At 41.3% G+C, this 288,358-nt stretch overlaps 1 protein-coding gene and 1 long non-coding RNA gene across 3 annotated transcripts; both read left to right on the forward strand.

Moving 5' to 3' along the window:
* The first annotated feature begins 48,841 nt into the window (after positions 1-48,841).
* lrrc4ca (leucine rich repeat containing 4C, genome duplicate a) lies at positions 48,842-193,553 on the forward strand. 2 transcript variants are annotated; one of them, XM_034588581.1, is made up of 4 exons: positions 48,842-49,603; positions 101,817-101,890; positions 175,879-175,952; positions 191,170-193,553. In XM_034588581.1, exon 4 carries the CDS (start codon positions 191,221-191,223, stop codon positions 193,162-193,164), a length of 1,944 nt encoding a protein of 647 aa, XP_034444472.1. In that variant the 5' UTR covers positions 48,842-49,603; positions 101,817-101,890; positions 175,879-175,952; positions 191,170-191,220; the 3' UTR covers positions 193,165-193,553. The 2 variants fall into 2 exon arrangements, with proteins under 2 accessions (XP_034444472.1, XP_034444473.1); XM_034588582.1 differs by lacking the exons at positions 48,842-49,603; positions 101,817-101,890 and adding an exon at positions 146,020-147,712.
* A 31-nt stretch (positions 193,554-193,584) lies between these two features.
* Positions 193,585-213,509, forward strand: LOC117763454. Its single transcript, XR_004614167.1, has 3 exons — positions 193,585-193,728; positions 199,666-199,670; positions 213,500-213,509. It is a non-coding gene; the product is annotated as an uncharacterized LOC117763454 (long non-coding RNA).
* Positions 213,510-288,358: the final 74,849 nt, after the last annotated feature.

A 288,358-nucleotide genomic window follows, 5' to 3' on the forward strand; every position in this document is an offset into this window, starting at 1 on the left:
TATTGGTACTAATAAAAATAGACCTGTTAGCCAGTACAATGTTTTACATAGTCCACATGGCCCCGTCTATTTTATTTATCCTCTTATGTGCGTAACCCAGCGCTATCCTTCCGTCCCTTATCTTCAATCTCTCTTTCTCCATATCAGGGGAGCTCTTTCTCAGGAATGATATTAGATGAGTAAGGTGGTCGAGTGTGGCAGATTGGGAGTAAAATCCGAGACAAAGCAATTGCATTTCATATTGAATTGGGAATAAGGGACAACATGGACTCCCCCTGCACACCTCTCATCGTTTGGACTTTCTACGGAGGCAGATGAAAGTCCAAAGGAAATAGAAAGGCCTTATCACTGTCTGATAACCCCACATCTCAAAGGCACTAGTCTTTCAACTCTGACATTTGTGTTTTTTGTGGAGAGAAATGGAGTTGGTCGTCATTTTAACATTTAAAGATGCAAAACTAATAGACATGCAGAACACTGCACCGTGGTGTGTGTGATGAAGTATTCTTTGACGTTACACTCACATCATGTTGTGTGCTCTTCATGAGCAAAACCAGCCCTGCCGCTGCACCTGGAAAAAGTAGCATTCAGTCAACACGTGTGGAAATACCTTGTTGCTCTGTAATAGCCACTCTTTGTGCATTTTGTCGAAGTTTCTTGGCTTTTTAATAACGGGAGATGGATAAACGGCTCAGAATTTCAATAAGCAACACAACACAATGCTCTTTTAAAGCCATGTGGACTTATTGGAGATGTCCTCAATCAGTGTAAGACCATTGAGTCTACACACGATGCCAATCAGGATGATAAGTTTCACCTTTTAAATTGTATTTATTGAAATAAATGAGATTGATACTGTATATTATAATTTAACTCTGAAAGAAAAACAGTTATTCAATGATCATTTGGGGTCTTACAATTACCTTTAATATTTGCAAGTGCAAAAGTCCTGTTTGTCCTGATGCCACAACATCTCAGTGCCACTAACACAGAGGGAAATATTCATAAATGCATTGAGGAGATTGGGTAAAGTTTCCCTTTAATATTTACTGTTAACTTGAATTGCCCCTGATTTAAACCCCCGACTTATCAACCCTGTTGTTCTGCTGCTCCCTGACGTCTCATGTGATCTAGTTGTATTTCCAACAGCCCACTGTCTGTTTGGCTCTTCTTTCTGGATCACATCTGCCATGAGTCTTTAGAGACGGATGGGGAAAGAGAGAGAGAGAGAGAGAAAGCTTTGTGAGCGCCTCAGTGCCACATCTGCCATTACATTGGGAATTACCTCACATAATAATATAGGGTCTTTGGCCCGTGGTGTAGGCTTTCTAGTTCGCCCCGCTCACTCGGAGATAGACGTCGTGCATGTGCTTCATTTTGGAGTGGACCCTCATGAAAGGAAAGGAGAGAGAGAGGGGGCTGAAATCGGCATCACGGTTAAATTTGCACACCTCTGCGTCAGATGACTGGCATCAAACTATGACACCTCGTTGGAAGGCCTGGAGCTAAAATATATTATATGAGACATATTTGACTTATAGTCCCGATTCAGCTCCAACAATGGTAAAATATTAAGTAAATAATTTGTGCTGTCGTGGGTTATTAAAGTAAAATTCAAACCCATTTCTGAGGTTACACCCTCACTACTACTACTACTCTGAAGGACGAGCATTATTTGTAACAATTTCAGGCTTTGCAGAAAAGGCCAAAAATGTCTCACGTTGACAGAGGCTTAATAAAATGGCACCGAGGTTCTTCTTCTATCACAGCTAATCACTTCTCAGCACTGGTTTCTTCAACTGTTCATGAGATGTGTTTTGTTTACAATTCTTCCATTTGCACGCGACATGATTGCATTTCCTTTAGCATGACAGCTCTCTAATCAGATAGCAGATCTTCAAACAGGATTTAAGAGGAGAAACTCCAGAGAGACCGAATATGGACTTCTAAACCCTCTCCAGAGACAATCGAGTGTCACATGGGGATAGAACTAGACTGAAATCTCTACAAAACGAAAGCCTTGTGATCTGACAGGAAAAATGATACCGTATCTAAACGATCAACTCAAAGGTCCTTAAGGTCACAATAAGATCAAGTACGGTCATATTTTGGGATTAGGGTCAAGATCACTTTGAATAAAGTTAAAAGAACTAATTAAAGCTAATTTGTGCTGCAATCAAACACGCCTCTACAATACAGTCATCTGAAAGAAGCATTCTGACCTCTGTCTGGTGTTTAAATCTCTTTGGTCACTTCCATCTGTGAGCAAGTGCTGTCCCTCTCCCTGCCGGTCTTTCATCTGAAGCAGACGAATTTGTCAGAGCCTGACATTCATTGGAATCAGCCTTGGCAAAAGTTGCAATAAAGGGCAGCCCTGTGTTAATTACTGGGCTGTTGTTCCTGTTACTGTGCAGAATCAAATGGGGGATTTAAAAAGAGAGAGAGAGAGAGAGCTTATGCCAAAAAACATTACCACCAAAATGTCCCTGAACAAAACTGGTCTAATACAGTACCATTAGGTAACTCAACATGTACCTCATTGACGGAGAGCTGTTAGAGCACACACAGCACTGTGAGCGTCAGTGAATCGTGCTGAAAGCCACGGGCCAGTAAGTGCAACAATGGAAAATATGTTTGATGGATTTACTTTGTTTGACTGAACTGGGAATATGTGAGTCTGCCAATACTGTCACATATCTGGGCGAGGTGGGCCACTATGGAGAAGGAGGTAATGCTTTAGATCAGAGGTTTCGAAATGTACGGTGTAATAACTCTTCAATTACAATGCAGTCTTTTGTACAAGCGGCCTAACAGTAAAATATGTACAAATGCATACATGGGTTACAAGATCCTGTCATACTATTACTATCTTATTATTACAGTATATGTATGACATGCTAAACTATAATCTGGACATTTGAGATATAATGAGAGAACTTCTAATTCCGCCCAACTACTGCATAGGTAGCCATATGCATTGTATTACTACAGGGTATGTTGTGCAATATACTGATGTTATTGACAATAATGTAAACTACCTAAAGTAGGAACAAAAGGCAAAGTACGTTGTTCCTTTATAATTTTGGGGAAATAAATATGGTGTACATCTGTGCCTTTACTTTGTATTTAAGGTTCAATTTAGGGTAAATAAATTCTCTAAATGTTGCTCTCAAATGTCCACCTAATTGCTCTATACGTAAAACACAGTAATAATAGGTGTTCAGTGCTCGTAATAACTCTGATAAGTTCTCTCCAAGAACCTGCATTGCTACCCTCTTATTAAATGACGCATATGTGCAGAGTGTACTGGTACACGGCTATAGAACCGACTAACTTTGGTCAAATTTTTTTATGTATTTTGCAAATTGTTATCTAAAGCGCAACTAAAATACTTAGCAAAGTTACAGTTATCAATCACAATCTGACACTACTAAAAAAAAGAACTTGTGCTATTACCACTCATTTTGAAAGAAAACGTCAGTTGTAGCACCCTTGACAGATTTAATAAAAGCCCAAGTCTGGAACACTTTTTTGACAAATGTCAAAAGGTGTTTGGAATTGTGCAGACACTCTCGTGTGCTGCTCTGGTGCCGGCTGCTCCATAAGTACAGACACAATTTTCACTGCAGGTGGAGAGCAGCGTGGGAGCAGGTACCGTCCTGTTACAGGCTGATTATCGCAGAGGTGTGCGACCTGTCACCTTCCCCTTCTCCTTTGACTTAAAAAATCCACCAGCTCTATTATTCTGTCAGAAGGGAGCGAGCACGTTAAATTGAGGTCTGTAGCACCGGAATGTATAAATTTGATGAAGTATATCTCAGATTATCATCTTAGCAGATCACAAACATCTTGAATTTTGCTGGTGTTTGCTGAATAGAATTGGGCAAATCTGCACCTCACAATTTTGGATTGTTTAAAGTCAAGGTTTGAGGCAGAAGGTCTAATTTTCATGCAGGAGGATCTCCAGCATATTTTATTAAGTTTATTTTTACTTAGAATTTTGGGAGGTTGTTTGTGCTTGTTGTAGATAGCAATTGTAGACAGATAACAGGAAACAGAGGAGAGAGAGTGAATTAAAGGTCCCTGGCTGGAGTGGAAGTGATCGCCCTTCCGACGGATTGTCAAACCAAAGTCGATGGGGTCATACATCTGCCTTTTACATTATCTCCCTGTTCCTAACCAGGCATTTAATCTGCCTAACTTTAAACCAGTAGTTTTAGTTGCCCATAGCCAACCTTTAGCTATGGTTTACTTTTCAAAGCCATCTGTTCTTAATCTTAACCATAAATTGTTGTTCGGATATAGTAGATGTTTTGAATTTTGCACCAAATATGAAAAGGAACAGCGACAAAAAGTACATTTAATGTCATTAAATGTCAAATAATGCAGTTTTAACGTTGTTGTGATCTGCTGTGAATCTGATCTAAACTACCTGACATCAGAAATAAAACCTGTGATATCTTGTTGGATCTTTCCATTGAATACAGTGTGACTTTTCCATCTCACAGACATTGAGTGACTTTTCACGTAACCTTCATTCAACCGCATCCATCCCATCGCCGTTCCTCTCCTCCCCCTCTCACTCGCCTCTCACAGGCCTTGTTGACCTTATTATAAACATTTTGACCTTTTTACCGGCCGGTTTCTCCAGTTGCGGACGAGGGCACGTCACAGGTAAGTGATCAGTCGAACAGAATGGCTGACAAGGGCTCAGATGGACGGGACAGTGGGTGGTAGGTTGCTGGGGGTAAAGGGCTCGGGCTGTTAAAGGCTCCTGAATGTCAAAGATGCCGATAGCGATGAGGAGGAAAGACGCTGAGAAGCACGGAAGAGTGAGGGCAGCGAGCCATGCTGTTCGCCGGCCAGATGACCCCTCTCCCTCCCTCTCAGCAGAAGGATGTGCCTGCCAGCGACTCAGTCCATCATCTTGACTCCAACAGCTGAGCAACATCTGTTCATTAGACTTGACAGATGAAAGAGAGGCCCAGTAAAGATGTGATGAGGAGAACGAGAGCGAGCCCCACATCATATATCTCTCTAATAATTACGAGGAGCTCGTGTAATATGGCGGCCCCGGGTATGCTGTTGTGTTCGCAGCCTCTCGTGCGTGTGGTCGGTGCACCCGGCTGCACAGATAGGTAGCAGGAGAGGGAATCGTGAGGGGTAATCGAGGCATTTGCTTCATCCGTCACGCTTCTTTCAACTCTATTGTGCGGCGCTGAAGGTCTTTCTCTCCATTACATTGTTTTGTTGCTTTTTTCTCTCCACCTCTGAAATGTCACAGGGAAATGGGCATAAAGCATTGACATGGATGAGAAACGCTAAATAATGCAGCGTACCCAACACACACGCATGCACGCACTTCTTCTTTTCCCTGCGCTCGTGTGTTTGTCGGGGACAAGACAGAAGGCAAGTAGCAAAGGGACACGGTGGTGAGAAACACTTCAGCGCACATACACGTTTGCAAACAAAAACACATGCATCTTGTGCACGTTTCTATGTAGAACTCATTTAAATATTTAATACAGTACTCCAGTTCACAACCTTGCAAGGAAAAGTGGTGTCGTCAAATGACACCGACAAATACACCTGATAAAAGCTTTTCAACCTGGCTTTCATGTAGTGTTTTACCATTTGGATATTTTTATTTATTATGATATATTCTTTTATTAACTCGCTCATCTTATTTCTTTCTTTCTTGGTTTCTTAAAATGATATTGTTTTACCGTCATCTACTTTGTAGTCGTTTAAAATGAATGAGTGCATTGGTCTTTGAACTTATTGATCCTTTTTTAAACATTTTGTCAATCGCTTGTTTGAAAGGTGATTTATAAATAAAGTTTCGATCGATCGATTGAAAATGAAGTAAAACCTGAAAAAGCACAAAGAGCCTCACATGTTCTGTACAACCGTAGTTGATGCTTCTTTACTGCCGCACATAAACTTTATCGAAGATGCTTGTGAGGCCATGTGTCAGGAGACAGGTGGCCCGGGCGGCCATGAATGGAACGAATCTAATGTTATCACCCAGGGAAGCAGGTCACACCACCCAGGACATCGACAAATACTGTGGCTGCGAAAAAGGAATTTGAAAGAAAAGGTCAGCGAGGGCAGGACTGAGACTGAAAAGAAAAATAAGTCATCACTATGGCTATCTGAAGTTCAAACAACACTCTGTCCATTCCTCTCTAGCGTGATAACTGTGTGTGTGTGTGTGTCAGCCTTTTCTGCAGGGGATGGGCATGGCCGACTCATTTCAAAGGGTTGTTCATGTGTTTTTGACATTTGATGATGTGTCAGTATCCTTTATTTTAAGGTTTGAGTAATCACATCCCCTAGATCTTGACTAATCTTAGGACTATCTATTCTTATTGTTGTGATGCTTCTAGCTTCTGCACTACCTAATATTAGCTTCTTGAAGTGAATATACTTTGATATATGACTTTAATGATCTATACAATGTTTTTTTTTTTTATAGATAATTCTATCCAATGTTTTACTCGTTATCTCGCAGGTTTCCTACACTTGCAGATCTCTGGTTGCAACCTGGGCTGTGGGGCCACAACTGAAGACCAGATCAAGTGTGTGAAATTTAAAATCTAACCCATTGTGCATGGAAATATGTGTTATTTTGCTAACTTCATTGGCTTAAATCAATGCATGACAAAGGGTTCGGGGATTTACAGTCACTCCTGTTCCATTGTTTGGGTTTAATTTACCGTTCCGTGATTTAGAAAACACTTTGTGCTGCTATAATGTTCCCCAACTCCACAGGTTTCACTTTATTCACAGAACAAAGCAGCGGTGACTAATGGCTTCTGACCATGATTAGTACCGACCTGATCAACTGCATGATCTCATTTTGTCACACATAAAACTGAGGGACACATCAAGGAACGCAGCCGTCACCCCAGCTCCTCCGTGCAGGCGCTACCTGCTCGACCACGCTTCACATATCAGAACCACGAACCTCTCACCTTACAAGAAGAAATCTATTTTCTCCTTGAGTAGTTTCCTTTCTTATCTTTCTACAAGACACTAAGTGAAGCTCTCCTTTATAAATTAGATAGTTATTTCAGGGCGCTGAACATTTCGCACAGTCGGAGAAGAGGCTATTTCTCGCACAAGCAGCATGCACAGCGCTTTTACGCATTGCTGACATTTTCTTTTTTGATTTAAGCTTGGCATGCATTGTTGTGTGTCATGGTCCTGGATTTAATGAATGACATCTTCAAAGTTCACATACCTGTTTTAATGTCACTGGATTCAATATGGAGTATCCGGTTTGGTTTGGCCGCACGGTCCTTTCTAAAATAAGTAAGAAAAAGGTATGAGAGGAAAGAAAAGAGGAAGAGTTATTTTCAGTGTATGATACACAGACTACTTCAGACTCAGTACACCTCTGGAATCCGTAAATCTCATTTACACATCAGAAAGAAATGATAGAAATTATCAACAGTGCAACAAAAAAGGCAAGATCAGACATCTCAGACGCGCCAGAGAACAGGACCCATACGACAAGCTCCTTGGCCGGAGCAGAACACATGGACAGCTGCAACCTGCTGTGGCCAGGGAGGGTTTGCCAAGGTGGCAACCTAAGAAACATCTTGTTGCCATTGGGTGACTGAAGCTCTTTTCCCTGCAGGTTCCAGACTTGAGCCCTGGTGAGGGGAGGAGTTTGGAAAAGGCAACAGAAGATGGCTCGGATCAGTCGGCCGAAAGGATCCTGGAAACCTTTCAGCGATTCAAGGGGGTGAAGGCAGCACAGCAACCAACCGACTAAATCTCAGAAGAGATTGGCAAAATGCGATCGACAGGGGATATTGTCAGAAAATAGAAAGAAGACTCTTGAGGAACTGCTAAGCTCCACTGAAACACTCTCTTGGCAAGAGCTAGACCTGGTATTCGGAAAGTTTCAGCACCCGAAATCAACCCATTCAAAGCACCCAGTGTGGAACTCAAATCAAAAATCCACTTGGTGTTTTCTGCTCTTCCTCAGACCTCCATATGAAGTACCATTGCAATTACGTGAAGAGGTTGTTTACACTAAATAAGGTGGCAGGAGGGGTGATGATGAGAGGAGAGAGTTCAACGTTGGATTGGAAAGCTGCTCGAGGAAGAAAAGACTTGTAATTGGGAAGTTTTGCAAGAATATACTTATTCTTTATAGTTTGTTGTTGCATAAAAAGGGTAAAATAAGTGCAAAACTGAGGAGAGGCTACCACTGAAAAAGATCCCTGCTCCCTGTGACAAGCATTAAACATACAGAATATGACAGTATGACAATTGCTGTGTTGATAAAGTATGTGGTTCACTATCAAACACGTTCACTGCTCAACAACCAATGCTGGCCTTCATTTGTGTTCTCTTACTCTCCCAGACCAACACTTGGCAAATTCAAATAGAAAGAAGCTCTTACTTCCTTTTGAAGATTGCTTTTCTCTCACTAAAATCCATTCTTACTCAAAGCTTCTTTCAACGTTTTCCTTTTTTCTTTTTTTGTCTTTACCTTCAACGCTGTAACAGCATTCCTCATGCTCTCCTCACTCATGTTCAACTTTGCTCAGCAACAATTGTTTGAAAGCCCCGGTGCACGTTTGCAAAACCTGAGCTGCATTTCTCAAGTCTCTCTCCCAGAAAGCCCCAAGGCTCTGCCCCAAAATAAAAGGAACAAAGCAATGGAGGCAGAGACAGGGGGGGGAAACACAGCTTATGCACTACCGTGTCTTACCCTAGGAGGCACTGTTGCACTATTGTTCCTAAAGTGAGGAGAGCTGTGTTGCAGCCACTGCCAACTTGTGCCAGCTCTTTTGAGTGTGGAGACAGATTAAACATGAGGTGAATTCAAGTATGAAATACAGACAAAACATATCTGAAATCAGGCACATTACTCATAACCATTACCAAGTCCATAACACCGGAGAGCTAAGATATAGTCAATGTTTATCACACCATCAATACATAAAAACACAGATACTGTCTAAATACATCAAACCTTTGGAGTACAAAATGTCAAATAACTGAACATACGGTATTTTGAGAACAATACAGGACAAACTAGCACTGATGTTGGTTTCGAAAAGGTGGTAGAATACACGGCACAGAAATTTAACCTGAACCATGCAGTACATCAAGCAGAAATACTTGATGTACTGCATGGTTCAGGTTAAATTTCTGCAGTACATTGTGTACAAATGCATAGTTTTCCTACATGATAGTGTTTTTTTTCATACATCATATGTCGAGATTATAACTCTGAAAATGAGGGAACCTCAAAACCAGTAAATGGCCGAAAAACTAACTCCTGAAATCCATTAGCACCAAGATGTTGTTCGAGCACAAAAGTCCATTTTTTTGGGAAGTGTTTACTTGGAAGGTCACATTGGGAGAACGTGTTACATTCTGGGGCTTCACACACATGCAGAGAGCAGGAAACTTCAGACTTGTTTTGCTGGTCTGTGCCATGACAGAAAAAAAAAGAAGAAAATCTGTCCCTGTGTCAATGTGCCCTCCGTCCCCTAGAGCTCCTGTGCCATCAAAGAGTGACAGCCCTTAGTTCTTACTGCTCTGTGAGCATGAGCGGCAGCCACTGATCCTGCCTGGAGTGGCGCCACTGCAGTTCTAGCGATGCCCAGAATTTATTTCACAACACAAAAGTCGGTGAAGAGGTTAAATGTTTAGCTATGTGCAGAGAGGAAACAGGCAGATCTGGTAACGGACCCAAACAGGGGCAGGGGATGTGTCTTCTTCCAGGGCAACATGCCAGCTGGAACGCGGCTCACAATTACAGCCTTCTATCCATTTCACATTAGCTGGGCTCGGTTTCTGCTCTGAGCCGGGAATGAGCCTTGAACAGCTGGTTCATGAGGTGAGACATTTTTCAGGACACACATAACACCTCATAATTGCAGGTTGGATTGTACATGGAGCTTGGCATGTAATTAGCTGCATCTATAAAGGTTTGCAATATGTTGTATGGAAATGATTAGGACTTCATCAAAACGTACCGCGTTCCCATTCACATAACCCACCAGGCCTCACAGTGTCGAAACCTCATCTTAATGTGTTTTTGCCACATTAATGGCATATTAAATTACTGGAGTCTACAGGATAATATTCGCATGTAACCTATAGGGACAAGGGGGCAATGGCCCCAACTGAAATCTGATTGGCCCCTGAAGTGCCCCTGTGCTGTCAGTATAGTCTATACACAGTATGTCCCCCACTAAGAATACTAACAATAATGACAAGTTATGAAGAAATTCTATTTTCTAAGCTTTTTGAAGAACACAATGGGCACGAACAAGCAGCAATTTAGCCTTGGAAAGCTACAGAGCTAAGAGTAGACAAGAAATGACCTAAATATGCACCTTACTGAATGATGTTATATATATTTATATTATATTGTAGAGTACATATAATTGGCCCCTGATTAAAAAACATCCTAAATCAACAAAGGTCAAAACTATGTGTATGTGCATAATCATTTTTGAAGAATTCAAGACTCCTTTGTAGGGTTTTTTCTAAAGTGTTTCTGATTCCACTGATGATAAAAATGTTAAACTCTCAATTATTATGTGGTTTTCTCAAAGTCTTTATGTTAAAAAGATGCAGAGATCATGCAGTGTTATGTTCAAAGTCAGATCTTCACAAGGAGGTTATACTTTCAAGCCTTTGTTCGCCCGCTACAGCTCCGCTCAAGAGATGTCTTGGTCTATTGCCCGCTGCCGTCTTCTCGCTACACCTTACTGTCACACCCCATGATCCTACTGGCACGCAGTCCCCCCCCCACATCTGTTTGCTCTTCCTCTTGGGCCAGACAACATCAATGTTTGCTTTGCCGATTTTAACATGATGCCAGGGGAGAGGAACTGTGGCATTTTATATCAGCTGGCACATGGAAACAGATTGGCAGTAATACCAGGTTTTTACGAATAGGCTAATTTATGCAAAAATAGATCTGGTACTTGTGTGTTTTTATGTATTTTGTTGTCATTATTTGCCGGCATCTGGTTACATCATTGGACAAAAAAAATACTAAAATAAAGTTCTTGTGTTTGGTGTCACAGGGTTCATCAGGATTATTTTCATACAGTGTCTGTGTGACTAAAAAAAGAAAAATCTCAGTGTAGCTCTATGGAAATGGGGACAGAGGAAGGCAATGCAAAAAAACTACATGTAGAGGCATCTAAGATAGTTTTATAGCCTGTCTTCAATAATGCAATTGATGTGTTTGAAACCTAAAACGCCCTTTAAATTCAAATCAAACAGTAAAGAATTTGCATGATCTAATACCATAGAATACAATTATGGTTCAGTTTTACAGGTATACAGAAACAAATACCCCCTGGTGTCCAAACGGGGGAAGGATTCCGTGCACCAGCTGTAAGGATGACAAGCCTGCGTTTTGGGGAGTTCAGTGCCTCAGGAAAAAAGAAGATGGAGGAAGTGAGAAACGGATGGGAAGAGTGACAGGGAATGCAGGCTGTAGGCCATGGTGCTAAACAGACAGAAACCAACAGATGTGTATATTAATAAACTGGCTCACGGTTTAATTGCTTCGTTGCCTCTGTGGCACCATCTTGAAGAGAGGCGTGATGAGAAGATCATGATGCATATGGAAGAAATCTGTTTTTTAAACACTAGTCTCCTGCTTAGAATTTCGTATAATACACAATTCTACACACAGCCATGTTGAGTTAGACAGTATTTAGTGTTGTTACAGTTGCATAGTACATACATTACAACAGAAGGACACACATCAGATTAAATTGAACACACTCAAGTCTAAGGCATAGAGGATGAATTGTAGAAAAACAGTTGACAAGTTCTTCCGTTAATCTTATTGTTCTAGTTTCCATTTTTTGTCTAGTTTCCCTTTGCAGCTGTGTCTCAGAAGGTAGAGCGGGTCATCCCCTCTACGATGGGAAGGTTGATGGTTTGATCCCCAGCTCCTCCAGCCTGCATGCTCAAGTGTCCTTAGGCAAGATACTGAACTAAGACTGTTCCGTCAGTGTGTGAATGGTGCATAATGGCAAAAAAGGGCACCATACAGTAGCGCTGCATGAATGTGTGTATATGGGTGGACGTCTCATATGGTGTAAAGCACTTTAAGTGGTGGAAGAGAAAAGTGCTATACAAAATACATTCCATTTGCCATTTACCCTTCATCATAACCTTATAATTAAAGAAGAAGAAAAGCAGTTGTCGGATGTTAGGCAGAAAGGGTTTCTAAATGGAACTACAGGCAGAAAGGGTTTCTAAATGGAACTACAGGCAGAAAGGGTTTCTAAATGGAACTACAGGCAAAAGGGTTTCTAAATGGAACTACAGGCAGAAAGGGTTTCTAAATGGAACTACAGGCAAAAGGGTTTCTAAATGGAACTACAGGCAAAAGGGTTTCTAAATGGAACTACAGGCAGAGAGGGTTTCTAAATGGAACTACAGGCAAAAGGGTTTCTAAATGGAACTACAGGCAGAAATCAGGTGGAGGTGGAAAAACACACTAATTATGTTCTCTCTTGAGTACAGTACCACAATGCTGCCCTTATAGCAGTACTGCTCCAGACCCTTGGGAGGAGCTAATTCTTTGTGGAACCTATTTCCCTTCTTCCTCTTCTGTAGGTAGATTGACCTTGATTTGTGAGAAAATCCAGATTATTATTACTAAGTTTGAATGAATACTGTAGTTGATTATATAGGAAAGCCTTTGGTGCTCCGGGGCCACCATTCATATTTCCATTTTTTAATGTCGGAGTTGAGATTCAGTTTTTTTTTTTCTCGTTTTTCCCAGTAAAATTGAGTAGTTAATGAGCCAAGTGCTTTGAACCATTTGTCAGTGGGAATGGTGGGAAGCACTGAAAACAAAAGATTAATCTGAGGTAAGGTTTTCATTTGAGCTGTCGCACTTTGCCCAGTGAGAGTGAGTGGGTGCTTGGTTCAGCATTTGCAGTCGTCTTTTTCTTCTAGCAAAGAAGTGTAATTGAGGATGAAGAGCTCCGACAGCCAAGAAATATTAATTCCTAAATATTTTATAATGCCAACGTGAAGGGGGCAATCTTGAGCCGCCAAATTCCAATCATTGTCAGACAGTGGTGGTAGATGTGATTAGATCCAGTTTGTTATTTTCAAAAGGAACACATAATATAATTTCTTCAATTTGAATAATTTAAGTTTAACAGTCAAAAATTATGTGCAAATAATACCTAAGAAAAAACAACAACAGGCCCTTGCACAGGTTTGTTTTCACCCCAGTAGATCGAGACCTAGGATCTTTTTTCTATAAGACATCATGAGGTTGTTTTCATTACGATTTTTCGTTCAAATAGTTGTTTTCAGTGCTTTCGGGAAATTCTGATGTTTTCGAAGAATTCTTTATGGCTATAGGTGACAATAAAAGTTATATACAGAGTCTTAGCGCTTAAGAGAGCCCTAAAGGTAAAGCGTTACTTTGGAGAAAATGCTTGATAAAGTTATTTAGGATTGTAAGTAAGTGATGTTGCTTATGCATCACTTCATCAGATACTTTACCTCTCCTCAATGATGTGCACAAGCAGAGGCAATGATGTGTTATTCTGTTGCTCTATAATCTCCCACGTCTGCCTCTTGGCTTGTGCTGTAAGACCAGAGTTTAATTTTTCCATTAAATTGGTTTTATGCTCATCCACTAATTGAGCCAAAAATAAGTTGTTTGTCCATTTGTTTTGTTTTTTGGTTCTTTCAATTCCTTGGTTTATGATAGACTCACATGCCATCAAGTGCTGCTGTGTATATAAATAAAACAGCAATCACAGACACTGATAAGTGATAAAGTTTGTTGATATCTAACAGATTAAGTACAATTAGCACGCTTATAACTAATATTACCAGCATGGTAAATAACTGTAAGCAAATAATTAAAACAGCTATTGGCATGTTAACAGAGAGACCCTTGTGTTGTGTTTTCAAATAAGTTGTTCCACAGAGAGGTCCATTATGTAAAATGGGCTATTTATAATTACACCATGTCTTTAGAGAGTGGATTCTATGATTAGGCCCTTCAATTTCACTGGTCCTCGTATGCCAGTTACCACAAAGATATTATTGTTTGTTGTTCATCAATCTCTCTTACCTTTTATATCAATATGTCATACCTAGCAATGGGGACAAGCACAAACCCCCAGTAGGGTAAAAGTTTCTGTCCTTCCTTTGCTTGGAGCGGCTGTGAAAACTTTTCTCAAATCATTCTGAAGCTCCAAACGTTTAGGCTGTAAAGAGCGTTTCTAAGAGTACTCTCAGCATGTGTGTGAATACGGCCCCTGGGGTCAGTGAAAGACCCTGGTAACCTTGTGACTGGATGGTGGGTCAGTCCATGATTCTGACTGGAAGTGTTCCTGGCTCGCACATAAAGAGATTAACTGGTGGGTTATTGTCCTCCTGGCCAGCTGCGACTAACTCTTTGGCAGTGCTTCTGCTGCTGCCCTGGCCTCTTCATGCAATTTCCCAGATTATTGCAAATTTCCACTGTGCCACCTGCACCTCCTCCAGCCTGGCGGACTGGTGCTCTTTAAACCCTGGAATGACCCTTTAATGGCAGGTTTTACTGCCACACTGGGCGAGCCTGGATTCCTGGTGTGTGTTTAATATTCTGCTGACAACATTCAAGGCTGACTAATGCATTCCTACCTGAGACAGCCAACAAATGTCTTCACAGTTATTTGGGGAACTTCAGGATAAGACATGCAGGGAGAAGTTGCCCAAATAAATAAAGCTGAGAGTGTAGAATACAATTCAAACAGTCCCTGCAACAAATACAGTACTTTTACCTGTTGGTATCACAAACTGGGATGAACCACATAACAAGCCTGTGCACCTCATGCAACTGGGTCCCAGACATCTTGTCAGTGATCAGCATCATGGCTCAAAAGACATGAAGGAAAAGAGAGACGAGCAGAGGGTGATGCCTGTTTTAGTCAGATTATAATTTAGTCTGTAAAATACAGTCTGAGGATATATAATATAATTCTCCTTTAAATATTCATTTGTTAAATAGATCAGTAGATGTAAGCAGTAGTGGGATGTAACAAAGTACATTTACTCCGTTACTGTACCGAAGTACAATTTCTGTGTATATGTACCTTACTTCACTACCACCATGTCTACCACTGGATGTTGGAGGCATTGTTTATCTTCGGATTAGTGTCCACAACCCTTTGTTGTCATGTAGAAGTGAGAACTTTGTCCGGCAGCCACTTGTGAGCTGATCTGAAATAATGTATTGTATAAAACTGGGGGTTTATATCCTTCGATCCACATACTGTGATTTGATGCCTCAGTGCAGCACACACTGGACACACCATGCAGACACGAGCAGTAGGAGAGTATTTCTGATGTGCCAGGAGCAAATGAGATAAAATTGCGGCTTTCTTGCCGACTTGATGTGTGTCGACACGGGGAAATAGCACAGTGGTGAATCCTGGCATCTCCCACAACATTCCAAGTGTCCCTAACAGTCAAAAAATGGGCACATCTATTGTGCTGTCTGGTGGAACCATTTCTTTTCCCTCCGCGTGTTTGTGAATATTTCAAACCGCTTGTCCCACAATATGTTGGTTCGGAGAAAAGTTAAAGAAGTGAAACATCTGCACAGCTTGAGAAAATATGAAATTCAATCCGAAGATTCAAAGCAGCCATCCCCCTTCATGGTTGCTCTTCCCGGTGTTAAAGTATAATTCAAATGAATGTTTCATGAGTCGACCCATACATAACAAAACAACTGCTGGGCACAGACGGCCCAGCACTAGTCAACCTCGATGACTGTCAACATGTTGTTTAGGTCACCAGCTGAATCCGTGAACACAATGCCGCCCTGAGAATGGGCGCTGCAGCCATTTGTTCTCTTTAAGGAACATGGAAACAAGCTTTGTAACGGAGATGGAGAGATGGCACCGACTATGACGAGTTCAGAGAGCAGAGACAAAGGCTGACGGGACGCTACGCTCACAGGCGTCTTCTCACATTGATCGAACAAAAGCGAATCAGTCTTTACCATAGCTGCCATTCCAATAGATGTCAGATGATCATTTAAAAAACAATTCATTTACAAGCGCTTTCTCCCTCTCTTTCTGGTTTTGTTTTACCTTGGAGGCATTCACATTTTAATCATCATTACCATGATTGTAATTACCATTCACATCATCATAATCCGAAAGACATTAAACAAGCTGCCGCTAATTCCTCATGACAAAGAGCTTGGGTGCATTCACTGACTGCACTTTGAGGCTTTAAATCGCGGTCCAACCCTAAATGGTCGCTCAGGTCCCAAATGAGGTTGGCACCTAGAAGTGACGGACCTTTTAGCCCATCACAGCTACTACAATTACAACAAAATTAAGAAGAAAAAAAAAAAGGTGCTGTAATTTAATCGGTCATCAGCCTGACAGACTGTAATTTAAAGAAAAATTTAGTAAAAGAGAACGACAGCGTTAAAAAAGTTTTGTGCCTATTGAGCAAAAATGTCAACGTGTTTGATATATTTAACATAATTTGAATTTGCAAAACGGGACCCGAAGCTGACCTCCATCAACATTTAAAAAAAGAAGTCATAATTTAAGGGACCTGAGTGTATTTTAAATTGATGAATACAGATTTTCCCTAATGGACCATTCGGAAGCAACAATGTAGTGGTACGATTTTTCTTTGAACCCCAGTTGAGCTCTTAACCTTTAAATGCCTTCCAAAACTTCCCCTGAATGAAATATTAATATATGTGATACCGTAAGTGATGAAGCATTAATAAATGCATGCAGGTGTAGCCTAGTGTACAAGCAATAGTAAAGCTGTGCAGTAAATTACCATCTTACGTATCGTATGGATAGAGAACCAGGTCTCTCTCTCTCTCTCTCTCTCCTGTTGTTATTCAAATCAAAGATGAGTTGGCACTCCCTGCGCTCTATTTATCACCGTAGCCGAGGTGCCACAGTGTCCATCAGCTCCCTTGGATCCTGAACCACAATCCATAATTTACAGCTGGGATGAAGACGTATGTGCGGAGATCGTGAGTGCACATGCTGTTCCGTCGTCTGTGGACCGAATACTGTTTAGTTTTATTTTAGCACATGCTTCAGGGTGGAAGAGCATCTTACCGGCACAGACTGTTAGGTGCTGACATAACAAGAGCAGAAAAAAACAACACAGTCTCAAAACAGTAAAGATAAATCAAATAAAAAAACACTACCTTATAATTAATTGTACATGGTTATATTATTTGTGGCACATGGCCCAAACACTGCAGGCTGTAGATCTTTAAATCGACTGCAGGCCAAATGCTAGGGTTAAGGAAACAGGGGACACCTGTCAAGAAAGGCTGCTCTCAAATGGTCACCTCATATTTCTGGTCCATGTACGGCAACAGCACAAAGGATAAAATGGCTGTTTTCAGGGGCAAAGGTTATTCCCACGTAAAAAAAAAGAAACGAAAAAGAAAAAAGAACAACATGCCTGTGGTTATGCCCTGTGTTTGGTGCAAATCAATCAGCAACCACATTTCTTTTTCTTTTTCTAATTAAGTTTTGGGTAATTTGGTGTGAGGATGTCAGAACCATGGTGTTTGTGTAGGAGTTTGACGTTTTGGGGTCGCTGTCTGCGGTGTTGCTCGCAGCGATGTTCGCCGTCGTTGCTTGTGAGTGGCACAAATGCATTGGCTTTAGTAGCAACAGAGGGAAGTTTAGAAGGGAGGTTTTTGCAGAAATTGCCCAAAAAAGTTTGGACAAAGCACATCAGTAAATGAGAAATCGATTAGGCTGCATGGGTAGTTTGAAAAGTGTCATCCATTGGAACCTGTGTGATTAAAATGTGACTTCAAGTGCTGTCTTCCAAGAAAGAATTAGCAATTACCTTGTCAAGGCCAAATTAAGTGGATGACAAACACTTCTGATGAAGTAATTTGAATTGTTATCAAATGTTCACGCTTCTGCTTTTTGCAAAAATTTATACCAACTTATCCAATCTGATCACATGTGGATTTCAGATATTAACATATAATTTATGCAAACAGCAATTCATAAATTCCATAAGTTTTCAATTGGACACGTTACAACAAGCAATATACTTTACTTTGTGCTGTGGCTGCAATGCTACTGTTGCTGCAGAGGCCAGAACGTCAGTATAAGTCCATTTAATGCAATGTAGGTCGTAAACAACAAAGCAAGAACAGCATGACAGAATGAAAGAATGTGTTTCTCTGAGCCGTGTTGTTGTGAAACATACAATCACGCCCACTGTCATGAGGCAGGACGAGTGCTGTGAGATCTGCATCCAGCGCCTTTGGGATTGGGAGTAAACATCAGGCCAAACGAAATGTGGCAGCTCACAGAGATGTTGATTTATGGTGCCCCTTGTGCCCTCTGCACCCCGATCTGTCTTCGGCATCAGGCTGCATTTGCAAAGTTTGTAGTGAATATGAAGTGCCAACCACCCGTACAGTCACTCAAGTCACCGAGTCAAGTGCATATGTGCTGCAGTAATGGAAATCAGAGTGCTGCACCTAAATTATGGGTAAACAAGTTTTCTCCCAAATGAGGATTGAGCTGCCATCAACCTACCACCCGCTCGTGCCAGGCAGATATTCAAAATAAACAAACCCTTCCTGGTGTTTTAACGGGCCTGACAGGCGAGGTGGAGGTAGTTAAATAGGATGGACAAGTGAAGGAGGAAATGCACTGCCTGAAATTACAATTTCTACCTCTCAGAGATTTTGTGTCTTATTTGTTTTTCGGATCTTCACTGTTCGATTTAATTGTCTCTGGTTGGGTAAATATCACCGCTAACAGTCGACGGTCTGATGAAGCTTCATGTGATGTTACATAAAAGTTGCCACGGTAATGGCCTTAAAAACTTTATGGTACAGTCGCTGCTGCAAAAGCTAATAAGCAGAGAGGAAATGACAGTCAAATCACACACCGGCGGCAGACAGCGAACTCACAGCTCTCCTGCAGCTATATCCCCCTGTCAAGCAGAAACAGAGTCACCTCTGCATCCATCTTCATGCTTTTCAACTCTCTGAGGTCTCCCCCGCTATAGTTGGACTGACCACCGTGACTACCCGGACAAATCCCGGCGTGCTGGTGTATCAGTGGACAGGTGGACCTTCAAGTGGCCCTGCTGCATCGCTGATCCGTCAAAACATCCATAAAGTTTTACCGGCCCTGTCAGTCTCATTACTGAACCTATCTGTCTGCTGGAAACCATGGCCCCAACCCCCCCGCTATTGGTGGTGGTGGTGGTGTGTGCCTGGATCTGAGCCACTTTGTTTCCTTCCCGTTCACAGAACCAGGGCTGTGTACAAACACAATATATTTTTTACACTGCTCACACAGAATGGGCAGCAACTGAAGTGTGAGGAGACATTCACTGACTTTGACAAGAACTGTATTGGATTAGAATCGCTGACTGTACCTTTAAGTGAGCAAGGACATGGTTTTCTGAATGTCATCAAGGTACAAGCAAAACAATCAAGCAGCACGACATGTTCAGGATCATCTGAGCCAGTCACCGAGACTCGGACAAGGACCCCACATTGTTTTTATTGTTACTCTTTCCTCATTTACTACATACAACACTGAGTTTTTTTTTTCTGCATCTCCAGACTTCCTCGTGCTTCATTCTACTTGTGTTTCACAAACCAATTTATTTCTTTGACCTTCTGTACTAAGATAGATTTCAGAGCAATACCCCAATGCAGCCAGGTGTACTTAAGGTTTTGCTATTGTAGTTTATTGAGCGAGCACATCCTTCTTTTATATTCTTGGTACAGTTCACTTAAGTGTCCGGCTGCAACAACAGACACAAGATCAACAGAGAGTGAAGAGAGTTTTTTTATTTTCACCCACACTCTCATGCAACATGTAATTTAGCATTCAGCTCTCAATTCTACAGTTGGTGCAATGTCGCAGTGGCTAAATCAGTTTGTAGATGCACTGGGCTTGCGTGAGAGATTAAGTTGTGTTTACCACAGTACATGTATGCATGTTCCAACTAAATTGCTATTCAAGTCAGTGATTGACTGTCAGGAGCGGTCCCGCCCTTTAAGCAAAGACAGTCACGCATAATCGTCCTTCACAACGGGGATTCTGTCAGGACAGATTACAGGGAAGAGTAGGGTATTGCTATTTTCGATGGAAATACATATAGTGGGAAGAATCTGGTGGTAGATTAGCAGTGTAGTGGGAGGACTGTAGTGGCGCCTGTGTAAAATATCACCTCCGTTGCCAAGCATATCACCGTTAGCCCTCCCTCTCTCCATGCCTCTGCAGACAAAGCAATGCACGGTGAAATAAGACATAAAAATGAATATCGTCTGTAGTGTTTAAAAGTAGCGTGACTTCAACTTATATGTAAAGAAGAAATAGTTAGAGTTTTCCGTTTTACCATTCATTTAGTGTTTTAAACGGATTCTTGTGTAAGTTAAAGGGAGCTTCTGCAGGATCGTGATGTCGGCCCACGTTAGTAAGCCTGGCGGCTACTCTCGCACATCCCTTAACAGATCCAGGTAAAGCTACCTGACCAACCACAACAGAGGGGGCCAGTTGGCCAATCAGAGCAGACGGGGCTTGACTAAGGAGGCCTTAAAGAGGCAGGAGCTAAAATTATTTCAGACAGAGGCTGACTAGAGGTGCTGCAGCAAGGGAGAGTATGAGAGAAGAGATGTGTCTTCTGAACTTTGGAGCATGTTCACATTTTTGCGTAACCACCAAGATAAAAATTATGAATGTATGACTGTATTGAGATAATTAAACAATGCCTAAATCAAAATGTATTTCTTCGTCATTGTTGATATCTAGAGCCAGAAAAATAATGGTTTTGAAAAAGCATGAAAACAGCATTGCTGAAGTTCATATATTAAATTGTACTTTGTTCAGTTCCCATTTTATTATACAGCATAATTATTATTGAATTATAGATATCCAATTATTGAAGCAAAAGGTCATGTCTCACACAAATGTTATTTGTTTTTTATATATTTTTTTCTATTCTGTGTTCATTTTAAGTCACTTTTTCACCAACAGGGGATTTGACCCTCCTAGGAGAAATTAGTACAAGAAGATTGTGAATTAATTTCATTTGCCAGAACCCAACCAGACTTATAATTGGATTTCTATTCTTTTCCTTCCTTATCTTTGAGTTGTTTAAATTTTATTTCCCAGCCCCTTAACTGCTTGACTATTAGAAATAGCTAATAACTATACAGCAGGTGCTCTAAAATCACTGGATTACCTCAAAGAACGCTCAGACAGCTATAGTCCCAACAGGTTCGGAGACAGACCGGACAATATTAAATTAGTCCAACACCCTTCACAATGAATTTGACAACCTCCCTATTAGTGGGACTGCTTCTAATAATAGTGAAGGACAAATTGGAGGAAAAAATACCTTGTAGAAATATAAAAGCAATGATATACCAACCTCTTTTAACTATTACGTCCTTCCTTTGTTACAATTCAAGTTGTGGTAATTAACCACCCCTCTATGGACATGTGTTTACTGTTTTCCTGACTCCTCACTCTTCTGTGGAGCACAGTGGCCTGTACGTGCCCTCCCAGCAGGTGGGCACGTGTCCTGTCTCTGTTATCTCTGTCGTTATTCATGGCAGCAGGTGCTTTCTCCGACATTTGTGGGGCAGGCCTCCAGCCTTTGTCTTCAGAGCTCTGGGGAAGTGCACCAACCATGACTCCCCTGCACCTGATCCTCTGCATGGCATATGTATTGGTCCATTACGCTCCCGCCCTCCCTCTAATGTCCCCGCACCAGTGGAGGACACTGATTACGTAAACTGGAGGCCGGGGCGATTAGAATGCAGAGAAGCACTGGAACTCCTTATGCATTTTCATATGAAAGGAATTTTCTGGAATAAAGTTCAACATCAGAGGTTTAGATTAATGTAATTTCTGCTTTGATGCTGATGCTCTGCATTCCTCGGAGACAAACTGGGCGGTGGAGGAAGAAGGGACTCGAGAGACGAGAGCTATTTGATTTATCCCACCACTTAACACAGCATTTCATTAAAACACCAAAACTGACTTGGGACCTTTTCCCAACTTATACTCAGTAAATAGATATATTGTCTTATATTGACTCACACCTGTTTACATATTTAAACCAGTTGTAGGATATTTTTACTTTTTCAATTTAAGTTTGAGTGAAAGTAATCACCATTTACAGTGTGGTTTAAGTGCTCAGTATGATTTATTTTTTATATTCTATTATCCATGGCAAATTAAATCAGATGCATGAGGAGGTTGTATAATTATTTATTCTTGGTTAAAAAAAGAACATTTTAAAACACACAATGATCCTGTGTATTTATTTCAAACTTAAAAATATCTTATTGTTATGTTTCTGCTGTGATGTTAGAGAAAAATGCCCATTCCAATGTTTCCATCCCAGGTTCACTGGGGTTTTGCTAAATATCTCATTAACTGCTCTCCGCTCTTACTCTGCAATCATTCAATCAGACAACAAACATCTTCAATTTGTAAAATGATCTTTTCATGATAAATCTACATTTTAGAGCAGATGTGATTTAGGAACTATTGGAACTTATTGTAGAGTTTGTTTGAATGTTTGACAGTGAAACAGGTTGTGTCACAGAGGATCCTGAGTTATTCGTGCTGTATAAGTTATTATTCTTGCCATGAGGAAGCTGCACTGTGATGTTTGATGTACTGACTGAAATACTGCATGGACTGATCCCACGTAAACTCAGAAGTATGCCGGAATGTTCTTGTCTTCAAGGAACTCCTTTAAAATGACTTGAGAAGATAAAAATAGCATTTAAAATATTATATTTTTGTTTTATTGCCATCATAAATCAATTTTTTTCCCCCCCTACATTTACAAACAGCTGAATATTATACATACAAGCAAACTTTATCGAGATTAGCCTGTAGCCTACATCGGAAAATATTGTTCACTGAGTTTTATGAAGAAGCTGAAACTGATGTTGAGCAAACATCTCATTCTGAGGCCTACTGCTCTATACTGTATAAGCAAATCTTCCATCTGTGCTTAAACCTGTAATGATTGATATTCTTGGCCCCTTGTTGACAGATAACTCAAGTTGCAAATACATTATATCTGTGAGATATCACTTTTTAAGTAACACTATTACATTTACACCTGGTGTCCACACTACTTGGGAGTTTTCAAGCCCCATGAAACTGAAAACTTCGGAAACATTGCTGCCCTATTTTAGTTTGAAACTACATCCCTGCTCTTGATTATCGCCAATGCTGTTTCTTGTTTGTGGTCTTTTCTGCAGATAATCAACCAACTGCAAATGGACAATCTACCTCCTGCATGATTACACATGCACATGCTCATGTGATATGTGTTTGCAGGTGTATTATTATGGATAGAAATTACTTCTGATAAGGAGCTAAAATATGTTTGTTTTAAAACTTAGTTTTAAAGCTGAAATGTTGTTGCAGCCTAAGTTGTTACCAAACAGTTTATTTTTTACACATCCAGCCCTTTCTGTCCACCTGGTGCATGCATGGCCAACCACTGACTCTATTTAAGCTTCGTGTTTGGTCTCTTGAGAAAACAATCCGGCCTTTAAGCTGCTCAATGCACCACAATGATCACCAGCTACAGTCACTGTAACTGTATTCGTTTGAGGTTTAGTGCAGAGTGGGTACAATGGGCTTTTAGAGCTTTTATGCTGAATACATATCAGCAGGTGAAAAAAGATGAGAGCAGCGAGTGAATCTAAACAGTAAAGTTGCTGCTCGGGCAGCTGAACAATAAGCGTGAGACTCACTATAAAAGCCTCCATACCTCAGGAAGCACCAGGTTCAGATGATATTTTCTCTGTGGGTTCATCACTTCACAATGTCATACTGAATTGGCACAGTGTTATTAGTAATTCATATGTACTATAGTTCCACTATGCAGAAAAGTCAACAAATCGGAGAATAATAAATACATTCAACAAAAGTCTTTATGAAAAAGGATGTTTTTTATCTGCTTGTGTGAAATGATAGAATTCATCGTGTGGCATACGGATACTGGCCGATGACTGAACATCATTCTGAAAAGATATATGATTCTCACAGGAGCAGCCGATGAAGATTTCACTCCTATTGCAGCTTAACTCAGCTTCTTTTCCAACTAAGTTATAGTCCTTATCTGCTGTATGCCATATTCCATCCCTCCTAGACTCCTTCCCATATCCCTCTTCTTCCCTTCTGCTGATCCAGCATCTCAGCATTCCTCTCCGTTCACCTCCATCTCTTCAAGCCCCGTCTCTCTCTCCATGCCAGCTCCTCTGACACCCTGCATTACTCTAGCAGCAATGGACACTGCTGTTGGACGGCTTCCCAGCGCCGGACGTCCTCCAAGGGGAGAGAGTCAGTGTGTCACAGCAGATTAATGCCTTGCTTGCTGACTGATCAACTCCCCGCTGGTCTGTGTGCTGTGGCATGGCCCAGATAGGGAGTTGACGCTATCCCGACTCATTGCCACTCAGGTGGTCTGGCCCGGGAAACTGTGATCCGTACATTTAATCTTCCAGACAGCGTCGCGCTGGAGGAGCGGGGTGCTGCTGTGGAAAAGGCGTTTGATGGGTCTGCGAGCGGCGGAGAGCAGCGAGGAGGAGGTAATCAAGCTAAGTGGCTGTTTATGAAGAACGAAAATGGTGAGGTCACTACTTGTGTAATTTAGCTGCGAATGCAACACAAACATTGTGGGTTTAGTATGTGTGTGCATGGACACTTACTTTCCAGAAATATCTGGCCTGCCTTTAAGCTCTGTCCTACTTTTATGTGCCAGCCTGTCTCACAATATGAGCAATACACCTGCATTTCAAAGATTATTCAGTTTTTATAGTGGTGTTAGGCAGATGAGATGGAAAGACATAATGGTTAACTCATTATCTATATGGCGATACCAACTTGTCCCATCCTGTCTCTTGACACACTAGTTTTTGAAATACAGATAATGAACACCTGAGTATGTTCGAATATGTCGGGAAATTACCGGAGCCCCGTCTCCTCAAGCACCTTCAGCCCCTAATTAGCCGTAAGGGGAAGTGAAATGGACAACATGAAAAATCTCACTCCTAAAAAGCCGCCACAATAGTAAAATAATAGGGGGTAATCTATAATCATCCCTCACCTGAAGATGATGATGTCTTTTCTAACTCGATCACACACTTGCATTAGGACAATTTCGTCCTTTTTCTATCACACTTCATCAAACAGGGCTTGGGTGCATACTTGATCCTCCTCATTAGCAATCACTCCATCACTCACTGGTAATGGCCTATCAACACTGTCTCAATGACCAAAGTTACAGCAGGGGGAATGAAATATTAACTTATAATGTTAACCCAGGGTCGTGTTATAACATTGTGGTATTCAGATCAGATTGAGTCAACTACAGGCATAAATCAAAACGACTCTAAAACAGTGGAAGTATAGTTAAAAAATAAATAGAGAGGAAACATGACATTTTTTGGAGGCATGGAGTGATTAAAAAGTCTTGCACTCACCGGACTCATGTTTAACTAAAAGCTGGTCAGACCTTGGAGAAGGAATAAAGATAAGGAGAAGAATTTAAGAGTAGTTTAACACAGAGACACAGTGCTGCAATGGGGAAAGAAATGAGGAAATAAGCAGAACCCGAGGCAGGCACCTTGGTTTGTGTGTCTCACCATTACCATAAATGGATGCTGACTGCCTGCAGTCAGGACCAATACACTATCTATAAGGGCTCATTTCTCTCAAATTTACTTTGCCGCCGGTGTGACGGACGGTCGCTAGTCTTAGCAGCCCAAATCAGTTCACTTTCACATACCTCTTCAGGCATGCCCGCCATAGCCAGAGGTACATGCAATGAGTGTCACCTCCCCACCCCCCGCCTTGTCCTCTCCCATTACCCTCACAGATGCCATGGTAAATGGCTGGCTTGAGGTTACAGACATGGGGCCTGCTGCTTTATATTCATGTCAGGATAGTGGACGATCGGGAGGGTTCGTTCAATACAACAGCCACCGGAGAAACGTATCCTCGGGCTGGGGTAATGACGATTATAAAATAAGGTGAAAACTATTATCTGTCGCTCTCTTCTCTCGCTCTGTCCCTCTCATCAACACACACTCACCTGCCAAGGAAGCACTTAAGCAAACCTGGCATATTGAATATATCAACACGTATACACACACAAACAGAATTTTAGAATCGCGTTTAATCCTTAAGGGCGTCAACCAATGTCAAAGAGATGCTTCAACTGCCATTACAATGAATCCTCATGTCATTCGAACCTAGTTTTACAAATCCATCCTCACGGGAGTGTTCTGTTTCAGAAGAACACGATCTATGCTCTGGATTCATTTAATGACGCACAGTAAAATGTGACACCATCTTGTCGTGCGGTTTCTTTAACTGAGTCATTATCTCTCTGATGAACTATGTATTCAGCAGAGTGGTCTGGTGCTCAACAATGCAAATGAGTTACTTTAATACCAGCCTGTTACAGTGACTGGCGTCTGCACTGACAGGAAGGACCCAGACGTAGAGGCGCGAGACAGACTGATGCGCTGCAGAAGCTTTTAATAAAAGTAAACAGGCTTAGAGGCAGACAGGTGGATAATCAGACCGCAGAGCTGACAGGAATAGTCAACAGGATACAGGAGGCAGGTAGACAGAAGGAAATACTGGGAACAGGTAGCAGATGTCCTGGGGAAAACCCTCAGGAACAGACACAGACCAACTGACAAGGAGTTGGTGCGGAGGCAGGTGTAAGTATTGGCTTAAGTCGTGAGGGAACTGGGTTCAGGTGTGTGAGCGGGTGGGGAAGCATGGGTGATCGAGGACAGAGAACTAGTGGGCAGATGGAAATGGGAAAATAAGGTAAGGGGACATCTGGTGGGCAGAAGGAGGATGCCAGGTCTGGGGAGAGAACACGGCCTGGGAGAACTGAGGAGGGTCTGGTGACGACAGCCGAGTGGAGCAGAGAGAGCAGATTGTGACAGATCCTCCCTTAAAGATGGTGTTAACTGATGGGGAGAAAGACTGTGGATGTTGCTCGCCATAGTGCTGCTTCAGAAGCTCCGCCCCCCAAATTCATGCACATTGTTCAGGCAACGACACAATGGCGGAATCCAGAATTTCTTATGTGCCCTGAAAATGGACACTCTTTCTCATAGCTAATGCAAAAACAACATGAATACAAACAGTATCCGAAGACTAAGGAATGAATACTGGCTAGAGTTGTTTAGATTTTCTTTACAAAACTAAAGTGAAAGATCAGAAGCCCGTAAATGTCCGTAGCTTTGCTAACAAGAAAGATAACCTTACCTGTCCTTTTCGGTTTATGCATTCAAACAAATAATTTCCCTGAGCTGGTAAACTTGAAGACACAAGGGGAAAAAAACTCCACACAGTTGGTCTTCAGCCTTCTTGCTGTGACATGACAGTGCTAACCACTGCCCCACCACGCTGCACTGTGAGAAGAGTTCCACTGAGTCAGTATATTGAATTAGATCTTATTACGCTAACACAAATTAAAGATGTGTAGTTCTACGAGAACAATGAAGCTGAAAGTAGAGGTGCGGAGGTGGCCCTAGTGGCAAGGGAGTGTAACTACAAGGTAATAACATGTTTATAACACAAATCAATGAAAAACAACTCGGTAGTGGTAATAGTAACCATAACATCAACCCATTATTGTGTTCTTGAATATTTGCTTTCATTTACGAATATTAAGTGTATTTTCCGAGTATCTGATGCCCATGTACAAGGTGACGCAGAAGGTATAAGTATATATACTATAAGTATAAAAGTGGGTCACTCAAATTAATCAACCTCTGATGTCTCTTTGTACAATATCTATAGCTGCATATACACAAAACCATACACACTATTTGTACAGCTACTTTGAAATGCATTTGCTGTATTTTAAAATGTTCGAAACCAGTGTAAAATGTTTCTCAAATCAGGAATGTTGCCTTGCTGCTCTGAATTTCATATGACGTCATTGTATAGAGTCTCTCAGCATCTCAAAACTCTGACTGACCTCCATCGTCCCTGTATGAGAGGCACTACAAACACGAGATATCACCTGATTGGTCGGACGAGATGTGTATCGTCAATATTTTATACGAAAGAAGATTTCAAGCTGCATGAGTTCCGCACTGCTGTGTAATCACATTTCCTGCTGTCAAATTTTAACAGCAAAGTTTTGATGTTCAAAAGTGCTGCACACAAACTTCCACGCACACTCGCACAACTACTGCTGCATCCCAGACGGGCCGAACAGGGAGTTGTCTTCTACTCGCGCTCACCTTGTACTCCATTACGAGGTCGAGGCCCTGCACCTGCTTCTCCAGGTGTGAGAGAAGACTCCAATGATGCACTCTTAATGACTTGCCAGAAGGAGAGGGCACTCCATGCAGCTGCATACTTTACAGCCACGTAAAGGCTGTTCATTACCATCCATCTTCGTATATGTCAGGATTTAGAGAGCATGCTCGGCTTTAGGCTTTCCCTTGTTGGGAAAGAGATGTATAATCAACAACAACAAAAAAAAAAAAGGGTGTTTATCACAGAACATGAGTGAACACCGGTGAGGCATGAAACACTAATAAAAATCAATCAAACGTGCAACTGTGTAGCGGGAATGCGCTTCCTTTATAGCTTATTAAAAAACATTGGTAACCAGTAACAATTTCCGTGGGGGTCATCACTGCAGCGGAGTAATTGATGCCTCTTAACCCGACTTTGGAAAACAACATTATCACCAGCCACTTTTATGCAGATGAGCCTAGATTTAAATTCTGCATACCGGCCCGCTGTGATTTAGCACCACCAGCGCTACAGGAACTTCTGTATCAGATAATTTACTTTTTTCAACTGCATGATAAATCGACCCGTTAATCAAAAAAAATCTGCTGGGGTTTGACTTTAGAGCAGATCAGGTGTAGACTTTACCTGTGTCACTCTAACTTCTGCTAGTCTTGCCCTTCCTTTGAGTGACTGTGGCTCTGTTGAATGCTCCCTTACCTCCTTGTCCTTTCTGTTCAACTTATCAGAGAACAAAATTATTTGCCCATGACTCAACCCACCGCAGCTTTTATAAAAGTACACTGCAGCTATACTAAGGTCGGAGCAGAAAATAACTTCATGAATTAATTGTTGAGCTTGTCACGCTGATCAATCTTTCACTATTACCACAGCCAGAGAACGCTGAAGGCAACATGTCTATTCATAACTGCCAGCAGCAAAAAAGGCAAAGTGGCCTAACCTGTCGCTCAGGTATGGACTACATTCAATGCCAATGTGTCCTGGGTGGCACAGATGTAATATATGAAGATATATAGCTATATATACTTATGGAAGTTTTATTATTTTATTATCTACACTTATAGTAGCCTATAATTATAGTAAAGTAATTTCACAGAGTTAAATGTCACTGTTCTACTCGGCATAGAGCTTATTTTATCATTCCACCGCATTGCTATAAGAACAATATAAAAAGAAAATGAAGTGAAGCAAAGTAAATACAATCCCTGATGGCAAATTAGCATTTCAGCAATGTTAGTGGGAGCTTCATATTAGTCGAGTTATATTTCTGTCTTTCACACAATGTTTAAAACCCACAGATTTTCAGCTGAGTTGAAATCACGTGCTTTTGAGATCTGTTCGAAAACATCTGCATGTCTTGAAGTAGTTCAGTGCAGATTTTGGACATTTGCTTTGGATCTTAGTCCTGTTGTAGAAACCTTTTGCTTTTTAGACCAGCTCGTGTGCATCTAGTATTTGGTGATATTTAGTGGAATCAATTATTCCCTCTAGCTGCTTCTGTTTCTTCTCCGAACACATCTTTGGTGATTGTAGTCACAGAGCACATTCTCAGCTGACTTCTCCACGTGGACCCTATTTGTGCCTCGATGCTGCACATGAAACCAGTGCACATCAACTCCTGTAGCAGCTGGACCTTTCTGCGGCTCCAGATCCTGTCTCACTCCCACAGTTTCCCCTGAGCTGCTGCCTCTTAATGACATTTTAGTGAGTGGAAATTTCAGGCTGGAATCACTTTGATATCTTTTTCCGAACCTCCCCTGCATTGTAGGCTTCAATTAGCTTCATCAAGATCTGCAGCCAGTGGTGAGGAGCCGCTGGTTGTTCATTGGCGCCACAAGGTTTAAAGATTCACAAAATATCAGCACTGGAAAATGCAATCAGCTGACAAATCCCCAATGACAATTCTTCATCTGCCTTTCAAGTCCTAATGAATCAATTAAGGCCCAATGAGTTAATTAAGTTCTTACACTGCATGTATTTGTGAAGCGAATGCCACAATTTCTTCTTATTAAAGCTCGTGAAATAAAAAAATAGCATTAGATTAACACATGAAGAAAACCTCATTTGAATGCTACCATATGTCCTCCATGGATTGATTTAAATAGGGAGTGACACACACTTCAATCTCCCATTTTGAGAAAGCCATTAACGTTGTCGGACCTAATTTATTGTGATCTAAGACAGAACTACACTGTGGTGTATGGCAGAAAGCTTCTGTTTTCTCTGTCATGTTACAAAACAACTTTAGCTCATCAACATGTAGGTCGGAAGTTCAGCCAGCGTTTGGCCTCGCTCGTGGAAACCGCAGAGCAGCAGCCCTGGAGCAAACATCGGACCAACCGCAAACTCCCCCTCTTCATCTGTCATTCACACAGCTAGCTCCAAGTACTGTACACTCCCTTCCTCTGCGCCGACCTTCAACCCTCCCGTCTGCGTATCACTGTTAACTTGTCTACTTCTCCGGCCCTCACACTGCTCATCTCTCCAGTTGCACCCTGACCCGCTCTCCTCAGCCTGAGCTCATCTCATGTGACAGCAGCCGATTGACATTAATGACACTACAGAATAGAAAGGTTAATTAAGACCAACTGTTTCCTGCCCATTCCTCAGCAAACATCTGCTGCACAGCGCCAGTCAAACAGAGACAGACTCAGTCAAAAATATTGCAGCAAGGAAATATAAGTAAGAGTATAACAACCCTCCAGGTCACGAGAAAACTCTGATCCCACTTAACACACACACACGTGCACACTGCGAACCTGAAATGTAAAGACGTGTGGTGTCATGTTCTAGTTGTCTTTACAGTACCACAAGACAATATTAAGTCTATATATCTATTCAGTTGCTGTGGTATAACATTAAATCAAACATTTCAGGCCATATATGAGACAATCACATTAAAGTCTGTCATCATATTGGAACCTGAGAGTTAAAATTTGAATGTGTGTGGTGTGATCCAGTTCATTTACTCTGTTCTCTGGTGAAACAGTGGCACAATGGTGATGCAAAGTCCTGCACACTGCTGATAACCTTGAGGAAAGACATGGTAGAAACCACTTTGCTTTAATAAAAATCTGATCATCCATTCTATTCTATGTCTGTTTGGCCAGGAAGGTCAATTACTGATTGTGTCTCAAGCCATTTATTCTCATTTGAAGTATTTTCTTTCGTGTTTACAGCTGTAAAAATAGTTTTTTCATTTGTGACAAAAGGAAATTGCAGTGGGATGTAGGTAAATATTAAACTATATAGCCGTCAGGTTACTAAAACAGTCCAGACCAGTGCAGCACCTCAGCAAGCTCAGAAGGAAGTAAGGTTGCCATAAAATACATAAACAAACAAACATCTAAATATGGAGACTGGAGGGGGTTTCATAGCTACTCTTTATCTTCACATTAATTTTCCCTCTGTCTTTATCTCCACTGGCACTCTCCGCTTTGATCTCTGAACCTGTAAGGTTCACACACAGAGGCGCTCATGACAGCGAGTGAAGAGGCAAGTGTTGTGCAAAAGGCAAAGTGAGGGGGTGAGCGGAGGATTAGATGCAGAACATGGACGTCAAGGGCAGAGGAGGCAGATACAGCTGGGGGGCAGCCTCTCTGAATATGGGTAGCTTTGGAACTGCTCCGAAACCAAACAGCAAATGCTCCAAATGATGGAGCTAACACTTGTAAATGCATCGGGAACAGTTGGGTCCCACAGTGCATCAGAGCCGCGGACGGGATGAAGGGATATTTTTCTGGAATTTCTGAGAAAAAACTGTTTAGTCATACCGAAAAAAAAAAGGAAAACACTTTATAAAACATACTTTTGTAGTAATGTTTGTTACTATGTAGGAACATCAGTTGGCTGTTTTCACTATAACCCTGTCGTTACCACTAAAAATGGAATCAATAGAATAAAAGGTACTCGGTGAACCATAGCAGGCAAATGTGGTATAATTTACATTATACCACATTATGAAAACAAATTAAATAAGTTTAAAAAAAATCATTTTGCTTTCCCTGTGCATCCTTTTGCCTGTTATCAATATAGTCATAAATGTTGGCAATTAGTTGTTAGCTTTTTTCCATTCTAATGGGCTGTCAAGTCTCCACTTCAACATGTTGGTCGGTCATTAATAATGCGCATTTACAACAATAATAAGTTGTTAATAAATACAGGAGCTCTGCAGCTCTTTTCCAGAAGGAACAATTTAATTAAAGAGCAACTGAAATTTTTAAAGTGACATTCATGGAGGAGGATTTGTTTTTGGGAATTGGATTTATTTTACAGCCCAGCAACCCAAAAGCTTTTGGCTGCTCGTGGCTTATAAGTGACCTATTTATCACTGCTCAATGATTTATTAGCCATTAGCCATATAAACACATAAACGGCTGCCTTATTAGGTGGCACCAATGTGTATATTTAAGGTTACCAGCAGAAGCTTTGAACAGCTGCTGCTCTGGTGGTGCTTCAGTAACATGCAGGACACACGGCAGCACAGGTATGTGATTGGTTACAGCCGATTGATCATTTTAAAGTGGTGCTTTCACACGAATGGTGAAATAAGCGAGCAGCTTTTCACTTGGCGCGTCCCGGCTCCGAGTTGCTTGCTGTGCTCACATGGATGGTTAAAGTCAAGCAATGCGTGAAGCCTCTCGTTTCTATTCGGCGGCGATAATTGGACAACAACTTGTTCGGCTCCTAAATGCACCCGCGATGGTGAAAAACGACCAAACAAAGCCTGTAACCGCCCAGAATAGCATACATCTTCAATAAAGGTCGCATTTAAATGACACATTTTGTCAAATCAGTCGGGTTGGCTTTTGGCAGCAACTGAGGCATACAGTATAACCGGAAAATCCATTGAGCATGCTGTGCCACAGAATGCCGGAGTGATCACCATTGAGAAGCATCGTTGCATGCTCATTCTGCCATGCCTTCACATTGTTTCTTATCCTTTCTTTCCTATTGCCAGAGGATTAAGTGATGCCTTATACCCCATGCCAAGGCCTTTCTCCAAACAAACCGTTCACAAACAGAAAAAGCAATCAGGCAAATGCAGTTAGCATACAAAGAGAACCGAATGCACGACTAGACGGTGAAAAGACATTTTAAGACTCAACTGTGCTTGTTAGCCAGGGCATGAATATTCATTTACCCAATTTTCCTACTGTGTGTGTTTTATTCATTTCTCATATCATGTTTGTGTTTTGTAAACACAATGGAAGGAAATGCGTTGCTCCCCCTCTCTCTCCCTTTTTCAGTGCCAAGAATCAATGCACAGTCATGTCGTCGACTCCTAATAATGATCGGTCTTTACCCTTTAAAGACAGCAGTGCATTCTGGTTAGATGTTTGTCACCCCTGTTTTCACAGTTTGCGATTTCAAGCTCCGAACTCATGTGGGAAAGTTTACCGCCATGATGCACAGCCCCAGCTGGGAGATGACGCACCGGTTCTGCGATCTCTGAAGGCCACTCGCTAGAGTAATGAATGAGGACGATTTGCTCATTCTCTCTCATTGTTGAACTCATCCATGCTTCCCTGAGAACATTCATCTGATGACTACCACAGAACTCATTTAGGTGAATCAAATGCTTTTTTTTGTCGTACCTCATTGTTGCCATTCTTTTAGACCAGAAATTCTTTGGTTTTTTTTCTTCTTTCATTGTAACCTGGATGAAATAGCATAAACCTGCCACCACTGTCACTATGGCTTTGTTCAGAAACTCTTGATATGGTAATAATCGTTTAGTCACTGAAAGAAAAACCTTCACCTTTAGATGAAACAGACATATTTACAACTAATTCTCCGCTTTTTTTTTTTCCGTGTGTGTCTGCAGATGGCAGCCAACTGACATAAAACAATTTGATGCAAAGGAAAGGGTGCATATCCTCTGTTAGTTATCTGTAGGTATAGTTGACATGTGATGAAAGAACCTTTACAAATACATGAGGTTAGAGACACTGGGAGGGAGGTGTTGAAAATTCATGAGACACCCATCCTGCTTTCACAAATGTTTTCCCTTCTCATCCATCCTGGATGCGCGTTAGATTAAAGAATGGCTTTTATTCTCGAGTTTATCCATTGACATGTGCGTCGGCACATACAAACGCATGTCCACACCGCCACCCCGGGGGTTTCAGTATTGACTTGATAGTTGCTAAGCTCAGTAGTCATTAGGCGGTCAAACCTCCCACCATGTAGGCGGATGAAAGCTCAGACACATTAACATTCAACACACAGTGCGCTCTCCAAGTGCCGTTTCTAGTGGCTTTAAGTCATTGTCTCACTTTGATAAAGTTGAAATGATTTAGGTGAATCAGCCTTTCAGAATTTTTCATACTAATGACAGTTCTATAGCTCTTTTGTCACCTACAGGGAGGTATAATTCATGGTCACAGGAAAATCCCAGAAAACAAAAGTGTATAAAAGGTCTGACCTTGCTTTTCATGCTTCTTTAAGAACTAATTCAACAAATCACAAAAGGTAACACTTAAATAGAAATATATATGCGATAGCCACAAGGCACCAGCAAGACCTTGGCACTAGACCTACTTTGTAGTTGTAGACTCGGCTCAAAACAGAAACAGGAAATCTGTTGCATTGACAGTATCTGTCCTTGCTGAAGGCAAGAATACACGTAATCCAGACGTAAAAAAAAATTGCCATCTGAGTGGCATTTTGATTAGATCATTTTATTTTTAGAGCATGGGCGAAATGGAAGTCCGTCCCATTTTCTTGATGGTTTCCATTAAGCCTTACATCGGTGGTTTGGACGTTATCGCAAGACACTTTAAACTTCGTCTTGGCCTGGCTGTCGCTAGGATATCATAAATACTTAAATATGTGCACTAGCCTGCAATTTCTGTGCAACCAGGGCTCTATTAATGTACAGGTGTAAACCCAGCAGGGGTGCAAATGCGAGCGTAATGCTGGTGTTAAGCCGTTTTCAGACATGACCTCCGGGTAAAATCCAGAGAATTGGCTACGGAGTTTTCCCAGAGTTTGCCTTCCACACATGCACAACACAGCAGCAGGTTTTACTGCACAACAGCGACAAATCCTCGGCCTTATTCCGGCAAGAGTTGGAGCAACCGGGTGCAGCAGACAGAGGCAGGAAGTGATGCATTTACTCCGCTGCAGGCAGAGAAAGTCCATAGAGACTGCGGAGATTGTCACTCTGACATTTGCATTCACACATGCACCTCTTCCAGAGAAAATACGGAGGATCTACGGAGTCCACTGCAGCTTCAGTCATGCAAGTCTATATTCTGTGCTTGCGCCGCATGGTATTTTTGTTGCTCCTAGCTTCTTAAGTTCTCAGAGGTACAAACATACACAAAATGAAAGAAGCAAATGTTTTGTTGAGCTTTTTTCACTTTGATTCTGCTACTGCACATGTAAATTAACATTATACCGTTTAATGCAGTAACGGCAGCGTCTGAGCTTTCTTTGACTGATGGGATAATAATATCAACAGTATTTTGTGTAATGTATGAAGTTGTTCCCTTTCAGTTGATTAAAGCCTCATAGTTCTCATTCAGCAGCAGGATTAGCATGTGCGGCAGTCTCTAATTTAAAGGATGGACTGGTTATATTATGCTGGGGTCAAACAGCATGGGAACCTCTATTAATTAGTCAAATCTTCTGAGAGATTTTACAAAATCGGAACACGACCTCACCTGATCAGACTTTCAGATTACGACACACGGCTCCCTGAATCATCAGGTGTGTGCAGGTAGATATGTGCTGATCTCAGTTAACGGTCTTTTGAAACTTTAATTAATTTAAGTCATTAAACTCAATTGTCCCGTGGTTCATCAAGGCATTGTTTTCTGTCTCATTCGCAGGTTTACTTTGAAGCCCTATTAGTTTATTCAGTGATTTAAACTGAAATTTTCTACTCACTGTTTTGCAGTCGTGGAACACTTGTGCGCACGTAAACATAATAAAACTTGAAAGATGGAACACTGGTAACCAAAATATGAGCAAGCAACAGAAAGTAATAGTAGAAATAGATTGTGATTTAAGCTTTTGGTCAGTTATTTAGCAGAAACTGAGGCAAAACACGTTTACTTGTCCTGACTTCAAGTAAATTAAAAATAAAGATAAAAAAATAAAACATTTAAGGTAGTGAAACAACACATTCAATAATGAATTGGCTGAAAAATATTCAAATGTTTAATTGTTTTTGATTAACCTCTATATTCATTTTAAATTTCAGAAGCAGAAATACTTAAGAATTTCATTCATACCCAAAGCAGTAGATGGCAACGCGATGAAAAGATGCAACAAACAATACAAACAAAAGACTCTGTGAAGGAAAATAAGAATCGCACTGTGTAACGTCTTGTAATAGGAAAGCTTACTTAGAGGTTGCAGCGCACATAAGAAGGAAAAGGACATTAGTGTAAATGTCTGTGAAGTCTCAGCCACATCCCACCACCCGTCCTTCATCACTTCTCTACATACAGGTTGTTAAAGACAGATTACATGGAAATTACTTGTAATGATCTATACATCCATTTATTCTTTGCCTTCCAAAGTTCCACAAAGGAGCGTAACTGCAGGGGTCAGATATGGCTGCACTTTGACTTTTAAAAGATCCAGTGTGTAGGATTGAGTGGCATGTAGGAAGTGACACTTTCTATTTCTCATTTCTTAGAAAACAGTTGCATGAAAGGATCACGTCACTCCAGGTATGGACAATAGAAATTACAGACTTTGAAAAGCAATTCAAATGTGTCTTTCTCACATAAATCAAATTAAAGTTGATTGATCGGCACTCAACTGAATCAAAGTTGAATTTAATTACACCAACAAAAGAATATTCTACATGTGACCATTGACTTAAATTGAGGTAATTTGGTTCAAGACTCGCTTTCTATTTCATATTTAGTTGCTCTGGGAGAACAAACCTTTAATTATCTTCACTATGATAAAATTGTGATTTAAAAAGAAAGAAAGGAAAATAACACAACCATCTGCCTGGAAGCTGCACATATTGACACCTGCACAGGTCACATCTTCTCAATGACTTGAAGCCACAGGGCACTGCTTCTGCACTGTGGAAATATCAGACGTTCAGGACTGATCTTGAAGATACGGTTGACGTCTGTCAGTCTTTGTGGAAGCTTCCCCCGGGGGAACCCGCCTTCTGTTTTGAAGAAAAAAGGCATATGGGAGCATTCGCACTCCAGCATCATCATGTATGCACCTGTCTCTGCAGTGGATATTTCTCTTGTCACTGATGGTAATATCCATCAGAAGTCAGCTTATATCCTTAAGTGTGCCATACTGCTCAACAGATATTTAGTCTTCCAACAGGATTAAAAGTTATTTGGATTAAGTAGGCTTTAGGTAACTCAGGGGATAACAGTATGTGGAGGCCCTTTGCTTACTTCTCACGATGAGTGCATTCTGAAGCATTGCAAACAACCATCGAATTGTCGACTTTCAAGGTGGATCCCTGAGACCTGCACTACAGATAGTTTGCTGTTGCATACATAGATTGTGAACGTTTCTATTCAGACGCAGAATCACTGAACAACCTCATCTTCACTTTATTGTACATTGTGAAACATTTCATTGAAAATTGACATATTGAAAATCCTTTTTTTCCCCCTCTTACATTGACTTATCTGAAAATGGCAGATAATGAAGCTCGCAAGATAGTTTTTTGGAGGTTACAAGAAGTTTCTCAATTATAAGAACAATATAAAATGTGAAAAGTACATTTTCAAGAGCATAGTAGAGGTTATATTTCATTATACCCTCCTATGCAGCTTACATAAAGACCTCTGGTACTGTGATGGACTGTACCCATCTTGATGTTATAGCAAGGTAGAAATATGTGAAAGAAAAATAAAACACGTCAAGGTACAGAGAAGGACATTCCAGTACTTTCCGTTGTTCATGCTTAAAGCCATTATTTGTTAAAGGGATGAAGTTGGAGCCCAGTATTCCTATCTTTCAGATCCTAGCAACACAAATCAAGTTTCAAAATATGGTTTTAATGCGAGTTACCTGTGGAACTACAGTATTATTCGACGGTAAAATGTGTGGAGCTCTTGTCACCTTCCTGTATTCTCGGTGTTCAGTGCATCAAAAACCCTGCTTACTTCTGCGTTTCACATCGGGGGTTTGTGCACTGAATTTAAAAAAACGTGGGAAATGTGCTCAGCATACAGCATCAGTTGACTGTGGATTCATGCATTCAAGGTCATTTAGTTTCATTCCTCCATTCTGTGTTAATGACATATGAACTCACCTTTTTTTTCAACCCATGCATCGTTCCTCTCTGTAATGACTGCCTTGTCCGATAGATTTTGTTTATACTCCAGATGTTGGAAGGATGGAGCTCAGAGGAGCATTTCCCTTTAAAGCTCAGCTGTAGTTTTGATCCCTCCCTAATAGAATGGTTCAGCTGCTTCAGGGAACAACATCTGCCGCGACTCGTATCGCAATGAGGTGACAGGTGCCACCGCTCATTCCTGGTTTTATTTAGATAGTCAAGGCCACGCTTGTAATCAATTTGTTGTAATAATAAAAGGCCTTTATACAACTGGGCTGGTTGAGGAGAAAGGCCAAATTGCTGGTAGTTCAGTGTCAGCTGTTCCTGGAAGCTCTGCAGTTATAAGAAAGGCGGCATTCTGTGTTTTGTTGTGCTCTTTATGTTCATGGCTTTCTGCTACTAGAACCGTCTGACTACACTGGTATAAACCACCCCCTCATTTTGCTAGTAATAGTGATTAGAGTGCAATAGGTCTCTAGTTCATATTTGTATGCTGAGGAGTCATATTTCTACATATTCATACATTAAACTGTAAAAAGGGGCCAGTAGAAAACTACCAAACCGTTTAACAAGACAATGATTTGTGCATTTGCTCCATTTTAGCACGCTCCCAAAGAGGCCCAACCAACCATCTGCTGTTTCGATAAACTCTGACCTCTAAGCCTCTCAAGTCCGAGCATGCCACCAGAGCAGATCCATCCATACAGCCGGCCATGTTGTTAATCTCTGTACAGAAGACAAGGAGGTTATCATCACATGCCATTTCAAGGGACGGGCCCACTGGCAAATCCCCACCGAGGGCCTGGTTTCACTCAGTGCACTCTCATCCTGTCACTGGTAGGACACACATTGTGATTAATACATTGTCACGGTGCAGCAGTGTGACAATCTTGATGGCTGTACATCCAGGGTCTCCAGGGCTTTTGCCATGTCTGACCAACATCAGGGGGGCAGTGGCTTTGTTTTGTGTTTTAGGTTCCTTGTCTCGCAATGTGTGAAAACAGTCGAGGCAACATATACATAACTTGAGTTTGTATGTGTTTTTACTCCAGTGCGATAACTGTGACACACAGAATGGTAGCCCATAAAAATTCAAGTGCAGGGCGCCCAGGAGGCTTCCTAATCAGATGCTCGTACCACGAGTACCACGAGCATGCAAAGGAGGAGGACTTTACTATGAGCTCTCCCCGGTTGCTGACCTCCTCACCCCATCTCTCAGGGTGAGTCCAGCTACCCTACAGAGAAAACGGATTTCGGCTGCTTCTATCTGCGATCTCATTTTTTCTGTCCCTACCCAGAGTTCATGACCATAGGTGAGGGTCGGAACGTGGATCGACTTAGCTCCGTCTCATTCCCAGCCCCCGATTTTCCGGCAGATAGCTATGGCCAACGTCACCATCTGATGAATCTATCATTGTATGCATAGAGCACATAAGCAATTCTGAGTTTCTCAAACCGGACACTTTCCTCACTCGAGCTGCACCTTGAAACTGGGAGGTTTCCCCCGGGGCACAGCCAGAGCTCACTGGAGGGATTATATATCCCATCTGGCTTGGCAGCACCTCAGGATCTGTCAAGGAGAGCTGGAAAGCGTTGCTGGGGAGAGGAACATCTGGAATACAGTGGCTTGCATGTTGCTTCAGATAAAGGAAAAAAAAAAAAAAGGATGACTGAATGTGTGGGTGGATAGATGGATGGAAGGTTGGACTTTAAAGTGTTTATCTTTGATTGCTCTGTAGCCTCGGAAAGCACTAAAATCTTATCTTCAACATAATCCCTGATACTGACCATTAATGACTGTAATTTGTCTTCGTTGCAAGATCTTGTCAAAGCAGCGTTATTTTAGTGCTAATGATCTTAAAGCATCTGGCTCTGCATAAAATGTATGTTGAGCTGTGCTGCTCGACTTGCTGGATCCTGTGTGGCGCCTAAAGAACTCCTCTCTTCTGACCTGAATTCTCCCGCTCCTACAGGGGCGGTGTTAGTGTGCCACATTAGCATTTCCACTATTTCTTTGGGGTTCTGGTGTAATTAATTTAGAAAATGAGGGGATGATGTATAAACCTCTTAGGGGAAAATGTATGTGTCCTACTAATAAGTTATTAGCACAAGGAGAAAATAAATAAACATGGATCCTGGCTGCAAAGGGGTTTTAATAACGTGTATTTCTGGTTGTAGTGTGATGAAGACAGTGCCTCGTGCTGTGTTATGCCATGCTGTGTAGAATCCTTCGGAGATGGAGTTGTGTCAGAAAAAAAGGCAAGCTGTGAGTGGCACATGTCTGAGTTTCACTTGGCATAAGCATAGAACATCTAAATGGCAAATGATATGAATAAAATCCAGCTCTGATTTGTTATTGCTGAATTAATCAAATTAAATGCATAATGGCTGTTATATAAAAAAATACAAATGTATGTTTTGTCAGTAGATTTGTGTCTGTCTCTGTGCATGTCTTTCCCCTACACTTGTATTTTAGTGGTGGCCTGGATTTTCTTCTCTATACTTAATTATAGTTAGCTTTTTTTTTTTTGCTAAAAGGATCTATTCGAAGGTTTAGTAACCATAAATAATGAGTTTAAATTAAGACCAAGTGTTTGTTTTCTCAGTATCACAAAATGCTGATGCAATAGACTATCATAAGAAGCTGGGATCATTTCTATTTCTTTGGAGCGATTCTGATAAATGTGGGTCCAGGTCAGGTTTAGGGATAAATGTCAAATGGCAATAGATGTTTTTCAGTTATAAAAAGCTCACATTTACATTTTACTTGTTTGCTGAGGTTCTTTCCAAGGGCGACACAACGAATGCAACATCAAGAAAGTTTTCACTCTGACTTAATGATCATACTTACATAAAATTAACCTCAATAAATCATTTTCAAGTTAATATTGATGTTTCTGCAGCTGTTGGTTTGGCCAATGCTGCAGGAGTGCAGAGCCTCATGTCCAGAGAGCTGCCACAAGGCACTCAGCTAACACTCTGGAAAAGATGCATGCTCTGGAATTAAATGTATTTGTTTATTGGCAGAGATTCAGAGGGTGCGAGTGGTGCAGCTGAACCTGGGACAGTTTATAGACTGGACAAAAATCCCCTCACGATACATAAAGTATTGTTAGCTCTGTTTTTATGCTGTTGATGTGTTCTAGCCAACCTTCTGGCCTCATGGTTTTCCTGTTGTTGTATAACTATAATTTGCTGGTGTTACATCTAAATGTCATAATACTAGTTAGTCCAAAACTTTTGAGTTCATTACAAATTTATTTTACACGGGTACTACCTCCAGGAAATACTACTATTCCGAGTTCATACATCTGAACTATCTGCCAACCATATAAATGAAGGCATTCCAATCTTAGTGTTACAAACTCCCTTGAGAACTGTGTGACAAAGTTTATCATGACTGACATGTTTCCCCCTCGGGGCTTACCGTAGCTGCTTGTGCTCGCTACTGAGACTCTTCAGTGCTACAAATTCATTCAACGTGAACTCAACTCGACTCTGCTCGGGCTGCTGCCGACACCAGCTCTCACAGAGACTTGCTGCTCATCACTTCCTGTGCATGCTAAACTGCAGCCGCTGCTGTCATGATAAAGTATACATAGGAGTGGGTGGTTTTGTAAATTACTGTAAAAATATGCACGTAGCATCAACATAATGACCAGAAAATAATGTTGCACTAAATACCTTATTTGGAATACTCAACTTTCCGTGGTCACAGTATTATGTTTTTTTCACTTGCAACTACTTCATTATTTCCCTGATAGCAGAAATAATATGGCCCAGATATGGCCCGGAGCTCCCACAAGTTCTAGCCCAGATCTGTAAAACGGATTCAGGCCACTGTCTTTTGTCGTCTGTGATTGTGATGATTTATACTTTATTTAATATTGTGGTAAATTTTTAAACAATCATAATACTGACAGGCACTAAATGTGGCAGCAAGTTCATGGGTAACAGGACTTATGAATAATATGCCAAAGCTAACAGACACTGAGTCTAATCTCTAACTTTAAATGTTTAAATTAAATGTCCCCCTCTGCCCATCCACTACAAGCACACAAGCAGATAGACAGAGAGAGAGAAAGAGAGGGGTGGGGGCTATGAAGACCATCATTTACCCCCGAACCCCGACATTCAACGGGTACAACAACAAGCGGAGAAAGCAGAATCGCGGGCTGACCAGCGCGGAGAAATGCGCGTCCTGTGTGAACCCGGCGTTAGTGCCACACGAGAACCCTATAGCCGTGTGTGTATGTTTAGAAAATGGCAGTTGAATCTACCAATCCTCTCGTGGGCAGGACCAAAAATCATTGCCCGAGGCCTACCCAAAGGCTTTAGGCCGGAGCTATCTCAAGAGGTTTACTTTTTTAATGTCTAGGCACTGCATAGCAGATTAGCAAATTCAATCAGACAGCACAGATAAAGTGAAAGGACAGGGGACGGCAAGGTAAGAGGAAAAACTGTGTAACTAAACTAAACAGAGGGGACAAAACGTACATTCTTCTGATATTCTGCTTCAACTGTGTTCAGATTTTACAAGATGATACAATGAATATAAGGCAATACAGTTTATTGGAAGCTGTTTAGCCAGGGATTAGATTTCTTCCGGTTTAATGTTGAAAGAAGTGAAGAAGAAGAGGAAGTTGACCAACAGTCTATACCAGACTTCACATAACAATAAGAAACACATGAAAAAACCCTTTGATCATCAAAGAGTTTAGGAATATAAATATTTGAGGAATGCACAGACCTCTTCAGGGGTAAGAAGTTGCCACTGTTCGCCATCTTGCTGGTTTTTAACTTCATTGAATGTAAATGAACAATACTTTTGTAATCATGGTTTAAGTGGAGTCAGTGCAAGCTAACCAAGTGTAGCATGAGTTTGCATGTTGCTTTGTACAATCTTTGAACTATTCATTGGCCACTCAGCCCCCTCGGTTGTAGAAAAATAGCCTTAAATGAATAAATAGGTACAAAATATTGGTCTAAATAAATGCAAGTAGTCAGGGAATTGAAAGGACAACCACAATAAACTTTGTCACACAGAATTCAAGTGAGTTTGTATTACTACTTAGTCTCCTTGCTGGAGGCAGTAGGATACATACCAGTGTAAACTCAAAATTTAAAAGAAAGTGCTCCAGCTAAGTGGGTACTCCAGCGGTTCACTTTAGAACTTATACCCTCAGTGAGGTGTGAAAAAGGCCTCTCTGCTGTTTTGACGCTGCTGAGCACTCATTCAGCTCAAGGTGTTTGAAAACCGAGCAGCACAGTGGGACCAAAGAAGTGGACAGGTGAAATCTGGCATTGAGAATGAGCAGAGAGATAATTTGAATGTAGAGCAGGTTGTGGAGGACGAGCTACATCGTGCACAAGCCTGTCGGATCGCTGTTCAGACTGAGGAACATAAACAAACCCATTGATAGTTGTAACTCCCTCCAGAGGAGAATATAAAGCGTTCCGTGCAGTGTGTAAATAACTGAACAGGCTTGATATTGCCTTTTACCCCTTTTTATTTATTGTCAGTCATTTTTATTCAATTGTCTGAGTTTTCACATCTTCTCTAGTTTTTTTTCTGGTAAGGCTAAAATGAGGAAAGTGGTTATATAGTTCTAACTGATGACACATAGGCAGCAAAGTTCCTGTTGATCTAAAACTGATATATAGTTAATATGAATTGTTAAGACTTAAGTTGTTCTTCAATTTATTACCTTATATATTTAATGGTATATTATTATACACTAGGATCTATTAGATATAAATATTCAATTATTATAATACATTCTAAATCTCTGCCACATCTTTGAAAAATGTGAGTCACCAACATTTTCTTATTTTAATCTCAGTACACTTTTTTCAGTGATTTTATTCTTATTCAAGTACAAATTTGAATACCTTCTAGAATAAAAATACTGTTGCTGTGTTTCAAATACACCTCAGTGGTAATTGACAGGCTAAGCAATGCTGAAACTGCTGTATATCTTTCTTTGAAGTGATGCACAGGAGCATGAAGTTACTGTTAATGTTCCTAGATACTTTCTTTCTCTTTGATTTTCTTGTATAAGTCCGTAAATCCCAAAGTTCATAACACCACAGCTGTCAGATCAAGGTTGTGTTTGAATTTGGCATTAAACAATTGTTGTAGCCAGCTGCACACTGTGAAGGATTGTTTCTATTAAAACTTGGCCTCAGCAAATATCATCAGTGAATCCTTGGAAATTCACAGAGGAATAAAGACCATGAGCATTTCTGCAGATCGGAGAAAACGGTGACATTGAGAGTGAAGTAAAAAGCCTGTGAACATGAACAAATCAATGTGTGCCGGCCTTAATATTGATTAGATATGGCTGTACATAACATGTGCAGTATTCTCTATTTGCATGTGGTTAGGGTTTTGTTTTTTAAATAGCTTATTTTCCTCACTTTCTGTGAGTTTGTGCATAAAGAATGAATGAAAGAGAGAGAATAAGAAATCCACTTCTTTCCACCAAGGTTCAAAGAACAGCATTGTGACAGCTTGGGTCTGGGAGGCAGACACCCTCTCAGCATTTAAAAGGGTATGGTTGAAAATACTTTGTTAAAGCTTGTAGTTGGGGCTGGCTCAGGTGAACCCTGAACCATCCCTGAGGCCCTGCTCAGACCGGGTATTAACATCTGTCTCAGGGGATTCAAACACAACTGGGCGACTCCAAGTTTGTCAGTTTACACCTGATGTTAGAATGTGTCTCGTGCATCTCCAGTGACCACGTGTCACCATTCCCTGCTCTAAACACATTTATCATGATCAGTCTGACTATACTAGTGGTTCCATTGTCAATTTGTTTGTGTGTGATGTGTATATTCACATTCACACCCCTCCAATCCAATGCTGTGCCTGAATTTACTGAAATGTATGAAAACTCACAATGGTTGTTGTAACCGTTGATGCCTGAATGTCCAGTCATTATTTGACTGACTGTAGTGTCTCAGGGTCTGAGATATCGGTGTTGTTGCTAACTCCTCCTTGTAGCTATTAGCTTGGTATAAAGGGCTGGTGGGAAAAGGAATGGTTAAAGAAATTCTAAGACATGTATCATGTGTTGAGTCTGTTTCCAGGTCCAAGAAAAAAAAACTTAATGTCAGAGGAGACTGGTAAAGCAGCAACATGCTCTGTAAGAAAATCAGTGCAGTTGAAACTCACAGCTTTAGCTGTCATGGAAACACAATAGATATTAGGAAAAAATGGCCTGAGATGATGGAATCATCCCGTCCCTCGAGAGACGGAGAATGAAAACGAATATAAAACCTGGATCTGGAGGTTATTCTTTACTTGACTTAAGGGTTTTGACCTCTGTGATCTTTGATCTTTGCTGTGGCTCTATCACTTTCTTAACTTCAATCTAAAATAGTCCTTTAAGCTTGTTAAAGCTATTGCACGGGAGGAGCCTCGAAGAAGATACCATTCATGAATGTGAATGCTTAAGCGGCGCATGCATCCCCCACTGGTATCTTTTTAGATTTGCAGGCTTGGTTATTTATATATAAAATATATGACAAAACAGAAAATGTCTTATTTATATTCTGTTAATTATGTATTTCATTGATCAAAGTAGGGAAAGCAGGTTGAGAACAGAAGAGATCAAGCTGTCTAAACAGGAATGTATCTATGTGACAGCTTAACAGCTTACTATAGATAGTAGTATATATATTTTGTCTACTATCATCTGCATTTTTCCAACATTTTAGCAATTAATCATAACTAATGTTGGACATACAACTGGGTCTCATGAGGTTTCTCAAATCACAGCCTTTCCTATAAAGTCAGGTAGTTCCTCCACAAATGGTTGTATAACAGCATAAGTGCACATCAGGGATTTTGTATCCATCTATCTGTCTATCTGTAATACAGTAAGGCTGTACTTAGGCCCACTTAGGTCCAACTCGCTGCAGTCCTTCAATGTGCAATGCTTAGTCTTTTGCTGTTGGTAGTAAACTGCCCCTGTCACTCCAAAGTCTGATGAGCATCTGATTGTAATATCCAACCGCGAGGAAGCAACAGGTCAAGCAGGGTTCAGACAAAAACCTCGAAATAATGTTCGGGTTTGCATCAGGTTAGGTTACATCAGACAAACAACAGGCAGTGAATGTTAAGACTTCGAAAAGTAGTAGGTTTGCGTCGGGCTCGGTTACATTATATTTACTCAATTGGCAGATCCTTGTCTCCTAACAGACTAACAAGTGAAGGACAACAAAGCTTCAATATAGTTGTAGGTCCTGGAAAGTAAATCAGTTCCATAAGTGTTGGAGATCAGGTAAAGAAGTGCACCAAAAGTTCCAGATAGGTTGGTCACGCCTGCTTTGATAGCATTTGGTAGATTGCTTCACTATTTTGGAACTACCAACTAGAGCAGTCTGGACCGTGATTGCTTTGTCTGCAAGGATGGCGATGCTGGAGGCCGTTCCTTGGAGGATCACGGTGGCCTGCATGAGCATGAGCCCGTATGATTGCATTTAAGTAGATGGGTGCAGTCGTAGCAGTCACTCCGTAGGCAAGCATTAGTGGCTTGAGTTGGATTCTGGCAGCCATGGGTTGCCAGTGGAGGTTATTGAGCATTGAAGTAACGTGCACTTGCCACCAGCCAGTTACCTGTTGTCTTGGTCTCTGGTCAGATTGTGTCAGGAAATTTGTGACCAATACATTTAATATGTTCCTAATTGTGAATGATATATTTTGCCTGACCAAAGTTGTGTCTCATGGATGGTTGACCTGAGGGGCCTGGAGGAAGGCTTTAGATTAGGATGTTTGGTTTTATGCTCGGAGTTACCATGATCTCTATGGCATTGAGATGAGCTGCAGCCTCAGACAGCCTCCGTTCTCAAAATGAAAACATCTATTCTGGCATGACGTCTAGTGACCTAGGGTATTCCTACCATATGAAACAATACTGAGATGCTTCTATTGCACTTTAAGCTTTTTGGTTTGACTTTTAAGATGCAATTTGGAACAATAACCTTCTCAACAGATAACAGGTCTGTTATAATACATTTATATATCCAAGTAAGGACAACTGAGGCTCATCAAGTTAATTATGTTAGTCACCACTGTGAGGATCAATTAGAAAATCAAACGTCTTTTCAGAAATGTTTCTGGCAGAATGAATGGCCTGAGCTGGACTCTTCAGGGTAACCACAGCTACAGCTAATAAAATTAATCGTGGGTAGGTTTGGTAGATTTGACCAAATGTGATTGGCTACCAATCACATTTGGTCAGATGGCTTTAAGACAAAAGCTACAAGAACTTGGATCTCCACATTTATTGAAATAAATGGAAATTGTATTGCACAGACATGGCTCTGACACATGTTGCAAAGGTTTGGTAACTGAGGATGAATTTAATTTATAACTTAAATATACAAGATATTCATTATACGATTACATTTATAATAGATATGGAATTACCTATTTTTCAGTTGATTCCTTAAACATACTGTATGTTTATGAATTCACGGTTTTATAGATTTCATATTGACACCTGCTCATTGTTTATTTTGTCCAAACAACAATTTACAACACGGATAAAGCAGCAATTACACATGGAATAAACTGCCAACTGTAAATATACCCCCGGTTTTAGTGATAATGATATATGATGTGGTGCATTTTAATTTGAAAGAATCAAAATAAGGGTTTTTTGCCCCAAGTCCATTTCCCAGATTACATTTTTATTGAATATGGCTTTTCACCGTGCTCAGTGTTTAGGGCTGTATTGACTTTTTTCTAGCTGGGACAGAGATGCTGCTACTCCAAAGTGGCATTTTGCACATATCCCAAGAATCCTAGCAGTATCCCTCAAGAGCTGTGAGCTCTATAACAAACTTCTTATATCCTTGTCTGTTGATTGGTCTGTAGTCCAGAGCGATCGCAGGATTTACAGACAGCACTGGAAGAAAAGTAGACAAATTATATTAAACTAGGGATCCAGAGATCACATCTACTCCATCCATCCCTTCTTTCTCTCCAAAAAAAAAAAAACTAATTCAAGGAGCACAATCACGTCTTTAAGGATGTCAGCCTATTTGTATTCTAGGCTCCCACCGTGTCTCCTCACTGGTGACTGAGCACAAGTGAACGAAGGAGAGTGAGCAAGGAGGGAGGAGGGCAGAAAGAGGGAGGGAGTGCGTGAGGCAGAGGAAGGATGAATCTAATGCGTTGCAGCAGAGAACTGTGACAGACCGGGCATTTATTTGAGCAGAGACTCCTGCCACAGCAGCAGCAGCAGCGGCAGCGGCGGCGGCGGGAGCAGCGGCAGTGCTCAGCACCGCTCTGTCACTCATTGTCTTCGCCACAGCTGGAGACAAGGTGGACGCGAAAAAGGCGGCGGCACATGGGAATACGCTGGGAGCACAACACTCTCCAACACCAGCAGTATGTTTTGTGGAATACTATGTTGGCTTATTCAGCTTTGCCTTGCAACGTATAATTTCCCTTTTCCTCTCGGCACTCTTCAGACCATCTATTACCCTTTCCTCTGTCTTGATTTCAAGGGCTATTCATGCCATGGGAAAGCGTGGCTTGAATGAGAATCAGTGCCGGTCTCTCTACAGGTCAGACATTAGTAGCTGCAGAAGACTCAAGAGGCATTCTGCACATTATGCAAATCTCCTGAGTACTCCTCTGTGATCTCCAGGGACTTTATCACAGCTCCGCGTCTCATCCACTGGAAAGAAGTCTGGGTAGTTATTGGTGTTGAGAGGTACAGATAAGTTCTGCTCCCGACAGGCCCCAGCTTTTTCTATTCTTATCCCTTTTCCCGTATGGCTATTGAGTGTTTGGTCAATGTGAGGAGAAAACAAAGACGAGAATTAAAGAAAATCGAAGTCTTGTTCCTTCGTAAGACAAAGAAAACCGGCACTACGGAATTCTGTTTTTATTGAGTTCCACTGCTGGTGAATCTTGTGCCTTCTTCCTGAAGGGCCACCCAGGACTAAGATGTGAAACACGCTGGTGAGTAATACAAGTTTTCAACTCTCATACAAACATTTGCAGCGTGATGGACAGTGCACTGACGCATCAACACATCAAATATCACTGTGTGTTGTCACAAGTGTTGTCGAGGTGTCGTCATCTGTTCAAACTAAGAAATGTATCAGCTTATGTCTCCCCAAGAACTGACACTGGACAAGGTTCATGCTATAAAATGTGTATATGCAACACCTGGCAGATTTTGTCATGTGTAGCCCCCCTGCATTATTATTTCTCTTATTCCAAAGTATTTTTCATTCTGACATTATTGCCGTAATTCATTTCATGCTTGCAGCGGAAACCGAGGATTGATGCCTTCCATTTAGGCTAACATAAAATTGACAGTTTAACTGATTCATGACCGGGCTTCTCCACCAAGATCAACTTCTCGTATTTTGTTGCTAAGCTACAGTTCCATTATGCGACAGTAATCATACTACCTGTCAGGAGGGACCTGATTTACTCTGTTTGGACATCAGTGTAATTCATTACTTTGGGTCTGAGAGCTTAGTTTTGTCTGCATATGTAGAGGAAACATCTGTTTAGCTTGTCCTTTAAGGCTCTTGGCTGCTTTGTGGCTGCACAGAGCTCGCTTGAATTACTGTATATGCCTACACTGTCAGCATTGTGCACAGTGCAGACGTTGTGGAAGCACACACCACAAATCAGGATAAGAGACACAAGTGCACAGTATCTCAGGTTATTCAGCACTTTAAATAACATCGCTTGATGCAACACGAGGCACGGGACATGAATAGATGTTGGTAATATAATGGTAATTGTCTCAGCAGTTACTGTGTGAATCCATAGACGACTTGTTCTGCTCAGGTCACAAAATACATTGTGCTTGTCCTTAGTGGGGCTGTACCCAAGAATTTGCTTTTGAATGGACTATCAAGCAGCACCATACCGAACTTTAACATTTTTAAGTAGAGTGCATTGGCACATTCAGGGTGGCAGCAACGTTCAAATTATATGTAAACAGGCAAAGTTTAACCTCTAAGCTAATGTGTGCTAACCCCGCAATACAATTTTTGATAGATAGAAGATATCAAAAAGCCACAAACAATATAGCATTATGTTTCTCCCTCAGACTCACCCAGGGTCAGTGAAGCCAGATGTACGATAATTTTGCTCTCTGTACGATCAATAATGCCAAAATGTCCATGACGTATGATAATTTTGTGACACTTAGTATTTTCAGCTGTAATCTGGATAGTCAAATATATATCACATCTTTTCATGCATGTCGTGATGATGAACGTGAATATCGACCCCCTACATCTGTATCTTCCCACATGACGTCTCTCTCCAGCCAATAATGCCTGTGATGATGAATGTGACGTGACTCAACAAAACCACTCAGCTGAGTTTGTTCCCGCTCGTCGCTCATTTGATTCAAACAGAGACCATAGCTCATACCTATGGTGTGGTGAACCAAAGTGTCACTTAGCCATGGTCACTTAGCCATGACCACTTTGAACGGCATTTCGGAGCAGCGTTTCAAAGCAACTGCGCTTTGGAATCTCGACCCAGCAGTCGGTATTGAGTGTGCCATCCCTGCTCTGGTCTAGTAAGATAATTTTCCTCTAAATATGATAATTTTAAGCTCCTGGTACAATACTTCAACATTTCCCATCTGGACACGCTGCCCTGGGTCACCCTGTACCTGTCATCTCCACCAAGTGAACAGGACAACTTGATGTAGTGGAAGGATTTTACCCCAGAGAGCAGCGTGATGACCAGGAGGGCTCACTCTGCAGCTGCTTCTGGGGACTGAAATGATCCCAGAACTAGCAGTAGCTGTGGATAGTCGACTTGAAGAATCCCAGTTGACTGAGGAGTCTGACGTTTTGAATCATTGGCTTTAAGAGAGCAGCCTCAGTACTTAGAGAGTTGAACACCGTCTCTATTCAAAACACAAATGCCTCTTTTCTGTTGAAAAGGCCATGTGATCCATATCCTGGCAAGTCAATGTCAGTGACAGGTCCCCTCTTCTTGTTCAGTCTTGTCTAACATCTAACTGTATCAGCTATAATTACACATTGTTGCAATTGTCAAGTACTAAACAGATTGAAAATCAAGTGCACCAAACACTGGTGACCTGTGTCCTCGAGGATTGGAGTGCTGGTGGTGGGCGGTTTCTACTCTACTCAATCACACTCCTTTGTCACCCACAGGCCCATTGAGATGAAGAGGGAGCATTGCACACACATTTAGATTACACCATCATTTGTTTGCATGTGGCCGGGGCGTTCGAGATGCTGGACGAGTGCAGTACCCGTGAGGGAGCATGTGGTAATGAGCCGTGTGTTCAACCCTTGAAGCCACTTGTGATTCTTGAAGCACTGAGGCGGTGATGAAAGGCTGGTAACTGCAGTTGATTAAGATATTAGAAAACGCATTCAACCATGAAAAAAAATTGAATTTTATGCATCATCAAAATCGGAGCAAACATACTTCAATTAGTTCAATTGATCAAGTCTTTCCCTCAATCACTTGAAAAAGTGAACAGGATTTCATTTAGCCACTTGCCATTCATTAGGAAATGGGTGTGTGTCGCCTGTGATTGAGGCAGACGACTCAGTCTGTTTGAAGGATTGTGATATTTCAGTACAATATCGTAATCATCGCACATGAACGTTTTACCATTACCCAGTATTCTTCCAGCTGCAAACCCCACTTCACTACAGCAAAAATAATACAAAACTGCATAATATTGGATCTATGCTCCTCTTGCAAACCCAAACTGCACTAAACCGGCAGCCATATGGGGAACCAAGCGTGCCAGCGCCGAACAACAGACCATCAGCCATTCTTTTGAAGCTTAATCCAGCGCAAATCCCAAACCAAAAACATTAGTCTCAGTGGCAAGCATATGTGGCATATATTATTGAACAAGAAAACAATAGGAACAGCATCAAAAACAAATGAGAAACAGGAGCACACCGGTGGACCTCTAGAGGGAACCACAGCTGGCTCGATGTGTACTTATGCTACACCACTGATACCTACAAAGCAATTATTCAAATACAGTGGCTGTAATAACATATCAAATGCTGTTTTACTTCAACTCTACAGGCAAATGTAGTTTTACTTTTGAACTGAGTAAAATGTATTAAATCAGCTTCTATCAGAATCAAATTAAAATGAGCCTTTCAAATAATTATTTATAAATAGATTTAAAAAAACAGACGGAAAGATTATAAAAACAAGGGCTTCGTCAATATAGAGAAACATACAAGTTAATTACAAATTGAGTCTTATTTCTTACTGAGTGCAAAATTGTATTATTACTCGCTGCAATAAAAACACAAGGGACAGGGATAATGACTGGTCGTACAAGGAATCATGAATTTGATTAGTAAATCAAATTAATATGAAGATAAAATGTAAAGCACACAACAAAAAATAATTCCCCAATGTGCAGGATAACAATATCTTTAGATTTTGGTTGGACAAAACAAGCAAGTAGTCAACAACAACAACAACAACAACAACAAGTATTCTTTTGACAACATATTGCTGTCACACCATGTTGCTCCAATCTGTGCTCTGCTTGGTTTGCTGTGATTCATTATCCAACGCTGGCGATCCAAACACCCCTCACAAATTATTCTCAATTAATTTGTTGAATTTGCTGGAGATTTATGACATCATCTCTGGTACATTAGGCACTTCATGCATTGTGGACCAATGAGAGAGCTAAGTAATATTAAACTAGACTAAAGCTGGAGTTAATCTCTATCCGGCTGCATAGAGGTGAACACGCAGTGGGATTTGTGTGGCTGTTTCTATTGTAAAGTGTAACAACGTTTATTGTGAACCAACCCTGTGACAGGACTTGAGTCAACCAATAAACAACCCTTCAAGGTTACTCATAACACTGTTCCCTGTGTAGGTAAAGATACTGCACCTATACAGTCTCTATAGAGAGGATGCATCAGGGAGATTGACAGATGAGCCGTACAGATGTAAACAAGTAAGGAAATCTAAGCTCTTTGTGAAAAGACGCCTATTATAAGCTTAGAAAGTCATAAAGTTGTCCTAACCTTAGATTATTTGTGGAGCTACACAGAGATTGGACCAATATATCTAAACCTTGACTCATCTGGTCTAACTCTTTCTCTTGCCCTCCCTATCTGGCTCCAAGAACATCAGAGTGCGTTCTCATAGAGATATTTTGCACCTTCCTCTTGTTCTTATCTGTTTGGCCTCGTGGTTACTGCAGAGGAGAAAAAGGAGCTCTGTCCTATAACGCGAGTAAGTGGTGGATTTGGAAACACTTTTTATGACCTTGGTGCACTGTCAAAAGAGGTCCAAACATAAGACAGTGCTCGCTAAATGAAAGAGAATAAAAGTCCTTTTAAAGACCTGATCTCAACAAAGAAATTCCCCATCCTTGAACAACGACAATCAAGATTCACAAGATAGATAAAATAACTTTTCTTATGGGTCATGTACTTAGAAGGCTTCACGGGGCTTTCACACCCACCTTGTTCTTTGAACTTTTCAATTTAGTCTGAACCAAAATAATAGGTCTGAAAGTTTTTCTCGACCAATGGCCAAAAGTTCACTTGGACCAAAAGAGGTGGTCTCTGTCCAGATCAAAGTGAAACTGGGTTTATTTCATTTTCACCGTGAAAACCAATTGCAGGAAGTTGAGACAGTGTTACACAACAGAAGAAAAAGAAGCAGCTCATAGGAGTCACTTCAGTCTTTGACTCTGTAAAGGTTTGAACAACTAGGATTTTCATTTGACAGATTTGAACTAGTGTCGAGTACTGAGCCTGAAGTTGGTGACACTGATAGTGATGTCATATTGATATTAAATTCAAGTAAAAAAAATGGTTCATTTATTTTCTCAATTCAAACAGAAAGACTGCGACCAAACTGTCGACAAACCAATCACTGTCAAGTACAGGTAGACGCAGCCCACGAAGGTGATGACGTCAGGACATACACATGTCTTAAGTCAATTGAAATGTGAATGGATCACATGCAAACAAGACTTGACCCTGGTCTGGACTTTTAGGAGTGAAAACACCCTTAATGACACTGTAAAGAATAATGAATAAATGTGTCCTGTCAAAAACATTTGATTCATTGTTACATTTAAACTTTTTAAAAAAAGGCCAACTCTGCTGTAGTCAATGGAAAATGTGCTGAATACAGTTTATATTACAGTAGGTTTATCTATTCAACACATTTCTCATTTACCATACATAATACATGTGCTTTATTACACTGACATTCTGGAATTATACAACAAATGAAAAACATACATGCAATATTGATTACTTAACTGCTTTAAAATCCATCCTTCTTCAAATTTCAAGGCAATCCATTTAATAACAGTTGCTGAGAAACATCTCTTCAAGAGGCCTGGTAAATATTTGTGCGCATCTTTCATTTGACGTGATATGTTGGTATGTTGCTGGTTTTAGTGCTCGGCGAAAAGTCAGGAGGTCACCAAAGTCAGCAGGATCCACTCTCTTGGCACCATGGGCATCCACACAGGATGGCAATCAATCCAGTAGCTGCTGAGATATACAGTCGGGACTTAAGTAGTGGGCGAACAGGCTGACTGATATGGCCATCCCTAGAGTCCTCCCATTAGACACAGATTTATATCTGATCACTGGTCTGAGATGCCTTCAAGCCAAATCTGTAGCGTAGCGCGCCCCGCCATCTCCTCCGGCTCTCCATACATTGCCCATTAAAATGATGTTTTTAACCAGTCTGAGTTTACACACGTGTCCAATGACACTTTGTATGAGTGCGAGAGAGAGAGAGAGAGAGAGAGGTAATGAATGAAAAAAGCTATAAAGAAAGTTTTTACATGTTTAAGAAAAGCATCGATCATTATGTGGTGATCAGTGTTGATATTGTGGCGTCATTTCATACAAATAGACGTTTAAACTGAAACAGGACACGGACGCAGCATTATTTTTGGGTCCCAAAGCCCCCAGGGGAACCAGTCCAGTTGCCCACCTGTAACTCACTTCAGCGACATATTCTTTCCGCTTATTGGCACTAATAATAGATTAATAACAGATAGCTAATTTGAAATCCAAACCCGATGAGACATGTTTAGAATCTCAACAACCTGATAGGACAGGTTTCTCCCTATGCTAATGCAGACAACCCTCAAAAAGGTCTCTTCCCCAGGCATTCTTTGTACCTGCTGCCATCTGGAGTAGACATTTCAGAGTGTGGGCATGTCTGCACAGGTCACGTCCGCTCTAATTAGTATTTCATCATAATTACACTGAGACCGCAGACTGACAGCTCTATTTAAACCGGTGTAATGCTGCAGGTAGATAGTGACTGAATGAGTAGAAACGTCATCCTATCATAGTGGGAGCAGCCACTTAATGCTGATAACTGCTCATTTCCTGATGGTGAAGATATTTGAAAAAGAGAAAAAAAAATACAGACGGACTGTGAGAGTTGGTCATTACAGCTGCAAATGGAAACCACATGATGAAGAATGAATCAATTAAATGTATATTGGATGATGTAATTCATCTGTAAAATGATATGTAGATTTCTGGGCCATGATACTTTTTCAGTGAAAAAGTAATACCCATCGAAAATGTGTCATCAGCTTCACCTACTTACAGTTTTTGTTTACCACCTGACAATAGGTGATGCACACATACGCCCTGAAGAGAAGTGCATTGGAAACAAAGGAATGTAGGTTACTGAAGCGATACAGTAAGACGAGGTTCGTTGACGAGCGTGTTGAGAAACTCTGGATGAGCAAGAGGAGGTGCACCTTGTTGGAGCTGGGCCATCGGAATTCTCCATTGTAGAAATTCTCCTTTTGATTAAAACACCTAACAAGGCCAACGCATCACTCTTGGAATAATTTTTGAAATATCAATTAAAGTAAAGGCATTTCCATATCTGTTTCTTAATAAGAACATTTTGTACTGATTTGGATTGGTACACGTCTCACTGTCTGTTATAAATCTGTTCATGGAGTGTGTCGCAGAGAAATAATGATTTATTATCGCAAAGGGTCATTAGTCAGGGTAAAAGCAGGCAAAACCCCAGGGAGTGCGAGTGCAAGGGTCCATCTAATTTTGATAACTAATGTTAAGCACAGTCCTGGCACAATCTGGAAAAGGGTTAGTCAAGGGACTATATTATCCACAGATGAAGTTGGGGAAGGCTTTCCTAGTGTCCAATCACATTAAGTCCTCTCATCCCCTTTAAGAGCAGCTGACAGTTTCCTAATGGGCACAGAGCAGAGTCCAGTCCAACGTCTGGAAGGTTTTCTACAAAAACCCAGAAGTGGATTTGTGTCCAACGAATCATGTTCACAGAGTTCCTCTCCATCTGTAACATAAGGGCAGTGACACTGTTCTGTGCATAAAGGAAGTTATGATGTTCATTTTGCTCACAAGGACAAAGGTTGAGAATATTATTAACTATAGCAAACAAGATAAAGCTAAATGACACATAATAAAGCACACCTTCTCTATATATTTAGCAAATGCTACATAATTAAAGCACAGACACTAATACATATGCATTCCAAAAAACAGATCAAATCAACCATATCCTGCCCTTTGACATTGGTATTGGACATTAATTAACAGGGCATCACACACTGGGACTTGCAGAACTCTGCCCTAAAGGAAAATAAGGAAAATAATTATTTTGAATAGGGTCAGACTGCTTTTCCACAAAGGCATATGGAAAGTTGAACAGAAGATTAATAAGACCCAGTTTAAATAATATACTTTCTTTTGAAACAAATACAGATCTGTGTCCTTTTTAGTAATAAAAGGTCCACATATTACTTTTTGTGTATATGCATTACCAAGTACTTTTGGTATCACTTAAGGCCACTTATGAATATTTAATATTCTAACAACAGACTTTATTTCAGATTTGAATGTACATATCTTGGTTTTAAGGGCTTTCATACTTTAATCGCATTGCATGTGCAGTTACAAATTACAAAACTAAAACCAACCCCTAAATACATGTATAATATATTTAATCCCTGCGTGATGAGTTTACAAGTGAACCAAACCCTTGTTGTACAGAGTAGTATCATGCATGTATTTAAAAAACCCTCTGGCAGCGTCTCATCTCTTGGTTTTAGGAACAGCTCCAGTGGAGATCTGCAGAACCTGCTCTCTCATCTGCAGTGTTTAACATGTCCATGAACTGTTGCTTAGTTGTAATTAATGTGCCCATTAGTGAGTAGGTTTCCCTTTGCACTGCATATCTGAACAGTGCTATGTATGTTTTTTCTTCAAACGAGAGCAAACAGGGGATTTTCTAAGACTTAAAACAATCGCAGTTGTATCACAGTCAAGACAACAACCTCCCATTCTGACCATAATATTGTCAAAACAATAGTAAATACTGCACTGAGTAAACACTGCGATATCTATTATTCGATACTGCGGCTCAATGTCACGTACATTGCCACTTAGTCTTGCATTAGGGTCAGACCGCAAGCCAGCAGCCACTTGTAAGTACTGTAAGATATTGTAATGAGGCTTAGAAAGTCATTCATTTCTCAGCAGAGGACCGCGAGCAGCATGAAACATATGGAGGGAAAATGGCAAACCAGTGTTGCTGGCAATTCGGCTCTGATTATTAAGGAACACCTGTTTGGCTGGCTGGCGAGGCGACTCCGGGTCCCGCTGAATAGCAGCAGGCTAATGAAGGTCTCCTCAGCTTAATTGTTTGAGCTATAAATAGTGACGGATAGAGGGATGGAGTGTGACTTCACTCTCATCCATTTTTTCCCCCCGCCATACATGCAGTGAATGTGCCATTAGCGGTGTGTTGTTGTGGGTTGTGAATAGGCCACGCGAGGCAATCGTGTAATAGCCATCATTAGCAATTACAAAAGAGTCATTAATGGCAAACAGTAAACTTTGGTGAGGGGACACGTGCAAAAAAGTGAGGGCTGCTGTTTTTAAGTCGGAGCGAGACTAATAATCTCCAACAAACATTCAAGGTGTTTATTATGAAGGTGACCAGCAGCTGTTAGATTAGCAGCCAAGGCCTGTTAAAGGTCTTTCTCATCAGCAATTCAATTCATGGCCAAAGTGATTTCTTCTTGCGTTGGCCTGCACAGTCCCCAGCTCTCTTATTTCCTCTGCTGTGACAGAAGCTCATTTTGAGGGGAATTAAAGGCAGAACACATCACTGATTGCAGCATTACCCATAACTATATCTCCAAATGACTCCCTGACACAAGAACTCAATGAGAATGAAGCAGGATCACCTGATTTAGTGTTCAATAGAGTTTGAAGCATTATGACTGCAGCGTGCGTCCCTGCTGTTCGGGGAGGGTCACCTTTGTGATGTGTTTGGCTTGCAGTGTTTTTTCAGGTCAACCCTTTTAAGAGAGAACGGGGGTTGACAGTGTTAACAATATCATAATGATTCACAGCGAGAACAGAAGTCATTGTATCTTTGAAATGTTTTTCAAGGAGCAAAAGAGAGAGAATAATAAGGCTAAAATGAACAGAATCACCTTTTTTCCCCAAACAATGTACCTCAAAATCTGTTTTATGGGGGGTTGTAATAGGGCACATGTGATTATTCCCATTATAAATCCCTTTATATATGTTCTGTATTTGCAAAATGTAGCATAATACACAGACTTAATACTATTTTAAGATAAATAGGACATATTAGCTGATAAAAACACTAAAATAGAGCCACTAGAAGGCTGCTGCTCTTCCTCATAAGACGATCCAATATGTATCTAGATGCATGGCCCATGATGCCATTCAGGATTCACCTTGCATGTGCTTCATAAGAAACCGATGTGGCACACAGTGTCAGCAATGAGCACCATTATTGCAATTAATGGCTGATCTGCGTATTTATTGAGGCTAATAAAACCTGAATCATCAGACACTGCACTAAGTCAACAGAGAGGGGAAGATGAGTTGAAAGGGAAAATACAGGTCGGGACCAACAATGACAAAAACAAACAAATCAACCAAATAACCAGCATTTTCCAATTAAGTGAGTAATTCAGTCAAGCAGAGACAATAGAGTCGAGTCTCCAGTCCTTTGTTCACACAGATTCGAAAATAATCCGCTGCTGTGGGATAATTAAACTGCCCCGGCCACTGCTCCTGTTATATCATCATAGTAACCTCATGCCTCAACTCACAGAACACAGACACTAAATGTTGTATAAGGAGTCACACGCTGCCTATTATGATTTAGATTTGTATTTGCACGTGAAGAAAACGAAAGAAAAAAAATGTACCGCTCTCTATCCATCCATTATCTATATCGTTTATCCTTTTGAAGGGCATTGAGGAAGCTGGAGTCAGTCCCAGGAGGAGGAAGTTGAAGTATCTGCAGAAAACCCACGCAAACAAGTGGAGAACATGCAAATTCCACACACAAAGACCCAAAACAAATCTGGAAGCGACCCTCTTGGCCAATTAGGCATGAGGCTACAGTGCTAGCCACCGCACCACATGCTGTCCAACTAATGATTCTCTGTTGCTAAAATCAAAGGTCAAACCCGTCTCTGACAGTTGATGCATTGCAGAAGTATACGTGCAATCAAGGACATGTTCCCAGAGAGACTGTCGACTATAAAAGAAGTCGGTTCCCCCCCCCGATTAAAAGTCTGCCCATCGCCACTCTTGGTTTGGAAATTCTAATTTTACATACACAACAGGTGAAAACAGAGCGTGGAGAATACACAATGTATTACTGACGTCATCTGTCACACAACTACAGGAGCCTGTACCAAACAGTGTTATAAAGTCCCTGTTGGATAGCTATTCAGGCCAAGTGAGCCATCTCTTCAATTGCCTGAATAAACTGGGAACGTTTGTTTGACTATGTCATTATCCTGGTTGGAGGGTCCTGGTTTTCCTTTTATCCCATTTTGTCATAATTGGTCCTTTTTAATCGGTTTCTGAAGTGGCGATATGCCTGATTAACATAATTAACACCGAATGAAATTGTTTCTTTCAGGGGCAAACTGTAATTACACGTCATGTTCCGAGTCTACGGTCAATACAAGGAATACAAGAGGTTCAGTGCAACGGCTACAAAGCAAATAGTTCAACTCTGACTGACACTCATCTCCTCTCCCTGTCCGGCATCTCTCAGCAGACCTGCTACAGCTCTTGCACAATTTAGACGTCTGGTGTAATCTTGCTTAAACGCCACCGCAATTATTTGACTGCTTACGAGCAAACCCCCCCCCCCTTGTACCTGCTGCCATTTCCTCTCAGGTTTCTGTCGAGGTTTTTTTTTCCCGGAAAATCTACTTATTTAGAAATGATACATTTGGGAAATTGAAGGAACCAGAGTGTTATGTAGTACAACAAAAAAAGTGAAGGTCACCAATCACTATAGAATGAGAATGAAATAACTACTCTACTCCTGTCACTTGTATAGCTACTGAAACACACACACACACACACACACACACACACAAGATCATGACGAAGGAATGCTCTGGCTTCTAATGCTGTTTTGTGTTGGCCCTGACCTGAACATTCTCCTACAATCTTTTTCTCCGGCTCTTGGCATTGTATTATGCATGAGTTTTAAACATTCAGGGCTGTGTGGAGCCAGTCCGCATACTCTTTGATGTTCCCCCCTCTCTACTTTCAGTCCCCCGGATGCCAGTGTATTATTATCCTGTAGGTACAGATACTTAACTGTGTAAATATACAAAAAATAACATTATTATGACTGTTTTCTTTCAAATGAACAATCTGGAAATGCAAATAAAACATAATCACGGTATCGAAATCACAAACAAATAAAGTTTGAATCTCCCCGTCAGCAATCATCTGAAATGTTATGTGCCGCCGCAAAATATAATGTTTGCTTCCAAAGGTTCAGAAAATAAAATTGTTGATTATTTCTTGTGCACTCGACAAGGAGCTGGTAATGTGGTTGAAGTGTACCGTGGGATATACCATTCACATGCAAGGGAGCTGTGATGAAGGGAAAAAAAGTTTACTCTGCTTTTAGTCGATGCTTGAAGGGATTTCTTGTCAACAAATAAGTGAAACTTTTTTTAAAGAAATCAATTCACTTGTATAAGACATGACTAATAGAGAAACAAATTTATCATGAAAAGCAGGTGGTTTTGGCCTCTCTCCTTCTTAGTTTTCTGACTCACAGCATGTGATGGTGTGCGTGTTTCCATGTTGAGGAGTTGGTAGCAGGCAGTGGGAGTCGGACTCAGATTTGAAAATGGCCTCTGCCTCCTCTTCGAGACCCCCCCCTGTCAAACACAACAGTTTGCCAGAGTGTACATCTCAGAGAATAGGAAGCTAAATAGCTCCGGCCTCTGTGTGGGAGAGAGAATAAATAAATGGAAAATTGTGCCACAGGGTATTTTCCGTCACTGGAGGAGTGTGTGATGTTTAGCGAAACGCCAGAGGAAATTCAAACCCCCATACTCGGAACATAAGGGTCTGGGGGACCTGAGCACGAATTTCACATTATGCACCCCCACAGGCGTCGCCTAATGTTGATGCAGTAATTATTATTTGTCTTTTAGTTCATGTTTGAAACATAATAGAAGAATCACTTTTCAGCAGTGGATTCTGGCATCATCATCACAGTACTGCTGATGGTGCTGTTGTTACAGACACCCTTTACATGGTGCTACTAGGTCTACTTAAGAGCCCATATGTGGGAAACCAGCATAATAAAATGACAGTAAATAAGTAGAATATGTATGCAGTACTAAAGAGCAGATTATATATTAATATTTATGCCCATCAAGCACAGAACAGTGAGGCAAAGACTTGTTTGGATTAAAAAGTGACAATTTTAATGAAGGATTATATTTGCATCGTCAAAGGTGTCTTGTCTTTTCTCCAGAGCTGTGAGGTACAACAGACGTTTTTCTGTGTGTGCAGTACTCTCTGTACTTTCTGAATTGTCTTCATTCCCCCTGCGTGGATCTTTTATTCTGTTTGAGTGCACGTGTCGGTGAGGGAGAGAAACAAAGATGCAGAGGAGGAAAGAGCAACAGTTCCGAGCTGCTGAAAGCCTACGACTTATTAACCTGCACCCATTTCCACACTGACTTTACAGCCAGACCTACTAAAGGGAATCCGAGGGTTCAGTGGTTATCCATGAACAGCTTTCTTGCATCATCAGCACACATACTGAACTGGGTTTAATATAGATTTATTTCAGTTTATTTGTATTTGCTTGCTCTTTGGTTTTTTAATGTGTTACACATTTAAAATGCTCAACCCATATAATCATAGCAAACTCTGGCCTCATACGCATATTTACAGCAAAACAAGGAATTAAATAATGTATGAATCTATTCTGACTTTGCATCTTCACCCTAAGGCTATCAACTTAATGACATGCAAGTATAAATATGTTATTGAGATAACCTTTTAAAATATTAAGTAAGGTTTTGTTGAAAATGTGATCTGGTGGGGTCGGTTATTTTGTTTCTGAAATGCTTTTTCACTTATTTGTTGAAATCCTCCGATAGACTTCGATTGATAATCCTGTGTCTGTGGCCCTTGCAGGACTGTAATAATAATAATAATTTCATTATGACCAAATGATTGGCTGACGTACCTGTCTGTCACTAACCGACCTGCTTGGCAGTGCCCTACCCCCCCTTGCTTTCACTGCTCATGACCACAGTCGTCAGCCGGAGAGAATTCACGCCGCTGACGCAGAAACGATAGACTAGAGGTTAGCGAGTGAGTTGTGAAAAAAGTTGTCTGTGTGTGCGTTCATGTGTTGTTGGGCTGTTTGACGAGAGGGCCAATGGGAGGGGGTGGGATTTATTGGCTTTCATGTTTTCAAAGTGTAGCCTGCTCTTGATAACGTTAACCCTATAGCTTTAAGCAGTAGTACTATATTTGATTGATGTGAGAGTTATTTGCACTTTGTGTGGTTCTATAAAACTATGTGGTCTTGCTTATTCACACCAACCCCCAAAATTGTATTAATTCAGTTAATTATCAGCTTCATTAGGATTGTCATCAGAATCAGTCACTAAATCCAATAATTCCTACAGCTTTTCCTCTGCCAGACGCTGTTCTAAAAAGGAGATTGGATTGTCCCTTCAGAATAGACTTCCATTCCAAAGACAGAAATAAGTCTGAAGCCTACAGAGTGCGCCACTGAATTAATTTACTCTATTGTCGTAAAATGCAAAGAGCCTCATTCAAGCCTATAATTAAAGGTGCATAGGGTTTGCTGGAGTGCTGAACTGACTCTATTGACTTGGGAAGGATGCAGGGCTCTCTGCCCCATCTATAAGAGTAATAATGCAGACTTTCTCTACCTTCCACACTATCACCCACATCCATCTGCCTCCTCTGCCTCCTCTCGGTGTGTCGTGAAGGAACTGGGGTTTGATATTTCGGGAGTGTTACTATGGAGAGTAAATCAACTTAGGTGTTTGTTGAGATCATCCACTGCCTGTTGTCCCTGCACCTGCAATATTATCTTTAGTGCCTTAGACAGGGGAAGAGTGATTGGGACACTGCCTCTGTGTACGCCACCGCCTGCAGAAAAGACCTCAAGGCCGAGGGATCAAGGGTTGCTTAAAGTTTGTCTGGCAAGCTTTCTCTCCGATCCGTGATACAAAGCCTATTTTATTGAAGCCGAGATAGAATTGTATGACTTGACCTGCACCTATTTTTCACCTAATCCTCTGCTGTGACACCACAAATAGAGTAATGTGTGGATGGAACTCGCTGCAGCCCCATCCCTCCCTGCGAACACTGCAGCCGCCACACAGCAGCAGGTGTTGTGATACTGTGGTACAGAGTGATGACAAGAGGATCAGTAATCGCAAAAAACAAACAAACTACAACCTACAACTCACTCATACCCAATCACAAAACTGGTGTAAAATTAGCTTGGAAAACACAAACATAATTTTGGGAAACGCGACGGCAACTTCCATGACTCAGCAACATGATGTCACACGAGTCCTCAAACAGTTGCAGAAGCTCCGTCACAGATACAGCTGTGTTTAATGGAACTGTGCTGAGCACCATGGACAGCTCCCTCACTGCTCACAGCACTCGAGAGGCCATTGTGTAACCTGGGGTGAAATCATACATTTTTGGCTTATTCAATTCGATATGAGTCATTATGATTATTTAATTAATTGCCTATTTTAGTTTTGCACAGTTCATTTAGGCTTTTTTTTTTTTTTTTTTAAATGTACATATCCATAGAGGCACTTACATCCAAAGAAAGTTAAAGCATTCACATATACTGACAATAGTTACACATACTGAGCATTTATTTGTGTAATGGAGGGAACGAGGTTAGAAAAAGGTTCTAGTGTGCTACAAAGAGCCTGTTCTCCTCACTGTTACATTTTGTTGTGGTTCTAAGTCTGTGTGTTTCATATTGGTTTGGATATAATAAAATAGAAATTAGGCTAACATATATACAGTAGTGCGTTGTGTATGTGTTGTGTATGTACCACGATGTGCAGTGAGTGCAGGCATCTTGCTTTGCCCTCTGAAGCCTGTATAGAAGCAGTTAAAGGAAAAGCCTTCATAAATTAAAATAATGGTTTCACACTGTAACCATATTTCTGTGGCCGCAGTCAGAGCACTCAACGTTTAATTTACCCGGTCTTGTGGTACGGATGTTGACTCAGGGCAGAGATTCCTGAACTTTCCACCTCAGGCCCTCGAGGTGGTCGCAATGCAAAAAAACATTAAGTGCTGCCGCAGACACACATACATGCACTAATGGACCTGTCCAAACACTGGCATAATTACAACACAAAAGAACACAATTTGTATTTATTTAATACATTCTTGTGGCAGAATGAATCAGCCAATGCAATCTTGATGTAAACATACACTACTGTGTGTAGGAGCAGCAGACTGACAGGTGATGTTGTTCAGTGTGTGTGTATGTGTGCGCAGCAGCAGAATCCTGCACAATGCCCACAATTACATTTGAGGATTTTTTTAAATCATTACTTTGAATGTGAAACTCACCCAATGAGTTAAGTAGAAACTATGCTTGGGGCGTAGCTTTTCCAATTTGGGTTTAATTTTGGAGACGGCCACTTGGAGATCACCCTCCACATTTAGTGGCATTCTGTATTTATTTTTAATGCATTTTAATGTATTTTTAATGAATTTTAATGTAAGTTCAGAGAAAGTCTTTTTGCATAAGAGCCAAATGGCAACAGAACATCCACCGTGGCCTTGGATAGCTGTGGATATTCCCTCCAGTCTGAAATCAGCCAATGTCTGCTGCAAATGATGCTGTCGCTAATCTGTCGTAACCATCTCAGGGGTCATGTGGGGACACAGACAATTGGAAGACATAGGACATTATTCCTTTTATGTCGTGTGTTATTAAATTGAACTAAAAGTGTGTATCTTTTGTAACAATTATAGCTAAAGTATGCTCTAATCATTTTTACATTTTATATTATTTCTGGAAACCATCTTGCATACGCCATGGACTTGCAGCCCAGTGTGACTTTAGGAAACTCGAGCTGAGCTTAATGTGAGGATTGTGTTCATATAGAAAGACTTTTCCCAAGTCAAGGATTGATCATTGGTAAGATGTTGACAGTCTAGCAGGTGTAAATTCTATAATACAATTTGATATGGCATCAGGAACTGGTAGTTCTTTAGGTCTTAGTTGTGAGAAGCACCACAGGTACAGAATAATTATCTCACTTTATAAAGGTGTCTTTTTCCCTTTCTGACATTTTCAGTCTGTGTTGTTTGAAGCTCCCTTTTTAGTGCTTTATTATCCCTGCATTGTAGAAAGCACATTGTGAATCAGACCCTAAGCTAAGGCAGCATGGAAGTCTAAAACCACACTTTCTATGAAAATGCTTCTCGTGGATCAAGATTAATCTCACTCCTACTGAGATACCTTTATATTGTTTAATTAAAAGCCAGGATCCTCTTCTCTACAACCTCGCTGAGCTGTACAGGCTGCTCTGTGCAGGTTCTTGCTGTTTCAGTCCATCTGTCCTGTTCATTATATCGAGGACGACTTATGTAGGCTTAATATTGAACTGACTATTTATGGTGCCCAGGTCACATTCAGTTAAATATGCATTGGCCCAGAGTCTACTGAATTCTGATTGAAAACAAAGTACAGCTCATACTGGCAAAAGAATGACATTAATTTTGCATTCAGCATTGGCAAGCTGAAAGCCACGCTCATTAGGCCTGTCGCGTTTCCAAAAACAGTTTTAAAGCAAATTCACAAGGTTTATAAAACGAGTCAGAGAACATGACAGGAGGTCTGCAGTCGTTTGTGTCTTGCTGTGTCTTACAAATGTTATTCATTGGTCAGGCAGCTTTCTATTCATTTAAAACTAATTGCAAAAAAAAAAACTCTCTACATTTCTTCTTTCACATACCGAACTGAGATGTTCATACCGTGCCTTTCGTCTCATTACAGAAAAAAAGTAAGACTTATAATGGGATAATTAGATAAAAAAAAGAATTCTCTCTGAGAAACAAATCTGTTGCTTCTTTTCTTAGAAATAAATAAAAAGTGATTATGTCTATATAAGTGAGCCTGGAGCAATGCACTACTGTATGTGGGTCACCATATTCTTTTGTGACTCTTGTGGCCCTAGTTTCATACAAAAATTCACTTTCCATATGCACAGCGGGTTTTTCTTAATATCTACACCAAACAGTATTTCAGAGACTATTCGCAAAGCTGTGCAGAGTCTGTGATATACGCTCCATCCACTGCACACCAGCTCAGACAAGGTCAACGGAAAATGTATGGTTTTGGCTTTCCTCCCCACTTAAGTTGTCAGAGACTTGGCCGTATCCAGGACAACACAGTTATGTGTTTATGCTTTTATGTAATGTATATAATCATTTTTTACTTCGTGCATAAGACTAAAAAACAAGTTCCATTTTTAGTCAGGTATTCTTTACCACGTGACCACAAACCTGTAAAATCAATACAGCAGACTGGCACATATATATGATAATGTTCAATATTAATATGGGTAGTAATTCATAATGTGATGTATAAAACATATTCACCTGATCTGACCGTACCTTTGGATCTTTGAGAGGAACGGCTCTCCTTATGTGACCCTTTGTAAAGACAGTCAAAGGCAGGAAATGAGCAAATGATCGTTTTGCATCGATCGATCAAAACTAATGGTTGAGACAACACCCCAGACGTGTATGAGCACGTCCCTTCAGTTCATAAATCTGTCTCAGAGATGATGCATATCTCACACTGCTCCTAGCTGTGGTGCAGGTGTACCACAAGCCTCTTGCCACTGTCACAAGCTGGCTCTTAAGCATGTGACAAAAGGGAGACGAGTGAAGTGTATAACATAAATGCAATATGGAGTCGGCAAGTTTGTATGTATGCAGTGTCTGTGTGTGCTAAAGCCAAGAATCCATCACTATACACGTCTGATTCCCAAAAAATATGTTTTTCATACTTTTACACCATCAATCTTAACATTTTCCCAATAAAACCCTTTGCTATGTAACTTCATCCAAGACATATGGCTGATGATCTGATAATGACCAAAGTTATTAATTATTATTATTTTGGGACCAGGTATCAACCATTGTTCTTTGTTCTGGCAAATCCATTTCTAGCACGGACGTCCAATAGGAAGAGATTCAGATCAGGGAGGTGGTTCCATCCCAGTCATGCCCCTGTATACTTCTTCATCAGAGAACTGTAGGTTTCCATAGCGACCCCACCCGGGTTGGGTTGTCAAAAGAATTTTGCTAGCTTATTTTGGAATCTGTTTTTTAGTGTATGTCTATTTCTGCAAGTACACTGAATCAAGCTACTAGTATGTGTACGCATACATGGCCAATAAAGCAGATTCTGAGAAGCCACTAGTTGGCAGCATTCAGTTCCCACATTTGCCTGCCGTCCGATCTGTGGAGCAGACAACCTCACTTTTTCATTAAGGTGCACCGGCACATAATTTAGGTGCACCCAAAGTATCACCTTTTGGCACCGCAATAATACATCTATTAGACCTTTTCTTGACAGTTCTCATAAGGATATTACATTGTACAATACCAATTCCAGCGTTTCCTCTAGGATCGTGTGTGTGCGTGTGTCTGCTCGTCTCTGTCACTCCTCACACAGACAATCACATTTATTTAGTTATTAATCGATGGCGTCACATCATGAATCCGAATCGTTCTGGTCACTTTAACACTGATGTCCCGGCTGTGTGCGTCTCGTCTTGTGTGTGTGGCAGAGAGTGGCACAAGATGTCAGACTTTTTTTCAATGTGTTAAAATACGTGTCTTGTCAATTCTGCAGCTAATCAAACAAAGTAGACGTCAGTACTGTTCAGGTCCTAATAGCTTGTGATTAGTGTTGGTGTTTATAGTTAAAGTGAGCGCAGGTCAGCAGGAGGGTGGAGGGGGGACACTCAGACAGACAAACCAACTGCTGCTTCTGCTCTGATCCGGAGTCAGCGGTGCTAATCCTTATGTATTGGCGGTCTGTCGTGGAAACCCTATATTCACACTCTTTGTCGCCACAGTCCGACATGCCGCTTCGTTCACGTTGAGGAACTTTCCTCCCTTATCTCCGCTTCACTGTCAGTGTGTCAGTGAGTGGGGCGGGGCTAACCCGGGGGCCTGGGTGTGGCAGAGATGAGATGAGGAAGCGACACGACCAGATCAAATACATAGACGCACCAGCTAAATGTTTGGCACATCGGTGCAACAAATGTTTCGTCTCACTTTACAGATGGTCTCTCCTGATTGGCCCATGGGGTGGTGGCTACATGTTTCACTTTCGGGCTAAGGCTCACCTCGTCTCATGGGTCAAGGCCTGTTCAGAATATCGCAGCTGCACTCCCCTCCCTGGTCTGGCACTAGGACATGACCCTGTGTCACCCTTTTTGAGCAAAGACCCGCTTCTATGTTTCCGTTTCATCAGGGTTCTATAAATCATGGTTAGCACGGGCCCTCCCCTGGGGCCAATCTTCCTTTGGAGACCCTACCAGGGCCCACTGCCCCTGACAACACAACTACCAGGATCACTGGGACACACAAACCCCCATGTGACTTAAAGGTGGCGATTCTCTGGGGTTGAGAGCCCTGGTTAGCCTCCTGCAGATGTGACCTGACCTTGAGTAAGTGGAAGAACATGGAGTAATGTATTTCTGCTCATAGTTAGGAAAACAACTACAACTACACTTTTCAGATTTCCAGAAGGTATTGTGAAAAATGTATTTCTTTAAAAAAGGTAATTTAACTTCATTCTATTTCCACCTCCTCTCAGTTTCACCTATTGTTTTCTGTAGTGGAGTGGGGGGGAAAACATTTTGAAACCCAGACTGTCATGAGCAGTAAAACCATTGGGGGATGCTTGAGGAAGGCAGCAGCAATATCCGGTTAAAATGTCAGCAAGTGGCAGTAACATAATACTCCCACATATCGGCGCTGATCCCAGTGGGAAATGTAATAGAGCTGTGACATTTAAAAAACAATGCCAAAGAATATGGAGCAAACAAGATGTCCTGGTTCGATCTGACGTGCCACACTTGCTCCTTTGCCATGCAAAATGCTACAGTGTAATGGCATTCTAATTATTTCTGTTATGCACAAGTTTTCAATTAAACACAGACACAATTTTCGTCCGGTCTGTGTATTTTCCATAGGGACTGTTTTTTGTTCTCCTGTCTGCCCGTAATAAAACGCACACAAAAGCACCCCAGGAGTGAGGAATATTCATATGACATTGATGAATGGCTTGTTTAAAAGCATGAATAGCTCTTGACTCCACAGAATACTGGTGTGCCCACATAAGCGGCTTGATCATGTGGCATGTAATTGCCTTGGCGAGAGACAGTCGTAATTGTTTTCTAAACAGAGACAAGTGTCTTTAAACCGCTGTGACGATGTCCCTGCACAATGTCTCTCGCTGGTTGGAGATCCAAAGTATTTGTCCAGCCCGTGACGATCATGTGGCGTGTGTGCAATTGGGCATACATGCGTTTATTTTTTGTTTAGACTATTAAAGAAGCAAGAAAGCAACCATACATGAATAGAACCTGCAGTCACCATTAGTGGCTTTGCTTTCCTCGCCAACATTATTGATGGTAGACAAAATGTCTCCGAGGCTTTACGCTCCCATGTGTGATAGAATGAGAGAGACAGCATCGTCTGTGAGAAAATATTTCTGCTTATCAGTCAGCACGGCTAGCTATAATAAAATGCATTCTGTTGCACACTGTACATAAATGGCACGCTGCAATGCCTCCCTTGACCTGATTGCTTCCCCCCGCTCTGTCCCCTGTTGTCCCTTTTGACAGAGGGGCTTGACAGATAGATCACAAAGATGCACAATCATTGCATGGTAGGGACTGGGATGGAGTGCACCCATTATTCTAAAGCAAAGCTGTCTGCTGGGGCAAGGCCTGCACGACACATGGTGCCATGATAGATGGGGACCATTAATCAAGGCAGGACGGGGGCCCTGAGATTGATGTTCAGAAATTCAAATGCTCAAACAGCATTTGGAAGATTAAGGCTGTGTGGGCAAGGTTAGGAGGCTACCTTTCTGTTGAAGAGAAACAGGTGTGTCGGTGCAGCCACCTCCCAGGGGTGACATGGTATGGGGCGTATAAGAGATGCACTGCCCTATAACTGTGCTGCTTTCAATGTTACTTTCCCCATAAGGCCACGTTCCGTATTGAATCAGATGTCCTACATTTGTCATTGTCCCGATGACTTTCTGTCCGTCTGGCTGCTGAAGTCGTTCCAGGAACAAATATATTTCTATTTGATACCAAGCGCTGACATTACCGCATGGGGAATACAAATGTTTTTTTCATCGCCGTAAATACATCAATTGACTCTGCACATTTTACATCAAAGGCATTCAGGAAATATAAAATAAAGTCTTTCATAGATGAAAATAGAGGCAACTTTCAAACAATCAAAGAACAAGCAGGTTTAACCTTTTCCAAATAGCTTTGTTGAATATTTGATTGAGATTTTTTGTTGCTTTGCAAATTACATAGCAAAAGAAACATTCAGCAGACTAAACATTGTTAACCTCATTGCATTTCTGGGTTGCTCTTTACTTATCAGAGCAACCGTTGTTCCCTGCGCACTTTGCCAACAAAGCACGTTGCTCTAAATAGGCTGCAGAAATGGATAATGGCCACAGTGAAATAACTAGAAATAGTCATTTTGCACCCAGTTTTGCTTCGGTTCATTTGTATCTCAGCAGAAAACCACATTAGTGATGGCAACCATATCTTGTTAGAATTAACAGTTGTATTTGGCCATTATTCATACACAAGCAGGAGCAAAGTTGCACAAAAATGCTCTTTGAAAAGAAACTGTGTCAAAGCTACTGGTGCTCATGAGTTACTTTCCACCTTATAAGTGATAGTAGTACTCGTAGTACTATTAAATAAGATGTAAATACACGTCAAATAATCAGTGTGCAGAACAATTCACCCAACAAAGTATAATAGTGAGGGAGGGCTTTTATCTGTAATAAGCCCAGTCCAACGAGTCTTCAATAAATACATCACCTGAGGTTCAGTGATATTAGAGGGAGAGGAGTGTATTGCAAACAAATCTATAATCAACCGCTAGAAAAGATTGTGGCCTTTTCTAGCTGTGGAAAAAAAACTGTGACAGTATAATATCATTGTTAGCAGCCACAACAGTTTAGCTGGTAATGTACTGTTTCTGTCTGGGGACAGTTTGTTGAAAGATGTGATCGTAGGTGGGTCTCTGGTCTTTATTTGCTTTGCACTTTGTTCACTTGAAAGATAAATTGAAACTGGACCGAATCATATTTATTTTTAATGTCCTTAGCCGACCATCAGTGGGGCTTTAGTCGTTGCCAAATGAGGTGTGTGTTGTACATTTTATTCACATTTCAATGAAAGAACTTAACTCCCTGTGAAGATGTTTGACTTTTGGTTGAAGACTTTGCTTCTGGATTGAAATGTGTGGTTGTCGAGATGTGCAGCAGGGATCATCAGTCGTGTCGTGTTTCCTTCAAAATATTTGTTCAATTTGCTGCTGTTACATTTGAAGGCTCACATGTCATCGTACTTGAACTTTCGTTTGGTACAAACACACAGTACCAAAATAAAAATGTTCACAAAATGCTATGAAAACATTATTTCCACACACACAGCGCTGTGTTTTGAGCGTTACACATTTCGCCATGTTGCAGGGTTGGTTAGACATTTCTCTGTGCTTTCTCTCCAGGCACAGTGAGTCATGCTGAAAAATACCTACAGCATTTTGTGTTGCAGCAAATGTAGTACTCCCAAGTTTAGTTTCGTTTAATTTTATTTCAGTCTGCTGAACTATTTTTAGTCGGCTGTTATATAAGACGTGCAGTGTTGCTGTAGGATGATGTCCCCGTGACATAGACGTGTTTGTCAGAATCCATCTGTGAGGCAGTTTTGACAATCACTTTTTCCAAAACTTAGGTCGAAGGAAGTCCCAACAGTCCCGATGGTGAGAGACAGAAACATATTACTGCAGCTCGGTATTTCTGCTGTGACCTGCATTCATTAAGCATTATTTTTTTCTTGTGAGTGCAAACCTCCGTCATATTTAGAGTGTGACATCTCATTTCCTCGGCTACTATCTAACGTCAACGGACAAATCAGTGGGAAAGGCTGTGACCATTGCTGTTGCCCCGATGATTTTCTGCTGTCAAAGTTGTTATTAACATGTTGGTGACGCACATGAAACTCACACAGGCGCCGCAGATTCGGCCCAGAGTCTGTAAAGCAACATATTGTCGACACGAAATGAACAAATTAAAACATGCGTCTGCTAACGCGAAGCATCTGATATAAAATAATAACGCAACTGCCCGTGACGACAAATGGACATGATGTTTCCTTGTTTTTCATTAAAGCCCATGTACCTCTGCATTTCCCTCTTGGAAAGCAGACAGTGTGACTGCCCGTGGTAATCACCGCAGCATGTAGCGATCACGAGTGCTTGCTCATTTGGTTGCCGAGTCGGTTTCTACTTGAAATTTAAAAAAACCATGAACCACCTTCCGTTTCATAAAGCTGCTCATTATGAGCTTCTTATCTCGGGCTTCACTACATCATGTTGACTAATGCAAGTCTTACATTAATGGTGGATCATTATTGTAAGAAAAACCATAAGAACCAGTTACCGGACAAAAAGTCTTAATTAAGTCCAGTTAAGGTACTCTACTCTTTTAATTTTTGATCTTAATAAAATTGTTTGATTTAACAAGCTGTGATGTGCTATGCATGTACATTTTACACACACTTGACACCACTTCAGAACAATTTCAGCATGACGATGGAGAAAACACGCATGTCCGTCTGCATCAGTCCTGCCCCCACATCTCAGCTAAGAGGTTGTGTCCTGCTGAGTAAAGAGCGGAAAATTCCTCTTAGTGTTTTACAAATATTAGTAGAATAACTGACAGCAAAATACATTAAGAACTGCATTGGCATTGACATACCGGAGAACACCCACAATAGGCTTCTAGACTGGCAACAACTTGATTGCAGCATTGTGCAGTGAACATTAAATAGTCCACTGAAAGCTGCGTGTTCAACAATACGTTTGGCCGACTAATGTCAAAAGCTCTAAATCAAGTTTCAGTGGCCGACATTGTGCATCCATGGTTTATAAACCAAACCTTTGTTATTACCAAGGGAATAATTGCTCTCAAGTGATATCTGCTTCCTGTCAACAAGTGTGGATCATATCGAAAGAGCAGAAAAGAGACAATATGTCACTCAAAAAGGAGTTGACTGTGGCTGTAGTGGGAATAAACCAATGCTGACTGGCTTCTTAAAGAAATCAATGCATCAATAACCAATACCTAATAATTAGTGTTGCATTAGTTGTTACAGGGAAGGGATCAATACATGAATACACCAATACATGAGGCCTGATGATTCCTGAAGGCTCTGATCAGTCAGGAACAGGTTTTCAACATTTGCTCAAAAAGGCACAAAGCATTTTATTCCTCTTTCCAATAAGCCAATGTATGGTAACAATCAGTAGCATTAGAAATCCTTGGGTACAACGAGCAATGTCTGCACCTCAAGGAGAAAGAAAAGTACAAATATGTTGAATGGGCTTCAAGAGACTTTAGTTGTGATTCTCATCTGTGCATCCAGCTAAGGCAAGAAGTAATTCAGCGGAGGCAATAAAGAACAAGATAACTAGGAGAGGCAGCTTGTGAATATGATTCAAACCCAGACCAGGGCCACATCCAGGCAGAAAGCAGTCAGCTGGCTTTGACAAAATGAAATACATCAGGGAAGCCCTGAAAAAAAAAATCCAGCTTTATCATTTTTATATTGTTCCTGTGACAAGAAAGACCTTCAGCAACTCTAAACCCATCCACAGAAGCATCATCCCTGGCTATCTTTCCCCCAGGGAAGACTTAAGCCATTAGAGGAGACGGAGGGAGAGAGAAAGATACAGAGAGCGAGATAGAGGGAGAGGTTATGAAGTGAAAGCAGCCAGCACTTCAGATGAATATTTCCAAAGGGAAAGTGCAAGTAGAGGTACAAACATCCATCTCTCACAAAAACAAGCCTGAGGGGATGTGGAAGGGATAATGCCGCATCCACCCCATTTTATATTTTTATTCACTGATTCGACAGACTATAATCTTGCTCATACATACACACAAACAAACAATGTGCTTGGCAAGTTTCCTGGTGCAACCGGATCCTTCGTTTATTGATTTTACAGTGCGTAGCCAGCTTTGTGTTCTTTCAACAGCGATTTGGTCATCTATTTCTTTCCATTGATAAGAGCCAAGTCATAATAGTTGTTCTAACCCAGCAGCAGTGTCCTCCTTGTGAACCCAAAGCTGCACAGTTCCTGGTACACAATTATATTTGTTATAGTGCTGAGGCAGTCAATTCATAATCTATCATTTTATAAGTAATCAACAACAATTTATTTCTTAATTCATTGTTTGTTCTTTAAATATTGTCTTTATTTCATGACATTTTATAGACCGACCAATACATCTGATAAAAATAGTTATCAGTTAAAAATGAAAGTAAATTTAGTAGCCTTAACTTGTTGAATTTGTTATTTATGTATTTAGAATATTAGGTTCCGCACTCTTAGGATAGTACCCTATTCATTCCTATATGACCTGATCGCTGGGATTTCCAGTTGCACCAATGACAGCTCCTCACACGGCACCTTTGAATGTATATAGTTTTAGTATTGTAATTGACTTTTCTATACTAAGCTCTTTCTACCTTGCTTTTAATTTAATTTAACTATTGCACTGCTGAGCTGAACAGTTTGTTCCTGTCCAACACCTTTCATTGTACTGTTGACCCTGTATTAACTTTCATATGAAAAATAAAAAATCACAAAATGACTCCACCCCAGTTTAAATATGTATTAATACAGCACACAATGTTTGGACAGCGTTTAATTCCTCTGAACAGTACAGCTCAGCCCTGGATGGGCAGGACGTGTTAGACGACTATTCCAAGGGGCCGAGTGCTGTTTGTCTTCTGTGCCTTTCTTTGACATTGTCTTACATGTATTGAAGAAGTTATACTTTATTTTCTGTATTTTTGTCAGTTCACCTCCACACAGACGCACTTTGCAGGTGACTCGAGACAGAAATATGTCAAAGCACAGAGCGAAGCCTCAGAGTCAATCACCATTGGTGCTTATCGGGCTACATGAACTGGAAATGCTACGAAATGTTCATGTTTTGGCATGTAAGCCATTTTATTGCACTGCACGGTCAATAGTTGTTGGGATTAATCTGCTAAGGAATACAGTAATGCACCAGCAAAGATCTATTTGACACAAACATGGGTTTAAACAGATGGAAGGAAATGCTTTTTCAAAACATTTGTTGTGCCTGGAGGATACACACAATGGTTGTGGTTGTTTACACGAGAACTCCACAGGGTACTCATGAATTCAAAACTGAAAATCATTTGACTTGTCGATCTGATGTTCTTTTAGACTTCACACATTCTTTGATTGAGTGTTTATTCATCCAGGTACTCGGGGAAGTAGTATGGATCCGATCTCTGCGAAGAAAAGCTGCATGTTTAACAGCAGAACGGCACCGGATGAGGAGGAACATTACATAATTAGCCGGCACCCACACGTCAGGCTCATTGTTGTCTTCCTTTGTAACTGTGCTAATAGAGTACACACTGTTCTTTGAAGGTCTTTTCATGATATCTGCCCCATTATGCACTGGACCTCCCGGCTCCGGCTCTGTTTGAGAGCGGGCGACCGTCCGTCTGGCCGCGCGGTGACCCCGCCGTGCTCTCTCTCAGCAGTATCTAGTTAGTCCAAATTGCTTCTCTTTGTTTCACCATTTTCTTCCCACATCTGTAGAAAGTAAACAATGTGGTATTGTAATGAGAAATGGCAAGCAGGGAGAAAGGAAGGGATGAGGCTCCGGAGACTGTAACCTCCTTGCTCTCTTTTCTCTCTCTCTGTATTTCTGTGTGCAAGTGAAAACAAGTGGACTGCCAAAGGGAGAGAGGAACCAAAAATTGCTTCTGTTGAATGCACTTCTACGCCTTTATTGCTTCCTGTAATTGCTTCTCTGAGCGGTAACTGGTCTTCTCTTGTCCATTTTTTTTTTTTGCTGAAGGATTGTACCTTGCAAACATGGACCAAACCACACCTGAGTCATGAATCCTATTTGGAAAACAAGCCGATGCAAAAATGCGTGCCACACGACTTCCGACAGATTGTTAATAGGGGCATATACTGAAGTAGATTAAAATTTAAATGTCATTTATTTACTAGATATGTAGATGCGGAGATTTTTATTTTCCAAATCCATCACATTTGATGAGAAAACCTCAGAGTAGTTTTTCAGTACTTAATGTGAGTAATGCTATAATCCAACCTTCACAGATCCATACGTCCTCCTCCACTGGTTTAATCTCTCGCTACCATATTTAAAATTATAAATCTGCAGCTTACTGCTTGAGAGTGAATAATAGCAGATGATATTAATATGATGGACTATGGCTAACATCTCTTGAAAGACACATAAGGTCATGCATGTACACCCGATTCTTATTCTTTGTTATCTCGGTGTGTGTGTCGGCAAGAGTGTGTACGTGGTGTGTTGATGGAGCAGAGCACTAACATTGTGAGGGTTAGAAGTTTAATCCCTATTGGGAGCATTGATGCTAATGATGCGTGCACTCGGTCTATGATGAATGCAATGGAACTCAAACACGGAGCGAGCGTGCACTGGCATATGTTAAATAGCTAATTTAAGAGGAAATAGAGGTAAGCCCTCCTAGAATGGCTTCATCCTTGTCTCCAGGTGTTCAATAAGAAGGTTTTGTAGAACACATGGATATCCAGGGATTAGAGATTACTGTCACTACAGTGGATTTCCTTTTGCTTGGAAACCCAGAGAGGCAGCAGACTATGACTATGAGAACAGAGAAGATGTGCAGGGAAATGAGGGAGCGGGCGGGAGAGTCGGGCTCCATCACATAGCGCGTACGTGTGTTTGAGAAGGCCAAAAATACAATACAGCCAAATATAGGTGCACATATGCTTATGTAATACCAGGTAAAGGCTCTCTGTAGATGCAGAATACAAACATGTCTGCATTAACCTCCAACAGGCTAAATCAGAAGATATCCCCAAATCATAAATATATAAGATATATGCACACCTTCATATTAGTATAATTCACTATATGATTACTACACCATTCTCAACATAACAAATTGTTATGGTTGACTCTCGGCTCTCTTATAATTAAAATCCCTATGATAGCTGTGTTCTTATTGGCGTCATTCATGCACTCGCTCAATGCCAGAAATTAAATGTAGTTCTCAATGTGGAGCTTCAAAAGTGAAAAGCCACAGTGGAGTCGACCAGAGTTGTGTTATAACAACAGCTCAACAATATTAAAACATTATGCAGCATATTGCAAGTCACAGGTATCATAATTAAATGCAGGCAGGCAATGAAGCTCATAAATTAATTATAGCCTGAAGCTCATTGCTAAATTAGCTTTTTTGTTTTTTTTCCATTCGGAAGTAATATACTTACATGAGAAATAATGCCACACCCGAGCCAAGGCCTGGTAATGTGCATCTATCTTGTATTACATCAGTGGTATTTGACATATCATGTATGAATTCATCATTTTGACCTTTAATTACAGACTATAAATAAACCTGCTCTCAAAATGATGGCTTCCAAGGAAGTAGTCAGCTGATGTGCTCGGCATTATGCTGCATTTTGCGTGGGATTTAAAGCTAAAATAATGACTTAGCGGTTTGATATTTTTAGGGGAAATATCCACTAATGGTATTTAGCATTGATTAAATGTCCATGGAACAAACATTGTTTGAGCTCGCTCTGCTCCATCTGCATTTATTTGCAATGAAATCTACCGCAGCACTGTACACATCTTAACACATCCGAGCTGGCATCAGTCATGCATAGGTGGTTGCCAAGTAGTCGCCACAAAAGATGCATTCACGAGTGTATTTGCTTTCAGAAAGGGAGCAGTGCGGGAGGCAGTGTTAATATTTCAATAGAAGCATTAACAGTGCTGAAACCATATTTGTCAAGAAGCTTTAAGTGGTTGTGGGTTTGTAGCCAATGCATTGTTCAATATTTCTGCAAGTGTTGTCATGTATTACTCCCTGACTGGTAGTACATACACTGTGGCTGTGTTGTGAGCAAACAGATTCTGCAATGTCCTTTTAATCATAATCTTAGATTTCTGTCCCTCTTTAAACTCTGGATTACTCCAACATCGCTTCGGTACACAGAACATATTCCTTGTAAACCCTCCAACCTGGAGCAGTGGCCATATAATGTGAAATGATGCTGCTGCTATAAAAACATATACATCTTCATATTTAACATACAATATAAATCATTGATTAATGTTGTATCAGTTTATAACTTATCAATACAGTGTGCTATAACCTATGTATATATTAAATGTATGTGTTTTGCGTTTGTATCCAAAGTAGGAGAACTTCAAATTTAGTAAAGCTATAGTAAAATGTATGTATTCAGGTGTCAATCAAGCCACAAGCGGGTCAGGTGAAAATAGGGCAAACGTGTTAAAAGACGCAGGCAGCTTTAAAGGAAATTGTTATGCCCTATAGTATTTGTTGGTGTTCCCTGCTGATCAGGTAACCTGGTTTTTTAAAAAGAAAAATTGGAGTCATATATTACAGTGTGTGAATATTTGTGTGTGTTTTATTTACATTAGCATGCATGTAGCATGTACACTGGCACATTCACAACCAGATGTGCTCACTTTAGATTGTCTCAATCCTCACAAGAGCACAATGCAGGAGCTCCACCAGCCCCCATCTGCTGCACAGAGGAACACACTGTGTAACTGCATCATTTGGACACATAAAAGCAGACTGCTCCATATAGCATAGCATTAGGGTGTGGTTTCTTATTCCAGTGATAACATTTTGGAATTGATGGCAAAACAACATCTGAGTGCATGTGTGCACATATAAAAAAAAAAAAAAAAATCGCATTTATTTTTATTTGTATGCTTTTTCTTGAGATTACCAAACCCACAGTGAAACCTGCAGCACACACATAGTTTTTCAGCAGGTGGTGTTTGCACACTGAATACACCATGTCTCCGAATGCCCGGGAGCAGCAATCTACCCCAATCCTCTTCCTACATGCCCATCACTGCTGCTGTCAGTCCTGTAGTGGCCTGTCACTTGCATTTTGTGTTTTAAAGCTGCTAATTTATTCATCTTTTTTTCAGCAGACACATTGCATTTAATTTGTGATGAAGGAACTGGAGCAGGAGACAAAGTGTTCCCATATTATGCTTGCATAAAGCTGAAGTTTTTTTTTTTTTTTTTTATTCCCTTCCTTTTTTTGTATAATGTATGTATGAAGATGAGATGCCTCCTGGCCTTGGAGGTGTTTATCAGCAGTTTTGCTGGAATAAAAAAAGAAGAAAAGCAAAAAAGAAGAAACCAGTTGCCTTCTGTAAACTGCAATGTCTTAGATTACATAAGAAAACTACTGCAGTGCTGTTCATACAGACACTCTTTGCTTTCTCTGTGCTCCTCTTTGTTTTCTAAGACCAAAGCGTTTTTTTTGCAGTTCACATGAAATTGTGTGGGTTTTTTTTAAATTCAGTATTCTAAAAATATTTAGCCATGATAGTGAAGAACATCACTGGAAAAACATGAACACATGACCATGCCATAACAGACTTTGATGCAATAATCTCTTTGTGTTTAAATGCATAACCGACCCTTTGATAATTGGCCTTGAAGCAGCCGCATAAGTCAATCTGCTGACAGAAAAACAACAAGAGTAACATCTTAGTTGTTTAAAAAAAAATGAACCCATGACATCCATCCTCATGTTTTCCTCCAAAGCATTGAATTTGTAAACCTGCCGTTGGTAATTAAGTTCTGTTTTGGATGACTACACATCAAGATTGGATTAACCTCTTGCCTTGAAGGGTTAATTGGTGCAACATTGTAAAATGTACCTGAACCGTTAGAGGCTTGTGCATTTGGCAACAAAAAGCCAAACGCTTACACAACAAAAACTGTTTTGATCAAAATGTTTTTGAAAACTTCACTGAAATTGCATATCCTACGTTCAATGGCAAATAAACAAATCATAGGAAACCTTTGGCAACAACCTCATGCATAAACTTGTGCATGACTGTTGCGCATGTCACACTAATTGTATTAGTTCATGGAACGTCACCTTTCCTATTCACTTTACATCTCTGCACCAAGACACTCCAATACACACATGGAAATCCCAAAGCACTGTAGTATGAGACACAGACGCACAATGAAAGACAGACATTTATACCTATGCTCACTACCATTATTGACCACTGCCGTTACAAAGCTTAAGACATTCCCACACAATGTCTTAACACCCTGCAGGGCCGATGCAGCACCTGTTGACGGGATGAAAGTGTGTTCACGCTACTTTGATGAGGAAGATGTCGGCAGTAGCTCTGCATGCAACCATTCAGAAGACGGGGCTGCTCAAGAGATCCGTCCAGAAATACTGATTCTTGGTATCCTGTCAACATTGGTAGTGCAGTCTCCTTTTCATGGTCACTTACTGTCAGAAGGACACACATCACTGGACACGTGCAAACTGCTTAGCTGTCACTTGGTTTTAGGCAGAAATACAAACCAAACTGAATGATACTTTTGGCTTCAATGTAACGTTATGGGGCAACTGCGACAGTCCACGAAATGTAATTTATAAACATAGTTAAGAAAGAAACGTCAGGTATTTTTAGAACCTAAATTTGTAATTGAATTTGCAGGAAGTTGGATTTGGTTTGGGTAACTTTGGAAAATATTCTCTTCAGTTTAAGACACTGGCAACCAATTTAGAAAATAGCCATTAAGAACTATTGCTATTTCATTATTGCTACTGTGTTTGTTTTGTTGTTAGTTTATTACAATTATTATAGCAATGAAGACAAATGAAGGAATAGATAAATACTGTAAATTGAGCTGTGATTGGATAAATAAAAATGCACATAGAAAAAAAATACTACTAATGAACTACATATAAATTATTATCCATCTAGTTTCCTCCAAACTAAATATAGAGTAATAGACTTTGATACATTCACGGAAAAGATAAAGCAATAATTGGTATTGCACTTTTCAATACAAGTAACAGTGCTTTACAAGAACCAATATAAAATTCACTGAGTAAAGAAATAATAAAAAAGATAATAGTAAAAGTCAGACATCATTTGATAAAAGCTTTTTTATAGAGATGTGTCTTAAGACGAGAGATAAAACCAGGTAACCGGTTCTGCTCGTCTAATGTCTTCTGGCAGATTGTTCCAGAGTGTAGGGGCCCTCACGGCAAAGGCTCTGTCTCCTTTGGTTTTCAACCTTGATTTGGGAATGGCTAGCAACGCTTTACCAGAGGATCCCAGACTGCGTCCTGGCTCGGAAGGAGATAGAAGGTCTGAAATATAGGGAGGGGCCAGCCCATGTCTGGCTTTAAAAGTAATTCAAAGAATTTGAAAATCCTCCGTCCTTACACTGGCTGCCTAGATTTCCAGCTGAGGACGTGATATCATCTGGAGGTGGGACCAAAGACAATTAAATCATAATTCATCAACCAAAATAATCTAGTCAAATGTCGCTAAGTGGTTTTTTGACATTGGCCGTGGATTTAAGTTAACATCATCAAGTCCAACATTCAAATCATCAGAGGAACTTAAAACCTTTCCAGGAGGCACGTAAATACTTTTTCCCCAAATCAAAAAATCCAGTCTGTGTGTACTTGGCTCCACCAGAAACATATTTTCATCACTGAGTGCTGGAACAAAAAATCCCCCCCCCCCCCCCCGCCCACACACATTATATTGTCTGCATCACATCACTGCACATGTCAGGCCCATTTTCCCACTTGATGCAGTATGTCTGCAGTTGGTCGGGGGGGGGGGGGGGGGCAGCAGGTCAGACCCTCTCAGATCTGTGTACTGATGTGCACAAAAAAAAAAAAAAAAAAAAGGCTGACAAATTGCTTTTGATGGAGGCAGAGAATGACAGACCACATTCCCCCCCGCTGCTCCCTGGAGTGGCCAAAGGAGGATCGTATTAAGTGAGAGCTGTACATCACTGCCTACACACGCTGATGGCTGAAGTGTGGACAAGCACCGCATTCACGTTATTCACTATAACCATAGTCACAGACTGACTACTTCAGACTTTCTTGTGATGGGATCACTCAGCAACAAGATACGAGACATATTGACAATCAGACAACCATGAGTGCTCAGGGGTCATACTTCATGTAATAGAGTAAGAAAATGTCTGTAGCTCAGTTCAACACCACCAGCTATTTTCTTTGCCCCCCCCCCCCACAGTCCAAAGCCGTACGGGAGAACGCAAATATCCGAGTCAGACATTCTCCCAGATCTTTTCCTGCCACCCCTCTGGTGGTGAAATGCCCAGAAAAGGTCAGAATTAGCCCGTGTGGGAATACAACCGGAAAATGTCTGGAGAATTCGGAGCAAGCCAGTGGTTGCGTGGATGACATTTCTAGAACATGACACTGGAAGATGAGAAATATCTCGTACATGTAGAAAACGCAGTGCTTCCTCCAGTGGAATGTTTACGTCATATCCCGCCTCCTGCACGCTCCACCCAGACGCACCCCCCCTCCCCTCACCTGAGTGTTCCCGACATTTTCTTGATGTGAACACATCTGACCCGAACAATCTCCTGGAGAAAGTCCAGACACAATTTCCCCAGACTTCATGTCTGCAAACCTCTGAAATTGCCCACGAGTGTGAATGTAAGTTTGAACGGTTGTTTGTCCCCGTGTGTGTGCCAGCCCTGTGCCAAGCTGCCGACCTGTCTGGGGTGTTTGCCGCCTCTCATCCAATGTCAGCTGGGATTGGCTCCAGCCCCCCCTGCAACCCTTAAAGGATAAGTGGTACAGATAAAGGATGATTGGATGGATGGGTCCACTTTAGTCTCACAGTGCAGCTCGTGTGTTTAATAACAGCTTCTCATTATTGAAGATTTAGTAATAAGCAGAGACGGATTATATTTATAGAAATTTGCAATGCCAGTCGTCTCTGTAACATGGTTACATGTTTTCCTTTTTATGTAACTTGCTGTCTAGGATTGTGTTGTGGCAGATTTTTCAACCTAGAGAGCGTCTCCACCAAATGGTCAGCAAGGGCAAATCCGCAAAAAAAAAAAAGTGCAGCCCAGTGAAACAGTCTGGACCTTGAGGCTCCATCCCATTCCCCTGATGCAGCTTTGCTACGCCCCAGAGCTCTGGACGCCAATATGTCGCTTCCTATTAGATAAGGATTGGAGCAGAGACACAAGAGCAGCGTGACTATCGGCAGGCTTTCTCAGTCCAGAGGGGATCCGGCCTGTTGGGAGGGATCCTGGTCTGGGTCATAGAGAAATACATAGAAATAAAATGTGTAATCATAGTGTAACCCTCCTCTCTGCACCAGCACTTATTTCTCTGTCCATTAACTTTTTTTGCTCATAGGGGATTTAGCTAAAAAGGTGAAAAAATTAATGATTAATTTCACTCTTGACTCTCTCAGGACTTTACAGGACTAAGCAGGTGTTGCAGAGAGCTGGACTGGCTGGTGGTTGGGGGGGGTAAAGCTACAAAGCTCAAGACTCTTTAAGACGCTCGTGCTCAGGTGGAACATGAGACGCACAGTGGACACAGTAGCAGTGTGTTGTGTTCTCGATTTTGGCAAACCTTACCGAGAATATTCAAATAGAGAGCGCTGGAGGGGGATTGCGATGCAGGACTCGCTTCAGGACTTTCTGTGGATGTTTTCATACTCGTGTACGAGACATGAGTTGGAGCTTGAGTGAAATGTTTGGCATCAAACTGTGGTGAATAATAAAAAAGATGAGGCACGAGTGGATGAGATAAAAACCATGAACTAAAGATGAATCATGATGAGGGTTTAGCTATAACTCAGCTTTACACATTACAGAGCAGAGCCCTGCACTGGTCCAGAGCGGATATCGGATCTGTGCCTGACCCGAGCAGATGTTTTCTCCAAGTGGAACCTGGACACGCCCGTATCTGTTAGCATGTGACCCGCGACTCAACCCGACACACATGCTACATCCTCAGTCACTCACATCCACTGGGTTATGGGCTCGTTGTCCTCCTGTTTTGGTGGCCGAGTTGCCTTTCTGGAAAAGCAGCTGTGAGTTGTCCTGCAGCTGTCCATGTGTGTCCTCAGTGACGATCTGCCGAGATGCTTAAAATAGATGATAAACCATTAGATTGTAAAAAATACTGTGCAAAACATTTTGAATTCAGATTTCTCCAGAGATAACATAGTTTTATTGAGGCCAAGGGAAAACGGTAATACAGCTAACCTCTTTCCATTAAGTGATCCCACTCTGCTGAGACTTTCAAGGACTTTCAGACTGAAGACCCACATGGTCTCTTTTCACTGCCCTTGACAAAGTTATTTACTTATTTGAATTAGTCCGTTAAGCTTATTGGGTGGCTCTCACTACTCTATGATTTAGTTTTCATCTTCTCTCTTATTCAATTTTATCTTCATAATCTTTGGTCAACTGAACTAAATGTGCTTTAGAAATTAACTGTGATACTTAAGGTCTCACCCGCTGCATTTATTTCGTTTTTACCCGAACCTGTGAATATAAGGATACTTTTTACCTACGGACACCAGACCCAGTGCAGGACTTAACATACAGAATTATACATTTTTTTAATATCATTGATCTTTATATTTGTAGTAAAAGGTGTAGTTGTGTCACAATTGTTGCGGCACTGTCTGTCTGTTCAATGATCAGCACATCTTACAAGGCAATTTTTTTAATTTTTCTCTGAAGCGTGTTTTTCTGTGTTTTTGCTTTTGGACTCTTGGTGCCAGTTCATTCTTCCCTCCTCATTTCACAGCTTCCTACCTTGACTGGCTCCTGAGACTTAAATGCAATGTTTGCTAGTTTTCATAAACACATCACTGTCACATAGAAGCACTTTCTTTCACATCCAATTTTCTACATGTGTGTTCACTCTGTGTGTGCATGCAATCGCAGGCATTTAATTCGATAAGTTTGTTAACTAGATCATATAAATGTTAGATTACAATCAAAACTGTAACAACCGATAAATATTAATATTTAAAAAGGGAGTGATCATGACTGGTAATTAAGGAAGGAATTATACATGGGTGCCTACAAATGATTAAAATGTATTTTGTGTAGTATTTTGAATTTACTGGACTATTACTAAGTCCAACATTTGTGAAGAACTTTGTGACTTCTATACTAAGCCGAGTTATTGTAGCTTAAGGCTAATTCCATTTGTGCTTTCGAAGGAAGTAAATTCTTAAAACGTTAACTCACCCGTGTAAGAAAAACAAGGACCGTAGTGTCAGGAATGTGTTTCCTCACCAAATAGATGCATTTTGAAATAATAAAACACATAAGAAGCTGCAGAGTGGCTGTGATTTTTTTTTTTTGTGGTGCCTTTTTTGATGCTTATGCTATTATGAGAGGGCAAAACCTCTCTGAGGACCCAGCCGCCCCGAGACAAAGCACTAAATCTGGGGATTGTCCTTGGAAGTTCTGGTCACCCTACTAGAATATTAACACCTCATTTATTCCTCCTCATCCATTACAAAGGAACACGCTGTTGCCTTTGCATTAATTAGTACTTCACTTACTTACTGTGGGTTTCACTTTGTGCCTAAAAATACTGTATATGAATCGTATGATTTGAATGCAGATTATAATGCATCGAGCATGGTCACTGTGAGATTAACATAAATTAGTGGTGGGATCTAACAAAGTACATTTACTTCTTTACTGTACTTAAGTAAAGATATATGAAAAATGGATTTAAGTAGATTAATGATTGGGTATTTTTTCACTTTTACAACACTACATAAAGCAGCAAATATCTGAACTTCTATTCCATTGCATTTTTACATTACATGTTGACATTGTCTTTTTGGTTTAGTCAGAGCAGGTAGCTGACATCTGGCCCCGTCTCCTTCAAAACACTGACAATAGAATGAGAAGAGGCCACTGCCGAGACTCAGCCATAATGATGTGGTTGAAGAAACACAACCTGATACATATGGGCCACTGTTGGGGAAACTAACAAAACAATAAACACTGCAACATAACTAACAAAATGGGTCCTTGGGTTATGAAAGGTAACGGTGGGAATATAGTTCCCAAACGTCACCCACCAAATATATCAGAAAGATTGAATAACAGAAAAGTTGGACCTAATCCAAAAGATAGTGGGAGTTACAGAGAAAGGGGGAAACAACAAATTATTAGGATAAGCAGAACCAACAACACAAACTCAGAGAAACAACTGAAGGTGTTGACCCTCTGACAGCAAACAACCAACGACACGAGAAAACCAAACCTCCTTATGAACCCTCCCAGCCTCAGCTGATTGCAAACAGCTGAGGGAGGTCCCGGTTGGTCCCAGTTAGTCCCAGTTGGTCCTAGTTGCATCCAATTGTTCCTGATGAGTTGAGGAACCTGTGACCTAAATTCTCCATATGATCTCTACGGCCATAACATAGTATACCATTGACACTTTTACCTGAAGACACCTTAATCCATTTATTTGTACTTTTATTTCAGTAAAAGATATCATTCCTTTTTCCAGCAATGAATAAAAGAACGTAACAATGCCTCTATGTTGTCCAACTGTGGTCAACAAGCGGCTTTAAACCAAATCCTTTCCCAGAAAAGAAAAAGAGAAAAGAAAATCCCTCATGCCTCTCACTCCTCACCTGACTGGTGCTTTGATATGTTGTGACATGAAGGTCGCACGGCATTACAGCAGTGCCTCAAGTAGTGTCTCACTCAAGTTAGACAAGCGAAAACTATGCAGCTGCTCTATGAATATGTTTACCCAATCCACTCTCTTTATGCGTTTCTCACTTTTTCTCCGCCTCGGACAGAAATGCTGATATTGTCATTATTAATGTCAGTTTTACGCTCCCATCTTTCCCCTCCTCATTCTGCGCTGTCGGCTTAGCTCTTGTGTAATTATACTAATGGAGACTGACACAGGTGGAACATGTCAGCAGAGTCAGATCAGCCTTTTGCTCGCTGCTTGCGATTGCCAAAAGCGCATGTCATCAAAGGCTCACTCGTCTTGCCCCCCCTCTTTATCCCTGCCAGTGTAGTGAGCCCTCTTGTGATAACCATTCTGTGATTATCATAATTGTAATTATGCATAATCTCTGTGCCCAAAATGTTTGGAAACTCGACACAGACACCTCACAACATTCGTCCGCAACCTGAACAACTGATTACTTCCAATTACAGCTCCTTGTATACCTCTACCGTCACTTTTGTCTCAAACCTTTCCCTTATTTTTTGCTCAATATCGTATTTTGTCAAAATTACATTTTCCGAGGGCCAACTATCACTAATCCAGGCTTCCACAACTTTGTCGGGGACCTTAAACCTAAATTGTGCAGGATTAAAATGGGTATATTTACCCAAAATGCACCCAGTCCTTTAATTAGTTCACAGTCAGAGGCATTAATACCTTGTGGGGTGTTTTTTATGTTTGCAAAGTGGGAATTCATTCAAGATTTTAATTAAAAAAACAGATTTTTAATTACAGGTATTAAAGAAATTGGCAAATTGTGCTTGCTTCAAAATGCTCCCACAAACAAGTTCATCACAGCGAATTTCCGGATTGAAAGGAGTAAACGTCTGTGATTTTTTTTCAGAGGTGTAATATCTTTGCAAACACCTGGAAACGCGGTGACTCATCACCATGGCGAGCACATCCTTCACAGATCGGGCTGTGTTTTCAAGAATGTCCGGCTTATGCATTGCACTTGATTCACCGGAGGCAGAGGGCACACAATACCTTCGGCGCGGCACAGCACAGCCGCGAGAGCCATGCGACGCAATCACTTTCATTTGCATCCACATGCGACTGTGGCTTTTGTTTGCCAACGCCGCTCTGTGAATTGCGATAAGCGCGAAGAGCTAAAAACAGCAGGATTAGATGTGCCTCTTTTCCACATGGATACGAGGCGTCTCACCTGTTTCTATGGTTGCCTGTTTATGCACCTTTGTCAGGGAAACACTGTAAAACAGAAGGCAGGAATATTCCGCTTGGAATACTTCACCAAAAAATATATATATTGCAACAACCCAGCCGCTTTGCCAGTTGTCCTTGAGTGACACTGAATCACATGCTTTGCAATTTTTTTAAGTGAAGTTTTTTTAGTTGGTAAGTTTCACTCATTTTAGTAGAAAATAAGTCCACAAGCTGATGAGAGATGTTTCACCTCTTGACCGTAAATGTCACTGATAAGAATTAGAATTACAGAGCCTCGCCGTCCACAGTGTGTCCCTATATCTCTAAAAGGGATTTAGAAAATATTAGCGATAAATAAGTGGTCTGATTGATTCTGGGTCACCGCGAGGGTTTGTGTTTTTTTTTTTTTGGACACCCATGTTGGCAGGACTCCAGTATTGATTCCCCGAGCAGGGAACAAACAACAGGCTGATACAGTCAAATTTCACCAAAAAAAAAAGTCTCAGAGGCATTGGGCAGACTGATGCTTTTATTTACCTGCATTCAGTCACAAGATAAACAATAGAGGCTCACACGAGCTATAAGAGAGCTCTCAAGAGGAAAGTCAATTTGTGAAGTGCGTTAAGACATCGTCATTCATTCACTTACTTCTTTATTTTGTTTTTGAGCTCTATCTACAGCCTATACAAATCATTAGAGAGTCAAAGGCAATCAGAAGTGTTTAAGTTGAGACAATGAGGAGGTTTGGATTAATATTCTGTTAACGAAATACAAGATCCACCACAAGCAAGTGTACCATTGGAAGTATTGAGCCCAGGTAGATTATTACTTTTATCACTGTTAGTACAAAAGTGCCTATTACCAACATACCTGTTTGGAATGGGCGGTTTGCTCGCAGTGATGCTGGGTTCAGTTTTCTCTCTGAAACTGTTTAAGTGACCTGCAGTGACTGACCTGGGTCAAGTAAAGACCTTCTGCAGGACTCAGTCCACAGAACTCTGAAGCCACCGCTGCTGCACATGAAGCTGTTCACCTGTTTGTTCAATGTTCAGAGAAATGCGACTCGCCGGAACTGTAGAATCGGTTATCGTTTGCCATTACCCACAACATTTACATTGATTCCCAGATGCCGCTGGTTGCCTGTTTATTCAAAATCTATTCATAGTGAATGTATCGTGCGCCTGATTCAACACTAGACGTCCTTGGGTCCTTCAGAATATGCGTAAACAGATTGTAGCTGATAAGATGAACGATTCTCCAGATATTAAAGCCACATACAAACAGACAGAAGGATTTTTGGAAATATTTGGTAGATAAATAAATTAAAATAGAATTTAAAAAACTTTAAATTAACTGAATAATTACATTAATTTGATCTTGATAATTTGAGGATAATTAAAGTGTTCTGTTAAAAGTTATATCCAGCGGTTCCTGAGGTTCTGGTTCACCTCCGACTTTTTGTATTGATTATTCATTGAACCCTCTCTGCATGCGAAACATAGATCATACTTTCCAATGTTGTTTTTTGCGGCACAGGATCACACTGTTACTAACCTTATTCATCACTGTGCATAATGACTGATAAGAAATGTGGCTTTGTGCTTGGATGTTAGGTTATGAATATGAATTTAAAAGAAAAGTCGTTGTTAAGGTTGTAAAAGGTTTATATGATTTTTATATTCAGCACAAAGCTTCATTGATATTCCCATTGCACACATTATTTGGTTTTTTTAGCATTCCACTCATAACTTCCCTTCCTTCAACACATCCAGCCTGGCATTTGTATTCTTAGAGAAAGAGAGATGTAACCGTGAAAATGTCATGATACCGAGTTATTAATCCTTATTCTCCTCAGCCATAAGTCTTTCAGTCAATTACTTCATTTTCTATTTTTCCTCCTGCTCTTTTCATTATTCCCATTTGTGTCCGGAATAATTTGTTCCTCTCTTTTCTCTTTCTCAGTCTCATCGGCGCTTTTCATTCATCTGTTTTCTAATTACAATCTTTTTTTTATTCCCCACAAAACATTAGAGTTGAGCAAGAAAAAAAGTAAAAATTGATGGGCTGAAATGTTCCTCTCGACAGTATCTCCAAGGAAAACAGATTCTGAGGGAAATAATCCTGTCAAACATCCTTCTGTTGTTTTTTTTTTTCTGTTTTGTTGTGTATTATCTCTATATTTGGTTAGACAGACAAAGATGTTGGCAGCTAAATGGCAGTGCATTAATTGGGCATTTCATTTTGCACCCAACAACAAATACATGGCGTTGAAAAAGTGAAATCCCAAGAGGAACGAGGGTTCAGGCAATACAGACGTGTTTATGTGGCTCTTTCTTTGTGGTTCTCTCCAAATCTGCTTAGTGCTGCAGCTTATACACAAAGGAATCTCTGGAAACCAAATTTAATGGCTATTCATATTCATGAAAGTAAAGTTTAAATTATTTCCTATTTGTCCCGTGTTGTCTTGATGTAGAATCAACTTGTCTTGTCATATAGTAACAGTAGGGAGCAACCCTTGATGTTCGCGTTCAGATAGTTTCTGTTTTATTAGACGCAACGATCCCTGAGATCCCGACCATCCATCATTTTTTCTGAATTTAATTGTTACTTCAGGGTCACATAGTATCTGCTGTGTATCCCAGCATGCACTGAGTGAAAGGAAGGGAAGCTCATCTGGTTTCTACTCCCATACGTACGGCTAAATGCCCCCCCGCACCTACCAAACACTGACCTGAATAACACTGCATGTATTTTTCTTGGATTGTAGGAAGAAAAAGGAAAAAGATCATTCAGTTCCACAAAAAAAAAAACGAATTCAACGCCAGATGAGCCAAAGTGGAATATTTGAATTAGAAGCACCATTAAAATTCAATTAGGTTTCCTCAAACACACAAGCTGCTTTGCTCGAGGAGAGGAAATATTGTGCGTTTTAGTTCAGTGCAGCTGTAATAGACACTCTTTAATACCACACGTCAGCTCTCGTATGAACTTGTTTCAACGCCACGAAGAACTGATGATGGTCCGTCATCCAGATTATCTCAAAACCAACATGAACATTTTACAGTGTCGAGGATCTTTGAGCAGTTGTATAGTACGTTGAGTCATTTTTAAGTGTTAGGTTAAAAAGAGAGAATAGTTCGATTCAATCTAACAAAGAATACTGAAGGAAATAATTTATACAAATGGGTTCAAATTCAAAATATTAAAACAATTTAATTCAAATTTTGATTTAACATAGTGGTCACATACCCTGTAGTGAGAAAACGTTGATTTGAACGATGCAGTGCATGGTAAATTGTCTGGGTTGTGCCTGAAAATAAATAAACACATGAAAACCCAGTCCTCCAGTGCAGAGTGAGGACCAATTCAATTACAGGCCGGCTTATCCATTGAAGCCGCATGTAGCCCTTACCCCCCCATGTCTGGAAGGTGAGGTCTGCGGAGAGTTGAGCTCATTTTGGTCGGTACCCTCAGGAGTAAAGGTACTGAGAAGCCTAGCCCACAGTGTCTATTAAAAGAAACCCATAAACTTTGGCAAATAAACACTTTTGTTCCCCACGGCCCTGTGGTTTAATGGAGCTTTGATTTCTCCCAGAGAACGTATGTCCTTGAGTAGAGTATAGAAGGGTTTCGCCGTCTCATCTTTATATTCGAACACGTGTGACAATCATCGAACACAAATGAGACAAACAATATATGTGAGGAACCAGAACCCAAGGAGCGTTGAGATAACGTATTGAAATAAGAGCTGTGGCAACATCGGAGCGTAAAGAAACAAGCTATCCCCACTAATCATCAGGTGCAGTGCAGACCACACTCACACGGTCCCTCAAGGACCCAGGCTGGGGAGAGGAGGAGAGCAAGCGTAAACTCCTAAGCATCTAAATCACAGTCCCTGGATCCTCAGCAGAGTCGGTTAGAAAGCATAAGGTCAAGAGTCTCATACAAACATGTCCTGCCATGTTCTCTAAGTAGTACACATAAATCTCAGGTCTGCGATGTCTATTTCTTTTTTCAGTATTTACTTTCCACAGACTTTAATAAATCAAGGTAACCGTGTTTTGTCTCATGCATTATTACTGTACTCTAGTTATATCTAGGGCTCATGTCTTTATTGTACTTTCGTCTTATATCTCTGGGTTTATAATGTTAATGTCAGTCGCAGCAGTTGGAGAACAGTATTTCTGTCTCATAGCTTTTGTTGATATCGTCCTCAGCACTAAGCGCTATCAGGGGACTCCAGTTAAAGATGAGCTGAGTTAAAGATACGAGATTGTGAACATTTCTTCATTAAACTGTCTAAAAACAACTTGAGCTATGTCATATATTTAGTTGACATGTGCACTTGCATCATCCAAAGGGTTCATACCCAGACAAATCCCCAATTTTAATCAAGTTAACGGGACATTTATTTTTGGCCGCCTTTTAATTGCGTCATAACTGCTTTGTCTCTGCTGTAATGTCTGAGGCAAATGACGAAGGAAAAACACTCTGCTCGCCAATTAGCCAGTTGGACGTTATATCCTTCCACTGGTTGTATTGGTCACTCGTAGTGGGTCACGGTTTATCATCCCTGTTTTCTGCGTAAAGTGAAAAAACGTTGACCTGAGACACGGTTTTTAATTTCGGTGGTGGTGGTGGTGAAGACAACAATTCCCATGATCCCACGCAGCTTCATCAACGTCATCAAACTCAGTCTTTTGCTATCGTTCTGATTGAGAGACGCAGAGCAGCCAAAATTCCATATTTCACATTTAAAGGGACACGTTGCTTCTTCCCTTTAGTGATTTGACACACGAGTTGAGTTATGTGTACGTTTCTCTTTGCAGGTGAGAGGTGCACACTGGTGTCCCAAAACAAAGACACCCCACATTCTTTATCCCATGAAAGTAATCGAGTTGGCACAGAGTGCTGCTGTGGTTGCAATGAAAGCCTCGCCAGCAGTAAACGCATCCTGAGGTGCAGTGTGTCGACTGGAAAGAAGCAAAGTCCACTGTCTAAGCCCAAAAAGTCCGTGTTATTTTTCTCTATAAAAATATTTGCCAGCCTACTTTTTGTCTTCATGAAAAAATAAACCCCCTTTCAGTCCCCGACGATCAGATAAATATATCTGTGCAACACATATCAATGATCATTTTACATTTCCCAGCAAAAAAGGACCAATAACAAATCACACAGTCGTAGACCACCCTTTGAGTTGATTTAGTCCAACCTGTCACCACAGCATGTTTTGACTGTCAGTCACAGTCTTATCACTCCACACAGTCGTCTGTTTACAGGGTGGGAAACATTCAGCTCAACTGCAATCACTGACTGAGGATAGTGACCAAGTGTGTGGAAGAAACCTGCTTTGCCCAGTGACTACAACTTAACTTTAAATTAGCATAGCATAGTAGCATTGTACTGTTATTTGTATATTTAACAATACCTACAACATTTAAGTCGACATTATCTAACAGCAGACATTGATCAGACGGAGTTCTGCTGTGGAAATGTCACTTTTTTCCCCCACACAGTGCAAAATAAATGAAACCTCTGATAGCCTAAGTGAAAAGAGGACACTGGGCAGACAACAGAGCAGCACAGGGGACCGAGCAGCAGTGAGTTGCTCAGACCACTGGAGGGTAACACGGTAAATATTCATAAATCCATTAGGTTATAATTTGTGCTCCAGAGTAGTCTGTAGCTCTTCTGGCAGCAAAGTCTCTCCTCCGTGCACACGGTATAGGTGTGTGTGTGTGTGTGTGTGTGTGTGTGTGTGTGTGTAGGGTCAAAGTAGTCATATTGTGGGGACCTAATTCAGTTTACATAGTCACATTATGAAGACTGCTTCCCTTATGGATACAAAAAGCAAGTTGATATATATACTATCCTATTAGTGTTTCATAATTTTAAGTGTTTTTAGGGCAGGTGCCATATTCAACTCACTTTTATTCTGCATTGTTATTCGGGGTCTTCCGTGATATGTCCTTCCTTGTGTACTGTTCTTTGTTGTACAATGTACTGTTCTGCAGCTGCTGTAACACTTCGGCCCAGGACAAATTTCCCTACGGGACAATAAAGTATATTAGATTTGCTTTGGTATAATGTAAATCCTTAATTCTAAAGTGAAGACGTGTTTGAAGGTCAAGGTTAGGCAAGCAGTAACTATGGTCAAGTCTAGAGTGAGTCTTCAGGAATCAATATAAGTCAATGTTATGTCCTCTGAAGTCATAGAGATTCGAATGTGTGTGTGTGTTTATGTGCATGTGTGTGTGTACATTATTCTCATGATTCCCAGCAACAGGTTTTTAGGCCAGTAAGCCTTTGTAAAATCCTGAATGTGATTGCACCTCAATTCTGAAAGTATTGTAGCATAAGAGAGTAAAGTAGTGTTTGTGTATGAGTATACTGGTGTGTGTGTGTGTGTGTGTGTGTGTGTGAGAGGGATTATGATGCTGTGTGTGAGACCAAGTATGAATAATCTCTCATAGCGATGAATTAACCTGGAGAGCTGTTGAATTATGTTCAGGGAGATTTCACTCATCACACAAGAGCTGAGAAAAGTTTGTGTTCGTTCATCTTTCATACAAATACTCTTTGGCAAACTACACTTTACACAAGCAGCTTAAAGTATTTTAAAACCAACCATCCACTTAGTCTCTTACGTTTTGCAGTGAAATAAAATACTGTGTTTGTAACTTCCACAGAATTGTCATCTTTTAAACAACTGCGTGTCAGTTGAGGACACATGTCTGATGTGAACATGGGTCGTTTGATACACCCTCGTTCAAAATGAAATATTCAATGACACCGTTCAACACTGACAGGTTGCGCGGAAAGCAACAAGAAATCAAACATTTTGAGTTTGTGGAGCAGTTTGAAGTCCTCGTCCTCTCCCTGTGTGTCCGTCCTCCAGCTGTCCAAACACCTGCAGGTCTGGTGAAATGGAGACTTTTTAATAGCCCGTTGATGAGAAATGAGAGTAAATGTGTCTGTCAATATGTCAGCCCAGTCAATAGACTGCAGATCTGTCAATGACGACTCTCTGTCTTTCGCCCAGTTCATGCTCCACAAGCCGTCGGTCTTCCCGTGACACCAGAAGCATTTAAAGCAGAGTTATAAACACACACACAGTAAAAGATGAGTCATGGACATATGGGTCCAAACTGAATGTGGGACCTTATGTCTACAAACTCCATTCTTACCGGAGCTCTTTTTGCACCTGGTTCATAATGTTTTTACCATAAACCTCCTGCGCGGTGTCTTGTACTCCATTCTACTGACAAAATTAACGACCTCCAGCCCTTAATTACTTTTCAATCCATAAACAAATCTCTTATGGTTGATTGCAATGGTGGAATATTGGCATTTGTCGGCGTGACCCGACTGATTGCAGGGTTGCAACATTTTGCAAACGCTCCGGTGAACAAATCGCCCCAAAAAAAACCATAGCTTTTATTGGAAGGATGTGACCTCTTAGCTTGATTAATGGCTTCATTAGGATTTGAGGCTTTGGGGATGACAGAGCCGATTACATTACTGCATCCTCCTCATCATCATTCCCACCATTTGTTTTAATTAAAGCGAGTGTGTTAACCTGCCATTTTGAATGTCATTTTACAGTGATGTTTTAACTCAGGTTTGACGTTTGGCACTGGCTGTATCCGACTGTTTGAATGAGTTTGTTTGGCGATTTACTCTCGAGATTCAACCACATCAGCTTATCAGGTTAATTTAAGCATTTTGTAACAAACCTGTTCTCCTGCAGACTTTTAATAGTAAATCTTAGTTTGTAGTAGAACAATGTTAGATAATTTAATCATGAATGTCCATCAGGTCACAACTTGGCGGAGCAGTTTCTGTCCTCCTGTGGAATCTGTCGCTGTATCTCCTCAGCCTTACTGTGGCGCTTGTTGCACCTCAGCCCGACACCGGCTCTCATAGGTGACTTTGACAGAGATATCTCCGAGGTTGGGGTGGAATTGAGGCGGCGGAGAATGAGATGCCAGCTGCAGATTTACACGCCTCCACCAGCTCACTGCACATCATTAAACCCAGAGGCCGCTTGCAGTGGCTTCATCTCTGTCCCGGCCCACACAGGCTGCATCAGGGCCCCACACACTGATTTATCTCAGCTGTCTCTCTGACCGGCTTTTCCCACCCAGAGAGAGATGGGGGGCTGATGAGATTTACGCATGTATATGAGATGAAATTCATTTTGGGAAGAGCACATGCTTCCTCTGACAGAAAGAACCCTTCTTTTCTTTTTTTTTTTTTTGTGTTCTCCTGTCTCCGTTCTCTCCTCGACTCGGTTTCCCGCCATACACACCAGCACCGTTCCCGGGGTGAGGATCAGTGATGGATGTTCATGTGCACAATGCCTCTAAAAATACCTCATTGGCACCGGCATTAACTCCCTCTGTTCTCTGTTTTCCCATGATTTCTCAGCTTGTTCTTACATATGGCATAACTTATGATGTGCTGTGGGAACTCACATTATCCCCCTTTGTTGGTCAGCGTAGTTTTATGGTGCTATTAACTTTTTCTAAATTGGGTGAATGTGACAGTAGATGAACTTGAACTGTAAATGTGCAGGTCTCGTTTTGCAGGCGTGCTTAAAACAGAGGTCGTCCACTAACCAAATATGGTTCGATCCCATTCTCCCCATTCCACTTTCCTACGATACCCCAACTTGCCCCTGACAGCTGTGTCGAAGGTGTAGGAGTGATGTAGGATGGAGAAGTGGCTCTTTAGTGATCTTAAAGTATAGAAAAGTGTTATACTGATACAGAACATTCACCATATGCATTTACAGATGCAGGCAGAGACCAAACAAAACATTGTGGCAATGAAGGAACAGAGAGAACAGAATTTGGAGAAATATCACAGCCTGAAGGGGAAACACTGTGTGAGCTCGGTGGAAACTACAACCTCAGTCCTATAGAAAACTGTATAAGATTCCTCACCATAAGAGAAGTTCAACTTTTTATTTCATTTGTTTATCTTTTGTTCCATTCTGTGCAGATTTGGCTTCATTCCTATTGTCTCGGTGAGGGCAGGGCCGTCAGCCGGGGGAAAGATTTGTGTTACAATGACCCTTTAAAATCAAAATGGAGAAACCCACCAGCAAGTGACTAAATCAATAATATATTTGGCAGTAAATGAACGGCAGAGACACAGTTTGTATTGATTTTAATGGACGATAATATATTTCGAATGGCTCGCTTTGAAGTGGAACAGGGCAAATTGTAGTGAGAGGCCATTAGAGCAGGCGAATCAGCAGCTGTCACAGTGTTTGCAGTAGCGGTGACACAGCCAGAAGAGCCTCATGCCATATTCTCATCTAAGTTGCTTGTATATTATACAGATTAATAATACAGAAGCTGGAGCTGCTAGGAGCCGTCTAACCCTAAAGTGGCTTTTCACAGCTGGCTACACTGGTAATCTCGCTGTGAGAGACGTGGATCTTTGGGTTAAAACTCATCGTGGGAAGGTCTGTTTCCAACGGAGCTACACGCTACGGCTTTCATCTCACTGACGACAGCCATCACGGGGCGTTGGAACTGTTATGATTAGTTTTATTGTTCCTTTATTCTTTTAAACCAAAGCCCATCCACCTCCAGTTTGCTCGGGGGAAACTACCTTTGTAAAGAACCCTCCTTGGTGCAGAGTAAAACATGTTCAAGAAAAGAATTTAGCAAAAAATAACACAATACTTGATTTGTGCAACTAAATTATCTGAGTACAAAGCAAAGAGGATCTCATTTCAGAGTGGACCTTGACGTTGTTCATTCTGACGGCCCTGCAGCACCGTCAGGCCTTCTTCAAGTGCCATAGTCCAATTGCAACCCGAGGGGCCGGCGAACCTAATAATGTTGTGGTTAAAAAAGAATAAAAGGTTCACGAGGAAGTTCTGTGATGGAAATTTGGCTCAAACAGTAAATCATTTTACAAATTAATTACCTTTTTTCGCTCAGTACATGCTCCCCTCGGGTGATGTGAGAGAATTTGCAGATGTATGCCGACAACACACCAACTGCATCACTGTTGAACCAAATTACATAAACGTATGAGGCTGCCTGTCATCTTTTATTATTAATTGGATGCGTAACAACATTTTAACACAAAACTAAGCCTCTGCTCTGACCCGTGGGGAAGCAGGACATTATTTTTTAACAAGTTTTACAATTTTGATCTTTCCATTAAAGCACAAATAACAAGTGTGGGTGTATTATTTCGTAATTCTGAGTTTGTAAATCCCACAAGGTGACAACGGCAAAGGGATTGTTTTCATCACAGAAATATTGCATACTTATGGACAGACCAAGTAATCTATGCATTTGTTCCACATGGACTGAACAACTGCTGGATTCACTTCTTTTCACGTAACATAACACCAGAGTTGATTCAAAGCTCTGCACTCCAGCATAATAATTGAGGAGAAGTTCAAATGTGAGTAATCCTCTTGTTCTGGAGGCACAAAGCAGGAGCCCACAACAGAAATATTAAAGTTTTAGGGGTAAGTCTGGATTGGGGTTAAGGTTAGACACGTAGTGATCATGGTTCAGGTTGATTAAGTCGCCAGAGAATGAAAGTCAGACAACTTAACGTCCTCATTAGTGTTGGAAACAAGTTTGTGCCTCTGGGCGTTGCTATTAATGCACCTTTGAACAGACATCATATTAATGCACTGATCTAAGCGACCCCAGTCAATTTGTTTCAAGGTTAAGAGGCTGACAACTATTAAATCAACCTTTACTTTCAACCACGGCTCTGATGCAGGTAAATGTTTCTACAGTATTTCTCCAATAGAGCTTCATGCCATGTTCTGTCATCTACTGTACATTCAGTCATATCAACTACTACATCCTGCAATTAGACTAATTGGTTCTCAGTGAAATTCAACTTATTTAGTGTCGGGGTGAAGTGACTGTAAAATGAAAAGCCACCTAAGCAGGCACTGGCCAGCTGGCACTGCTTTTAGTGGGAGGATTCCAAGCTTTAACAAAAGACAGCGTCAGCAAGCGGTAATACTTGTGACATTTTCTTAACTCGGTGATGAATGGGGCATTTAATGTAAAAGTATATTAATGATGACAAAATTGTACTTCGTTGAGATGCAAAGGTTGGGAGCTTTGTGTGGAATCTAACTCAGCAAAGAAATGGTGTAAAATGGGTTGTATAGTCTTTCTACTAGAGATTTGTGACGTCACTGTTGAACACACCAGGTCTTGTTTTGCGTCAAGAATTCATTAGTGTTGTTTAGTAAAAACTATGTTATAATACTAACAATTACTTTGTAGTCAGCTCACAGACAACATATGTCTGTGTGTTTGACTAACGTTACATTTTACAGGCAAATTAAATTATGATGACATGATATTTTTTCCTAAACTATTGCAAATTTGTAATGTTTGATTAACGCCGACTTGGACACTTGCTATCTTCTTCTCGTTCAGTAAGTCTGATTCTACATTAATTACTCTCTCAGGGTCTCGATACAGCTGACGCATGGCTTTTTATTCCCCCACCACCACTACTGACATTCAGTATTCACGGTGGATGATACCACTCGTGGAGAAGTGTCCCGTGCAGGCCCCTTCTCACTTCTTCCCCCCCCTCATCCCTCAGTTTCACTTTATCAGCTCAACGTACAAATTGGGGCTTAGTGGCTTGATGGCAAATTGAAATTCATTGAAGCATTTACATGACATTTAGCAACGGTCGCATAATGCAGGAATAATCAAACATGTGTCAATTTGAACGGATTCGCTCTGCGCCCTGCGCCGTCTCGTCATTCAGCCAAACGCAGGCTAGCAAGGATATATTTTTACATACATAGTGTTTGTGCATGTGTTTATTTGTGTGTGTGTGTGTGATGCACATACATGGTTGATTTCAATGCAGGAATATTTGACATTTGATAAAGTTCAAGTTACTCTTTCATGGCACGGAGACGGTTCCCTCGTGATAACCATCAACGCAGAGGCCAGTTCATTTGTATGCTACGGTGAAACGCTAAAGACTAGGCCGCTTTAATAATGATGGCAGATTGGCTACTGCAGCTGGTAATCGAGCGAAAACCAAAAAAATCCATTGGCCGGTCTGGAAGGCTTGAGATGTCTCCACTCCATGTCTTTAAACATCCTTATTACTGCCAATTTCCATCTGCGCCAACAGCAAAAAAAAACCATCACTGCCTCGATTGCACCAGGGGCCTGATGTGGCCGCAGTGTGTCCATCAGTTCGCAGTTGCATGAAACCAATTTGGCTGCCGGTCGTTTTTTGTTGTTGTGTTGTGACGTGTCAGCTCTGTAAGTGAGGGAGACGTAAATGTGTGATGATGATGAACCAGTGCTCCACATGAAAGGATCTTTGTTCATACAGCGTGTTTATGTGAAAACCGTTTCCAGCTCACGATTGGAAACGAAAATTCGGATAATTATCGTGACGCTGACAACTGCATCAAGTCTAGGAATTAAATTTCTGTAATACGTGTATAGAAATATACCTTGTACGGTTTGTGTGATAATTTTATATTTGTTTTTAACCCAACTTTGATTTAATTTGAAAGATTTACTGACTATACATGTTTTTTTCACGCTAATTTGAGACTTTTCCATGTCTTTTAGGTCCTAGAAGTCGACGGAACTATGAATGATTTGGGTTTATCAATGACAACCGCCTGCATCTGAAGGTCTGACGAGTGAGTGAGTAAATCTGAGATGTGCTTTCACACGTAGGTCGGAATCACATGTTTCTATCCTGTTGTGTGCTGTGGATTTGTGGCTTCTGAACAAGGAGACTTCAAGAAAAAGAAGAACAATCAATATACACAATTAAGGTTTTAATTTACTGAGCAAATACACTGCGATGTTCAGGAATAATGAAACATAATGAACCTTTAATTGAGCTCCGATCTGCAGTGCATCATGTAGGTCAAGGCAGCAGCAGTCTCTAATATTTCCATTACAAAAAAGAAAATTTTGCACCATTTATCTGCCCTTTTTTGGTGTTTTGTAGTTGCAAGGATCCGTCTGACATAATGTAAACCCCTTAAATGAACACACCCACCTACAAAGAATCACAATAAATCTTTCTTTGTTCCACCAAATTACAAAAAGCACCCCAGTGTGCCAAGCGCCTGCAGCTACAAAACTGCTAAAGGTGCACATGGCTGTATTTTGTGCCCCCTTTTTTTCTTTTTTTTTAGTGATTTAGTTTCCCTGGATGTTAATAATTAAAAGGAAGGAACACAGTTGATTTAATCAGTCATGGTTTAATCAGCCGTTAATCTCACCCTGCAGTTGCATTTCTCATGTTTGGCCTCAACATTCGCTAAATTTGCTGGCGTGCATTATGAATTCATAGCGTTTTTCCCTGCGCCTCGAGATCGAAGCCGACGTGTGCATTCTTTATTTAAAATATGGAATTATGACGGACGACGGGAGGATTACACGCGTTCCATTTTTCATCAGTTCAACACACATTTACAGCATTGATTGACATTTATTTTGGGAGCTGTTTTGCATGCATCATTCATGAGAGTCGTTTCACCTCCCCTTCAAATGGCCTTCAGAGAATACTGAGAATTGAGCATTTACACCTCGTGAATGGTGAATTTTCTGTGTTGCGGCGTCCAACCTACAGAAGAAAAACACAGCAGAAGTTTGTACAGTTTCAGAAGTCAGTCGTTTACAAGTACACACACACACAGACACACACAGAAATGTTATTTGAAAAAAATAAAAGAGCGCATTAGAATGACTGAAGAATACATGAAAAGCACTTAAATTGAAAGCGATTTGGAATTTATGTGTCTTTGCAAAGCTTTTCAGACTCCTTTGTGCCAGCGTCTATGGAAAATTACTACGCATCAGGATGAGAAAAGAAGACATGGAGAGGATTTGGGAAAAAAACAGGTGCAAAACAGAGAGATTAAACCTCATGTATCTGCAGAGCAATCCAGAGCCAATATAAAGGGGCTCTCTCCGAGCAGCACGCCTGCAGAGCAAGCAGGTGTTTGTGCTCTTATCAGGCTGGAGTCATGCCATATCAACCACGGCCTTTGAAACATGAGATAACGTAGCACGATACCCGGCATTTGATGTTGAAATAGACTGATAGATGCACGCCGAGTGAGGCAAAGGAAAAAGTCTTCAAATTTGCATGTCGCATCCCGGAGATTAGGTTTAAGGCCTTCAACCATCTGTGATAATTCTGTGCCGAAGATGCCGCGGATTGTTATCGCCGGGATCAGATGCTTCAAGTAGATAGCTCTATGAATTATTTGGATTGGTTTGCCTCAATTATACATTACAGTACGTCTGCTTGACAATTCTCCGGCGGAGTGTCGGTGGAGGATTTTCCTGTTTCCTGAATTTTTAAGTTGCGACGGTAAAAGCGACATAACTGGTAATTACATTCAGGAGGCGTATGAATGAATCATATTGGCAGTTATTACGTCAGCAGGGTGATGTTACACTTGTAAAGAATATTCTATATTCTGTTATTTAGATTTTTTTAAACATTTCAAAAGATTTGTGGTAATGAGGCGAAATTTGGTATTGTACATAATTTAGCCTGACAGAGAATTATACAAAAATACTTCAGCAATATAAATTTCTTTCAAAACTTTTCAGCATAAGTCTGTGTGTGCTAACAGGATTCTGGGGTAATTGGTTGGATAAGATGTGTGTGTGTGAGACACAAGCTGTACTCTATTGTTTTGTTGATGCACATTTAAAGCAGCTTATGAAACAGGAAGTCACACAACATGCTGCTGATGTGAACGGAGACGGGTTCTCTGTTTAGCTCAGTCCTGCGTCTGTCATTCCACATCTGTTCAGTGTTTTTTCGCTCAGCGTGCCTCCTCCGCTCCGTCTCTCTGACGGGCGTGCATGTTGAATGAGTGTGCATCAAGTACAACAATCCCTCAGATGCTTTTACATGGAAAGTGGGAGGATATGAGACTAATATGTAAAAAAAAAAAAGAAAGAGTGTGAAACAGTATCTAACTCTCTTTTTCTTAATTTTTCAATGCTGTCCTTTTCTGTGTTTACTGTCGTGTGACTTACAGCCATTAGTTGCATGGTGTTCTCTATACAATCTGCACATATGGAACAGGCTCTTACAGATTGTGTTTTAATGTTCCTGTCCATATGTATCAGATGCACACAACTTTCCAAATAAAGCTTTGTATTGTGTGCAGCATATGCAAGGATCCAGGTGTTCAGTATGTGTGTGTGTGTGCGCGCGTTGCAGCTGGCTCTCTGCTGCATGCTCCTCTACACTGAGGCACTCGGACAGACCCCTTCAGCATTAATTACTGCGGCCATTAATCAGACCAGCACAGATAGCTGTGTAATCCCTCTATAATGCAGTTTTCTGGAGGGGGCCACCAGTGTTAATTAGATTTGATTGCATACTGGTATGATGCTGCACACAGAACATCTTAAAGTAATAATGAGAAGATAGATCAATTGGTCCTCTGTGGTATTGGTCCTATAGTGCAGTTTGCGGTTTAAATAAAGAGCATGATTTTGCCTCTAAGAGCAGAACTATCGATTTGTTCCATTCAAACTGGGAAGCTGGAATCCTGAGTTGCCAGTGGGAACTTTCCACTGAAATGTCCCCTTAAGTCTGAAAACACTCATTTACACACAACCTCGATCCAATCCAGCCATCGTGGCATCACCAGGGGTGAAAGCTATCGTCAATAACTGTTTATTCACAGTTCTGTCTTATTTGTGTCTCATTAAATCGGTCCTACACACGGAGCTGTCCAACTTCTATCTGTGGACGTGTCGCTACAATGATGTTATGCACAAAATACGACTGAATGCGTGGATATCAGATGGCATCGCGTATAACTTCCAACTTGACCTGACCTCTGAAATATGAAGCTTCCTCTCCTCTCCCATACCAAAATCTAATATGTGTATTTGCAGTGGCGTCAATATTATATCTCATACAAATAAATCACTGAAATAAAAAAGCTGTTTGTTATTAGAGCAGTGATTTACAAGTGACATTGAGGACTCTTATCTGGGCTCGATAAGAGTCTTTCAGTTTATCCTAAAACAACAGAAAATATGAACACCCCATAATGTTGTACATTATTTTATAACGCTATCTATTTCGGTTGTTCCTCAACGTCCTATCTGAACTGTTTTTTTTCACAGAGCTGAATTTAGGGCAGACGTGACGAGCATTACTTCCACAGATGTTACCAGTGTCTGTGTTATGTTGAGTCAAGCTCAGCCAAACGCATTAAGCTTCCTGCACTGATGGAACTCTCTGCATTACTATACAGTACACAAACATAATTCAGGGTTCTGCATACAAATAAATATCCTGGATACAGTTCTGTGAAAGACTTGATGTTCACATTTGGAAATAACCCAATGTGACACTTGGCACAGTTATTTATTCTTCCTTCTTGTTCTTCCTCTGTTTTTCCCACCTCTCACTCCTGCACCATTTTTTTTGTTTTAAATCAAGCATGAGTCAGATTTTGCTTTTTAAAAGTAAAAATAATAATAAAGTAAATGTAGTGCGCATTCCCAACTCCAAACAGATAGCAAATCACAACCTCATTGATTGTAGCTGATTTATATATATTGGAAGACTCCCACGCTCTTGTCTTGATCCTGCACCGATCACCATTGAGTTTGGTCGCTTCACTGGTTCTGTTGGCTGTAAAGTCACAGCTCATATTCCCATCTCTCTTTACCTTCTGGCAGAAAAAAGAAATAAACCAAATAAATGGCTGATTTCCTGAGCTACTGCCGAAACACAGGCTTTTTTTTTTTTTTTTAACCTTGCGTTAACGTCCTTTCAGTCATTTGCACTCAGCAGCTGAGGCAATACGGAGAGACGGCGGCTAACTGTTGCTTCACCTATGCTGGAGCGACTGCTGGTTTCCTGCCGGGGGAAAAAGGCCGCGTGAGGCCAGGGAGAGGGGGCCGGCCATCTGGACCAGGATTTGTATGGAGGCCCATGTGGTGTTCTGCTGCAGACTGACTCGAATGCAATATTTGTGTGCAGGGTCAGAAGTTCATCACATCTCATGGTTCTAATATCACTGAGCCAAGCAGAACTGAGCTGTCAAAGTGAAACGTGGACATAATTCACCACGCCGAGGTGTTGCCTTCAAGGTGCCGTTTAAAATATTGGAAGTTATGAAAGAGTCATTAAAATACATCATTATTAAAACATGACTTATTTGACATTGGACACCGGGTAGGTAACGCTGTTAGAGTTGCATAATATAAACCATGAATATTGAATTCATTCATTTAACAAAACACGGTCCCGTAACACAAAGGTGCAGAACCCCACTTAAATTGGAGGAACCCCAAACCTGAGGGAGAATAAATGAATTAATGCTCTTAAGCTTTATTTTCGGACGTCGCCATATATAAAATGCTGGTTCTTTTTTTTTTCTTATACTTGTGTATGTTATATTTTGATTTATGTTCACAGTTTGTGAGTCAGTCTCAGAGTCATTGATGGTAATGAGTAATGAGTGTTTGTGTTGCGGTGCTACACAGCGTTTTATAGCTGGAGGGAAACATACCATGATTCTTCTATTGAGCTCTGCATAAGCACATATTTCTAACAAGGGAAAACAATTACATTCAAGCTCTTTGTGTGTGTGTGTGTGTGTGTGTGTGTGTGTGTGTGTGTGTGTGTGTGTGTGTGTGAAAAGAAAAATGAAATATTGCACCAACAGTGACCTTGACCTGTCCTGTTGGTTGCTGACTGAACATGTGACCTGAGTTACTCCACATTGTGTTAGTTAAAACAACACAGACAAACAATATAGATGCGTTAATTTGCAACACACCATGCCGTCCTCACAATTGCCCTTGAGTTCATTGTCATTGTGAATCCACTCGTGCAGCTTCCCCTCTGATTCCATCCATACATTTTTTTTAAATCATGCTTATTTTGGAGCTGGAAAGTGATTACTGGTGGCAGCGTTTCCTTTTTTCTTCCAGCACCACTTAGTCCCCCAGCAGCATTAATCAATGTGGAACGCTTTCCCCAACAAACACTCTCATTAATGCGTATATAACCCGGAGTGAGCACACTGTGCAATGAAACAGCTTCATGACACAGAGAGCATTAACCTGCTATTTGTCTCCATCTTACTGTAGCGCTCATATCGATTGGTTTTGCCTGTTTCTTCTTTCCCAGTGTGGAATGTTTGAAAGACATTAAACAAGGAAACAATACTCACACAGGGAACTCAGCAGGCCAGGAATTAGACTGTGTCGATATTTATAAATTTTGGAAAGGTTTAGCCACAATATTTTTTATTCCACGACACAAACAAAGAGGACAACACACAAGCACAAACTCCAAAGTGTATTTTATGAACAACTGGCCGACAGTCCCCGTGTGAAACCACATTCTAATTCACTCGATCCATTTTATTGCGATCTGCATCAAATTGTACACACTCATTAAAAAGTCCCCTAAACTATTCTTCACAGAGAAATCAACCAACAAATAAAAAATGCCCTGTCTCCTTATGTTAAAAAACTGAACGTGATCCATAATAAAATTTAATTGGTTCTTATATAGTTATGTGTTAATCCATTCAATAGTTTATATGTCATCCTGCAAACAAACAAATTCAGAGCTATTAACTATGAGAATCCAGTTAATGCCCTGACACAAGTCTTATCACAAAGGGATCGTTTATGTCTGCTCTAAAAAAAATACAGTGAACTGAACATGATGTACATTTCTCAAGAAATCCAGATTAAGGTGCCACATATATGAACAGAAAATTATATTGTGCGAGGATGAAGCATTCTGTATCCTTGGTATGTGATGACATGTCACGGCGAGATGTTCCTCGGAAATGTAAAGTGCTCCGTGCTGCACAGTGAGCTGATGATTCAGAGGGCAGAGATTTTGCTGCCTCTGTTGTTGTAAAACGCTCCTCTTCATCTTCCCCCTTTTGTTCTTTATTTCTGTCTCTTTCACAGTTTTTCCTGTCACCTCCTCGCAGCAGCACACACACACACACACACACGGACACACACACACAAAGAGCCGTGCACCTGCCACAACAGATTGATTGAACAAACAGAGAAGTGTGTTGCACACGCTGAAGGACACACACACCTCCTGCAACCGGCCACACTATCTCTGTGTCCTCTATCTGGAAGGTGCCGGGTGTCTGTGACTTCCAGCTTTGTTGGGGAAATTTCTACAAGATCTTTTATCTCTCTAATGCTGAGCTGCAGGTTCGGCCACATTTCCCTCACAGCTGCATCTGCCTCTAATGGCAGCGAGAGCTCGTCGGAGAACTTCTCGAGTTGGCAGGGTCCAGGCTTTTCTCTGAAGTCGGAGGTAAATGGAGCAAACAACGACAGTGACAGGGCCATTATCAAGGGTGTTTCAGTCCCACTCTGCAGTAAGTCTGACAGAGTGCTCTGTAGGTCAGCGACGTGCAACTTACCCACAACACCACTGCAGTTAAACAGTCCAGAGCGTATTTCATGTTGTTTAAGACAAAGATTATGGTCAGAAAAGCTTCAGCGGCTGAACACGTTCTTCCGTCATATAATTGGAGTTTATTTGAAGTGATTACTGTAATTTTGTGAAAAATCTATTCAAGAAAGTACTAACATGCTGTAGACTTGAAGAAAGTTAATCACGGTAAAACACATTTTAAATAATTAAATTAAACTTCTGGTATTTTTGTTTCCATGACGACAATGAAATCAAATGAATGAATTGGACGACGTTGAAAGAACGAGTAATTTAGAGTGGGTTTTTTTTCTTTAGAAAATTATGATGACCATGTACCTACTCTCTCAGTATCGCTTCTATGTTATTGACCTTATACCGTGCATAAGCTGTATTAAGTTATATACATTTATTTTGTATATATATATATATATATGTGTGAAAGAAATCCAAATAGCCAACTGCAATATAAAAAAAAACATAAAACAACCCAACCATGACTCTATGTGAAAGGTTTCATTGGGTTCATAACACAAGCCGTTCTCTTTTGCTTGTAAATGAAATATACATTGTTTGTATATTTTTTTCTCAAAGGCATTGTGCATTTCTTATAATCACTCTATTAATTCAAGGCTGCACTCATAAAAGGACTGTTTGAGCTGCAGCAGTTTTTTCAGGATTGACATTAAAGAAAGGTTTATTGTTTTTACGATGCCATGTTTTACATAAGGGAAAAGCAGATTAAAAGTATATGAATGGTGTATAATTTAATAAGTAGTGTTACAGTAGCAGTCATGGTGTGTAATTAGTGCTTGAGGAGAAATGTTACCTCCACCAAGGAGGTTATGTTTTCAACGACGTATGTTTATATGTTTGTTTTTTAGCAAGATTATGCAAAAACTACTGGACAAATTACTATGAATCTCGGTGGAAGGATGCGATGTGGGTCGGGGAAAAGCACTTACAATTTTGGTGTGGGTCCGAATCAGGGGGCGGATAGGGGATTTTACTTTTAGCTATCTTTTACATTGCCAGATTTTACAACATTTTCGTTGATTTCCCATAAAATAATTTATGGATCATGATGAAAAATGAAAATCAAACGTATTCAGGGGACTGATATTTCTCAGTGTGTGCAATCTGGTGGAGATCCAAATGAAAATCGAGCTCTAGTGAATTGAAATGTGATTTTGTGGTGGTATGCACTGTAGTGGTGCACGTGGCTTTAATGCTTATGCATTAGGAATAAATTAATTTAAGAAGAAACAAATATCCCCCGAAAATTATTCCAGGTCTCACTTGCCGTGTTCATCCCATCATCTCAGAACTGCAGAATCCTGCACAGATATATCGAGGGTCTTTGTGCCGCGACTCTGTCTTAGAGCTGATTTACTCTCTCGTGTCAGCATTAGATCATCCAGGCCTTGGTGGAATCTGATTGAGGTCTGATTGGTTCTTATCTGAGCATGAAAACCCCTAAATTCTTCCATGTTCTTATCCTATGTGCAATTTATCGCACAATGAGACATTTATTAGTGTTCGGCACGAATTTACATAATTCCATGTATTAATATACTCCTCATATTATGTCATCATATCGCCATTTGGTGAAAATGCGAGATGCCATTTATTGGAGTTTTGAGGGACCAAAGTGTTCATGTCACACACACACACACACACACACACACACACACACACACACACACACACAGTGTTAGTGATGTCAAGGGAGAAATTGCTTTTCTGGGACCCCTGCTGTACTTCAAGGGTCTCGCTCTGGGCTTATGTGGCGCCTGTTTTGAGAGGATTGCCTTCCGTTTGTTTGGACTTTGAGGAAATCTTTCTGTTTTGTCATTTTAACTTTGTGTTATTAAAACAAAAAATGTGCGGAGAACCCTCCCCGTTGCCTCATATAGGTCATATGATAAACACAGCGATGCCCTTTCAGTCAATACATGGACTGATCATATTTCCAAGTGGTTGGCTCGTAGGATTCACACTGTAAAATGATCTGATTAAAAATAAGGACATTAAAGTGTGCGACACTCAATCTAAATAATCTAAGGCAGCAGCTTGTGCTTTGTGTTAAGGATGATGACACTGTGGGATAGCTCATGCACATTTACACTCAATGGTTTTCAAACAGCTGCCCCCATGAACGAGAATAAAGCATTTGTGGGGGAAAAGTCTGACTTCTCCTCGTGACCCATCACATACACAAAACTGGATAACCTGTCCTCCTTTCAAACGGTCACCTTGCTTTTATAATCATGCAAATTCTGCAGCCGTTGAATAATTATTTCAAATCTTTTCAGTTTTTCTCTCTTTTTCTACTCCAGACTCTCCATGTGTAAAATACTTAGCCATCTAATTCTCATCCCCTGTTCATTTTGATGCTAATCCATAATTCTGCAGAAAAAGAGAGGAGCTCTCTGGAGCCGAGATCAAACGCCCGGCTGAGCCCAGCAGGACCCAGGTGTTTAAACGCTCTCACATTACTACATTGTAAGAAAAGCTCCTTCCTAACTCGTGACAGGGTGAAACAGTGACCCTTACAGACAAACAATGACAAATGTAGTGCTGATGTTGAACAAGGGAGACAGTCTTTCAGGTTTATTGGACAAGACTGTGGGCCTTGTTGTGGTGGCTGCGCTGAGACTGTAGCTCGCCCCTCAACAGAAATATTTGCATTTCAAAAAGCCGGCGGAGAAAGTGCTTCAGAGTTGTCCTCATCATCCAGGTGTGCACTGTAATCCTCTTCACATACACTAATACTTGCAGGAGCATGATGTTTTCTCCATGTGCACCCACTGCTGTTGCATGTCTGAGACCAGTTTTTCCTAATACCACAGGGTGTATAGGCAAATAAAACAAATGCTAAAAGAAGCAGATATTTTTCCTTGATTCACACTGCTGTACTAGAAGCACATATCCCTAACCTCAATTTAAGCTAACTGTGAAACTCCTTTGAACATGATCTGTAAATCCCAGACAAGATTTGGCAACATAATGGATCAGAGTTATGGGTTTGGTTGGATTTGTGCAGGGGGCATTTAAACTGAAGTTAAGTTTCTTGTGACCAAGGTTAATTGTGTTTCTAAATCAGTAAATGAGGTATTGTTGCGATATAAGATTTAAGGGGAAGGAATAACCTCAGTCAGATTAGTCGGCAGACGCTCTCAGCTCCACCACAGATCGCACCTCAGTGTGGGAAATATACTAATCTCCAATGTCATCAGTCACTGTCTGAGATATTCTCTTCTCAGAGGAAAAGGATTACAATCCACACTTTTATCCAGCTTAATTTTCTCAGTAGTACCAGCAGGGTTTAAATTGTTTTAAATCCACCTAATGTGTATGTGATACAAGCTTTCTTTATTTAATCCGTTCGCTAATATCTGAAAAAAATCAATTCTGAGAAAAAGAACATCCCTTAAAACTGAAGAAAGTGCATTTGCATGCATTTGAAAATTCTTGATTTCTTACATACTGTTTTATGAAACGGCGAGCCGCCAGAAAGAGAGCGGCAGAGATTGTCATCCACAATCTAAGCAGTTTCACACTATTAAGTTACCAACATCTTTGCTCAAATTGCTTGTTTGCTCAAATTGCTATGGTAGCGGCTGTCTCACAGGGGCACTTATCTCTACTGGAACTGCATATCTGCACATGATTACAGGTTTCAATCACAGTTGGACGATCCACTACCAAACGTGAAGGAGAAAAAAAAGAGGAAAGAAGGGAAATAGCAATAGGTAGCACATCATACGCTTGTTCTTGATGTGAAACTTTCCCTTGTTGACATTGTTTCTCCATTAAACATTTACACAATGTCTCTAATTATGTTAGCACGAAGATGCCAAAAGTCTGGTGCACTTCTCTTTGCTTTTTTGCTGGGCTGATGTTTAGACATTTTTAACGGCCCCTTAACTCGATTCTATTCACAAACATAATTGTGCCGTGTAACGTTGGAGGAATGGACCTGGGTAGAAATATTTTAATGTTGAGGCTTACAGTGAAATAAGCAGGCAGAGGTTTGGATTGAGTTATCACGTAGATACCGGACTGTCAGACCCCGGTAGTATCGGGACCTTTAAAATGCTTCACACACCACATTACCCTGGTGTTGAGTCAATCACGGCCTTTGCTTTGTTATGTACGTGATGGGAACATTTGGTGAGTTGTACTGATGATACAGAAACACTTTATTTTAAGACATATGTCAATATGGTACAATATTAGATTACAGGTGACATATTATGCTTTATCAGATTTATTCCCTCTGGCATGTTATGTAGTTTGTTTGTGTATCTTGAAAGGTCATGCAAACTCATTTCTTGAGCTTCTCTCACAGAAAACTCCCGAAGCTCCTGTAACACCTCGTCAGTATAGTTCAGCCGATACTACTGTGTTATGTGACATCACAATGTCCCACATTTGCATAATACATGCCCAGCAGCTACAGTCGGGCAGACCTCCTAACAAAGTCAGGTAAAGCTAAAGCGGAGGTCGCCATTTGCTACGCACGCTGGAAGTGGTTGACCAATCACGTCAGAGCGGACCAGCCAGCCAATCAGAGCAGAATGGGCTTTTTCAGAAGGGGGAGGGGCCTTAAAGAGACTAAAGCTAAAACCAAGTGTTTCAGTCCAAGCTGCAGAAATGGACAATAAGAGGATAAACACGTGAACATTAGAGTATTTAAAACCTTTTCAAGTTATAACCCAAAATCAAACAAGAACCTGGATACGAGCCAAATGTATCTCATTTAAAACAACAGATAGACAGACAGGAGAGAGTGAAACAGGAAGACCAACTTGTGGGTCCTCAGTGTCACTGAACAATGACTCATGCTGGTTCGTTCCCTATTTTTATTTTAAGCCCAGTGCACTGTATTTATAGCAGCCTGAGCTCTCTATGGATTAAGACAAAGTCGGCAATGGGCAGTGTGTGTACATCCTTATTCTGAATGATTGACTTTTCCTCTTTGTACAGATCGATACAGATTCAGACATAGTCAACCATTACGTTTTTTTTTTCTTTCTAAAATCCAGCTAGAATTGAATTGCCATAGAAATCCGCTCTGCCATTTCAGAGGGAGGAAGAATCACTACTCATGGGAGAACTGTTTGTTTTTACGCCTTCTGTCCTCGTAAAAGTGGCACTCAATTTGTTATTTGTGTCAATATGGACAAAAATCTCTATATTCACTGTCCACTATCGTCTATAGAGTGCCTCGGAATAAGTAGTGAGCAAGGCATGTGCACCACTTTCTGCCAACATCCGTACAATGCAAAGCTCAGCAGTTTATAGATGTAAAAATGTGTGTGACTCAGCTGACAGTGGTGATATAAAATGATGATGATTCGTGTGAAATTAAAGCCCTATGCTGCTCTTTCCTGAGGTGTCCACTTTATTTCACAGTTTTAGGGGACATGAAGTCCGTTCCGCAGCGCCGCAATTATCAGTTTGGAGTCTTATTTAATTTACCCCAATCTCCATCATCTTTCCTAAATTATGCTTCACCTCATTCAAACTGATTGCATTAATAGATCTGAGCCGAGCGTATCAGCAGTCAAGATGACTTCGGGTCTCTTCTCAGAAGTGATGAAATGTAACAACATTTCCTTTTACTTTTCCCTTCACTTACACGGCTCTTGTGCCCTCATCCTCGAAGTCCTTATTAATCATCTAACGCCTCCTGTGACTTATACAGCTTGAATGCAGATGATCACACTGTGAATATGGACGGGGCTTCATTTCTCTCCACTTATCATGGGACGTGATGATGAATCCTAACGCAGTGACACAAGAAAGAATAATTATTTTACTTTGTAGCAACTTAAATTGGCAATGTCAGGCTTTCGTTTTATTAATTTTTTCTTAGAAACTCAACTTTGTTTTGCATCAAACCCATCACAAGGGCAAACACTTTAATGTGACCAACTGAAACAGGCTATTTACAGTTGATGATGTTGTAAATAATTAGAGTAACTCTTTGTATGGTTCATTGTTTTTACAGTCAAGTGATAACGGTGCAGTCAGGAAATAAAAACTGACTAAATAGACACAAAAAAAATGTAATTAGAATAATCACATTGCTTAATATATGAAAAGGCTAATCCAGTACAGTCCTTCTTTTGTGTTTGGCCTGAGTAGTTAAAATCCACTTTCTCTAAAAAAGTATAAAAAAAATACATATGCTATACATACACACACATATATACACATTTTTATACATATTTGTGAATTTCAGTTGAATATTACGCTCTTTAAATTTGCTCTGTATGAGCCTCTGCTCACTGAAACCCAAATCCCGACCAACAGACTGAAGAGGAAATACTCCGTCTGCCAATCACGCACAATTAAACCCCGTGGGGGTGACATCACACATCCATCGGTGAAAGATCAACAAGGCGACGAGGGAAACGAAACAACGATGGTTTTGGAATTCAAATGCACGCCTTGGACTGGTCTCGGATAACAATGTCCATTTGTGTAGCTCTTGTGTCATCCCTCTATTTCCCTGTCAACTTGTCTCGTTTCATAGCCGACTTGGATTATGGCCCAATGTGGCTAATGTGGCATGAAATGATGAGGATGCTGTGTCATGCTTCACATCACATGTAACAGATTCCCTCTAATAAGCATATATTATGTACTGAGATGCATTATACAGGACATGTAGAAACCCAAATGTAATACATTGAAATATTCATAAAAATGTCACTTTAAAGTAAACTAGGGATGCCAATAAGGCATTTAGGCACATTAAAATGAATGGCATTTAAAAATACATGTTAAAAAATTGAAACCAGAGGAAGCTGGATGATGGTTTTTTTCCTCCTTTGTGTGTCTTTAAATGGATTTGATGTGGACCTCCCTGCAAAATCCTGCTTTTCCCTTCCAATAGAAAGTCATTCGATGATTATAGTGGCCAACATAGAGCAGCCTGCTTCACACGTGGCCCTTTCTATGGATCATCATTTAAAATATATGGTAAGATTTAAAATTAGTGACATTTTCAGTTTCAAATTGTACTCATTGTCTTATGGAGCCGCTCTGCTGTGGCTACACTGGCTCCTTTACGGGTGTGATTTCAAGAACACGTGCCCTTTTCCTCTGCTAAATTACCACCTTACACAAGAAGTAGCAAATTGTGAGAGACGCAAGACCAGAAGTGCTAAATTAAAAAGCTGTTAAGTGTTAAGTGATCGTAATTATGTAGAAGTGTTCAGTGGAGACGAGGAGGACTACAGCACACAGGCCGGGGCTCTGCTACCCCGCACACAGGGAGTAATTATCCACGAAACTCTTCTGGTTACTTTATTCCTGGAAGAGGTTCACAGCCTCATCACACATCCTCCAGGTGTCCATAACAAACAACACACTTGCTAACTTGCACTTCGGCCAAATCATCAGATTTTGTTTTTTGAAAAAAATCTCTGCACAAAAGAAACTCCCCCCTTTTTCAAGCAGATGCAATTTGTCCAACGACAAAAAATCCTGCATGTGAAATATCCATCGAATAAACAAACCATACCTCGTATTAGGAAAGAGCTCCACGCAGGTCAGTGGTAGCTTTTGGCCGTTCTAGGGATTCTAAGCGTCCCCTGCTGTGCTATGTAGATTCATGCTGGGTGCAGCTATAAATACATGTCATTACCGCCTGCAAATGTAGAAGAGCACAAGCGAAATGGAGGCTGAGGCGAGCCTGTTGTCGTGGCCGTGTCAAAGCATTTCAGCGCGGGTACTATCATTTTGTGAAATCTCAACTGCCACACACTTTTCTCATATACACAACCGTATGCTGTGTATTACCGCTTGACAGAAAAATAAGTGCAGCGCTAACAAATCTATATAGGACGCTGACACCACCCGATTAAGCATTTTTAGACAGAAATTGTGCCACTTTTTTCCCCCCACATTCTCGTGCCATATCTATCTAAATTAAACTTGTCATACTCCAAATGAGGCGGCTGTCAAAATAGCAGAGTGAGCCAGCAAGGACTTGACAAGGAAATAAATAAAATATAACGGATCAGGTCGTGGTCAGCAAAATCAGCAGCCATCACTCCTGCTACCCCGTCCTCAACCCGCCCAAAAAGTTAATACTTGCATAGACTCAGCAGTGCCAGGCTTAAGTATGAGGATTAGGTTGTCAGAACCTTTATTTATCCCCCAGGGAGAGTCACGGAGGTGTAGGTGACCCACGGGGTCCGCACGTGGCTTTATACAGGGATCGAGATGAGCCACTGGTGAACATCCTCTGGGCAGCTGCAAAGTTATGGCACCTCTAATTTCCTCTCCGGGGCAAAGATTGGTATCAGATTTGACAGAAATGTAGGCCTGATATATGTGAAGCAAGGCAAGCAGAAAACACAGAAGATAAAACAAATTTAAAGTTAGCCTCAGTAAAGCCATTACATTAAAATCTATTAGCCGTTTCAGCCATGTTTCATATTTATAGTATGATCTGCCAGGGATTAATAAAGCACCAATTTTTTGAATTAAATCAGTTTTTACTTAATGGATTTTCAAAGACCCGTTTTAAATGTTTCCTCGGTTTGAATATGAATTAAACATACTTTCGACTTTCACACCGGCTGGTGCAAATCCTGCTCTCTCTGCCCGAGGTACAAGATGCAGAGATTCGGGGGCGACTTTATAATTCATGGTCCCTCTCCCCGTCATCCGACACACAGGAAGCACTGATTGACTCATCTTTTGGAGGGAAAAAAAAGCATCTCACAAACTAGAAGGATAAAACTTTTCCATTAAAACAAACCATTCTGGGAACGTTTTAACACGTGCCATCCATGGAGGGTTAGAGATATAAAAGTCATGAACACAGAGTACACAAACTACAGAAGTGTAGATCAGAGCCATAGAAATTATGCAATTAGGGCGAAAGCGACATCTCTCATCCTCCCTTGAGGAATTTCCTTTTTATCACAGACAAGCTGCAAGGCTGGAGATTTTCAGACATGAAAGTGCAACGATAGGTATGGAACACTCGTGCTACAGCGACTGCACCACATGTTTAATATCTCCAATGAATCCATTATAATCATGTGTAAAAACAGGTAAGATGTTATTTCCCATTCCCTTTTTCTGAACTGTTCTTGCTTTTTTCCTGAGCCTCACACATACCCCAGCTCCTGCAGGATTAAAGGGGTCTGTTATAGCCTGCAGCAATCAGATACAGTTCTGCCTGGAAACATTATCGCTAGACAATGTTAAATCACTTTCTGAGCTTAAAACATGAGCATCAGGGAGGTGGAAAAGAAAAAAAACAAGGTTATGTAATCATACCTCAGAGTTCTGCTCAAAAATTTGAAAAAAAAGACAGTCGAAGAAGAAGCATTTTGTAAGTATATGTTGTACTTATATTGTAAAAAAAAAAAAAAGCTTCTAGACCAAGAGTTGGCTTTGGAAAGTATTTATAAGTCTTTTGTGTGCTCAGGGAGGATTAGTTTATATTCTCACGTATAGAATAAATTGGCAGGCAGATAAGTCACTGATGTGTTGTGTATTTTAAACTAAGAATAATAGATACTACATTGTGTTACAATAATCTGATTTATATAACCTATGCTCAGTGCACCAGCTGCCAGGGACTATGATACCGGAGACTTTCTTTATGTTATTTAAAAAAGTTCTGCTCAGGAATTGGTATTTAAACATTGTCTTGTTCTGTCTTTCTCTTACGTTCTGAGGCAAAATGTCACAGTTCACTGCATTGTATTCCATTGATCGCCGCACAGGTTTTTGAAGTTATTAAATTATTGTCCAGCAGTTGCTTATCTTAAAAAACGAGACACCGGGATCAGTGCTGCCCGCAGGAGTGTCTGAGGAAGGAAGTGTGGATTTTCTGGCGCGGCATAAACGGTATTAGCTGTTTTTTTGTGATTATTTTTCTCGAACACTGTGATAGAAAAGAGGATTAGGAGGTAAAGGCCTATAGCTCCACTGCTTGAGATTTAAGGGACAAATAATAAATGCATTAATGTCAGTGTCCAAAAAACCAAAAGACGGAAAGAGCATGTTGATGTGAGGCACTAAAGCACCATTTGTGGACATCGTATTTATAAGACATTCACAAATACTTTTCAGTCTCAAGGTAAACTGTGACGATAACTCTTACTAGCTATTGTATGACAACTCCACTGGAGCCACACTTCTATTTACTTTGAGAGTACGAAATATGTTGAACCTTGAACAATGTATTATCTTTCTGCGTTTGTCCATTTTGACTGATTTGGATGAAATGCCCATTGGCAACGTTGTTCATTTAGTTTCCTCTGTTACAAAGAGACAAACAGACACTTTAACCTCAGTAGTTTGGGGCAGCGTCGGTCACCGGCTCCACTTTTCATCCTGGAGTCAGCACTGTTGTTTACACTTTGGCCCACCGGCGCCGGAGAGTCTATACCTATCGGACTTTTACCTGAGAGAGCCTGAGGTGTGCGGTTGTTGCGGCTGTTGTGCGAGACACAGAATGAGTCAGACTGAACGATACGGGCTTTTGCAAGGCCACTTTCCCACCGGCGGGTCCTGGGGCTTAAAGTTACATCGCTCCTCTCCGGAGGCTGTGGAGTCAGAGAAAAAGAAACAAGCCCAGGGAACAGATGCTTTTTGGATCAGGGTTTTTTTTTTTTTAAATGGGTGAGGGTGCGATTGTGGTCGTGCTCTGTGAAGGATTCTGGTGTGTCAGGGTTACAGAAAGCGGATACTTGAAACCTAACTGCTTTATCATATCCGAATCTGCTTCATTTTAACAGGTACGGTAACTCTCGGAAATGTTTGTGTTGGCATGAGGCATTCATCTTCACAGACTGCAGCCTCTAGCCTGAGGGGGATTTTATTTTTTCCCAAGCTGTTGTAGCTGAAGTGAGAAGGATGGATTATGATTATGACAATTCCCGATTCAAAAGGCACAGGATTCCTGTGGCGAAAACAAGCTGCGGCCAATCACTTTCCCTGCAGACCAGGTGATCATAGCGTATTGTCCTGCACTTTTCCTTGGCAGCCGACCCGCAGCACTCGGCCCTATAGCTTTATCAGTGATTAAGCTGATACACTGGGCTGACGTTCAGATTTAAGTAAGAGAGACTAGTCAGTGAAGGAAACTAGCGCAGTACAGAAGAGGGTTAGCTAGAGGTCTCATTTGAAGTATGGGAATCAAATGTGTTCATTCATCCATCCATTTTATAACCGATGTCTTAAAAAAAACAGATATCTCTTAGCTTATAGTCACAGCCACTCGGAGGACACCAGAGGTATTTTCAACTCTCCACTGGAATGCTTGCATTTAGAAGTCCCTAATCAATGCCTGGTTCACCCCAACTGGCTCCCCTAAGAGCAAATGAGCAGGATCTCTCCTCTGTGCTATTTCGGGATGTTTGATCTCCTCACACAGCCTCTTAACGTAAACCTTTACAGCCTTTGTGGGAAACTTCAAAAGCAGTAAAACGCAGTGGCATGCAGCAGATTGGGAGGTAATCATGTGAGCTTTGCCTCCGTGCTCAGCTCTTTCCTCAACACAGCGGTGTGGCTTATAGGACTGCAGCTGCTGCATTGAAACCGCCTGTTGTTGTTTCTCCTTCTCCATCTCACCTGGGTCACCCAAAGATAATGGCAAACTTCCTCACAGGCGAACTAAAGAACGCGGCTCCTCATGAAGGACGACCCCTTAAACTCCGTGAAGCTGCCTCTTATCTCGACTCCATCACACATGAACTCATTCTGCTCTGATGTGTGCTGCTCACCTTATGAAGCCAGTAGAACCGTATCATTTGGGGGGGGAAAAGCATTGATGCCATCCTGAGACCGGACAATTTCTTCTTTTTTTTTACTCGCACTTGAATTTCTGTCCATGAAATTCGCAGAGAGAGTGGGTGAAGAAGCTGTGACCTGTATTCTAATGATGCAATCACAGCAGACATCCAGCTATTGTAGCTTCTTGTCCCTGTTGCCTGCTGCACGGGAAGAAATGCATTTGAAATATAGACAGTGATTGGAGCCGACAGCCGTCTTCACACTTTGACACGTCAGTCGAGGGACATGCTATGACATTCAGCTGGCAGGTAGGGCTAGGTAGACAAAAGGGCACAGTGTCCTCCTGGAAAACATGCACAGCACAATCATACGCAAAAACACTGACCGAGAGGCTAAAGGAGACAGAAAGATCCGGTGCACACTACACTGAGTTAAGGAGAAACAAGTTTACTTTACATTCTGTGAGTGAATATTCCGACAGTCTGTGAAGTTTGACCTCTTTCTGTTATCCTCGGAGATGGATACACATTGCAAGCTGCTTTAAAATGCGTTTCTTTGAAATATAAAGTATTGTGTAATGGTAACGGACTCACTGAGGTCACTATGCTTTTATTTCTGCTGATTAACTGAAGGCTCTTGTGCAGGAGCAGTGCCCTCCTCCGTCGACCCCCTTACACAGAAACACATAGCTACACAAGCTCCGTGGTGATTATTCTGGATGTAGTTACAATGGAGAATCAACCTTTGTATATTTGTATGGAGAGTAATGCAACGTATTGATTTTACTCTCCTAACTAAAGTCCCGTGAAAGGTGAATGCAACATACCAGTGATTACTGATTGGGGCCGACTCGGATCTGGACCTCTATGCTATCGAGAGGCTGTCAGTTTCCCTTCCCGGCTCCATCCTTTTACTGCTGCCTGTCGGCCGGCAGACTGGACAGAAGGTCAGAGAGTTGATCTGTGCCAAAACTCTGAGGATTTAACCCCAATCCCCCCCCCATTCCTCTGGTTTTCCCTTTCAGATATGCAGATTCTGGACCTCCTAATGAGGATATGTTACTCCAGATACCATCTGTTCTTCTTGCACCCCGTATGAGAAAATCAAGCACATGTGACATCACTCCAATGAGTCTGATGAATCAAAGTCACGGGGTAGTTGCCCTTTGGAGAAGTGTGTCACAGTCTGTCAATGTTTGCTGTGTTTAATTCACATAAAAGTGCGAGGATACGGAAAACAATCATTTGGCAAATTGAATATTTAAAGTTCATTTTTGTGTGTGGTGGTAAACAAGCGTGACACTGGGAGGGTGTCGCTGATTTTAGAAATGTCTGAACAACACGCCGTGGAGGCAAATCATGTGGCCGCGATATTCACTCAGTTAAAAGGGATTAAGGGAAGGAGGGGGAAAAGAAAAAGGAATAGTAACTTCAAATAGAAGAAAAAGCATTGTTTGAATAATGGAATACATTTATCAAGGGATCAGACTTATCAGGCAGGCAGGGGTCTGTTGCTGGCCTCTGTCTTTTCAACCCAGTCATGCTATAAATATGCAAAACTCTCATTTCCTTCCTTTTAAGATCCACTGATCACAAACACACACACACACACTATCGATGACCTCAAAATGAATTTGATGGATGCTACTGTTGATTTCAGAGAAGGAAGACAGGCTTTGGATGTGCTACATTGTGTTTCCACCAAAACCTTTAATTCTTCTATTTGCATTTCAGTGGTCTATATGTGTTACATGTGTATTTCTATGGCCATTGTCTTACACTTTGCAAATTACCTAAACGTGTGATTCTCCATGTGATTCTCCATTCTACCGTTTATTTCCACTGCATCTCACAGTCAGGATGGACACTCCTGCCTGCTCAGTGCACACCAGTGTTATTCCAATCAAATCGAGTCCTGTCTGTGGGCATGAACGTCCTCCCTCTCCCAAATAAGAAATGACAGCCGAGGGGTGCTGCTCTGGTCGGCCAATCAAAGAACAGCTCCGGGACGTTTTACAGTTATTAGCAGGGCAACCTATGCTGGACCGGAAACAGGCCAGGAGCATCAGAAAGAGAAGAGGTAACCTAATAACAGCCAGCGGTCATACCTCCTTCTGCAGAGCAGGCACAATGGGAAGCTAATTACTGAGTAATAGTTATGTTGTTATAGACACGTGGCTGTTAACTGAGGAACATTATACAAATATAGCAAATGACATGAGTTAGTTTTTAAGCCAAGAGACACAGCAGTGATTGACTTTGACAAATAAACTTGTTCCTCATCATATTTACTGTCAAATCAATTTAATCTCTTAGCATTCATTACACAAATCTGGGATATTAGCCTATGTAAATAAAAATAGTCTTAAATAATCCTCCATCCTTCACTGTGAAAAGACCTTAATACCAAGAGGGGAACTTGCTGGACAACTTGTCACAGGGTTCCTTTAAAAGACAATGTTGAGTAGAAATGTTTTGGTTTGAGCTTCAGTGTTTCATGTCCAACAGCCCCTGGAGCCACATATGACATTACTTACATGCCAGTTATGATAAATGCCCCTGAAGTGCACCTCTAGTTGGTACTTCAGGGTAACTACGGTTGAAATGTGTTGCTATGTTTTGTGACACTAAGACATTTATCCTAATATGAATCCAATACATTTCCTTTTGTGGACAAACTGTCCCTGAGACACAGAGAGACTGGTCTTATCAGTATTTACTGAGGAGTTTGACCTGTTTACAGAGGTATGACAAATACTATATATAGACCTAATAAATAGGCCAATACCTGAAGAAGGAAACATTCTGACGTCATGTTTCCGTTAATAAATGTAATTCTTCATTTATTAAATAAAGACAAAACCATGCCTCTGAATATAAACAGTTTAAAAAACAGGTAAATGGTATTAAGGCCTGGTTACTATTTCTATTGAACTTTCTGTTCTTTATTCTCCAGGCATTTTACTTCTGTCCCCTCCATGTGCACAGATCAATACAATGATATGAATGACTTTGAGGTGAGATTTTACTCACAGTGTGTCTGTAACACTGATTGTTACCGAGGTGGGTTCTCTCGGCTCTGAGCACACGGACACAGAGCTTCGATCACAGATCTTTATTGTTATTCAACAGCCGCAGCATAAAGATGCTGCACCGCCGTGCGCCCCCCCGCTCGGCTTCACGGCTGCCCGTTCTTTCAACTCGTCTTCGACTTCTTCCTGTGATCTCCATGAATCTACAGTTCTCGTCTCTGTGATTGCCTCGTGCGTCTTTCTCAGTGACCCCCCCCGCCCCCACCTGAGTCCAGCCGCTACCACATTAATAGGAGAGAGTGATTAGATAACTAAGGAACTCACCTGGCTGTGTCCCTGCTGAGCCAGCTCCACGCGGCCTCGCTCTCCTACAGCCGAGTGCCCGAAACCACACCCCCCTCCACAGTGTCCCATTATCCCAATTCAACATTTATTTTATTCATTTGATTCATGTCCTGTGAGGCTTTGCAGAGCGGCTCGCAGATGTGGCCGTTCAACATGTGGAGTCTGCCTCTCAAAGCTGCACTTACTTCCAATCATATATTCGCAGGATGTAAATCTATTAAAAAATATTAAATATTATTAAATTAAAATAGCCAAATATGTTATTTGTTGAAGTAACTGCACATGTTAGTTTTTAGGAAAATGTGAATCCGGCAGAGCTAAGAAAGAACAAAGTGTTAAGACAGGCACCATAACCGGACAGAAAAGTCCCATCACTGCTGTCCTGTTATACTGCTTGGCCAGAGTTACCCGCAGTACTTTCCAGATGAGTTTAAAAGGGTTAAAGTGAATTTAATAAGGTGTAAAATGCCAAGAGCAAGTGCCTTTAAAGGGCTGCAGCCAATGAAAGCTGTGCCATTCATTTGGACTGTCCCATTTGAATTGCCATTTAGGTTTGGCCTTCATCCCAACAGCGGAGTAAACATCGAACAGATCCAAACCTGTGGGCGACGTGTGTGGCGTATTGGATCAAAACAGGCCGAAATGTAGACATTCAGAAACAGGCTGGCCCCAACACAACATCCCCGCTCCACAATACTGACTGCTGGCAGTGTCTCTGCTCGACTAAGATTGTTTTGGCATCACATCAACAACACAACATCATGTAGTTTCACAAATATGAATGTGTGTTTAGTGACGTAATTTGCCCTCGGACAAATAAACCTACCGGGAGGCTCCTCCCATAACTTTTTATAACATTTGTATTGTTCCCTCATTAATGGACAGGGACACTTGACATCATGTTTCTGAAATCATAAATGTCTTGCAGTGCTTAAAGACCATACAAAGCATGTATAACAATGTTGGCTGTCAGTCATCCTCAATGAAAATATACCTTTAACACTTTTTACTCAAGCTAAACATGCTGATCACCAAAACAGACATTACACCATAACAATGCACCACTACCCCATTTTGCTATGCGAGCAGTTTGCTAAGTAACAAACTGCTAATGAGGCGCCAACTTGAGGGTCAGCACTTCGCAGCGAGAGTAAATTGTTTTCTTCTCAAGTTTAAACCATTTCACTGCAGATTGTTTGGATGTTTTCTCAACTTGTCACCACAGTGTTTCACACCATCTCCCGCTGGTTCAGACATTTGAGTGATTTTGGTGAGGTGCAGCTGGTGTATTTGAAGAGCTGCCTTTGTTATCTTAGAGTGGAAGAACAGTTTTAACCTGAAGTATGCATCCGTTCTCTATAGCGTGAAGCTTTGTGCCTTTTCTCACTCCTACCATGACAAGATAAATCATTCACACCTCATTAATGTTTGGGGCGTTTCACACCATGGAGATGCTGATATGTCCTGCATGACTCAATTCATGATGTTGCCCAAAACAGCTGTTATTGTGCAAGTTAATGTGTATGTATCCGACACATTAGCAACAACACTCTTGGCCTTTTTTGTAATGAGTAGTGAAACTTATATATAAACAAAAACAAAAAAACTTTTCTCCTTTACAATAAAGTCAGTTTAACGCCATGATAGCAGAAGTTCATGTGACCTGCCAACTACTGACAAGTAGCATACAGGAGCGAAGTGTATGTACAGCAGTAGGCAACTAGTGGGAAGATGAGGTGGGATGTCATCCAGGTTTTAAGTTTGAATTAGGTTACACACTGCATTCAGAAGGACAGCTTCACTTCTTCCACATTATATGTTGCAAACTTTTTTCTAAAATTGTTTTGAATACATTTCCCCTCCTCCTACAGTCAATACCCCAAATTATGAAGGGAATTTTGAATTTTACTGAAAAATACTTTTTTTTTGTGATATTGTTTGGACCAGATTTGGAAAGGCACACAGCTTCAAGGTCGACCAGTTGACAATGCATGAGGATAAGGTTGAATAGCCTGTCTGCACAGCTCAGACAGGATTGTGTCAAGGCACAGATCTGGGGGAAGGCTACAAAAAATATCTCCAGCACCAAAGGTTTCCAAGAACCCAGTGGCCTCCATAATTCTTTAACGAAATCATGAAAAGGACGGAAGAACCAGGACTCGAATTTGCTGGCTGCCCAGCCGAAGTGATCAATCGGGGGAGAAGAACCTCGGTGAGAAATTTAACTAAGAACCCAAAGGTCACTCTGGCTTATACCAGAGATCCTGTAAGGAGAGACTTCCAGAGGGAGAACAGTAACTGCAGCACTGCACTGATCTGGGTTTTATGTAAGAGTGTCCAAATGGAAGCTTGTCCTCAAGGAAACCCACATGAAAGCACCTAAAGGATTAGAAAAGACTGAGAAATAAGAATCTCTGTCTGATGAAACTAAGACCGAGCTTATTGGCAACAGCACAATAATCATAACCTCAAAGACAAGACAACCCCAGGAGTTGTTCAGAGACAACTATGAATATCCTTGATTGGCCCAGCCAAAGCCCTGACTTGAACCCAAATCGAACATCTCGAGAGACATGAAAATGGCTGAGCACCGACGGTCCTTATCCATTCTGACAAAGCTTGAGAGGATCTGCAGAGAAGAATCACAGAAAATCCCTAAATCCAGGTGTGCAAAGCTTTCTGTGTCATACCCATGAAGACTTGAGGCTGTAATCGCCGCCAAGTTGCCTCGACTAAGTACCGAGCGGAGGGGCTGAATACTTACGTCATTGTGACATTCAGTTTTTCAATAACAAAATAAATTCTCAATCACAGTAAATTCTGTTTTCTTTGTCACGAGGGGGCATTGATTGAAGATTTAAAAAATGGAATGTGTATCTTTGGCACCATTATTCGTAAGTATTACAGACGAAATCTCCGCTTCTGTGTAAGGTTTCATGATCAACTAATCATTTATAACCTTTTAATTAAAAAAACAAATGCTACCCATGACTGCTTTGCAAACACAGCACCTAATTAAACTACAATTTTCATGTTAAATCGGATACAGTATTGCCTCCTAGATCTCTGCCAATTCTACATTGGTCTTCTTCCACTGTCCTCCATGCCAACTCCTTGGTTTACACGCAGACTGTCTCCTTTTCTTCCAGCCCACACTAATACACAGGTTTAGCACACACCACTTGAATGTTAAAGTCTGTCATTGAAACAGATGGCACTGCTTGGACAGAATGGAACAGACATCTCGTGCAGGGAACCGGATCATTAAGCTGTGCTATTTATCAGTAATGACTTGCATGGTCAAATCTCAAAGCCTCATCCGTCCCCTGTTGCTTCTGATAACATGTTTTCATCCTAAGGACATGTGCGGCACCAGATCAGCGATGTTGATGGTATCTCAGGCTGCTCTCAACAACCTTGTGTCCTTTTTTCCCTTTTTGTCACATTAAAAAGCGACAACGAGTTTTCATCATCTCATTTGTGCTGTAGAGTGACTTTTAGTAAGAGTAAAAAGAAAAATCCACTTTCTGAATTACTTCCCATTGTGTTTCCCTTCATAATTAGTTCTATTCCACTTCATCCTCTCTCTTTTTCTCGCCCACCTGACGTATGATCAGGCGCGATCAGAAAATGATCAAAGAACAAAAGAGACACTTGTGAAGCCCAGAGGGCAAAACAATCTGCATGTGTGTGCTTTTAACTGTGTTGAGATAACAAGAAAACCTAAGTTGTCAAATTACAAAAAATCAAGGAGTGTCCTCTGAAGAGTTATAATAACAGAGAACAATCCAAGCATTAGCTGAAAGCCTGGTTGTCATGTTTGAAACATGAAGGTCGTTTTCTCCAAAGGCCAATATAATAATGGGAGATGAAAGTGTTGTGAATGCAGGCCCAGCTTGCTTCTCTTGCATTCTATTGTAAAGAGAGATTTATACCCTGAACCTTGCAGGGAGAGAGTCTTATTTGTTTATTTTATACACTATAATAATACTGTATTGACCTGTTTGCTTTCCAGAATGAATCATTCTCCCAATCACATTGCTTCCTGTCCGTCTGTTCATCCATCCATGTATTCACAGTATATGGTTCAAGAGCTTGTTTATTAATGTCTAACAAAGCATCGTTCTTGCTTGTGCTCAGCGCAGCATCTTAAAATCATCAGAGGCTCTGACAGCAAATGTAGGAATTAAAATCAATAATGCTGAGAGCAACCCCTCTATATGCTGCTATGTAACCATGGCGACCAGGACCAACCACTAACTGACATGCTTCTCTTACGCAAAGGTAATCAATAGATTGCTTCTTGCCAAAAGTTTTCCAGACCACAGGTCTAATCTGCAGCTTCCGATGAGCTAAATCTGTTGAATCAAACGTACTTATGTATATGTAGACTCAATATTTAGCTAATGGCTTTGATTAATTGTTACTGTGATCTCCAGTTGCACCAAATCATTCCACCATTTAGGATAATCTGGTATCATCTCACCAAGCAACCACAAAGTGAGTAACAGCATCTAACAGCTTGTTACAGGAACGAGGCAGAGACAGATTGGCGGCAGATGCTCGGTTGTTTGTGGCCAAACAAAATAAAGCAGGTACATCGTATTAACCTAGAGATAAAACTTGAACCACAGCATAGAGCCGGTCCATTCGACAGGAGTGTTGGCAGGAGAAGGCTCGTTGAAGCAGCAGCAGCACATTGATACCGAATAAATGGTGTAGGAACAGCCTTGGTTCCAGATGAATGTCCTCTCCATCACCATTTGCATAAATGCACAGCTCTCGCTTTTGTATTCCCTCTTCTTTCCATCCACATTGGTTAAACCTGTTTAGTTGCAAGTTTCTTTCCTGTCTACGCAGCAATGCAGGAATCTCACGCATAACTATCTCAAACCCAAGGGTGGCAGCGCAACGTGCTCGACACAAATGTGACTATTGAAAAACCGACATAAAGTCACCAGTTGACATCATATATAAAACTGAATTTACACATCAGAGCCGTTTCTACAGACTCTATTCTCCATGGAGGGACAGCTACACAGTGTATGGAAAGCACTGTCTTCATCAGAAGCCCCAGATTAGACATGAAACCGAAACAGATTTGCATTCGCTGCACACATTTGTCTCCAAATGCACATCAAAACGTAAGCCGTTTTCCCCAAGGTTAAATAAGAAGAAGAAGTCTGATTTGTCAATTTGGAGTAATGAAAGATGCCAGGGTCTGAACAGTGAACAAATCTAGTGACAAATTTGTTAATATCTCTTGAGAATTGGCCGCCTCCAGATGAAGTCATCAATTACTAATCAAGTAGAATCTAAAAGAGGGAGATTTTGGCAATACCGTGCTTTGACCACACTTTAATTACAGCTGATCAAATAAACTGGGTAACAGAAGAATGTGGCTTTTACACATTGAGTGTGTGTTGTGTTTGTTAATCTAATTCAAAGGCCAAGCAAAGAAGCAACATCACCCCCCCCATAGTCTAATTTACAAGACATGACAGCGTTTACTGAGTCAAAACATATTTAGAGTCTGAGCTCATTTCTTTCGGTAAAAAAAACTGTCCACTCAGCATAAGAGTTAGCAGAGTTTGAAGGAGTGGACGCACAAATGGCCTGAGAAAAATTTACTTATTCGCTGAGTTGAAGCAAACACCCCCGAGTAAAAGAGACTGCTGTCAAACATACAAATAACCAGAGCGCCAGGTATATATTTTGTTTCCATGCCAGTTTTTTGGACTGGGAGGATTTCCCAGCAGTTTCAAAGGCCACATGCTGACAAACACGGTGGCTTTGGATGGATGGGTTCTTGGAAGTCCACGTAAACAGTAAATGCACTAGAGAGACATGTGATCACTCTCCCAGGCTCTCCTGGCCTTCTTCCCCCAGTGTTTCATCCAGCCTTCATTACGCCGCAAAATTAAGCATTTGAGACATCAAGCTCTGTGCTCTGCGAGACCTCTAAAGCTTTCTTCTTCTTTTTAAATGAATCCAAATTACTCCCCTGGCAGGGAGAAATCTAACCACCTGTACCCAGGACACCTTTCAATAATTCACTGATGAAAGGAACCAGACTCACAGACACTATAGTTCACAGGACAGTGGGCAGCAATACTGAAAATCCAAACTCAGAAATATAATATAAGAAACTTGGCAGAGGCACACGGTCAAACTGGGGATACGGAAAGAGGACCTCACAAACATAGACACTAAATACAGAAGGGAGGCAGAGATAATGGGACTCAAACACTTTGGGGCAGAGAAGGCTATCATCAAAGTAGGAAAGATAAAAAAAGATTAAAAAAAGGAATTAAAACATCCAACAGACACGAGGGATAATGGCCGGGCCACACAGGGTGCATGTGCAACGCGTGACGGCTGCGTCGCTGATCTGCTGCGTGCTACAGAGCTGCTACGTGAGGTTTCTGGTGTGACTCCTGTATTTCCTGGAGTAAAAGTTTGCCTATGTACTCAACTAAATGCCAGGACTCTACAGTATGAAGCCGTGCAGTACTGTGCAGTCTTCCAGTACTGAAATAATACCAATAAAAACCTTGTTAAGACATATTCACTCAACAAAAACGCTAAGAGATGCCTTTAATGGTCATTTTTATGTAGGTACATAAAGCATGCTTTTGTCCGTCTCATTTATAGTTCTAGTAAAGTTTAAAAATCTAGAGAGCTTTTACTTTCAACAGGTACAAAAATCATGGCAAATATTTGACAGATATAGACAGTAACTGTGGTTAAAGAGATTTTTACAGACTTATCTTAAGAAAATAGTTGAGACCCCGAAATGAAAGGCCTACGCAATGAAAGGCAAGACATACTGTGATGCATACGCGCTACTCACGCATCCAGCGTGGCCCGGGCATCAGAGATGACATAAAGTAAAACAGGAAATACAGACTGGGGCAGATCAAGTCAAAACTGACTAAAGAGGGATAGTTGGTACGGCAGCTTGAAGTTAGTCATTGCCATGGGTATAACGATCGGTCCATATCTTCAGGGATGCTGTGTTCTAAACCTCAAAGGTCACTACAGGGCAGCATGTACACAGAAGGCGAAAAATATCCCATATTATATATGTATAATAATATAAATATTACATATGTGTTGCAAGAAAACAAGATTATCGCAGCAGTTGTTTGTTTTTATTGTGATACTGACACATCTTTCCAACCACAGACATGAGTATACTGTCATGACAGAGGAAGTGGGGGGGGGGGGGGGACAGTGATGTGTCGACAAGCAGTTCCTCTGGAGACTTAATCACCTCATGAGGATAAAAGCAGAGGGTGAAATAGAAGATATATTTCATGAGCATTCCCTGCTACCCCTCTGCTGTTTGCTGTCTTTTAGCTGCTGTGTTTAGCTAAACCCTGGATCCCCTCCAGTCTCCAGCAAAATATATTGTCTGGCTTTTCCTGGGAAATGTATGCAATGGGTGTTGGTGAAGAATGGTCAGAGGGAGGCTGACAACACTTGTCTAATGCTCATCTGTGCGGGGCGAGTGGAGCTCTTCCCTTCCTCCCGTGTCTCTGTTTAATTATGTGAGATCTGCAAGCTGCCATTTGCTGGTATCGATTTGTTCTAACTGTTACACACACACAGCTCTGGCCCCTCAGGATGATGTCTGGGGAGTGTTTGCCCACACCATGTAGTAATTATCGGCTCTCCAGCTCTGTTGTTCAGGATGTGAATAAGTGTCTAAACTACAGGTAAGCCATTATCATCCATGATGGGCCTCTCTTGTGGTTCTGCGGGCAAAAGGAGCCGCAGAGAGAAAGAGAAAGAAAGCAAAGAGCAGCGAGGCACATCACTGCACTACACCAGGGTACTTTCAAAGGGTTTATGTGTTAGGCGGAGGGGGACAGACAGGGAGAAATCAAGACCTAGTGTAGCACGTAATCCAGCCATATGTTGATGTTAGATTCTAAAACTGTAGGAGACATCTCAAAGGATCGAGACGTCGCCGGCAGCGTCTCGCCTCCTTCCTGTGTGCGCCTTCCGGAAAATGTGGTAGGAAAAAAAGAGTGAGACGACATCATCATCAAGTCATTTCACTTGTTTAACTTTATGATTCTCAAGAGAAATAGTTGCGTTCTTATTACTCCGATTTTTATCATGGCCAATGTTTTTATTATGAACCAATTTTTAAATGGGCTGCCATATAAACACCACTGTACTTTACCTCACTTTCTCAATATATTTGTATTTACAATGGGTCAGATTACTATGTGTAATAAAACAGAAGGTGTCACCCACAGAAAACACGTGTCTCCAGCTCCCCTCGGCTCTGCAGCGATTCTAGGTCAGCGGTTTGGTTTTTAAACCTCTTAGTCCTCTAGTTACCTCTCGGAGCTTTCGTGTGTTTAAGGATTCGCACCAGGCAGGTCTTTTCCAGACAAATAGCTGTGAGGACCCTGCTCTACACTCCCCACTCAACACCAAGCAGCGGAGGGACAAAGTTAGCAAGTAACTTGAGAACACAAAGGGATTTAGACGCTAACGAATTCAGATAACTACTTCAGGAGTTGGTGGAAATTGCAATTACTGTGTAGAATACAATACAGAAGCCGTTATGCCAACACGCTGCATTGTGAAAGCTTGTTATGTTTCACTTCTTCAGAAGACTGGAAGAAAGTAGAAGATAGGGGGGGGCAATTCCTCATTATAAAGGACAAGTTTTTGTTTCATAGCTAATGTGACTCATGGGAATGTACCATTGTTGTGTTTAGAGCAGGAAGCATAAAGGTTCATCGTCAGTTGGTCTTTGTAGTGTCTTGGCAATGAAATGGTCAAATCTCATCAGTCTGATCCCAGTGTGCAACTACCTTCCTTAGAAATATATCATTCAGACGTAAATTGTAGATTACACCGAGCGTCCATCTTATCTGTCTGATAATTCCAGAAATCGCTGTCTGTCCGAAGTAAGTCGAGCTTCACCGACTCAGTGCCACAGCCTTCCAGGGAATGGCGGAGCTTGTGGAATAAGATGGCGGAGACAGGTATGTAAAGCGTGGTCCGTGCAGCTGAAGGAGTCAGGACTGGAGAGCGGGAAGGCAGGTGAGCAGGCCAGTGGACGAGGGCTGGAGAACAGACGACAAAACGCACTGATTACTAAGAGGAAAGAAACAACCAAGCAAGATCAAACATTCCAAGTAGCAATACACAAAGACGGAGCCAGAGAGCATAGCACCACTGAGTGGATGGAGCAAGGGAAAGGAGATGCAGGTGAGTCCACTTGAGTGGGCAGCAGCAGAGAGAGAGAGAGAGAGAGAGAGAGAGAGAGAGAGAGAGAGAGAGAGAGAGAGAGAGAGAGAGTAGCCGCGCCCCCCAAAACAACACACAGACACAAGGGAGTACACCGGAAAACACCTGTGACACTTTGAATGAGACAGGCGACGGCTCAGGGCTAGAACTCATCACTGTTAGTGACATTGGTGAACGACATCAGGCATATTCAAGACAATGGCGACAACAGCTGCTTCTCCACTCTGGGGTTCTTCATGTTGAGCTCCACTGAACCTTTGACTCAACGGATGGTGACGCAGCTTCCAGGTTCTGTGGACTGGGACCAGCAGCAGGTATTTGACCGGCTCAATTGCTCACTTTTTTTCAGTTTCAGAAAGGAAGCTGCCACCAACATTAGCACAGGCCAAGCAAACAGCCCATTCCAAACAGACAGGTTTAGAGTGGGAACTGCACCGGTAGCATATGAAATAGGCCAAATATTGCAGTTTTATCTCTCGGGTTGGAACAGAAGAATTTCAGACCATGTGAAGGTCTTTATCAACGTACAGGGAAACCGCTCATTAATTTCCGTTCGCTCAGGTAAAACTCTAACTTGCAGAGTCACTAAACCAAAAGCAGGATGTGGCCTTTGCACGGCTGAGATTACCGAGGCTGCATTGTTATGTAGGCTGCTGTGTTGTGGTGAGGGAAGAGCCACAGGGCTTCTGTTGCAGGAGTGATTCAGCTTGTGACTTGTCAAATCTGAGTTCACGGCTTCGCTTTATGTAAAAAGCCCTGCATGGCTGCAGCTGCGGCTGTGGGACTGCAGCTGGTATTAAAACAAATCTGCTGTCTTAAGTATACAATGCTTATTGAAGCATGTGTGTCTGTGTGTGTTTGTGTGTGTGTTTGTTTGAGTGAGTCAGCGAGAGAGAGAAGGAACAGTAAGAGAAAGAGAGGGAGAGGTTTGTTTGACTCACCTACTGTCAGCCAAGGACACTGTCTATGTTTATTAATGTGCCCCGCTCATGTATTTGTGCACGCATTTAATACCACTGAGCCTATTGGGGGGGGGGGAACACTATAAGTTTGCTCTTTGTAAAAAATGCACTATGCTCTAAGACTGCAGCATTTGTGATCATAGTAATACTGTAGCACTATTGTAAATAGTATCATCGTAGAACATTATAATAACCGTACTGTCCATAATGAGTTTAAATGTAGAAATGTGGCTCTTAATTAGTACAAAGTGCTCATTAACGTAGTTTCAGCTCTGCGACTGTCGTGCATGTGGTTAGTCAGCAAGGTCAAAGGATAAAAACAGAACAGGACGGCAGCTTTGTCCTCTAATTAGTCCCGTCCGCCAACATGGGGGGGGGGAAACATTACGCAGTGTGAGGGAGAAAGCACATGTGACAGTGAGTACAAAAGTCACAATGAGACATTGATATTGTGCATCTGTTTTAACTGTGTGTCTTTCACCTTGGTTTCCAGCTCCACAGAAGATGTAGGGGAGGTTGATTCACTCGTTACAGTGAGAAACAAAATAGATGAGGCAATTCTAAACAAAGAGCATAAACCAGGACAATGAATTTTACGACAATCGAGGGGACGTTCCTCGACCTGAAGTCACCTCGGTGCCGATTATCTGCCCAAATAATCCTGAGGTGTGAGCGGTTTACAAAATAATGTTAATGCTTCCGATTGAGTCGGAGCCTCCCCGATGTTGAGGTACGATAATCAGCCCCGACAGAAACCTGCAATAGCGAGAGAGAGAGAGCAAGCTGACGGGAAGTGTCCCCAACCGGACGTTGCATACGTGTATAGCTGAGACAAAAAAAGAATTGCGTAATTGTCATTTGCCTGTTAATTCAAGGTTTATTTATATTGAACGGATAGCGTGTCCCAATTGGATTGAATACAACACTGCACTACTGGGCCCTTAATACACAAACCAAACGTGAAGCCGATAAGATGAATAATTCTCAATATATGCATTCCACCTATAGAGATTTCTGAAATAAGTAGATAGATAGTAGTAAAGGTTTTGTACACAATACCAGATTTTTATTTTTCTCCTAGTTCTTAGTTCTCCTAGTACTTTACTATTTGTGAGCTGCCTGTGTATATTTAAAATATTTGACTTAAGGTTACATGACTTAACTACTCAAGCAAAGATTTTTCCCTCTTTTATTTACCTCCAGCCACCATTGTTCATGCACGTATATAACACCTTCATTGTTTTTATCTTGACAGCTGAAGATTTCTTTGTGTATGCGTGTTCTGTATCGAATGTGATCACATCTTCCATTTAAGGGAGAGTGTCACTGAACATGTCACGAGCACAACATGGATTCCTTAGTGGTACAGTGTATATTACTTACTGCAGAGGCAGCACGTACCTGCAGCTGTGAGTCTCTGATGTGTTCTCTGTCTCATGGGCCACAGAGCTCAGTTAACACTGGGCTACACATCTTGAGTCTACAAAGACATATGTGATGAATGCAAAATAGAAGTCTCTTTTTTTTCTTTCGGCGCTGTCTCCAAGTTAATTCAACGTATGAGCTGAAAAATATTACATTTGAATTTGGCCAAATTCTAATTTCTTATTGGCCGGAAATGGAGAGAGCAGCGAAATTGATTAATGGAGTGAACAGAGGTGTTTAGAAGAGATGCTGTGATTAACAAGCTGAAGTAAATAGGATGCATGCTTGAATGGCACGTATGATGTTTATTGAGTTTTCTGCATGGCTCTAGACACAGTGGTGGCTCTTTCATGATTCATGTAACACTTCACCGGAAGCACCCTGCACATCAATCAGCTCAGGGAAAACACAGGGACAAGGAACCGGAGAAGATGTGTTGAGACACATTGTCCAAAGAGCTGTTTAAGAGGAACTTTGTGGATTGAGCCATATATTATCAGGACCTGTGCGTATGATGTTTTGCCGCTCTTGCACAAAAATGTTCTTTACCGAGGGTTCCAGTTGTACGTTTGTTCCTCGGTTCGGAGCGTAGTTGACACGTCAGATATTTTACCGTGTCTGAGCTGCTTGCTCACCACTTGTTCGTGTATAAACTATGAGCTAAAGCTAATTCATGTTGAACTGTGACACAATTCACGAGCCCGCTCAACTACTCCGTCACTAACACCTCAGCGATGTCTGAGGCAAGAATTGTGTTGTTGCTGTTTTGCTGAAACTGATATTTAATGGCACAGGAGAAACCCGACCATTACTACGATGCACTCCCTGAGCGTAAAACCCCACAGCACTTTACGTCAAAGTATCCAGGCTGTTACTCAATGATCCCGGTCAAAGTGCTGTAAGCTTGAAATTAGAAAAACAATAACCGCCGCAAGAACGGCGCTGAATTACTCATCAACCTGTCCAAGTATACTGTGGGACGTATAAACCTTGATCCGAAACATTGATTCTTCCTGCGTTTCTCAGTCTGTGCATGCACCAGCGCTGTGCCCCCACTTCACTCTGGGGATGAAGCTGTAGTAAATGGTAAAGAGGAGTTTCAAGGCACAACATGTCTGCTTGTCCTCACGGGGAGTGCAAGGAATACAAAGTCACTGATGTCAGGATCCGATGAAAACAAAACATAAATCCTCTTAATTTTCTCTTGTTAGTGTTTGTCGTTTCAATACGGTGTTGTTTGTTGTGTTGTTATATTATTATTACTTTAGTGGTAATCAAATTATAGAAGGAGCCATGCAAACTGGGATCATGTGGAAATTAGGTTAATGTAAACTATAAAAAAAAAAAGGGCTGGGCAATAAAGCAATAACAATGATTATTACCATTACACGTTTTGCTATTTTGTCAAGTAGTTTTCAATCTCTCCCTAAAAAGAAGAGTTTAAAAACCACAGCCTTCACTAAGGAGCGAGAGTTGGTCTCTCAACCTAAAATAATTAACAACCTACATGCATGGTGATAATTATCCACATTTATTGATTTTATCTTGACATACTTTAAATCATCCATTATCTCCACCACTTATCCTGTGAGGGTGGCGGGGGAGCTGGAGCCGATCCCCCCCCCTGATGGGAGACAGTCACCAGTTTATCTCATACATTTCTTTGGCCGGTGGGAGGAAGCCAGAGTATCCACGGGAAACTGAAGCGTACACGGGGGAAAACATGCAGACTCCTGTCCAAACCAATGCCTCCAGAACTGTGGAAAAGATTAGATTAGAAAGATTAGAAAAATTAGGTCAATAAATTATGGAAATTACAATAAATTGATTATGACTCTAATGGTTATAACAACAAAACAATATAATACAGCTCGGAAGCTTTGCATGTATTGTGTCTGACCTCATGTTACAGAGGTCAAGTCCCACTCACTTGTACGTCACATCTTTCAGGAGCTCTGGTTTTGGACTTTGACAGCATTTTGTCAGTGTTCTGAAGTATTTCAACGAGGTAAATTAAGAGAATGTCAGAATTTCAAGCGTCGACACACAACCACGTCAGGTGTGGACCAGCGCTATCACAGGAGTTACGATATATACGCTCGTCCTGCAGAGCAGCGACCAGAAGATTATCAGTGGGCACAGTTTGGAAACTGTGTTCGAGCAGATACTCTTCTGCATGTCAGCCAATAGTGAGTCTGAGAGGGATTATGGCAAAGGGCAAGGCTTAAATTGCTGGCAGAGGGTTGGGAGAAATAGCTTATCACTGGTGTCTGTGAGCTTTGGCACAATGTTATCCACACAGGGTCAGTATGAACTCCTCCACTTAGATGATACAGAGACCAGGAGCAGAAGCCCCCAGTGTGTGGTTTTCGTGTTTATTATAGAATCACAAGCTTTGTTAATGATGCAAGAAATCAAGCCACGGAGAATTACAATGTTTGTCTGTGTGTCTCTGTCTGATCCTTCCCTTTCTTCCTCTTCACTCTCTGTTCCCCTTTGAAACAGGCACAACCTCCACAAAGTCTGCGCCATGTAACCACATTCAACTGATTCTAATACACCAACCTGGTAATACATATCCTCTCATAATGAAACTTAATTACACTCAGTTATATTGTGTCTCTGTCAGAGAGGTATTAAGATGTCGTGGCCCTGCTGGAGTCTTAAGTGTTAAGTGCTAAATGACAATGGGACCTTTTGTGTTTAAAGTGCATGTGGTATCCTTTTAAAATAGCTCTTCGAATCTGACTGACAGTTAACTTTGATGGAAAGACTGCAGAACAGTAGATTTGCAATCTATCCTGAGAGAGAAAGTTGCAGGTCACTCACAGGAGCTGAAGGTTTTCCTCTGCTCTCCTGACTCTGTGTGGTCTGTCCTCCCATTACACTTGTGAATCATTGCTTCTTCTTCTCTTATTTGGCGCAGGGATCGGTTTACCCAGCCCACCTCCCTCCTCCTCCAAACAGAAATACAATACTTTAATAATGTCTTTTTTTTGTATTCATACTGCAAGTGGCAGAGATCAACGTTTTTTTCTTTGTTGGTTTTTTTGTGTGCCAGGAGCTTTACTTGGTGCAGAGCAGCAGCTTGTGAACTGAAGCTAACCGAGAAATGCCTCAAAGCAACTTCTGCGTTTGACAGGGGACACCAGACAAAATACCCACCGGGTTCCTGGCCACGCCTGTTAAACTCCGGCTCCAGTTCATCATGTCGATCGTCCAACATGATGAAGTTGCTCAGAAAGAAAGGCAGACTCTTGCATTGCAGGAGTATTTGAATGCATTCAAGTCGAGGAAGAACATCAACTAAAACCAACTTTAATTGTGCCTGTCTAACCTGAGATGAGAAATCACTTTGATGGCAGAGTAATAACGGATAAGTGCAATTTAATTTAATTTTAATGTGTGGAGAAGATTGATTGCACTGTGTGTGTGTGTTTGTGTTTGTGTGCGCGCATATTTTGTTACCTCTAGGACCATTCCAGCATAAACACTTTAGTTGTCAGGAGCAGTAAACCTCATGGGGACCAAATCACCATCATTTCTGACGTCCTGGTTAAGTTTAGGGTTAAGATGTTAACTGTGGTTAGGTTGAGGTTTGAGTTCCCAATGGACTTTGTGACAAGCACCAAATACTGTACATTGCTATATGTGTTGCTCCATTGCATTAAAAGGTCCAGTGTGTAAGATGTATGTGAAATTGATCTATTGGCAGAAATCGAATATTAAATAATCCTAGTGATGTTTAAACGAGTGTGTTTTACCAAAATTGTATCAATTGTTTTCTTTATCTTAGAATGGGCCGTTTATATTTAAAAACTTTTTATTTACAACAGGCCGCCATGTTTTTTACAGTAGCCCAAACTAGGCAGTTTTTATGACAATTTAAGGCTACCACAGGGGGGGGGGGTGAGGTGAGGGGTATTCAGCTGCAACATTTAAAATGGTTATAACTTATATCAGTATCATACAGGGATCAATATACTGTATAAAAACAGATTTTGTTTTAGAAAAATCTAGGTATCGTGTGCAATGACCATCAGAAGGTCACAGTCCATCCACCATGTGCCACAAGCTGTGCCATGGCAACAAAACACCTAAACCCAAGTTACAAGGTTTTTCATATGACAACAGCCATCTGTTGTGTAAATTCCAAACCAGATCACATGTGGACTGACTGGAATCACTGAGCAGGTAACGATTACGATTTGGCAGATTAATTAGAACGGTTAAAAAGGTTAAAAAGTAATCATGAAGTGACCATTTAGTAACTAGGGCGATGGGAGAGGTGGTGAATCACTTCCCAGTTATCCACTGTGTTTAATGGTCACAGTTTTTCATGCAGTGTCACATCTGGCTCCATATTCTATTCCTCATCTTGCTAATCTCTTTAAAATAGTGTTAGCTTGCCCATTAGACATTACCACAAGCAGCTCAAGCAGAATGTCATCATTTACCAGTCATTGATTCTTATTGTCCGTAGTTAACCAGACTGTAAAGTGACCTTTGTCGGAGAAAGATGATTAAGGTAATCAGGAGTGAACTTCATGGTGTTCAATTATTCCCAACCTTTCAAGGTGATACCTCGGAGTGGCCAAATAAAGCTCTGGCTGGACTCTTTATCCCCCCCCCCCCCCCCCTTAATGTTGCATTTCCTTCTCCAAGAAGACTAGGAAGTGTGACATTTATGATTTCAGCTGTTCTTCCTGATAACCGTTGACAGCCAAATCTTTCGGGCCCGATGCCATTTAAGGACATGCAGCACAATCAGTGGTGTGTTGGTATCTCGGGGAGTGCACGTGCTGCATGTTGAGCACCACACAAAGTCAAACCACTGTAAAAAATCACATGCTCTCACTCATCTTTGCCATTTTTGCGACACCAGCCCGAACAGACATTAAATTTAAGGGCTCATCAACCTTCGTCCCTCTTAACGCATTAAGATAGCCAGCTAACAAACTGCAAACAGAACCCGTAAAAGGTTCAGTTCCTTGTAATGTTTCTTATTGATTATGTGGCCATGTTATGTTTTCCTGTTTATCTGCCCTATGGCAGGCAGGATGTGAATGGATGGCCCACTCAATCCCCCATGTGTCTGAGCAGAAAGACAACCACACGGAGGATTAGAGAGCGAGAGAGAGAGAGAGAGAGAGGATCAGCAGTCACATCCAGATGCTGCAAATCTGCTCTCTGCCTCACATGTGAATAGGTACGCCATTGTCTGGAGCACCGCTTGTTGTGCGTGTACAGGGAAACAGCCGAAGAAATGAAAAGTGAGGTTACACCGAGTCTAAATCTGCTGTGATACTGGATTACAAGGTTTATGTCACGATTATAGCTTTATCCTCCGATTGTCACTCAAGACTTTCTCAGTGGCAAACTCACCAAGCCTATAATGGCTGCGCATTATTAGACAATTCTAGCTGCAAATGTGGGAGTTGTTCGAAAGATGTAAAGCGAACTGACGCTGGGCGATAAGTGGGAAGAGACACGCTGAACCACTGTGCAGCTGGTTGAACTTCATGACAGCTCCGGGTGGAAAACATAACCCAAGTTGTGCCAGTCAATATACGGCTTGCTTATTATATTCTATCAAATTTAACAATGCGTGCTCGACACGGATAACAGATACTCACCCATTACGAAGCCCTCGCGTCAAAGTCTGTAGCTCCCGCGGTGGTTTGTTATGCATGGCGTAACTCTGAGGGCTCCTGTTCACCTGCAGAGAAAACAGCCAGTCATGCTTGACTTGAAACATCTGACTCTGTTGTGGCAAAACCATTTTTCTGCAGAGAATGCACGATTGAGGTCGGAGCTTTTCTCTCTCTCTCTCTCTAAAAATGTGTCTGTCACCGTGAAGAAAGAGAGAGAGAGATCGCCATTAGTAAACCCGGCGTGTTTAAGGCATCAACCTTCTCGTCAGTTATTCATTCCTACAGCTGTCTAGAGGGGATATAGATGTATGATCAGCAGATTTATATACCAAAACGTATACGAATATGCGGGGAGCTCACATAAAAGTTATTCATTGGAGATGTATAAAAAAGTTTAATGAGTGATTGAGGAAACTTCTAATGACTAATAAATTCCGGCTTGATTCCTGAAATAAAAGAGTTGGGGATTGCTTGTGGCTTCAGCATGATAATCTCTCAGTTGCTCAATACTTTCTTCATTCACTCCCTATTTATTTTTGTAAATAGCATAGTGGCATGGGGTGGTGTTACTAATCAGTATTCATTTCAAAGGGGTAAGGGATGTGGAGCTGCTGCCACATGTTGACGTCTTTCATCTTCGGCTTTGTGGCCAAAGGATGGATCGTCAGTTTTTTTTTGTGGTTTGATCTCAGTCTTCTTTAAAGTTATCTGCACCTCAGAAACTTTATGGCCTAAAACTGCTACAGTTGGTGGTTCATGTCTCTCAGAGGCCAACAATCTATTCATTAAAATCTGTGGTAACTGATTCAATTGTGGCATTTCTGCAGAATAAGAACGGCAGTAAATTCTGAACTGTAACCTACACTGTACGTTATTTCATGGCAGCTGTGGGACCCAAGGACGCACTGTGTTGGCCCCCTACCGATAAATCCACAAATGTCTGTCCGGCTGTCCATATTTTTATTGTCTTGACGATCGCTCATGTGAGATTTTACTTGTACAAAACAGTCAACACTGCACTTCCCTGGGTTCCCAGAAACAGGCCCTCTATGTTTTAAGTCTATTGGAAGAGTGATTATCGAGAACAAAGGAACACAACAAAAGAAATAAAGACATCTCTGGTTTTTTTGCAGGAATAGGTATTTGCCTGTCGGGGAAACGGCATTGTTACAAAAAGCAGTGCTCTTCTTCACATTCTGTGATGTCACTGAGAATTACATGTTTCTGCATCACTGATGATGTCACACTTGTGCACAGCAAGTGCACTTTAAAACATAACTACTATGGCTGCTTGCCCACACATAGTAATGGTTTGTTGCAATATTTCTTTTCTTTTTTACTGAAATGAGAAGCATAAACCAAGCACCACGGCTCCTGCAGTGTGAAGAGAGGCCCAGCTGAACAAAGGCCTGGCCTCTATGGGCTCGGCCCTCAAACCAGCCGGTGCTTGTCAATCAGCTGATGAAGACAGGATGTCACATTTTAAAATGGGAGAAAATAGCATCAGGCTGGAAGTTATTCAATTTGTGCTCGGATGAAGTGTTCACGTGTTGCTAATGCTAGTGTGAGTTTACATGTTGAAGGGCACCAATGGAAGACGATGATGCTCCGTGATAGGAGAAGTAATATGTTGATTATATCTGTGCTCATCAGCTGAAACGTCCCACATCATTCATTGAGTGTGGGCCTTCTCATGATACAGCTTTGAGCTGCAGCCAATATCCACCATTTCTGTGTATTATGCAGTTGAAGTGGCATAGAGAGTTATTAGGCTGAAGCATGCTTTGAATTATTTTAATTTAGCCCAGATTCAGGGGCAAACTGAGGCCCAGAGCCAAAATGGCCTAGAATGGAAACTACAAACTCACTCTTCAGTCAGGAGCCCTATGGGCCACAGGAAGCGCTGGATAAGAAGTACAGTTAGAGATTAGTGTGGATCAAAGTGGAGATTAAATAGGATGGCAAACATTTTGATGCACCTAATTATCGAGCCCGGGAAATTTGATGAATTGCCTCGAATCTCGGAGACATCGTGGCTGAGGTGTTTGTGGAATTCGTCCCATGGAGTCGGCGTGCCGAACGAATTCTGCGGTTGAAATGTGCGCTTGTGGAGAGAACAGTGGAAACGGGGCAAGGCTAAATAAAAAAAAAAAGGGATAGCAAATATTAGACAGAGAAAGACAAGCTTCCTACGCCTCACATCCTGAGGAGGCCCTAAGACTGATGAGCAGAATGGAAACGGGTGACACACTCGCAGGCCCACGGATTCGCTCCTCCGTCTTCCCTCTCCAACGCCTTAACTACATTATTTCATTGTCTCCGAGCCCTGCAGGATATCGGTAGTGATGTCTCATACCCTCCGAAACAACATCATGAATAATGAATGCCAGATCTCAAAATAAATAACACACATTATTAATGTATTCCAGGCCTCCTTTAAAAGAGGCTGCTGTAGATGCCACACGACCCCCTTTTTCACTCAACCGACTCTGAACAGGTACCTTTGTGAAGAACGTCAGAGTTTTACAACGTCTTGTTTTCTAAATCAAAAATAACTAAATTCTAAAAATATCAAACCCAACAGATGACACACAGATTTTAAAGTAAGTATATAAACCTTGTGACATCAGATCAGTCTCATCATTTAAAGGAAATGTTAATTACATGGTGCATACGTTCCAAACTGCTCATATTTAGGGTAAAGCCGAGCTACAGGTAAATATCAACTATAATAACAGTCGTAACAGCTTTGAGTCTGAATCGGACATGAGCAAGACCATGGCTTTTATCGTGGTACTTGTGCAGTAACTAGATACTTCATTACATTTGGTTTTTACATTGAAATTGAAAGAAACAATGTTTTGATTCAATAATGATACATAAATATAACCAAGTTCCCATATTGCTGTGAAACCTGTAAAAAAAAAATTTTAACTTTGGAGCTAAATGTGGTAAAATGCTGCTGTTAATTTCAGCTTGTGCCAGAGTACAAATGGCGCCCGACATCATGGCGTACCCAACATGATTATTACATTAACTTATTGTATCCCAACACATGTTTTATTCAAGCTCTGACAACATAATATTCTCAGAGAAAGGAAGAGATCTCTGTGCCTTGAGCCATCACTGCTTTTTCTCCTCTCCTCTGTCAAAGCATCAGCTTTTTCGGGGAAGTCTCCATGAAGTGATTATAGTGATTAAAAGCTTAGTGTAATAAAAGGTGTATATATACATCATGTTAGAGCCTATATCACCGCGTCTGTAATTCACTTTGTTAATGTCAGGCAACCTTTACTTTTATGAGGATGCTGAAAGCATAACCAATAATCTATACTGGAGCATTCCCACAAGGTTTTTTTTACTTGTCCTCTCCAATCCAGGAATTACTGGCCCCTTGAGTCGTGTTTGTATCTTGCTCTTTCAGGGAACAAGGTCGCGTTGTTTACAAGGGCAGCACAAAACCTCTTGAACATTCTCCAAGGGCAGAATGATCTATACTATGATACGTCCAGATGTGAGGTCACATCAGTAAGACATAATGTCATGCCTCAAGTTTCCTGAAAAGATGTAGAGTATTATGTAGCCATGCAGTGCTGAGCGTAATGGATTCCAGCAGCAATATCTCACCGTGTTTCAACCAGCCGAGAGTCTGTGGTCTCAGAAGCTACATAAATCTAGATAAAGGGCTCAAGCGATGGTTCCAACGCGGCAAATAAGACCTTAAGTAGTAAGTTGTGGTCACCACAGAGCCACACACTCCCAGGTGATCGAGGTGTAGACGCAAGAAATCAATACCCTTAGACAAGGTTTTCATACAGTGGATTGAGGGGGATTATGGATGACAGAACTCGCAAAAAGACCTCAGCGATTACATGTGAATGACATGGATGCACTGTAGATTTGAAAGGTTTAACACAAACACTACCACACCATCAAGAGGAGTTAATAGATTCAATCCACTCGCTTGGCCGGTTTCAAGAAGACTGTGAGGTGAGAAGAATGGAGTGAAAAAAAGGGGGGGGGGGATGCTATTTCATGATAACGTCCGCGGACTGGAAAGCAAGAGGGCGGTGCTCTTTACTACCGTATGCCAGACGCACAGACAGGCAGGTCGACAGTTATGAAGACAGATGAATGATGCACTGAGGGGAAATGAGATCAGGTGTTGACAGCTCGACGGACAGATCTCTGGTCTGGCATTCAAATGTTTTCTCACATCTACTATCACATGTGAATGTGAATGCATACACCCCCCCCCCCCCCCTACACACACACACACACACCTCACCCCCACCAGATGAGACATGCTCTCATCTGCAAATTCGTCTTTTTTTTTTAACATTATACGTGTTGCATAATTAGAGTTTAGCATAAAATGTGCAGGTTACCTGAGATAACTGCTTAACAGGCGGTTGTCTTTCTGAAGACGTGTCAGCTGCCATGCTTCAAGTCTGCAAGTCTGTGTGTTTCACATTTCATAACACAGAGCCAGTGGTTATAGAGACTGTTTCTGCAATGTCAAGCTCCTCATATTACACTTCATATTCACTCCACTCACAATTGTGAACTGTTCATGGACTGTCTCTGTAGGCTGGTGTCTCTGTATTGTACATACACACACACACACACACACACACACACACACACACACACACACACACACACACACACACACACACACACACATATGTATATAAGCAATGCGACAATCGGCCTGAGGCCACTCTATCACACCACCATAGAGGAAACGGAGGTGGGGAGTCGGTAGGTGGCAGTGGTGTCCCGTTTGCAGTAGACACATGGGAAGACGCTCCCTCACTGTCTCCCCTGTCCATGTGCACCTCTCTCGCTCTATACCTCTCACGCACACACACACACACACAAGCGCGCGCTCAAGCGAAAGAGTGCGCGCCTAATTTGCATTTGCTTCCCCTTTTTAAAAACCTGACCAATGGATTAGAAGGATGGAAGCAAAAGAATCAATTAATTAATGCCCCTCTTCAGGGTGGGCTCCCTGCAGCGGAGGTGAAGACATTTTAGGAGCCCCAGAAGAGTTCAAACAGAAACACACAAGGAGGCTTCTGAGAGGAGGAAGGGAAACAATCCTTCCTGCTCTCGCTGCTCCAGTCCTGCGGCTGACGACAGCGCCAATCCACCAGCAGAGAGTGGCGGAGCAGTCTCACTTGGAGAGCACAGCTTGTCAGTGGGAGGGGACCTACACGATGCCCCACTCGCGCACTTATCAATCCAGTGTCCGTCCCTGCTGCGCCGTGCGTTTTATTTGGGTACGTAAACGCTGAGCGCACCGAGGCACCGTAAAGCGCGCCGATGGATGCAGCCTGCCTGCGTGCGCACGTTGGAACGGAGTGATTTGTGATCACATTTGAAGCAGCTTTACGCACAGGGAGGAGAAGGAGATCGGGCTCTGACGATTTGTGGATAATAAGCCCTTAAGCAGTTTCTTCCTCCCCCCGTGTCACACCGGTGGACAGGCGAGGTGCGTGAATAGAAGGAGCGAGGGCGCACAAGTGATGACTGCCTTGGGTGAAGTGTAGCACCCGTCCAGACAGGGTTACATCAAGGCTCGGCGTGGAAACCATGCAAGAATTGAGCGTTTGCTGAAGACTCATCGCGATTGAAGCCGCTGCCTGATTAAACGACGGTGGTTTCAAGGCTTCTTGAGGATACCTGCTGGATTTTTTCCAGCCCCCCCCCCCCCTTTCCACGGTCAATCCCAGATGGACGCATTCTCCCACTCGACAATTGAGAGTGGAGCAGCCTGAAGAGAGAGAGAGATCATCTTTAATTCCCGGCAACTTTACCAATTCTCCGACGTACAGGATACACACTCAGTCACCAAGCTTGCGGGACTTCTGTCGTCGAGGTAACCAGGAGGGAAAAGAGACACAAGCGTCTTGAATTGCGCACTGGGTTGTGAGGTGAAATCTAATCAGATCCAGCAGGGTCGATGACTAAGAAGTAACGGGGACTTTCAAGAAAGAAAAAAAAGTTGGCATTGGAAACATTTGAATAACCTCACCTCTGCTGTATACAGTCCAACGAAGGTGCTTTTCAGGATGTGTGCGCCTGGAAATTGACCGCATGACGCTCTCCTTGCACGTTGTGGAGAGACTACTTTTTTTAAAACATTAGATTTAGACCGGAGAGAAAAAGAAAACGCGTGCTACTTCGCAGTGATCCGGCTCATCATTTGGAGAAAACCCGGAACCACAGTTGTGGATCCAGACCTTTCGCATCGTGAGAGTTTCAACACTGGCACTTGTGGGTGCCTGCGCGTTCTGTGCGTCCTGAGGGGGGTGAAAGGGAAGGAGATATCGGATGCTTATTATCACCACTGTGAGAGTTAATCGCATGGCATCCGGACTGATGTGTGGATTACATACAACGTCGCTTTGAGAGAGGGGGACGCGATGTGTCTGACAAGAAAGTGTCACCGCGGATTCTGCACAATCGCCTGAGAATTGCGGATGTTTTGTCGATGCAGTTTTTTGGGGAGGGAGCAGAAGAGGGACCACTCCTGCAGACCTCGGCGTCTCCGTGAACAAGTAAGTTAGTGTTTGTGGCTTTAAAAAAAAACCTGTGATGGTCTCACTAGTACCAATAGCATAACCCAAACTACCCCTTTCCAGCCCCTGCTCCTTCCTGTTGAATCCCCAAATTTGGCAGTTTTCTCTTTTGACGGCTGCAGCGGACAGAAGCAGAATCAGAGCACTGTATCCCCGGTGCTGTATCCTCACTGATGCTGCGCCCTCTAACTAAAAGAGCTCTAATCATGCGCCGATTTGGAAGATAAGGGCACAGGGATGCGCGCTCGCGTGGGTCTGCCTGCGTTTCCCCTGCGCGTCCTTGACTTGAGTGCGCGCGAGCATCACGCTAAAAATGTCATGGCAAACAATGGAGTTTACATCTCCAACAAAATCCTCCACTAAAAGCAACTGGTTCGCTGCAAATCCAACGCACCTGCAGCTCATCCATCTGCATGCGCTCAACCATTACGCATCTGAAAATCTGCCATATTTAAGCACGTGTATCAGTCTGCTATAGTAACCTTTGAGAGATGTTTTATGGGACATGTGGAATATATATTTTAGGAATTAGAAAAGGATCTTATCTTTGGCATGTCTGACAGTTGCCTGAGTCTCAGACATTGGTCAGTTTGCTTTTTTCTCCCCTTTCTTCTCCATCATGGTTTTACACAGCACTGAGAGGGAGCTGTCCCTCTTACGTGGTGCTGAAATAAAAAATCCGCCGTCTTCCATCTGCCTCTGCTCGGCTGCAGAAGCCATGGGTGTTGTGGGTAATGGCTCAAGAATCTGAGCTACTAAACTGCTGAATGTAATCCTCTCCCAGTGTAAGCAACAGATAATTCATTAAAATATGCATATGTGTCATACAGAAGAAGTTCAGAGGCGGAATGCAGCATTTGTAGTTCAATTTAATATGGACCTTCTATCAATCAATCAATCAATCAATCAATCAATCAATTTATCTATCCATCTATCCATCCATCTATCCATCTATCTATCTATCTCTGAATTAAGATGTATGACTATTCTGGGATGAGTGCTCCTCTGAACAGAGGCTACTACAGACATATTAAATATTTCATATCAGTGCCTTTGAACCTGACAGTGGACGAGCTTAAAAATAGACGTCTGTCATGTTGGTGATAAACCAGTGTTGGTTGTAAAAGCATAAATAGAGGTTGGCTGTCACTCTTTAGAAGAAGAAGAAAAAAAGATGTCGCATCTCTCACCTGTGAAAGTGAGAAACGCCACCAACATTATTCACCCAATGAAAGAGAAGCTCTCCATGTGATGGAGTGACATCACCTCGGGGAGACAAATTAGACTGCTGATTTGATGTTTTGGCCCTGTCAGAGGCCTCTGACATGATGAATCCTCCCCGTGTGTTTCCAAGATTGCAGTTGTTTTGTTGGCAACGTACGCAGAGTGATTCAGTAAACTCCAGAGACGTATTCCTCTTAGTCAACGCTTCTTGGGCCCTCTGTAGGTTTGAGGTGTCATCGGTTATGAAGTTCCAGCCAAAAAAAAGGCGCAGATGACGTCAAAACAGACTGAATCAGTGGGAAACTCTGGCCCAGTGTTTGTTTATTTATCTGTGCTGGAGTGACAACAGCTGCATCCCCAGTGTCTCCCCATTAGTCCTTCTGAGCAGTGGGAGTTAGCCTTGGAGCAGGTGCAGCGCAGGGACCGAAGAGGGACTTCCCGCTGCTCACACAACGCCAGTCCTCAGCTGATAATCTTGCTGCTATAGACATCTGTTTTATGTCCAATGTCTCCAACCATTGTTGTCTGACTTATCTTTTGAAAATCATTCCGAGCAGCCGTGTCAGAAAATTAATGAACTTGTCAGCTGGAAAAGGGCACTACTGCAATGAGGTGCCAGGGTCTTGCAAAGCGACAGGCTGTAAACCCATGTTCGCTTCACACACTCCCTTTGTCATTTCTTCCCTCCTCAGCCTGTGACTCAGTTCAGATCAGGGCCAACACTTTGTGCCATATAATAAAATGTTCATTTCTAAAATCGGATTAATCTCTGTAAAGCCCAGCTTAGGACACCATTAGCATTCATTTCTTTCACTGCCGGGGACTTGTATCAATAATGGAGCTACCCCTACATTTTTCATCTTCTCTGGGTATAAAATCTCTGAGGAGGTTTCATTCAATGAGAAAGGGAATGGCGACAGTGATCTGTTATCTACTCCCTCGCCTTTTGTATTGGAGACCAGCTGTGTGACGCGAGGGGTCTGAAGGAGCTGGAGGCCGTAACGCTGGAGGTGAAAGAAACCTTTATATGGAGATGAGGTTGTCTACGTCCTCATAATGGATCACACATGAAGAATTCAATTTACAGTATGTGGACATTAATTATGATAAGTATAATAAATTTGCTCATAAGGACACGTTTAAATATTGAGTGTGTTGCATCTAACTGCCAGCAGTAGCATGGGAACATATGTCCTACTGTAATTAGCAAAGGTTAATGCACACATTAATGTGTCCTTATTACTCAGACATTTCTTCCCCATGTATGAATATCTGCTGGTCGGAGAAGGTTTTAGCACCCTGGAGAATGTGTCACATCCACTTAAATGGGGCGGTACGGTGGTTCAGCGGTTAGTACTGTTGGTTTACAGCAAGAAAGTTCTTGGTTTGAGGTCGGGTTTGAGCCACAGAGCTGGTTTAATCCCACAGTCCAAAGACATGCAGATTTGCAGATTGTAAGTAAAACAGAGTGAGTGTGAATGTTTTTCTTATCTCTGTATGTTTCCCCTGCAATACGCTGGCGACCTGTAGGATGTAGGATCAGGTTCAGCTGCCCCACGACCCTTACAGGACAAACCAGTACAGATAAAGAATGGATGGATGGATGGATCCACTAAACTGGCAAAGTTCATGGAGGTTTTTCGCAAAAACTTTATCTATATTTCACCCGTTGGATGAAAACCCACGAAGATAATCTCAATGATGCTGAGTTTCAAAGTGTTTGGACGATGAGGTCAGGGAGGAAGCAGCAGCGAGGCAAGTCGAAGCTCCTCCAAAGTGCATCCCGGCTGATGAGTGCTACTTTTATCCACGAGGCGAGTCACGTGGCGATTAATCATGCATAGAGGTAGTCAGCAGGAGATTCACCTTAAATGAGTTGATGCTTGGATGATGCTTTCATGAGCCAACAGTGAGCTCTACTATAAAGGCCCATGACAAACTGTAGCAATATGCATCACAAGGCAGCCAATGTGAATGTGATAAAGAACCCACCTCACCTTCTTTTGTTTAAATTGACCTGCAGCGTTGCCTGATTGGTTGGCTGTAAAAAAAGATGCAGCAATTTGTCACTGCAAGCTCACTGTCACAATAACATCCCCATATAGTCTTTATTGAGAAAAAATGGGAGCTGGTCCCAACTCCACCACTGTGCATCATCATCATCTGAACCTGAGACTGCATGCTGCTGCATGCTTGTATAATGTATAATCTACTCTATCAACCAGACTGGAGCGAGCGTTTTGGGCACGGCGCACACACGCAGACAGACATGAGTGGTATCTGCAGTAGACCCACTCATTAGTCATCCTCTCCAACGTGTCCGTCTGAATGCTCTGTCCGGGGGAAAGAACAGCTGAGCAGGGGGACGGCTGCAGCACATTCCGCCAGTCGATGGTTTAATCAATCGGTATTACGGCTCGGCCCATCCATCTCGGGGAATAATCTGGGAGACATCATAAACGTGCCATTCTGTCATTCTACAGGCCAGGGAGCATTGCTTCTTCTCCCCTGTCTCACTCTCTCTCTCCATTGCCACCCTTATCATGGGAACAGGAGGGGATTAAATAGAATATAGATGAGTGTGCAGGAACATCGCGAGGTGTTTGCTTGTGTTTTTTATATTTTTTCGCATTTTGAAACAGCCCAGCTTTGAATATTTTTGTGTGTGTTTTTTTTTCCTGCTGCTGTGACTCAGGGCTAAAAAGGAATTCTTCCAACGCCGCCACTATCTCCCCGTTTCCTCGCTTCCCTCGTAAATTTCAGCGAGGAGCACTGACCTGAATTCGGAATGCATCATTACTCACCACTTGCTTTACATCACCCACCTTGCCAGTCGTGATGATGGTGTCTATTTTGATGTGGTAACCCCCTCCTCCCTCTCCGCTGCCACTCTCTCCCTTCTTGACCTCACTGCGATGTCACATAACACTAAAATGACTGTGACAGCACCTGAGGTAGGGCCGATGTGACGGTTCCATTAATAACAGTTTGCACGAGTACAGTGCAAAGACTCACACACACACACACACACGGTCAGAAATTATACATATGCACTACAGAGGAGTCATTCTTCCTGCCTTCAGGGCCCCTGGGTAACGTCTGTCTCAAGTGATACTGGCCCTGGCCACCACATTATTCCTGCTGCTATATTAAAAGTTGAAAATGGGCCTGGAAAGGGTAGTGGGCTATCTCTTACTGCCCCTCTTTATTTTCTCCACACTGAGCATTATGGACGTAAGATATTTAAGTCTGCCTCAGAGAAAAGTAAGCAAAGCGAAGAAAACCCGAGGCAGGGATGGAAAGGAAGCCTCTCTCTCAAGTGCTGTCTTCTCAATCATCTCTTGTTGACAGTGGGATTTAGAGTGAGCTCGGCGCGCTCGTGCTCTCGAAGTTAAAAACATATGAACTGGAAAAATGCCCTTCAAACTGGTTTTTAGTGGTCGCATAGCAACAGAGCCATGACTAGCACATTCCTTGGCAGCTTATGAGCTGCTACCCAAAATATAGGTTGTCAATGGACATCAGCATTCAGCGACAAAACCAGTAAGAATCTGATGGTAATGCTCCTGGCTATTTAAAGCAGTGTTCACTGATATGTGGATCTTACCTACATTTGTGAAAGTGAATTAGTAACTATCTCTGTCTGAGGTATAGTGAAGATAAACTAAATCTGTGTCATAGAAGACTCCAGCAAGTGGATGTGCCTGCAAGAGGAGGCGCTGCTTACATGTTTACTTGTTGTTTTGGGAATGAAAAGAAAATGCCCTGTAGCTGTAATGAATATTTGACCTGTTGAGGGGCTTCTCCCTTTGGAGAAGATTTTGTACATCGCTCTCCAACAAAGCATTTCACCCTGATCCACTTAATTTTCTGTACAGTTTCCTCGGGTGAAAATCATCGAAATGCGGGAAACGTGGAAGTAGGTTGGACTGAAGGGCAAAAAAAAATGAAATGAAAAACTGTCTCTTGGAGAATACATCACAAAGCTCTTGTATTAAAGAGCAATGCATTCAGTCGACATCATCAGGGTTTGACCCTGAGCTACGCTGCACTAACACCAGCTAACACAGACTAGACTCATTATGCTCTGTCTATAGAACACGCAGCTGCTCACTCAGTGGTCAAGACCTGTGTACTTAGATATATACTGTGCACATACAATGAACATATAAATGACAGGTTGATTCTATCAGCTTGCATGTTGCATGTGCTCCGCAGACCAGTGTAGTGAATTAACCAATATCAAAATGAATGCAGTGTGTTTGACTCTGGAGAGACAACACGAGACCACAATTGTCAAAAGGTGAGTTTACAATGGAGCTTAGTTGTTTTGTAAATTTTTGCTTTGTGTGTGTGTTTGTGGTCCGGGTGTTACACCTGTTGTGGGGACTTAAATCTGTTAACCGACGCACATTATGGGGACTTGCCTTCCTTATAGGGACAAAATGCAAATCTCATGCTGTAAATCAATACATTTTAAGGTGCAGACATGTTTTTAGGTTAGTTTAAGTTCAGGTTTAAGTTAAGATTAGGGTTAGGCAAGTAGTAACTATGGTTAAGTTTATAGTAAGTCTCCTCCAGGAAATCAATGTAATGTCCTCTAAAGTTATGGAGACACGACTGCGTGTGTTTATATGTGTGTGTGTGTGTGTGTTTGAAGCCGCATGTGTGTGCCCTCCTTAATTCCTGTGCCTTCTGCAGAGCCAGGGGTGCAGGATGAGTGTCTGGGATGTGGGCATCTTGGTCGAGCGTTGCCGTCTGTCTCCCATATCTCCTTTTTAACTCATGAACCCGATCAGGCAGGCAATCAGATGGCAGCTCAGCTCGGGTTCGCAGCAGGAGTCTGGTCATAAGTCAAAGCTCCACAATACAACACAGCGTGGTCACAGCCCAGCTAGCAGCCACACACTCTCTGTGTGTTGAGTCCTGTGCATGCTACATCTTTGATCATTCCGAGGGAAGAAAAAGCCCCCAGTGTGCGCAACCCCAGATTCTCACACCTATAAAGACACACCGGTGTGCGTAATCACAAAGCAACACACCTACTGTTAAATATGTTTCCCTCACAAAAACCTGAGATAAAATCCAACAGACTACACTCAGCCCAGTGCAGATTTCTGTGCTTACGTGTATCTATCTGTTTTCACTGAGCATGCATGTGTGTGTTTGTGATGTGTGTTTTTACATGAGCGCGTATTTGAGTGAGTTTCGGTATCTTCGTGTATTTCTCCCGATATCTACCCGCTCACTCGCCCTGTTCGTCTCTGACCTTAATGTGTCACTCAACCTGGCACCTGCATGTAGGCAAGGCTGCCCTGCTATGATAGTTCTGATCTGACAAGGATAGACTTACACTTGATTTAATCTAAATTGTCTCAATGGAGTCTGCTGAGGTACTAGTCTGTTTCACCGCTCAGGTCAAGGCCTTGTGACAGCGGCTGTCAGTCCCTCCTCCGGTGCACGCATGAGCGAGAAAAGAAAAATGCTTTGAGCTCCGAAAACGAGCCGACTCCGAAAAAAAAAGGAATTGGGAGTGCTCGCCGATGCATGCCTGGTTAATGGGTAATCTCCCTCATACACGACGAGAATTAATCCTGAACAGATGCCACCTCGTGTAATGAAACCCCTACTTGTTTCCAAACACACAGCTTGTCAAGGGGAGATGAAGAAAGAGCTTTATTTGTCTGTTTGTTCTGTTTTAAAGTTTTAAGGGCTTACGTTAAAACAGCCTCGGCTCTTAATGAGGCTGCCTTGATAAAGGCCAAAGTGAATGAAAGACAAATACGAGAATAGATAAATGGAAAATTCACAACAGCTGCTGGAAGTCCTCATTTACTGATATGTTAATCTAAGTCAGCAGGTAATATTTCTCATGAATGAAGAGCCAAACTGAAATTGATGAATAGGAGTAGTCAAGAGAGGCAGAAGAAGGACGTAGCCAGTCATGCTTGATGGGAAGAGGGAAATGTGTGTGCGCGTGTGTGTGCGTGTGTGTGTGCGTGTGAGCGTGCACATTCAGCCCAGTGGCTAGTCTCCTGCAGCCTGTGCCAGACTCCTCAGCGTTTGGCTGCAGCCCGTCTGTCACCGAGTAGAGAGAATAGTCACACAACATTCCAGGCCTTGTCATATTTAATTTCCTTTTAGTGAATACATTAACATAATTTAACCAGAGACAGATACAGTATGTTCTAATGGGAAAGTGTATTGTGTTCAAATCAAATGTATGTAAGTAGGACAGTGTTATAATATATTAGGATGGAAAATCAAGTCGTGCTTGTTTTTTGAGCAAAGAAGAAACAACCTGAGCAGGAATATCTGAGCTCAGATACATTTAGATTGGAATCTTTCTTTGGGCTGTTTTTGAGAGGGGACAAAAATTAAACATAAAAATCTGTCTTAATCTTGTCCTTGTCGATCTGTTAGTGAGGTAAGATTGTTTGAATAGTTTCCAAAATAACAATCAACATTTTTCAAGAATTTTCTACACGCAGGTTTCTACACTCGCCTCATCATTTTTAAGATGAAGTGCTTTGTATATCTGGGAATGTTTTCAGAATCCATGTTGGACGCACAGGTGGAACAAGGCTGGTGCTCATGACGTAGAAAGGGCCTCACGTGGCCAAACCCAGCAGTGACTGGGTCGTGTGTTGGGGGTGTGGAGGATCGTGTTTTCTGCTAAAATATTGACTCCTTTATTTTGTGACTGTGCAGCGGAGAGCAGGAACCTTTGTGAAAAAGGTGGAGGAATCTCTCAAGTCAAAAATTCAGATTTCTTTAACCTTTATCCTTCTAATACCTGAAACTTCCTGCTAGCCTCTTGGATGAAACACAAGAAAGACCAGTTTCTTACGTACGCTTGTTCAACACCTGGCAGATTTTCATTTCAATGTACCAGATGAAGAGATTTGTTCACTAACGTCACATAATATTGGATCAGATGATTTTCAGTCAGCTGCTCAGGTGCACGAGTTCTAAATGGTGCGGAGTGATTATTCTCAAGCAGCCGTGACCTCCTCATCCGTGGAAGAGTCCTTGATATTCCTTGTTTGTGATCGTGCGGTTTGATCCTTCCCCGCGCTCGAGTCGGTTGCAGTGATATAGTGATTATGTATAGTAACGGAGGAACATTCCGGGCTCTATGTTGACTGCTAATTGGGCTCCAGTGTAATGACTGTGTCATATTAATGACCCAGATCCAGCTCATTGTAATATTCATGAGGTGTGAGGATTGCCTTTTCTCTCTGGGACACTGCGCGGAGCAGAGGTTTATGAGTGTGTGTGCGAGACCGATAGAGTCTGTGTGTTGATGCGGATGCATGCGTGGGTGCAGCGAACAAAGGTTGATCACTGTGTACGGCTCCTCTTCAATTTATTCCTTTATGTTCCTGAAAAGCGGTTGCAACGCTCGGAACCTTGTTTCTATAATTTGGTTTCTCCCCCCCCCCCCCCCCCCCCCCCCCCCCCCCCTCCGATGTCATTGATATGAAAAGGTGCGTGATGATTCAATTCTGCATCTAATCTGCGGACGAGAGTTGTGGGGTAACCGGCTCTCTTTGTGTCACAATTTGCAGAAAAAGAGACAGGGGGAGAAACAGACTTGAAACCAGGTGGTCTGTGTTCAATCGTCCGTTTCAAAAGCAAATCCACAAAGAGCTTCTTTTTTTTGTTTTTGTTGCAGAGAGCCCTCTGGGAGACGTGAGCGCGTGTGTGTGTGTGTTTAGGGAGGTATGGGCAGGTGAAAAGGTTCCTCTGTGCCTGATGAAACAGGTGGGACCCCTACAGTCACTGGCACGCCATCCTTCCTCTTCCCCCGCCCCACCGGTGCGCTCTGCATTTACATAACACTAATCGGAGCATAAAAGTGAGTCCAATTCTTTCTGTATTCATTAGCTTAATCTCTGGGTGTTTCTCTGTTCGGCGAAGGCCCCACCGTGTCCCTGGCCGACACGATCGCACATTTCTCTGCTCCGAGGCACAATTCTGCTGTGCTTTTTTTCTTTTTAGCGACACTTGAATTGGAACGTGGCATTTTGTGGTTAAAAGAGGTCATACGAATGTGAGGTGCGCCCTACGGCTAAGAGGGATAAACCACTTCATCGAGGAAGTAGAGACAGGAACAAGTTCTACCCCGTTGTACTCTGGACAAGATCACATTGAGCACGGCTGGTTGACTGATAAGACAGGACAAGGGCTTTTGAAGGACAAATGCTGCTACATCCTGATCGCGGGGGATGCATATGTCCTGAACCGCTGCCTCGCCATTTCCTTATCGCTGCCGGCGTTGAGGACAATCAACCACAAACTCCTGCCCCTGCTCTGCACTTTCTACGTGACTCTAATTGAAAGTCTTCTTTTGTTTTAGTTTAATTTCAGTGTTCGGTTTCCAAAGATGAACCTTAATGGCAATCTGTGTTTCCTTGTACGGAGTATTACGACTCTCACAACGACAGGGGATGTTACGCTGGCTTCTGTCTCCCAAACACAAATTAGATTTTAATGAAGAATGAAAGAGGCTCTGTGAAGTCTCTGGCATAACGTCAGATCCAGCACAGTAACTTTTCTGCAGGGGATGAGGGATTCATTATAGCCAGTTAAGAATGGCAGCTATCAATCTGTAAATGAGCTGTATAAGTCATATAAATTACACCGCAATTGCAGGAAGCACAGCCATAAATGTCAAAAATGCAAAATAGACGACTGGGCAAACGGGGTGAATGAAGACGAGGGTTTTTTTTTCTTTTTTTTCTTCCACCCCAGAAAGCTCGGATTCACCATCCTCTCATTTAACGTGACAATGGAGGATTTCATCATTGTGGAGGGGGGAAAGAGAGATTCACTGACTCAGGGGGTGGGGGGGGGGGGGGGTGGGGATCTAGTTTTCTCTGTGTTGAAACAGGAGGACAAATCTTCGTAAGACTCTTCTGCCATTTTTGTACTCATTTGTTCCAACATCAAAGCATTGTCTGCATGTGATCGCTGCCTCTGTGAAGTGGACCCTAATCCAATTTAATTGACGGAGCAGCGGTGGAACATGCTAACAAGAGCGCCACTGTTTTGTACGCTTCAACGAGAGAGTGCAGCATACATTGTTGAAAATAATTATGTTTTAATGTTGACAATTGCATATTCATCTTTCCGTCAAGTGGGTTTGTTCTTTTTTAATTTCCTCTTTTGTAATTATTACGATTTTGTTGAGATGTTTGGCGAGGAAGTATTCCAACCGTCATCGTCATGGCAACTGTAATGTGACACATAGAAAGGAGTCATTAAGGCGGTGAACTGAACTGTCGCTGACATGGAAACATCTTAGCAAAGGTGTATTGACATTCGCTTCCACGAATAAAACAGTTAATAAAACCCCTTGAGGGAATCGAGTTGAGCAAATATGTTTTTTATTGATCGTTATTTCATTTCCTAACTTTATTTTGACTGACTCTGAAGTATAAACACCTAGTTTTGCTCTGGAATGATTCTGGAGCTAAGGAATCCAACATTCTTGACACACGCTGGTCCCAAGCTGACCAGTTAGTCATCTACAGTATATAACTGCATATCAATGGGCTTATTACATTCAAGCCAAGTTGCAATGATCTTTAAATCAGAGGAGTTAACTATGTGATTTAAATAGTATCTATAGAATAATTGAATCGTATCACTCAATTTAGGTAATTTTTCACGAAGACGTATAAACAAAGTTCCAGAAAGAACCTTGAAGGTTCCTTTGATTTCATCTGGAGGTGCAATGCACCCGTATAAAACTTTGTGGAAGCAGGTCAGCACATTGTGCTTTGGCACTGAATAAACGCATGAATAGAACTTCCTACGGGCACATTATTATTAATTTTATTTGCTCCTGAAATGCGCCACCCATTTAGTTTAATGCTTCGCTCACCTTGAAAATGGGTAACGGGCCAATAAGACTGCTGTGCGCTCCTGAATGTCCGCTGTGTTGACTGTGGCCGCTGCGGTTTTCGGTGTGTCAGACCTGCTGGTGAACTCAGACAGCGAGTTGATGTCCACTTGCCAGATGCCTCTCGAACCTGCCGGGGTGACATTGCAGTCGATCTTTCTTTAACTGTGTCTTTGGCTGTCGTTCAGCTCAGTGGGATTTAGAAACCGTCTCCACTCCCGCTCGCTAGATAATCAAGTATCTGGCAAAATCATGTTCCTGTTTCTGGACGTTGCAATGGAACTATCATTTTGGAAGTTTTTTCTCTTTACCATGTCTTGAATGCTAGATGATAAATATGCATCTTTTTGGAATAACCTGAAGGAGCAGCAGAGAGAAAAATACAGACAGACAAATAAAGAAAAGCTTGAGGGAGTGTGATAAAATGGAGGATTTTGCTTTGACATACCGTGGGGGGAGCCCTCCCTCTTTTCAGTGCAGCTGAGGTCCACTGTAATTTGCCATGTTGCCCAGGGGCTGTTACCGGATTTAAAGACCTTACAAAATGTGCTAGACCACATACATCAATACGGAAATACAGGATGCAGGAGTTTATGTCTGAGGAAAGGGAGCAATCACGTCCTGGATAAGATACAGTGAGTTGTTATTAATGCATTCACATTTCATATCCTATTGATGAATTTATGAGGATGTGTATTGGAAAAGCAGTAAACAACTTTAAAAAGTGAAAATAAATTACTCACACCATTAATTAAAGCTATAAATTATTTTTTATTGCATAAGCATCACATATTATTAAATTCATATTATTGTGTGTGTTACAAATACACATAACGGACAAATCTTACCAACTTTAAAACGTATCCCTTACTGTAAATGGTGGTAATCAGTATCCTTTGACAGCAGGAAACACAATATTCTGTGTGGTCACTGAAAATAGTCAGATTTCTTTTTTTTTAAATCCAAAATAATGAAAACAGTGAGCAATACTGACATTGATATTTTTTTAATTTCGTGTTTATTTGCACAGTTTAAAAATAGCCATATAAAGTGACACGGTAAATAATGTACAGTAAAAGGCAAAGCAGGAAGCCCAGTAGGGTTATTTTCTAACCCTGTATCTAATTAATGTTATAATAAATGTACACCTACAAAATGATGTTCATAAAATGATATGATCACCTGAGCACTATCAAGATAATAATAAATAAAAACTATGGTATTTATACTAAGATAAAAGTAAAAGACGTGTGTATTTGATGTGGATAAGTGCACATACACATTCACATGTACATATGAGTGTGTTTTGCAAGGGGGGGGGGGGGGGGGTGATTTTATACACATGCATTGACTCCTGAGCAACATCGATATACAGGTACTTAAAATCTCCATATATCTTTAAAGCTACTGTCAGTAAACGTGCCCTTGGGCAAGGCACTATCCCCCCCATGGTACTCTAGAGGAGCTTCTCATCTGTCATCAGTACTCTACAGACTGTACTTCATGCTGGGGATGAAGGAGTGGAGCTAATATTTAAAACTAATTATTAAAGTGGAGTGGATGCTCAAATATTTCAAATTTGTATCTTTCAATTCAAATTATTCAAGTTAGATTTTTCTTTTAATACTGACTATTCCAAAATGCGTTCCCATTATTTTGTCTTTTGCCACCAAGGTTGCCCCTTCTTCTCGAAACTCTCTCCTCCTCTTCACTCTGTTTAACACTCAGTGCTGTATCTTCCTCTCTCATCTCCTCCATCCTGCGTCACATTTCATCCTTTCACTAATCTCAATGAGCATTATGCCAATTAATTGCTTTAGAGAACTCTTTATCCACATCCTCCTCGTGTCCCAGCCCATGCGACGCCGAATATCCGGTAACCTGTGTGCCTTTAATCACACGAGCCATTCCAGAGGACGCGACAATACCCCGGCTGATTTCTGCTCCACTGTTCCCTCAGTAATGGGGACGCTAAAGACGGGCCGGCTGCTGGGCCATCGCGCAAACAAGCCAGGCTCGGGGTGAGCAAAGCTCCTCCAGAAAGTGAACACATCAGCACTATTGTTAGCACGTAGCGGGAGATTAGCGCTGATGGCTGCGTGTGAGCTTGCAGGCTTGGCTGGTGTTCTGTGTCGGATGCTAACCCAGCCCACCCCTGCTGCCGCCGCCGCCACCGTGTCACAATTAGCCGGAATAGCAGCAGACATGATTGCTCGCCCCGGTGGCGATGCAAGTCAATCCATCTCCAGTTACTGTGATATCGCCACTCCGGAGATTATTATCAGCATAATGAATCCTGCGCCCGTTTTCACCAACTCGATTATATACTTAGCCCGAATCAGGACTATCCATTGTTGGTTTCCCCCCCGATTTCTGAGGCTAACAAGCTCACAATAGACACGTTCATCCCAGAGTGAGTCATCCACACCAGATAGTTAATAGAAGTGCAGCACAGCCAAGTCAAGGGACATCTGTAGATACTGTGTTTAGGGAAGAGACAGTAGAAAATGCACAGAACACTGCAGCAGCAACCAACATGACGTCTGTCCCTTTTATTGTCAGTGTGTACCTGTTCCCCAACACATATATTGTTACCACTGCCACTAAACACACACACACACACACACACACACACACACACACACACACGTGCCTCTGACTGATTCCAGAGCATGATTAATTAGCAGACAGATTGCTAAACGGTGGTGAACATGGTTTGATGTGCAGAGGTAAAGACTGGACTCTCCATGGAATACAATAATGTCCTCTTTGCCCTCTTCTCTCTCTCTCCATCTCTTTTTACTCATCCTCCTCTCCCATCTATTTTTTTTCTCCTTTCTTTCTATATTAAGCTCTTCTGGGTTAATCATTCCTCGAGGACGACAGCACCACAGTGCCACAAAAAAGATGACACACACACACACACATACATGCAGTCAGGTTCTTGTGCACCCACTTCCAGTGATTACAGACCCTTTAAAGCATAACCGCAGATCTTACCGCCACACCGTCTTCAGTGCCGCACACTTCAGAGGAGGTGAAGGGTTTGAACGCTGCGTCTCGGCCCTGTCTCTTTCTCACAGAACCAGTTCACTTGACCTTAAACCTCATTTCTCCTGATGTTTGCCTGTCCTTTCTCTTCGGTGCCGCCAGAGGGTTTTTCTAATCTTCATCCTACTTTGTGGCGTTCCTTCACCTCTCCTAACATCCTTGCACCCTGTTTTGCTCGGCTGTGTTGCGGAGCCCAGTGGGAGACGAGTGCTCTAATTCATTTGTTTGCATATGGGGGATGTGTCCACCTCTGATGGATGGCTTCGCCTCTCGCAGTCCCTCACTAGCGCTGGGTTTACAATAGAATTTGCTTTGAGTCTCTCAAAGGGGCCACATCCTCAAATAGAGAGAGATAAATAAAACACCTCCACACACATACAGCACATACAACAAACTGACATGCAGTTCTCCCACATTATAACCATGCAGATACATACACACACCCGTTAAGGAACTGATTACATGTTTACACACAAATAATCACACAAGCATGCTGGATGCATTATTCACCAGTGCTTTCACATGCAGGACATGAATAAAATACGGAATAGCTGCATAGGAAAAAAGAATTGGTGGGAAAATTAGTATTGAGATGCCATTAAAGTCTTCTGATGTCTTCACATGAAATCAGTGGTCGTCAGTAATCGTTTAGTCTGCTCCATGTCCAAATTAGTCTGCATGGTGACTCTCTTAATCAATGTGGTTGCAAACTGTGATGTGATGTGACTGCTAACATGGAGTCTCTCTCCCTCTCCTTCCCACACACACTCACACACACACATACACACACACAGACACACACACACACGCTCCCAGGATCTCCAGCTGTGTCCCTCAGTCAGGCTTTTGTTCGTCTCCAGCTGAAGCTCTGTAGTTTGTCCACCACCAGTTTGTCAGCAATTAAAAGGTTTAGTGTTGCAAAGATTTGTCGAAAATTCAAGAAATGAAACGTAGATATTGAGTTAAATGTTGCGTCACTTGGAGAAATGTCAAGAAATGTATCTATTCTGCCCCCTCGGCCCAGTTCTAAACCTGTCACATATTATGTGTCTCCCGAGTCTCTTTACGTGCCCACTAGGTAAAAAAAAATCATGGCTGGTTGAAGTCACAGTCTCTGACGCTGCTTTGCTGCAAACACACTTCTGAGTGCCGTGTAATGCTTGTAGAACTGAGTGTTCTGGTGTCATCTGTAATGGGATACGTGTTCCTGTTCAAACGGAGACAGCGGCCTGTCTCGTGTGCGAACCTGAGACAAAGCAGTGCAGCTGTTTTGATCCAAGCTTTTTTGATGCCGAATTAAATGCACAAGCAAACGAGACATTTCTGCATCTGTAAAAAAAACAACAACAACACAGAGGCCAAGACACCTGTGACTCTGCAGGGTGACTGGCCGGCATGTGGCATGGGAGGTGTACTTCTTCGGTTCATTTCATTTCTCCTCTCTCTCTCTCTCTCTCTCTCTCTCTCTCTCTCTCTCTCTCTCTCTCTGCCTGACTCATTCTCAAAATAGAGCTACAAACCTGAGTACCCTTTCATGGACAGGGAGCACCAGTAGTATTGTGGGAGAGCATCCGCGCAATTGTTCTATTATTAAATCCCGGTTATGTAAACCGCCAGGAGACGACACCAACGAATAATGATTCACCATAATTCAATTGTATAACAGGCCTATATTTCGACGAGGAGATCAGAGGTGGTGCATGTGTGTGAGAATGTGGAAGGGGAGGGATGGGTTGTGTCATTTCCCGCTCATTGAAATTGTTTCCTTGGTGGCTTCCAGCTTCTGTGGCAACACGCTTCCCCTCGGAGCTGATCTCAGCGCCCATGGAACTGCTGCTGTTTAGCTGGATTTCTTACACAGTCACAATCTGTCAAATGAAAACCAATTCACATCTGATTTCAACCACAGAGACTAGCAGGTGCAACGCTAAAAAGTAGCAGCTGACAATGTCCTCTCAGCAGGTGAAGAAGGGAAAAGCTCCATAATAAATACACAGCACAGGAATGATTGTTTTTTTATTATTAATACACAATGAATTAACTCCCTCCGTAAGTCAGTGTTGTCCAGTATGACCAGTAGCTAATTGTGGTTAATTATAATAATGTTATCTTAAATTGTGATAGATACTAACATTACTGAGTCAGTTTGCAGTTTTTGTACTGCTTCAATATATTTTACCATTTATCCTTTGCCCATACACACCAACTATGCAGCAAAGTTATGTAGTTTCACTTGTATTGTTCTGAGGTGAAGTAAAAACATTAATTGTCTATAACATAGTTAGCAACACAAAGGTTCAAGTGACAGTAGCAACGAGTGTTGCTTGTTCTTATCTTTTGTGACTCATCTGTTCCAATGTGGAAGTAATTCCTCTAAAATGAAAAAGATAAATGGATTTAAAAGAAAAACACACAAATCACAACAACATCTTTATACTAAAAGACAAAATAGGTATTGGAACAGTCCAATTATGTTCTCAGTAAAATTGACTTTGACACATGGCTTTGTATCTGCCTGGCTAATGCTTCAGAGGAAAATTACCCTCATGGAAACGACAGACTTTCTGTACCTCTGTTGAAAACGCGTATTCCTGCCTCCGTACAGGATGTGTTAACTGTGAGTGTCTCAAGCTGCTTGAATAAATGGCCAGTCACTCTGGTGTCAAGGGATAAAAATGTCGGTGTTCAATTTTACCCCCATGCAATAAGAAAATGTGCTTTTTCGGGAATTTGGGGCAGTGACATTGATCAAATGCAATGGAAAGCTTGTCACCAGCTTCTACATGGTTATCAGAAAAACACAAATAGGCTGTTTGAGTGATTACTCACACAACCAAACCTCAGTGGCCTTAATGTCCTTCAAATCTGACTGAATAGTTACATTTCACCACTCAGTCGTATTCATTCTGTGAAGAGAAACAAAATGGTCAGACCCAGTACACGTGCAAGGATTTCTCAACTATAAAACATCATAAGGTTTTATTGGCTACCACCACCAGCCATGTAAGACTTAAAGATTGTCAGAATCCACTCATCAGAGCAGTATATGTAAACATCATCTCACTCTCTGTCTAGTATTTCTCCATGTGCAATCTTGTGCTATCAGATCAGCAACGACAAACTACATGAAGCAAAATCCCAGATTTCTATGATAAAGCCCAGATTTAGTGGAACTTGAGAAAAGGAGGATATAACAAAAGAAATCTAATAACCTTTATTTTTTTTTTATTATTATGACGTGTTAAGTCGCACAGTCTTTTTTTAGTCATGAGACGCCTCCGGGCCATATCTCCATTCCTTCTCAGCTCTCTATTGACAATTTACTGGAGCGGGAAAGACGAGTGGATTTTAATGAAAGGCTGCTATGGGCGTTCCATCCTGATTCTTGCACTTAGAATAAAAAAAGATAAAACACTGGCAAATAGTAGTAACATTTTACACAGGTCACATCGTGCCATGCCATCTGACCTGGCAGATCTCCCGAAAAAGAAATAGAGGGGAATCGCAGCTGCTGTCTGGCGCTTTCTCTCCCCTCGCTGGTTTTTTTTCCCCCCTGCTCGCTCTCAGACACACGTGTTACCCCATCCATCCAATCCACATGGGGGGAAGCGTAGTCTTAGTTATCATGTTTAATTTGTTTCCCACTGTGTCTCCTGTGTTCTCAGCTGAATTATCAAAGCGGTTTGATCTCTTCTGTTACATACACTGTGTACCCTAACCTAGTTGGAGAACATAAGACCGAGGGAAAGCAACAAGAAAAGGACGTTTTAACACATGTGGCCAGCTTTGTGTTGTCAAATGCTATGTAAGATAATTGATCAATTTCTCTGATTTAATATGACATTTCTTACATGTATGACTTGAAAAATGAGAAGAGCGGGGGCTGATTATAGACTCTTCAAGTAGAAACAATTGCTGTACTCTGAGTATCTGAGTGAGTCGGATCATTAAACCTCAGACTAATTTTGTGACATTTGCATCTCTGAGCAGATCAAAGCAGCGGCTCCACGCCGGCACACGTGCACCGTGAGAGCGCACGGTGAACAGGGGCGTCGGGAGCAGTGACCCGCGCTGAGGTTTTCGGCTTTGATAATTAAAGTTCATTGCTTCTCCATTGGTGCTTTTTTTTTGAATTTATTTATAGTGTAATTTAATTTGGCATGGTGGGGACAAAAAGTAAAGTGCACTTACCAATCTAATTGATGCTGGTTTCTTCTCGGTCCTGCATCCTCAGCATTTTCTCCCTCTCTCCAACCAATGAAGTTAACTATAGGCGGGAGGGGGGGGGGGTTGCCGTGGAAGATAGAGAGGAGGGAGAGAGGCGAAGGGGGGGACGGGCAAAAGGAAGAGAGGAAAGAAATAAGGAGGTTATCATGTGGGGGGTGGAGGGGGGGGGGGAGCAAATTAGATTTCTTCTATATCCATTGTTAGCTTGTGGCTTTGAGAGCAGCGAAGGCAGAGTCCATTTTCTCGTTACTGTTGTGAGGGAGATTAGCGGAGGGCTAGGCTTGTTTCTATTTGAGGAATAATGACGAGTGTGTCTCTACACAAACCCCACTGCACTCTTTCAGCAGGACCCGCATTAGTTCCCCTCTTCTCTGGTAAAGCATGTGATGGTTCGTCATTCCTCGTCCTGTTTTCGTACACCAGATAGAGTCGGATAGCAGAGAGGGTTTGCGCTGTAGCTGTAGCTCGGCACGCAGAATCTAGATGAAATGTCAAACCTTTGGGGGTAACGGGCTCTCGCCAGGTGAGAATCCAGGCACGAGAGCTCTGCTGCTTAGGAACACCTTACTGTAGCAACCGTGTTATCCTAATTATGTGCTTGCTGAAAACCTGCCCTGATACGAAGCCCGGATCCCTCCCTAGATGGTACAGAGGGGAAGGGGATTGCCTCACATTGGTCAGAAAGTACGAGCTCCCTTGCATACTTTCCGAGGCACTCTTATTTTTAGCATCTTGACTTTTCGCAGCTATGGGGAACCTCCCAAATGACCTGGAAGTAAGGATGCTTTTGACACTTTTGTTCATTAAGAGGAATCGGGAGCAGAAAGGCAGCCTTTCATGGGCTCCCACGACAACAGCGGTACACCTGGAACTTGCCACAGAGAGGCAGCTTTACAAAGCTTACGTGGCCCCACTTCTCTGCCTCACAATAATTCACTCTGGTCCTGGCGGAGTAAAGGTGTCAGCCAATGCGTTCACACCACCAGGTTCATCCGAATCGAGAAATTGAATGATGAAAGGAAAACACCAGAGGGGATGGGGGAGGACAAGTGGCTCTTTTAATGACTGGAGTGTGATGGGAATGCTGTTAATGAGGAGGGCTGGGATAAGAAGCTATGCTTCCCACGTAGAGACAGACAAGCCTGGGAGGAGCCTGATGAACAACTCGGCTCGGCTTGTGCGGTGCAGATACGGCTGAGCAAAGCCAGGCAGAGCTCTGCAGACCACAGGAGTGTGGGATGAATCGAGTTTGACTGTGAGGCAGGCAAAGATGGCATTGCGAATGAGCAGCTCCTCTCTTTCTTTTCCTCTTCCTCCTTCTCCCTGAGAGACGGTGGCAGCTCTCTGGTGAAGATCAGAACGGTGGGAGATGGAGAGTGAGCGGGAGTGGGAGAAATGGGGAGAAGAGAGAGACAGTAGCCCCAGGAGGGTACATCTCCAGTCAGTAATTCCACTGGGGCTCTCCGCACAGCTCTTAAGTTTCCATCTCCAGATGAAAAATAAATAACCTCTTCAGACGGCCTCCCTCTCCTCTGAGAGAAAAAGGGAGCTTTCCCAAGGGCAGTGTTCACTTTCCATGTAGTTATCTCTCTGTCTCCACGCTTTAACTCAATCTTACATCAAAAACTGTCACATCAACACTCTCTACATGTACTATAGATGCAGATGACCGCCTCGTTTTCATGTTGCATGTGGAAAGATGAAACCCTACTTCAAATATGAATTAACATACTCTAGGTACAGTGCAATGAACACAAGTACCAGTAAGACTACAGAGCAAAGAACATTTCTTATTTCAAATGTTTGTTCATTAATCCAATTTTAACTTTTTTTGTTTTGTTGAAAAATAGCTTTTTTTAAGTGTTATTTGTTTGTTTTAAACCATACCCAGGAACAGGCTATTTTGTCTTTTTTGTTTCCCACTGAAACACTTTCATCACTTCACCAAGGAGGTTATGTTTTCAGAGCTGCTTGTTTGTTTTTTTGTCCAGTAGTTTGCAGGATTACGCCAAAACCCCCGAACTGATTTTCTTGAAACTTGGGCGCGGTAGGGGACATGGGTCAGAAGAGAACCCCTTGAATTCCGTCCCGGATCTGGACAAAGGGCTCAATCCACTTTCACTTTCTTTAACATTGCGAGACAGGGCAGAGATTTTCACAGACTTACTAGGAAAGATTCAGGCATATTAATGGGACTGATATGTGTCGGCAATTTGATGCAGATTACAATAAAAATCTGGATCTGTAGATTTAAATGTGCTGACTGTGGGGCATCGGGGGATGTATGCGCTCTATTGAGCGCCATTCTCGTCTTCATGATGACTTACTTTACACTGAAGTATTTCCCCCCCCCCGTGGATCCTGTCTGCTACAAGCCTGCTTTATCAGATTTTGTCACTATACTGCTTTGTACATGGAATAAAGGACATTAACTTATCTCTTCATGCATTTGCTCCCTGTGCAAGCACGACTGGCAGAGCGTAGCAGCCGGTGCTGCCAGGCACTGAAGCTAAAGGCTAGTCCGGCGCAAGATTGCCCTGGAAAGCACTGTAAGACCGATGGCCTCGTCGAGAGAGAGACTCATGGCCGATTGTGCATGACGAGTGCTCCCCGCTATCTGATCCGTCTCCTGGGCTCACACGCGAGCCGCAGAGCAGAGGGCAGAGGAGAGGATGGCCCTCGTGTGTGTGTGTGTGTGTGTGTGTGTCTGTGTTTGTTTGTCCACGTCGCACTTCTAACACAAATCATTCATTATAATTCAGCACAATCATTTTTTAATAATAACTCTCCTCGGCCTGCTGGCACAAAACAGTCACTGTCACGCTCTGACAGTTCACATGTTAATATTATAAACTGTGCGGGCAGCAAATACAAACGTTTCCCACTTCTAAATGTCTTGGCTCTGGACAGACACATTAAGACATAAAATGCACAGACGCTCGTATCCTATTTCTCTATCACACACTGCCCGTGTTTAGCATGATAATGTCCCGCATTTTAATCTGGCCTTCATTTTACCTCCTTCCACTGGTTATATGTCAGCATTCCCTTTGTTAACTCTGCTATCGGCTTCAACTCCTGATACCTGTAATGAAAGCTCTGCTCAGCGCTGATATCGTTTGGTAAATCTGCTTAGGATCCCGAGAGCTGAGCACAACCGGGAGCGGGGTAGATACTCTCCTATATGCTCACTCTCTTCATCGCTGTAGCCTGATGACAAGTCTTTTGTGGGATTCTGCACATCGCAGTGAAACACGTCTGCATGAATTTTCAGAGAGCTGGGTGAAGAATTGTCTCAGTGTGTGTAAACAGACATGCGTGCACTAAGAGGCTGTTATAGTGGCTTGTGTACTGGGATCTCCCAGATAGACTGAACGATTTGATTTGTCCAGTAACTCTTTACATGTGTTTCACGGATGTATGCATACTGTGTAGACAGCGGTGTAGACACAAATGAGCATTCCCATGTAAAACAAACACTGAAGACTCGAACCCTGCAGCTGTCTCTAGAGAATGTAATGTTACACTGTGCTATTTTGAAGTAATACATTAAGGGAAAAAATGGCAATGTTAACCTGAGGATACAGCGACTGAAAACTTCATGGGAACATTAAAAATCAATTGCATCTTCTTGAAATCTAAGATTTATTAACTGTAGCAACAGTCATTGAAACATTCCTCATATATTATGTGATTTCTTATTTGCAAAGTTAGCACATGTGCAGGGTTAGGTATAGCTTTAGGGTTAGGGTTAGGTATGGCATTAGGGTTAGGTATGGTGTAAGGGTTAGGTATGGCATTAGGGTCAGGTATGGCATATGGATAGCGGTAGGCATGGAATTAGGATTAGGTTATATATTAGGGTTGGGTATGGTGTAAGGACTAGGTATGGTATTAGGTATGGTATTAGGTTTAGTTATGACAGAGGAGGCCATGGGGTCACTCAAATCAAAAGGGTTTATCTTTTTGTGAGTGCAAACATGTGAAGTAATGGTTTTGCAGTCTGTTCATGAGGATTTAATATTGCCTTGTTGCAAGTGGGAATATTTGGCTGTTGAGCTTTATTTATCCAAGCACAGAAAACACCAGAGAACAAGACTCGTGCTCTAGGATCACAGACATCCAAAGTAAATTATACCAGAGGATAATTCATTTCAATATCTTCACTCTCAATTGTAGCACCACTTAATATTTGCCTAAAATGGAAAAACGTCATCCTCTAGTGTGGATATGTCCTCTGAGACAGTTTAGACGGATATTGACACTCGACGAAAGGTCATAGGGACAAGAATTAGGATTGTGATGTGTAACATGAATATGTAAAGCTAGTTTTGAAAACATTATTGCCATGCAAAAGGTCAAGAGGGGTCATCATAATCAACCTTAATCACCCCTTGGAGACCATGAATATCTGCTGTTTATTAAATGTCACGGCTGTCAGCCATCAGGATATTGAGCCAAACGATCAATCAAGGGAAGTCATTGTCAACAGCACAAAAATCTAACTGAACTGACAAAGCTTGGCTGAAACGGCTTAATCCGCACAAACATTAAATTCTGATCCCGATTTTTAGTGTTAGTTTTAGTGTTTTCTGTTTTGTATTAATAGCATTGTTAGATAGCGACATTTTATCATAAAGCAGCTTAATGCAACTGTACCAAGGAGTCAGTTCCTGCACGGATCAGTCGAAGCCTTCTATTTAATTCCTGAAGAAAAATCTAGTTTTTCTAAATTCTGAGGAAATATAGAAGAGAGAAAGAAATCTCGAGTTCGGGGGAGGTTTCGGCATGAAAGGTGATGGAGGAATATCAGGGCGAGCCAATCAGAGGCAAAGTCGGGGGCAGGTTCTTCCACTTCAGCTGATTCTGGACAATAACACACCCAGGGACTCACCATGATGTCCATCACACTGGGGAATGAGATGAATTATAATCTAAGAAGTATTCTCCTTCTGACTCTCTTTCTCCTCCATTAGTGTCTCACCAGCTTCGCTCACATATCACACTCATTTCCCCAAAGATTTCTATTTTCCTCTTAACCTTTTCTTTACCTTCTTTTGCCCTTTTCCCCGACTCCAAGGTTTCTCACATTACACTGTGCTCTCTGCCCGGTCCTCTTCCCTTACGTATTCAGTCGTATTCTCTGTTTTCCAGGAGTGACCATGTCTCTCTGTAGTTTTTTCCCTTTGGTGCTTGATATTAAAGAAGAACTGGAAGCAGTCAGTTGTACTTTGCTTCCTATTGAACAATCTTAATTGATTTGCATTACATGTGCTGATTGGCTTAGTGTGTTGCGCGTGCTGTGTCACCCTGTGTTAGCGCGGCATCCTCTCTCATGCATTTCTCTTCAGGGGCTTTTGCCAGCCTTTCATACGAGAGCCACACATTGCAGGGGAGAGATTTCATATTAGTAATTTACTTCTCTGGCGAGAACCATGCAGTCGGGCGTCTTTCATCTCTCCTGCTTTTCCTCAAACTACCTTTCGCCTGACATTTCCCCCCCGCCTTCTGAGTGTGGGCTGTGTGTCCCTATTTACCGCCGTCTGAATATTTCCCTCCCCGTGTCATCCTCATCGTGTTCTTCCCCACCCCGACTATAAACATCTCCGTGTAATTCCCTCATCCCTAATAACAGGGGCCTCGCCAAAACAGATCACCATGTCTTCAAAGACTCGCTCGGAATTTTTTGATGGGGCCAAACCAATTACCTCTCGCATCATGACGAACTGACAGCTGACAACGTATGCCGGTGAAAAACCAAACGACAGGAGGGTGACTGTGAATCCATTTCGCAAGCAGATGAGTAGAGGGAAGATTTCCTTGTCAGAGGTAATTAATCAAGGCAACATGACGAGACCGAGCTGAAGAGCCAAAGCAATAAAACTCTTCAGTCAATCCACCTTTTCTCCTCTTCCCGTCTTTGTTTTCCCCTCCACCGTCCAATCCGTCAGCCTTCTCTCCCTCTCCTTGTAACATATCTCATCCCGTCTCCTCCTGCTCCAAATCTCTTTGGACTCCAAATGCTAATTCAGTCAGGCTCTTAATCAGACATATTAATTCCATATCTCCCCTGATTGCACTAATTCCACTCTGCGATGGGTTTCCCGGCAGAATCCCTCCGGTGCAGCAGAATTTTAAACCGCGGTGCTGAACTGCGACGTCTGCGAAAGCCCTTTTCTTTTAAACAAATGTGTTGACAACAATTGTGTGTCAGGGATAATGTGTAGGGCACGGCTCTACGCACTCTGTAGTCTGTATTCTATTATGTTTCGCTGTTATCCTTCAGACCTACAGCCCTTTCAATTCCGTCGGACTTGTAGACAGCCGTGTTTTGTGTCAGTCTGAAAAGGAGCACATGTAGCTCTCCTATTAAAATGAACAGACTTCATCTTGCGCCACTTTGCCAATTCCACCAAAAAAAAAAGAAGAAATCTGGCAAAAATGTCTGCTGCCTGTGAATCACTTTGGCTAAACGACACATTGCTGCGGCATATCTGTATATTTTGGGAAAGTCTTGTTGTCTGTGGTAGTTTATTATTGACAGTCAATTCATTACACATGCCTTCCTGTACAATTACACACACAAGCGCACGGAGATAAACAGAATATGCCAGAAAAGCCCGTAAGCTCTCATATTGTCAGACGACAAACGGAGTACATGGCTGGGACGTGAATTAATTAAAATCATATTAAAGTACTGATTTAGCTTTCTTCTAATTTAATTAAAGTCACAGATCATGTAATTGAGAGAATTACAAAACTGCATTCTTTGTTCCGGATAATTGTATTCCATCTAAATGCCTACTTTAGAGTCCGTCCATTTGTTTTATCTTGCCTTTTTTTCGATTTTCTTTATATGGCTTTGAATCGCTGTTTGCATTTGCATCATGTGAAAGGAAACAATAGAGATTTCATAATTTTTTTTAAAAACCTCTTGATATGATCTCTCTGCCTCAGACCAATCTATCTATCTATCTATCTATCTATCTATCTATCTATCTATCTATCCATCCATCTATCTGTCCTTCTTTTCCTTGTTGCCTACTGTCTGGTCACTCGGTGCTGTGGCCTAGCGAGGGCCCTCTACAGAGATGGATTTACTATTAGATAATGACAAATGGCAGGCGCAGCTGAGCTGATTTCAGCACTTACTGCTCCTGTGGGAGCCTCCACTCACCACCCTGCAAACCGCACTGACCATCCCCTCCCGAGATTGGACGAGCGGCCGTGCATCCAATTGATTCAGCCTGACATGCATTTCTGGTCATTTCCAGCCGGTGATGTAGTGTGACCCACGGGGTCAAAATACGCTGCGAACTGGAGGAGGGCGCATTGACATACAGTCGTGATTTGTTGGACGCCTTCTCTTTCGGAGCAGGACTTTATCTCTGTGAGTTCATGGGAGATAAAAAAGAGAGGTAAAAAATGGCTGAGTAGATCTTTGATGTCCTTCAGACCACCGGAGATAGGACTCGAGGTTTATTCTCCTGACTGATGTTGAAGATGCAATGAGATAATAAATGCTGCCCTGTGGTCTATGCAAATCACAAGGTGACAGAGACAGAGACATTTCTGGAAATACACTTGCTGTGACGTAAACTCTTCTGCACAAGTTATGTCAATTGCTAAAACCTAATGTTTCTGAAGTTTGTGTTTTTTATGATATCCCTCTTGGTCCGCACATAGGACAGCAAGGACCAATCTGCTGATTCTCTGCATTGGGAGTGACTTTCCATTAGTAACAGTGGCAGGTTTATGAAAATCTCATGTTGGTTGAACTGATGCAAAGTTATGATATTTGCAACATCAACAATTATCATTGCTGTAAATGGTTGGACCGCACATGAGTATGAAGCTTTAACCAACAGATGTGTTGACATTTTTATGAAATAGTCATTTTTATAATGTTGTATTATCTTTGCAACAATGTGTGTGTGTGTGTGTGTGTGTGTGTGTGTGTGTGTGTGCTTGCAAGGTGTGGTAATTGATGTGGTTGATGATAACAACAATGATAAGGATTATCTGCAAAGCCAGTATCCATCATGCTTTGCAGGTATAATTTGTCATTCTTAGCGAACTCAAGAGGAAGAGCCTTCCTCAGCTTACTCCACTTCACTTCCTGTTTTGATTATGTCACTTGCTTCACCCGCTCACCGTGTCCACGTGTACACATTAAACCAAACAGCTTTAAATTACACAAACAACTTATTGTCTTATACCATTGTATGTGCGTGTAGTGTACGAACATGAGAGCTGTGGACATGAGACTTAAACTGAAGTCGGCCCAGTCACCGATTCCCAGAAAAACACTCGAACAATCTTGTAACAAATGTTGTGTGTGTATCCACAGCCCGATAATGGCTTATTCCACAGAGCTCCATTGTTTTCCAAGAACAAAAAAAACAACATTGTCAGTGAGCCTCACTGCTGCACAGGGTGACATGTTCCCTCACGTAGATTAATGTGGGCCCCGGAGTTTATTTTGGGTGAAACTCTGATGCATTGTCCTTACACTCTCCTATTTACTCACTATTATTATAAACTCCTCGACTGTTTGACATAAAACATTTAAGTTTGTTTAAAAAAAATGAAAATGTATACAGTATAAGCAATCTATTCTCTAAAGATTTACATCCTCGGTAGGAACACATGGGTTTCAGGCTTTGTTCATAAACATGCTGGAAGTGTTGGGAGGTAATGAGGCACAGATTAATGCACTGCTGGTTCTGTTTTCTTAATGGGATTTATTGACAAAAATAAAAAGCGGAATATTATTATATATAATAGACATGACTCTTTTAAGACTTGACCCAACCTCAGCAAAAACACTCCTGAAAACATAAAATTGTCTGCGGACTGTTTCTCAAATGACATGAGAATTGTCTCTGGGTTGTTTTGTTTGAACCCGACCGACTGCTTCAAAGACAGCCGTCGTTTAAGCCCTTTCTACCGAATTCTCTCCTATTCTCCTCCATTTGTCACCAGATGCACATTAGATCGGCAGCGATATGTTTGCAGTGTTTACGGCCATTAGCCGCTGGTCATGTGGACGTAATGGCAGCTCAATGTGGAAACAGAGACGTCCAAACCGTTATCTTAAAGCAAAGTCTGGGCTCATGATCGGCCCACACAACCATGTTCCGCTGGATCAAACACACACTTATTTGCACTCGCAGTTCCTGCACTGCACTAATGGATGGCAGGCGAGATGGAGAGCTTTATCTCCATTTGCTTTTGTCCCCATAATTTATTCAGCAGGGGCCATCGTCTGTGTTGTGCGTGCACGTATATATATCTGTGTGCACAGGCTGTGTATGTGCGCGTGCCGGTGAGGCTTTATGGCTTCGACTGTCCCCTTGTCTCCGGGGAATGAGCTCTTTCCGAACTTACAGTAGCAGACTGTAAAGCCCATCTTGTTAGATAGAGGTTCTCAAAGGCCCTAAAATATCAGCATCAGCAGAGTGCTGAGGAAGTGGTTGAAAGGAAAACTAACAGGATGACTCAATGATTATTTAGAAACAGTAAAGAGAATTTTGAATTAGATGTACTTTGTCCTGGGGGTTTAAAGATTGCATTTTTGGTAGATGAGTAGATACATCATAATCTTTCCAAAACAGTGCATTATTTATGCGCTGTACTCCGCAGAGAAACAGAAAGTGCCCTACAAACTGCATCAGTGTAAATGTGTTATCTATTTTCAAGCCTTCTTACATTCCTCCCCTTGTCTTTTCAGGGCCTGATTTACGGTGGATTGGTTGTGAACATGAGGATGATCAGAACGCCTTGGAACTGTGATTGAATTGGCAGGTAAGAGCTGAATGAACTAAAAAAACAGATTCTCCCTCTCCCCTGGTGAAAAGGACTCGTGCAGACACTCTTGTGTTTTCAGATTAAAAGAAAGACATAAAAAGACACTTATCCAAAATCCAAACCAACGGGTTTTTCTGTCATAGCTCCGTGTTTACTGGGATTACCCTTCAGCCCAATGTTATTGTAAAAAAAAAAAACAAGTGGGGAAAGTTAATAGAATGAACTGCTACTACAACTATTTAATTAGTCAATTAATGTCCATTTAGAGTTATCATCACATGTGATCAGATTATAAGTATAAAAAGGGGTAACCACGGCCTCTGTGGATCTCGAAAGTGGCAGCAGCCATATCTGGTTATGCTTTCATCTGCATTTGTTAGACTATTAGTTAGTTAGCAGGATTATTTAGTGTGTTGTGATATGGGTCAGGAGAGAACTCATTAAACTCTGGCGTGGATCCTGATCAGGGGATGGATCCAGGAATACATTTTCTTCACCTTCTGTAACACTGTGATGTCGTTTTTTAACATTTTGGCAGATTTCTTGTAGAAAAATGAATGGATCTTGATTTTTTAAAAACGCCATGCTATTGTAGTTTGGCTATATTTTTGTACACTGAGAGGAAGTGAAGACATCTCATTGTGAAAAGGGGGATTTCTCCCCTACATAAACAGTTTTTGGTCATTTGATTATTATCTGCACTTTGATTGTCAATCAGGCAGAGGGACAACAGGTCTGCATGGTCAGGTCTCTGAGAAAGGAGTGCACTGCGTTAGGGTACACTTTAGTCAAGTTAGCCAAGTCATCGTGCAATGTATATATAGATAGAATCGTCAGGTCAGCAGAATCCCGACTTAATCTTGTGTTCATTATGTTCATTGCGGTTTCTTCACTTAACTTTCTGCTTAGTTTTGTTCTTGTTTTGCCCTTAGTATGATTTAGTTTTGTTGGATACACCTGAGGTTTGTTTTACCTTTTTTTTGTAGCCAATTTTTGTTTATAAACAAAAGCACCTTTCCCCCCCCCCCCACCTACTCCTGCTTCTTCACCTCCCTTTGTTTCAAGTTCCCCCCCACCCTATATGGGGTTGCAGTTCTACAGTCCACCTGTATGTACAGTCACTGGGGACAACATACAACGACACCTCCAATTAGCATACAGGGGTTAAGTTGCCCAGTTTCACATGGGCTACCCTTCTTAGTCTGTTCAAGTTATTCTCTGTTCAACCTATCAAGAGTGAATATTTTGAATATTCTTTTTTTGGCAGTTGCACTATGAGGGGCACTTGGTCCTCACTTCCTTTCGCCTGTTTTACGATCACGCAGAGCAATTATTGAATCTAACGACTCCCCCAAGATGAATAACCACACATCCACAACAGTGATTAACAGGATTGTGGGCACGCCGTGGACGCTCTCACACGTAAACTCAGCTCACAGAAAAAAACAACTACTATTAAAACTATTTTCAACATTTTTGTTGCTCTTTGTGTATTTAGCCTTGAATATAAGCTGTTTGAAAACGACATGCCTGCTCTGTTGAAACAGTTTTTTATCCAAGGCCACGACTGTGTGATTTTGTGAGACAGTAGAAAACCGAGTCTGAGTTGATTTATTGGTGAGGCCATAGCTTTGAGTTTTTAGCTCTAATTTGAAGTTCTGTTAGTGTTCTGCGTGTTGCAGATATACGCTGCAGTCATCCAGATGTGGTGCAGATTAACATATACACCCCATAAATCTTCAGCTGTATCATAAGTATTGTCGAGTGCAGTGGACTTTAAAAATTAGGAACATCTTTTACTAAAAAATAGAGCAGCTTTGTTATTCGGAGGAATTTGGTGTTCAGACTGTATTTGATTGATTGAAACGGACAGAGAGGGAGAGACTCTGTGTTATCGACTTCACCTGATCGCAGCGCAAGTCTGAAAGAGAAGCAGCGTGCGGTTACTGCGATGTCGGAGAAGGTCTGCAGAGAAAATGGAAAGAAAAAAGAACAATATAAAGTTATCGAAGTGGAAAAATAAGAACTTTATGACTCACAGCAGTGTTTCTGCCCACCTCTGCTCACATTGTAAGAAGTCTATTTTCACCTTGGTGTCAGGCGATTGTGTGTTTTTCCTCTCTTTCTCCAAAGACGGCTGCCGGCCAGCTCACAGAGTTACGCCTCTGGTGTGAACAGCTGCAGCTCATGTGTGTAACTTCCACCACACGTCTGCTTCACTGCTTTGGTGTGAACCACTGTCACAGTCTCAGGGAGCTTCCACTCGCAAACACTGTTCCTCTACGCTGATTATACTGTTTGTCTGTGTCGGCCATATGTTGTCATAATCTTTGCATCTATTATCCTCGCCACAATAAATCACTCTGGAGTTTTTCCTCTTCTTGTGCTGCTGTACATTAGACTCTCTTTGTTAGTTCCATCCTGTTGCTTTGAAAACTCCCATATAAAAGTGGTGATTGTCAGACCTCTTTAGAAGCCTAATGGCTTTCAACTTATTTGATATGACTCGCATGAATAGTTGCTTTTGTGATTCACTTACTTCAAAGCTCCTTTTCATGTGGTGTTTCTCTCTGATTTGATCCTCCCTGTATATCCGTCCCAGTGGGATGGAATATTGAGTTTCTTCATGGAAATTATATTGAATTTGTTCAATTGATTCGTATGTTTGTTTTTTATTTCTTATAAAATGTAGCCTTTTCCTTCGGCAACACATTTCTGAAAAATGTTAGTGTTATACACCTGCCTTTGTGTATTCACTGGTGGCAAATAGAGTAAATGTGATTTACAGATACTTCTGTGCACAGAGGAACGGCTGTTTCCAGAATCCGAGCTTCATGGTTCTTCACTTTAATTTCGGCATCATTTAATTACAGAGTAATGTGATGGATTAAAAAACAAGGACAGTTTAATATCCTGTGTTCCTTTACAGCTGCAGAAAGTGAGAATGCTGTTTAAGATGAGTATCACTCTCCATTCTCTCTATTTCAGTGGAGACGCGCATCCATTTAATTAGCTCATACTTTTAATTAAAATAATTTAGAGTATTATCACCAGTTGATGTTTGGTGACAGGATGTATGACAATTGGGAAATTCTTGTAAAACAATCATAGGTGGCGCTAATAAGAGGTGAGGAGAGGATTAGCTTACCCAGAATAATTATGGAAGTTATACTTTAGTACACATTATTATCTTAATATACTAGTATCATCTACTAATGTTTTTGTGTATTACACCGCTTGCTGATTGTTGTTAGGATGGAAAACGCTAACAGGCTGTAATGAGATGCTGGTCAGGGTCTTTTAATACCTGCACCCACCCGACACATTATGAAAGTCAATCTGCAACACCTGACCCACAAAAAGAAGTGTTAATCAATTACCTGAACCTGAGCCCGACCTGCACTCTGCCAGCCTCTCTCTCTCTCTCTCTCTCTCTCTCTCTCTCTCATAAAAATACATTAGCCTTCATGATGAGGGCTACACTGTCTTTTTTAACCTGGCGTAATGCATCATAAATTATGATAAGGTGTGATAGATGTTGGTGACTTTGTAGTTCTGCAAGTGGACCACACCTCTTGTGTGTGTGTGTGGGTGTGTGTGTGTGTCAGGAATTGTCCATTGATGCTGAACTTATAATTGGCCTCTCTGTGTGAATTGTGGCCCCCTTATGGTCCAGAAAAATCTTAGATCAGCCACTGACTTCTATGTGCTCCAGCAGAATCTGTTTCTGACGTCCTTCCACTCTCCATGTCAGATATTTTAAAAGGTTATTTCAATCAAACACTCCAGATGTCTTTAAATTGGCATACCATTATAAAGTTGAATGTGGTTAAATGGGTTAAATCGTCTGTATTCATTTATAAAGTAATACGATAGATTCTGTCAAACTCTGCTGTTCACAGCTGCCTCACACTGCGTGACAACCTTCCTTCAGGTCATTAGATCCACGCAGCCACATGAAGGCAGCAGGACTCACACGTTAATTAATCTGCAGCCTTAGACTCAACTCTTTAATCCAGGGGCCTCGCGGAGCTTCATTCAGTTTTCAGCTGTGTTTTATCCTTTAGAAATACCTCAACGCTCACATGGTCACCTCACATTCTGAGATGTGATGTGACAATTTAAACTTTAAAAAAGCATTAGACTGATGGGATCATATAAACAACTTCATCATGTTGTGTTTTCACATCGGGCTGCTCTGCAACCTCTAACAATAACCCCCCCCCCCACCATCCCCAGCAGACTTTTACCATCTCTAAGCGTGATGACTTGGCACCGCCTATGAATACAATTATAGTCTATATCGAGAGGTCATAAAAGTAAACATTAGTAAGTGATGAAAAGATTACGCAACAGGTCTGATCGTACTTTCTTGTGTGAATATGATCGGAAAGAGAAAGATGATGGTTGTTGCTATGAATAAAACTTGTCTGATCTTAGATAGTTTTCATACAAATTCCACACTTCATTAAAAATAATTGGGCAAACTACTGTACTCTGTTTATCGGCATTTCTGTAGTGACTTGCAGAGCCAAACACACAACAAACACACACACATACCACAGACATCCAAGCCTAAAATATCAAAAATGAAAACATTTTTTGCATCAATTTTAATTACCTAATACCTATTATACTAAATAATAATAAAATAATTATTCATATATTAATATATGAACTAATTAAGAAATCTCTGTCTGTCTGTCTGTAGCTCGTTTATCTCGAGAACCGTAGATCTTATCGGCTCCACACTTGGCACATGAAGTGTTAAAGGAACCGCATGTTGAATTTGGTGCGATTTGGACAATATCAACAAACTTTGAATAATCAGACTCTGTAGCAGCAGCGGCGGCGGCAGAGACTGATGAGCTTAAGTTACTTTCTTTTGATCATGATCTGTGGAGCTTCGCTGAACTTCGGATAAACAGGTGAACAGCTCTTTGTGCAGCAGCGGCGTTGCAGCCTTCAGGGGTTCTCAACGACAGCCTGTCACCATTTCAGAAAGAAAGCTGCAACCAGCATCAGCACAGGCCAAGCAAACAGCCCATCCCAACCAGCCATGTTTAGAACCACCACTGCACAAGTTGCTATTCACATGAATCAAGATAAACAATTGAATTCTGTCTTATTAATGATGTGTTCCACAACCTGCGGGTCAAACTACTCCCCAGTTACCATTGTAAAATGCATCCAACCCATTTTATTTGACATTTGACTCCACTTATTGCTTTTCATACTGTCACCTTCTCCCGGCTGAGGCTCTGTGCTGCTGACCTTCAGTCTCCACTGATGTTGACACTCGTATACCGACACATCAATCAAGGAGACATTACGAGCATGTGTCCTTGCACATTTCAACACTGAGCCGATCTTAAAAGTCAGTCATATGTTCAGAGCCGGAGAACAGAGGTGTGGTGTTGATCCAGTTCTGCTCTTTTAACTCACTGACACACTGTGGTGATGTAATACTTCTCTTACCGTAAAAAACCACAGCTATTGATTTTTGTAAATCAGCCCCGTGGTTTCCGTCTGGATCGGGCCCATCCAAAGGGATTAAGAGTGTTCAGGATTTGAACTTGAAAGCCAGACAAATTAATTCACACACTCAATCTTAGCAGACACTTAATTTGAGCATATCCAACACTGCAGCCCTCCGTTTTATTTTGCTCTGCTCGGTGAGATAGCGTCAGTGCGCCGCCTATCTCCTCCTTATCTCACGTGTTCTCTTGAGCTCAGACTCAATGAGGAGGAGGGGAGACCGCGCTGCCTGGACGTCCGGGTTCACGGCCTCAGAGTGACCCCTGCGCGGCTCGGTCAGCCTCGGGAGTGATGCATGCTAACCCTGACCTGTCCCAGACACCGCGGACTGACAGCAACATTAAGGTGGCGACTCTTTCATCCTGCAGCCTTGAAGAGAAGTCAGCAGCCATTTTCTGCCCCCGGGCCCCTGTGAAATGTTCGCAGGGTGACGAATGGTTTTATCAATACCTCTTGTCACCTTGACTCCTCGCCACCGCCGACACGCTGCTCACTGTGAACCAAGAAGGCTGTCGCGTGCTGTACACAGCTTGTGAAAGTTTGCACATGCTGAAAGTACACGCCACTGACGCACATATATGAATAATGGTGTGAAAAACATTGCATAGGAAGGACTAAAGACCCATAAGATCTATTTTATTTTAATAATAAATCATCAGAAGCACCAATGACCTAATTCATACTGGACACTTCTCTTTTACTTTTACTGAATGTACAAGAGTTGAGTGTCTGCACCAGATTTTGCAAATTAAGATTAGATGAGATAAGATAAACTTTACTGATTGCACTCCGGGGAAAAACAGGGAATGAAATAAACGTAAAATTCTAATTAAATACAAATGCAGACAATATATATTTAATTTACACCTATCACTACGGATGGAAACGTAGTTTAAAGGTACTCTCTTAAAGTGTTGTAGCGCAGGATGATTGCACGAGGATGTATGCTCACCCATGTGTCCCTGCACGGGGTTTTCAAGGCACTAGACGAGCTCCTGATTGGGCACTTTTCTCCCAAAAAGCCAATTGAAATGACTGCGGTTCATTCATCAGGGAAATGTGTTGCTGCCGGATGGGTCGACCTCAGTTTAAGGAGGAAGAGGAGGAAGAGGAGGCCAGTTGCTCCTTCTGTGTAGAACCGTCACGCACCTGATGATACACTGTCCCCATCGTGCTCTGGTCACAGATAACAGGAGTAAGCCATCGTCACCGACAACGACCTCATTCAAAACTAGAGATTCATCAATGTGTACAGCAAGAAATCGTTTGCATTGAAAAGCACGGGGGGTTGTGCAAATAGAAATCGACAGGTAATCCTTTACTACCATTCACAACCTGAACTTAACCCAAACACTGGGAGTGGAAATAATGAAGCACTCGAAGTTCAGTCCCAGGATTTCTGACTCTCTGCTGTTATCATTCATTAGATCATCTCAACATTCAATCAAACAAAGGGAAAGCTCCATTTAAAATAACGTTTGCTTGCTGTTACTGCACTTAGCTGTTTGACTTTCACTTTTCAGATTTATTAAGAGTTTAAAGCAAATTATTTGCCAGTAAGAAACTTACACAAGTGTGTTTTGTGAAATTAACACCCCCATTGCACATACAGCGAGAAAGGATTTTTTCCTTGCGATAAGAAATATTTGCTATATTTGCACTGTCATAGTTTAGCTGTCGGAGGAAGGGGGGGTAGATAAAAATGTAATTCTTCTCCTTGGTGTAATTTAACCTTTTTTTTTATATCTAGGTCTTTCGTTAATTCAAAATGTTCTATTTCTTATATTAAAAGGTTTGGTTGGTAAGATACTTCTGAAACACTTTTCATCTTATATGTAGAAATCCTCTTTACTTTTCAGTAGCAGTTGTCAGGTGGTGTTCATGTGTTTTTTGGGTGCGTAGCTCTGACCAGACGTTGGATGGGGGGGGTGGGACTTTTCCTGGATCACCAAGTCTAGTTATAAGTGTCCCTGTTGCCTGTGACCTTCAGCTGTAGTCTCCACTGTCAAAAGATAACTTATGGTGTGAATAAAACACGGCAAAACTAATTAAATGCCATTCAGATGATATGAATATTCCCAACGAGGTCCCTCCTTACTGTGTGCGCCTCGTCACTGTTGTAATCCTGACAACAGTTCAATGCAAATCATCACGGAGGCATGAGATGTTTTCAGTTAGAGAACTACTGAATGCAAAACATGTAATTACTGAATAATGACCAAACGGATCATTACTCCCATTTGTATCCAAATTATTATTTTTCTCTAACAACCTTTGCAATCCAAATTCCAAAGTTCATGTAAGGTTTTTTTAAATTATCACAGTCCAATAAACACGGCACTTGGTTTATTGAGTGCAGTGATTCAAATTTGGGCTGCGTACCATGTATCTGCAACATTATTCTGACTGGAGACTCTGGTTGTGTGTTTCACTCCTGCCTCGCCCCCACGTTTCCCATCGAGCTGTAAGCTGTCCAGCGAAGGTTATTACACAGCACCACAACAGAACCTGAGGTGCACTTTAATGTGTGGACGGGATTTTTTGTATCATGGATTAAGGAAGGAAACGTTGCAGAATATTGCGGGATTAAAAATCACTGAGTTTATAAATGGATCCGTTTTACCCATTCACTCGGATGTATTAGATTTCCACTGTTCCCACAAAGTAGTGTCTGTTATGAAAACACAGTGATTAATGTAAATTTGAAAACACATTTAACTGGACGTGGATATGGGAGAGCATCCTGGTCTTATCTAAATATAATAATGTAATATTAATACACAGAGACTATACTACACCACCACTTCAAGCCCACTCTGTACATTTAGCATTCAGGTACATACACTCAAATGTTCTGGGAATGCCCCCCCCAGTCTAAATTGTGATTAAAAGACAATATCTATGATTATACAGATGGAATAACCTTTGTTAAACCATGGTCACTCGTTGGATCCTGATGTTATTCAATGGCAGAACCCAATACAGGACTAACAGTGGCCAAAAAGACCTTGAAGCATTACTTTGACCCCCCAACTACCATAACTACCGTTTTACTTGAACTCTCTACTGCTTGATTAAATTAGGTGAAACCCCGCACCATTACTTCCTGGGATAGAAGAATGGTTTTAAAATGAAGGATGTCTGTATTTTGATTAATTATTTCATGAATATATTGTTCACATTTGAATTCTTCAACCACAGTTGTAATTAGTGTTACTATGGTAACTTCTGCGCTTTCTTATTGATCAGTAAAAAATTTGAAATTGAAAACACCTCTAGATCCAAATGCACCACTTTCCCCCGGTTATTCTCAAATATAGGACTTATATTTTAAAACAATAGTGTTTCATCTGCACACATCCTGGAATTGACAATGTTTTATGAGCTAATTTATGAACCTCTAAGAGCGGCTGTTTCATTTCTACAGGCTTTCCTGATTCATTTTCTTCCAACAATTGCTTGTTAAGAGCAGTGTTTGGGAGATGAATCAAATTTGTTTCAGCAGCTTGTTATGGATGAGATAGACAAGCCGTGAGTGTGAGGATATCGGGCTGTGGGCAGGGGAGCAGCTGTCAGTTTGTCACACTCGGCTAGTTAGCACCAAAGTCCTCGGCCTGTCTGTTTCACTCTGCCGGTTAAAACAAGAGACACCGAAAAACAGCTACAACGCGACCATCAGCTCGCAGTTAGGAGCAGATCTTTTTTCTCTGCACTCTCTGGTTTCTCGCTGACTGTGACCGGACTCTCAGTGGAGTGGAGTGAATGGAATTGAAATATATTTCACCAGGTTTTTAAGCTGCCGCAGCTCGAGCACAGTAAGAGTTAGTTTTTTTTTCTACAGTGATACCACAACTTCAAGTATCAGTTTTGGCTCTGAACTGATCTGACAGCCCAATATGTTTTAGGATTATTACATATGTCCACCATAGTATCTATTACACCCAAATTTAAATTGCACTGTTACGTGATGCATCTCAATGACAGATCATTTACTCTTCTGCAGTGTTTAAACACCTGTAAGAAATAATGATCATAAAAGCTCATGAAATCACATATTGCTGTTCAAATGTGACAGCAGCACATTTTCACAGTTTCTGAGTGTCAGACATTTAACTTGTTATACCTGTAAAATACAAAAAACACCTTCCCTGTGACTCAGTCTGTGTAAGACTAGTGTCAAGTGAAACACACTGTCTGCAGTGATTCATTAGAGGTAACAGTTGTTGCAGTCAAATTAGTGCATAATAAGTGATCGTGTGCAGGTAATGTACTACTTGCTAAACAAATGTAGGCGGTTGGTGCAATGTGTAGAGATCAAGAGGTGGCCTGCAAGTGGAGCACAACTATTAATAGTTTGTGTGTGTGTGTGTGTGTGTGTGTGTGTGTGTGTTGCTTTCTGCTTTACTAATGAAATCTAACTAAAGAAATACATTTATCGCTTGGAGCTGGATGAGGTCATTTTAAACTGAATTACTTGAGTTCTAAAGGACAATACTGTATGTAGCAAGCTTTCTTTTTTTTTAAATCACAATTTTTTAAGGATTATAGAGACAAATAAATGAAGTAAAGACCAATTACAAAAATTAAATAAATAAATGCAGAATAGTCTGCTGCTGTCAGTAAAAACAACTAATCAGTGATATTTCTGCATAATTTCCCCAGCGGGGGAATCAGTACAGGTACATCTTATCTTATCATATCTAAGGGGGGTGTTTTCAATTAGCTTGTAAGACTGGGAAACTGTGCCAAAAGGCAAAAATGCAAATATGAGTGAGCGACTTGTTGTTTTCAGCTTGGAAACATGAACACAATGATCTGAGCAGATACACAGCAGCTCCTGACACAGGCTGGAGGGGGGGGGGGGGATGCTGTGTCCTGTCACTACCTCATACTGCAGAAGTACTGCTCAAGATAAACAGTGACAAAGCACTGTATGCAAAATACGAGGATGAGGGGGGAAAAAAGGACTGGCAGAGGACTTCCTTTAATTAATCTGTTCATTGCACTGTTCTGCATGTTAATTCTGTGCGGCTGCAGAGAGAGAGAGAGAGAGAGGGGAGTGAGGAGAAGGCTTGAGATGCTCGTGGTGGGTTTCCCTCCCACACTGGAATCCATAAAGGATTCTGGTTTATATTTGGAGCTGTTGCAAGATTGCTGGTATTATGAAGAAGTGACCTGATTTGATTTATATCTCATTAATCTCCCTCCCTCCCTCCCACCCTCTCCCTCTCTTTCTCCAGAATAGCATACGAGCCAAGCTTCCTCTGTCACACACGTCTCTCACTGTACAATCTCCTCAATCATCATCCTTCTCCCTACATACCGCACAGAAAGCCAAAGCCTGTGTCAGTCACTCTTCAGTAACAAAAGTTCATAATCAGCGGGCACTCAAGCATTAACTGACTGAAGGAAACAGCGGCCTCCCTCTCCCTCCTCACCTCTCAAGTGAAGCTCTGAATATGTGTGTGTGGGAAAGCTTAAGACAGGAAATGTTTGTTGACCACGGAAAGAGAGCAGAAGATAATCGGCAGCAGCTACATCAGGACTATTTTAGAGGACTTTAGCCCCACTAGAATTTCTTGTAGTCCTGCTGAATAATTCATTCTGCCTCTTCTGGCTGATTTAAAATGCAAAAATACGATTGCAGGCTGGAGAATTACAGCGCCCCGTGAAAAGGGCTGAGACTAGGACCCGGTGGAAATTGCTGTGGATCACACTGTGTACACTGGTGAAACCGGCTGCAGACTTGTAGCTGTGCACTCGAGCAGAAAAAAGAATGGCTGGACGAAACATGGGACTGGTACAAGCTTAATGTCTTATTTAAAATACACCAGTGGTGAAATGAAGGTGGGGTTAATCACAGCTCAGTCAGGGTCAGATGATTATCAGGGTCAGATGATTATTTCTCAGGTTCCTCTTAATACAGATATTTTTTAGACATACATACTGTCTTTATATATATAAACATCCTGAAATGCTGTTTTGTCCTGTGATCTGATGGACAAGGCAGATATGTCATTCTCTATGTCAGTTCTCATCACGACGCTATTTTTTTAATTAATACATTTTCAAAATGTAAGGATTAATATGATTAATGTAGGAATTAAAAAAATGATTTACAGAATAGTCAAAGCCTTTTAGTTATTGAAGCGATTTTAAGTCATTTGTCGTTAGATGCAAGTGTAAGAAGAGCTGAACACTGTGGTCGTTGCTCAGGAGAGCTGAACAATATCAGGCCGGGCAGCTGCTTTATTTATGCAGCATGAGTATTGATTAGTTGTGTCATGCAAAAAAAGATGGGTTTCTTGTTTCTATGGCTGCCAATGCTAATTCCCATTGGCGTCCTTTAAGTGGTCTGATGGCAGATCCTCAAGGATGGTTTGTGGGATGAGGAGTGAAGGGGTCGGTGGATGTGACTACACCCTGATGTAATGAGTAATGCACCACATATGATCCCCGTACATGGACCTAAACAGCTCATTCATACCAGGCCTTTTAACTCTGTCACTGCATTTAATATATATTCAGTGTTTTCGCCACAGTAAATACTTGTGAGGTTTATGAATATGTTGTGCAGCCGTTGTACTAACGCAGCACAAAGGACTTTACAGGAAAAGGTCAAATGAGATGTGTTAAAATCAAAATGCATTCATGTGTTGTGATGTCGCCAATAAATAAATAATCTGATTATTCCAATCGCAATTATTTCAGGCGTAAATAGACTTTTTTCTCTATTGTTTGCTTGTTTTGTTCTTTCTTTTGCTAATGACACCCACTTTCACATTCCTCCACTCGCAGGCAACTATAGTGACGAGCTGGAATTTTCTAATCATTTGACATGTACCAAATTCCTCCTTATGGCCATTCTCAGTGTGAATTATCTCAATTACAAAAACCAGAAATCATTTCAGAGTTGTTGCAGATTGTCTTCAAATCCTGCTAATCTGGGTCATGATTTACTGTCTCCCTACCAGAGACGGCTGGCAGTTGATAATATGTTAGGACAAAAGTTTTGGGGGGAAAAAATACATTCCATCCTTAATCTCATTCTCCTCATCTCTTCTTCATCTCATTCCTTCACCGCACCACGTAAATCCAATTGTGATGCTTGCATTGTCAGCATGAGGACGCATTGTTTTGCTTTGTAAATCAACTTCATCTTTTCTGCTGCCACAGTTTGGATTCTGTTTTGCTGATTCATTGTTTATGTATTTTCAAGGTTTGATCCGTTGAAAAGGAGGATGAGTAAACAGCGAGATACAGAGATTTCTTATCTGAGAGGTTATTTACTAATCATGAGTCTGTAGCATATATTCTAGTTGATCAAGTTTTTGATATAACTTCACCTTGAAAAATCGGTGTCTGACAAAATGAACGTGTAACCATAAATATTCCTGAAATGTTCAGCTTCATTATTCTTATTTCTGACAGGGTCAGTAGAATACAAAAAGAAAAGAAAAAAATCCTACCGTACCCTAGATTGTAACTTATTTAATTGTTTCGTGCAAAGGTTTTAATTTCCAACAAATTAAAACCGTAATTTGAAATGGGATTTCAGCCTCGCGTTTGATCCCTGTCACATTTGTCTGGTCCCCAGGATGAAAACACTTTCTTTCACCAGCCTCCGGCTTTGGCGGCTTGGAATTTGAATTTTGTAATTGAAGAATTAATGGAGTCATTAATCAAGCAATTAATCAGTAGTTACAGTAATAGCCTGACGTTCATAAGTGAAGCGCTTTCTTTTGCAGATTAATCTGTGTCAAACATACTGTATGGAGGCAGAAAATACTGTAATCCCACAACCTCAGTTGCGTTGCTTCTGTTCTGTTCCAAAACCAGCTGCCGTGTTTATGCGGTGACACTGTTAAAAATATTTCAAAGTGAGGTTGCAAAATCTTTTTTTGTTTTGTTGTGTGAAAGTGGGTCAGCACCATGGGTGTCTTGCTGCTGGAGCTCACTGGAACGACACTCCGCCACGAGAGAAATAGAACATTTGCAGTTTACATAATATGGTTGAAATTCAAATCAATATTTGAAACGCTTCAAACCATTCCACCTTAAATGTTGCCGATAGCTGCTGGTAGCTTATGTTAGCATGTTAGCCTTTAACCTGATTCTACTAATCTAATGTTGACTAATGAAGATGGAAATACTTCACCCATGGTATTGTCTTGTACTACTTGCTGACAGCTGCATAATATTCTCTACGTGAGGAAATCATTCATAAAGTCATTCCAACATTTAATAGAATGAGTTGCTATTATATGTAAACTGCAGGAACAGTGGTTTATAACTATTTAAAGCCACAACTTGTGACACACATCCACTCGCATCATAGCTAAACTCTTAAACACATGGCACTTTACTGTCAGCACACTGTCACATATTATTATTACAGATCAACATTGAAAAGGGATTCTGATCTATTTACAGCAAGTGACATACATTCATCGTAACACTGCAGAATTGTGTTAATTTCTGTTCAATTTCAGTGACAACAGACTCTGTGCAGAGAATAACAGTGTTAATTGTTGATTTCCTCACGAAAATACGACTGTTTTGTTCTATGAGCCCTCAGAGCCTGTGTCTCTGCGGGCTCATGTGATTATTTTGTTTCTTTATTGGAAATGGAGATGTGAAGCCATAAATCAAATTTGGAACTGTACTGTAGCTATTTGTAGGTCAACAACACATAGCTACAGCACGAAATACAAATAAAATATGAAATACAGCTTGATTACAGCCGTGGACCTTGGCTGAATCTCTCCCTGAACCTCTTCCCTCTCCCATTGAATCCAGTCTCTTCCCAGTTAACTATCAAATATAGGATAGAATGCAAAAAACAAGATGGTATCAAAGGAGAGATCAATAATATGAGAAAAACATGCAACTTATAGTGATCAGCATTCACCCAGCTCAACAATTAAAGTCTATGCAATTAGTTACTTAGTATTCTGGGATATATTTGTTCTCAAATGTCAACTGTTTCCTCAAACAAATCCCCCCCCCCCCCCTCCCGTTTAATTTTGCCTTGCTTGTTTCACATTCCTGTTGCACACATGCCTCTGAGGAACTGTGACTTGTAATCAGACCTTTCCAGATATCTCAACTTGATGGAAGGACTGGTGGGTGGCATCCTGACGAGCGTCCTTATTATTAATGTCCCCCCCCCGTCTCAAATATAAATCACAGGACACAGCAGTCATAGCTGCTTGTCTTCCCTCCCTCCTTTCCTCCTTTCCTCCTCCTGCAGAGGTGCAGCGCAGAAGTTGGCGGCTTCATTGTGATTTTGTTTTATGTGACTGAGATTGAGAGTGCAAGGACAGTGCACCCAGAAAACAGAATGGGATATAGGGCACTCAATCAAGATGCAACTTTGTGTGTACGGGTCCAGGGTATATGTGTGTGATTATTATAGTCTGCGACAGATACTGTACAGCCATAAACAGAGTGTGATATGAGGCACTCAATCAAGAGGCAACTTTCTGTGTATTGGTGGACAGTGCCATCTTTCTACGCAACAACAGATACACACGTCTAAAGAATATTGTTTGGTGAAAACCTTTTTGGGGATTACAATCTGCTGTATTCAATTGTTTATACTGTAAATCCATTGCAAAGTAGACTCAATTTACTCATGTATCTCCTCTCTCTTCTGTCTCTCATTTTGTTCCAGTGGGCCCAAATCCTCTTTCCAAAGAGTGGAAGACCAGTCAACGAATTATGAATGTTAAACAAGATGACCTCCTATCAGCAGCAGCAGATGATGCGAGGTCCTAGGTGGAACCGGGCCTTGTCCGACCCTTTGCTCGTGCTGCTTCTGGCCCTCCAGCTGCTGGTGGTGGCAGGGCTGGTACGTGCTCAGACGTGCCCCTCTGTCTGCTCCTGTAGTAACCAGTTCAGCAAAGTCATCTGCACCCGCCGGGGCCTGCGGGACGTCCCCGATGGCATCTCGACAAACACGCGCTACCTGAATCTGCAAGAAAACCTCATTCAGGTCATAAAGGTGGACAGCTTCAAGCATCTGAGACATCTGGAGATCCTGCAGCTGAGCAAAAACCACATACGCAAAATTGAGCTGGGTGCCTTCAATGGACTGGCCAGCCTCAATACCTTGGAGCTTTTTGATAACCGCCTCACCACCATCCCAAACGGGGCATTTGAGTACCTGTCCAAACTTAAGGAGCTTTGGCTGAGGAATAACCCCGTGGAGAGCATTCCCTCCTATGCTTTCAACAGAGTGCCCTCATTACGGCGGCTGGACCTCGGGGAGCTCAAGCGGCTCTCCTACATTTCTGAGGGGGCCTTTGAAGGGCTGAGCAATCTACGCTACTTAAACCTGGGAATGTGCAATCTGAAGGAAATTCCCAACCTTATTCCCCTGGTGAAGCTGGATGAACTGGAGATGTCGGGGAACCAGCTATCTGTCATCCGGCCTGGCTCATTTAAAGGACTCATCCATTTGCAAAAGCTGTGGATGATGCATGCCCAGATCCAGATCATAGAAAGGAACTCTTTTGATGACCTACAGTCGCTAGTGGAGCTCAATCTAGCCCACAACAACCTTACCCTGTTGCCCCATGATCTCTTCACTCCTTTACATCACCTGGAGAGGGTGCACTTGCACCACAACCCCTGGAATTGTAACTGTGACATCCTCTGGCTGAGCTGGTGGCTCAAAGAGATGGTCCCAGCAAACACTAGCTGCTGTGCCCGCTGCAGCTCACCCACCCACCACAAGGGACGGTACATTGGCGAGCTGGACCAGAACTACTTTCACTGTTATGCTCCTGTTATTGTGGAGCCTCCCACAGACCTAAATGTGACAGAGGGCAGCGCTGCAGAGTTGAAATGCAGAGCCAGCTCCCTGACCTCTGTAAGCTGGATTACGCCGAACGGTTCCGTCATGACACACGGGGCGTACAAGATCAGAATCTCTGTGCTGAATGACGGCACGCTGAACTTCACTAATGTCACCATGCAGGACACAGGCACATATACGTGTATGGTCAGTAATTCTGCAGGTAACACGACAGCCTCCGCCACACTCAACGTGTCCTCGACAGAGAACAGCAGCTTCAGCTACTTCACCACGGTAACAGTGGAGACCATAGAGACGCCACACAATGAAGGCTTCACCACCAGTGTGCAGCAGAAGGTGGGCCCCACCCCCTCAGCTGGGGCATGGGAGTCCATTTCAGCCACGTCAACGACGACCACCACGTTGCGGACCACGCTCTTCACCCGCGCCACGGAGAAGACTTACACGATCCCCGTCACGGAGCTGGGCGGGGACGGCTTACTCAATGGCTTGGATGAGGTGATGAAGACGACCAAGATCATCATCGGCTGCTTCGTTGCGATCACACTGATGGCCGCCGTCATGTTGATTATCTTCTACAAGATGCGCAAACAGCACCACCAGCAGAACCACCACGCACCCACACGCACTATTGAGATCATTAACGTGGACGAGGACTGCGTAACAGGGGGCCCGGGCATGGAGGGCCACCTGACTCTGCCTCCTCTTGAGCATGAGCACCTCAACCACTATAACACCTACAAGAGTGCGTACAACCATGCCACTATGAACTCCATACACAGCTCAGCGCACGAACCTTTGTTAATCCGGGCCAGCTCAAAAGACAATGTACAAGAGACCCAAATCTAATACTTTTTTCTTTTTCTTTTGCAAAATGAGACATTATAAAACTGATGGAATTACATAAAACTTGACTGACAGGACATTACTGATGACTGGACGTGAGGATTACGGCTCAAACGTGGAGATAACAGACTCGCGTTTTGGCAAATCAGTGGCTGGTGGTGTTTGTTCATTGACTTTTGGGATTAGGGTATGTCTACTGTTTCAAAAAGTGTCTTTACAAAACAGAAGTTATTTATTTAAGAAAAAAATATTGTGGTTAAATCAAGAAAAACTGTATTCTGCAATTATTTTTTCAGCACTTCTTGTCTTTCTTTTCTCCCTCTCATTTCATGGGTTTGGTTTACTGATATGCTTTGAAATGCTTTGGAGGCATCTGTCAAAGAAAATGTTGAAGCAAATTATTTTTTATTTTAATTTTTTTCCCTGTAAACTGCAGACTTCAGGATCGGATGAGATAGAAACCTCGTTTTCCCCACGTGTGAAAGGAATCTAGAGCACATTAGTGATTTTCTCCAGCTGTGAATTAAGTGATGAAATCTTTGTGACCATCTGTAACCAAGATGATTTGTTCATTATTTCCCGGTGATTGACAGAACTGTCGGTGACGAAATTTGGTCATAATTCACGACTTAATTATATCTCTTACATACATATTAGGCACTCTGCACTGTCATCCGTAGACTGAAGATCCTTAATGAGTGGAATACATCCTGATTCTGCTCCTGTGCAAGTCAAGGCTCGGTATTAAAAGCATATTTGAGTTCAAATTAAATTCTATAGATAAACTATGAAAGAAACATTTGTCTTTGTGTGCAAGTACAAATTTATCCCCCATGTCCACTTGTTTTGACTCAAATCCCAAGCATCTCAGAGACCTGATAACGAAAAGGAAAAAGTCACTACTTGTGTTAAGACCAATTCTGATCTCTGGGGGTCGTGATACAGGAGCAGCACTAATGGGTTCTTTAGAATTAAGACGATTGTCACTAAAAATATAAATAAAGATGTAAAAATCTAAAGTCATGGAAAATGATCTCAACCTCTGGTAAAGGTTCACTGCCTCCGAATATTCCAAGTGTATAATGGCCTCCCCTTTCACGTAGGATGCTTTGAAACTGCTGCTGCATGTGAAGACGATTGCTTTGAAGCCACCTTTTCATGCTGGGGACCCCTTTACCTCATCCGCAGCACTGCAGGACAGAGTGCTGTCAGAAGCAGGCCGGTGAGCCGGAGAAGGAGCGTAAACCCTTTATACAGCTGTCCGAGCACATTGCCTGTCATCTGTGTGCCACATTTCCGCATGGGCAGTGCTTGGCAGTCCCAGATTCACACCCTGCCCCTGCCAACCACAGGACTTGGCCCCCGAGCGGGAGGGCTTATGCTGCAAGAAGCTTTGGGGGTGAATGTGTGGGATCGGGCATCAACCAGATGTGTGGGTTGCATCTGTCTCCCCCCCACCCTTCCCTTAGCGACAACAAGATTTCCATTTTAATTGATGTGCCCATGGGTTTTGGATGGACACAGCTCCGCAGGCGCCCATACCTTGGAAACCATTTCAAAGTCCCCACTATTAGAACGGTGCCAGGCGGCAGAAATGCAGAGGTTATGCAGACATTTGTCAGATTCTCCAGGTTTTATTTTTAGCAGATAAGTGCAGCTTTGGTCCCCCGACAGTAAAAATACGACAAAGAGCTTGTTATTGTCATGTTTCATTCAGATTTGTCTTTTACATTATATTGTAGGTTTAAGTTACAGTGAGGACGTATACAGAGGAGAATACCTCATAAAAAATACTGTTACAGATAGTGACATGAATTTCTTTTGTGGAATCACGATGCAAAGCACTATCCTGAAAAATTGGAAGTGGTACTGCACCCAAAAACAAGAGGAAGTTGTGGGTTTTGGACGTTCTTACATCTTGGGTCTGAAAGGTTTCCACAGTAGTAATAAATTATCGACCATGAAATCTGGAAACAATTTTTGCTGCATAATTAACATCTCATTTGTTTGCTCCAGACAGGACAGGTTTAAACTGGCAAAATATAATATATAATAATACAAATTAACAAAACAACGTCATTGGATGGACATAAACTTACATGAAGTGAGTGCATCCTACTCAAAAAACCTAAAAGACAAATATGCTTCCTCCTGTCGCTTCCTGTAGCATATTCCAAGTACTGGTGAGAATTACAAAAATTATCAGTACCAGTTCTTCCTAGAATCTCATTTCTTGGGTATGAAAAGACTTGAATGAAACAAGATAATAATCTAAAGCCCTACTCCTACAGGACTGGTATTACCTTGGGTCCTCCTGTGATATGTGATGCAATAATTGCATATGTTAATAATCCATATCTACAACCTGTTAAGTGAAAACGCTGCAGCAAATTACCTTTCCATGTTTTGCCTGATACACTGGTCATTCAACATTGGTCATTTGTGGAACATGTATTTTGTCTTATTCTACATTCCCCTAGATTTACCTTCCAAGGGAAATTCAAATTGGTTATGATGGAGGCTGTTGTGGAAATGATCAGTGGGAAATTGAGTGCGTCTGTAGTTACTCTGTATGGAAAACAAATTGTACGTTAAAATATGATTTTATGATCAAAACAATTCTAAATCAAATTCAAATGTATCACAACATTTGCAGTATCTTTGAAAGTGTGGAGGACAGATTCCTAAAGAACAAGAGGTCCCAAAGTGACTTTAGTCCAAACCCAATGACATGACTCTGGCCCTATGACACCATTCACCCAATAATTGCACTTCTGTGGAGTCTGGCACGTTTGTAAACCATCGACCGCGGATGTGTGTCATTAAGTCTGTGTTTAAGTTCCCAGTGACGGGATGTGGATCACAGTTCTACTCAGTTGACATAAGAGAGTGTAACCATCTTCCCCTTTTTTGCCTTTAGTTGGAGGTAAATCGTCTGAAAATTGAAATGGTAAATTAGTTGCATTTTAGTCGAGCTGTCTCATGTATGTAAGATATCTAAATATTTTTGGTCAATGTTCTTTTTTTTCCCACATTATTTTCTTTTATTTTTCCGAGAGGGAATGCTGTTCTAGTTGTAGATTTATATTTAAAACAAAAAAAAATCATTTTGAGAATAAAACTAAACAAAAACAATTTTTTTTTAAATTTTGATTTTACATGTGCCAACAACCTGTTCTAAAAGTGAAAAAGAGAAACATGCTGTAAAAGAATAAGAGATTGATTTTCATGTAAGCATTCTTTCATGACCTTTAAAAAGATATGGAGATCGATTATAGAGACCAGAGTTTGTAGTTCATACACAAAATATGGTTAAAATAAACTATTGTTGTTTTTCTGTATCGTCTGATTCTTGTTTTCATCATCCATCCCGAGAGGACTGACAGAGATGTAACAGTACGAGTCCGATATTTAAAAACCAGAGCTTTAGTTCAGTGCTTTATTCTGAGCAACGTTCACACACATTTAGAATCTGCAAGCCAATATTCACCAGAGCCTTTTAAACCTTTCATTTTTACATTTCAATGATTATAATTACATTTTCCATCTTCATCATGGAAAACTAAGACCAAATACATAATAGAGAATATTTGAATATTTGAAGTTGTAATTCCATTTAATTCATTCAAGCCCTTTCAATTTTGTTTTATTTCTATGATAATGTAGATTCATTATTAATATGAAATTGGTGTGTTTTTAAACGTGGTTATATATGCACATTCAGTGTTGTTACATGGAATCCGGTATAAAAATGACAGACTGACATGCAGGTCTGAAAACACATAAAAGCACCTAACACACCACATGCCGGCACGTATAGAACATTCACTGTAATATTCTGCCATCTGTCACACCGTGAGATGAAAATGGTGCTTTTACTGTTTTGCAACTGTTCAACTGAAATAACAACACCAGAGCTTGATATGAGACTGTGACTATGTGTGAGCTTTATTTACCACTGATACAATTACTTTGAGAGAAACTTTATCAACTTTTAAAATTATGCCGGTTACATAAATAACACTGAAAATGTCATGGAGCCAATTTACACCACTGACATAATAAACGTATTTTTTTCATCCTTAATGCATTATATTCTTATTTGCTTTGTTGGCCATTTTTAAAGTCCAAATATTTGACTAATAACATCAACTATTAAAATAAAATAGCATTTAAGTATCTTCGGCACAGAATTCACAGTAACAATCAGTGTGTGCAACAATGATATCTATAACGCATAAAAAAACATAGTCTTATCATTATGCATCTTTTAGTACTGTTGTTTTAAAACTGCACATCCCAGCACGATTCTTATTATCCAGTAAAATCCAGTCATTATAATGTTTTGCCAGCGTACTGTATGTAGAGCTAATAAAACTGCATTAGTGAAACATCATGTGTTTGGAATCCTATACAGAGCATAAGCTGAACGAGACGCGTGCACGTTCTCCACCATCAGCATTCATGAGCTGCTGTTCAACTTCGGTAATCAGCCAAATAAATTAAGATTGTGATCGTCAGTGATCGCGTCATATCGCACAGGACAAGCCAACAGTAAACATTTGGACCAGGGAGTAATTGCCATCTCCTCTGGGCCAATTAGCAGCAAGTAAATACTGCTTGTACAGTAGATCCTCTCTTGAGTTTAGGAATTCAAAGAATATTTGAGTACTTATTAAACTATATGTTTTTATACCAGCGCATCTTAGAAATAATGAGGAATTTGTTTGTGGTTGTTTGATTTCCCACCAACTCTCTTTCTCTCTCTTCACTTCAAGCCCCAGAGAAAAGTGAAATATTATCAGAGTCATATTACATGCACGGCTTTGCCTCCAGGAATTTGTTTCACATTCTCTCTTATTGTTTACCTCCGCCAGCCAAGGAGGTTATGTTTTCGCCCCTCTCCATTTTTCTTGTTTGGTGGTAAACAGGATTATGCAAAAAAATCGACAGAACAGAGTTCACGTAACTTGGTGGAGAAATGGAGCCTGGACAGAGAAAGAACACGTGGATCCACACAAAGACAGAGATCCAGGATTATTTTCACCTTCTGTAACATTGTGAGGCCTTTTATTTTTACATTTTCACCAATTTCCCAGAGAGTGATGCATTGATCTTGATAAAAGCCATATGAAAGGGACTGATTGAATGTAAGTGGACCGTTTGGCCTTGGTGGTGGCATCTGCTCTCCTGAGTTCTAGTTGCTGAATGCTATACGATTGTTCTAGTTATTCCAGAACAGTCGTAGTTTCCACTGATACGTCATCATCAAAAGTGAATTTACATTTGTCTACGTCATGGGGGCAGTTCTCGTAGTTTGGTAATTTGAATCCAAGGCATCATGCATTTCCCACATATGCATCCAGTCGTGCTTCAGCCAATGCTCATGAAGACCTACTGAGAATTATCACACAATTTTAAAGTCATACAGAGTGTTGTTACTATTAGTGTCTGCAGATTTACTGTATGACTGATTGATTAAAAATAAATCCTATAAAACATTTAGTGCTGATCTGAAGAACTACAATACGGGCCTGCTGGCTTCCAGGTAGTCCGTGAATTAATCAATTACCATTAGTCAATCAATCAATCATGGATGTGATTTACCTTGCCCCCCCCCCCCCCCCCAACTGTGTGTTTACAGTCTTCAGTCAATGCGACAGACAGTGTGTGAGGCAGGAGCAAGAGATCGGGGCAGAGCTTTCATTTGCTTTTCCCAACAGGAGGCTTTGATTAGATGCACTGTGTGAATCAAGGGTGAAGCTGCTGCACCGACTGAGCATCAGTCAAACCAAGTGTATATTAAAAAAATAATCCCATGTGACGTGGGAATATGAAGATGTTCACATCAGTGTATTAACTGGAGTGAGGAGGAAAAAACAGCATGAAAAAAAAGATCTGCTCAAAAATACATCTTTAATCAGATATATCAAACATTGACCACTAATGGAAAACACTGTAAAAAACATTTGAAACATTGACAAACATGTATAATCAAGAGAAGGAAACAGCTTTTTTTTCTTGCTGAATCAAAATGTGTCTCTTATGTGGGAGAAACTGTAAAGTTGTGAACCTACACAAAATGCACAACAATCCCGTTTGCTAAACTCATTTGAAAGTTTGCCCTTTGATTAACTACTTCCACCGAGAGGTCAGCTCATCTGCGTAACTGTGTCAGCCAATCACGAGCGAGCTACAGCACGCAGCTCACTCCTTGAGGAAACCATGCATTATAGTGTACAATGCCGACTCGCCTGCCCTTTCAAGTGTATGACAGGTTGGTTTTATATTTTTATACTTTAAATAGTTGCATTGAAAACACAGCCCAGGGCCTGTTCCACTGGCTCCTCAATAATGCACCATTAAACTCCTCATTTTCTTATTTATTCTGCTCCTGAGGCTCGAGTAAATTAATGGGTGCTTAATGCCAGGGCTCTGTTTGGAATGCCCGTGGGTTTTCTTATGTGTATAATTTACAGCGGTGTTGGATAGAAAACTGTGTAGGAACAGTATTTCAGGGGGGTTAGTGAGTACTTTCTTACATTAAAAATCATGAACAAACATGTACTTTATTACTGTAATGAGTTGTTTAGAAATTATACATTTTTAAATCTATGTACATTTCAAGAGCTACTGTATAGATACCGACATGAGCTGCAGTTTGTTGTGTATATGCTGGAGATACTGACAGTGGTGAAACAACAAACGGACAAAACAACTTCACTTGGCAACGACCAGGAGAAATAAACATCTGTTTCTTAAGCAGCTGCCATTCGTGGAGGAACTCACCCTGTGGTCAAATGTTCTATATGATCGCTTGAGACTGTCCAACATATTCAAGATGGAAGGAAACAACTTAATAAACACCAAGGAGCTGTTACATATTATATCTTAGCTCCATCTTGTTTTTTTTCCAGGTACGCTACAGATTCATAGAAAAAAGTTGGAAAAAAAAGTACTTTCAAAATGATTGATTTGTCTGATGTGCCCTTATTTTCACAACCTGCCAGATTTCCAGAGATAACAGTTCCTTTTCCTTCAGATACTGCATCATGAATCCGAATGCACTCGGGAAGCTTCTATTACAGGACTATCAAAGAACACTGAGTTCTACAAGTTGCAGATCATTTGCAAGGTGTTTTTACAAGTACACATGGAGAGGAAGTATTTCTGATCTGAAGTCAAGGAACTCTGTCTTGTAGGCTAAAATCCTGCCATGTTGTAACAGCCACTGCTTAAAGTGTGTTCTCTGTCCCCAGGTCTACATCATCAGATATGGGATGGGAGGGATGCAAACTGCAGTGCAGTCTGGGAGCTGGATGCCCGCAGCAAGCTCTTAGTTCCTGGCAGAGAGGGATCGAGCACTGCAGTGAGACTGGGACAGGAGCTGTGGCATCACATCAAAGAACGGGAGACGAGGCTATCGTTGAGAGGTAAATCCCCTCGTTTGTCACGTTGCTCTTTAATTCACCTGAAGAAAGTGATCGTCGGTTTATGGTACGGTGGCTATTTATACAGCCTGCACCACGTGGGCTGCAGGGTTCATCCTGACTGAACTACTTCATGCAAATTTCAGTGCTCACTGCTCCACAGGGGAGAGTGAGCAAGTCTGGAGAGCGCCTGAAGCCCGAGAGATGTATAATGTGAGACATATATATATATATAGATAGATATCGCTCATGTAACAGGGCAACAAAAACTAAGTTTATATGAGAAAACCGTACTTATAAAGCAAGATGTCGTTGAGAATTTACCTTCCCCTCCATAAGGAGATCCTAGGAATGGAGTGACGTGCGCTTGAGGCAACATATTCTTCGGGTTCTGCAGAATACGTTTACCAGAAGGACCTAAAAACACGAAAGCAATGCAAAGTCATCATGTAGAAAAAATATATATATCCAGGGTTGCAGGTTCAATTGCGACATCTGACCTTCAATTCCTTTAAATATATCCCGAACAACTCAAAAAAGATTTTGGATTCAACACATCTGAATCACTTCACTGTATGTTTCCCCCCGTTAGCTATCGTCTGATGACAAATTAGCCTCTAGGGACAACAGCCAACATTTTCCGGCATCTGCTGTAGATAGCGGACATTAAACACTAAACACACTAAACACCGACAGCGATACTTGGTGATTTGGGTCCAGATGACATTTTTGGCTAATGTCACCTCAGTCTCCACGTGTACTGCTAACCAGCTGGAAACTAAAGCCTTCTCAAACGTGATTGGTCAAACTAGAAACAGAAACCAGAAGAACTCCAGCCCCCAAAATAATGTCCCTTGCTTATAGATTCTCCACAGAACAACAACATGACTTTTGTTTCCAGCTCCCGTTGTCTCGTCCAAAGCAGCACATTACTTTTCCAGAGGACAGTCAACAGGTGTGATTACAGCTCCGGTGACATCCAAGTCCAACAGTAGAGCTCAGGACATCGAGGTTAGTTGATATTTCTGACTGGAGCCTCTGTTCTATAACCAGGACACATCTGTTAGAGGATGATGGAGTAGAGCGGAGTCACAGCGAAGCTATTGTCACCCTCCTGCTTGAGGAGTACTCAAATTCTGAGCACGCAGGATCCTGAAAAAACCCCTCTCCATCATAAAGCTTCGCCTCCCTATGAGGAAGATTACTTTCTAAAGGGTGTGTTTTTTTCCGTGTCTGAACTTAGCAGCGAAGCGAGCACCCAGCTGCATATGTAGACGTGGCTAACCAGCCATGTGAAAACAGACACCCAGTCCCTTGCTTTCTCTCTCTCTGCAGTTATATGCTCACATTTACACACATGCACAACAAAACACTGTAATAATGGTTGGGTTTTGTTCTATGTGGGCGATCATGGGAGGCAGTGTCGGCTGTTGCAGGGCTCCGTGTCTGTGTTCCCGTGGAAACTGTGATTGTGGGATGTACCGACTGACCCTGCTTAGCGTGCCAAAAAATTTGCCACGCTCAGAGGCCTTTTTTTCCTTTAAAATGTGCATCTCTCACAACCTTTCACAGATCCTACTACGTATTTCAGACATTTAAATTACTTTAATAACATTTTTTATAACTTTTATATCGGTACCACATTTCAGGCAAAATTGCTGTATTGCAAAACCTATAGGCTATAAGGAAAACCATAGATAACAGATTGGAAAATATATATATATAATTTTTTTTTTTAAATTGCAGTGAAAAAGTTCATCAATCAAAAGCAACACAATTAACCCTGATATTTTTTCTTTCCATCTTTCAGAAGTTGCTGTAGGAGGCTTATGATGCAGAAACTGAAGGCTTTTTATTGGCTTGTGTTTAATACGTTTTTAGGGAAATGTCATATTGCTCAGTTGGGCATAGTTGTGAGCACATTTTTTTGTATTTTGTATTCACGCTGTCTGAACACATATACGAAACATCTGAGGATTCATTTGCAAAAAAATATCTGAGGATTCATTTGCAAAAAAACATCTTCGGCTGGTATGGAAATACACAGCTGCTTGCCCTCTGTATGACAGTGGAAAATCTATATAGTTCCAGTGAGGGTTCTCTTACTTTTGACACTAATCAGCAAATTGGGGGGTTTGCAGTTGGTATATTTTAACTGTCACATACAGCAATAGTAATGTGAAAGTAATTGTAGGAGCAACCACATTGTGAACATTTGTCTTTGTCTTGTCTTGCAATGTAGCTGGGAAACAAATATCTCTCATACCTGAATCATTCCTGGCCCTTTCCTGCAAATACATATATCCAAGCAGCCAGTATTTATTCAACCAAGAAGGACATACAGCTTGACAATGTGGACGGTGCACATAAGATTTCAACTTACATTAACACAGGAACTTAAAAACAACTTGTTCTGTTCTGGAACAAAATAATCTGTTTTGCATATACACACTAAGTTAAAACCTGTTTGCTTTTCATATAAAGCTCCTAAGTTTTAAAATAAACGGTGCCTTGTTTACTCGTTCACTTCTCCTTGTATAATAGACTGTCAGTACTTTAATTGAGCAGTGAATTTGGATTTAAAACACTGAAATGCACGATAGCCACCAGCTACTGTTGCTTGTCTGTAAATCTAAAAACATCTGTGCTTCTTTATAATGTGATGGATTTGCACGGAAGGTCTATGCAGTGGATCCAACTTTTTCAAGTCCTGTCCTGATTACACACCACAAGTGTTCTTTCAAGTAATTTTTTAGTCAAAGCAATTCATTATTATTAAAATCAAACATTATGAGACGTATGGAAAGTCTTCAGGTGCTCTGGGGGCAAATGGGAAACCTGATAGTCATGTACAGTGTAAATGGGTCATTACATTAAAAGGAACGATCAATAACGTGAAATAGAAACCATCTGTTTCTGTCAGCTGGATATTAAACATACTGACGCAACGCTTAATCAGACTATTCCTTTTTTTGAAAACTGTGACCTTGACTGGAACACGTCGTTTTGCAGTCCAGGTACCACTGAACACTAGGGGGCAATCACAATGCTGGGGAGCAATGATGGAAGAACCATTTGAGGGAAATTGCTTTAAAAACTTCATACAACAATTTGGATGTGATTTTAAGAATCTAAATATACAGATTAATACCCACATTGTAGACTGTTATTACTCAATTGATATGTTCAGTGTGTGGCCCAGCTGTGTAGCTATAAGAGGGTTCAGCAAAGTCAGAAATATACTGTGTAATATACTTTGTGTGCCCAGTGCTGGAATAACAGCCTGAGAGATCCATTCAATTTAAGCCAATTATTGCTTGCAAACAAAAATGTACTGCAGGAAAATTTTCTGAACAAACTGTTAAGTAAAATGCAGCATTTCTTGCTTTTCCCCCTCTTAGAGGAAAATGCCGGTTGGCCCTGGACAACAATTGAGGCAAAACATTACTGGCAAACACATTGTAGGCACTCACTGCTATTGCTTCCGTACTTTTTATTCAGATTAATGCTGCAACAAGTGACACATAAACCGAGGAGTTTCATTATAAAGTAATTCAATTCCCTGATGACTCGTATCTGTGGTAAGTACTGTCCTCTTTCTGGCGCAGAAGTAAATATTCCTTACAGTATCTTGTGTATCTACCACTAATGTAATTGTAAAATGTGAATTCATGAGTCATCCAGATCCTTTGAGTTATGTACACCAAAAATAATGAGCGTTTTAGAGCGATGAATAATTCAAGTGTAATAAATTCAACTTAAATGGTTCTCAATACGGGCGTATAATACTCCTGCATAATGATACACACTGAGTGATTTGATATTATTGGAGCTTCTTTCCAATGCAAGGCTGAGGTGAGATACCAGCGGAGAGACTGTGCTGATTTTATGGTCCGTGATGATGACTGGCAAATGAGATTCCTAAAAATTGCCAAGATCCATTGGCCTGAATCCCTGCGAATTGGGTTCAGTGATTAAATGTCAGGAACAAAGGAATGAAATGCTCTCTCTTCTTTAAGTATTCTTACAGATGGGTTTTTCTGGCAGGTGGGACAGTCAAAGGAAAAAAGTGGATACTCTAAATGACCCTATGCCAAATCGTGCCCTGGTCTTGAACCGTAATGCTTTCCTGGCAAGAGGAGATGTGGGCTGTGAAGAGGTTTGGTTTTTGTCTGCGTTTGTTTGCCTGTTAATTCCCAGGACTATGCAAAAAAAAAAAACACTGAATGGATTACTACGAAACTTGGTGGAAAGATGTGGTATGGGTCAGGAAAGAGCTCCTATCACTTTGGTGCCTTCTTCAACATTGCGAGAGGTATTTTTCCACATTTCCGTCGATTTCTCTGAGAATAATTTATGGATCATGATGAGAAAATTAGGCATATTTAGGGGGGTTATTATTCATGAGAGCGATTTGGTGCAGATCCAAATAAAAATCCAGTTCTAGTGAATTTAAATGTGGTTTCATGAGGGAACTGTTGGGCCTTGGCAGGGGTAAGTGCTCTGCTCAGATGCTTTTGTTACTGTAATACCGGCATGAATTATTTGTGATGTGCTTTAGCTCAATTCATTTATTGTCTCACAGCAACATTATTGGAAGTTTCCGCAGTTTGCTCTTGACGTGAATTAATACATCTGATTCTCTGACAGCTCTCAAACGGAGTTAAAATCCAAAACCATGCAAGCAAATGGTTTTTTGAAGCAAACACAGAAGTAAAGAATTCTCCTCAAACATTTGCACATGTACTGATATAGATCAGTACCACAGGCAGCAACATCCTTCTCCCCAACATGACTCACAGTCTATTTAAGGTATGAAACTGCAGATATTGTACGAGCTCCTATTTTGGGCATTTCAAGAACATCATATTCGTAAATGGTTTGTGGTTTGGTGGAACACTCACAAGGAGTAAGTCAGTAATAATAACAATTATAATAACTTTATTTGTATAGCACTTATCTAAACAAGGTTACAAAGGGCTTCACAAAATCCATGGCAAAAAAATGTATGAACTAAAATAAAAGGTATTCAATTCAGTTGAATTTCAAGCACCAAGCATCATAACATAATAAGAAACCTGGCATTTCTCACAGGTATAACTTTATGTAGACATTCATAAAGCATCCAGACAATCACAGTGTGGTCACTGCTCTCAGCCTCCAAACCCAACAACTCCAGTTTGTTACAGTGTCAGTGTTTTAGATAGACGGCCGACTCTGATTGGCTGTCTTTGCATCTGCTTGACCACCTCCCTTCCCACAACTCTTCTCCTTCAAAATGGAATAATCTTTATACCTCTGCAGACTCTTCATCATCGTAATTTCCATACTGTATTACATTACGCACTCATTTGTATTTTATTACATTTCAATTTTATATATCGCATTTCATTTTGTTACACTGTTTGATTAAGCGCAGTAACTGTATTATATTCTACACAGTTATTGCATAATGAATATCTAAATCTCACGTAGAAGGAAGGAAGACGGCACTCTGTAGATGTAATATTAAAACTCAGTCACTTGAGACAGTACGTGAGGCGCTTAAAATGTACATCAGCTAAGTTAATCACTGACTGGTCCACTTCTGATCAGATAAATTAGGCTTGTTTAGCTCAAAAACAAAAGCTCTTTTATATTCTACACACATCTGTGTCATCGGGAGCTCGCTGTGCCTTGCGAGCATACATCTGAAGGTCAGGTCTTCAGGGGGGGAAAAAATCCTCCAAACTGTGCCAATTCATTAATCTGAGGCTCATTGCAGGAACAAAATGTAGCTGGATAATAAATGTCCAGATTAAAGGCTTTTGCAGCCCCAAAGGCATGAAATTTAACTGAAGTCAACCCCTAAATCTTTATATGATTGTAAGGTATTATATTGAAACAGGGTTCTTTTTTTTCTTTTAATTTTCAAATAGTATATCACCATCCTTCGAAAAGAACTCTTATTTGTGCCACATTTTCCGGAGGACAAAGGAATTTATCTGATTCAGGAGGTGGCAAATGCAACATTTTTATACACGACAAGGCAAATGTAAGGATCATAAATAATAAAGAGACAAAAAAGACACGTGAATACAACAATGTGATGAAAAGAAGTTTAAATGAAATCTCCTGAATAGACGGGCACGGAAGCACGGAGCATGTTGAATAAAATCTGGCTCTCAAAGCTTAGTTTGCAGTTAAATACTCTGGTTAAATACTTGTCAGATGGTCTTCCAGCACTGCATCTATTGTGTTCGTGCCATCTCACCGCTTTTCCTTTCTCCCTTTGTTGGGTTGGGATCCTTTTGTCAGAGTCACCACATTACAGGACAGAGTCACTCAGCAAGACGGATGGGTCTTATTTTGAAAAGCCCGACTTCACCTCAACAACAGGGCCGATTTAAAATAACAACAACAGTTTCCAAAGCACAGAGCAGAGCTGTCGTGCACTTCTACATAAATTAACCTCCGACCTCAATATTATAGATTTCCAGTAGTTGACCTTTGTTCGTGTCGGAGGTGGTAATGAGAAAAGCATCTTCCACAAATGCAGAAATTATCAATGTACATTTCCATTTATGAAGTGATATCTCCCTCATGAATCTAAAATGCAAAACGTAATCAGGCAAGCGCAGTCTTCATTACCACTGCCCTTTCTGCCTCGACACAAATCATTACATATTATTCCACTAAATTGTTCTTTGCTGGCTCTCACCACACACAACCACTTCCAACATGGGGAATTGGCCTAATTCTAATTTGCAATATAGATATGCTTGATAAGTTTGGGGTAATGATGTAATGTGGTTGTAAAAATGTGTTGTTTTTTTCTCCCCACAGTGCATGAATCAGTAAGGAAGCAGGACTCTGCTCGTGAGCTCAAACCCATTAACACGATGGCTGCCTCCCACATAAATGTGAAATTACAAATCATTATTTTAATGCAGTTTCAGCCGCAGTTTGATTAATATTCAACCTGAGAGGAGTTAAGTGTAGTTAACATAGAGTCGTCTGTATCGGATTTCATTTCTGACTCCATCGTAAATGCAGCACACTACTGTACTAAGTAGTAGTAAACTTCTCTTAGTAAATATCTCTTCCATTTCATAGTCTGTATTCCACAGCAGTGATTTTAACATCGACTCTTCACACACAGCACGACGATCTGTGCGTTTAACAGTCTACGTGAGTTGTGTTCGCCTGCATCTCGGTGCATATGAGCCTTTAAAATAACAGTGGAGTACTGGAGCACTGACTTCAGATCAGGGTTTTTGTTGATCAAAAGCCCAGTCGATTTTCCACTGCCTCAAGATAGCAATCCGCCGACATAGCGCCTGACCGCCCTTTGTTTTAAGAACAAAACACCCTTGGGCACTCGATGTTGCTCAAGTGCATTTGCTACGTAAACAACGCCGGGTGTTGCAGGGCCCTGTGTCGGGTGGAGGGATGGATATTTTCCCATTGGTAATTATTCTAGACGCCAAAGATGCTTCACTTTCCCATTACACAACCCACATAGGTTTGACTGTACCATAAATGTAACAGCATACAATATCACACAATGAACAAACAGCACACACAAAAATAAAAGCACACAAACAGCAGGAGCTTATACAAATGTGTCAGTAAATGCACCCGTCACTGCACCTTTTCTATGCCTCTGTACTAGCACACTACTAAACTGTATTATTCAGTTAATGATTCCTCTAGTTTCCTTCCCAGAGCCACACTCCTCCTATTACAAACACAAATACAAAAACAAACATCACATGAGTTCAGGCAGAAACATGATTTAATTAGCATTTCACGATAAACTGATCATTAACTGACTAACTGCAATGAGCTAAGTGGCAATTACTGGACAGTGGCCACTGCTGCAATGCCAGCTGATACATGAAGTTTTACGATTCTTCTATTCTGATATTTTTACAAGACATTTAAATACACATGTCATTATTTAGTATGCTGTAATATTACACGTGCAGTAACTAGTAAAAAGCCTTTGCTACATATCAATTCCCAGTAAACCTGTGCTATTATTAAATAAAATGGGTTCTAATGGGTGCAGAAAATCTGCAATAAAGTGAGTCATTATAACAACATTACCTATATTTGCCTTAATAGTAAAGCATGAAGAGAAGGTTTCTGATTTCAAGTTACGGCTTTGACAGGAATAATACAGGAAAAGCTCTCCCAATGGCAAACACTATCTTCATGCTCTCTAAAATAAAAGTCATTTAGCAATTTGTTAAGACCTTCTCTCAATAGTATATTTTCTATCAGGTTTACATGTTTTTCATGTATTTCTCCACATTTACACGCCATGCAAACCCACAGACAGGTGACACTACAATTTCCTGCATATCATGTTCATACAGTAAATCAAGTGCTGTTTATCGAAACACAAATGTCTTGGGATTCTGCCTTCAACGCTGACTTGGAAATCATAAGAGGCCAGTTGCTCAGGTGCTGGATGCAGTTGGGCTAATAAATACATAAGGTATATGTTAAAGTGATGTGTGGTAGAAAATCCACACTTTATGAAAACAGATGTAATAGATGTGCCGTTGCACTGATAGCGCACAGACGAGAACATGGCATTGTCCAAGAAAAAATAAATAACTGATGCAATCCATTTCATCAGGGTCTGGGGAGCCATCCATCACACTAAGGTGGGCAAACAAAATGCAGTGCTCATGTAAATTGTAGCCTCCGAGAGCCTCTGGCTCCGGCTCGATCATTTTCATTCATGTAATAACTTATTTTCTCCACAACAGCTCGACCACAATCCGCTCAGGGGGAAATGTAATGGCAGTCTCTGTGACTGAAGAGGCAGAGAGAGGGTTCTCTTTACATGCCACTTGAAATCAAGCCATAAAACACATGGTAAATACACACTGCTCAAACAAATCAAGGGAACAGTTGATCTTTACTGATGATTCTGACAGTTTGGTCAGAAACCTTGACACCAGTAGCCTGCTGGAGGTCATTTTGAAGGGCTCTGGCAGTGCTCCTCCTGTTCCTCCTCGCACAAAAGGGGCAGATACCAGTCCTCCAGCTCTCCTCCTGTAATGGCCGGTCTCCTGGTATCTACTCCATGCTCTTGAGACTGTGCTGGGGAGACACAGCAAACCTTGAGAACGCACATATGGATGAGGCATCCTGGAGGAGCTGCACCACCTGTGCAGCAGAACACGAAACTAGAGAAGAATCACCACATGGCCACCACATGGAAAACCGTTGTCTTACTTTTGCCTCCATTGCACCTATTGTCATTTTCATTTGAACCAAAGCAGGTAAAATTGATTCACAGTCACTTGTGCTTCCTAAATGGACAGATTGATATCCCTGACTTGGTGTTATATACTGTGACGATTAAGTGTTCTTAAAAAAATGTTTTAAGTCTTAAACATTTTCATATTTTAACTACAGAGAGTTAAATACAAACGAAATACAAAAGAACAAGCAAAAACAAGGTGTTGGAACGGACTGTAAATTAAGACAAGCTTACCTATTTTGAATATCACACGATATGTTGTACACGATATGTACAATAATTAAGAGTGATCAGTCTCAGTGACACTCACCATTCTTTCCACCTTTTCATTTTAGAGTCATAGACCATGTCATCGGTTCCAGGATATGAAGATGTTATTAAGAAAGAGGACTGTAGTGGGGCAGTTAGTTATCTTGTTTGCTGCCGGCAAGATCTAGTGTCATTTTAAATTTAGTTTTTGCCACTTTGTTTCAGAAAGTCTGGATGGAAGTGAAGTCCAACAGATATGAGCATGATGAGCCTTAACTCCTCCACATTCCTCGAGAAGCACAGATGAGTATCAGTCTGTTTCGACTTCTGTTTGGAAGTGAAGACTTTTTTAAAAAAAGTTTTTCCGACCTTAATGATATTTAAGCCTGTGGAAGCTGCTGTATATAGATGGTCAACATCATCAGTTATCTTTATGATGGATACTTTAACTTGCACAGTAAAGTATGAAGTAAGTGTAGCAAGCTGTATTCATGTTGTCCTCCAACTGTAAAAATGAACGATGTATTTCCTGTTTACGAGCTCCCCACTTTCTCGTGGTTGTTTCTTCAGTCAAAAACAGGATTTGCAGGTTTTCTGCAGAAGAGATGAAAAACCTGGATTATGCCGCGTTAAGCCTATTAATGTTTGAAAGCTATAGATTTGTAATAAGATGGATGGGCTCGGCTTTACCTTCAGTGCGTTTGTGAGATTGTAAAGGTAATCTAGAGAAGACTCTTCAAGTGATTGGGATCACAAACAACAAATCTATTCATACAAAACACGCCTGCAACCATAGAAGATCCTGCAGTGTCCCTGCTGCTCGGTTAATGAAAATATGCTGAGCGGATCTCACAAGGTGGTTTAGATTCACTCCACCTACTTTACATTAAACTTTTTGATTTCTTAGTACTAGAATTGTATATTAATATGTCAATATCATGAGGACTCTTGTTTTCCATGCACGTGTGGTTGATATTGGATTGATACAACTACTACTACTAAACATCGAGGACAAAAAGCTAAAAAAATACAATTACAAACTAAAAACAGCAAATTATATAATAGAACATGATTTAAAAGTAATAGCAAAAGGGTAAAAAAATTACAATCAAGTAAAAGCATAGTATCCCAATACCGTTTGTCAACAAGCAACAAAGATAAACAGAGGAGGCACAGAGACCAGGGGCATCCACAGACACATGGCAGCCCCCAAAAAAGGCTTTTAAAGTGCGGTGCCTCTCCCACCTTTGCCACAAGGAGAGTGGGCCACTATTCTGGTGGAAGTTGAGCGGAGGACTAAAGCAGGACGGGTCAGAAATCCTGCAACAGATGCCATCAAAGAAGTCAGACGCGTCCTGGCAGAGCCTCTCCTTCTCTAGTCGTGAACACCTCTCGGTGAAAATCACAGCAGATGGTATATAAGAATCTTACAGGGAACCAGAATGTGTATTACAGTGACATCTGTAGCCGTATCAGACTGTGTGCTTAGAAAAATAAATAAAGAATACAATTATAGCAGGGATACATTTTGTACAGAGGGATCTTTTTTTAGAGCAAAACCAAAGCCATTGTACTGTCTGTACATCGTTGTTAGGGCAACAAAAATACAGCGTCTAACGAGACTGAGACTTTGAAACGTTGTGTCTCTGTGTCTCTGTGTAATAGATATTTGTCTTGCTGTCTTTTAAACAGTAGAAAGCATGAAAGCACTACATGCAGGCATCCGTCTACACACTGTATTTACTATTTTAGTTTACTACAGAAATCATGAAATATAATTTATTCATTAATTAGATGACAAAAGAGAAATACACGGTAAAACCCTTTATTTCTGTTAAGCCCTGATGAAGGTCTGAGCTGAATACCTGTTTGTTCAGAGCTCCAAGGCCACGAGCATCTCACCACGACACCTGCTGAGCTTCGTTTTCACCAATTCTGCAATGAAACTGTATATTTTTACCCTCATATCTTTTACTTTTTTATATTGTATAAAATTATACACGAAGGAAAGAGAGAAAATCCACATCCTGGGAATAAAGGTTGTTTTGAACACCAGAACTTTAAAAACATCAAACGAAAACATTTTAGACTGAGGTGCCAAATCAGTGCTATTCACAATAGTTTATTACATGTGCTGTTCTCTTTGTTAAAGGAGTCAGTCGAAACACCAGAGCTGTCACTCACTGTGCCGTCTCGGACTGAGAAACACACAAGTGAAGGATAGTGATGTAGCACAAGGATTCTTTAGCTGTCTGTTCCTTTTCCTCCTCACGCAGTGAGAAATTGTTTGTGTCAAAGCGCACAGAAAAACCATTGACCTCTAACTCGAACATAAAGAAAAGACTGCCAATTATTTACACAGCATGCCAGTATACGAACCTATCCACACACTGAAAGCACTCTCCTTCTATCTTCACATGTTTTCCCATTGTAACAACAGCAGCAAATTCTTTATTTGGTATCAGTGCTTGCAGGTTTAGTTTTATAACTTAACTTAACATTGCTGCCATTGATTATTGGGGTTTCACCGTATTACCTTGGGCCATGTGCTAGAAATAAAAGTGAAGAAACTGGAGGCAAATACACTTTTCATCCATTGGCTATACCACATGTCCTCTGAGTGTAGACCCTTCATCAGTCTCTATTTGATCACATGACATAATAGTAATGAACAAGCAGTCACATGTATCGTTTCTTCTATTAGACACGCGTCTGTCTGTGTTTTCACGTCATCAAACCCCAAAACTTTAAAGAAAACTGTTTTGTGTAATTAAACAGGTATAAACACACACACATATGTACACAACAATCATAGTGTCCACACTAGCTGATAACTTTTAGCTAGCTGAGTTTGACGTCAGCTCTTATATCAACGTTATTCCTCATACTTTGTAAAACCCGACAAAGTTAATTTTGGTCGTACAGGACGGTTCGGACAACCGACATACGTGGGTCATATGAGTTTAATATTGTTGGGATATTTAGTGTCAAATCAACTCAATCAACACTTGTATTTTCAGTAGTTTTAGTAAACTAATATTTTTGTTCTACTGCTAGAAAAAGTATTTCACTGGGCATCCTCAGAATGTTCTGCTCTTGTGTTTGATGTCTCATTCAAGTGGATGTTATCACCACTTACTGGCCTGGCATGCATCTTTAAACAACCATTAGTATGTGTTGGTGCATTTTGTAAAACAGAGGTTGTGTATCTGTTAAAATATTATATTAATTATACCAATAAAATCCATTTTAGTTTGCAGAAGGCCTAAATATCTCTGTGATGGATACAGGGAACTGTTGTAACAAGGAATGTCACCAATATGTTTGTCTGACTTCCATCATTTATTTTGTGCCATTTGATTCCACTGTAATTTTTAAGGCACAGTTACATCACAAGCTTGTTCATTTTATTACTCCTGTGTGCAGCTGCAAAAATTTGAAATTGAATCCCAAAATGATGAGCTTGAATGTGATACGTTATCATAGCGGTTGCAGGGTTGCTGTAAATGGGCTTTTCCCGGCATCATGCATGCGGGGTTCCACTGCACCAAGACCAGTGGCCTTTATCTCTACACTTTTCACAGATCTACGCTTTTAAAAGGATTTTGTCGAGGGCAATTTTTACTGGTAGAGGCAAATGCTGGGAAGAGAGATGAAGTGGAACAGAAACTTGAGACAACATTGCCCAGAAGGGGTAAGCTGGAGGGGGGGGATTTGACTGCAGAGAAAAAGCGTAGAGAGGGGAACGAAAGAGAGTTTTTAGCTGAGGCCAGCAGCCAGTATAAGTCACTCTGTCATTTGGTCAGGGGGTCCGGAAGAATTTTGAAGCACTTTATTGAACATGGCATTATTGGACACAGCTGTAAGATTCCATAAGCCCTGTGGTTCTCTCGTTTCATGTTTACCTCTAACACTGCTATTCCATGGCAATGACCCAGGCTTTTTCATCTAAGTTCTGTGCACGACTGAGCTAAGCAGACATATTTAATACTAATTCACGATAAGCTTCGAACCAGGTCATCACAAATAACTTTATAAGAATAGATGTATGAGGGATGGAAAAGACATAGAACAATTGCCAGCAGTACAAAGCTGAACTCAGCCACAGAATGGGCTGTAATTTATTTAATAAGGCAGTGAATATGTATAACGTCTCCTTTGTTCTCGAAGCTGTGACCTTTGCCATATGATTTACTTCAATCAGCTCATTGTATTTACAAAGCTTAGACTCAAAATGCGTCACACAAATACCAAGTAATATGAACACGTGATTTGCATGTTTGAGCATTTTGAGTGTAATTTCTCTCAGTATATTTGAACCAAAAAGTTTAGTCTGGGTGTACACGGCTGTATTAGCTGTTAGATGGTCTGAGTTATTTCTGTCCAAAGACGTTTTTGCATCACAAGGAATCATCATGTGCACGAGCAACCATTTAATATTTAGTGGAAGTAAGTGGAACCAAATTTTGTTTGCATAACTCCTGCGATAGCCGGTCAAATGTCAAGTATCAAGTATATTATACAGGTATAGAAAAGGCTACACTTATACAAGGAGTTAGGGTACACGCTTGAGTTTTATAATCTGCATTTCCTGTCACCATATTTCATCCGTTTAACAATACTATGATGCAACATATACATAACATATTCACCATATTGACTAAATAAAGTGGCTGTCAATGTGGCTCAATGCTCAATGTAACTCAATGCTTCCTGCCCATGTTTCTAAACCAGAAGCGGCGGAAAACTTTGAGCAACTGGGAGGCTTTTAATGTCAAATATCATGTCAAATATCATGAAGAAAAGAAGGAATCACATTGAAATGTTGCTGCAAGTACTGATGGAATTAGCTCTGTAATGACCTTACCATGAATGTCACATATATCTTGATTTACTATTTTATTTTTTCTCTCTTTCTCTTCACAAAGCAAACAAAAGACATTGCTGATTGATATATTTCCATGTGAGAGATGACATTTATAAAACCAAAGAGGTCAGAGAATTCAAACTTAGGGGTAATGTCAGAGCATGTGTGCATCTCAGGGGTGATGCAGACACGGTGGAATTATGTATCATAGAATCACTGTGATTGATCTGATTGATTAACTAATAAACATTAAAGACAAAGACTTGTGTGCACACTTATGCACAAAGATATCAACTTTTTGTGATTGCAATACAAATCTGCATAGTGTGCGACAAAGCACTTCAGCAAATGAGTGGCAGAGATTACGTTATCTGTTATTAAAGGGAATTGTTATTAGCTCTTTACTTATCTTCACTAAGACTTTAAAGTATCATGGGAGAGCTGACTGAACCAAATCAGGAGCCGACAGTAACAGTTCACCTGCTCTTTGCACTCGCTGCATTTAATATTGTGTCCATGTGGATGACATTTCACAATATCTTCACATGTCACTGCTTGGTCACAGTTACATGTTGGTGAATTAAACTAAATCAAATCTGTAATGACAAAAGGAGAGAGCTGGACTTCATGCCGCGTTGTCCTTGAGCTACAACAGCAAAGGAGCCATAACCATCTGTCACAGAAGAGTCGGCTCAGCACCTTTTCACACGCAACACAGCGAGTAAAGACAGACGGCCTTTTTTTTCTTTTTACCCATTTCACCCAACACATAAACTAAGCATGATAAAAATTCAGAGGTGAGGCAAACAGAGTTGAGTCGGTTAAGAGGCCAGTGTCTGATGAAATAGTACATTTCAAATGAAGTGTACCTGCAACAATCGGCTGTAGAGGACAGTTATAAATATTAAAGACTGTGTTGTTTAATGTGAAAAACTTCACATGTATACAATACATTTAGCAACTGCTCATATAATAGGCCTATACCATTACTCTTTGGTGTAAATGTTGACGAGAATGTCTTCTGCTCGCTGAAGGCTTTGCACATAGTTTTCCAACTTAACCTATGTAGTTTTGTTTTTTAAAACTCAGATTTTCTTTTCAGATGAAGACATTTTGAAAGAAAGAACACAGATTTGTTTGGTCCGTTAGAAAACTGGGTAAATTGACAGTAGTTCAGTCTCTAGGGACATAATTGTTGCGTGTTATTAACTATTCATTTTCAATCAATCACCAGACCAATTAAGGGCTTTGTTCAAGCAGTGTTAATACAGCTGTTTCTTTTGTCTTTAATTAACCCGGTATGATTCTCTGATGCACACAGAATGTCTGGATTTCATTTTCTTCTCCTCCATTATTTCTCAAATTTTGCATCAATAGACTACAGAAGCCCGAGAGGCGGAAAAATAATCCCTTTTTTTTTTTCACTGATGAAAAGAAAAGGAGCTTCTGTACATTATTCCTGGCAGAAGTGGAAAAGTTGCTCTTCCAATAGAAACCCAACAGAACAAATAGATGTGATGTAGAAAGAGACTGAAGAGATATTTCTAAATATTGCCTATTGTGTATTCCTATTTTTCAATTTAAAATACTGATGTACTTTTGCTTGGTGACCAATATTCCTGCTCGCAATTTTTATACTGAATTGATTTGTAAGTATGTTCATTATGGATCATATCTTATCATCTACCAGCTTTATAATACTGCTCACCTTGTGTGTGTGTGTGTGTGTGTGCCACATAGTTGGGTTCAAGTTTTTTGGCAGGTGTTTTGTGTATATAATATATTAAAGTCAGATTTTGTCAACTTTCAAGCAAACAAGACCAGTTTTGTAACTACAGTTATGTACTTGAAATTAAAAATGATTTATATGTTCTAGAATGACTGTTCTGACCCATGAGCACCTAGTTCTACATCCAGTTATGCAGTAATGACTACTTAATACACATGTAATTATGTAGCAATGATAACTAAGTATGTATAGGCGTGAACATAAATATGATGACAACATGTGTGACCCCATCACAAAATGGTTTCGAGTTTTGCTCAAATGTTCCAGGGCATAATTTATCTAAGGCGTTGACCATAAGCTATTTGTTAGGATGAAAAGCAGTTGAATAGAAAACATGTTGTGACACATGACATGAGTTTCTGCTGATGGTTCGACAGCGGCTGCCGAGCTTCTGTAGCAGCCCCGCTAATTATAATTCCTCTTCACTAACAACGTCAGTGAATCACAGATAGACATGATGTTATTGCCTTCATAGACATTGACCTCGACTGACTGAACAGCACCACATGTTCGACATCCTTACATGTTTATACTCCATTAGTTTCCAGATTGACTGTGTGTGTGCGTGTGTTTGTGTGTGTGCACATCTGCTTATCTATCTTGATGGGATGTGTTGTATGTGGCCAAAAGAAGTGACAGTTAATTAATCAAGAGCCTCCTCCTACAACGACAATCTTCTATGTGTTGGAATTTGTTGTGTGGTTGTTGAAGGAAGATTCGGAGAGGCATCAAAAACACACATCTCGTGTGAGCTGTGCTTGTTAAATATTTCCCCCCATTTTGTTTCCTCATGTCAGTTCTTTCTTTCAACATTGTGACGTTGGGAAATGAATTGATTGCCCCTTTCCACTGGTTTCCTCCTCACTCTTCATCCCCTTAAATTTGGTGAATCTCCTTATTACTGCACAAGAGAGCTCAATGTACCTCAACTTATAAATCACCTGCAAACAAACAAAACAAATATATACTGTTGGCCCGACTATATTGTGTAAACACAGCATGGATTATGTCTGTCAGACAGAGAACCTGAGTCTCAGGAGGCAAATGCCCCTCACCGCTCTTGTCAAATTCAGCGCAGTGGCTGCCCTTTCTCAATCCCCCACAGGTATAATTCAATGGCCTTCTCTGAAAGCCGTGCAGCAGCATATTGGCAGGCCTGATACACATAGTGCACTTGCAGCCACAGTGCACCACTAGCAATGACCTTAATCTGTATTCACCGAAGCATCCTGCTGGAGTTCTTTGCAGATAAATGCCAGTCGTCGGAAGATGTGAGTATGTAGCATCTGATTTCGAGAGACGGACAACAAGTAGAAAGGAGGACTTCTTAAAGGACGGCTCCAGTGTGTGTGTATTGTGAATGCCAGAGCGCTGCCTGGATGCCTGCCTGTATTGATGTGAGCAAAAACTTCAAAGCAACTATTTTGTGCTTCAACTCGAAAATAAATATTGGACTTCCATTTTCTGCCCTGGTAGGGATATAAACAGTGTGGTAACAGAAACACAGGCACGTGTTAAACTTCAGACAATATTTGATGGCTCAGTTTCTCGGTTGACAACGAGGTGTGATTACAGCTGTTTAATGGGTAAAAGGGAAAAAATGGTGGAGAATAGTTCGTGAGCGACTTGAAAAATGTAGGCTTCTGATGAAGTGCCCAGTTCCTTTAAGCACTCTTCCTCTCTAATACAGACACTAAGGAGGCAAATCTCAAATGTCAAAGGCTCCGCAAAACCGGTGGCTATCAGACCCCACTTGAACCCTCTGCTCAGATTTCATTAGGGATCACGTTTCAAAGGCAGAAAAAAGGAAATAGTCTGGACTTTGGGCTTTGCCTACGTTACCATTACTGCATTGATCTTTCTGAGCCAGTTTTACAGGCCTGTTCTTTTCCCAGTGACAGCGGGGATGTGGAAAATGTTTCCGCAAGAAAAATCATTGTATTGAAAGGATTAATGCAGGTAATTCACTAACATAACGATTGGGGAGACACCCTGGACTCTGGAAGGTCAAACCTTGAACAATGTCTTTACTTAAGCCTTTGATTACCTGGCAGGTAGATTTATGACTTCTTGACTCATGTGTGAAACATTCAACCTTGATACAATTAAAATGTATTCGTTTTAAATTTTTGCTGCCACAGAAACGCGATAAGTCATTAAAATTACAACAATTAAAATAAGAGGCATATCTTTGAAAGGGATAGTGAGTAGCAAAATACTGTATATCAGCGGCTTCTTTCTACACTGGCAAGAAAAGCCCTCCCAGTCTGAGTAATGGAACTCCAACTTGCTCCATGCAGCCTGGGACCTGCACCTGTAAAGTGCAGTGGCGAACATGGCCTCGTATTTCATGTAATCAGCACTCTCTGATGGTATGTCCCTGTGGCCTGTTGTCACCTGTTCAATATGGCTGACCATCTGAGAGATTGACCCATTTATTCCCGTGATGTGCATCGATTTCATCCCGACTCGGCTGCAAGCTCTCGTCCTGGTGCTCCGCCTCAGACGTGTCCCGTTTGCAGTGCTCTCCCGTGTCACATTTCTGAATGGATGGGATCCATAATAGTGACACTGCCACACCACTTACTTTAACAGATGCTCCCTCTAATATGGAACCTCCCAACATTTGTGGACTTCAGTAGAAATGTGATTTGACAGCATGTATAAGTGAATGAGTAGTCATGTGTTTTCAATTGATTTTAGTGAGTGAGTAAGTGAATGAGTGGTTGGTTGGTTGTTTTGTTGGTTGGGTAAGAGAGTGGTTGTTTGGATAATGTATTTTAAACACACTGTGACATAAAACAAGGTCCAGTTGTAATAGCAACCCTGCAAAGCAATAAACAGTAAAGATGAACGTGTAGGGCTGAATCAGATTTATATTCATGGAGACTTTTAAGGACTTTTGGTTGAAAAGTAAAGGCCATTGTGAGACAGGGAAGCAAAAGGTAAGTCAGCCAAGTCAAAACTTTGTTTTATCATCTCATAATTGGTCATCAGTCCCACGAAAAGCCACAGAGTGTAAAGCTGTAATGACTCAGGCCTCGCAAATTAACTTCTTTGTCGAGACCCGCTCATAAAAAGGAGAAGGTCAGTGAAGAATCACAGAGACACGTGTGAAAATGACAACTTTTACCAAAAATAACTTAAAATCCACAGTTTGAAATGGTTGTGCAACATTTTGGTGACTTCTTAGTCAAACGACACAGGTCATATGGCTGCATTACGTTTGTAACCATAGAAACAGTAGCAAGAGGCTGGTGGTGTAGTGGTGCTGGTACTGTTTTGTTTTTGAGGTCTTTTGATTGGAAACAATCATAAAACACCAAGACATTCAAATGGTCACAAAAGACACAGAGATGCTAAATGACACCACGTGACAAGGCTGGGAGAACCTGTCTGTGGCGTGGAGTATTTACTAACACCACATTTCGACTCTTGTTCTTACATGCTGAGATGTAATCCTTTCCGCTAAACCATGCTCACTACGTCGATTCCACCAATTGACTGCATGGTGGGTGGTCACAGCAAACAGTCAGTTCACTGCAGGGATCTGGGTTTCTGAGGTTAATTGATATTAATATTGCATCGTGGCAGCAATTTGACTGTTGTGCCTCTCGATTGTGGAAAAAAAGTGCGAAGTACCCACGGAGATGCAAGATGGCCACACAAAGACAACAACAACCGTAATGACCTCATAGGCTCGGCTCAGACACGATATCTCTGTTGATCAGATCTCAAGGGGACAGCTGTAAATCCCGGGGACAATTTACCTACGATGCATTGAGACCTGTTGACTCGGACCACACTCAGGGACAGTCCGGGCTGCATGTGGACAGATTCTCAATGCAGCGCTCATGTGTCCTCGGCCGCACCGCTTCCTCCACTGACAACCAGGTCAAATAGATCCATAAAAATAGACCACAAGAGACACACTAAACGACCACAAAGTGACCACAAATGAAAACCCTTTAAAAGTCTGTGTCCAGGAGCAGTTACAAACACTGTGTTGCTCCTCTTGTCGGATGTAATCCTATCCGATAAACCTCTCCCCGTGGCCCCCCATGCTCACTACGTCGATTCAACCAATCGACTGCATGATGGGTGGTCACAGCAAACAGTCCACTGCAGGGGAGCTGGCTTTCTGGAGATAATTGATATTAATATTACATTGACTGTTGTGCCTCTCACTTGTGAAGATGCAAAATGACGACACTCCAATCGACCGAATCATAACTGGCATAAAGGTCGTCTAATTGTGATGTTGACCCCTGCACCTATTACCACTAATGGGACCTACTCACAAACAGAATTCCCTTTATAGCGTTGCTGCACCCATAGGCAATTTGAATGGTGGCTAAAAATAAATATAATACATATACTTATCAAATCATGACACATAACCTGAAATCTAGGCTTCAGAAATATACTGCCTGACCTACCATGGATGCTTAGAGCACATGGGTTGTCATGTTTGAGACTAAGACACTTAATTATAAAAACCTTGCCAAACTTTTAACAGCAGAGCTTTTTCATCATGATTCTTTTCACAGTTTGACGGTGAGCTCACATTGTAGCATCTTGGATGATAAGAGGCCTCGCTGACAGCCCGGCAGCCACATCAGTGTCAGGGTTACGACAGCTCTGCCTTGTTTCCCATGATCTGCCTGTCAGAAGTAGCACGAGTATGCACACCAAGTGGCCAGCGTGAGCACGATTCAGTGAAGGAGCTGCTGACTCGGCTCGTTTACAGGTTTTAACTGCAAAGCACAGATTGAGCATGTGTTCCTTTAGGTGGGTTTTATACCTCGTTGAATGTTTTTTATCTTTGTACTTGTCTTGTATGAGAGTCATATCATTCCAAGATGAAAAAACTCTTTTGGAGTGCAGCTGAGACAAACTAGGTTTAGCATTCAGTGATAGCACCTGAGCAGTTTTCTTATTTATTCGTACCATATATATTATAAAAAGTTTGTGCCTGCACTCTCAGAAAATATACAGACTACGTACAGAATTACACAAAATACCACGAAAAAACCGATCTTCGTATTCACGCCATCCTCTCGCCACTATTTGAAATTCTGCTACTCGCACTGCTTAACACTTTCATGCTGCCAGCGTGATGCCGATTGCCAAAGACCTTTCTTCTGACACCACCTTCTGGCCAATTATTTCATTTACCTCACCATGACTGCTAAAGATCAAAACCGAATGTTGCACCTCAACTTTAATCTCACACTTTGATTTTCATTTGAATTGACATCACAGCCTCAAAAGGCCTCAAGCGAGTGTGTAGGCCTTTACCTTTATTAACCGTCCTTTATTTATTATTATCTGTTGGCTCGGCTTTCATTTTGTGATATAAAGAAAAGGAACCACACTTATTCAACTCACCCAAAAAGTCCCACTACTTATAATGTCAAATTTTTAAGTGATGGTACATTGTGTGATTGACAGAATTTATTATTGGTAAATAGTGGCTCTATGATATCATAACAATGTTATAAGCAGTAATCAATAATAATAATAATATAATGAATAATGCATGAATTCATTACATTCCTTGAACATGAGCGACAGACTTGATCTTTTATTGAAAACCTATTAAGTGACTGAACACACACAGGGGGAGGGCACGATATATTGGAAATTCTCACTGGGGTTTGGGGGTTAAGTGGGATTAACTTCACGCTGAGTCAGCAACTTCAGAAGACTGCAGCTCCAAGCTGTTAATATTGATTCAAGCACAATTATAGTCTCAAGTAATTTCTTAATATTCCTTTGGGTTTGTTATACACACACAGTATAAATAATGTCGATATGAGTTGACAAATACTAAAATAATTGAAATATTGAATCAAAGAAAGTTTGCTGGCTGTTAAATTATGAGCCCCAAAGCATCAAATGATGGATGTGTAGATTGTGTGTGGACAAAAAATATTATCAAGACCAAGCACATAGTTATATTTCTACTGTTTTTCTTTTCATACACACTGAGATGGAGCCTTATTCTCCAAACCTCTTCCCTTGACATCCCCCGCTCGCTATTTCAACTTCCCGCTCACAAATCGTTGAGGCTCTCGTACGATCGGTTTATTTGAAAGTACTTCTAAGTGTTGTAGCTCACAGTGTGCTCTCTCTCTCTGTGTACTATTTATTGCAACACTCCATATGTAAATGTTACATCTGCATCATCCTGAGCACAGAACACTGTCAAACTTTGTTGAATCCTCTTTGCAACTGTACTGTTAAAACAGACTTTTCACTTTGTTTCACAGCCGCCGAGAACTGTTTTTGGCATATTTCTGCATCTCGGACAGATGCTGTTGCCTCCTGCTGACTCACTGCGAGTGTGGGTGGAGGAAGGAAAAAAGGGAAGGAAGGTGATTCAGAGCGAAGAATTCTGCCTTCTTTTCTCCCCAAGACCGGAACAGACTCATACAGGGATTCGGTCTGAATGTGGAGGTCAGAGGAAATCCATCCCTGTTGTTCCCACAGAATTAATCAATTAATCATCAACAGAGCAGTCGGGTGGAGATTAGGGCAAAGGTTCAATTTAGTGCTATTGGTCTGTGGGAGAAGATGTGCTTTAGTTTTGCTCACTTATCCAATATGTGACCCTCTGCTCATGCTTCATCCCTCCCTCCTATTCCGTGTTCGGTCGAGCTGAACCTCTACTCCAATAACTAGCAGAAAAAATAAGGTTCCTCTCCGCTGTCCCGCTGATAAACATGTGTCTGTACCCTGCGCGTGGCTAGAATTCTAATGTGACCCTTTTGGCGCATGTCAGGCCAGCATGACATACTGTGTCGAGTTATGAGCGTCTGCTATCAAGTAGAACATTTGATTATAAAATGAACCTGACGAGTGGAGGACATTATCCAGGCTGGACTTTGTTCCATGTCATATTTAATGTATTCCACCATGTGAGATCCACAATTACAGCAAGAGCCACAACACTGCACTTTCTTGAAACTACCAGAACTTATACTGGGAAATAGATATCACGCAATGTCACGATTTAGCAATTCAAAGTTAGAAGTTTCAAATTCTGCATATGCAAATTTGTGAGCAAATCCTGCAATTCCCCATCGCTGTTCTCCACATTTTAGAGATGTAAAATGTGCAGTTGTGTGACTCTACAGTTTTCAGTTTATGTATGAAGTAAACAAAACAGAAAACAGCAACATAACAACAAAAAGCTTTTAAAATACATCTTCTATAACCTCATGAGCCCAACAGGGATCAGGTTGACATATTGGGAAACATGCCTACCTTCCCTCTTCTCCAGATGTGTTTGAGTTGTTGTGGTTCCAGGGAAGTGATCTCTTGGAATCTGTACTGTTTGCGTGGGAACCCCATGGTGACAGAGAAGCCACTGCACAAATTTCCAGCACAGTTCAGCTAGCTATACCTCTATACACAATAAGAAAACACTAATTATAAACCTAGTAAAACTACACAATTAGTCCTGTTATCTATACGACTGTATTTAAAATGTTACTATCGGCTGTTTGATGCTTTTAATTCCCTAAAACAAGTGAATACTCTTGCACTGATTAAGGACAATTAGGTCATGTACTTCTATTTTCAGCAATGTGAAATGCAGGTTACATATATGATAGCAAGGTGCATGATGGGAGTTTTCAGGGGATACCAGAGTCAATATAACAGAATAGCTAGGGCAAAAAAAAGATGTGTCCAAAGACAAAATGATTAAAAATGACATTGACATATAACACCAACTTTATGAATCTGATCAGTTGGGTGATAAATAACCTTTGATAATCGAATCAATACAATTGTTGTCAGTTGCAATTGAAGTACTCGCGTCCGACGCCCTTTCTTAGGCGTTACTCACCCGTTCTAATGAATTACTGCCATTACTGCATCCCTTAATGTTTCAAAGTCATTATCAGTCATTATCTGCTCATGCGTGATTTTGCGGTGTGACAGTGATTATCACAAATGACTTGTTGGTATTGATTTGCGTATTAATTCTTAATGTGACAGCGGTGGCGGGCCTCACGTGATAAATATCCACCGTGTGCGTATCGCAGACAATCCTGGAAAGATGCAGATCGACATCGAAGCGCACATTCACAAGACAAACGAGGACATCGGAACCCAGCATTCATCACCTCTGTGTCCTCTACACCCTGTCAACACCTCAGCACCGGAGTTTGAATCAATACTTTGCTCAAACCATAAAGTCCTGTGCCAAATATATCAAGTGAAAAAAAGGCACAGCCCAGACAGATATTGTGTGTGGGAGTCACTGAGTCTTGTGAGTCCAACAAACAGATCACAGTTGACTAGCGCGCCATTATTTTACAATTATTCCGAGCCCGACAATTCTACTCTCTCTCTCCTCGTGTAATTTATATGCAGCCAGGAGCTACCCCGCAATTTCCTTTTTTTTTTTGTTTGAAAATCTAATTATATTTCATTTCTTACTTTTTGTTTCCTCCCAGCATCCACACAGGGGTAATTTCCTTACGGCCTGAGCGACTGACAACAGACGAGCTTTTGCGGAAAACAAAAATCTGTAGCGGAAAGCGGCCGTGTCCGTCACCCCGAGTGACACCTTGGGGGAATGTTGTTGAGATGAAGAAGAGGCAGCCCCCCCCCTCGTGTCTCACGCTGACAGCGCCCATGACCCATGACTGTCTGTGACATTTAGGTCTGTGGTTCCCCATAGGCAGATCATTCCCAGCCAGCCCGAGGTCAGCCTCGGGGCACATTTGTCTAGCTCCGTCGGCCAGTTGCATCGACAAAGGCACTTGGCTTTCGAGCAAAGCGATGAATTTGGTTATGTCAGCTCCCTTTCCAGCCAACCTGTCTCTGGCATCGTCACGTTTCGCACTCGAGGAAACCAAATTGGATCGGTTATAACTTTTTATACAAACGAAATACTAATACAATGACCATAATTCTCAGAGAGATATCAAGCATTAAGGTTTCTTGGAGATTTCTTGTTTTGATATCTAGTGAGTGGTTTGTTTTCACGGCCCACACGGTAGTTTGTGTGTAAAGCTAATTTCCTCTTGGCTTTACCTGCTTGAGATGTTTCCTGTTGTCGGCTGAAAAAAAGAAGCAGATCACAATGTACCTGTTATTTCAGCTTACCTTGCATTCTCTGACACATTTTAAGTATTTTTTTGAACACAATCATTATCTTGTTTCAGTTCGAGAGCCTGACGTGGGAATAAGCACCAAATCTGCTGTGTCAGCTCAGCTCTTAAGATGATGATGTAACACCTTCAGAGTCTCCTGGTGAGAAACAAATAGCAATTGTCACCATTTATACCCCTGTCAGTGTTTCTGTTAAATGGGACACTACTGCTGCAGGGGGGGTCAAACCTCTTTGTCTTCACTAATGTGAGCCGATACTCGGTGGGACGGAGGACAGTGATGGAGCGTTTGTCTTTATCACTGTTTGGGAGCCTCCGGGTGTTGATCTGAGGGATGCAGACTGTAACATGTGAAGAGAATTCATCTAACAGTTCATTTGCAGGGAAAACGCTCTTCACTGAAACATCATCTTCATTTGTTAATTCACGAGGCCGAGTTCAGATTAAAAATGCAGTCCGTCCGGAGTGATGCAATCACAGCTGGAATTAGACGCGTCTCAAGTGACCACATGTGATTGGATCTTCCACTCCTGCTCTATATATTGAACTAAATGTCTTTTCTGTTTCGCAAAGACCAAATGACGCTGCTATTAACCAGTGACTGACAGTGACAGATGGGTCTATTGTCAACGTGCTTGTGTGTCGGACAGAGAAAGCGGGTGGAGCTGAAACAGTCAAATCAATAAATGAACAAATATTTCGGGGCCATGATGAAACTGAAGTGGGTCTGAGGACATCAGCTGAGTAGGCGGTTCTTCACACGTGGCCCTGGACACGTTCACACAGCTGACAGAATGTCCCCAAGTGTCCCAGACCTCCACCGGATGTGTCCTGAGTCTCAATGTGCCTTTAGTGCGTCCACACCTGCACTTAGAGCTGCGGCCCACATGTGGTCTGACCACCTGAGACAGACGACAACACCAGGTCTGAACAGGACCCTAAAGCCACATAAGACGAGACACACAGAGATTTATAACAGAGACATATTGCTTCGCTGGAGTATTTTAAACCGAGAGAGACTGTTTTATTCATTTGTCGCTGCTGCTGAGGCTCTTGCATCACAAAGAAACTGCTGAGTGGGCGACAACGGTTACAACAACAAAATTAGCGAGAAACAACAAACGTGATTGATCTCAAAAGCTGCACCTTTTTTTTTTTTTTTTTTTCTTTCTTTTACTTCAGGGCATAAAATATCTTGTTACATGATGATCCCAGAGCTACAGGGTCTTTATTCACCCAATAATATCTGGGGCTTGTCTGGCCTCTGCTTCAGTGCCTCCCTCCCCAGGGGAATTCCACACTGGCTGGAGCCCCGGCTGTAATGAGGTGGTAGCAGTGTCCGTGGAAGAGAAACACCATGGAACTGCACAGTCTGCTCGAATAAAACACCCTGAAAGATCTTAGCCTGTGTAAACAGGAGAAGGCTGTTAACTGGCCGACCGATCAACACAATATGTCCAACTTAATGGATATGATTGATTGATAACTTCTCTGTGTCATCAGGGTCTGTCTGACAAAATCCAGAACTCAAAATAGGCCTGAGGGTATGAATTCATTGATTTATAATACATATTTTTTTTATTTATAGATAGTATTCATATTATGATTTGTATGTAAAATAGCTCCACACTTCTTTCTCTCTCTCTCTCTCTCTCTCTCTCTTTATGCTATCACAGCCTTTACAGTGTGTCTTGACTGTGTCGATGCCAAAACTAATGTGCCAGAAGAAAACAGAGGTGTTTCTGAATTAAAGACTTGTTTCCCCCCCGTTAGTCAGAAACAGTTTTTCAGTTTCCATTGCAGAATGGTGTAAAAGCTATAACCGGATCTTGCTAAGAGTTAATTACAGCATCAAGGAGCTAAGTTGGTAGTTATGTGGGGATTTATGGAGTTTAGTGGAAAATTTAACTTGCAACACAGAGTAAAATGTCTCTGCTGTGCTGCAGCCTACACTTCACCTAAGCTGTTAGAAGGATCGAACACAATATTCAACAGTTTTTCCTTCATGGAGCATGTTTCAAATGTTGTTAGATTCCAATGCTGTCTTATTACCTTTGTTTCGTCTGTCTGCTGCACAGAGTGTGCACCAGTCAGTGCTTTCGTTGGCTCCGGTGCAGAGGAGGGTTTGTTTGTTTTTAGCTCTGCCTAGCACGAGTGGGTGGTGGGCTGACGGCTGCACAGTGCTTATGTGAGCATTGCATGATCCACTGAAGCACAGCACAGGGCATTTTCAAAATGTGCAAAAGAATATGTGCAAGAGAGAGAATGAATACATGTAAACTATACCTGTAGAGTGGAAGTGAATAAGCACAACCTTTGTTGAGGGGAGTCAATTCATTTCTCTACCAGTCACAGTTTTTCACAATTACAGAGCTTTTTGAATGCTGCTAGGCAAAATGAATTCTGCAGTGCACCTGCAAGTGTTAATGTGATTTCTATTGACCGTTGTTAACAATATTTGCACTAGTATGACAAATATGTATTGCAGTCTAAACAAGCAATAAATACAGGTACATAAATCATGTTATTAGTTTTGTGTGCATAATTCCTATGGTGAAACAGTATAGGGTCATTGGTAACCACCTCTTCTCAGTGAAAAAATAATAATAAGGTTGGACAAATAAGACAAACAGTTTCATCACGGTGTTTAAATTGAGGCAATAAAAAAAAAAAGGTTTCATTAACCAGAGGGTTAACACTTATTTTATTTCAAATCCGACTCCAGATTAACATATCAAATGTTCACAATACTCAACACATGCATTGCCCCTTTCTAGTAATTATGTAATAAACATGTTTTTGTTCTTTAATTGCTACTTATGGCCTCCTCCTCTGCACAGAACATGAGAAAAACATAACTATCGAGGGCACTGATGTGTTTCAAACGACCTGCAGTTCCCATCAGACACAGTCCTTTGTATGGCAGAGTTCAGTGTTCATTAGTCTCCTTTTCATGTTTCTTTGCAAAATCTCCTATTACCCCTTTTACATGCTTTAATCCCATTAATGCCTGTTTACTAACTTGTATGTAAAGCATATATAGTAAAATTCAGCTTTCATGGATGACTATTTTTACAACTTTTGTTTGTTTCAGAAATCCTGACAATTCAGTGTGATATAACGTGATATAGTGAAATGTCAGATGCAAAGCTTCCCTGCGGTGTAAGGAGCCTTTAGAGGTTTTGTGTTTTATCAACCTGCCATCAGCCCTGTGGCGTGACTCCTAGTATCACCGATAAGACTTTCCTGTTTATACTCCATCTTCTGGAAAAAAAAAAAATCAATAGTGAAAATGAAAGGAAAAGGCCTCCAGCAGAGCCACCTATGGGCTTGTATTCTCATGTTGTCACATATGGTGAATCAGAAAACCGATCTGTTGAGGGCAGAAATAAAAAGAATTGCACATCATTGAATGGCCTTATAATTGCATTCTCTCCGCTCTCTGGAGAGGACGGACCCTGGGTGCATGCCAAAGTTGCCTGCTTGTGTTGTGTGGATTCCACGGGGAGCCCGTGTCTTTATAATAGACCATCAGCCACAGCTTTAGGGCACGGGCTCTCAGCAATCAACCCAGCTGAATCCCATTTTAGCTAAAGAAAATGGGACTTATCGACATACTGTACGCTGCTGAGACAGCAAATGTACTTAAACTGTCAATGACAAGTAGAAGTCTTGATTAGGGGAGTGTGCTGCTTGCAACAAAAGGCTGCAACACAGTGGAGGTAATGAAAGCAGAAGCTGGCTGCGCAAAAAAAAATGTGTTAATGCTGAGTGGCTCTTTTTGTCAATCCATAGCTCAAATATCTCACCCATATCCAACAGTTGTTCAAGGTAGATCTGCTGCATCACGATGGCAGTGGACATTCTCCAGTAACTTTAATGGTAAAGGAATATCAGATGGTGATGTGAAGCTTGAAGGAATCAGCTCAGACGAGTATTGACTGTTGCCGTCATGATAGACCCTTTTTGTTGTTGTAATTAATTAACTGCTGTAACTACAATTAACCGTTTTTGACCAATTTAGCTAAATATATGTATAAAAATGCTCTATGCTGCAGAAAGATTTGGAAATGTTCTATGCCTCCACAAGTGGCGGGCTTAATACTTTATTTTAAGAAAAAACAGTGAGGAAATTCACTGAAATCGTTGTTACAGCCTTTCAACCCAATATTGTTGACGTGCAAATTCACTAAAAAGTAAAGACATTATATCATCTTATTAAATTGAAACAGTTAACAGTGGAAAATTTAAGCTCAAGTGAGGGAAATATCGGAATTATATTTGACCTGCTGCGCGTTGTGGACTGTTGTCCACACTGTTGTTGGACTGTGGTGGTGCTGGGTTAGTGATGTGTTGTTTGTTTTTTTACAGAAAAGTTGCCAGCTAAGTTTAAAACAGTGCCGATCAGAACCATAAGATGGAACCAAAACAGAAAAAATACAGGAGAAAAAATTTAAGCAAATTGTTAGAAGATTCTATAAAAGCTTTGTACATCTGGGGATCTCTGTGAGGTTTTTTATTACACATTGTATATAGGTATTTATTCCAAAATAAAACTTTCGCTTGTAAACTCATTTTTTTTCATAAAGCAACTGCATTTTCAAAAGCAGATTTTTAGCCATATTGCTGATGCTGAACGTCGACATTGACATGCAAATAATATTATCTCCCCTCCACTGAGCCACAGTCAGCTCATCTGAATCAATATGTTGGCTTAACCGCCGGCTCACAAAGATTGTTTTGTTTGAATCACTCGGAGAGAGAGAGAGAGGCAACACATCTCATTTTACATATCTCTAAACGCTGCCTTTAGATTCAGGGTCTGTCAAACTTCAAGAGCAGCAGGGGCAGATATATCAAGCGACACCAGACGAGAACGTAACAAAAAGAGAATAGTACTCGCGTGAAAGAAGTTAAATGAGTTTGTGAATGACTGAGTCCAGATTCATTTGACTCTTTGCACTGGAAACCCCTCTCAGATGCACAATGCAGGTTTTCCTCACACGTATTTTTTGGCCCCACCACAATTGCTTGTGTCTGAAGACAGGCCATAAGTGTCTGCTCAGCCTTCCCTCTCCCCGTGTTCGCAAGTGATTTATATAGCAGGTGAAAAGCCCGGTGGAGTGACTTATTGAAAGATGGGACTTTGAATCCAATTTGTCTCCCGTGTGCTTAGAGTGCACCCTTGTAATGTGTGCTGTCTTCAGGCTGGATGGAACAGGAATTAACCTTCCCTCTCTTTCCTCTGTCTCAGTACTTAATAATAATGTTGGACTCCTTCTCACTTTCTTTTCCCTCAGTGATGTGCGGGACATTCCATTCTGCAACAGGGTCAAGTGTCACTTACTTTATTTTACTTTGGCCAAGGTCTAATGTCCCATTAGCCACGTTGCTCAGTCTCGATGTCCTCCGATGGTCGGGCTAAAAATAAATGTGGTAAGATGGTCAGAAATAGGTTCCCTCAGACATAAATTCTGGGATTACCCAAAGATCTTGGATTTTTTTTGGAGGTGTGCTCAAGAGATCTGAAGAGTTTAGGTATTAAATAAGAGCATGGCGACAGTGGTTGAGGCTGCAGCCAGTAAAAAGTTCCGTATCACAGAGAATCAGAGTAAGATCACAGCTGAGACAAGACAGCTTTAAAAAAAAAAAGAAGTTGAACCAGAGCTCTATCCACCTCTTTTTCTTCTTCTTGATTATTCTTGGTTTTCTCTTTATCATTGAGCTGGTTGAGCAAGTCGTCCTGCAGCCGCCGCAGGTTCAGTTCCCATCAGACCCTTTGCTGTTTGTCTTCCCCCGCTATCTCTCAGCCTTTAAAATCATGAATAAATAAAAACAGAAAAGAAATATGTTTGGATTTTCTTGCGTTTTGTTGGTTGTATGTCTGTGAAAAGTGAAAATGGCTGTCATACAAAATATTTGATATTTTCTGTTTATTAAGCATGATTAGCATCAATGCTGCAGTTCTATCACAGCAGTGAATTGTTCAAGATAAAATCCAACAGTAAAAAAAGTTTGTTAAATAAGTTTGTTAAATAAGTTTTGGAGAGTTAAAGAATATAAAAACGTGGAACCTGGGTAAAAGTAAATCATCAAAATTGCTCAATAAAAAAAAGATTTTCGACCTCATAGGCTTTAGAAAAAAAGTGGTATACAATATTATTTGAGGAGAGAATTTTCTAAAGTCCCTTTTAAACATGATCTGTTTACATTTGGATGCGTCTGAAAACAGATGCTCTCACATTGTGACCCGAAAAAGCCAAACCAGAGCATTTTTACTCAATTCCAAAGCAAACAAGCAGGGAAGCAGTAAGTGGTTTAGCACTCACAGTGACATTAATGGAACCTGATATGCCTGCCTATGCTGAGGAAACCAGTGCGTCCATGCTCTTAGGCCGACTTACGTCAGGAAACTAATTTTAGTTGAAAGGAAGGGTGTTTTCCACGTCCTCTCTAAAGTCTTGATGTCAAGCTGTCATAACAGAAGCTATTTGGGGGCTTCTCCACTCATGGTGCCATAGTGCCATCTGAAAAATACCAAATACAGGACAGAAACATATATTTCTTCCAGGCCTTACGTGGAATTGAAAACCTTTCAGTGAAAATGACCCTGGGTGGGAAGAGGAGCAACATGCTTGTATTTATAGATTGTTTTGTGTCAATTGGGGTCCCCTTGACCCGGCTTATTATCGAGTAAACTCCAGGTAATGCAATGTGACTCCCTCTCACAGCGAGGAATTTCAAAATTGATGGAACTACACAGGGGAAAATGTGGAAAACATGAAAGCGTGGCCTTCCTTCAACCTAACATCCATGTTGTATTTCCTCGGGTGGAGCAGGTTTGATGCACCTGCAGCTGCAGGACTCGACTCCATATCACTCCATGACACAGGCGAGCAGTGAAAAGAGAGATTGTGTTTTTTCCCCCTGGCGCTGCCGCTCCTCTCTCGATGCAGGCAGCTTTTTTATGGGTGTAACAGCGAATGGAGGAATTTTCCAAACTGTTACACAATCACAAATAACAAGTCAAGCAGTTCACCCTTGACTGCTGATTTATGCGATGCACACATTAACGCTGCAACCATTACTGCGGTGGCAGTTGTGGAGAACACACCCAACACTGAAATGAGATGTTATGGTCAGCAGTCATTATGCAATTCAAACACGAGGATATAATTGTAATGTGGATTTTAGAAAAGTCAAATAAATGCAATGGTTCGAAGCTTGTGGGTGTTGATTTCCATTTTGTTCACCAGTTTCCGCAGGACAGATTTCTGAGCTGAAAAGATAAATGACATATGTTGTTACTTGCACAGAGGGACAAAACCTAGCTTTGCCTACAAGCCAGATTGGTCAGTTGTCTCCGTTTGGCACACGCGACTCAACATCATCACAGCTGCTCCCTCAGCGTTTCCAAGGTGTTGAGCATCAGCCAACAACGACTGGATAAATGTGCCCGCGTGTCATTGAGAAAGTGACGGAGATTCATGGAGGCTAAATATCTGCTACTCTTTCCACATCTTTTTTTCATTTCTGCACATTCTCCAGCAAACGTTTTTTTGGCATCGCTGCGGCTCTCTGTGAATTATTAAGCCAGCGAGCAGATGGAGGTGGTGTGAGGTTATTATTTAAGAACAAAAGGTTAATTGAGCCCATGGCTGATACGAAGAAATAATGCAGGGATAAGAGGAGGCTTGCCCTGTGAGTTTGGAAATTGAAACGGGCATGTGCAGGGGCCGCGTGCAATATAAAAAAACATTTCAGCCTATAATTCATTATTGGCCTCTGCAGTCATTATTTTGCCAGAAGCTGGAAGAGTCACTGCTTTGTATAATGTGGTGTTTGATTCCCGAACAGGGAGGGTAACACCGAGTCACGCTCTCCAGGTAATAACTCTTCCCAGTGATATATTTAGTATTTGCTGTATTTCTCCGTCACTCACTTAGGGTGAAATAACAATAATAATAATAATAAACTTTATTTGTGTAGCACTTTTCTTAATAAAGTTTCAAAGTTTACAACTAGAGAAAAGTGAAATTAAAAGAACAGCAATTACAACAAGAGAAATATATTGTTTATTAATGAAACCAAGGAGAATCAAAAATTATAATAACTATATAAATTAAAACAACATATGTCAAACGTTCAAGCCGACCCCCTGAGGGCATTCGTACTTTCTTAGTGAAGTTTGGAGCAAAGCCATTTCTTTTTCTTTTGTCGACAGTGGGTCAGCGGGTTCAACAGCACTAATATTCGCAGCCTTTTTTTATATTTTGTTCAATTTAAAAGTCCTTCTATCACCACGGCCACTATACCTGCAGAGAGTGGACCTGCAGAGAGCTGCATGTCGTAAGGTCTGCAACTTGTACCAAATATAGTTCTTATTAAAGCGCTGCCATTCTCAGTACAGATGGGAATAAAAGGTGGTATTGTACCATGTCTAATAGCAGGGTATTATCGCCATGCCTGTATACTGTGCGGCACAGGAAGCTTAAATACTGCCTGTCGTCTACATCTGTTCTCTCTCCATCATTATCAAGTTTTTTCTTCCACTTCCACTGTTTTCTTTCTTTCCATTTTCCATTGGTCACAACATCTTCCTGATTTTTAATATAGGCTTCCTGAGAGTGGATATTTAGGCCCACTAGTGGTGATCGTGTATTATACTTTTCCCCCCCTCATTTATAGTGGATTAAAATTGAAATCCTGTCTTCTAAAGTATATAAGCTGCTGCCTATTGTCGGTCTTCTGCTCATTCTCCTAATCCCTGGTTGACAGCTTCTGCTTTGCAAAAACCTTGTGCGTGGGTCTCTCTCTCTCTCTCTCTCTCTCTCTCTCTCTCTCTCTCTCTTCCCCTTGCACTGAGGCATCCCACTCCATATCTTTTTTTCTCACAAATTGCTGCTAATTTCATACAGAACACACAGCAAAAAAAATCTGGAATGTTAAAAATAAGTATAAAGGCCTGAGTGTATAAGTCATGCATTGAAATTCATGTATGCAAATTTTCTCTTATTTTCTATTTTCTACCAAAGAACCTTTCTTTGATATAGTGAATTCACCACCTTCCTCAGCTCTATTAAATTCTCTCAAGAATCAAGTGTAGGAGCACAGAACGAGAACAGGGGGAGAATTTGCCTTGATTTTGCTGATTTTGCGACTTGCCCTCCGCCGCCCTGTCTCATGACACGTGGTTGAAACCAAGGTCACGTCTGGCGAGGGAGGGAGCTGTCTACTCCATGTGGGCAAAGACTGACGGAGGATTTCACTGCAACTTAAGCCCCCCCCCCCGTTGGAAGACGTTGACCTTGACCCGAGCGTCACATCAGCTAATCACGCCTGACTGGTCTGAGAGGCGGACTCACTCACCAGCTCCCATCAACACCTGCATGTGTGGACTCATACAAAGCCTACACACACATGCAGACAGAGTTCCATTAGAAGTTTGACAAAATGAGCCAATTATAGAGGTTAAGGAAACATCATTAAAATGCACACACAATGAAAGAATGATGGTTTGCATAATTACAGTTTGTGTGCTATTAATAAAAATAGCAATCTAATTGTGTGGCTGACTGGTTCATTAGCTTTGCTGCAAGTTGTTTTGTTCATTTGTTCTGCACATTTTGATCTAACATGTCAACAAGAGCAATTACTTGTGTCTAAATCAAGGGCAACTCTACTCAAATTGTGGATAAAAACCAGTGAAATACATTTTATTCCATACCTAATAAACTTAAAAGAAATGATAATTTCAGGTATTGCTTTTCACAAAATGTGACTCTATTGAAAGACCATCAGCTGAGCCCCTTGCTCACGTCTTTCATGAGGAGTCTCTGTGTTGAGGTGGTGCACCTGCAGAGCAAAGACAACATCCTAACCACTTAAATTTCCTATGTACGGGAGTCATATAATAATCTGTAGGTTTAAGATTTGTAATAAAAGCTTTTTAATGTTTCATTTCGTCTCCGCACTGTTGGACATTTCCCATCACAAAACCTAAACGCATGCTCAGTGTGACATGTGTCCCTTATTGATTTGCATCGCGGTGCAGCTCACAAGTAAGAAACTCTCAGTTGATGTTTCTCTTCTATGTCCGGCAGCAGAAAAAAAGATGCATTAAAATGATTTATACACATGTGCAACCACACATGTGTATAAATCATCGTTTCAAAAGCATGTGCATAATCTGAGCTCATGCATCCCTCGTGCAGTTCGCCCGGTAATCACAGGTTCTTGCTCACTTGTGTTCAGAGTGTTTCTAGATCTCTGAGGTAATGATGCTGCTTCCGTCTGTTCCTGTGCAGTCCACCGCCATGAAAAGGGTTTGATCCTACATTTGCCATCAATGTGGGATCAAATTACCTGTTTGACACATTCATGTTTTGTGTAATGTCCACAGTAATTGCTGCATAGATATCCACTAAGGTTTTGGTTGAAGGAGATACTCACATGTGAGAAGTTTTAAGGGAATCTTAAATGGTGCTTTTTGTTTAATGGATTCTACTGATTGTCTAACGCTATTCCTCACCAGGCTTTCAATGGAAAACCCTTTAACTAACGCTGTACTTCTGACCACATGGGAGACAGAGTGTAACAGTAGAGAGACGTTCTCTGAATACTTTTAAACCCAGCTCTGATTGTACAGAATGTGTCCTTCTCTTCGATCTACACTAAACAGCACAACAATTCACACGGGGGGGGGTTTGCATTTGATAAAACCAGTTGAAAGAGGGGAGATCAACTGAGCAGTCACTGGTGCAGTCATTCTTGGGAGAAATGGGGAGATCTGATGCGTTGGCCTTGGAGATTGGTCAGACAGCCGAGGATCTGATCGCTTGCCACAGGATGTAGTGTCACGTAAACAGCCACACTGAGGCAAATGTGACCTTTTTGCCGTTTTCTATTGTTTCTGGTTTCCTCTGGTTCACATGGCCCCGTCCCCCTGGAAAGCCACAGAGAGCAGCAGACATCGACCCTGGGGCCTTGTCTCTAATACAGTATTCATACATGCAGAGTCAGGCAATTATGATGCAAGTGAAGCAGAAACAAATTTATTATGTATTATGTTAATCAGGCAAGTATCTCGGACATGACAGCAAAATTCCCAATTTTACAGAATCTCAGCGGTAAGACATGCACGGAGTGGAAACACAAATGTCTGAGTCGGTTGCCGCAGAGTTTCTTCAGTCAGTCCACTTGTTAAAAACTCTGGATAATATCTAAGTGAGACTGTGTGAGAATACAGCAGGACATTATCTGGAGAAGTCACCGCCAGCTAGTGAGCGTTTATGACGTTTCTAACACATAAGAGACACAGAACTGAAAAGACAAAACAATTCAAAATCTGTCCGGAAGAAAAAGAGGTGTCATACATGTGCCACATGCAGGTGTAGATGTGCTGTAAACAAAAATATTTTACCTGAACGCTCCGGAGATTCTCCTGTTGTCCTGAATGCGTCCGACTGGAGAATCTCCTGCTTCACTCTTGATGTGAAAGGCAAACTCCAGACCCAAGTGGGTGGACATTTTTCATGTCTGAGTCATTCCTTTAAGAAGAGTCTCTAAGGGAAAAAGTTCAAGTGACTCACTGGTACATACCGATTTCTGTTTAAAAAGATAATGACATTTATTCTTAACCGCTAAGGATTAGTGGTATAGCTAATGGATGGAAGAATGGATGACATATAATTATTTACCATCCCTCTTTATTTCCATTCTTACCAAGACATCTACCTCGAACAAGGAAGAGTTAATCTCACAAGTAGTCATTAATTAAGTGAAATCAGTTTCTTGTGATACCAGGTAAACCATGGAACTCCCTACGCACTCTCCTGTTTTACCTATTTGTCTTGGGAGGTTTTAGTGAGCTTTCAAAAATCTATCTTTTTTCTTGTGTCACTTTTACGATTCCTGGCTCCTCCGCACTCCACACTCAGTAAGACTCTGCCAAGCGGCAATTTGAAAAAAAAGAAAAATATCCTCTCGCTTTTGTCGCTGGCTTTGCTGCCTCTCAAAGAAGATGCTGGCTCGAAGTGGTGCCTAGAATTGGATTATCTTAAATACTTAGTTGCATTATTGATTTACTCATCCCTCCCATTAGCACATAAGTGAAAGAGAGGGATTCATACAGTATGCCAAGTTTATTTGGGGGAAGGGGGGGGGGGGGGGCACAATCATCAAAGAGCGAGGCTATAGTTCATCACATTAAATTAGGTTTTATCATCTGGCACACGGCACGGCATTGAATCAAAGCACAACCTACAGGATGTGATGTTACAACTTAAGCAGATGATTTATGCATCACACAAGTTACAGTGCACATTTTGTAATACCCACACATTCTCCACAATCGGTGTCAACCTGTCTTGCAGCAACGTTAATGCACAACACAGAGAGCCCTGTATTATCGATACGCTTCCTCTCCTGTATAATCACATTAATCTTTATTTACCATCATTGTTTTATTCCTTGTTTTCAGCTTCACTGTTCTGTCGCTGCTCTCGTCTCATATTGAAAAGTCATCCGACCTCTCTGCCGCCTCAGGAAGTGAAGGGATATCAGCGATACGTGACTTTGACATTTGGACCCAACTGTAGATTTCTTAGCAGAGTGTAATAAATCAAACACCACTGTTGGCTGGATCGGTTGCATTTGGTGAAGTCCCTTTGTCTCAGTTTACCTTCTAGCAGATGTCAAATCCAATTAAGGAGCAAATATCGTTTGTGTATATATATGTCTTCTTTTAAGATTTAGTCTTTGAGTGTTGGGAGTCCCATTACATATTTAAGTAAGTCTATATCTGTCAGTATCCTTTAGGTTGAGGCAACTGTAATATCACAGTTTTCCATTCTGACTTTACGCTCATTCTTTTGCCCTGTAAGGCCAGTTGGGTGCAATTAGTCAAACACGTATTTCCACCTTTTAACATCCACTACTCTCAGCCGTGTTGGTGGCATTTTGTGAGGTCACATATTTGCCTCTGTTTACCGACTGGCAGTTGTTAAATCCAGTTTGGTGCCACCTGCTGTATTTAAGTATTGATTTTTGTGGGTTTTTCCACTTAAAGCTATGTTTTCATCTCATTTTACATGTACAATTAACTTACCAGTTAAATGGTGCAGTTAATGATTCTTTCTATGTTCATAAAGTCAGACCATGTTTTTAATACTCTTCCTACTCTTCTTCTTTATATCGTAGTTTTCTTGGTTAATTATATGTTTTAGTCTGACTATCTATGCTGGAATCAAATCACACAAGGTGTTTGCTAAGAATATTGCACGCTGTTTTTTTAATTTTCTCAGGCTGTCTGTTCACCGTTCTCTCTGTGTTGATGCAGATGGAACATTTCCTGCTGCCACCGCTTCACATTAAAAAATAACCCAGCTGGCAAAACACAGGGAAACTTCTATCGTGAAGCAGTTTTCAGAAAATTAGACAAATAATTTTTGGCTGTGATTGTTTCATCAGAAATGTTGGATAATGGAACGAGAAGCCGCCGTCACCGTCAGCTGCCTGATGAAGTGCTGCGGGCTACAGGCTGCACACCTCCAACTTCTTACAAAGGCAACCGACTGCTGTCGTGTGGAAAACTACAGGTGAAGCTCACGGCATGAACTCAGAGTCCAAATATCGACTGACCTCTTCATCGACACAATGTGAGTTTGGTCGGTCGCACTGTAAACAAATACATGAGATGCTGTTTCCTCCAGGATTCTGTTCTTCTGAAATATTGAACTGGATTTTGCTGTTGCCACCAGTCACCACAAGTGTTTCAAATCTACAAAAATATTCAAGATAAACACTGTATGCTTGTGATTGAGTTATCCCACCGTAGATATTATATCTATACCATATTTTTTTTTGGGAGACAGGCTCATTAAGGACTGCATGACATGAAAGGCATTAATAATCAGAAAAATAAAATTCTACCTCTTATCTTGGTCTGGGTCACAGGCTAAGAAAACGAATCCAGATATCCTTCACCCCAGACACCTCATCTCTTCCTGGGAGATTCCAAGGTGTCTCCAGGCCAGATGGAGAATGTAATCCCTCCAGCAATGTTGTGGCTCTGCCCCTGGGGTAAAGTCCCAGGTGGACATGTCTGGAATAGCCTTTTTTCCCCTAATTTGTATGTTTGTATTCTTCTGTATTGCTTTTATAAAACTGCTATAAATGTATTGTTGTTATTTTATTGTACAATTTTCCTTCTGAGGGAGTAAAATAAAACAGAAAAGGGCATAATAATCCAGATGGAGATTTGGTGAAAAACAAGATCTAGGGCTCATGATATAATTAAAACCTGTGTAACAGTGTACCCGCAATTAAAATCATGCTTTCAGGTGTGAGTCCTCCTGCCAACCTAATATCCTCCATGTGCTTTTTCCTGCTTTGTGCTTCCATGTTTCAGCTCATTAACTCTGTAAAAATGTTGGTGGAGCCCGGGTCATTTCAACTAGCCCCCGGTGTGTCCCTTATGCCACTTGATCTGTGTGTCAGTGATTGGCCCCCCCGCCGCTCCCCGGGCTTGAAAACAGCTTGTGTCTGCAGCTTTCTGGAAGAGCAGGATGATGGATAAAAAAAAGAAGAGCAAGTACCTATAGCAGCAGTGGCAGCAGTGGCCGTTCGGCATCGCTTGTCTGGCACGCACTGCTTTTTTTTGACAGAGTAGTACGTTTTTTTTTTTTTAACTCTCTGCTTTTAGAGGGCACCGAATAACAGTCTGTCAACAACGTCTAGACATGAAAAAAGGAAAAGATGTTAAAAAGAAAAACTGGTGATTTAACAACACTTAATTTGAGAATCTACCTCTTGGCTTCAACGATCAATACTCTGAAAATTAGGACTCTGATGGGAGTCCTTGACCAATGTTGTACCCATTAGTCAAGGAGAGGCAAACGTTTTTTATCCAAAGAATTTAAAAAACGTACCTTTTAGCAAATGCCCCGGAAAATGATTTGTCGGCTTGCTGTCATTTGGCCTTAAGTATCATAGAACATCAATTTGGCCAAGGAAAAGTATTATAAAACCCTGCAGGAGTGCAATACCAGAATAGCAGCTCAGTTTGTGTTCAATAAGCCATGCACACGTCTGAAGTTAGCCAAAGGTGGCCTAAATTAGCTTTGTGCTATTTGGGCCATATGCACTATTTACCACATGGGTCATTTTAGGTTCACATTCAGATGACACCTTGCTTAGAGCTCTGCATTGTTTGTCTAAAAAGGTCTACATTTGTGCCACATTTTCTAATTTACTAGTGGGCCACTTTAGGCTCACGTCCATTTCCTCTGAGTCACAAGAAAGCCAGAATTGCAGCATCATTGCCTGAAGTGGACCACATCTGTATTCGACCTCCATCTCAGGTTTTACCAAAAATCCCGTCTACACAAGATCATAACAACAATTTAATGTCGAATCATGAAAATCGATATTTATGTGTATTTCATGAGTATTCATCAATGTTGTAACGCAGCGAAATCAAGTAGAAGCAGATTATTAGCATTTTTATATCATCTAACAGACAGGAGAGTATTGCTGTCGTGCCCAGGTTTCTGTGTTGTGATTCAATTGTATCTGTACTAAAAATTCAAATAGTTAAAACACTGCACTCTTTCAAAAACAACCTTTCCTCTTTTGCATTGTTTTCTATTGTTTTCTTAAGTCATACTTTTTAATGGGGATGGTAATTGAGGCTAGAACAGGTCTTGAACCTCGCCTCCAGTTAGTGTTCTGTCCATACATGAACTATCTCATAAGAATACTCTCCACTGCAATGATGAAGTGCATTGATTTTCCTGTAATTGCTATGCTTGCCCTTTTTGAGGGGCTGAGGAGAGGGGGGGGGGGAACCGTAGTTATTAAAAGGAATAATGGGTAAGTGCTATTTACGATACACTGTAAAATAAAGACTAATTAGGTTAGTGAGATAGAGAGATGCATCAGGCCCCGAACACGAGGCTCCTGGTCTGTGATTAGTCGCCAGCAACATTCTCAAATCCCATGCACTGTATTACCTGAGTGAATTCATTACAGAAGTTATTTCATTTCCTGCTTTTAAAAATAATGCACAGAGAAGATGACACAGGCTGATGTTGTTTTTCAGCAGGAACGTACTTTGTGTACAAACATTTTCCATCAAGCAGCTACTGCAGCATCCAGCAGGTTATAATAAGAAACAGGAAAATCACATAACAAAACCAACATGAGGTCATATTGGTGTAAACACATGCTTTTATAATTCATCACAGTTAGGCTACAGAGAGGAAGCAGTGGAATATTGCTAATTACTTTTAGAGGGTGAAAATTACATTACAATTTTTGTAATTAGAAATTGTATCCATTGGTTAACACAAATGTAGTCTAATGAAAATACGTTGGGATTCAAATAAAGCATTGACAATATTGCACCTTATGCTTAAAAAAATGGAAACACCCACAACATGTTGAGTTCTACATAAAAGCCTGTTCTTGTTTTCTCTTGAGCCATTGAACCCAAAATGCCAATAAAATACATTGCACATATTCAGCATTTGTTCATTAGCTAATGAGCTAAGATACGGCTGCTATTGACAATCATGCTACTGTGGCAGACACAAACAAACAATGTCAAACAAAAGTGACAATGATATTGCCAGGAATAGGGAGCTTTATTGGATGGATTACTTCTACTTGCACCTTCCACCATGACTCAACAATACTCTATTTCCACCCACTATATAATGATGAACTTGTCAAGGAAACCATGGTTGCCAAATGCTCTTTTCCTCATTGGTTAGCATTAAACACGTTTGATAGCTGTAAAACGTGTTATAGTGCGCAGACGTCATAATCATTGACAATGTGATAATAGTCTATTGTTTACAAATGAACATATAGAATTTCTACTCCCTCAAATGCTGATTTGTTCCCTACAGCCTTTCTCTCTTGGACTACACCTACATTTAAGTAACAACAGGAACCGCTCAGTAATCTCACAATGGCACTAAATATTATTATTGTGGGCTTTATTGAGATGTTTACCTGGGTCATACCCTTCCTGAGCTTTCATAAGTAATAATACTGTGATTGAAACAATATGATTGCTCTAAAATGACTTGTTCCAGTGTAAATCAAGGCTTCAGGGACTTAGCCTGCAGAGTTATTACCATACTTTGTGTGAGGGTGGCATGGCAACAAATTCCCGGGCTTGAACTATTGCTTCAGTTCGCCCCTGCAGCTGATACCATTGCTGTAAACACAGCTGAATGTAAAAGGAGGATTTTTCTGTTATGAGCATTTATCTGCAAAAAAAGAAGAAGAAAATGTTTCTTGTCTCATGTTTATCAGAATAACCGGGGCCCACCATTAGTGTTGTGGAAGGAAACAAAATTTGTCAAGAAGTGGGTCATGACCAGGATGTCAGCCGACCATGTAGAGAGGAGAAACTTGCTCTGAGTCCCATTTGGGAGATAATGAATTAATGTGTGAAAAGAGATAAGTCTCTCTCACACACACACACACACACACACACACACACACACACACACACACACCCGCTCTGTTTCTCTCACACAGTATCTCTCTCTCTCTCTCTCTCTCTCTCTCTCTCTCTCTCTCTCTCTCTCTCTCTCACGCACACACACACACACAAACTGCCTCTTGGTCAGACCTATTTTGAAGCTAATGAAAAATGAAATGACTGTAGCACAATAATTTGAACTGAGGGCGTGGGATGTAAATAAAGAGGGTTTGAAAGATGTTGGCTATTGACAGTGATATGTAAACAAGGACTTTAACATCTGACTGTATTATTCCTACTTGGCTCATTTACAGGTTTTGGGTCTGACTTGTTTTTTGCCATGTAATTTTTGTCACATCTAAAAACCCCTCGGAAATAAAATATCCATATAAATTATGCAAAATTATTACTTATATTTAATTTGATTGTCCGTAATTTTGAACAACAAGTTTTTTTAATTTATTTGAAATGTAAGTAAGCTGTGAATAATGCACTCAGAATGAATCTTGTTTTTGTGATGCATTGGACCGGTATCATATTTCTAGGGGATCATGTCATTGCTCATTGGTCTGTGTCAACCAGCCAGGAAGCACTGAACACAGCTCGGTTTGGAATCGTGTGTGACGAACGCCGACAGAGAACAAGGACCCATCAGGATGAAACAGGCTCCCACAGCAGGGGCATCATTCAACCTAATTAAAAGTGCATCTATGAACGTTTACTTAGATCCTCTATGATTACGTTTGACAAGCAAACCAGGAATTCATACATAATTTACTACAAACAAATTGAGGTTTTTACCCCAAATTATGTAAAATATTGACATTGAGTTAAAAAACTAAAATATTTAATGACAATTGTTCTCTTGAACGTTATAATCTCACACATTTTCTTTATAGATTAATCTGATTCTATGGGTCAAGGCACACTTAAAAACTTAAGGCACACTTAAAAACTTAATATTTAATATGTGACTTAATGTTAGGCTTGACTTTTACAATAAAAAACAGCAGGGTTATTTTTTCAGATGTGACCACGAGATATTTTGAGCCGTGCACTGCAGAGTTTTTCACTTTGAGTCAATCAATTCACTCCGGTGACACAGTAATGATAGCGTGTCCTGCATATCAGTGGAGACAGACGGCGACATACTCAAAACTATAATCACCATCAGTCCTCTGTCAATGCTCACTCCAACTTCCAAAGTTAGTGCTCACTAACCTTTGCGGGGTACAAAATGTGACTTCTGCTGTCAGACACACGGCTGACGCAAGTGAACAGAGTGTAATTATAGGCGAAGACGAGCGGTTAGAGAAGGAAGGCGGTCCTGATGACAAGATTACTGTTGGCGTGCCATGAAAGGTACAGACCACAACAACTTGAAAGAAAAGATTAAGCAGGCAGGCAACATGTAAACAGCCAAACCTGGATGGTTTGTACACAAAGTCATACACACAGAAGGGTTGGCAATAATATGGGAAATGCTTATTACTGAGGTGTGTAGCAGGAAAAACAACGTTGTCTGCCACAGGCTAATAAATCTTTGTCTTTAAGTGCTTTTCAACATCATTTTGTTGTTGAAAGTTTCAAGTAAAATTGCTGACATGTGCAGGTGCGGAGAATGAGACAGATAAGGTAAGATAAGATAAAACAGGATAAGATAAGGTCAGATAAGAAAAGTCCCACTATGGAGAAATCTGCAGTGTAAAAGCAGCGAAGGAGAAAATATAAAAGACACATCAGCAAAATGTCATAAATGAGTAAAGATAAAATATCAGAACAGAAAATGAATTTTACAATATACACAGTGTGATCGGAACATTTGTAATGTAACAGGAACACACATGTATGATATTGAAATTACACAAAAATGATAATTGCACAGTTTACCAGTATCAAGACGGGAGAGACATTGTCACGGAATGTCTGTTAAAGTGGTGGGTGGGTTGACAAAGCTCCTCTAATTGCTAAAATATATTATTTTATCCGGATTATAATTTAACACATTTTATTTAAGTAAGTAACATCACTACAAGATTATATTATTCTGCTCCTGTCGCAGGTGGGACTTTACGCTTCAAGGTTTTTAAAAAACAAGTTTCGGCTGATTTGTAAAAGGTCATGTATTGTTCCACACATTATTATGGGGATTAGATGTGCAAATAGCTAATAACAGATAAAGAATGACACACAGTTTGAGCACACCACCATACATATACTATACATATTAAACCTTCCACAGCATAACTGACACGTTTCCTGTTTATACCATTTAACCAGCCGATATTTGGTTTGAGTCAAAGAACCTTAATGAGTAATTCTACTAGACAATTACACATAAATACAATAACATCTATAGTCTGTATATTTGTGTACGGGTGAATTGCTTTGTCTGATATACACAACATGGTATATAATACTTCACACGTCAATAATCACATTAGCAAGTCGTATTTTGGAATTTTATGTATATTTGTAAAATGTATTCACAATGTTAAGTCCCAAACAAACCAAATTACTCACTCTTAATACTAGATACTATAAAGTGTTAGAGATAAATAAGAAACGTTTCTGAAATGTAAAAATCATAGGGCGTGATTTAAGGCTCTTAAGATTTTTACATTTCGTGTTCTTTATCCTAGAGTTTGAATAAAATTGCAGTTTATATATCAAAATGTATGTAATAAAAAACCATGACAGCCCATTTCAGCTCTGTCCAACTCCTCACTTACAGCTCTAAATATACCCATTACCATGCAGATTGGTACATTATCCTTTGCCATAGAAGACTTCCGTTAAGTGAGATGTTGTGATTTTCTTTAACTTCTGGTCAACGACCTCTCTGTCGCTACTAAAACAAACAGTTCCCCCAACCCCCCCCCCCGGAGCAAGTTAGCACAGTAACAGAGGAAATCTGACTTTACAGGAACCTTCACAAGGTCTCAAAGTGATTTCTGTCCGACCTTTGCTTTGTCTTTCAAGCTACCGCATCTGACAAATGGTCATTTCAGCAGTCATAGTATGTGGTCTTTATGCCACAGTGAATATTACTGTGCTATTTCCACTCTGGTATCACCCTAAACCATTGGTGTCCCTCCTCCAGGTGCGGTCCCCTGATCCCAGTCCTGACAAAGACCTGCCAAACCACAGCTCGTTTTGATCCCCCAGGCTGACAAGCCAATCCATCTTCACCGGCGGACTTCATCTGCCGTCAGCACCCGCCCTCTATCAAGGAGAATTGAAATAGATTTGTTCAAACATTCACCGCTTCCTCGACAATCATGACATTCAGACGTGTACCCTAAACATCATTTTTACTTCTTTTATTTGTCAAACTTTTGTAGTGGCTATCGTCGATTCACAATGTGCACAGATTTACCAAATCAGACCACACAAACGCTTAGACCTTAATTCTCAACACATGTTTTGTTACTGTTACAAAAAACAGGCCATATCAGTCTAAAGGCAGTAAAGTATTACTGTAATAATTTAATTCCATACAGTATATTTAGAGGGCAAACAGTTAGGTCCTGAATGTTCACACTCTACCACGGAGCCAATAAGCGGTGTCAGGTTTGCAGCACTAACAGGATTAAGCACCAAGACTTTATGTCTTTTACAGCCGCTGCCAGGCACAGGCCTGGAAATAATGGGATCAGTTTTGTAGCAGTTCATCACGGAGGAAACCACCTCTTCCCACATTTGCTCAGTGTGAAGCACCCTGCTGCATATAGGCACCCTGGTACATGCCCATAAATTGTCAACAAGTATTGACATTATGGAAAAACATGGAAATGTCTACTGTGCTGGGATGAATTTTAAGAACACGTGAAGTAATTTCCACCACATGATGAACTGTTATGGGAGCAAAGGTTTATGAAAAAGGCTGCCAGTCAATCACCCATGAATTGTTAATGACAGCATTAACCGAGCACAGTTCATAAAGCATTCATTAATTGGACCTGTCTATTAATCAGACGCCCTGTGCTTTAAACAGAACCTGCTCATCATGTAACTTTAAATCCAGCCTCGATCACCTGCTGTGTAAAATGTGTATAGCAGGATGTCAAGCAACCGGAAACCTACATGATGGAAGTGCATCATTAAAATGAAAAAAACAACAAGTAAATAGATAAATACATTATAACAAAAGACGTGTGTTGGTCTTCATCATAGACTGTAAATAAAGTTTGGCGATGCATCTCCACATATTCCCCATTGTACAGTAACGATCGTGGTTTGGAGCCGTAGAATCGACGTCACGCAATACACATGCTTCACCAACTGCAATTTATTTGAGGTTGAACTTTGACTTTTCAGGGTTGGTCCATATCCCGTCCACTAACATGGAGGAGGCAGAGTTTATGACCTATACTGCCGCCGGCCACCAACATTATTTGGCCTCATTCTTGGGGAGCTGCCATGTCGTCCACGTTGCTAGCTACTCTGTTTTTTTTGCTGCTGGGCAAGTAGTGTGGGCTAAAGTGTTTTTATTAAAGCTGTTTTGCGAAAGTCAAGTTAGGAATTAATCGAAAATAATTATGGGCCATAACATTAACATTGCAAAGATTTTAAAATGTGTTCACAATCATGATCCTGAGTGACACTGCAGAGGCAAGTGAAAAGTCTGAATGAGCTCATGAGACATTTACCTTTTGACACATTCTTATTACAAACATATTGAAAAAAAATTCATCTTTTTCAGTAAATTAAGCTTGGGATTTAAAACATTAACATGACTAAATATAGGCTTTATATTAATGTAATTTTAACATTTACTTTCAGTCATTTTAACCAGCTGAGTGGTTACGTTTGTTAAAGGCATGAACCCTGTCTTACAGTTGAGATCACTCATTGTATGTTAAGAAGAATGTGTAACTCATCACCTTCCTCTCTGTGTTTAAAGATGTATCTGAGCTCTCTGCTGCCTGCAGCCATTTACTCAGATAGCACTAACTGTCATAACAAATTACTGGAGCAGCTCTCAGAGAAAATATTGTGGAGTTTTACATAAATTGTGTCTGAAAAGATGGAAGCAAAGGAAGTGATTCAGTGTTGTTTTGCAGGGGGGGGGGGGGGGGTCAGAAGCACTTTCTGAAGCACCATCGTCAGCCGGCAGTCGTGTAATCACAAGTACACCAGGTACATTCTGTACATGAAATTTCTTGTTGATTTTGTCCTGCAAAAAGTCCCTATGTCTTTCTCAAGCTACTGTAGACAATAACGGACTAGTGCATAGCTCAAATGAGAATTTTGGAGTATCAAAAGAGATGAAATATTGCCTTTAAAATGAAATGAAGAAAACTCATGATTGAAGAACCAACAAATCCCCGCTGTCATCCCTGCAATTGCTGACCCTCTTTATCCTGGTATCTGTCAGTATTGTTTGGCAACTCTTTGGGCAAACATGGGGAAATCATCCCAAGGGCACGCTGATTAGCCCAGGGGGGATTCTAATGGAATACAGTACCTGCTTGAGAGAGTGGCTGTTTTATTACTCCATTACACATGAAAGAGGCTGAGGGCTCTTAGAAGCTCTCCTTCAAAGCAGGAATCATTGCCTCACATCTCGCTCATGCCTGTTTCCATTCAGGCCCCATTAATTGCTGTATATTTTTTGCTCCATTTTTTCCCCCCAAATGAAATGAAAAATTTGTTTATTTATTTTTGTAGGTTATCGGTATGCATCTTGAGAAAATAAGATGGCTTTAATATTTCAAATTAACCAAAGAAAACGTTCTGTTGACTCAATGATGTTTAAAGTGTCTGTTCAGAGAGACTCCAGGTGGATCTATTATTTAGACGCAATTTATTTTCTGATAATAAGATGCATGACAGCATCACCAATGTCTGTCGGTCTATTAGTTACTTAATTTATGTACTTCAACCACGGAATAGACGTTTAAGTGTTTGAGTGGAATGTCTAGAAGCTTCAATCCTCCATCTGTCGCTGTGCGTGCAGGCACAGTGTTGCATGTGGGGCCAAGTACACAGTCACAGCAGTAGAGAATGAGAAAAATATGTGTGGAAGTATTGATTGATGCACTGAACTCCTGGAGATTCTCCGCACTTTGTACAGAGGAGGTGCATGTGGGAACGCAAATGTCTGATTGAAGGTGGATTCACTATGAGCGCGTGTGGGGGGGGTTGATGACGCTTCTAACAGGCAACAGTAACCAAATTGAAAAAAAATAAATTAAAAGAATATCTCTGGGTGAAAAAGCAACGTCCTTCACGTAGAAGACACCAACAAAGTTTTGGTGTGGTGCTTGTGGTGATAAGAGCCAACGCCGGTGTGGATGAGCTGTAAAAATCATGTGATCTCCGCAGCAGATTTGATTGGTCACTTCCTGCCTCTGTCTGCTCCACCTGTGGCCTGAATGACGCAGAGGATTTGTTGCTGTGCGTCTGTGCAGAGAACCTCCCTTTTCCTTTTGTGCATGTGTGAAAGGCAAACTCCAGATAAAGTCCAGACCCAATTCTCCAGACTTTAACCGCAGGTCATGTCTGAAAACACCGATACATATACAGTGACGGAAGTGAAGTGCAGGGGAAAGATGGTATGAAGCCTGAAATCCACTCTTTTCCAATAAAAGACAGTTGGATGGGGAATGCAGCCTGAAAAGATGGGTTTTCATGATGGCACATCAGCAGTGACATGTGAGAATAAGTTGTCATGAGAGAGCCATGACGTGGAGCCAGGGAGTCACAGGTTAGCACAGGGATGGATGCTCAGCACACGGATAAGACACGGACCAAAAGCTCTGAGTGGGGTCAGAGGCTGCATGGAGACGAGGGTGTGTTACTCCCTGGAGGCTGGAGCGAAAACAGGAAGAATGTGAAATGCATCAATTTGGGAAGGCCGCAGACAAGGGCACGGGCAAAGAGAGATGTAGAGAGAGAGACGGGTGAGTCACCATCCGGCAGTTTGATTTCACTCTAATAGTATATATTACTTAAGTTCTTTTTTAGCCTGATTTAAAAATAGAGGCCTGACTCCGTGCGACAGGTAGACAGATCACAGATGCCCCCCCCTGACATCAGGGAAGTGAAGGAGAAAGTGTCTGTTGACTTTTTTTTTTAGAACTGATTGGCTATGCTCAGCTGGACCACAGGGCCCGAACAGGCAGTGCAAGTCTGATGCAATCTGTTATATGAGGGAGTGTGTAATGATGCGTTCTGTCCTAGTTCCAAGCAGGAATTTAGCAGCAGTTCCGGATACGTTCTTCAGAGTAATATTGAGGGTGGTCGTGGTGCACCCACACAACACGTCAGGAGTCTCTGAAAAGCTGTTAATCAGGTTTTCACCCTCGTGTCATCATCACTTAAGAAGTTATCGTGTCGGGGGGATTTTTTTTTTGCATGGAAACATGAGTTCAGTTTTAATCACATTGTCATTTTGGGGCAAACGTGTAGATCTGAAACATATTTTGTTTGGATATTTAAGTTACTCAGTTACATTTGTTAGCGCACAACCAAAGATTTGCTAACACATGACAGCTTGGGGGAATGTTCACAGAATTTAAAGTTACAACTCTGGGTGAGGCAATACGAACAAACACCAGGTTGTCAACTGGCTGAAGAGAACAAGAAAAAGATGGCGGTAGGGTTACTCATCATGGGCGAGATGTCACGTCCCGTTTTGCCGAAGCCAAACACTAAGCATGACCATCCACAAGCTTCCTTTACCCGCAAGATCATACCTCTGCTTGCATTTGCACAAGATCTCGCAGGTAACGGAAGCACTGCTGTGTATTGTATTCAAGCTCGTGCAGAGGCTGAGCAGAACAGCCAGGCTTAGTGTTGATAGCAGGTCAAGAGACAAAGGGTCAGACCTGGGCTGGTTCAACCTTTTCCTTATAGGTGGTAGGGAGTAAAAGTACAGCATTACCCTGGTGGTCAGAAATGGTTTTACCTGTTAGTTTAGTCAATCTCATCTCGTGTACCCAGTGAATTTTGACCATACAGCTTAACAGAGCTGACAGAAATAGAACCACATCCTCAATGCGGTGAAGAGTAAGTATTTAAAAAGGCTCAACCCTGTATTTACAGTATCCCCATGACGTTCAGCAAAACTGAACAATAGATGTGTTAACATCCACCTTGTTATGCACATTTTCATGATGAGCATGACAATGGAAACAGATTTAGCAAATGAAGTAGATGAAGCATGTGTCTGTAAAGATTCTCAGTCATCCAGATGATGTTATGTTCAAGTTGCACCACTGTAGACAACTGGACTTGATTGTGTTTCTTGACGACTTTTCACGTCATCCAAGAATGGCCAGTGAAGAGATAAAAAAAAATGTAGCAGACAAAAAAATGATCACAACCTGTGTGGAGGGATCGGGAAACTAACAATCCTCAAAGGACCTTACATCATGGCCCCTTCATTGTTTTTCATCTTTTCCAATCACAGTAGCTTGTTGCAACTTCTTTCTTTGCAATGGTTTAATGGCATCTGACTGGAAAATAAGCACAACTTGCCCATTCATCTCAATGATTAGCATAATGACAGTGGAGAGATTTGCACGTACGTCACACTCTCTTTTGCCGATGTTCTTCGAATAGAGGAATTGGATTTACAACTACTTGTTAACATTTTCCCCTTCAAGACTACAACGTTTCTGCAAAAAGCAGCATACAAGTTGCTAACTCACTTGTGAAATTATTATGTTCATTTGGAAAAACCTATCAACAGGAGCCTTTTGACACATCCACTTGATATGAAACATTAGCATTAATTTGTCCACCTGATTGATGTTAACCAAATATGCACTATTCTCTCAAATCAAGCTTTTTAGCGACTAGATGCTAATCTGTGTTCAGCATAGTCGTCATTTATGTCTGTGTTATGTTTGCTGCTGGTCAGGTTGGGTCCAGTGCTTTTTCCGAGCAGCAAGATCAAAACAAAACATTGAGTTGCTGGGTGTAAAACCAGAACATTTTCACATGCACACCTTCATTCAGCGGTCGAACCCCCTGGCAATGTGGGATCTTTTTTTTAACGTCTAGTGGAGCCACAGTTGATGCAATCTCCTCCCCACGCAAACATTTGCTCCACGTTTTCTGTAGCCGCAGAGAAAAGTTGCTATCAATAAATTCGATCCGATGTAAATTCATAAACCATGAACGGTATATCGCAGGTGTCATTTTTTACCTTGATAACTGCAATATATGTCGTCAAAGCAGCAGCTCTTTGTTTCCACGACGCCTCGTGTGAATCGCAGATAATCATTCATGTGTGTTTAAGTCGTGTTCATAGAGGCGACTGGTTTACATGGTTACATTGTAATGAGTCTGCCTGGCTGTTCTCCTCATCTGATATGCTCCTGTTTGCTGCTATTAGGGGCCCAAACCATGCTATCATTGTGTGCACAGGGCAAGCCAGCTCCATCATTAATACTGCTCTTATCACTGTGTCCAGCATGATTTTCATCCGAGGCTTTGTTATCAGCGAGGCCCGTATCAAGCCGTGTCTGTCTTGGTGGGACATACAGCAGAAGATTTGCTACCGGGCATACTGTCTGTTAACTGTTGCCTGTTGGCTGAAAGCAAACACCCCAACCTTGACACGAATGATTCAATGAGCACAGTAATTGAGTGCCTCTCTCATTTCCTGGCAGCTACAATACAAAGCTGGTGGTGGGGGAGACAGTAGAGATACAGGAGGAGGAGGAGGAGGAGGAGGAGGGGGTGGAAAAAGAAAAGGCTTAGGGACGAGGAAGAAAAGAACTAAAGGTAGGAGAAAGAGATAGGAGTGAGTGAGGAGGATAAGGCATTGAGGGAAGGAAATAAGGAAGGCGGAGTACAGTGTGGGGTAGGATGAGGAGAGGATCAGAGGCAGAGGACAGCGAGGAGAGAGATTGCATTAGCTCATCATCCCAGTGGGCCGGGCTGTGCTCTGAGGTTGACAGTCCTGAGAGCTCCTGTCCTTCAGCCTTCCCTTGTGCCGGCAGCATTATCTCCTACTTATTATAGAGGGCCGGGCATTCAGCGCGTCAAATCACATCCTTTTTTAAACTTGCTTTAGAAATAATAGTGGCCAATGTGCTATAATTCCTGGCATGAGCTCCATTGAAGTGTGCTATTATCTCCAATTTCCACCTGAATCTTTCATTCGGCTCAAGTGGTGCGGTGGCAATAGCGACGTGTGAAATTATAGTGTAATTTCTGGTGGTCATGTTGCTGGAAACCCGGGTGCTTCTGTGCTATTCCACTGGAAAAAAAGGATGTTGTGGTTCAATGACAAACCGTGAACTTGCAGGCTCACTCGAAAATTGTTGTAATAATGGTTATTTCACAACGAGCAGACCTCTAACATGAAGAGTCGAGAATCAAGCATGTTTCCTTCCATCCAAGAGCCCACTAGAGGCTGTGTGCCTGATTATGTTCTGGATTCCAGAATAGAAGGTGCTTGATGATGCTGGAATAAAAGAAACTAAGAAGCAAAGCTAGTAGCACGGTTAACACTCTTACTGGGTAGAGTGGCTCGATCCCAGTCTTCCCAATCTGCACGCCGAAGTGTCTTTGGGCAAGATACTGAACAGATTTCTTAACCAAGACCTTACACATATAAGCATCTTTTCCCCTCGCCAGCACCAAGGGCCCCTGCACCTCCAAACATCTGGTATGTTTCTGTAACAGGTAATTTTACAAGCTGACACTTGGCCAACGCAGGCCAGACCTGTCAGCCTAAACTGACAGGTTCTTTTTGAATGGGCGCTACAAGTGTTTTTTTAGATTTTTCAGTCAGGATCAAAGTGGTAGACGGATTGAGCAACCGAACAAACAGACACTTCCCTTAGAGTTCCCCTGAAAAAAGCTCTGCTGCGGCCAACTTCTCAATAGCGGTCTCTTTTTTGTCACCTGTTTGTGCAGTGTCCCCCTCATCCCAAACATCACATCAAGGTTTCTGTTTTCTACCACATTAAACAATTTCAACCAATATAGTTACAGTGGAACCTTCTAACAGATTCATCTAAGCGGTAGACAATAAAATGTGATGGAAAAGGGCAGATTTCACACCCTAAACACAGCTCTCTTCTTTCCAGTAGACATATCATACACAATAGATTCTACCCGAATCACAGAGGAAAACCTTTCACAGTGTGCAGACCCACCGAACCGCATAACACACAGGATGTTAGAGAATTAGGTGCAAGTCCTCAACAATTAGGAAACTCCTGTGAAGCTGTCAGTCTCTCTAGTTGAAAGCAAGGAGGCCTAATGGGTAGAAAAACTCATCATGGCAATTTATTCAGGAACTGGTGTTTGAATCTCTAATTAGTCATATTGGGCATTTTTATGTGTCATTGTAGCAGAGCTGGTTTGGCTACTAAGTGTTTAGTGGAGAGCTCTTTGAGGGACTTTTCATTTAGTGGAGGGAAGAACCTTTTATCAAAGACATGCCCGTCTTCTACTCTGTAACTGGTTTGTAGTCTGAATCACTGGAAAAGGCCCCATTCACTGATGTATAAATAATTACAACGGCTGTGTAATTAAAACAACCTTTTGTGAAATTTATTATTTATATCACATGACAATAAAACTACATCACGCATTTAAGGCATTTCTATAGATTTTTCCATCTCTTGTCTCACTGTATACAATGAAAGTGGTAATTACGCCAAAAAACCACATATTGGTAAACACAATTCATGCAATATTAATATCCATCCATTCAAACACAGTTTTAATACACATCCATTATTTGTGTGATGATGAATGAACACATGCCAACGAAGCACACATCAGCCCATCTGAGTGATCCCATGTGACCCCCCCCACCTACCCACCACCACCTTTTTAGCGGCAACATGTTCGCTTCTCATGAAAATGTATTAACTTCAGTCCTCATTCATTAGGAGGCACAATTAATTGTTTTCTTCTTCCTATGCAACATGACGAATGGATAACAAATAAGCATTCATCAAATTTAAAATTACCAGCAAACACAATTAGGGAAGAAGCAATCGTAGGTCTGACTGCTAATTCCCATCTTCTCCTCTAGCTTCAAGATAATTTAGCGAGGGGGTTTTGTTTCTGATTTTTTTAACACGAGTAAAGTTATTTCAACTCATCAACATTTGTGTGCATATTCTCACTCTGCCTGAAATAGAGAATAAATCATTCTGACGATCATTCAAAAATTTGTACATTTGTGTAAACGTGCGTCTATTTGTGTGTCGTTTTCATTTCCCCTCTCACGTCTGCTTGAGATCGTCGCCCCTCAGGTGGGACCTGTCATGTTTCATTATTTAAACCAGGAGGTGATAACATACAAATGTCAAAAAAGTTCAGGGGGGAAAAAAAACTTTCTCTGGAACCAAATCAAAACAGAAGCAGGTTAATTGCTTGAACTATGTTTGTTTTGCTCGGAGAATGGAGTCAAACGCCTACGCTTCCCCCCCCCCCCCAAGTCTAAAGCCTGCGGAAGAAGTGACAGGCAAGGCTAAAAATAGGGAAGTTAGCGGTAACTCAAACGAGAAGACATACATCATGCTATGAATATGTTGAGTGTTGTGTGTGTTGGTGGTATAATTACAATGGCTTAATTAAGATGGATGTCTGCAACATGCACATTTCCTAACCCCGCAGAACATTCCTGACGTCTGTCTGCTGACAGTAATTCAATCTGCCAGTGCAGCCACACAGATGACAGGTCGGGGGGGCTGTAAGGAGAAGGGGGGGTGCATCTCCCAAGAGGAAATGCCACCTCCTGCTCCCAGCTGCCTTATATGGTCTGAAGTGCATGTCCACACTGAAAAGGGGAATATCTCACTTATCAATCTCACAGCTTTTCCTTTATATTACATTAAAGATTCACGTTATGTCTCTTATTGATTCATTTTCAAAGGCATCAGTACTAACAAAGCCACATGTATAGTACATTGCCATAGTTACCGGTTGCTCCAATCATCGCTTCTGTCCTAAAAACAAAGGGGACACAACATCCTAGAAACCTTGAAAGTACAATTTTAAGTTTGACTAATAGAAGGCTTCAGCCGTTCGATTAGCTATCGTCCAAAGTTCCCCTCTCGTGTTTACCTCTGATCTGACGCTGAGGCTGTCGAACCAACGTACAACTGTCACAGGTTGGCTGAATTCTTTGTGATGAATGTTGATTCACTAATTTCTTGTAGTTTTTTGAGAGAGATGGTTAATTAATATTTCAAATGAGTTGGAAACTGTAACAGATTGAGCTCAAGACTTGTGCTCGTCCCACCACTTCATGAATCTGGAAACAGAGAGAGAATAAGGATGGAGGGGAGGCAACATAACAGAAAGAACAGGAGGTCCTGGTGAGTTCTCAGATCAGCCAGAAACAATTCCACATGACAAACAGAGACATGCACCAACCACACACTGTTAATCATACTTCATAGTACGCACCAACTGTGTAGATGTTAACAGTTTCTGTGTGGGGTGTATAAACACAGTCTGTGCAAAGAGTCAAGGAGTCAAATCATACATTATAAGTGACTATTATTAATATATGTATCGTGATGAATACAGCTGATGGACTTGAACCTGAACTGGTTCCCACTCATCTTTTCCTTAGCATCGGTTGTGGCATAGTGGAGCATTTAACAGCTAAAGGAAAATTAAATTCCAACAACAGAAGGTTGTGAATGAAGACGTGCACAAAGCAGCAGAATCTTTTAGGAGCACAGAAGTTTAAAATGTTAAGTTTAATAGTTGTATCACTGTCCTTGAAATCTGCCAGAGAGCTGACTCTTCAGTACGTGTGACAGAAGGAAAAAATAACCCACGCAATTAAATTAAACTAACCAAATGCCGAGGAGATCCAAACACTAGATTTCATAGAACACATACAAAAGAAAAATATTGCAGTACCTTCATCTAAATATGCTCATAAAACTTAATATACTGTGGATCATGACTGAATACAAACCTCTTTCAAAACCCTTTAAGTTAAGTGCACGAAACCTCAGTGTAAACAATCAGCATTATTCATGTTGAAAGATACCAATAACAAAAACTTTATTAAAATCTTGAGAGCACAAACATTTACAGTAAACACAGCACAAAGAAAGTAACTCTAGTTCTCTGGTAATGCTTGTTGAACAAACAATGCTAAACCTTGTATTCTTCAGAGTGACCTCAACTGAATACAAATAATAATCAGACACATAGTGGATGATGTAAAGCTGCAGTGAATCAGCTCCTCAGTGTTACACGTGGATTTCGAGCCGTTGTCTTCATTGTTGCAGTAGTTTTTTGCAAGTGAAGTGATGGTATCTGGTTTTTTCAGGAGCCGTCTTCGCAGAACATCTGTGAGAAACTCCACATGAACACATTCAGCTGATCAGAAGGTCTGCGGATGGCACAGTTTGTTACGTGTGCCGTGTGTGTAATGTGTTGTGAGTTCGGGTATAAGGACACACAACACAGCTCTTTATGCTTTCTTCCTGTGTGCGCTGCTTTGTCTCTGTCGAACACAATGACATTCATTGGAAATATGCTGTACTCTCACTGACACACACACAGAGGAAAGGTGGCGGTTTTCTAGGAAAACAGCATCTGCGAGGTAGATTCTCCCAGATTCCTTTTTCTCCAGGGACGAGATGAGGATGTTCACTGCACCTCTCCCCTATACCGTCTCTTTTTAAGCGTAACAGCAACAGGCGTTTTTTCCTCAGATGTGTCTCGAGTTCTTCCTTTCCTGTCTTGTATGCGGCTCCTCAGTATTTCTCCTCTCTTCCATTGACTACATTTCCACTTATGTATCTTCTCATTGCAGGGGGGGGGGGGGTCACTACCAAAGAGGGAGCAACCCTGTCCTAACAAACCTTGGGGGGAAATTAAACAGGAATATGAAATGCAATCATAATTAGGGACCCCCCCCCCCTCCCTATCTACAGTAGCCTTCACTGTACATGATATTGTTTGAGCTTATTTGATTTTCATTATTATCTCTCACTCCTCTACATCACTCACTGACGTCTATCACACACAATCTACTTTTCTGATTTCATTACATCCAACTTGATATTTTGAATTAATAATTTTATACATTTTATTTGAGAATTCATATGTATAATTCATTTTTTATCACAAACACAATGTGTCATGCAAACAATCTCTAACTAACCCTAACCCGACACTACGATTAACCACTAACCATTGACTCTAACTAACTAACTAACCAATTGCAGTACATCCAAATCAATCAAATCTATGTGTACAGCCCATATTCACAAATTACAATTTGTCTCATATAGCACTTAACAGTGTGACATCCTCTGTTCTTAACCCTCAACAGGAGTAAATAAAAACCCTATTAACTGGGGAAGAAAACATAAAAACTTTAGAGAGAGCCACATGTGAGGGTTCCCTCTCCCAGGACGGACACAAGGGCGATAGATGTCGCGTGATGCAATAACCTCTGTCATTGTGATTTGTCTTTGCAATACATTTCAGCCCTTCACTGGGTGTGCTTTGTGGTGGAGGTAGTGTTTGTATGTTTGTGTTCAGCACCACGTTGCATATGACACAAACCATTTCACCCTTGTTTCCATTGCTTTTTGCTTTTATTTAGCATCAATTTTTGTCGATAAATATTATTATAAGTGATCAAATGCCTTGGACATTACAATAATTAGGTCAAATGTCTGGACAGGTTTGTGGTAATTGCACAAAAGGTATTGTGTTAATTGTTTTCAATTGCAATATCCTATAGGGAATGTGCTATGGCAGGTTTAAACAGTTTAAACTGTAGTCATATTGGGGAAGCATCTCTTGATGGCCAGTGCAGAGAGGATACAGAATAATAACATCAACTAAAAACTCTCTCAGTGCAGACAAAACATATGAAAGTAAATTTGAGCAAAGGACTCTATCCTTTATTTATTTATTAGCATTATGGTGTCTGTGTCATATCCCTGTTCGGAGGTCACCAGCTGTCTCATAGTTCTCTGCAGACTAAAGACAACAACAACAAACAAACTGGAGGAAGTATGACTTCAAAGCAGAGAAATGATCTGCCAACAGAACTGGAAAAAAAATCACTTGCCAAGATTTGATCACAAGTCAAAATAGACCTGAAACAACAAGTAAAAAATGTTTAACACAAGAGCTGCCTGGCGAGGACAAAAAGCGTCAAGTCAAAGAAACAGACGCACGCGTTGATTTGCGTTGAGATATTTCATCATACTTTGACTTCACTCTTTGCAGTGTTTTTGCATTTGTCAGACTAATTTGTCAGGCATCACGACTGCAATCATCGTTTCATGACAAACATTGGATGTAAACATACGCAAAAGTGACAACACAAAAGTGATGTATGGCACGAGCTGTGTTGGGTTGTGTGAGCGAACAAATAACCGGTAAACGGGTCAGTGAGTGTGTGAGTGTGTGTGTGTGTGTGTGTGTGTGTGTGAGTGTGGCGCTATGCATCCATTCTCAGGCCAGACCGCCTGACTCAGCCGTCTGTCAGCAGGCAGATGGGAGACATAAAATGCTCCATGCCTTGACAAGGTAGTCTGTCAAATTTAGGGAGAACAGTCACAGGGGTAATGTTTTGACAAGGCATTAAATGTCTCCTTTGCAGACGTCCTGCATGTCATTCCATTATATTGATGTACAGATACAGATGGCTGTGTAACGCACGCCTGTGGGGATTCTGTGTGCTCATGTCTTGACTTTTGTTATCCTCTGGCCCACGTTTACCTCCCTCCGGTGATGGTTTCAGCCGTGTCACTCTGAATCTCAAACAAACACACAATTAAAAAAAACGATTCTTTACAGACTTCAGATAATAAATGCAGGCCCAGTTCCACACGCCATTATTTGCCATTAGGTGCCTGTTGTGACTCCACTGCACCAAACAGCGTTGTGCAAGACCTTGATTTGTTCCCTCGCCTCTCTCCTGCTGTTTCCCTTCACCCGACACTCGCGGGTCCATCTCATATCCACAAGTCTGTCAAAGTTCAGATGTCTCAATTCAGGGCGAGACAATTATATCCAGTCTTTGCCACAGGGCATGCCCTGAGCTCCATCAGACCTTTTACCCTGTTTCTATCCATAATGATCTGTTTGGTTACCAGTGTTTTTTCCTGAAGTCTTTTAAATTAGCGGACACCACCTGAGGCGATGCCCGGAGAAATGAATCGCGTCGTTGTGTGTGAACATTTCTACTGTAATGCTTTAAAATTGATTATTATTTATATTGAATAGGGCAACTGCGGACAGTGCAGTTTATAGAGCTAACACACATCTCTAAAATAAAAAGTTGACTATCTACAGCATGTGCAGTGTGTTATAATGGCAAGTGTGATTTCAATGTCTTGTTTAGTTTATAAAGCAGGTTGCATTAATATCCAGAAAATATTACAGTGCTCTATTTACTGTAAGCTCACAGCTCATATTCCAAAATGTGCCTTAAAATGAGCTGTCAGGACATATTAACTTTGTAATGTCACAATGACACAGTCCCCTCCACCCAGTTGTGAGCACAGCATGACCTCGCCTGACCCATCATGCAACATTGCAGGGTTAGTTTTTTTTTCCAAATCATCTTTTTAGCAGTTGTGGTCTCTCATGAGTTGTACTTGGACTGAAAATCAGCTGTTATTATGGCCGTGCATGTCACTGGATAACTCGATAACTTACAATTAAAGGGTCAGAGTGTAGAATTTAGTGACATCTAGTGGTGAAGTTGCATGTTGCAGCTGAATACCCCTCACCGTCCCCTTCCAAACATGAAAGAGAACCTGTGGCAGCCTTCAGTTGTCATGAAAACCCCAAAGGTGTTTAGTTTGTCCAGTTTGGGCTACTGTAAAAAAAACATGGCAGCCTCAGTAGAGAGGACCCGCTCCTGATGTAAATATAAAGTTGTGGAGGTGAGGGGGCTGGGAGAGCACCCTCACCTGCTATAGAGGATCAATCAGCACAGGTGAGAGCTGTTAGCTGATTGGTCCTCATGCTTAAAAGGCAGCATCGGCGCTGCCTCAGGACTCAGAACTCAGGAGGGAGCTCAGAAAGACTGAGGCTCCAGAGACTCCCAGACACTGAGTGGAGGACTGGGCTGCAAAGCCAGTCCGCTTTAAGTGTGTAGTTTGAATTTATGTTTATTTGTGAATAAAGATGTTAAAAAGGACGCCAGCGTCCCCTGTCCACCTGGGTGCCTGAACAGGGCACGCTGGCTTCACCGCCAGCCTGGGTGCAGGGACAGGGGACGCTGGCGTCCTTTTTAACATCTTTATTCACAAATAAACATAAATTCAAACTACACACTTAAAGCGGACTGGCTTTGCAGCCCAGTCCTCCACTCAGTGTCTGGGAGTCTCTGGAGCCTCAGTCTTTCTGAGCTCCCTCCTGAGTTCTGAGTCCTGAGGCAGCGCCGATGCTGCCTTTTAAGCATAAGGACCAATCAGCTAACAGCTCTCACCTGTGCTGATTGATCCTCTATAGCAGGTGAGGGTGCTCTCCCAGCCCCCTCACCTCCACAAAAGTATTTAAATATAAAGGGCTCATTCTAAGATGACATCCATCCATCATGTTCCAGTATTGTAATGGCCAGCTACCCCACCAATAGCCTCCAGTTCTCCACACTTGATCCCCTGGGTGGCCTCATCACACACTGTACCAGTCCTGGAAGGTCGATCAGCTGTGGTGAGTGAGCTGGAGGCAGGAGCAGTGGACTTTGGGCTCTGTGGGGTTTTTCATTTAGCTAAACACGTTTCACGAGTAGGATGAAGACTTTGACTCTATGATGGTGCAAAGTAAAACTGGGGAATACCAAAGTCAGTAGATTTGATCACCTGGTGGACCATGAGTCTAATAGTTGGGCTTTTCAATCTGTCCATCAGTGAGAGTTGTGCAAAAGTGATGCATTTATTCGTTTTGGAAAATAAATACAATTAGAAGACAGCAAAAATGTGACATTAAAACCATTCCAATTCATAATTTATCTTATTTTTTTAAACCACATTCATATAGTTTTGTTTGTTGTAAGATGAAGGTTGATTCAGTTGGTACCAAACTTCTTCTCCTTTAGGATAGGCATGCAAAAGTGTTGCAGCTGTTATAGCTCACCTCACTTAGGGACCGGAAATTGACCAAGCAAACACAAAACAGCGGTTTCCAAAAGCAGACCATGCACAAATTAATTGTGCAATATTTCTAATCCAGTTCCTCGAAAGCCTGCGCTATTAATGGGGACATTCCAGGGACTTCTGATCACCAGTAAATGTATAAAGGCTCAAAAGCATCGGACTAATAAGCTCCGTCAACGTTCAGAGAAACTGCAAAATGAATGTACGTTTATTTCTATACAGTATTTTTCTAATGTATTTTTGTCTGTGGTGACTGGAGGACTGAGCTCCAGCTCTCAGCTCATGGTCGACATACACGCTCAGCACATTTACATTCACTAACCGAGGGGTCAGGAGGTGCAAGGGCCGCAATCACACTGTGGGCGCTGGATGAACTATGCAATAAAATTAAGGGCCGTGTCATTATGGGGCCATGCCGCTGATTAATATTATCTCTGCATGTATTAATAAAATAAGACTGATCTGCCTTCATAATCCCTGATTTAATGCATTGTACATATAAGTAGCACCTGTCATGGTGCATGAGCAGCAGGCGCATACAATGTTAACAATGCTAAAAAGAATGGCTCCTTCATCTACGACTTCTACATTCACTTGTCAACAATATTCTGCTGACTGCCGAGCTCACTCAGCTCCGTGTTTGAGGACAGCGACACCAGAGGGACATTTAGCTGATGTTCCAACAGTAGTTTGAAAATGATTAGTTCAAAAAGAACAAATCATTTGGGCTGAATAAACTGAACTGAATCACTTGCTGAAATGATCCATTCATTCCTCTGTCAGTTACGAGCGGATGTTCAGGGATACACCGACTCGCTGAGTTAGTTCAATGAGCGTATTACACAGCGAATGTGAGCCTTCGGTGATAAGTCAGCAGCTCAAACTGCCCGAATCAGGCCTGGCAGGTTGAAGAGTGATGCTGGATTTATCAGGCACATAAAAACAGCTTTCATCGTCCATGTTCAGCGAGGACACTTTTAAAATATCAAGAATTATCAACTGAGTTTGGCATGATTGTGTTTCCGCTTCTGGAACATGATGACCGGCCTGTTGTGTTTCAGTTCACCGAGAGCGACAATGAAGTCAGAGCTCCGGTCGAACGCTAAAGGTTTCAGTGAAAAGCACTGCTGCATACGTCACTGTCAGAGAGGCGTCATAACCACTCGTGGTATAGATCAGATAAGATGTTCCTTTGCTTGTCATCTGCAGCCATTGTGAAGTAAATCTTGTTAAAGCTGTTGTACAGGAAGTGGAAGCTAATTGACTCATGCATCTTAATATTGCTACATGAAGACTGACAACCACTGAGATGTGTTTGTGTAATTTTGTCCACCACATTTTGTCTGTTGCCTATATTATCATCATCATCATCATCATCATCATTATTATTATTATCAATGAGGCTACATAACAGAAACAGCTCATTGCATAGTGCAGTCCAGCTCAACAATGCCAAACGATACATCGTCCTAAATGATCACACAGCTGAATCAACAACTTGACACTTGACACTTGACTGTTGTACTAGATTACTTTTAGCTCGGCGTAGCTGCTGAGCGTTTATCAGCTGTAGGTTATATGCACAAACTGCACGTGCAAGAAATATCAATGCATATGCTAATTTTAAACAACTTGCTCTCTACTTTTTATCCGACTACATCTTTGCACAAGTAGAATTTCTAAGAAGAAACAGTTTCCATAATCCTGTGTTATGCACATTGTATCATTTCCAGCTCCCTACTGTTAGCATTGTTTACAGCTTTATCTCAACCAAGCAAATTTTGATATTTTTTATACTGTGGCTAATTACCCGCTGTACAATTAAACTTACACTAGTTCTGCTCAACCAAGCACCCAATTTAAATAATGTGTTAAAAAGACATTTGCTCTGAGTACAGTACAACAGTTCTATGCAAAGAATTGTACTTCTACTTGAGTAAAATTTCTGATAAGTAACAGTATTTTCACTTCCAGCACTCTGTCCACCCCTGAGCGTGGCACATAATAGGTATTACCCCGAAGTTGAGCCAAATGTTGTCACTCCTCACCTGCTCCACACACTCATTCTTGAGACAGGCCTCGTCCTCCATGCTGCCGAGCAAATTGAATCTGCCAGTCAACTGAAGCACCACACTTATCTAATCCGACCTGTAATACTGGGCAATGCACTATCGCCTTTGCATAACGCCCTCTCCATGTTTATAACCCCAGCCCCCAGGGTAGCGCTGAGGTATTGTCATTTCGCTTATTCTAAACCGAGGCCGGCTGCACCTCAAGCTACCCCTGTTCTCTCTCTCTGCTGCCCCCTGTTAGGAGTCTGTCTGTCAGAAGTTCTCTCTGGGGCACCACGACTAAAGTTCACAATACTCACATAATCACAAACGCTTACTGTGTAAAAGCACACGTAGCCAATCACAGTGAGCGAGGGGAGAAAGATACACAGGCCGAGTCACAGAGAATTCATTGCGGCGGGGACTAATGCTGTTCTGCTTAAGTCAGCAAGGGAGATGTTAATGCTGCTGTGAGAATTAATGGAAGTATTGGCTTACAAACATTTGGTGATACACTATTGCGGCTCCGAGCACAACCGGCTTCTCCAGGGTTGTTTTTCGATTGCACCGGCCGCAAGGGAAGCACTTCCTGTTTTAAGCAAATAGCAAGATAAGCAAATAGTAACTCAGATAAACTGTAGGCTCTGTGGTCAGCTGATTCATACATCACAGGTATAGATAATCCACTATGTACGGCTAAGCTATGAATAATGACAGTGCTTTGATAAACGATTGAACAAACTAAAACTGTATGCAGCTCCGGTTTTTGAATGGATTGTTTGCTTGGCCTGTGGTGACGCCGGTTGCAAGATTTTTCTTTCTGAAACTGCAAAAGTCACCTGCGGTAGTTGAGCAGCGGCAAGTAAAGATCAACTGCAGGAGTCAATCTGCAGAACCCTGAAGCTGCTCCACTGCTGCCGCACGAAGAGCCGCTCACCTGTTTACTCAAAGTTCGGTGAAGCTCGACTCTGAGCTGGAAAATCAGCTGTTGCTGTCGTGGTTGTGAATGCACCGGCTGTCGTGATGATGAGTCCACGCTGCAGCTGCTACAGGGAACTGGTTGTCTGTAGATTCCAAGTTTATTAATGTTGAACGTACTGGGTCCAAATCCCACCAAAATCGACACTGCACTTCCACTGGCCCTTAACAATGCACAAATGAAGCCGATGAGATGAAGATAGACGCGCAAGATATGCGTTACTCCGTATAAGTGGAAAGCAAAGTGGAAAGGACAACAAATGACAAGTTCGAAACAATGGCTGCTATCTTTTGCACGAGCCAGATGTTGTACAAGCGTGACTCCATCACTTGATAGTTGTTCTACCCACTGTGCAACCGCAGCGACAGTGGTAATCAGTGATAAAGACTCCACTTAAGGTTGAAAAATGTATTTTCCTCAGTATTTGTTCTCATCTGCTGAGTTCCTGAGGACGGCCGAGCCATGGAACCCTTTGCACTGGGACTCGTTTCCAACACAGACATGGTGCTCTGTCCAGTCTGGTATAAAACGATATAAATTTGGATGCGCTGTTCCAAATTGGCATCTAGTGTGTTGATGTCACCCACAGTTACACAAACACACACACACTAATACTGACACTTAAGCCGCAGCAGTCAACAATGTTCTGTTCTGTCGCTATTGTGTTGGTGTGTTGGTCCAGTGACTGAATTCATAAGGATCTCACTGCATTCAAAAGGAAGACAGAGGCATCAGTGCAATGGGATCATGAAGTGTCTGCATCTCCTACAATCATGTTGGCCCGTTTGCTGCTGACAGCTGTTTGAGCTGGTAAACAATTCTAATGCTCCTTTTTTTACTGCTGGACAAAAAGAAGCTTTTAGTGGAACCAGAAACTTCACCTGCAATACAGAGGCATCGGAGTAGTTCTGTTTTGGGTGGTGGTGACGGGGGTGCAGTGTTTAACACCGCGATATGCTGGCAACCTGTCCAGCGTGTACCCCCACCCCTCATCCAATGTCAACTGGGATTGGTTCCGGCCCACTGCGGCCCTCAGATGGATAGATCTGTTGTCGTTATCAGGCCATAGTTGAAGTTCCTGTCAAACAACATGTGCAAAGTATGAATTTAAACTGAAGGGATTTCAGCAGTATGAATATTAGGACTTGATTTATGTTTCCATTGCAGGAGAAACAGAACTTGAAAATACGCAGCTGATCCTCTGTGTCCTTTGGCATTTCCCACCAATTACCCCTTTTACGAGGAAGCAATGTTTGTGTAATAGAAAAACTTTTTTATGCCAAAAGAGTCACTTAGTTGCTCAACGAGTGCAATAAGTTAATTCATTCTTTTTTCCATAGCAGCCTGACATTTGACAGAGACACAGTGGAAGCTCACCACCACATCATCTTGATGTTTCTACTCCTCCTGCTCCTTCCCTGGAGCATCTCTGTCTTTACTGTCTTACAGTGTTTCTGAAAGAGATGCTATGGACTCCATCGACCACTGAGCTGCCTGATGTCACACTAATTGCCCCATGATAAGACTGTTTATACAGGTGTGAAAAATGGATGGAGCAGTCAGTGATAAAAATACAAAATCAGCCAGTGCTGTCAGTACAATACCTGATCTGAAGATTCGCTCATTGCAATGAATGAAACGACAGATCACCTCAACTTGATCAATACAGGAACGTAAATAAACAGATTTGATCAAACAACAACAGCCCAGCATGAGTCACTCAGAGGACATGGTGTGTAATAGAAATGATCTACAGCAGATTCATTGATAAAGGTTATGTATGTACAGCCTCAAAAGAAGAGAAAAATCGAACTTCTCTATAAAGAGTGAATGGATCAGCGTTTCACTGGATAAAGTCATTTCAGAAATATAAATATTCGGCCTCTTCCACACTCTCTGGCACAGACAAATGTCTCTGTATACTCAGTTTACAGTAAATGTATACAGTCAAAAATATACTGAAACATTAAGCATACATTTTATATAGCACCAAATGAATTCTAAAGCAATAACTTGAACAACCAAATGGTTCACTTCTCCTCGGCCATGCTCTGACCTGCCATTAACTCTCAGATCAGTTGTGATCACATCTAAGACACATTGAGGACGCGTTTGAGGTCCAATCCCTCAGACCCCATTCAGAAGTGGGTCTGGGACACGTGTGTTCATGTTATTTTAGTTGTGTGAACATAAACGTCTCCTGGGCCACGTTTGAAGGACCGCCTACTGACATCCTCTGCAGATTCATAATGAACAGTAAATATTTTCATGTTTCTCAGTGTTACCCATGCATCGATTTCTTTGTGGCAGCCCACACAATATTAAAGATTGACCACCACTTATTGATTCACTTTTTTTTTTTCAAATGCACAAAATCTGATTTCACAGTGGAGCCGTGCGCAGCGCATTGATTCGCTTAGCGCTCTCGCACACAGACAGACACACACATGCACACAACGGGCTGTTCCATCGCAGCCATACTGGGTAAAAAACAACAACACATTTGGACTTGGCAAACAGCAATAGCCTACATGTTTATTTGCATATAGAACGGGGATGCGAGCTCTGATCCCAATTGGCCACTCGAGATTAATTTTAATGCCAGGTGTGACTAGACAAACTAATATCCGTCCACTTGTGCTGGGTTCACATGAGACGCGACTTAATGTCTGGTATGAACCGGGCCAAAGAGACGAGGATTGTATCTCTACCGCAGGCAATTTCCTTGGTGCTCCACATGAGAGAGCTGTGTAATATTCCAGGCATTTTTTTCTATTATGTGTGTCAACACTGTACAGTTCACTGAGAATATATATGTGAGATGATTTATTCTGTTCGGCATCATCCTTGTTGAACTCGTGGTGATGGAAAGTGATAAAACAAGGAGCGTAGTAAAATGCAGTGGATTTCACCACTCAAGGTTATAGCGATCTGTAACACAATGTTATACAATGCAGTAAAGCTGCAAGCAGGGAAAACGAAAAAAGCAAAAATAACATTCTGGCCTTCAGGTCAGAATGTTATTTCTGGTTTGTTTTACATCTATAGTAAAATATTAAATCAATATACAGAAATAACCTGGGAACTGTACTCAGGAGCATGTACTCCATGTCCAGGTATACTACACACTTCAGGAGGTAGTAGGGCTATGGAAATAGATTTTATTTTAAATTCACTTTTATAATTGGTAAAAGCACAGGTTGGCAACCAAGTGCTATAAGCAGGTTTTTATACCAACGCAAAACTTCACCCCAAAAAATTGATTTATGAAGGGTGTTAAACTGAGCCTGGGCACTCACGATCAAAAATAAATTAAATCAGAGCACAGAGAATGGCTCAGAGTGCTCTCGGTAATTGGGTGCAGTGAATGAACCTTGCTCACTACCGTCATTTTTTGTGTATAAATATGGAGTTTTGTTTGTAGGCTGCTACAAAGACAAAGTTCCCTCTGACGGGGGAGCTGTCACAGCGCTCGCCGCGAGCACCCATGGGTGTGGCACCGGCACTTTCGTGGCATGGGCTGTTCTCTTGTTCCCGCTCGAGCCGTCAGTCACGCGTGTGTCATGTCTCAGATAACGCCCCACTGAAAGAGGAACAGGGATGAAAACAGTGAGAATACTGAGGTGGATGGGAGGCGGCGAATCAAATGGCGGAGGTAAGAGTAAGAAAAAAACTCATAATAACTTCTTCTAACAATCAATAACCTGCAAAAACAGACCGCCTCCGACGGCTCAGAGCACATATCTCATTCTCTGTCGCAGCATCAGTTTTCAGACAACATATAAACTGCATCTTTCTTTAGGCCACAACTGGCTTCAGGTCAGAGGTTAAACAATGTCTTTTATGACGGGTTGTACAGTTGGATATCAGGCTCAGTGGCCTCTGATGAAACTCTACTGGACCAAACAGCCTCAGGTGAATGAGCAATGTCCCCACCTCCACATGTTGGGTTATCGATGTCATTCAGATTGAAAAATTGAAATAAATCTCATTTCCAGCATAATTTGACTAATGTAATCGTTTTTATAATATTTTATTTTATCTTATTAACATTTTTTTTTAATCTATATCGTATGTAAAGCACTTTGAGCTGCATTTCTTGTATGAAAGAACATGAAAGCACTTTAAGATGTATGTGAGTGCCAGGTGTAGGGACAGGGACACTCTTCACAAATGCATCACACACACCACACAGGCGTGTGTGTGTGTGATGGCAGTGTGTCCCAGATATAATAGTCAATTTGAGCCATCACGTAGTGCAAGGATGAAATACAAAACTAATGCGTCTCAATCCGAAGGGTAGACATCCAATGAAATGTTAACATGCCAGTGAAAGTGTATCTTCACTTGACAGAGAACAGAACGGCCACATTCACCAAATTCTGCCCAAGGCTGTTTGGTCTGAGGCGCTCTGTCCTCACGGCATTTCATCTCCAGTCGGACCCTTAGATTCCGCTTTGCCGGACTCCTTTTTGTTTTGATGCTGTTCGTCTGAGGCCGTGTTGTCCAAGGCTGCCTCGTCTGATCTTCAACTGGAGGAGGCCTCAGTCCTTCTTGTTGTCTGAGGCACATTGGTTCTAAAGAAGGAAGCCGCTTTGTCTGACGATGTTGAAACACACACGCTGTACTGTGTTGTGTTTCTACCTTTTTGAAGACACACTAACAAGTGGCCTGTACAGTGAACATGCTGAACATAATGATGGACTTGGGTAACCTTGCCGTGAAGTGTGCACACAGCTCGCCAGCATAGACGGATACAAAGGGAGCCGGCCCCTAGCAGGGACAGAACCAGGGAAGTGGAGAGGTGATTGGAGATCGCGGTGCGCTCTTTGTGCTGTGACACGGAGGGGAACTCTTTGAAGATCAAATGCTTCTGAGGGGGCACCGAGGTCCTGCCAGTCAAGCGCAATTAAAACCTCTTTGAGCCCGAGACACTCTAAGGAGATAATGAGAAAGGGCTTCCTCTAATCCTGCCTAATTATGTCTGGATGCAAGGTTGGATTGCGGTAAACATGAGGGAGAGGGAGGCGTCTCCATTCTGCAACACCGGTTAAGTTGACGCTGTCGCTGGGTTATGAAAGGTGAACCTAACTGAGAACCATGCAAGTGTGAACAAGTCATTTTTCAATATATTTTATTTTAAAGAAAGCAGCATGACTTTGTACGTTCACATTGAAGGCAGTTGTATAAAACGTGCAAGTGTGCTTTGCATTATCTTACATTCCTAACCTGAAATATCAAGGAGAAATGGGTGTCTATCCTCATTGCCCTCTTCTGGAGGAGGAGAACACAGCACAACATTTCTGTGAGTTCTATTGTTAAATGTTTAATAGCCTGTGTATTTTGCTCATATGACTCTAGCCATATCATGGATTTGGACAAGTTTGATGTTTAATGTAATTCTGCATTTTAAACACTGTTTCTATCTCTAATTCAATTATAATATCACATCTCATCTGTATTTACACACAGGTCAGAAAGGAAGAATGATAAAAAGTGATAGAGTCACTTAAGGACATGATATGATTGCACACACACTCACACTGAACAGTGCCGGCAAAGTAATCAATAAAATACTAGTATTCCTCACGAGTACTTCATGTTGTTCTACTGTAGCTCGTTTATGTGTCTCTATAGTGATTCTATCATTTTACTTATCGAAAAAATAGTTTTGCTCCACATCGATTTCCCTGCTGTACAAAAACCTATTTTTCTAGGCCCAGTGTAGTTCTCTTAGTTTAAGTCCCTGTGTTACTGTTTAATGTCAGTTTCTTACAAATACACACAAACTGCATCAAACTTTAATTCAGCCCCAGCAATCCAATATTATGACGGTCAATATCAGTTCAGCTGCCTTAACGGTCTAAGACAGCAGCTGACAACCAACACCAGATCTACACCTTAAAATTAAAGACATGTTAACTCAACTAATTTAAATGCAAAAGGTCAAAACTGTAAATATTACATGGACGTGTTTGACTTTACATAGAACTTTCACACTGGGTTGATGAAGTTTCTATTTACTGAGAGCACATAACTGAGAATATACAGTAGGTCATGTTTAAAACTTAGATTACTGATTTAAATGTGCCACATATTCACAGTCAGTTAATACCTGGTTGTGTTGCAGATTGATGTTATCTTTGCATTCTCAATAGAAACACTATAAATGCACTATACGAGCACTGCAGTAGCAACAACAACAACATATCACCACATCCAAGTCTTACTGACAGAGTACAGGACCAAAAAAGGAAGTGTTGAGTACTGGTGCTAAATTCCAGTCACTGTAATTGTTAAAACGTGAACTGAATTGAATCCTATCTCACAGTTAATTATTTCCATCTTATCCTATTCCTAATATATTTCTTTTTATTAATACGACATAATGACTTCCCTAATACCCTTTATTTTATAGAACTACAGTCGCTAATTGTTGAAATGAAGGAATACTGCGCATATTGTCCATACTGTAATAACATAGTGCCTCAGTCGATTTAATGAGAATTCAATATCATATCGGATAACAGCGGTTTAAATAGTCATGCTGTTGTAATTTAACTTGTCATCAGAATTGACATTTATAAATATGCTATGTAAAAGGTGGAAAGTTTGACATTGTACAGAAAACAATTATCTCCTCAAAAAGCTAAGTGCATTTAACTCTCAACTTCTAATCTGTGTTTGTGAAATTTATTCAAGACTGATTGTGTTTTTAAGGGTAAAATTTGCAAAGCAGTTGAGGAAGAATTAGTTTGCATGGTAGAACTTATTTACCCTTCATTGGCATAAAAAGCAACACAAAAAAAACATACTCATGACACATACACTACAGCTCAAGGGGGAATATAAAATGTACTGAATAAGGAATAAAAATATAGAAAGAGCCTCAGACCGAATGCACACTGAGCGTTTTAACCTTTTATTACCCAACAACCTAAAGCTCCTGTCGCATCACTTCCACCTTTAAATGTCACTTTGCAACAAACATTTACATGAATGTACACACTGTGGATACATAGTATGCACATTGATGCATACTGAAGGTGCAGAGCCATGTACAGACTCATACACACCGTTCATTTGCATTAATTCTGTACCTTCTGAGTGTGCAACGTCCAAATGTGCCAATATGCTCCTATGGAAACATGTCCTCCAACAGAAGTGTTTATTCACAGTCTAACCACCCTCCGTCTGCTTGTGTCCAACATTTGCAGCGTGCACCAAGGCACCACTTTCCCATTCTGCTGTTCCTCCTCCAACCTGACAGACTGACAGCCCTTATAGAGGAACAAAATATCACTGGCTGTCAAGCAGGGAGTGAAACAAAACTGCCTCTCTGCCTCAGGAGGGAGAAGCGGCCACGGTTTAGACCCGATGCAGGTTGGACATGTACAAAATGATATCGATCACATACTGGTCACATAGAAAAGACTGTTTCCTCAGTCCTCTGCTCTCAGATACCTTATTTTAATAGCATCTTCCTGTACCACGACCATTACCATGCCAGATGGCACAGCTGCAGAAAAGAGCATAGACTCTGCCTGGTCCCCAAAAGAAATTCAATCACGGACAGGAAACACTAATTCGGTTTTATGTCAATTTAGGTGAGTCTGAGTGCTGTCCTTCAGTGTGTGTGTGTGTGTGTGTCCTTGAATTCAGGGGGCACAGGTCTTGTATCCCGGACACAAATGGCTCTGTAACAAGATGACCAACATGTTATAATAGGGGACTTAGCGTAGTTCAAGGCTGCATGGCTGCTGTAATCTAATGGCTCTGCTGTGGGCGAGGAGTTTTTCTTATGGTGTCAGAGTGGACTTTTTCCAAACGTTTTTTTCTATTTTATGTTCAGCATGTAGGGAAACTCCAACATCACCATTTTTAGAAAATGGTTATAGGCGATGAGTGCGTAGAAATATAACAAACACCTCGAGAGTGCTTTGTGTGAGATGAATGCGGACGTATGCGTTAATCATCATGGGATTACAAAAGAAGAAGGTTCCCTCAGTGTAAAACATCAAGAAGCACTCAGATGATATTACCTTAATGGTCTATTCATGATCTGTCTTATTCCTGCTATGTGGTTGCTTTATTGATTTTCAGCTGAACTGGCCTAAGACAGAGTCTATGTGGGGGGGGGGGGGTTTGGCGGCAGATTACTTTTTGATTAGCAAAGTGGAATCCAGTCTCCGCTTATATATAGAGAATTTTATTAGTTTTCAAAATGAGTTTAAATTGATCATTGCATTTTGGCGCACAAATTAAAAAACCTTAAATACAAATGTCTATATGGATTGTTTAAGAGCTGCCACTCATGCCGGGAAGTTAGATCTCAACCTCGGTTAAGCCATTATCTGGACAACCTGAAAACCATTACAAGCAGTGATGAAATGGATTCCCACAGGGACGGCGGATGGACAGTTACATGGATGGCAGGTGATGAGGTGGACAGGGGAACATGGGGAATGGTTATAGCCCCCATTCCTCATACTCAATTACTGCTGGTCTCACTGAAACCAATAATGAATTCAACTCATGGCGGAGTTGTCATCTCGATCATGGTTGGACGGGTGGAAAACCTTTGACAGTTGCCTGGAGAGCGAGAGCAATCTGAGAGGTACTAATGGACATTTATAAGATCAAAACACATTTCACATTAGTACAGTATCTCAGTTGCATTGTATCTGGGCTCAGGAAGTCATGCATTGAAGAAAATGGACTGAATTTATTTTGCATAACTCAGTTCAGTGTGTTAAGAACTTTCAAAATAAATAAATAGCTGCATGTGAGATAAAGATCACAGGATCATGGCATTTTTTCCACTTTCCTTAACATTGCAAGATAGTTCATTTGTTCACATTTTCATAGAATAATTCAAAGATGTTGATAAAGAAAAACAGTATAAGTTATTACATTTGTATAAGTCATAGATAATCACTAAAGAAACTGAAATTGTGCAAATTGGAATAAAATTTAAAATAATTTCTGGATTTTAGTCCAGAATCTCTTTTTAAATAGATAAACCTAAATACAGAACACAGCTTCAAGTGAAACAATACTTATTGGGGAGATGAGGATTTTGTAGATGAAGATTTTGAAATACACTCACAAAATCTAAAATTTCAGAATCGGGCCATAACATTTAAGTTTGAATATTAGAATATAATAGAAAGTAAAACAAAAGATTTGAACTTTCTAAAAACCATCAGTCAAGCCAACATCATCAACATCTGTAAATCAACCCTCGTGATTTGGGTATTCTCTACTGATATTTAACTGAACAGTTCACATTTGTATTGTACAGCTCTGACTCTAGTAGTGACAGAGAAAGTGTGGAGATAAAAAAAAAGGCTGAGCCTATCTCTAAAAGTCAATGTGAAATATGTCTTGGTTTTACAAGATGCACTGTATTTCTGTTGCACTGTGTGATGTACAAATATTGGCAGGGCTGCTGAAATGTATTGAATAAAACAAAGTACACAACTCACAGTATACTTCCTCTGGAGATTTCTGCATTCAGAAACACAGGAGTTGTGTTTTTGCTGAAGTTTACAGACCCTCCCCTCCCAGACTCACTCACTCACGACATGCTGTTCATCAAAACACTACACTCACAAACACAGTGTTTCATCCGAACTGTCTAACTTCACCTGAAGGCATCTCCAGGTCAGATGTGGTGGATCAGTTTTTAGGTTTGAGTCATGTACTATCCATAACTACATGTGGCCTGCTCAGTAATCTGCAGCCACGTAGTATCCGTCATTGTAAAAAGCTTCTGAGGGACACTTCTGAAGGAAAAAACTACGGTGAAAGTTTTCTGATAATTGTCATTGGATTCCTTTGGTTATTGTTGCTGTTGTTTTGATGTTCTCGCTCCAAATGTCTGTTTCCACTTCTGGAGCCTCAAAAGAATAAAGTCAAAGCACAGATAAAAGATAACAAGTACATCAAAAATTAAATAGATATCGATATCTCCCTGAAGTGGTTGACTGAACGCTGTATCTGGGAGTCTTTTTTGTTCATATCTTTCATATTTATACTTATATTTGTACTGTGTGTGCACCATGGACTGTATATAAAGATGGACAACGCTTGTCTACTTCCTCCCACTATCCAGGAATGAAGCCAAAACGTCCTTGACACAATTTGCACATTTGGAGCCGGAGTGGTCGCAGTAGCAATGGCGGATGGAGCCACGGTGCCGAGGTCATAAATGCATTCAACCAATCTGGAGTCAGTCTCAGGCGTCAATCATGGTGTTTCTCCCATCTATGGTTTCACCCCACTTTTATAGAATTGAATCACAAAATGAAATGTACGCGTACTTGGACTGTTAGGTTTGGTCTGTGTCCTATTTACTAACACGGAGGAGGCTGGGTTTATGACCTGTACAGCAGCGAGCCACTACATTTGCTCTAAAGTTGCTGTAAAATTTGATTATACAATATATAGTTGAAAAGATGACCTCGAACAAAGGTATGTAGGATGTCTCATTAGTAATCTATTGAAAACTGATAAAGATGTCTAATATAAAACCTTTTTAAAGCAATTTATTATTTTTTTTTACATTTGCCACTTAACTACCAGGCCATGTGGGTCTGAGGCTCCTTTGTGCTTTGTGAGCTGAAAAGGAGAACGTGGCAGCGAGACGAGGAAGTAGCTTCGGCAACATTTCGCCGTGGCAACATTGTCTCAGCAGGATTGTTTTTGAAGTGTTTCCATTAAACATGAGGATTCGTTCCTTTTGACCCAAATATGAATCGCTGGTAAGCCGTGATTCCCCGACAGTATTGTATTACAAGGTAAGTTAAGATTCGACTGCCCACACAGCAACTGTTGCTCTTTGGTTTCCCCATCAGCTTCACAGTGATAACAGCATGTTGGCATTTATACACCACTAAAGCTGATTAATCTCAAGCCTGACAGGAAATAGTGTTTGAGTCATGCAAACATGAGGGGAGGGGGGGAGTGGGGGGGGGGAAGTGGGCCATGAAAACATTACTAAATGGCTCAAGTATATTTTTTGAATGATTTTGTTCTGCCCCGAGAACTTGCAAACGGCCACTGGCAGTTGGAGCAGAGGGAAAAGCAGCTGAGGACAGGTATATGGTATATTTCATTAGACATGGAGCCTTAGTGGAGCTGACTACACTGTATGTTTGTCACAGGGGATAGACGACTGCTTTTCTATAAAAGGTAAATAAATATATAATAGCAGTAATCCCGGAGATGTAACGGCCATAATGTGTGCTGCGTTAAAAAAGAAGCTGTGGTCTGAAGCCTCTGATAGAACTTTAATTCACCGTGGAATATGTCTCATTTATTTATTTATATAATCGGGCCATTTATTCATGTGCGTCTGCGAACATTCTGCTGAAAGACTGGATTCTCTTTGACTACAAAGCTCGGTGGGTTATCAGGTTTACCGCCACCTATTAAAGTATCCTCTGCTTTTAAAACCTTGAAGAGATGACTAAATGGTTTTTTTGGGGCGGGGGAAGAAACGAGTGCTTAAGCAAACTTCAGAAGAAAAAAAGCACACAGGCTACACAAATATAATTTTTCTCAGCGTCCGCGTTTTCGTCTGCCCAGCAAAACAGCGAAAAGACATAAAATAGAACCTACATGTTATTGCAGCTGTTATTTTACCTATTGTGATGAATAAATAGTAAACTGTCGGCAGCACCGGTGCTGCAGCTGGGAGTCCAAGGTTAAGGCTCATACCAGAGCAGACATGATTATAGAGTTTCTTAGTTACAAGTACAAATAAAGTGACATTTCATTGTAAAACGTCTCCTCCAGGCTTGTGTTTATGCTCATGCACATCAGCGCTGTTATGGCCCTTTCCCTCGAAATACAACCAATGGTAGATGAAAAGCATTTAAATATGGATGTTGGCAATCCGTTAAAATTAAAAACCCTTTATTGATATGATAATGATCATATTTATACATCTAAGAAGAATAGCCCTCAGCCCTCTGCAGGCATTGAACCGCTAAAGCAGAAAACACTTGAGGAAGCTCATGTGACATTTAACGGTTGTACTCAAGGTTCATGTATAAGGAATGTAAGTCATGAATTAAACAATGGATCTGTAATAAATAGGTGAGACACCAAAGCTCCACGTATGATTTGCTCGAGCTACACATGAAACTCGCAGGCGATGTGAACACTGCAACCTGTTGACTTGGGAGCCAAAATGAAAACCAACGTTCTGCACACGCAACACAGGCAGTTTATTCTGGTTATAAGCCTTGTTGGTTAAATTACATCACGAATCAGCGAGGGCGACATCTCACCAGCTCATAAAACGTATACTAGATCCAACCTGGTTTTCAAGCACGTGGACATAAAGGCAGTTTAGGTCTTGGAATTGAGAAACAAATCAACTCTGTATTAGGTAATGTATTCACGCTTTGATGGTGGCCGCGGTTGGAAAAACTCTTTTGCTTAGGAAGGTTTCTTACTGAGTGAAATGTCCCAGAAGTATCTAAGTGGGAGCCGTGATAAGAGCCGACCCAAATGCTTCCAATCTTATCCACTGGACCATCCCGTACTAAAGGAAAGGAGATGATGTCGTCCCACAATTCCTTGTGGCAGCAAAATTGAAAGGGACAGATTTACCTTTTATAGTTAGACCACAGTAGACACCTGGTTTAGAGAGTTGGTGGTTTGATCCCAGATTCCTCTCGTCCGCATGTCCAAGTGTCCGTGGGCAAGACACCAAACACCTAGGATGATGGCTGATGGCTCTGACTATCCATATGAATGGGTGATTTGTGGTCCATTTACCATTTAAATGTAGAGACATCAGAGCACACGTGCTATTCCTGTGACATGATCCAACACTAATGGAAATTTCAATTACCATATTAATCAGTAAACACACACACTTGCTGAGCGAGGGCCAAAAAATAGGAAAGAAAGATGCTGCAGCGTGTGAGATAGATGGAGCTTTGCAGAATGCGAGCTGCACTTTGCAAAATTAGATCATTTCTTTTCGTGTTAATGTTTTGACTGATTTAACAAATTAAAACAAACATCATACTGGTGAGAAATGCACATTCATGTGAGAGCCCTGAAAAACGAACTTTGTAACACGGCCACAGTTTGCCATGTATGTGTAAGTTGACATACAGATATAAGAACTCGAAAAACCAAGGTATAACTTCCTTTGTTCAGAAAAGCGTTAAAGCTTTAACTCCATTCAACTGAAAACTACACCAGTCAGAGAGGTGTGAGTCACCCCCACTAGCATTGACTCACAATTAAACACTATGCAAATTCTACTGTGCCTCAGATATAGGTGCTATTAACATGACAATGTGCATGGCTGACCAATTATGTATGGTTTTGCAATCAATTTACAGCTCGGTTGAACCATAGGTTTCCGGTTTCACCTTTTGAAAATGTACTATAAATATACAACTCGTACAAAAGAAACAATACAGATAATTACCAGACCTCTAACTGATTGCTGGCAAAGGGCACTTTCTTATTGTGTGTGTGTGTTTGTGTTTGGGCGGGGGGCTCGTCTCTGTTCTATAATTTATTGGGTGGGTCAGCCATCTCGACCGCATTTATCCTCATTGATTTGTGTAATTCTCAGGGGCCCCTTTCCTTCAATAGCTTCAGGGACATAATATAAAGGGGCTTGGACGTATAAGTCCCTCAGTCCCAGGTATGGGTTCGCAAAGATTTGCAAAAAGTACAATGTATCTTAATTACATTGAATGAATATTGTATTTCTGTTCAATTGGACATAGTTGGAAGGTATTTGATGAGTATTTGAGGCCATTATCTCTGTTTCTTAGGGGAATCAGGGTCTTTCAAGAAAGTAAACATACGCTATGGGGAATTCATTTTTCCCAAAGGCCATTTGGCCAAAAATAAGATTTCATTTTCTAGAAAAACATTTGTGTCTGTCCTCTAAAAGAACCTGAGAACCTCAAAAATGGCTGCATTGCCCCTGTTGGATCAATATTTCACTGATGTCTGGAGGAGTGCAACGGCCACCAGTGCCCCCGAGGGAGCACGGCCACAGCCCTGTGCTCAGCACTGGGCTCCCTGGTGACCCGCAGATCTGGCCCACAACTGACCTCGGAGCTAACCACCAGGCCAATTAGGACCGGCTCTCTCCAGGGCCCACCTATCTGCACATCTGATCACGATGCCACACAAGCCCGGCTCTCGTTCACTATATGTCACCACGTGAAGTCACCAAATCCCATGTGGGTTGTATCCTAACCAGTTTGATGGCCTGGTATAAACAGTGTAATTACATTAGAGCTCTTTACTGTATAAAGTCATGTTGACAGTGTGTAAATACATGACATAATGAAATATACACATGATGAAATACAGCACAAGTATAAATCATTTGAAATCATCACTGTAGCTCTGCCCTGTGGGAAAGATCTGTTTATACTATGGTAGCGTGATGTCTCAGATGAATAGTTATTTATACCTCTCTTACATCACCCAACATGAGCTCTGCATGTAACAGTAATTGATATGGACACAAGGGGAAAATCAATTCAAAACAGATAAATGATGTTTGTGCATGTACGAAAGATGTTATGTATTTTGACAGTGTTTAAAGTAAAAAATTAGTGTTACTACAGTGTTATGTGTATCCCTCACAAGGTCTGCGTTTGCCAGTTTGTTTTTGCTGTATTTTTTAAATCCCATCTTAAACCTCTGCAAACCGGTATTTCATGGTTTGGTTCGGTGCTGCTACCTAACTGAAAATCTGGTGAGGCAGAGAACTGACAGTCTGCTTCTGCCCTTTGGTGCAGATTACAAAATATTCACCTCTATTAGTCATGCTAGCATTCCTGCAAGCTAACAGCGGTGTGTGACACGCTGTCACAGGGTGCAGTTGCAGGGGCCATGTGGGTGATGCAATTGAATTGGGCCTTTGGCCTCGAGGCTCTCACAGCTCAGATGCTTTCAGAAAACATAGTTTGGATACAGTTGAATTTCATTTACCTAGGCGCACACATCTGCAGGCCCTTTCTGTGAATGGGCTTCTGGTCATTGCTTTTCGTCTGGACGGCTTCTGCTTTTAGCCGTACACACAATAATGGCACTATACTCTTCAGTGTAGATATCCCTCTATACACAGATTCAGTAGAAGGTACCACTAAGTCTCTGCAGTTCCACAAATCTCTCTATGCCAGAACCAGTATTGCAGTCGTATTGCAGCAACTGTGACATCCACATATTTTATATCAACAATTTAGCTTTCATTTGTTGTCACACTGATTTTATGATCAAATAATTCACCAGTACAAGCCTTACTAGGCATGTGCATAACAAATAGGTGAGACATTGCATATATATATATATATATATATATATATATAAATATATTACAGGGTTCTATTTATATCTCTAAAGAACAAGCTGATGAGACGCTGCTTCCTTTTTTTCCTCTGGGAGGTCATTGTCCATTCAGACGGCTGGCAGCCGGTAACAGCAGTAAACTGTCAGCTTAAAAATGAGCAACAGGCATCAGCATTATTTTATTGCCTATAAACGACTTTACTTTGAATGGCAGCATAATGCATTAAAGTGCTCCACTGCATCCTCTTAGACACCATGTAATGTCTTGGCACACAATAAAGCATCAGTTACACGTAAAAAAAACCTCTTCTATCATTGTGTATAGCTGATATATTTCACATTACAGCCTAAAATGTTCCATTAGCTCACCATTTGCTGCTGCGTGTTTCTGCCTGGTCCGCTGCCTGCAATTTCAAAGTTACAATCCTTGAAGGATTTCAGAATTCACTTTGAGCTGAAAGTGAGGTAAAGAAAACGACTGTTGCCCCTATTGTGTTGCTAAAAATGATTCTAAACCCCACAAGCAATTAATTTAGTTTCACACCAATGCTGCAACCGTACACCTCAGCATTTTACTAATAGTGTGTTAAATAAAACTTAAAGGCTGCAAGTTAAGATTTTGAAGATTTTTTTCCACAATCTGCACCAAACTATGTCGACCATTGGGTTTTGTCTTCCTCTTCCCCGCAGAAAGGGAACTGAATTTGTCCCCCACTCCACGTTGTAGAGTCCTTACAAAGGATTAAAGCCTGCATACACACAGTTGTTGATTGTCTTCTTGGTTGTCTTTAGTAAAACGATCTGTGAGGATGAAAGCCTGCAGCCACTGGTTGGTTTGAATGCGCTGTAAAGAGATACACGAGTTGCTCCTCTTCAGTTGCATATTTGACAGCACGGCCGCTTCAAGACACGTTTGCTGCCCCACTTGTCAGTACACATCGTTTTAAACAGACCTCGGGGACCTGTATTATTAAAACGCACTTCATGTTGCCGTTAGTAAACATAGGTGCCTGGAAACATCAAGCAGGAATTAAATCTCCATGATCTTTAAAATTTCATCTTAATGGAATTAACCATGATCCAAATGTAAATAATGTAGATCCTCAGCGCTACATTAATTTGCAGGTCTTTTAAGCAACATAAATCAAAAATAGTCTCATGCTGCCGTTTCCTCAATGTATGTGTAATTATTACATTATATGGCGCTTTGCTGCATGTCTTCACTAAATGTTAGAGTTAAAAACACTATTTTACATTACATGTCATTTAGCGGACGCTTTTATCCAAAGCGAGTTCCAATTAGTGCATTCAACGTCTAAAGGGCCATTCAGGACTCAGCATCTTGCCCAAGGACACTTCGGCATGGGCTGTGGATTGAGCTGCCGTCCTTCTGGTTGGAGGACGACCGCTCTACCCCCTCAGCCACATTTCTCTTCCCAACACCAGATCCACACACTAATGATGCGGTCAAATTGATCATTCTGATGTGCCAATAAGGCTGCTCCCTCGGGCCTCCCTTCACCTGTTGTTAGCAAGGTTCTCTGAGGGGTTTCTGTCAAGTGCTGACAGTGAGGAAAAACATACGGCTGCCTTCATCTGTTAAAGCCGCATGAGAGCGGTCCCTGGGAGGCTGGTTTGACCCCTATCCAGCAGCCTTTAAAGCACAAATTAAACAGGAATTGTTTTCTTACCTGAGGCCACTGGGCTTCCCTGATGTCTTCATGCTTAAGGGGAAATTGTCAGTTGAAGCCAAGGGAAACAAAGTGCTGGGAAGGAATGACATAAATGATTAACAGAACCATTCAGCAGCTGTCAGGGAAAGATGAGATCATATCATTTGAAACACTCCCCCTGACAGCCGATGATCTATTTTCATCTTCTTTTCAAGTTTGTTTGGATTTATCTTTCGCTAAAAGCGTACTGTTTCTGGGTTTTAAATGTTGAATTTAACAAAAAAAACGTTAGAAAAAGTGAAGTTTGAATTCAATGACATTAAAAATGTCTACATGCCCTTCCTCCCTAAAGTGACCCTGCAGTACTCCCCTGCTCGTGATCATCTGCATTCACTGCTGTGAGACTGATCTGTGGAGAGTGCGGAGGTTTGACGGCTGATGGCTGCCTGTGGCCCGTACGCTTCTATTGGTGCTTTTTAGCTGTTTGAAGTGTGCTGCTTATGTGATGCGGGAGATGAAAAATTCATGAAAGTAATTGAGAGCAAGATCTCTCTCGCTCATGCAAAGGTTAGTGTCAAACCGTAAAGATACTTTCCACCACCTGCACAGGTCCTGTCCTTGTGTCCTCTACCACTTTCTCCATTAACATGAAAGAAGACGGAGGAATGAATTGTGCAGACGAACCTCTGCAATTTAAAGATTAATGCAGAAGAAAGTCAAGAATATGAATATATGGCATACGGTGGAGTATGATTGTATAGAAGCACTGCAGTCTGCACCGAGGTCTTCACCAAGGTACACGTCTTACGTTACGTTCTATATATTTGAGTTTTGATTTCACTAAGCAAATTTAGGAGCACACGTTTGGCAAGACGTTTGTATGACATGCATTCGTCCTGTCGTCATCACTAAGTTGACGCTGCTTCTACATCTGACTTGACATTGATTGGGTTGTAGACAGGCGTACATCTGACTGGTCACTTCAGCAGGGTCTCTCCGTTTGAATGGAGTAAATGAGCGAATGGTTCATTTCGATAATTTTGTGACCACTGTAATATCAATATGGTATTAATACAAGCATCACCAACTTCAGTTGCAGTACATGACATTAGTTCTTCAGAAGCTAAAACAGCAATTAACCCTATGAGGCGCTAAGGCTTCCCTTTCTTCCTTTGTTCGTTTAATGTCCCAACTTCACTGCAATCGGTCAGTAAGGTCAAAATGATCCAAAAGGTGTTTTCACACAATTAACTGATCTTTTGAATTGACAAAATTTTGTTCCCTTTGTCTGGACCGTGGTGCGAGACACCTTTCACACCTGTTGTGTGGGTGTGAGGTAGGTGTGAAAGCAACCTTACATATGCTAATCTAAAAAATAATTTTCCTTCATACAGTCTTTGCATAAGGGTCAGTTTTTTGCAAGACGTAGTTTGGTGCAAATTCAATAGTTTCTCTAGAGTTGTCCTGCTTCATACTGGACTTGACATAGGGCTTTATATACAAAATCTAGGCCATGTATTGTTATCATTGTTACCCATCAAATGTGGTGCCACTAGACAATATCTCCTTATTTTTTACAATATTCTATAATGAGGGACGAAATTAAAATGGAGTAGGAAAAAACAGTTATGTAAACATGTTGCATGATAATTGCATAATATTAAAATTTGGTTTATCTTCAGTTGTCACATGTATTAATACACGTGTTTTGTGTCAGAATTGTTTGAAGAAAATGAAAATAACATCCTGGGATCCATGTAAATAGACATGGAGCTGTGGAAATTGGGGCCGCAAGTTAATCAGAGGCAGACAGAAGACACCAGTAACTCCTCCAGGAAGTCGCCAACCACTTCCAATGGCTCTTCTTATTTCCCTTCTCCACGCTCTGAAATCCTGTCAACTCTCTCTCAGACAGACAGCAGCTGCATTTCACGCTTTACTTTGTACAAGTGAGAGTGGCCCACTCACATTATACAGAACAGGGTGGTTGCATGCTCTAGTGAACTCTGCTTAATGTGTTCTATGTCTTTCATATTTGAACGTTGTTATAATCTAAAAGATCTACTAATAGGCCAAATTCCCCTTATTCTATGTACAAGGTGTCTGTAGGATGACAGATTAAATAATATTAGATAATGCTGCTGAAAGACTTTGTTTTGTCATTTAAAAAATATCTCAACATCATCATGCTCCTCTCCTGTCCTTCCCATTCCACCAGGGCTACTTTACTGGTTTCCTGTCACTGTCCTAAATTTAGAATGAACAGGACCACCCACTGTACACAAGAACAATTCTCAGCTCCTCAGGAAATCATTCATGTCTCTCCCCCTCCAGCTGAATCATATTCCTCACTGCACTCTCAATGAGCTCTAAAATAAAACATTGACTTTTGTGACATTTTGATGATCTGGGAATCTCAATCTCAATCTCAAGTCTCAGCTTTATTCTCGACTGCATACTTTTTATGATATGTCTGCAACCTATTAATATGGTGGGAACTATCCCTTTAATATTAAATGGTAAGTATCTAAAAATACAAACATTGATACCTTTATTTCTACTGAAGTATAGCTTACTGTCGAAATATGAGAGTATTTCCAACCAAAATGTTCCTCAATCAGGTCCCTGGTATATTAAGAATAGAATGATCTCTGTAGGGATTGACATGTATTTGATTATGATAGTTTAGTCATTTTTATTTACATGCGTATATATAAGAACAAATTGTAGCTATGCATTATTCTAAGGTGGTGTTTGTTCGTCTTTGACCGTCTTTTGTGTCTCCCAGCTCTCGCTAACTCTTGATGGTGATGTTACTTCCAAAGGTACAAGGACACAGGGCAGAGTGGCATGTATATATTTTTTTCTTTCATCACATCTTTTGTTGCTGTTGTTTTCCCACTATCTGACCAGCCCACGTACTGTAGCAGAGATATGGAGCAGGAACATCACGTCCTGTGATATTTCTTCTGTGAACATAGAATGCCACAGATGGAAGAATACTTTGCCCCTTTCAAGTACTCATGTATGGCTCTAATCCCCTTAAAGAAGCACAAGTTATGTTGTATTGATAATAATAGCCGCTGCCATCTGAGAAGATGAAAAGAATCGCTTGACATTTCAGAGAAGAGAGTGAGATTCATGAACACATCCCAGCCTTCGTCTCTTACGTCTTCACACTTTGCAGCAGTTGGAACAATGAGATACATTAAAGGCTCTGTACAGACCAACTCTCCTATATCCAGACTAAGTGTTGATCAAACTAGCTTATATTCTACATCAGCTTTACCTTCGCAGTGGAAGTCATGTGTTCAGCCCTGTCCAAGTGTGTTGGTTGGTTTATTTGTTTGTAAGCAAGATTACACAAAAACAGCTGAACAGATTTCCACAAAAACTTGGTGAAGAGGTGCGGTAGGGCTTAGGGTAGAAGCCATTCAATTTTGGTTAGGATTCAGATCAGTGGGAGATCCAGGAACTTTTTTTTGTTTCTTTGTGAGACAGGGCGTTTTTCTTTTCCCACGGAACAATCAAGCAAATTTAGGGGAACTGACAACTATGAGTTTGTGAAATTTGCTGCAGCTTGATTGACTTTAAGGGGACTGTTGGGTTCGTGGGAAGGTATATGCGCTCCACTGCTGTTCTATTTTAGCGTTAGTTTTGCGTCTACATGTTCCGCACACACATGAACATCCTCTAGCCTTTCAACATGGATGGATTACTGAAGGAACCAACCAGGCGTATGTGATCAAGGGACCATTGGGCCAGGACGTCTGTATGAGGTGACTGTTAATGCTAGAAAGTCAAAGAACTACAAAGAGACGGCCATTTTGGATACAAAACCAGTTAACATTACAACAAAGAAACATGATGACCACAAAATGACCACAAGGATGATGATCAGAGGCCGTTGTCTCATCACATATCTTCTGATCATACAGACACCTACATGTTTGGCAATTTTAAAAATAGTACCACTCTCTGTGATGGAAACAAAGCCCCACTTAGGTCACATGCTCTAAAGAATACAACAATTCTGGCTGTTTATATCCCCCCCGTGCATGTGGCTTTGTCGGTATCAGACAGATATGAGATAGTTTCGGACAGCAAAGTGTTTGTCTAGGGTGGTAGATTTAAAAGCTTTTAATAAGTGGCTGTTGCTTGTTAAACGCATCCTCATCCTTTTCTTTCATTTGTCTACTTTGAAGAAGAACCTCCCTTTTCAAGTACCCTCTACAGGGCTTTTCTTTGTTCGGTAAGCTCTTCCTGGAATCGTTGACATATGTAAAGAGGCTAATGGGTGTACCAGTCATCCCAGGCAGGCAGGATCCTTTATGCTTTGATGTAAACATTTAAAGTGTCAACCCCCGTCCGTAGCTGTGCCTGAGAAAGCTCCAATACAAATAAGACTGTCAATCCTTTCTCTTTTGTGCATGTGCTAATCTGAGAGACATGCCTCTGCCTTGTTGTTTACTTTATCGCCAAGTTACAAGGAGCCCCTGCCACTGTCTTACAGCTCTGCCACTGCCCATAGTTATCCCTGTTCACTTCTTATCAAAGATCCCTGAGGTGTGACACCAAACTATTCTCTTTTCCACTAATAACCCTCCACTTTTGTCTTCATCATTCTTGCATGAAATTGGCTATTAGGTGGTTCTCTGGGACCGACAGAGGCTTAATACTTTGATACAATGGCCCCCGTGCACTGAGAATATGTGTTGGGGAGAAATGCTGAAAATATGAATGCCTAAGCTCCAACGTTCCTGACTGAGATCAACCTGAGTGATTGAACCCACACACGCAGACAGAGAGAAGGAAAAAGGACACTGGAGTGAGAAAAAGAGTAGCGGGAGAAAAGGAGAGCCGCAAGCAGCCTCCTGCGATGTGTCTTAAACCCCCATAAAATGGCTTCTAATCACTGCAGGGACATGTTAAAGGAATGAAGGGGTCTTCTCAGTTTGATTCACTGTGAAGCCGTCACCGCGGGTCTCCTCGGTCCCCGACCTCGCCCCCGATCGCATTAACACCATCAAATTTCTGGGCAGTTTTTCGAGTTGCCACGTGCCAGCTACCTAATCAGGAGCAGATAGAGACCGGAGGAATTATCTGTGAGATCTTAGCTAGCTTGGGTCAGTCGTGATTATCAAAGCCTGTCTTTCTGCGCTCACCGCAGATTATATATATATATAAAAAAAAAAAAGGAAGGATGATGAACGATGGGGAGGCAGAACGGAGAAAACAAAAGAAAAAAAAAACATGGATGGAGCCTCAGTGTGTCTTTCCAGGTTCAAAGGATAGACATAAATTGCAGCTTTCAAAATATGCCTCGCCTCGCTTCTCTTCCCATGTTGCATCAAAGGGGAGTGCTTACTTAGTGACATAGCAAGTGTGACAAAATGACAATGTTACTCTCAGTTGACGGTCCAGTAATGGGAGCCTTTGGAAGAAGTAACTACCACATTCAAAGAGGGAATTTTTAAGAAGCTGTATTTTCCACAACTACTGTGATATAGAATGACTACATCATTATGATGAGCAGTGCCTGTAGCAGTGGGAGACCATCTGCTCCAGCTGAACGCGAGGAACAGATCCCAGTATAAGCCGATATGCAGTTGTGACAGTCTCGCTTTAACGTAACATTCCTCCATTCGGGCCCGTATGGATTACTGCAGTTTATTTGTTTTTCAATGCACTCAGAGCGGTATAAATATAACTTTATACATAGCACACTTAACCCACATCAATCTGTGTTAATCTACAAGGTAATACATATTTATCTAATTGCACAGTAGATGTCTTATATCTCACTGATGTATTGTCTGATTTTCACAAAATGTCCGCC

This window comes from Hippoglossus hippoglossus, chromosome 6 (assembly GCF_009819705.1).
Source record: "Hippoglossus hippoglossus isolate fHipHip1 chromosome 6, fHipHip1.pri, whole genome shotgun sequence".
Lineage (NCBI taxonomy): Eukaryota > Metazoa > Chordata > Actinopteri > Pleuronectiformes > Pleuronectidae > Hippoglossus > Hippoglossus hippoglossus.

What these genes read in the sequence shown, in the direction of transcription:
- lrrc4ca (XM_034588581.1), top strand. Translation starts at nt 191,221, where the DNA reads ATGTTAAACAAGATGACCTCCTATCAGCAGCAGCAGATGATGCGAGGT.